General features: G+C 34.8%; 25 protein-coding genes, 4 long non-coding RNA genes and 1 other non-coding gene across 39 annotated transcripts in view; 12 read left to right on the top strand and 18 right to left on the bottom strand.

The window, feature by feature from the left end:
- The window catches only part of LOC140860428 (squamosa promoter-binding-like protein 7), a 12,463-nt gene extending 9,987 nt beyond the window's left edge, over nucleotides 1–2,476 (top strand). Inside the window, exons 17-29 of the mRNA XM_073263444.1 lie at nucleotides 1–35; nucleotides 137–212; nucleotides 311–375; nucleotides 520–612; nucleotides 705–785; nucleotides 877–961; nucleotides 1,084–1,130; nucleotides 1,244–1,306; nucleotides 1,390–1,449; nucleotides 1,533–1,586; nucleotides 1,804–1,863; nucleotides 2,023–2,137; nucleotides 2,231–2,476. The exon at nucleotides 1–35 is cut by the window's left edge and continues 31 nt beyond it. Coding sequence (XP_073119545.1) covers nucleotides 1–35; nucleotides 137–212; nucleotides 311–375; nucleotides 520–612; nucleotides 705–785; nucleotides 877–961; nucleotides 1,084–1,130; nucleotides 1,244–1,306; nucleotides 1,390–1,449; nucleotides 1,533–1,586; nucleotides 1,804–1,863; nucleotides 2,023–2,137; nucleotides 2,231–2,346 — 950 coding nt within the window. The 3' untranslated portion in view covers nucleotides 2,347–2,476. The remainder of the gene's footprint in view (nucleotides 36–136; nucleotides 213–310; nucleotides 376–519; nucleotides 613–704; nucleotides 786–876; nucleotides 962–1,083; nucleotides 1,131–1,243; nucleotides 1,307–1,389; nucleotides 1,450–1,532; nucleotides 1,587–1,803; nucleotides 1,864–2,022; nucleotides 2,138–2,230) is intronic.
- A 450-nt stretch (nucleotides 2,477–2,926) lies between these two features.
- LOC140864940 (probable prolyl 4-hydroxylase 4) lies at nucleotides 2,927–5,756 on the bottom strand. The gene is made up of 7 exons (XM_073269373.1): nucleotides 5,536–5,756; nucleotides 5,340–5,397; nucleotides 5,145–5,249; nucleotides 4,477–4,534; nucleotides 3,918–4,093; nucleotides 3,512–3,581; nucleotides 2,927–3,410 (listed from the first exon to the last, which is right to left on the bottom strand). The coding sequence occupies exons 1-7, from the start codon at nucleotides 5,655–5,657 to the stop codon at nucleotides 3,121–3,123; spliced, it is 879 nt and encodes a 292-aa protein (XP_073125474.1). The 5' UTR covers nucleotides 5,658–5,756; the 3' UTR covers nucleotides 2,927–3,120.
- Nucleotides 5,757–6,752: 996 nt separating this feature from the next.
- On the bottom strand, nucleotides 6,753–9,845 carry LOC140864938 (receptor-like cytosolic serine/threonine-protein kinase RBK2). The gene is made up of 9 exons (XM_073269370.1): nucleotides 9,665–9,845; nucleotides 9,037–9,146; nucleotides 8,530–8,922; nucleotides 8,177–8,428; nucleotides 7,933–8,090; nucleotides 7,721–7,800; nucleotides 7,497–7,632; nucleotides 7,243–7,392; nucleotides 6,753–7,141 (listed from the first exon to the last, which is right to left on the bottom strand). The coding sequence occupies exons 1-9, from the start codon at nucleotides 9,697–9,699 to the stop codon at nucleotides 7,022–7,024; spliced, it is 1,434 nt and encodes a 477-aa protein (XP_073125471.1). The 5' UTR covers nucleotides 9,700–9,845; the 3' UTR covers nucleotides 6,753–7,021.
- Nucleotides 9,846–9,960: 115 nt separating this feature from the next.
- LOC140864939 (uncharacterized protein At4g15545-like) lies at nucleotides 9,961–14,416 on the bottom strand. The gene is made up of 9 exons (XM_073269372.1): nucleotides 14,117–14,416; nucleotides 12,787–12,855; nucleotides 12,195–12,251; nucleotides 12,048–12,093; nucleotides 11,493–11,588; nucleotides 11,126–11,386; nucleotides 10,869–10,911; nucleotides 10,703–10,781; nucleotides 9,961–10,527 (listed from the first exon to the last, which is right to left on the bottom strand). Exons 1-9 carry the CDS (start codon nucleotides 14,384–14,386, stop codon nucleotides 10,435–10,437), a joined length of 1,014 nt encoding a protein of 337 aa, XP_073125473.1. The 5' UTR covers nucleotides 14,387–14,416; the 3' UTR covers nucleotides 9,961–10,434.
- Nucleotides 14,417–27,446: 13,030 nt separating this feature from the next.
- Nucleotides 27,447–28,545, top strand: LOC140866543 (uncharacterized). Its single transcript, XM_073271560.1, has one exon. The coding sequence runs from the start codon at nucleotides 27,573–27,575 to the stop codon at nucleotides 28,167–28,169; it is 597 nt and encodes a 198-aa protein (XP_073127661.1). The 5' UTR covers nucleotides 27,447–27,572; the 3' UTR covers nucleotides 28,170–28,545.
- A 4,175-nt stretch (nucleotides 28,546–32,720) lies between these two features.
- LOC140860123 (tRNA(His) guanylyltransferase 1-like) lies at nucleotides 32,721–43,011 on the bottom strand. Of its 3 annotated transcripts, none has more exons than XM_073262937.1 (14): nucleotides 42,672–43,011; nucleotides 42,466–42,586; nucleotides 42,349–42,393; nucleotides 40,997–41,166; nucleotides 40,830–40,915; nucleotides 40,076–40,186; nucleotides 39,583–39,839; nucleotides 34,687–34,818; nucleotides 34,557–34,601; nucleotides 34,205–34,374; nucleotides 33,971–34,056; nucleotides 33,575–33,688; nucleotides 33,285–33,407; nucleotides 32,721–32,978 (listed from the first exon to the last, which is right to left on the bottom strand). In XM_073262937.1, the coding sequence occupies exons 1-14, from the start codon at nucleotides 42,739–42,741 to the stop codon at nucleotides 32,736–32,738; spliced, it is 1,773 nt and encodes a 590-aa protein (XP_073119038.1). In that variant the 5' UTR covers nucleotides 42,742–43,011; the 3' UTR covers nucleotides 32,721–32,735. The 3 variants fall into 3 exon arrangements, with proteins under 3 accessions (XP_073119038.1, XP_073119037.1, XP_073119039.1); XM_073262936.1 differs by having other exon boundaries at nucleotides 42,466–42,597; XM_073262938.1 differs by lacking the exon at nucleotides 32,721–32,978 and having other exon boundaries at nucleotides 33,211–33,407; nucleotides 42,466–42,597.
- Nucleotides 43,012–46,267: 3,256 nt separating this feature from the next.
- LOC140863885 (uncharacterized) lies at nucleotides 46,268–145,950 on the top strand. 2 transcript variants are annotated; one of them, XR_012144047.1, is made up of 3 exons: nucleotides 46,268–46,503; nucleotides 47,254–47,393; nucleotides 145,749–145,950. It is a non-coding gene; the product is annotated as an uncharacterized lncRNA (long non-coding RNA). The 2 variants fall into 2 exon arrangements; XR_012144048.1 differs by lacking the exon at nucleotides 145,749–145,950 and adding an exon at nucleotides 55,412–55,734.
- Nucleotides 47,880–50,234, bottom strand: LOC140863886 (uncharacterized). The gene is made up of 3 exons (XR_012144049.1): nucleotides 49,910–50,234; nucleotides 49,384–49,820; nucleotides 47,880–48,664 (listed from the first exon to the last, which is right to left on the bottom strand). It is a non-coding gene; the product is annotated as an uncharacterized lncRNA (long non-coding RNA).
- On the top strand, nucleotides 122,960–123,070 carry LOC140870015 (small nucleolar RNA R71). The gene has a single exon (XR_012147000.1). It is a non-coding gene; the product is annotated as a small nucleolar RNA R71 (small nucleolar RNA).
- On the top strand, nucleotides 144,285–145,019 carry LOC140867611 (protein DMP2-like). The gene has a single exon (XM_073272674.1). The coding sequence runs from the start codon at nucleotides 144,324–144,326 to the stop codon at nucleotides 144,912–144,914; it is 591 nt and encodes a 196-aa protein (XP_073128775.1). The 5' UTR covers nucleotides 144,285–144,323; the 3' UTR covers nucleotides 144,915–145,019.
- A 2,995-nt stretch (nucleotides 145,951–148,945) lies between the features above and the next one.
- LOC140867177 (protein DMP2-like) lies at nucleotides 148,946–149,712 on the top strand. Its single transcript, XM_073272254.1, has one exon. It carries the CDS (start codon nucleotides 148,996–148,998, stop codon nucleotides 149,584–149,586), a length of 591 nt encoding a protein of 196 aa, XP_073128355.1. The 5' UTR covers nucleotides 148,946–148,995; the 3' UTR covers nucleotides 149,587–149,712.
- A 723-nt stretch (nucleotides 149,713–150,435) lies between these two features.
- On the top strand, nucleotides 150,436–151,938 carry LOC140864989 (uncharacterized). Of its 2 annotated transcripts, none has more exons than XM_073269462.1 (4): nucleotides 150,436–150,521; nucleotides 151,186–151,429; nucleotides 151,520–151,565; nucleotides 151,692–151,938. In XM_073269462.1, exons 2-4 carry the CDS (start codon nucleotides 151,274–151,276, stop codon nucleotides 151,736–151,738), a joined length of 249 nt encoding a protein of 82 aa, XP_073125563.1. In that variant the 5' UTR covers nucleotides 150,436–150,521; nucleotides 151,186–151,273; the 3' UTR covers nucleotides 151,739–151,938. The 2 variants fall into 2 exon arrangements, with proteins under 2 accessions (XP_073125563.1, XP_073125564.1); XM_073269463.1 differs by lacking the exon at nucleotides 150,436–150,521 and adding an exon at nucleotides 150,532–150,659.
- A 119-nt stretch (nucleotides 151,939–152,057) lies between these two features.
- On the bottom strand, nucleotides 152,058–153,040 carry LOC140864988 (peptide methionine sulfoxide reductase B5-like). The gene is made up of 3 exons (XM_073269460.1): nucleotides 152,852–153,040; nucleotides 152,428–152,584; nucleotides 152,058–152,342 (listed from the first exon to the last, which is right to left on the bottom strand). The coding sequence occupies exons 1-3, from the start codon at nucleotides 152,947–152,949 to the stop codon at nucleotides 152,193–152,195; spliced, it is 405 nt and encodes a 134-aa protein (XP_073125561.1). The 5' UTR covers nucleotides 152,950–153,040; the 3' UTR covers nucleotides 152,058–152,192.
- Nucleotides 153,041–154,934: 1,894 nt separating this feature from the next.
- Nucleotides 154,935–156,337, bottom strand: LOC140866372 (S-adenosylmethionine decarboxylase proenzyme 4). Its single transcript, XM_073271349.1, has one exon. It carries the CDS (start codon nucleotides 156,232–156,234, stop codon nucleotides 155,200–155,202), a length of 1,035 nt encoding a protein of 344 aa, XP_073127450.1. The 5' UTR covers nucleotides 156,235–156,337; the 3' UTR covers nucleotides 154,935–155,199.
- Nucleotides 156,338–172,497: 16,160 nt separating this feature from the next.
- On the bottom strand, nucleotides 172,498–173,115 carry LOC140860429 (uncharacterized). Its single transcript, XM_073263445.1, has one exon. The coding sequence runs from the start codon at nucleotides 173,113–173,115 to the stop codon at nucleotides 172,498–172,500; it is 618 nt and encodes a 205-aa protein (XP_073119546.1).
- A 7,656-nt stretch (nucleotides 173,116–180,771) lies between these two features.
- Nucleotides 180,772–182,501, top strand: LOC140860149 (probable galacturonosyltransferase-like 4). Of its 2 annotated transcripts, none has more exons than XM_073262983.1 (2): nucleotides 180,772–181,712; nucleotides 181,795–181,982. In XM_073262983.1, the coding sequence occupies exons 1-2, from the start codon at nucleotides 180,936–180,938 to the stop codon at nucleotides 181,837–181,839; spliced, it is 822 nt and encodes a 273-aa protein (XP_073119084.1). In that variant the 5' UTR covers nucleotides 180,772–180,935; the 3' UTR covers nucleotides 181,840–181,982. The 2 variants fall into 2 exon arrangements, with proteins under 2 accessions (XP_073119084.1, XP_073119083.1); XM_073262982.1 differs by adding an exon at nucleotides 182,197–182,501 and having other exon boundaries at nucleotides 180,773–182,104.
- An 889-nt stretch (nucleotides 182,502–183,390) lies between these two features.
- Nucleotides 183,391–188,610, bottom strand: LOC140860148 (AP-5 complex subunit mu). 2 transcript variants are annotated; one of them, XM_073262981.1, is made up of 9 exons: nucleotides 188,462–188,610; nucleotides 188,221–188,346; nucleotides 187,496–187,807; nucleotides 186,756–187,048; nucleotides 186,180–186,644; nucleotides 185,749–186,110; nucleotides 185,272–185,328; nucleotides 184,250–184,297; nucleotides 183,391–183,827 (listed from the first exon to the last, which is right to left on the bottom strand). In XM_073262981.1, exons 1-9 carry the CDS (start codon nucleotides 188,527–188,529, stop codon nucleotides 183,756–183,758), a joined length of 1,803 nt encoding a protein of 600 aa, XP_073119082.1. In that variant the 5' UTR covers nucleotides 188,530–188,610; the 3' UTR covers nucleotides 183,391–183,755. The 2 variants fall into 2 exon arrangements, with proteins under 2 accessions (XP_073119082.1, XP_073119081.1); XM_073262980.1 differs by having other exon boundaries at nucleotides 185,749–186,644.
- Nucleotides 188,611–193,216: 4,606 nt separating this feature from the next.
- On the top strand, nucleotides 193,217–195,477 carry LOC140864690 (uncharacterized). The gene is made up of 2 exons (XR_012144316.1): nucleotides 193,217–193,581; nucleotides 194,635–195,477. It is a non-coding gene; the product is annotated as an uncharacterized lncRNA (long non-coding RNA).
- Nucleotides 195,478–195,860: 383 nt separating this feature from the next.
- On the bottom strand, nucleotides 195,861–196,740 carry LOC140860431 (heavy metal-associated isoprenylated plant protein 19). Its single transcript, XM_073263446.1, has 3 exons — nucleotides 196,708–196,740; nucleotides 196,500–196,581; nucleotides 195,861–196,129 (listed from the first exon to the last, which is right to left on the bottom strand). Exons 1-3 carry the CDS (start codon nucleotides 196,738–196,740, stop codon nucleotides 195,861–195,863), a joined length of 384 nt encoding a protein of 127 aa, XP_073119547.1.
- A 3,207-nt stretch (nucleotides 196,741–199,947) lies between these two features.
- LOC140863525 (uncharacterized) lies at nucleotides 199,948–210,133 on the top strand. Of its 2 annotated transcripts, none has more exons than XM_073267008.1 (14): nucleotides 199,948–200,315; nucleotides 201,656–201,782; nucleotides 203,351–203,454; nucleotides 204,006–204,132; nucleotides 204,506–204,600; nucleotides 205,941–206,064; nucleotides 206,200–206,280; nucleotides 207,223–207,321; nucleotides 208,003–208,161; nucleotides 208,255–208,315; nucleotides 208,399–208,469; nucleotides 208,692–208,736; nucleotides 208,923–209,099; nucleotides 209,172–210,133. In XM_073267008.1, the coding sequence occupies exons 2-14, from the start codon at nucleotides 201,744–201,746 to the stop codon at nucleotides 209,739–209,741; spliced, it is 1,752 nt and encodes a 583-aa protein (XP_073123109.1). In that variant the 5' UTR covers nucleotides 199,948–200,315; nucleotides 201,656–201,743; the 3' UTR covers nucleotides 209,742–210,133. The 2 variants fall into 2 exon arrangements, with proteins under 2 accessions (XP_073123109.1, XP_073123108.1); XM_073267007.1 differs by having other exon boundaries at nucleotides 201,701–201,782.
- Nucleotides 210,134–210,408: 275 nt separating this feature from the next.
- On the bottom strand, nucleotides 210,409–213,445 carry LOC140863611 (uncharacterized). Its single transcript, XM_073267150.1, has 2 exons — nucleotides 211,159–213,445; nucleotides 210,409–211,071 (listed from the first exon to the last, which is right to left on the bottom strand). The coding sequence occupies exons 1-2, from the start codon at nucleotides 213,235–213,237 to the stop codon at nucleotides 210,649–210,651; spliced, it is 2,502 nt and encodes an 833-aa protein (XP_073123251.1). The 5' UTR covers nucleotides 213,238–213,445; the 3' UTR covers nucleotides 210,409–210,648.
- Nucleotides 213,446–240,011: 26,566 nt separating this feature from the next.
- LOC140860432 (uncharacterized) lies at nucleotides 240,012–241,178 on the bottom strand. The gene is made up of 2 exons (XM_073263447.1): nucleotides 241,048–241,178; nucleotides 240,012–240,630 (listed from the first exon to the last, which is right to left on the bottom strand). The coding sequence occupies exons 1-2, from the start codon at nucleotides 241,176–241,178 to the stop codon at nucleotides 240,012–240,014; spliced, it is 750 nt and encodes a 249-aa protein (XP_073119548.1).
- A 1,463-nt stretch (nucleotides 241,179–242,641) lies between these two features.
- On the bottom strand, nucleotides 242,642–245,152 carry LOC140862983 (endo-1,3;1,4-beta-D-glucanase-like). The gene is made up of 7 exons (XM_073266045.1): nucleotides 244,789–245,152; nucleotides 244,505–244,526; nucleotides 243,939–244,065; nucleotides 243,726–243,816; nucleotides 243,540–243,629; nucleotides 243,142–243,242; nucleotides 242,642–242,916 (listed from the first exon to the last, which is right to left on the bottom strand). The coding sequence occupies exons 1-7, from the start codon at nucleotides 244,934–244,936 to the stop codon at nucleotides 242,776–242,778; spliced, it is 720 nt and encodes a 239-aa protein (XP_073122146.1). The 5' UTR covers nucleotides 244,937–245,152; the 3' UTR covers nucleotides 242,642–242,775.
- A 293-nt stretch (nucleotides 245,153–245,445) lies between these two features.
- Nucleotides 245,446–247,756, bottom strand: LOC140862984 (endo-1,3;1,4-beta-D-glucanase-like). Its single transcript, XM_073266046.1, has 7 exons — nucleotides 247,384–247,756; nucleotides 247,164–247,185; nucleotides 246,671–246,797; nucleotides 246,454–246,544; nucleotides 246,266–246,355; nucleotides 245,865–245,965; nucleotides 245,446–245,679 (listed from the first exon to the last, which is right to left on the bottom strand). The coding sequence occupies exons 1-7, from the start codon at nucleotides 247,529–247,531 to the stop codon at nucleotides 245,539–245,541; spliced, it is 720 nt and encodes a 239-aa protein (XP_073122147.1). The 5' UTR covers nucleotides 247,532–247,756; the 3' UTR covers nucleotides 245,446–245,538.
- A 4,668-nt stretch (nucleotides 247,757–252,424) lies between these two features.
- LOC140860799 (mediator of RNA polymerase II transcription subunit 33A-like) lies at nucleotides 252,425–260,264 on the top strand. Its single transcript, XM_073263804.1, has 12 exons — nucleotides 252,425–253,028; nucleotides 254,004–254,114; nucleotides 254,807–255,154; nucleotides 255,519–255,838; nucleotides 255,933–256,024; nucleotides 256,348–256,696; nucleotides 256,904–257,114; nucleotides 257,321–257,435; nucleotides 257,511–257,672; nucleotides 258,013–258,673; nucleotides 258,780–258,986; nucleotides 259,116–260,264. The coding sequence occupies exons 1-12, from the start codon at nucleotides 252,748–252,750 to the stop codon at nucleotides 260,225–260,227; spliced, it is 3,969 nt and encodes a 1,322-aa protein (XP_073119905.1). The 5' UTR covers nucleotides 252,425–252,747; the 3' UTR covers nucleotides 260,228–260,264.
- Nucleotides 260,265–261,301: 1,037 nt separating this feature from the next.
- Nucleotides 261,302–262,271, bottom strand: LOC140860433 (NAC transcription factor 25-like). Its single transcript, XM_073263449.1, has 3 exons — nucleotides 262,043–262,271; nucleotides 261,776–261,924; nucleotides 261,302–261,499 (listed from the first exon to the last, which is right to left on the bottom strand). Exons 1-3 carry the CDS (start codon nucleotides 262,269–262,271, stop codon nucleotides 261,302–261,304), a joined length of 576 nt encoding a protein of 191 aa, XP_073119550.1.
- Nucleotides 262,272–262,950: 679 nt separating this feature from the next.
- Nucleotides 262,951–265,810, bottom strand: LOC140865174 (pentatricopeptide repeat-containing protein At5g19020, mitochondrial). Its single transcript, XM_073269724.1, has one exon. It carries the CDS (start codon nucleotides 265,789–265,791, stop codon nucleotides 263,728–263,730), a length of 2,064 nt encoding a protein of 687 aa, XP_073125825.1. The 5' UTR covers nucleotides 265,792–265,810; the 3' UTR covers nucleotides 262,951–263,727.
- A 1,106-nt stretch (nucleotides 265,811–266,916) lies between these two features.
- LOC140865667 (uncharacterized protein At5g19025) lies at nucleotides 266,917–270,078 on the bottom strand. The gene is made up of 2 exons (XM_073270380.1): nucleotides 269,254–270,078; nucleotides 266,917–267,418 (listed from the first exon to the last, which is right to left on the bottom strand). The coding sequence occupies exons 1-2, from the start codon at nucleotides 269,928–269,930 to the stop codon at nucleotides 267,382–267,384; spliced, it is 714 nt and encodes a 237-aa protein (XP_073126481.1). The 5' UTR covers nucleotides 269,931–270,078; the 3' UTR covers nucleotides 266,917–267,381.
- A 2,042-nt stretch (nucleotides 270,079–272,120) lies between these two features.
- Nucleotides 272,121–278,267, bottom strand: LOC140865379 (mitogen-activated protein kinase homolog MMK2-like). Of its 3 annotated transcripts, none has more exons than XR_012144583.1 (4): nucleotides 277,908–278,265; nucleotides 277,301–277,437; nucleotides 276,899–277,082; nucleotides 276,155–276,487 (listed from the first exon to the last, which is right to left on the bottom strand). XR_012144583.1 is itself a non-coding variant. In XM_073270002.1 (4 exons), exons 1-4 carry the CDS (start codon nucleotides 277,927–277,929, stop codon nucleotides 276,426–276,428), a joined length of 375 nt encoding a protein of 124 aa, XP_073126103.1. In that variant the 5' UTR covers nucleotides 277,930–278,267; the 3' UTR covers nucleotides 276,155–276,425. The 3 variants fall into 3 exon arrangements, 2 of the variants coding, with proteins under 2 accessions (XP_073126102.1, XP_073126103.1); XM_073270002.1 differs by having other exon boundaries at nucleotides 277,301–277,407; nucleotides 277,908–278,267; XM_073270001.1 differs by lacking the exons at nucleotides 276,155–276,487; nucleotides 276,899–277,082; nucleotides 277,301–277,437 and adding exons at nucleotides 272,121–272,885; nucleotides 272,978–273,735 and having other exon boundaries at nucleotides 277,908–278,267.
- Nucleotides 278,268–285,965: 7,698 nt separating this feature from the next.
- Nucleotides 285,966–288,358, top strand: part of LOC140866441 (uncharacterized) — a 3,943-nt gene continuing 1,550 nt past the window's right edge. The window contains exons 1-2 of the long non-coding RNA XR_012144891.1: nucleotides 285,966–286,058; nucleotides 286,170–286,347. This is a non-coding gene — a long non-coding RNA (uncharacterized lncRNA). The remainder of the gene's footprint in view (nucleotides 286,059–286,169; nucleotides 286,348–288,358) is intronic.

Raw genomic sequence — 288,358 nt, forward strand, 5'->3', positions numbered from 1 at the left:
AGAATCTCCGTGGAGGACTTGCTACTCTTAATCAGGTGAGGAAATACAAAAAGGAAATTTTTTATCATAAAATTAGTTTTTACAAATTATGTTTTGTTTCCTACGGACTGAAGTTCCTATTTTCTTGTCTTGGCAGCTGATGATTGTCTGTGGAGCATCAACTGCATTTCTGCTAGGAGCAGTAGTAACATGGAGAACCTTAGCTTTGACAGGTGAAATTTTTAATCATGTAATAAAATAAACAGTGGCAAATAGTTTGCATTTACTTCTCATGTGAAAAATTTTTTTGTATTATTTTTCTGATATACAGGACTGGTCCCATGTATTTTACAACTTGTGGGACTATGCTTTATCCCAGAATCTCCAAGATGGCTGGTAAGTATGCATGAATCAGACCTCTATCTAATCCAGAATGAATTGTAACCTTTTTTTATGGCAAAAGCTTCCTGCTATCTCCTCTGTTCTGTCCGCCTTTCGGTTAAAATAGTGAGATATGAATGAAAAAATCGAATCTTGCAGGCAAAAGTAGGTCATCAAAACGAATTTCAGCTGTCATTGCGAAGGCTGCGTGGCAAAGATGCTGATGTTTCTCAAGAAGCTGCAGAAATTCAAGTACATTTTAGTCAGCAATTATTTCATATGTGATATGATTTGAATCGTTTTTTTAGTTTTGACTAAATATTAAGGTTTTTTTTTTACTGCAGAAGAGCATTGACAACCTTCAAGATCTTCCTCAAGTTCAGATTATGGACTTGTTTCACGCCAAATACGTGCGCCCTGTCATAGTAAGAGAACCTTAAACAACATCTTGTTTTCTTGAACTTATAAATGCACGTACCTTAATTCTTACAGAGTTTTTCTTAACCATACATTTAGATTGGTGTGGGACTAATGATTTTCCAACAATTTGGAGGAATAAATGGAATAGGCTTCTATGCCAGTGAAACCTTTGTGGCAGCAGGTATGTTTTTTCTCCCACATTTTTTAGCATAATCATCTCCTCGAATGAACAAGAAGCCATCCAACTCGTGGGTCGTTCTTTATTTCTGAAGTTCAGCACTAATCTTGATGTTTGATACGCAGGATTTTCTTCAGGGAAAATCGGAACAATCTCGTACGCTATAATTCAGGTTTGCCACTTTTAGGAAAGCAGTTCCATTCTAATTTAGGGGAGCAAAGCAACAATGGTTAGAACTAGAGTTTAAATCATATTTACCTATTTCTGTTTAACATGATACATCAGGTTCCAATTACTCTGCTGGGTGCAATACTAATGGATAGATCAGGAAGAAGACCTCTTCTCATGGTGAATACTTTTTCCAGTGAAATTTTCCTTGTGTTTTGCTGCAAGTTATAAGTTACACAAAGTAAATTATCTTACATTTTCAGGTATCAGCTTCAGGAATGTTTATTGGATGCCTTCTAGCAGCAACCTCTTTCTACCTGAAGGTAAAGTTTCAGAATCAGGGTAATTTTCATTTGTTGCAGCAAAAAATTTTCATATTTCATCACTCTTTGTGATTCCTTATCAGGGTCAGTCTCTATTACTTGGATTGGTTCCACTTCTGGCAATATCTGGTGTACTGGTAAGCTTGAGGCTGTATTCGTCATAAACAAACAATTATCAGTCTCATATTACTTGGAGTCGGCTTACACTAACTTCTATAGTTCTGCTGCTCATGAAAATGCAAGGTCACCCGTCTTTGTAACGATGATACATAAAGAACTCACTCTAGATTTTGAGCAGCCAACATTTAACCATAAAAATTGGATTTTTACTGTTTCTTGAATGTATGTAACCAGGTTTATGTAGCGTCGTTTTCGATAGGCATGGGGGCGGTTCCTTGGGTCATAATGTCTGAGGTAAAATCAACACTCTCAATATCTAAACTCATGGATTTCTGTTCTAATATTCTTGGACCTGTGAGACTACAAAATGGTTTCAATGAGGGGCTCATAACATGTGTTGGACCCCCATCGTTCGAACATCGCTACCATTGTAACATTGTTACTCGTTTTTAGATATTCCCAATCCATGTGAAAGGCATCGGTGGAAGCTTGGTAACGCTGGTGAATTGGTTGGGTGCATGGGCAGTTTCCTACACATTCAACTTTCTCATGAGCTGGAGTCCACCAGGTAATCACAAAAATGGCGCATATTTCACAATGGATATAACAGCACGAGTCTAAAAAGGTTTTAAAGATTCAACAATGTTACATTTTACTTCAGGTACATTTTTAGTCTATGCCGGATTCTGCGCGCTTTCTATACTGTTTGTGGTAAAGATTGTGCCTGAAACAAAGGGAAGAACACTGGAAGAAATTCAAGCATCCATCAACTCGTAGAAATATTAATTTTTGTTCAAGATTAACAAGGCACTTTGGTATTCATTGTGTTGTTTCTCGATTCTATTAGTTTTTTTAAGATGAACGATGGCACTTGCCAAACTTTTTTTTGGTTTTGAGAAAAGTCTTTATGTTATGTTATCCACAGAAAACTGTAGATTCCCTAGCATACAGAATATGCCTAGTTCTGGGGCTTATCTCATCGGATTGTTTTGAGAAATGAAGTTTAAATTGGACTAAACCTTGCAACCTCACTCTTATCCCTCAAATTTTGTTTATGCTAAATCGGGAGTGTTGTTCTGGGGCTTATCTCATCGGATTGTTATGAGAAATGAAGTTTAAATTGGACTAAACCTTGCAACCTCACTCTTACATCTCAAACTTTGTTTATGCTAAACCGAGAGTAACACTCCCGATATAGTTTACACAAGATGTTCGTACGAATATCTTAACTGAAAACAAAAAAGAAATGATATGACTCATCTTTTTTTCTTTCATGTGAGATGTTCATGAACATCTTATATAAAACTACGATGAGAGGAACACCATCGCTACTCTTGATGTAACACAGACAAAGCCCTCAAACTAGAATAGTTTTCAGGTCATTGAATTCAAGCACAGAACAAAACTTTTTAGATAGCGCGAAGTCAGAATATCAAAATAGGCGTTTGTCTGGTAATTACCGGAAAACTATTAATTACGTGAGAATTCGGAAAATAACCAACATAAACAGGTGAACTGCCGATGAATGTGTTTTGAGTGGAAGGCATAACTTTAACACACTTTGCAACTCTTCCGGCAATATCCAGGAAGATCTGATGATCCGATCATATATTCTGGATTCTTGTTGCATTCCCCAAGAGTAGCCCATTTTTCGCAATTAGCATCTGAATCTGTGCAGTTCCCACCAACGATCTTGTCGAAAGCATCCACATGGATCCACTTTGTAGCAGACCATTTCTCACCCTCGTCTACGGGGCATCCCGCATGCAGGCTAGCAGGGTCTGGAATTGCATCTGGGTGAAGACTGAAAAAGAGAAGTGCATCTCCTTTGTGAGGTTTCACTGCAATATGCGATGAAACCACACGGAAACAAAAATGTCAGTTGCTGGTCACGCGAACCTTTTTATCACAGATAATTGTAAGTATCAGTTTATTGTCTCACCTGCAGGACCTTGCCTTCCACACTCAGACAAGCCATTATCAGTCGAAACAGACCGGATACGAGGTGGTTCCTGTGTTGTGTGAATGAATATTTAGCAACATGGGACAGAAAATTCAGCAGATGCAAAGAACAAAATGAAATTAGGTAGCGATTCATCAACTTTCAGGCACACCTCATGAAAATTTAAGGAATACACATTTCAATTTAAAAATAGACGCGACTCTCTGCAGAATGAACCACAAGAATACACAAAAACAAATTAGACGAAACATTTCTACAATTGAATAAATTCAAACCCACTAATTTTATGAAGTATATAACCTTTGGCAAATATATTAAATTAATGAACAAATCACCGCCTCTTAAGAATCGACAAAAATCTAATAGAAGCAAGTTTTGAACAAACCTCTGCTTTGGGAAAAACAGTTTCACCTCCTTTATCGACATCAGTAAGATACATTAGCACAGTAGCTATTCGGTGCCCACCACGAGCAATGTTGACCTTGTCGGTAAAATAGTCATAGTGAGGTTCATATTTCTGCCCAGGCTCATAGCGTAATACTTGTATATCTTCTCCATTCTCTATTAGCAAACACATAAAGCAGGAATTCAGTTCAGTGGATTCAAATACCACTATTCTCTATGCATGCAACAAACAAGACCGCAAGGCGCTCCAATACTGTGCTTTTTACAGAGGGTGTTTCAAAAATAGTATTTCATTGTTAGCGTAAATATTAAAGGGCACACTCAGAAGCCAGCACGATCTGGATTTTACTTCCCGCAATGCTGCAAGTTCAATCCGACCAAACAACTCAAAAATAAATGCCCTAAGAATCATATATAAATAGATATTCCATTATTCAAATATTATTGAAAAAAAACCGTGATCAAGAAATCGTGATAAAGACCAATTTTAAGAAAATGTTTTTTTCACATCTCAAAATTTTCTTCAACACGGAACACACCTTTTGGTAAGAATGTCCACATAGATATCTTCTCTTCTATGCCAGCAACTATAGGATCCTACACAAGTGACGAGGAGAAAAAGATTTAGGCGTATGACGTGCTAAGTTCTCAAAAGTTAAGCGCATGATTCCGTGGCTCATTTACAAGATTCAATGTGATTGTTCTTAGTGTGATGTTTGTCCCTCCGATAAAATTTATATAAGACACTGAACAAAGTCATACTTCAGTAAAAAACAAATAAGTCGCAACCAAATATCATTTAAAATAACAAACAAGAGCCACCAAGAAAGAAAACTCAAGCTATAACTTTTTCACCTTAGCACCATAGGGCTAGCCAAACCTACCATCAAATCTCGAAAAAATTGAGCAAGTTGTGGACACTGACACAAATAAATCGCAGTACTATTACCTGATGAATCATGCATGATTAACATTTTACAATTTTCGCCAACTAAATCAGCTCAAAAGTGTGATTAATTTTGGGAGGTGATAAATACGAGTTCAATTGGGATTGATTTACTTGGTTTGTAAAAGATGAAATTTTGACCAAAAAGTTGAAACCTTTGCGCAACAATACTAAAAAAAACACAACAAAAAGTTTATCACATCAAAGCAAAATCAGATGATAAAAATAAGGGGAAATAAAAAGAAAAAAAGAAAACCAAACCTTTTCCTTCCGGATAAACATTCCAGAGCTAGTCCTCACTTCGCTCAGCTTACTCTCACCAGACTCACTGTCCGCCACAGCTGACCTCTTCAACTCGTTTTTTGCCTAATTTCATCATGAAATCCCACAAATCACAAAACAAACAAATAACTAAAACCACAAAAGATCGCACTCTTTAATCAATTCCAAACTCACCAGTGAGATCAAATGGTTACATTCCTCATCCGTTAGAAAACCTTCATACACAAATGCTCTAAAACATAATTACAACCGTAGCGCAATCAATAAACAGTTAATCGATCGCCAATAGCTGTCAAAAGAATCTTACAACTTGTGAAAAACAATTTAAGGTTATGGATAAACAGAAAAACATTATTCCTGCATTCAGTACCTGGGCTTCCATGAGATAGATTTGACTTTAGATGGATTGATTATCGAATGCCCCAAGGATTCCCGCGCGATCGCGGCGATAGTGATAATGAAAATCAGCGTAATCTGAGAAAAATTAACCATTTTCCCCAGTATGGAAAATATTTGTTCGAATCTGAAATTTTTCTGGGATTGAGATTTTTAGGCCGATCATTAAACTACAGAGTGTTGACGAGAAATATATATACGGTTTGCGAGTAGTTAAAATGACGTCGTTTAATAAGAATTTACATTTTAGTGGGAACTTCCAGTTCCAAGTATTTGCACTTTACGCCCTAATAATACGCCAAACTCTCAATTTGCTGCCAGAAAATATGGAAGCTCATGTTTATATATGTTTTTAATTGATTTTGTTTGTCAAATTTAATTGTGACAATATGGACGGAAAATAGCATTTTACACCATCATAGAAGTTTTTTTTTGAAAAAAAACATAAATCATAATGCATAATAAAATTAAGAAATTTTTTTATATATGTTTGTTTTTTTTTTTTTTGCGATTTTGATGTTATGTGTTCTCAGACATTAGTTTTTTTTTCTAAGTCATTAGTTCTCAGACATTAGTTTTAGATTTAGTTCATCATCTTCGGTTTTTTTCTTTGGAAATTTAGACTTGTATTCGACGTGGCGCTGATGTGATACTGATGTAACGTTGATATGAACCTAATGCTCGCTGATGTGATATTAATGTGATGTTGATATGAATCTTATATTCACTGATGTGTCAGTATTATCGATGAAAAATGACTAAAACTGCAAAAAAAAATCGAATGATATATAACAAAAACTAAAATTTAAAAAAAGATCAAAATAACAAAACAATAAAATTACAAGACAAAAAATCGCAGTTTTCCCCAAAAACTATAAGCTTTTACCCTACCTAAGGATTTTACAAGTCAAGCATATTTAATGCCCATTGATTTCACAATAAGGTTTTTTCGGCTTTTTGGAATTTTATTTATGGGATGATGAGGAAAGGATTTTACCCTTTTTTTTTCTTTTTTGAGAAAGAGGGAAGGATTCTACCTAGTTTCCAACCAAATGAGTAAAATCAATCGTTCTCCTGAATTATGGAAAACATTTGTTGGGATCTGAACTCCATGCATCATTGTAAGAGGCTTCTCGGTCAATTATTATGTTCTATAATAAATAAAAAATGGTGTAATTTTGAAGCAAGAAGAGATGAAATGTTAGCTCTAAAAGTAGTAAAAATGGAACCAATGTTCGTTCCCATTACGCCTAATTCCTACACACTAATCCAACTCATTCACAGAGTCCACAAGTAATTACATACAATTCACCTCTACTCTACCTCTTCATTTGATGAACTACCCCATCATGAATACTATGTATTCTAGGAAAAATTCAGAAGAAATTTTGTAGGAACGAGTCTATGTACACCGTAGGTAAAATGGGTTCTCTTGCTCCCATGCTTCAAGATTTTTCAGATCAGTTGCATTCTTCTTCCGAAATTAGCTCCAAGGGGTACGTCCTCTTGAGTGCAGGCCGTTTTTGGAACTTCTTCTTGCCTTGAGTTATGCCTTCACCACATTTTAACATCTTCACAACCTGCATCACGTTCAAGTTCAAGTTCAAACCAAATTAGTTGATCTTATTCGTGTTTTTACCTAATAAGTCTCTCAAAGTGCTTGCAAAACAAAATGTCATGCCTGGTTCATCTGAGGCCTTTCTGATGAATTGTGATGGATACATAAGGAGGCCACCAAACTCATTCGACTGACTAGGTCGTAGTCATAGACGCCATCTAGTGTTGGATCCACTAGGTCCAATATACTTTTTCTGCCCAGCAAAGGTTTGGCCTGTAAAATTTCAAGCAGATTAGAGTGCATCTCTTGGTTGAAAGACAAGTACTTCTAGCATCCAGATTTTTATCATGTAATGGTGGTTGTGCAAGCAAACATACCCACATCACAAGGCTATTGTGCGATTCGTCTAGAGCTGGTTGACCACTAATGAGCTCTAACAACAGCACTCCATAAGCGTAAACATCAGTCTTTTCATCAACTATTCCATGCATGAAAAGCTCGGGAGGGAGATAGCTGATAAGGAAAAGGTTGAGATATTGTGATTATTATAAGATTACAAGGGTTTTAACCAATTTCTGACTCATGTAATTCAGTCACTTACCCAAACGTGCCTTCAAACTGTGAAACAGTAATGTGAGTCCAGTTATCAGGCAGCCACTTTGCAAGCCCAAAATCAGAAATCTATAGTAAACAATGAACATCCAAGTACTAAAGTGAATAAGCACCAAAAAATTTAATTGCTACTCTTTTACATCAAATTCGCATAGAGATAATGGATTGCTGCACAAGAATTTTGCATGTATTGTTCACTACCTGAGGTTCAAAATCTTCAGTGAGCAAAATATTTGCGGACTTGATATCTCTGTGGATAATTCTTCGTTGACACCCCTCGTGAAGATATGAAAGCCCAGATGCAATCCCCAGAGCAATATTGTATCTTACATTCCATGCCAGTACTTTGTCATTTTTGCCTGCACAGATCATGCAAAACGAAACTATATACGAGATTGTTGAACATCTAAAAACTCATTTTCTTGTCATGGGATGAGGGACAAACCGTTCAGCGAAGATGCTAAATTCCCATGTGGAGACAAAGGAAGAACAAGGTGCATCCCTCCTTCGACACCGTATCCAATAACATTTGCAATGTTTGGATGATTAACATGTACTAGAATACCGAGCTCGGATAAGTAGTCTGCTGTCATTTCCTCCTGAGTTCCCCGGATCAACCTTTTCACGGCAATTAGTTGCCCATCTTTCAGGTGTCCCCTGTAAACTTCAGAATAGCCTCCCTCCCCAATCAGGTTATCTATCCAAACAATTAATAAAACTCATAATCTTTACATTTTTTTGACATCAATATAATTTGCAGTTTATCCATTCACACCGAGGATCTTTCCAACCACATACCATTGCTAAAATTGTCGGTTGCTTCTTCGAGATCTGCAAGAGAGAAACTTTTCCAAGAAGTTTCGAAGCAATAGTACAAGTCGGCATCTATTTGGGTAGGCAATGCTGGCAAGCTTTGTGTGTTCCTTGTCCGTCTTCTTGAGAGTTTCTTGATCGAAGGAAGGTTAAGTATACTAGGATATTGGAAGGAATTCAAATTCATCGTTGGCCCTTTTTTAAGCTTCCGAATGAACCCTTTCCACGAATCTGATTTCCCATTTGTAATAGGCTCTAGATCTAACGTCCTTGTCACGGAATTACTAACCGTTTCTTGCTTTTCTGCCTCCCCATTCTCTTCTCTAAGCGGGCATTCTTCTACTAGTAATACTTCCTCCACACTTGAATCTTGCAAGTCTGAGTCACATTTCAAGAATATTGCAGTTTCAGTGGATTTAAATTACCATTTACCTTGTAAAAAAAGATTCAATAAAATCAATCAAAATTTACCAAAAGATTTGAGATCATTACCACTATCAGAGAATGAAATGGAGGAAGCAGGAACAAGCAATGCCTGTCCAATCACCAAAAGTTCTCCTTCAGAACTTTCAACAGCAATATTGCATGCATTCTCGCTTTCGCTGTCATTTGAGAACCTGTTAGATTACATATACTACTACTCCAAAGGGAACATTTTCTACCCCAAAATACCACCTTTGACCTTCCCACAATACCCACCTCATGCAAATTCAATTCAATCGTTGGACTAGGATACCATGCAGTATATTCTTGGAAAGAATCATACAAAACATCCGAAATCTTAGTTTTTTTTTTTTTTTTTTCAAAAAATACATTTTTTGTACCTCCTGTTTGTTAAGAGGTGAGCATGCATGGCCAAAACAGAGATGGACAATGAAGGCAGTCTTGAAATCATGCATGTGAAACAATCAAAACATTGACATTGCATACATATTTTATTGCATCCCACGCTATGACACAGTCTTGAAATGATGCATGTGAATTCACAATCAAAACAAACGAATCCCAAAAGGAATTAAAACATATGGTACGTACTTTTGGTACGAATATCCATAAATTTATCTTGATCCATTGACAGAATATAACCAAAAAGGAAACGAAATTCATGAAGTATAATTACCGTGGAAGGGTGAAGGTGTCATGGGTATGTTCCATGGTTCCTTGGAGACAGGGTGTCTCAGGAACCAATACTCAGCTCTGCAAAATTCTAGCTAATTCAGATTAATGAGAGATGATATAGAGAGACGATATATGAGAAATATTGGAGTAGTGGTGGGCATCCATTTTGTTCCACGTTTTATGGAAGATCTTCCTGCTGAAAATTCGGATTCTCCTATGTTAAATTCCTCCCAAAGACACGATGCTGACACGGGATGCATGCAAGAAACTACGGACATGCTGGTCACCAACACAATGCGCACACGGAATATACCAATATTTATCCTGAATATATATTTTGATAATAATTGAATTCTATGAAAATATAAAGATATTCCAGCGTTACCCATGTTTGATTGTTGTTGGAGATAATTGAATTAGTTGAACGTGTGATATATATAAGATGTGGATTATTGTGCTATATTTTATAATTGTAGAATCAATGTAACATTTCATCACCACTTATTCTCATCAAATTTCTTTTAAATTCCCCAACCTCAATATTTAAATGATTTTCCCAATTACAACCACTTCCAGAATTACAAACCCTCGTCTACTGGTGATACAGATGAGAAAATTAAATGGTGTAATTTGATGCACATTATTACAATTTTCTATTTACAACACCTATAATATTCTTTAAAAAAAACAGCTATAATATAACAACTGTAAACTAACAATACAATGATAATTACACGCGACAGAGGGAACCAATGCTAAAATCTCTCTCAATTAATGTCCACCACGCATGATCAACGCTTCAAAAGTAGCATACAAATCTTTGTTATCTGAGCCAAATATTTCATCTGCCTTCCGCAAAGTTTCCTAGAATGCGTTGATTAAAAATAATTGTCATGACATTCAACTAGGCAGGTACAAGATTTTTGTTGAACAGGAGATTTACAAACTCGAAATTTTTAAATAATAAAAAAAATATTTAGATGCACGGCTGTGTGCTTGCCGTAAGGAACGGGGATGTAAGCATTCTTATATAACATACCTCTTTCGTTTGCCTGTGGTAATTAAGTTCCTTCACATTTCCTAGAAATGCTGCAAACTGTTGTTGTGACAATCGGGTTCTGATGAAGCAACAAAAATTTCAGATGCCAGAAACTTGATTGAAATAAGTGGTCGTGTAACAGAGGTATGAGAAGAACCAAAAGTACCTGACTTGGCGGAAGAATTCTTTCCCATCAACACGGGTTTTTCCTGATATAAGAGCCAAGGCAGCAAGATCTTAAGTAGTGTTTCCCCATAAAAAAGCACTAGCAGTATATTACTCCACAAGACATCAGAAGCAAGATTAAACTTCACCAAGTAAGAACTTGCTAATACGTTGAGTAATCATAGCAATATTTTCCGTTCTTAAACAGTCAGCAACATTAACAAAAGGCTTCATACATATGAAGTCACAGTAACTAACCGGGTAGTGATCCCGAGTCCAAGCTTGACACTGAACTGAACTGGCTAGAAGACATAGAAGAAGACACCGAAGATTTATCATCAAAAAAGCTTCTTGCTGTTGAAAATGACGCTGAGTGTCCCCTTGGGGATGCTGGATTGGGTGTCCTAGATGGAGATACAGACACAGATACTCTTGGAGGAGAACCAGGAGGCGTCAACAGAGGTGTGATGCTAGTTTGGGATTCTAGCAATAGGCCTTGTGATACACGTGGTCTTGCAGCTGTCGTGATGATCGAATAATTATTAGAAACTATATTTGAAAGCAAGCATATGTACCATGAAAAGAAAAGGATGAAAAACGGATGGATTGGAATGAGAAAGCATACCTTCATTCTCAGTGTTCTTATCATTAGAGTTACCGGTATCAGATAACTGGCTTCCTGTAGAAGTTGTTCTGCTAGGTAGCGACAAAGAATCGTCATCTGAAACATTTCAAGAAACACGATAAAATGAATTATTTAAATAACACTCACATAAATAACGTTCTTGTGAGGAAATGGAGATTATCTTTATTAGTAAGAATCAAGAATAGCTTTAGTGGCCATTGCCTCAAGTACCTCTTATAATCTGTGTTACCAATTATTTCACACAAGGGTTGGGTTGGTCCTCATGCACTAGGCATTTATGGCTCAACGCACAGACACTCTAGCTTGTGCCTCCCCATGTAATTTTGTAAATTGTAACATATTATTATACAACTATTCAAATATTATTATCACGGATACTTGCAAGATATTTTATTACATATTTCAAGAAACCTTGATAACTTATTCCCCACTTTACTGTTGAAATGATTATTTACAGGGATCCAGACCCTAGAAAATATAGGTAAAAGAGTTGCTGAATTAACTGGCATTCACCTAGAAATCAAAATTCCAAACCTGGATTACTTGAAATGTATTTGTTATCAACCTTGAGAGCACTTGCCTACAAAACCAAGTACGAAAATGAGGAAATCCAATGCGTGAAAGGATGACTATACAGACTTGAGGAACTTAACACACAAATTTATGGAGATTTTCACTTACTGGCTTGTCTTCATCATCCTGAAGTGATTGCATGAGTGTCTTTCTGAAGGCTTCCAACTGCATCATATAAAACCATAAGAACAGCTAGCAGACAAACACAACGATAAAGATTGAAGACTCCCATGTCAAGTGTCCCAAAAAAACTTGAAGTTTCTAATCTACTAAAGTGGTTCCACAATAAAATCTAATCTAAACTACAAACTTCGGGCAAATTAGAGTCGTACAAGGAAAACATTAAATGTTGCTTGATGACTATTAATAAGAAGGAATTAGATACCACTCACTAACACCTCTTCGTTATCAATTTTACATATGTTTAACACCTGAAAGTTGCGTTTCTATTATTTCTAATGAGAACTAAAACCAGAAAGAGTAAGGACCAAAGCTTCTGAACTATATAAATTTTGTCCCTCAGTCGCCCCCAATTGAATTTCATTTGTCCTCCCCCGGTCTGTAAAACAACTACCAACCAAAAAAAAAGTAACGCAAAAGCAGAAAGAAATTACACCACAGTCCACAAACAATGGAACTCAGTGATTTTAACGAAGATCAAATTCATCCTAATCGATTACCAAAACGTCACCAATCATACCTTGGCAACATCACGATTCAGCTTAGTCACAATACTGCTAAGCTGCTTATTCTCCAGCTTCAAGCTCTCCTATCATTCACAAATACAAAACAATCAAAACTATGAAAACTTCATACAAGAAACAAAAGAGAAAGCTTTCCAACCATTTACCAAGGCTGGACATTTAATTACTTTCATATGCAACCATATTGAACATACTTGTCAGCAATGAGGTTAATTAGGACGAGGTGCCCACGTGGAAGGTTGTCTTATTGTCCTGATGAATTTTTTAAAAGACCTGAGTATTTTACTTTTACCATATTAAATAGGATGATTCTGCCCATATATGATAATTTTTTTTAAAAAAAAGAAAGAAAAGGAGTAAGCTGTTAGACCTTATTTCATAATTATGGTTCCGCTGCCATTATTCTACTAAATAAACTACATATATTTTCGATAATTTAGATTGGATGGTTTAAATAACAAGAATAGACAGGAGTAAGACTTCACAAAATCTGACTTCAAGTTTGATCCAAAGCAGAATTAAGTAAACAGGGGATTTGCCGTATTTGAATTTGTTATGGAATTGGCGAATTGCCATGTATGGATATGATTGAATGGTCTGCCGGTTTCCAGAAAAATAGCCTGCTACTGTTCTTTTGGAATTGAAGAACAGTCAAAAGATGTGGTAATGAATATCGCAGAAGAAAAATGTATGTCCTGTATGTTTCTTTTAAAAGTGAATTTCTATAAACATCAATGGCTCCCAACCTACAAAATAAATGGGGGGATCATTGCATTGAATTGATTGAAAGAGAATCAGTCATAACATTTAAAGTTTAAACACTGAATACATACACCAGGAAATAAAGGTCACTAATTTGGAACTATATTAATCAAAAAATCATAATCCGTAACAATTTGCCCCTGAAATGGCTGAAATTGTTTATTTATTTCCACTTCGAAATATCAAACAAGAGCAACTATGTTTCTGAATGCCTTCGTCCAGCTCCTAACCTCACTAATGCCTTCTCCGGTTATGTTAGCACAGGACGAATTCTGGTGCCTTCTTAGGCACCGGACAGGACAAAGCTATGTTCTTTTTCACCTAACAGTTTCAACATGCCGTGAATAACTAGATTTCCTGAAATAAGCACTATTCACTAAGCAGGTGCTTAGTGGAGTGGAGTGTTCATTCGGGCTTCTTCCTGCTTAAAAAAACGGCGATTTTACATCCTTACCAGTTACCACTAACTGAATTACACACACAAAGTTTTCGATAACTTCGAAATCATAAACCCCCAAAACAAACAAACGAACAAGAATTTGAAGTCGTGCTGTGTATTGATACCTTTTCCTGCTGAGAAACGGCGATCTGATCGGAAGCCTCGTTGAGCGAGGCGTCGAGCGACTGGAGCTGCGATTCCAGAGCAGAAATGACAGCATCCTTGTCTCTGAGGTGCAGGCGGAGGTCAGAAGTCTCCGATTCAAGTGCTTGTACACGCGTGGACAGCGCAATGGACGTGATCTTCCGCGCGATATCGAGCTGTTGGAATGGATCCGCCGGGAGAACCCGCAGAAATTCTTCTGGAAGATCGAACTTCGAACCGGATCCCGACATCACTTTTTACCTGTTTTCCGTTTTCATTTTTCGAAACCAACATTATTTGTTTTGTTTTTATTTTACTACTAATAATTATAATAATTAATTTGTGCATATTATTTTATTATATTACTGAATGTTCGGATAAGAAATGTCTTTTGGCCATCAAAATTGGCTAAAAGCTCTCTTGCTAAATCATTATTGTCATGATCATCCTTGCTAAGATCCGTCAACATTATGAGTATGCCAGCGTCTACGAGGTCCAACCTGATATTTTATAGGTTATAGTTAAATGTTTAAACGAATTGAGCCGGTTCGTGAGCTTTTCAAATCAACTCGATAAATATTTGATTTGTATTCGAAATTATCAAACTCAAGCCGAATTCAAACATGTTCGAAAAATTTTTCGAACCGAGCTCGAGCGAAAATTATTTTGTTCGATACGAATAGTTCGCGAACCTTCATATTTTATTAATAAATAAATATAATGATATAATAAATATATATGTATATATATATTTCGAACCTTGTGAAACATTTCGAGCCTTTGAACGAAATTTTAAACCTTAATATTCGAGCAATAGTTCGAATATTTCACGAATATTTTGAGTAGAACTCGAACTTCATTTCGAACCGAGCTCGAGCCTTAATTATTTACTATTATTCGGCTCGATTCGATTCGTTTGCACCTGATCTACTTATACTCTATACATTATTTCAAATATTGGTGGCGAACACACTAGTGTGACAATTAACATAATATATATATAAGTTGACATCAATGTTTTAAAAAACGCGAAACGTGATGAAACGTTGACATCAAGTTTCAAGTTTTATAAGTTTAAACGTATTTAATACAAGTTAAAATGTGAAAAACGTTTTAAATTTTTATTCAAATTTTAATTATCTCTTACCAATACATAGACTAAATAACACATATATAATACATTTATAGTAACACACAATTTCTCAAATTTTTAAAAGCACAAAAATATCAAAATTGTAATTTTTAGCATTGTCTATAGCTAGACCACATAAAAAAATTTAAATATTTTGATTTTCTAGAGCGTACACAAGAATTTTAAAGAAAAATATTTTGAGAAATATATGATCAGATGTATTTCTTTAATTTTGAAAAAAATGATTTTATTTCGAGATTTTTAATTGAACCCTCTTTTCAAGGCAACCCACAATATAATAATGTCTTCAAGTCATGTGATTTTTTTTTTTTTGAAAACTAAGTCATGTGAAATTTTTTAATGTTAGGTTTAGTTGTGGATTTAAAATGGTCAAAGAAATTAAGGTGGTCTTCGGTTGCTCAATTAATGGTTAAAGTTTGGAGCATATACACAAACTTTAATTTAAAAAATTATATTCTTTGTTGATAATGAAAGTTTTGGCAATTTGAGATCAATTAATTAAAAGTCTGGCCCGATTATTTAAATCCACCTGTCCAATTCATTTGGACTTGGACCTGGTGATAATCTAATTTAATTTGTTATACTAAAATAAAAATAAAGTGCATATTAAACGATGATAATTTATAAAAACAGCCCATGCTGTAGTTATATTATAGTATGTATATATAATATTTTTATGGTCGATTGTTTATTTGAAATGTTAATTTGGAGATAAGATAAATTTATTGATTTGTTTGGATGGTTTTTTTTTTTTTTTTTTAATCGGAGTTATTTTTTGTTTCATTATATGGGATCCCAAATACAAATCAACATAAAGCCATTTTCTAAGATGTTCCATCCAATTCAAATACTTGTGAAGAGTTATTGTATATTACACAATAACACATAAACTGTAATGACCCGCACCGTGATCACCTACTAATCAAAACTTAATCATGCATTTAATCAATAAAATAATTTTAATCAGAGTAACTGCGGAATTAAAGTAAGTCAAATACCATGAAAGCAAATCCTAGTGGTCAACCTTGCTATCCAGCTTTGGTCACCACCTAACCTCCCTATCTCCGGGAGAACTACCTGCAACTGTCTCATGGAATAGGACATCCAGCCAACAGAAAACAACCGGAAGTGAGCCTAACATGCTCAGTACGAGAGTATGAGTATACACTATTATATGCGCATGAATGCAAATGAACTGGGTACCAAGACACTCAGGTCAAGAAACAAGCTCATAGACCGGGTCCAGGGTATATAGCACGCTGCGCCGTCGCCTCAGGAGGTGGCTCATATACCCATTGGATAATGGTGACCTAATACTAGTACATGTGTACAACCATAAAGGTGACCTGATACAAGACTTACGTATCCAATCATCCACAAACTCGTAGGGTGAGCATCCTACTACAGGATACCTCTAAGATAAAAGCTCAATATACTCATGTATGTAATATACATTCGTGACATGCTGTATATAAAGACATATAAAATATGCAATCACATAATCCATGCAAACACATGATACATGCATACTCAATCTGATATCTCGAATAATACTTCCGTACCTTACTAAGGCAGATCCTAGAAGCTCTCATCTAAGTCAAAGCCTACCAAGCAGCACTACAACGTAAATAACAATGCATATCTAGCATGCCAAACATCACCTACTAGGCTCTAAAAGCCTTAATTAAACTATAGCATACTCCCTATCTACTATAGGGAACCAAATTAAGTCATACCTTCGTCCGTCGTCAGCCCGCTAATGTCGCATCCCCCAGAGCCTGGGCATAGCCTAGCTACGACCCCTGGACGCCTCGTCAGAGCTCCGCCGCCTGGCCCCCACTACGGACTCTGTCCACTATTATGGTAGACACTGTCTGACTATAGTAAAATATATATTTCATACTTTAACTCTAAAATAAGAGTACCCAAAAGGCCCTAAAATAGAGCCATATGGGTGAAGAAGAGGACTCTGAACGGCTGAAAATGAGCAAATCTCGCCCATATTTATAGACGAAGAACGGACGCAACGTTCTTGCACCATCCTGCCACGTGTCATGATCTCGTCGACATCTGTCCAGCCAGCAGAATGGACGCAACGTTCTCCAGATCGGAACCAACGTTCTGGTCCGGATCGTTGCGTCTGTTCGGGTTCAGACGCAACGTTCTGATCTGGTCCTTCCGAACTCGTTTGGCTATTTCTGGAATGTTTTGAGACCTCCGAGATCTTTCCTACCATTTTTGGACGTTCCAGATCTGATTATTCACTTATTTTCACCAAATAATGACTTATTAATCATGTTTTGACACTTTTATAATTATATGTCATTTTCTAACATGTTTAAAATAACTTAATCTTGTAAAATGAAACCGGGTTACTACATAAACTGTCACGAGACTCTCTCACGGATCAGTTTCGTGAGATATATTTTCGACCTAACTCGTAAAAAAACATTATCTTTTATATGACTAAATCAAAGTCATGATATCTTATTTTCGTGTCGATAATATATATAAAGATAATGGAATAATTATCGATCATATCCACACCCACTAACTTATCCAAAACAAAAAATCACAAAATCATTAGTGCATTCGGATTCTTGAGTAATGGAAGTTTTTCACTAAAAAAAGGAAAAGAAAAAAGAAAGAGACTCCGGACTGGCGACTGCCGAAAATGGGGGCATATTGTCTATTATTTAATTTTTTTTTATGGGTATATTATTTAATCTTATTGAATCATTCAAGCCCGACTGGCGACTGCCCCAATTAATTTATCATTTTACTCTTTCAATCATGCACATTACTTAACATCTTCTAATTATAACCAGTGCTATTTTGCATATATGCCATTTGAAATATCACAAAAACTATTATGAGAACATCACAGGAGTTAATTTTATAAATATATATTTTCTATTTGATCTCATCATTTTAAAATATATAAAAAAATTAATTTTAATCGAAGTTACATGTAAAATCAATTTATGCAGATACCTGCACGCTCTTGAAGTATTACTTTAGAAATACTATTTTAGAAAATTTAAAATTGTTTCATCAATAAAATATATGACAAGGGTATAATTAAAATTTCAAGGAATATTCCATAAAATCATTTAAAATTTAGTTAGTATATGCGTGTCAATTCTAATAAGATATTAGTGTCTTGCAAACTTTTTTGTATTAATTAATTTTCATGTAATTTCAATATGATACAATGAATTAAATATTCAAAATGTTAGATAAATATAAAATAATATTTTAATTTTTTTTAAAACAGATAATGTATTATAATTATATATAAATTGCAAATAGGTAATATTTTAAACTCCTTAATTTTATTAATTAATATATTACATATATAATAATTTTTTTTGCACGCATTTTGAAATAATTATGTTATGATTATTTTTGTTATTTTTAAATTTATGAATTTTAACATATTTTTTATTAAGAGTAATATAATCATTTAAAATTTAGAAATATCTATATCTATATATTATTTATAATAGTTCAACCTCTTAGACTAATCGATTTTGGTGTCAAATCACATCAAAAATTATTCTCATTTTACCCCTAAATTTAATACTCGTCTCTTTTATGTTAGCTCTTAAATGACTAAATTATCTTCGCTAACATAATACCAATAACATAATATCAACTCCAAACATACCATATGCACATGTTGAAGGTAATGAAGCAGTAAAAATCAACAACCTCCTCACATCAACCAAGAAAATTGTATCTCAAGCATTCAGAAAGACATAAGAAGTAAATGTACCATACTCTTCCCGGTACGCACAAAGATAAAATCCATATATCAAATCAATAGTCGATTACGAAGCTACGTTCGTCGACTTTGATTGAAAATAACGTGATATGAACAGTGAAACATCTACTACTAATAAATGCGGAATTTTTTTTTAAATAATAACAATACATATATGCCCATACATATATGTATCACATTTAAAATAAAATACTACTTCTTAGTAGTAACTTAAATAATAACAAATAAATAATATTTGAAAAGGGGTTTCATGCATGAAACAAAAATAGTAAGTATTCCATGTTTAAAACTCAACATACTAAAATAAATATATCTTAAAACATCCCATAAAAATTGCAACGGTCACGGGGCCACTGTTTCGTGAGCTCATACGTCCTCACCACCGATAGGAGCTACGAAAAAGTCATCTGTCTCACCTGCACCATATAAGCGTAGTGAGCCTAGAGGCTCAACATGTCTAATACTTTTTAACAATGTTAAAAATAATGCATCACATAATTACTAATACATATACATGTACATGAGCATGCATGGAAATATTTTCATCACATAATAAAACTGCTGAATCATAAACTGAATCATAACCATAATCATAAACATATTATTTCTTCATCATATATAACATAATTGAGCAATTCATTTGAAACCTGTAGATGGTCCTATCCATAAGTGTGACGCTCATGTGTCGACTGATCAGCCTCATAAACCAACGTACGATGGCGGTGATAAATCACCTCCTATGGTAGTAAACTACCGAATCATATGGTGGATAACCACCCCTATGGTAGTAAAACTACCGAATCATATGGTGGAAAACCACCCCTATGTCACACATACTTCAATTTCCACCAAAATATTTTATTGCTCATCATTTACATAATTATATACATAAGAAATTTCATGAATGCATGCACTGAAAAATATGTCCGTAATATATATTTAATTAATTTTTCATAATATAATATACTTATACTTAAAATAGACTTTATGCATAAAAAAATAATTAAATATATATTCCGGACTTAGTTAATTTTTCATGGGTTGGTCCAGACTGCTGGTCTCTCTACTAAGCCCCGTAACTGACTTAAAGCCCATTAACTAACTTAAAGCCCATAATTAAATAAATAATTTTAAAAAAATTAAAATTTTTACTAAAATAAAATATTTAAATATTATTGGGCTTAAATAAAAATGTTTAGGCCCATTATCTAATTAATTCATAAAAATTCATTGATTGGCCCATAAAATCATTGACTGGCCCAAAAATTCCTATAGGCCCCCGAGCCCATAAAAATCATTGGGCTAACTTTAAAATAATTTTGAAAGCCCAAATAAAATTATTTGGGAGCCCAAATAATTTTATTTCTAATTAATTGGCCCAAAAACCAATTAAAACATAAAATATTTAAAAATTAAAAATACTCGAGCCCGGCCCACCTAACCCGGACCCGGACCAACTTAACTTGACCCGACATTCTTTTAACCCGACCCGATACCCGGAACCAAGCCCGGCCCATTGAAAACTCAATGGGCCGAATGACACGAACATGACCTGCACCATAGTGCAGGTCACGGCCGTGAGCAGCAAGCCTTTATGGCCTGCTGCCGGCCAGCTCCGGCCTCCCACCGACCGGAGATCCGCCGCCCAGACGTAGCCCACGTCTGGGCGGTTCCAACGACACCAAACCCAGACCCAACCGCTCACCACACAGCCCAGCCGCACCTCACTTCCGGGAATCCCGAACTGCCGAATTCTGTTAAGCCATAAAAACAAAAGCTTCGGTCCTAGCCATCTCTAGTCCCAAACCAGGAGCCAACTTGACCCTATGGATCCTCACTCGCCCCCTTGAACCTCGAACCAGCAGCCATGACCGTCCCATGTCAAAAAACGTGAGTATAAATGCATCAAAAGACCATAGCGTGAGCCATGCGCAAGAAAGATGGTTTCTGTCACTAACGTATATTTACTTCATACAAATATGATATTCTAGATGAAAAACAAAATATATAGCTTATATGGTGGCCAAAAAAAAGTTTTAGACATGCCTTTTTATTTGATTGACGAAGGTTGATGCGTGTACGAGGCTCCGGAACGACGAACGAACCAAAAACTCCAAAAATCTTTGAAGGATCGGATATGGACTATGTTTTATGTTGGAAGCCGATGAAAAAAATTGAAGATTGGGGTGGGGGAGTCGGCTGATGGAGAACGTATGGTAGGGAGAAATTTTGGGTAGATTTAGGATAATAACTAATATAAAATAATTAGGTAGATAATATAACATAAATATAAGATTTTAAACTTTTAAAAAAATACCTACTAATCTGATATATAATATTAAATCCCGAAATATAAAATTAAAGGATTTTTAAAGATCAATAAAAGTCATTAAAATGACTTATTTTGGCCAAAAATCAATTCTTAATTAAATATATAAGTAAATACTAAAAATTTCTTGACAAAATACCTTAAAATATTATTTTAAGGCTCATAAACTCATAAAATATTTTTGGCTAAGAATTTTGATATCTCGTCCGTCCACGGTCCCGTCTACGCGATCAAAATAATAAATTCCTTAAAAATCTAGAATTTCGATAATTATGGGTTAAATCCTAAAATAAATTAAATCATGCATATAAATCACATAATATCACATAAATACATTTAACCCTTAATTAAAAATTAATTTCTCCTAATTATGCATGCGAATTTACGTTTTAAAATTTTCGGGTGTTACAAACAGTATGAATCACATCCCCTAAACTCCATCTTAATTCCTAACTCGAATTAACCAAATGTAAAATGATCAAGAATATACGTAGATATCATATTTAGAGAAGCCTAAAAGGAAGCTGGAATTAAGATATAATTTGTAATATAAACATATTCCATAAACTTAATTACATTTAGAAAGGCCTAAAACCAAGATGGTATTAAAATGTAATCTCTAATATATAATATTCCATAAACTGATTGATAAATCACTGTAGAACAACTACCTTCCAAAACAGAGACAAATTATATTCTCATGGGCTGGTAATATATACATATTCCTACTGCAATGCTGCCATATCCAGAAGCGAAATAGTAAAGAACGCATAAACGTGAACACACTGCCAACTGCTATATGAGTCCTAAATCCGCACTTAGCAACTGAAGTCGTGAAGTTCTTAACTTGTATAAGACAAATATATTTGTAGATGCTAAACTAAATGGAGCTTGATTATGCCTCCTTACCGCCAGGTCATGTGTATTAAAAATTAATTTTTCCTTTCACACATTTCATCTGAAACGCCCTAGAACTACTAAATGCGGAAAAACTTTTTTTTTTTTTTTTTTATACTATACTATATACATATAAGCCCATACATATATGTATAAACTTTAAAAATAATATTACAAATAATAACTCGCTTAATAAAATAATAAACATTTATTTGATAAAATCTTGAGTCATGCAATAGATAAAATAATGTCTATAATGAAAATTTATAACTTATGTCTACTAAAATCATGAAAAAACAATAAGTAATCATAACCACTGAAAACATAAAAATATCCTGAATAAATAACTCATGCATAAATAAAACTCTAGCGAGACGGTCACGGGGCCACTGCCATGCTCGCTCATACGTCCTCGCCACCGGTAGGAGCTACATCATACTCACCTGCACCATATAAGCGTAGTGAGCCTAGAGGCTCAACATGTCTAATCCTTTATAACAAGGTTAAAAATAATACATCACGTAAATACTAATACATATACATGTACATGAGCATGCATGGAAACATTTTTCATAACATAAATGCTTAATCATAAATCTTATACATAACATAACTTTCTTCATCATACATAACATAATTGAGCATGTCATAAACATAAAAACTGTGTATGGTCATATCCATGAATGTGACTAATAACTGTGCCGACTGATCAGTCTAAAGAACCATCGTACGTGGCGGTGGATAAATCCACCTCTATGCTGGTAGTAAACTACCTCTGTGCCAGTGGTAAAACCCACTTCTATGCCGGTAGTAGAACTACCTCTGTGTCAGTGGTAGAACCCACTTCTATGCTGTCACATCACTTCAATTTCCATAAAAATATTTTTCATGCTCAATTCTTAATCATAAACACATCATAAAATATTTCATGTATGCATGCACTTAAAATATGTCCGTAATATATATTTAATTAATTTTAATAATAAATATACTTTTACTTAAAATAGACTTCATGCATAAAAATAATTAAATATATATTCCGGACTTAGTTTATTTTCATGGGTTGGTCCAGACTGCTGGTCTCTCTACTAAACCCCTTAACTGACTTAAAGCCTGTTAACTAACTTAAAGCCCATAATTAAATAACTAATTTTAAAACTTATAATTTTTACTAAAATAAAATACTTAAATGTTATTGGGCTTAAATAAAAATATTTAGGCCCAATAACTAATTAATTCATAAAAATTCCTAGACTGACCCAATAAAATCACTGACTAGCCCAAAAATTCCGATGGGCCCACGGACCCATAAAATTATTGGGTTAACTTAAAAATAATTTAAAAAGCCCAAATAAAATTATTTGGAGGCCCAAATAATTTTCTAACTAATTAAATGGCCCAAACAACCAATTAAATCATTAAATATTTTTAAATTAAAATACTCGAGCCCGGCCCACCTAGCCCGGACCCGGACCTGCCTGACCCGACCCTAGACCCTACTGACCCGGCCCACTACCCTGACCCGACCCGGAACCACCCAGCACCCCCTACCCGACGCCCCCCCCCCCTCTCCTAGCCCTCGGCTGCGCGAGCAGCAGCCCTTTAGGGGCTGCTGCCGCCTCGCTCCGGCCGCCCCTGGCCGGAGCGCCGCCGGCAGGACCTTCCCAGGGTCCTGCCGGTTCGAGCCATGCCATGGTTAGGCTGGTTCATGGCCTAGCATGAACCAGCCGTGACCTCTTCCCTACAACCCTAGCCGTGCCCCTCCAAGACCAAAACCTTACACTAGCTTGGAACCAGCCGTGAGCCACCCTAACCCCTGACCTTGCTCGACCCTAACGAACCTCCGAACACCCCTTGGCCGAGACCTAGCCCCTGGACCGTGCCATGTTGGTCAAAACGTGAGCCATGACAAGAAATACCCAAACATGCATAAACCTCCATAAAATTGCATAAATTTCGAAATATTCAAATGAAATCAAAATAAAACATTATGCAAGATTAATAGCTTATATGGTGTTCAAACGAAGGAATAGACATGCCTTTGATAATTATTTGACAACGAACGATGCGTTTACGGGACTTCGGGACGACGAACGGACCAAAATAAACCAAGACAATGATGGATCGGCTATGGAGGTTGAGGTTTTCTGTCAAAACTATGGTGGAGGCTGATGAAACGTGAGGAAAATGATGAACAGGATGAGAGTGACGGCTTGGTAGTGGGTTGTGGGGTTGGGTAGGTTAGATAATAGGTTAAAAAATATATTATTAAATAATATAACATTATTCTATAAAGCTAATATTTAAAAACCCTTAATAAATAATAATAATTTGATGGGAAAATGCTAAATCCCGAAATTAAAACTTAAGGGATTTTTAAATATTAACAAAAGTCATTAAAATGACTTATTTTGGCTAAAATTCAACCCTTAAATAAATATATAATTAAATACTAAAATTTTCTTGACAAAATACCTTAAAAATATTATTTTAAGGCTCATAAAACTCATAAAATATTTTTGGCTAAATATTTTGGCATCTCGTCCGTCCACGGTCCCGTCTACGCGATCAAAACCAATTAATTTCCATAAATCACAAAAATCACAAATTTTGGGTTAAGTGCTAAAATAACTTAAATCATGCATATAAATCACATAATAACACATAAATTCATTTAACCCTTATTTTAAAATTAATTTCTCCTAATTATGCATGCGAATTTACGTATTAAAATTTCCGGATGTTACATCATCGAACATGTGGTGGTTGATTTCTTTGATAACGATAGAGAAGTCGTAGAAGCATAAGTGAATTTACCTCGCTTTTCTCTAAGGCTGCGTTTACTTAGTGGGATGAGATTACACGTGGATAAATCATATTAGGATTATTAAAATGATTTTGAAGTATTTAGAATAATGATGGATAAACAGTAACATGTTTACTTCGAGTTATTTATTTTGAAATTAAAATAATGATTGAAGGATAAATGACAGTTTTACCCTCCACTTATGATATACAATCTTATGCTTAATTTTGTATTCATATAATTTGGATTGAGTTATTTTTGAACTAAATTATTATTGATTCACACAGAGCATTTTCATTTATCAAAATTATTAGGTATAAAAATAGGTATTTTTTTCAAAAATAATAAAATTGATAAATCGATTTATAAAAAAGAGAGAGACAGAAAGAAATTGGGAGGGAAACAAAAGAATTGAAGGAGGGTAGATTAGAATTTATGTGTATTTTTTTTTACAAATATTGGTTAGGATGTGTTATCTCTTGTGTAATTAAGGATGTCTAATCTCATGAATTAGGGTTAAATGACGGGCCTTGAGATTTGAGAGATTTGATTTTTTTTAAAGTAATCAATGGATTAAGTTGAATTAATAAGTTTATCCTATTGTTATCAAGTTAAATAAACACACCATAACAGTCTTATCTCATTTTATCTTTATCTATTTTTTTTAATTTCATCATTTATCAATTCCTTTTAAATTATTTACAATTTTTTTTTACAATTTATCTCTAATTTATATATCAAATTATCAAGCACGTGAAAATCATGTGTCACAATCGCTAATATTACTATATTATTAAGTGTGTGTGGATTATCTCTCCCTATATATAAAGAATCTCCCCCTTAGACACCATCTTTTAAATTGCCAAAATTGCTCTTATGTAACATAAATATTACAATTTTATTTTTATTTGTTTTCATTTCAAATTTTCATATTTTACTCAACTAAATATTTTAGATAAGATAAATTGATAAAAAAATTAAATTTATTTTTATATTATTTTATAAATGTTAAAAATAAATTTAAATATTATTGAAAAAATAATATTTATATATAACATACAATATTAAATATATTATATGATTTTATACACACGCAACGCGTGTGCGATTATACTAGTAAAAATTGTTTTTGGTGTCATGATACGTTTGTAAAATTTACCCATTATACCCCATACACATCACTAACTAACAAACAACTTTCTTCAAATCTCATTTCCTCTTATGTTCTCATTGGTTTACCCTCTGATTTCCTTTCTTCACTTCTTTTTTTGTTCTCTATGAAACTTCAATTTTTTTGTCCAGCGCCTTAATCAAGTTAGAATTTTTACCAAATTATATATTTACGGGACACACATCGCGTGTGCCATAGTAGCTTGTATATATTAAGCGTGTGCAATGGTCACTAGTAGATATAGATTTTCAAGATATTTAAATAATTTAAAATATTTTTAAAGTAGATAATATTTCACTAAAACACCAAAAATAATTACTAGAAAAGTCTAGTGGATATATATACAATGAGATATTCGTACACATTTTATATTTTTATTTTTAAAATGTCATGAATCAAATCTTTCAAGATAATGCATATAAGAAATCCAATCATAACAAAATTCAAAATCCATAAAACGAAAACACGAATACTCCAAAATCAAAATAATATTCCAATTATATTTTAACAATGATTGGAATTAGAAATTAAGGCTATGTTTGGTACAGATGATGAGATAAATAATATATAGATAAGTAATGTATTCTAATAAAAAATAAATAAGAAATGATAGTGAATATAATATTTGATTTTATTGATAGATTATAGTTGATTTGATTTGATTTGATTGATTAAATTTTATATAAAAATGGTAAATTATCATTTTATCATTTTAACAATAAATAAAATATAAATAATATTATTTTTAGGGGTAATATAGTAATTTAAATTCAATGATTTGATTGATGTAAGATAAATAATTAATGATTTGATTGATGTAAAATTATAATTAATAGATGGATAAATAATATGATGAAAAGAACGTAGGATTAGACAGAATAATATGATTTCAATATTTGGATTTCTTATATGAATTATCTTGAAAGATTTGATTAATGACATTTTAAAAATAAAAATAAAAAATTGAGTTCGAATATCTCATTTATTAGGTAATTTTTTTCCTTTTTTTTTTTGAGAATTATTATGTTATTAGGTAATTATTAAATTAAAATTAAAATATAAATATATATTCTCTCGTATCCTTCACGCGTTGGGAGACATGGTCGGTGGGAAGCTTGTCTATAAATAGCCCAACTACGTTATTCATCTCATCTTATTCCACAGGAAAATTAAATTAGGGTTTCCTTTGCGCTTTCAAGAAGGGGAATCTTCTTTCGTTCGGCTTACGGATTAACCTTTATTGTTCTTCAATTTGTGTAATTTTGTTCATTTGATCTTAGTTTTCGTGAGCGAAATGGGAATGGAGGTTATGCAGCCGCAAGATCTATTGACTGTTACTCGGCTTCAACCCGGGCCGTTTCGTGGCCGGAAGAATCTTGTGGGGAACGGGAATCTTACCGTGATTCGGAAGGGGAACCCTGAGGTTCAGAGGAAGGCTTCTACAGAATCAGATCAGAAAAAGTTTCAGAAGGGGACGAAGGCGAAGAAACCGACATCAGCCGAGCCACGGCGGAAGAACGGCGTCAGTGAAAGCGGTCTCGTTATGGGTCAGGTGACTCTATTGAGAAGAGGCGAGGTGTTGGGATCGATTGCTTCTAAATCCAAGGTCGGAGAGTCGGTTTCCACTTCTCCGAATCGGAAACCGGTGGAGGATTTTGCAGTTTGTGAGCCAGATCTGATCGAACCGGTCTCGCCGTTGATGTTACCGAAGCAGATTAAAGTGCAGGGTTTGGCAGACGATTATTCCGGATCGACTTTTTCCTCATCGCCTTCTCCTAGATCTGTCCCCGTGCCGTCGTTTTTCGTGAAGCAACTAGTCCGTCGTGATATCAAATTGATTGATGATTCGGCTTCTAGGGATTTGAGGCGTTTGCTTCGCCTCGATGGATGATGAATCCGATTCGGAAAAGTTTCGGAATTCGCTTCATGGGCTCAGATTTCCTTGATACCATCACATCCGTAGATATCTTTTCCAATACGGATTGAGGGTTTACTAAATCTGGAAATATGTGCTAACAATGAAGCGATTTCATCACAAATGGTTAAAATTATTGTGGTGGTTACATTTTATTTTTCCTGTTGTTAGCTGTGCTGTGGGCTTTGCCCTTTTCTTGTTTGCTGTTAGAAATTTGGTATTGCAATTTGTTTTAGCTTTATAGATACTGCTGATGATATTCATACAAGAAATAGTGAGTTGTTGTATCATCTATGATGAATAAGAGATTCAGTATCTATTAGTATATTATAAAATGGTATTATTTAGAAAATTTTTGGCTCTTGTTTTCTCTATTTTGTTCTGGATAGCTTTTTTTTACGGGTTTGTTTTGGGTGTACTTGGATTTACAGTAACCATGAGCTAAGCTCCCTCCCATGGAGGAAGTGTGAGGCTTCTCGTAGAAACTGTGATTATGACATGCTTCTTGTTACATGTGCTCAAATGCCTGGGGCAACCCAAGAACTATAAAGGTTTGGAGATTAGGGGTTTAAAAAATGAAGAGAATCAGTCAACCGGACACAAAACGACCTGAAAATCGGGTCCAATCCGAAAACTAACCTGGAAACTAATCGGGCTAGAAAAGCTCGGAACCGAGTCACAAAAGTTTTTGTGTTCAAACGGTGTTATATTAAGCATCTCATAATGGTTTGTTTGATGCAGTCACTCATGATTTCTTGCTATATTAGAGCATCCACAACCCATTCAATTAATAACACCAATAACATCCTTTCACACCGTCAAAAGTCATGGGCCCCACTGTTAATACCACATCTTTTTTTCACCCACAATCCTATTAACATTAACACATCCTTATTGGTGAAAAAGAAGGGGACGAGTGTTCGAATCCCGTAAAAGGTGTATTTGGCCTTGTTTATCGCGTCTGCGAGCCTTTCTCTCCTCTCCCTGGATACTTACCTGGCCAGGCATAACACTGATTTACCTCCCTTCACGTCGGGACTTGGGGCGGCTCTGTGTGGGGCCCTTGGAGGTGGGGCTCATCCTTTTTTTAACACTCATTATTTATGGGTCCCACATTTCACTCATCATTATAAAATTATTTTATACTAAATAAATTCATTTTCTTTACATTTATAATATATTTATAATTATAATATTATATTTTAAGTTTTAATTTAATTAATTTTAAAAATAAAAAAATCATTTTAATATATTTATTCAACACACGAAATTATTAAATTCAAATGCAACAATAACTTTAAAAAAATCACAATACAAAGAAATTAAAAATAACAAATACAATATTAATTCACGGATTCATGTTGTTGCAATTCCCCCCATATATGCTCCACTAAGTCCGCGCGAAGTTGGTGATGAACTTGAGTGTCACGTAGTTCTGAATTTGTCCGAAGATAATCCTGAAAGCCTCGGTTGGATCCTAGGATAGGTTGTGCAAGTTCATCCCCTTCATCGTTGTACCAATCTATCACGTGACCTCCTTCGTCCTCAATAATCATGTTATGCAAAATAATGCATGCTAACATTATTTGTTTTAATTTTTTCCTATACCAATAGCGAGCTGAGCCTCTGACAATCGCCCATCGAGATTGGAGCACCCCAAATGCCCGCTCGACATCTTTTCTTGCAGATTCCTGTCTTTCCTTAAACAACTTTCTCTTGGAATCCTCCGGCAAGGAAAAGCCTTAACTAAAGTAGCCCACTCGGGATATATTCCATATGTTAAATAATAACCTTTCGTATATGTAGTGCCGTTCACCGTGAAATTAACCTCCGGCGCATTTCCTTGCAAGACGTTGTTGAAGATTGGAGATTCATATAACACGTTGATATCGTTGCGTGAATCGGCGACCCCAAAGAAGGCATGTCAAATCCACAAGTCATGAGACGTGACTGCCTCTAGCACAATTGTTGGTGACCCATGTCCCCTTGTAAATTGACCTTTCCAAGCAACCAGACAATTTTTCCATTTCCAATGCATACAATCAAGGCTACCCAACATGCCAGGGAAGCCGTGTCTGTCATCATGCATTTGAAGAAGACGTTGAACATCATCAGCATTTGGTCTTCTTAAGTACCTATCACCAAATGTTTCAACCAAGTATTCACAAAACTTGAAAAGACACCTGATGGCAGTGGATTCACCCATACGTAGGTACTCGTCAAGATGATCTGCAGGGACTCCGTAAGCTAGTTGACGAATCGTAGCGGTGCATTTTTGTAGTGGTGACAACCCTTTTCTTCGCACAGCATCTTCCCTTTGTTGAAAAAACGTCGAATGGTTCTCTAAGGCAGTCACTATGCGAAGGAATAACTCTCTTCGCATTTGAAACCGTCTTCGAAATATTCCGTCATGATACACCGGGTTGTGTATGGGGTACCAAAGCCTTGAAGAACTGGCGGCGTGAATGGTGGATGACTCGTGTTTTGCCAATATTCGGCTGGAAGCGGTTGTGGTGGACCTCTGGAGGTATAATTCGGATGGCTCATAAAATTTCCAAATCCTTGGAAATTTTGAACGTTTTGTGGAGGAAACTGCATATTTGGAAATGGATGTGGATATTGATGAGTTGGTGGAATTTGTGGATTTTGGGAAGATGCATTTTCTTGCGAGTTTTGTGTAGAATTTAACAAATATGTAAGATATGCCCTCGTATTTTCATCCATTTCAGATAGAAAATAATATTTCAGAAAATAGTAAAAAAGATATAGGAGAGAATGAAAGTAGAATTGAAGAGTGTTGGAAGTGGAATGAATTTTGGTGTTAGCATTGGAGGGTATTTATAGATGAAAATTCTAAGTAGCCGTTAGAATTTATTTATTTATTTATTTATTTTATATTAAAAATAAAATAAATTAAATAACAAAAAAAAAGTTTCCTTAAAAAAATGCACTAGTTTGACATAATCTGACAAATAATTGAATATATTATCGTTATTTATTATTATTTAAATTAAAAAATTTTAAAAAAAATTTTAAAAAATAAAGTAATGCAGGTGCAGACGCGGGGGGCCGCGTCTGCACCTGCACACTCTCTTTCTGGCGCGTGCAAGCACGCGCCAGAAACAAAGTGATGGGGCGTGCAAGCACGCCCCATTTTGTACAAAAAAAAAAAGGAAGATGGGCGTTCACAACTCTCTCTCTTGTGGGTGGGTGTTCCCATTGTGGGTGCTCATATGTTAAGCATCTCATAATGGTTTGTTTGATGCAGTCACTCATGATTTCTTGCTATATTATGGGACCCTTTGGGGTCAATCCTTTTTGAGAAACATTCACTGTGGTGGATCTTGCCTCAGCATCCATAGTTAATGTGTTATGAGCTATGACTTATTTGATATTTGTAAAGTCTGTTATGATGGTGGGACTAATAAAATATTTGAGGGGACGTGAAATAGTATTGAATAAATTTCTAATATGTTTAATTTGATTTATAAATTTGAGATAAGATGATAAATTATATATTTATTTTTTAATAAATAAACAAAAAAAAGTGAAGGATTATATTATAGTTTAATATTTATGAGATAAATAATTAATAATTTAATGAAACTAGAGATATTCAAGTCCTATAAACTCAACCAAAAAGATGAACTAAACTAAATTTTTTTGGGCCCATTTCTGACCAGGTTGTAAAAAGAAAAGCCAGATCTCATAGAAAATGGCCCCATGTAGTTAATGCTTGTTTGATATGTCTTCCTTTGTAGTTAACGATCCTTGAAGCCGAAAAGGATAGTAATTTAATGTAAGATCTAATGTCCACAATTGATTTGAGAATTTGAAAATGTAAGATCCATGAAAATGTGGACCCGGAATATTAAAATTTAAATTTAAATTAAAATTAAAAATTAAAAACTAAAATTAGATCATTGAATGCAGTGTTAAGATACTGGTCTCATCAACCAAAATATATTCGCAGTCGTATAAACATGTAAATGCCTGTGTATCTCTCCACGTGTGCGTGTATGCGTGTGTGTTTTCGGGTATTTGGAGGGGACAGATTGCATTGTGTATGGATTGGTTCCAGAGTGAAGGAGCAAAACTGAAGCCATGTAAATATTGAATGCAGTAGTGTTTAGTCCTAGGAAATCTGCAGATTTTGTGTATTGCCGCGTAAAATTAATGTGCTGTTGGAAAAATTGGGTTGTGTACATCGATCTCGCAATTTCGGGCCCTTCGTGGAAATGCTCGAGTTGAAACACATGGAAGGTGGACCATATGCGATTGTTTTCCGGTAGCTTTAGCTTGCAAGCTACTGGTCTAACCTTGGACATTACTGGGATGGACCGAACAAGTTCTTAGAAGCTCATAACATTCTTGGATGGGGGTTTTGTATATCCATAAATACATATTGTTTTACACTTTTGATATGATGAACATTCACTTAGAACACTTACGTGATCAATGCTGAGGTGACGTTCACCTATTGGATATGTACATGAAACCACCTCAGCAATGCACACGGTTGGTGTTTAACATATCAAAACTCTACAATTTTATTGTGTGTGTGTGTGCATTAGTATACATTTTTATGTCATGTAAGATTTTTAACATATTTTCTTGGAAAACATGCATGCAGGTTGGTCTTGCAACCCTAGACATTCCCTGTCGACATAGATGGTGGAAACAGCCGTGCTGCGAGTGCACAATGCTTGTGAATTCTTTGGGAAAACAGCTAGAGAATGGATTTCCAAAGGGAACACCATATTTCGATGCGCCGGTCAAGGAAAACTGCCATGTAGATGCTGTGTTAACAAGTGCAACCAAAGGCTACATGCTAATGATCCACTGTTAGAAAATGTGCTAGTCAAAAAGTATTAATAGAAATTGATTTTTCCCCTTTTTTTGTGATTGAAATATATGCATCCCTGTTAATTGTTTGATCATATCTTCGATTATTTTTTATCTGAATTTCGGTTTCAACGTGAATTCGATGAAGAGATCCATCCCAGTGGTGAGTATATAAGCAATTGAATCATCATTATTTCACTCAAATATTACAAATACAGGTACAATAAGTTAGTCATTAATCTGTACCGTGGCAGAATGTGCTTCCCAAAAGCTTGGCTCTATTATATTGCAATATTCGATGACAACTTTTACGCATAATTTATCAAGGCTACCCTCTTCTTCCTTGTCACTGAGGATTTTCTTCTCCTCCTGCAGGGGGAAAAAAGAAGTTTCAAATTCTCAACCTTATCTTCTTGATTGTTATTGATCAAGTAATCAATTTTCAGCTCCCTTAAACAAAAACGTTAGTTTCAAATGCTTTTGTAGCTTAAAAATTGAACACGTAAGGCATTCCTTGAAGGAGTCTGAAAGTGTACCTTATTCCGGTAAACTGATGAACCCAGGCGGAACATTGGCGGTAATTTGTTGTAATAATCGGTAGTACCGGATAGCTGAGCTAGCAGTTCATTTTTCTCTTGAACTTGAGTACCCTGCAGATTAGCAAATTCAGAATGATCATTTGGAACTCAAACAGACAAAACACTTGAACTTGGTCATAATTCAAATATTCGTCACTTGTATTAGTAACACATAAAGGCCAAAAATATATTTGAACAAGACAAATATTTAGTCAATTTTACAAAGAATGTCGTACTGAACGTTGGAAAAGATTTGCACACGCTGCTGGAGATGTAAGATGTATCTATCTTTGAAACTCAAAGGGAGACGGACCCTGTGTTGATCTAGAAAGAAGAAGAAAAAGTAGTAAGCACCTTCAAATAAGATTGAGCTGCGCTTTTTGTCTTCCCTGACTTCACAAGCATCCAGAAACACGTATTGTACTGGTTGTTGATGTGGCCTGCAAATTGTTATTACTTTAGTATTTTAGTTTGAAACATCTTCGGATATTTTTTATTTCTAGTTATATCACAGCTACTGAAGCAAAGCAGGTATCACAGGCGGATGTCCCTCCAACCAAGTAGAAAAACTAAATAAAACAAACTCACAATCAACTTGTCTCCATGCTAGATAATCTCTAAGGATCTGAGAGGAAGGGTAGCAAATTGCACGGCCATCAAAATATGGTGGGTACATCATCTCTTTATGAGGGAAGAAATCTTTCCATTTCATAGTGTACATTGATGAAAAATAAGATACTATGGCGGAAACTATTTCACTGCAACACAAAACAAAATAAAAGCAGCAGTGAAGGCACTATCGAGTCTTTAAGGTGATTCAGTCAACTGTTAATATGAACTTTATACAAACTCTTCTCAGGCAGAGGTAAGGAACCAAAAAGGTCATTAAGGTCCTAGCCAACTGTTAGCAGTGATAATTATATTTGTATACGAGTGAAACCTGGCACGTCTTCCATACAGTTGGGACTCTTTCTTCAGAACAAAGCTGTGGGTTATCAAGCACAAGTCAAGAACAAGTCAAAGTATTCATATATAAGCAAGGTAATATGCTACGGAAGTTGATCGAATACCTGTACTCATCACTAACCCCATAAGAGAAGACAATATCATTAAACTCTTCTAATACGCCGACCGCACAAGAATTCATGAGGTTCAGAGCTGCTTCATCATTTGGCTTCTCAAATTTATGAACTTTGGAAAACCTACAGTAAAACCATAAGAAAATTTAGAGTTTAAAACCATTCAGAAAAATTACACCATCATAACTTGATCAAGAACTCCCCCAGTGGCGCTGACTAAAATTATGATGTTTTGAAGGTGAAAGCAGCATCATAGTTATTCCATTTACTATAAAATGGCCACATTTCCTTAACCAGATTTCCAATATGAGCGAAGATACAAATGCGCTAAATTTTCTGAAGACTAGTTTTATCTGGCTATTTGTGAACTTTGTAGTAGATTTATTAAAAATATACCAAAGAACAATGTTTGTTTTGTAATATTAAAAAAAAAAGAACAGTAGAAAAATAATATAAAACCACTAATGATCAGTATCAAGAACCTAGCATTAATTTTTTATTTCAATAGCCTACAATACATTCAAAATCCTTAAGTAGAAAACTAGAGAGGGACGAGAGAGAAGGGGCATGCGGTTATTTTTTGATCAACAATTGCAACTAGCAGTGCAAGGGAGAGTAGGAGAGAATATTACAGAGCCTGTAACGCCCCGTTTTTATCTTAAATGAGTTTATTTGAGTTAATCAGAGATTACAGAGTTAACGAGCCGACTTGATTTTGATCAGGGTCCTTTTTGCAAATTTTGAAAATTTCAGGGACTAAAATGCAAATATTGAAATTGTTATATTATCTACTCTAGTTGACTAGTCCTTGGCACTCCATCATCCTCCCCAACTCGTTAACCTCCATTGGAGCCGCCCCCTTTGTATTTTCAAGCTTGGGATTTCGGTTTCCGGTCGATCCAGCCGTTGGAAATTATTTCTGAAGGCAGTTTAGCGATCACTGCAGTGAGAGCTCTGTTATATTGTAAGTTCTTCTACGATCGGATACATTCTAGTTTTTGGATGTTGTTAGAATCGATTTAGATTCTAGTATGTTGTTCTTGGCGGAGTTCTGATCGTTTATTATCTGTCGGTTTTGAATTTGAGCGACGTTCGGAATTGTTATGATTTTTGGAAGTATTATTCGAAAATCTAGCTTTTGAGATTTGTTGGGTTTGCCTTGTTATTGTGGTTTTAGCATTGAATTGAGGTTATATCAGTATTGAACTGCTGTCTGCGTTGTCGATTTGTTCAGTTTATAGCCGTTATGCCGTCGGTTTGAGTTTTGGGGATTTTGAACCGTTTTGAGTAGTTGGAACTTGGCTTATAAGTTGATCTTGGTTATTGATCATTCTTTTGTTTCCGTACAGATTCGTTTGGAGGTATCAAGCCCAGAGTTAGCAGCTGTTTGTTTGCTTCCGAGATTTGAACAAAGAACGGTATAGAGTATTTCCTTGAACCGCTGCCTTGTTGTTGTTAGATTGTATAGTTGTTGATACAGTATCTTTTGTAGCGTATCCAGAATTGAAAGCTACTGCATTGAAAGGTAAAAGCAGTCATCGTAGCGGGATAGCATACTCGTGACTGTGGTTCTCGAGTTTTCCCTTTTGAAATCACATACTTGCATTTACACTTGTTCTAGCATGAGGAACTTGTGTCTTGTTTGATTGTATTGACTTTTGTTAAATGACTTATGTGTTATATTTATGTTATGCATTCATCTTGAGCCAATCTTGTTTTCAGCGGGCAGAACCGCCCTTTTTGTTTAGACGTTTGGGAACGATGATTGAGTGGCCTAGGTTGTAGTATTTCGCCTAGTGCTAGCATACTCATTATGGTTGCTCAAAGTCTAGAGGAGTGGGATACGTGGCACCACCTCGATTGGGAGAGTCGGTGAGTCGTTACGTGATCTCACCCTCGGGATCCCAAAAGCACCGCAGCAATCCCTCGTTTATCAGTATTGATATCCTGGTTTAAAGACATGCATTTCATTACGTTGTTATTGAATTCGTTGTTGTATCAAAAACATGTTTATTGTTGCATTACTTGTTATGTTGCTTTTACTGAGAATGTTGTCCTCACCGGTTATCCGGCTGTTGCTTTGTTTTGTATGTGTACTTGGCAACAGGTGGGGCAGGAACAAGTCAGAAGAGACATGGTTAGCTTCGAGGGCAAGTAGTAGAAGTGAGACTCGGTGTAGAAGTCTTGTTAGCATGACAATCTATCTTATGTTTTGAAGCATGTTAAGAACTTGAACTTGGTAGTGGTCTTGCTTGTGGTTAGAACTCTTGTATTCTGTATTCGGCTTGTAATAGCTAGCATCGATGCGTGTTCTTCACTTTTAAGTATTTAAATGCTACGTTGTTGGATCATGTTAGAGTTCTTTGGTTATGTTATTGCACTTTTGGAGGCTTGTTTTGAGCCAATTCAGCAGGCCATGCGCGTCCGCGCCTAGGGTGGCGCGCCCGCGCGTCCCACACTTCGTTTCGGAAGTTTTGGGCAGAGATTCAGGCGCGCCCGCGCTTCGGGTGGCGCGCCCGCGCGAGGGCTTGGGCAGGACGCCATGCGCGCCCGCGCCTCAAGCCGCGCGCCCGCGCGTCCCCTTTTAAAAAAAAAAAAAAAAATGCTCTTGACTTTTAATTGCTTACTTATTGAATTACTCCTTTAATTGTCGTTTAGAACCGAGGTCTCACAGAGCCTATCTCTGGGATTTTTCCCTTGTTCATTACATCACATATTCACATCAATACAAATTCACATTATATTTTTTTTCTTTGTTATTAAATTATGTTAAGCTCAGGTGAATTCTATTACGGTAACTCGGCCGGTGGGGATATTAACTTTTGGAAGAGAAAGTGTATGACTGTATTAATAATTAGGGTTTTTCTCCAAAAATTTGTTGCCTTTGACCGCCTCGCCTGCTCATCTTCAACCGCCTAAGCAAAGGCGGTGCACTCGACGGCCGCCTCCCACCTTGACACCGCCTAGGCGGCTGCCATTTATTGCAATGGTTTTAATTAATCCCCACATGGTGCTTAACCCTGTTGAGTTTGTTGAAATATTGTCCCACATCGGTAGAATAGAGTTGAGAGCCCTTAATATAGACAAGGACAACCCTCACCTCTTGAGTTAGCTTTTGCGGTGAGTTAAGTCCAACTCATTTCTAACATGGTATCAGAACCCAGACCCTCGTGTTGGACCGCCCATAACTGGGCCAATTTCCAAGCTCCAGATGTTCATTTCTGGGCGTTTAGGTCACCCGTTAATATCTTCACACTCCAGATATTCATTCCTGGGCGTGTGGGGGTGTGTTGAAATATTGTCCCACATCGGTATGATAGAGTTCCTGGGAGCCCTTAATATAGACAAGGGCAACTCTCACCTCTTGAGTTAGCTTTTGAGGTGAGTTAGGTCCAAGTCATTTTTAACAGAGTTATTAATTTTGTTTACTCCAAGGTTCTAAAATTCGCCAGGCATTACCGCGCTAGTCGGGGGCCAGATTAGCGCCTAGCGTCTAGGCCCACTAGGCAGATTCCACGGTATAACATTATAAATCACATATTACAACAACTCCAACGTGATAACATCCGATTTAAATTGAGTTCAAAATTACATAACTAATAAAATTCAACAAATTTACTCTACTACTACATAAATTCTCTCGTGGAAGGGAAAATATAATTTTCGTCAGTTTTTTTAATTGGGCTTGTGATTTAAAAGCCTATAAAAAAATTTCCGACAAGCACTTTTTCGGTGCGCCGCCTAAGCCGATTTTTAGAACATTGGTTTACTCAAAATTCAACATGTTCTCTACATATTCACAAAACAGCATGCAAAATGAGCAAGATGATAAACCGTTTATATTGCAACGGTATGCTATAATCATCAGAAACAAGGATACTACAATCATCAAGATCAAATATCATCTCACACGAACAATAGTATGCTATAACAATCAGAAGCAAGGATATCATATCATCAAGATCACATATCATCTCACACAAACAAAACTAAATATCACACATAATTGTTGCCTTGTATTATATTCATATGTCATACATCCAATTTATGTTGTAACATTATGCTATCTCATCAAAATCACACATATAAAAAATGAGCATTATATATTTGATCTGTTAATAACAATGCATATATACATAAAAAATATCATGGACTAAACCACCTTCAAATCTCCATAAACACAAGTATTATTTACTTTTCACACCATACATTTATGCTACTGTTTATTTCTCTATTCTACCCAGTCAAAGCACTCTAACGGTGATTTAAATTCATTATCAGCAGGGAAGTGTATCTAACGGTGATTTAAATTCATTATCAGCAGGGAAGTGTATCTAACGGTGATTTAAATTCGTTATCAGCAGGGAAGTGTATTTATTTATTGTCTTTCTATTTATTTTCAAACTTAGTTTTACTCTTTTGCCCAAACAATTTTCCAACCCAACCATTTCTCAGCCAAGAACTAATGTACTGCTCCAACGTCCATTTCTCAGCCAAGAACTAATGTACTGCTCCAATGCTAGTTATAGAAATAACCGCACTTCTAGAATTCCATCCATGTATTCTAGTTTATCTTAGTTTATCAACTAATTATCAAAATTGATCTATTAACTAACAGTACATCATTAGGATCTGTTCATCCTACGATATAGATCGGTAACTATGAGCGTAAAGAAAATTTCCTCGTATCTACTACACTGATAACCGAGTAACTTAAGCACTTAATGGGAATGATCGGAGTCCTAGACTTGCATAAAAAAAAATTCTTAAGGAAGCTCATTAAAATATTGGCCAATCTACACTAAACAAATGCATACCATCTCTAGAGTTAACCACCCTTGATGCAACAATGAAAAAAGATTATAGAGTAAGCAAAAGCGGTCGTACCTATGAAAATGGCAACCATCAATACGAATAACAATCCAAGTGGACAGTAACAACCTGCTCTCATACTGAAAAGACTTGAGATACTCAGTTTTGGTTTTATTAACATCTTCAGAGAAGTAACCTAACTCCTTCAAAAGATACAACTGATCATTCCAGAACCGTCTCGATGCAATATTTTCCATATGAACTAGTGTGACCCTCCTTTTTGATCTTTTTATGGGACAACAATCATCTTTGTTTTTCACACTAACTTCAACCTAAGTAACAAGAGGATAAATACTTTAAACGAGTTTGATATTGCAATTAGCAACAATACCAAATACCAATTAGTGTTTTAGTGCATAAACAAACAAAAATATAAAATTGATTACTTAAACAGACATCAACAAATAAACAAGTTTGGATCAGAAGCTATGCTGATTATGTCCCAATTCTTAACTAGACCATCAAAAATCCACAAGCAATACTTCGCAGCACATAAACGAGGATATACCTCTGTCCTGAGAGCACATGTCCCTTGGCGAAATATCTGTGGAATGCTTTTCTTATAGTTGATATTAAAACATTGGTAAAGCAACTCATTTTTGTCTTGCTTCCGAGATCCCTATGAAAAACAATTAAGATAAACCATGAAGAATATCAATTAAAGCACCGTGATTCATTGAATTCAATGAAATAATAAGAAATACAAACCTGAAAGAAAATAGATTCTAGTTCATTTCCAATCCATAATAAATGTGAATAACAGAAAATTTTTTACATGAAGAAACACTATTTGCAACACGCAACCCCCCGGTGGATGAAAGAAAATAAAACACTGAAGTGATGAAAGCTTTATCACCAAGCCTAATGCTTTGGATAGATTTAGCCAGTTCAGCATTTATTTAATCTTCTGAAACAGTAGGTTCAGAAGCACAGTCCAAAAGACCAAAACTTTCCTCCCTAGTCAAAACATTTTATGTAGTTTCTTGTGTTTTCATGGTAACGTGCAATTTGACATGTCATTTATATTAAACCCAAATATTTATCTTAAATGCGAAAAACAATGTCATAATGAACTTAAATAATTGAAAAGGCCTTACAACATTCCTCATTTGCCCCTGATGAGCTCAAGAACCCCAAAGACTTTTATACAAGAACTAAGGAGCCCTCGCTGGTTTAAAAATTTTACCAGAAAATTACTTTTGTCACCTCAGGCACTGATTTAAAGAGGTGGATAAACAGCCTATTAGAACACCAAAATTCACCTCAAGCATTTCTCGTGCTTCTTTTTCAGGCTTTCCACCCTTAATCAGCTGCCAAAGACAAGTATCATACTGGTTACTTATGTGGCCTGCCAAACAAAAAAAAAGTTTCAAGTAATCAATGCAAAACCCATCTCCATACTAAAAAATAAAGACCATTTATAGCTTACATTCATTTTGTCTCCATGCAAGATATGCTTGAAGAACCTCCACAGATGCACATAAAATAACTCGTCCTCGAAATGAAGGAGAATATCTCAAATCCTTTTCAGGAAAGACTTCCTTCCACTTAGAGACATAAACAGATGTAAAGAACGACACAATGAGGGAAAGGATTTTGCTGCAACAAAGAAAGAAGTAGGCATACAAGATAAACCTTTTTTACCTTTTATGATAAGCAAAAGAATGGGAATCTGAAACAATGAGAAAGTGCGAGACGATACAAATATTAGACAAAAGGAATAGGAAGGGAAGCGAAATAAAGTTAAACTAAAGACATCAAAAGGACGACTTACGTGATTTTAGGATCAATGAATGGTTTAATTTCAATCATGGTTAATGGAGTAAAAAGGCTTAGGAAGCCTTGTAATCCAATAAACCATATTACCAAGAACCCATAAAATCAAAATTCTAGCTCATCCTAACAGATATGCTCAAGCCTGTACAGAATTAAAACCTATAACTGAAAACCGAGTTTATTCTTATCTCCTTTGGGACTTTTCCATAAATTAAATAGGATTCTAACATAACCAACCCTTTCACCGCCAGTCAGTGTTGTGAAAAAATTTAAATGGTCTCAAAGCAGAACTTCTACTAGCAAGTTTTTAAGTACATGATTTTATAATTCGAACTTATCCAATTCCAACCACCAAAAAATTTGCTGGGCATATGGTTGACAGAGGATCAAGTGATCAACCTAATTTATGATTTTCAGTTTCGGTAAGATGAATTACAACGCACACCATTGACACCGCTGCTAGTTCATCTTTGGCATCTGGTTTTGAAACAGCATCTAGTACGCACAATTTCCCATAGATAACATTAAATCTAGAATTAGCTCCCATAAAGGAATGCAAGCACATACTATTCGTGCTACTACACTCCTCATTTTGAAATTCTAAACCACGCTTATCTAAGCTTCTTTTTTAAAATGTTGATTACTTAAGTCTCTCACAGAACAAAATGCATATAAGTGCCCCTTTTACAATCAAATAAGCACTTGAAAAGGAAAAATGGACTTGCTATCGCTCAACTTAGTTTTTCTTATCCATTTTTCTTCCTTATAGGAAATGCTTACAAAGTTCAAAATTAAGATGCCAAAAACTCTAAACAAAACAATTAGCAACTTCGGCAACATTATATAATAATTAAATAACTGGAATTAAACCTCGTTTCACATTAAGCTTCAACACCTAGTTACCTACCACAAAGTTGACAACAAAATCCTTTTAACGGAGAAATCTATTTGTTATACAAATATAATCAAATCAAATGACTCAGCACAATAGAGAGAGGCATCAACCTGGCCCGTCGTTGATAAAACTTGGTTTCCTTCTTGAATACAAAACTGAAACAGAAGAGCAATGTATCACCCAACAATGTTAAAATTAAACACTGAACGAGCAAATCCATTCTTAACCTGAATTCATCACTGTAACCATAGGAGAATGTTATATCTGGGAAGTGTTCTAAAACATCCCTGGCGCACTCATTCATCAGCTCCAATGATTTCTTACAAGTTGGCTTCACAAACTCATGCACTTCAGAAAATCTACTCAAATATCAGGAACCCCACAATCTGTAAATATTTGTGAAACAAAATGTTAAGGGATGCTGATGATATACCTGCGAAAATTTCTGCCGTCAACACGAACAACAATAATATTAGGCGGCATGACTTCATCCTCCACCTCATACAACTTCACGTACTCGTACTTGCTATTTGCCATTTAAATAACTTATCGCAGGCTCGCTGCACTTTGCGTTATTAGGAACTATGGTGTGAGGCCCCGTGAGATAGGTCATCCGCGCCCTCCCTCCTGGTTTACAATTGAAAGCTGTGAGATGGACAATCCCATCTCCAAGAACGACACAAATTATCGAGGTCAAGGGCCAAAGAGATTGTACGTTCTGACTTGACTTGGTTGGGCCATCAATTTGGATCTTGGCTAGGGTAAAAGCTCGGGCCCTTACCTGCCGGTAAAACTAAAAACGAAATGGATATGAAAAAACTTTTGTGGGTATAAGTTTAGTTTCAGGGATTTTTAAAAATCCCCGAAATTTCGAAGTGAATATGAAGATGCTATCTCTATTTCGAATCGAGACATTATAAATTATTATTATTATTATTATTATGTTATAAATTATTATTATTATTATTATAATAAATTATAAATATTTTTTATTTATCAAATTTTATTAAATACTTTAATAATATATAAATTATACTAAATATTTAATTAAAAATAATAGTATTTATTAGTTTATATTATTTTTATATATTATATTTTGCATACGTTTAATAACATAAATAAACTATTAAGATTAATAATGTATATTTATTTTTTATCTGAAAAAAATTAGAAAAAAATATATTTTTACTAAAATATTGATATATAATATTATATTTAAAATATCAATTTTCAATTTTTCATTTACTTTAAAATAATCTTGATTGATATAAATATTCTTATTCAAAATATTGTTATTAATGTTAAATTTTAATTTTACAATAAAAAAATTTTACATCGAAATTTTTTCGTGTATTTTACAATAAAAATTAACTAACAAGATATATAAAAATAAAAATTAAAAAAATATATAAAGTTTCGATAACATGAGAAACTATCATTGGCAACCGTGAGCAACATTTGACGTGACAATCACTAATTGGATGTACAAGGTCGTAAGTTGTTGCTCACGTAATTGTTCGTAATGGTTGCTCTTGTGTTTGAAACTCTATATACTTATATATAATATTCGGATATGAGACGGGGATGAGGATTAAATCCCCGCAGATATTTGGACGGGGAATCCCCAATTGAAAAATGAGAAGTTTGGAGGAGATGAGATGAGTTTTGTATTCGAAGACGGAAATGTCTTTCATTGTCATCCCTACGAAACTACTTAAAATGTGTATCTTACAATTTTTCTCCTAATTTATATATATATTGGAATACTGGGCTATAATTTGGGGATACGTGAGGTGTGTTGCCCACCCTTGCTCCCACACCATCCCCTCTAACTTTTTTTTTTTAAAAAAATTGTGACTTGAAAACCACAACCGCTATATTTCGATGAGCTCTCATAACTAATTCAAAAAAGTGTTGGTAGGGAGAATATCTTTCGATGAGCTATCATAACTAATCCAAAAAAGTGTTGGTAGAAAAAATCGAACTCTTGATCTTTGATCAACAGTTCATCTATTCTACGAACTTAGACTCTCCCTTAATGACTCTCTAACTTTGGTTTTTGTTTTATCTAATGGTGGATTGCGTCAATAACAGGCTAAATATATCTAATTTAAAATTTTTAATTTAAAATCAAAACTTCTTTTTGCAATTTCGTCATGATTATGTATATATTTTTTAGAATTTTTATTCTTTCATGTCGTTATGTTTGAAAATTTGTTCCGGTTGTCTTGAGTTACTGGAAAACATATTAAAAGTATTGATCTTTCATTTTTGAACGAGCCAAAAGGCCCAAATACACGATTTAATAATATAATTAATTTTAGTCTGTAGGTGATGGTGGGAATGGGAATCTCTCTTTTTTTCCCAAGTTCGATATATATAATATCATAGTGCACAATCCATATAAAAGAAATTGTGGTCTCATCATTTAATTTGTGAGACAATATTGGCAATTTGCCACAAAATGCATGTGATCATTATTATTTGAGTCACTCCAAGGGCTAGCTAGCTAGGTCCCCTCTTCCCTTTATAATAATAATAATAATGGGGTGAGTTAATTGACATGGAATTATAAATGGATGTGACAACATTTTCAATAACCCTAGCTAGGTTGCCAACATTTTAACTAGTTTCGCACACAACATGCACGAAAATTAATTTCTTTTTTGTTAATCTTATTTCATATGTCATTATTTGATGAATTATATACTCTATAATTTTTTTTTGATAATCAACCATTCACGTAATTTATATGAGTCAGATTGGTCATTTTAATTTTATAGATGAAATTATATCTTAAATACCCACATATATAGTTTGGATCAAATAATATAATATTCTTTCTGGTTTCCACGACAACTTTTGTAAAATTTCATTCCAAAAATTGTTATATATTTTATACTAGTATTTCACTCATGCATGCACAAACTATATATCATGTATAATATAGTTAAATTAGATAATATAAAAATTTTGAATATGAAATTAAAATGTAAAAAATTTAATTCTTAAGTAATAAGAATAATGTTAAAAATACTTTTAAAAACTAAAAAAAAACTCTTTAAACAAAAATAAGTCGCGCAATGCACGTGATATATTTTATACAATTAATGATAAAAAAATATTAAGACTGAATATTTGAACGAACATAGATAGAACATAAAAATAAATTACAAAAAAATTATGTATACTTCAACATCAGTAAATATGATTCCATCGTGTGAGATATTGTTTGTTTTGATATGGAGGTATCTCTTATGCAATCATTTTTTAATAAATTAAATAAGGATAGAATAGAAATTTTATATAAAATTTATTTTTTGAATATTTTTTTATTAATTTTTGTGAAAAATTAAGATTATACAATCACGACAGAGAAAGTTTCTAGCACACGACTATATAAATATATATATATAAATATATATATATATATATATATATATATATATATATATATATATATATATTAAATTCACATTCTATTTTGAGACGATCAATACAGATACAAGTCATAATTTTTTTGGGACCAATGCTAAAAATTTAGTATCTAACTAGAAGAAAATTAAATTGACGATGAACTGCATGAATTAAATTCAATAGACATAAATTTAACGTTTGTTTACCATTATATCATAAGGTTCTGTGATCGGTGGTCGAATAGAGTACGGATAATACACGGATTAGGATTCTCTATAGCAGGGGATAGTAGGGGTGCTATGTATCATTTTCTCCACGACACACTTGTTATTATTATTATTTTATTTATTTGTTTGTTTTTTAAATCTTTTTAACTCAACATGCTCCTTTTTTTTTAAATAACAATATTGGCTTTATCATTTTCTAATTTATCCAATTTTAACAAAAATGTTATCCCTCCGAGTAATACACATACACACCAACTCTAATTTTTTTTTTTAAAAAAAGAAAACTATTTTATAAGCAATAGCCATGCATTAGAGGTAATTTACTCGGATGCATTAATGATCCCTCTCCAGCCAGCTGTCTCCTCTTCTCTGATTTTGACCTCTACGAATTCGTATTCAAAACTTGCTGAAATTATTTAGCCAATGTTTTCCCACATCTACTCATCTAGATGTTTGAATAAAGATCCAATCTTGGTATTTGTTTCAAACTTTTCAAGAAAAATATGAACAGGGTTCTTGAAATCAAAGAGCTAGCAACAGTCTTATTTTCTCTTCCAATCACCCCCACCCCCTATTGCCGCTTCACAATATTACGGTTCTGGGTTCAATCTGAATAAGAAGGTAAGCCCTAGTGTGCTTCTGATAATAATAATAATAATCATCGCTATATATTATTTTCTTCATATCCGGGCTACTTCACCTTCTTGTTAGATTCCTGTTGAGACCTCCAAACAGGGATCCTGATGAAATGGAGAATGTGACTGCCCTTCAGGGGAAGTTGCAGCAGCTTTTTCACTTGCATGATTCTGGTGTTGACCAGTCTTTTATTGATACCCTCCCCATATTCAACTACAAAGCCATTATAGGAGTGAAGGATCCCTTTGATTGTGCGGTCTGTTTGTGTGAATTTGAGGGTGAAGATAAGCACAGGCTACTGCCTAAATGCAGTCTTAAGTACTGAAACTATGAGACTGCTGAATGAAAAGTAATTTTTTTACCCAAATGTAATCATGATCGAAGAAAGGGTTATATATATATATAGTTGGTTTTTCTCATATATAGTTGTGGTCTATGAAAATCAATGTTCCGAGTTGTGTCGATAATCTGATGAGTTGGTCTTCTTCGGCAAACTTTAGATCTAGCACTTGATTGATTTGTTTTGTCTGCTAAAATTGCAGGGAACTGAAGTTTAATATATAACATATAAATTTCCTTTCTTTTGAACTACTCGTGTTAGCTAATGAACTTGTATAGAGTACTTGTTCCTAATTTTATCTGGCTACTACACTTTCTTCCAGCCCAACTTCTAGTCCTGAGGTAAATTTGTAACAATTAATTACATCTGATTCAGGCTTGCTTAATTTTCTCTAGTACTGCCAGGGCTTGCTTTTGACAAAAGATCTAGCTCTCGTACGTAAAGGAACTCAAGTAGCGGAGACCGTTATTCAGACTTTCGTCGTCAAATATCTCGGGGAGTCGCCGGAAATTTACAGCGGAGTCTAGCTAAAAAGGTATGTCCAGCAATTTCCTTTTTGTTTTTGTTTTTTTCTAAAGAACTTATCGCTAAACATTTATAGCAAAATATTACCAAACAAATTTAGTGTTTCTTAAAATATGTTTGGTAAATAATACATCAAATATCAATAGTTGGAAAATATTCTTTGGGCAAAAAAAAAAAAAAACTTTGACATGACCTTTCCATAAAAAGGTCATCCTGAAAACACAGAAAGCTCAAAGCAGGTTATGTAAAATATGCTCAACTAAAATTGTTTAAACAAAAACGACAATCACAAGCCTACGATCGCACTAGCCAAGACTAGAGTACTAGACAAATAAAATAAAAGCACATGTAGAGCTCACAGGCACATTCATAGCAGCGAATAATCCAAATAAATCTCCGTTCTCCCAAATATTAATGCAGATACTCGGGACATTTTCCCGGAAACTATAAATATACCTCTTAAATAATACATTTAAATATAACTGTGAAACAGAGACACGATCCAACCTCAATCACGAGCTCCACCGACAGACTCTCCGCCTAGTGCTGCTAAACCAATTGAGTGACCTACCAAGGTGCCCAAGAGCAGCCACAGCAGCCCCCAGAAATACTGAGGTTAGGATTCTAGTACGAAACAGTTAAAACATGCATAACGTATTTAAAATTGAAATATGAAATGCATGTAACTGGACTCAATATGAACAGGATAAACAGGAGCCAATAAACGGTGCGATAACAACTGAAACAATGCTGAATCAACCCACAGGGGTGTCTGCATCGTCATGCAGCCCCACCAGTTCGAAAATTCCCAATATTAAAAATCTGAAAATTCGAAATTATGCCAAATAAATTCTGAAAATAACCAATACCTTCAATTGATTCCAATATAGTACCTACAACCAATAATATATCAAATATCAATAGTTGGAAAATACTCTTTGGGCCAAAAAAAAAACTTTGACATGACCTTCCCATAAAAAGGTCATCATGAAAACACAGAAAGCTCAAAGCAGGTTATGCAAAATATTCTCAACTAGAATTGTTTAAACAAAAACGACAATCACAAGCCTACGACCGCACTAGTCAAGACTAAAGTACTAGACAAATAAAATAAAAGCACATGCAGAGCTCACATGCACATTCATAACAGCGAATAATCCAAATAAATATCCGTTCTCCCAAGTATTAATGCAGATACTCGGGACATTTCCCCGGAAACTATAAATATACCTCTTAAATAATACATTTAAATATAACTGGGAAACAGAGACACGATCCAACCTCAATCACGAGCTCCACCGACAGACTCTTCGCCTAGTGCTGCTAAACCACTTGGGTGAGCTACCAAGGTACACAAGAACAGCCACAGCAGCCCCCAGAAATACTGAGGTTAGGATTCTAGTACGAAACAGTTAAAACATAACGTATTTAAAATTGAAATATGAAATACATGTAACTGGACTCAATATGAACAGGATAAACATGATCCAGTAAACGGTGCGATAACAACTAAAACAATGCTGAATCAACTCACAGGGGTGTCTGCATCGTCATGCAGCCCCACCAGTTCGAAAATTCCCAATATTAAAAATCTGAAAATTCGAAATTATGCCAAATAAATTCTGAAAAATAACCAATACCTTCAATTGATTTCAATATAGTACCTACAACCAATAATACATCAAATATCAATAGTTGGAAAATACTATTTGGGCCAAAAAAAAACTTTGACATGACCTTCCCATAAAAAGGTCATCCTGAAAACACGGAAAGCTCAAAGCAGGTTATGTAAAATATTATCAACTAGAATTGTTTAAACAAAAACGACAATCACAAGCCTACGACCGCACTAGCCAAGACTAGAGTACTAGACAAATAAAATAAAAGCACATGCAGAGCTCACAGGCACATTCATAACAACGAATAATCCAAATAAATCTCCGTTCTACCAAATATTAATGCAGATACTTGGAACATTTCCCCGGAAACTATAAATATACCTCTTATATAATACATTTAAATATAACTGGGAAACAGAGACACGATCCACCTCAATCACGAGCTCCACCGACAGACTCTCCGCCTAGTGCTGCAAAACCACTTGGGTGACCTACCAAGGTGCCCAAGAGTAGCCACAGCAGCCCCCAGAAATACTGAGGTTAGGATTCTAGTATGAAACAGTTAAAACATGCATAACGTATTTAAAATTGAAATATGAAATACATGTAACTGGACTCAATATGAACAGGATAAGCAGGAGCCAATAAACGGTGCGATAACAACTGAAACAATGCTGAATCAACCCACAGGGGTGTCTGCATCGTCATGCAGCCCCACCAGTTCGAAAATTTCCAATATTAAAAATCTGGAAATTCGAAATTATGCCAAATAAATTCTGAAAAATAACCAATACCTTCAATTGATTCCAATATAGTACCTACAACCAATAATACATCAAATATCAATAGTTGGAATTCAATTAACTCGAAATCCTCAAAATTCGAAACCCTGACTTCGAAATTATACCTCAAGCTTCGAAAACAAGCTCCAAACGACCTAAACGACCTTGCTCCTAAGCTAAACAACAATCGGCGACGGCAAACGACGGCTGCCGGAAATGGGTTCGACTGGCTTCTCTGTTTTTGTTTAATTGTGTGTATTCGAGCCTCGAGATGCTGGCTTAAGCCCTTATTTTTTCACGGAAATTTTTTAATTTTGAAACGATAACTAAAAGGATGTTTGACTAAACTTATTAAAAAGAGCTTATAAGCTCTTAGAACTTAAAAGTTGTTTTAAGAGCTTATAAGTTGTTAGAACTTATTTTAAAAATAAGCTATTAAAGTGTTTGGATAAACTTATTTTAAACAACTTAAAGATGTTGATGTGTTTGGTATTATAAAATATTTTTATTGTCAAAATTACCAAAGAGAGTATAATTGTATGAAAATAATATTTCGAGTTATACATATACAAAAATAGTTTTAGAATAAACCTATATTAAAAAATAAATTTGTTTTAATATTTTATTTTTAAAAAAATTTATGTGATTTGTAATTTTTTTAAATAATATTTAATATTTAATGGGTGGAGGATAAGATGAAGATTTATTAAAATATTCAAGGATATTTTAGAGAGATGAAAAATTAAAATAATGTCTTTTTGAAAAAAGTACATCCCCTTAAATTTTTAAAAACAACTTATAAGTTGCCAAACATCATATTTTGACAGCTTATAAGCTGTTTTTAAAAAAAATTACCAAACATATTTTAAGAAACAATTTATAAGCTGTTTGAAATAGCTTTTAAGCTCTCAAAATATGTTTGGTAAATTTTTTTAAAAACAGCTTATAAGGTGTCAAAATAAGCTGTTTGGCAGCTTATAAGCTGTTTTTAAAAAAGTAAGGTGGAAATACTTTTTTTCAAAAAGACCTTATTTTAATATTTCATCTCTCTAAAATATCCTTGAATATTTTAATAAATCTTGATCTTATCATCCACCCATTAAATATTAAATATTATTTTAAAAAAAATATAAATCACATAAATTTTTCAAAAAATAAAATATTAAAACAAATTTATTTTTTAATATAGGTTTATTCCAAAACTATTTTCGTATATGTATAACTCGAAATATTATTTTCATACAATTATACTCTTTTTGGTAATTTTGACAATAAAAAGTTCTTATAATACCAAACACATCAACATCTTTAAGTTGTTTAAAATAAGTTTATCCAAACACTTTAATAGCTTATTTTTAAAATAAGTTTTAACAACTTTTAAGCTCTTAAAACAGCTTTTAAGTTCTAAGAGCTTATAAGCTCTTTTTAATAAGTTTAGCCAAACATCCTCTTAGTTATCGTTTCAAAATTTAAAATTTTTCGTGAAAAAATAAGGGCTTAAGCCAGCATCTCGAGGCTCGAATACACACAATTAAACAAAAAACAGAGCAGTCAGTCGAACCCATTTCCGGCAGCCGTCGTTTGCCGTCGCCGATCGTTGATTAGCATAGGAGCAAGCTCGTTTAGGTCGTTTGGAGCATTGTTTTCGAAGTTTGAGGCATAATTTCGAAGTCAGGGTTTCGAATTTTGAGGATTTCGAGTTAATTGAATTCCAACTATTGATATTTGATATATTATTGGTTGTAGGTACTATATTGGAATCAATTGAAGATATTGGTTATTTTTCAGAATTTATTTGGCATAATTTCGAATTTTCAGATTTTAATATTGGGAATTTTCGAACTGGTGGGGCTGCATAACGATGCAGACACCCCTGTGGTTTGTTTAAGCATTGTTTCAGTTGTTATCGCACCGTTTATTGGCTCCTGTTTATCCTGTTCATATTGAGTCCAGTTACATGCATTTCACATTTCAATTTTAAATACGTTATGCATGTTTTAACTGTTTCATACTAGAATCCTAACCTCAGTATTTCTGGGGGCTGCTGTGGTTGCTCTTGGGCATCTTGGCAGGTCACCCAAGTGGTTTAGCAGCACTAGGCGGAGAGTGTGTCGGTGGAGCTCGTGATTGATGTTGGATCGTGTCTCTGTTTTTCAGTTATATTTAAATGTATTATTTAAGAGGTATATTTATAATTTCCGGGGAAATGTCCCGAGTATCTGCATTAATATTTGGGAGAACGGAGATTTATTTGGATTATTCGCTGTTATGACTGTGTCTGTGAGCACTGCATGTGCTTTTATTTTATTTGTCTAGTACTCTAGTCTTAGATAATGCGGTCGTAGGCTTGTGATTGTCGTTTTTGTTTAAACAATTCTAGTTGAGCATATTTTACATAACTGCTTTGAGCTTTCTTTGTTTTCAGGATGACCTTTTTATGGGAAGGTCATGTCAAAGTTTTTTTTTTGGCCCAAAAAGTATTTTTCAACTATTGATATTTGATGTATTATTGGTTGTAGGTACTATATTGGAATCAATTGAAGGTATTGGTTATTTTTCAGAATTTATTTGGCATAATTTCGAATTTCCAAATTTTTAATATTGAGAATTTTCGAACTGTTGGGACTGCATGACGATGCAGACACCCCTGTGGGTTGCTTCAACATTGTTTCAGTTGTTATCGTACCGTTTATTGGCTCCTGTTTATCCTGTTCATATTGAGTCCAGTTACATGCATTTCATATTTCAATTTTAAATACGTTATGCATGTTTTAATTGTTTCGATCAAACGAGCAACTATCATTGGCAACTGTGAGCAACATTTGACTTGACAATCACTCATTTGATGTACAATGTATCACTCATTGGATGTACATGGTATCACGTCAGCTTGTTGTTCACGTAATTGCTCATGTTGGTTGCTCATGTGTTTGAAACTTTATATACTTATACATAATATTTGGATATGAGACGGGGATGATGATTAAATCCCCGCAGGTATGTGGATGGGGAATCCTCGATTTAAAAAATGGGGAGTTGGGAGGAGATGTGATGATTTTTGTATTCAAGGATGGGGATGCCTCCCATTGTCATCCCTACGAAACTACTTGAAATGTGTATTACAATTTTTCTTCTAAATTTATATATCTATTGGAATATTAGGCTATAATTTTGGGACACGTGAGGTGTGTTGCCCACCCTTGCTCCCACACGATCCCTTCTAACTTTGGTTTTTTTAATAAAAATTAAAAAAAATTGTGACCTTAAAACCACAACTGCTATCTTTCGGTGAGCTCTAATAACTAATCCAAAAAGATGTTGGTAGGAAAAATCGAACTCCTGATTTTTGGTTAACAGTTTACCTACTGTACGAACTTGGACTCCCCCCTTAATGGCTCACTAACTTTGGTTTTTGTTTCATCTAATGGTGGGTTGCATCAATCACATGCTAAATATATCTGAATACCCAAGGAACAAATTGATGATGGTAATGATTGCGCCCAGATCTGTGCGCAATCATTACCATCATAAAATCTTATGCGCAATAGTCACGAACCAAGTCTGCTTAGACGGTAGCACTATGTTATATATCGAAAGTGGAATGTTTTATCATGAAACCTTATGCGCAACAGTTGTATAAAATTTAATAATCTGACCAATGTTCTACAACAAAACCGTTATTTTCCATGCGTGCAATAGTGATATCACGAGCTAGAAACCGAACTCCAATGATCACTAGGATAATTCAAGATTTTTTATAAGCACAATATATAACATGAGCAGTGACATGTAATAAATTGGAGTTAAAGACAAAGTCTAGCATAAGATTAGGCATGCTTACTTAGTGTTGCAGCTGATTGAAGCCCATCCAAACTTTCATTCAAAACAATCATCGTTCGATCAATTCCCGCACCCTTAAGAACAATGTTGGTTTTGTCCACACCAATATTTATCATCTCAAAGTACTAACCGCTTTTGATAATTACACAAATGTGGTCTTTGCTATTGCTAGGATAAGCCTCTAAGGCTTCAAAAATTAATCAAAACTCTTTGTTTCCATCTTTATACACTACAAATTCTATTTTAGAGTTTTTCCCTTTCCTAAATACTAAGAGAAATACAACAATAACGAGCATTATGCACACCATGAATCCAACTACCCACCATGTAAGGTTTTCTCTCTGCCTTCTCCACTAGTTGCCTACTTGCTCTCGTCGGTTCAGAGTAGTAATTGATGAGTCTAGGCCAAATGGTTGTGGTTGACGACGACGACAAATTTATTTTGATTATTACAAACATAATAATAATTACTTCATAAAATATTTCTCCATCAAAATAAGATATTTTTTTAATCCAAATTTAATTTTAAAGTTATTAGTCCTTTTAGATTAATATATTGTTTTATTAAAAAGAGGGGGTAAGGATATTTTGGAGACAAAAATTAGTATGACATTACTACACCTACCTAAAGTAGTTAGTTAATAGCTATGTCCCAAATTTAATAATATATATATAGATATAGATAGAAGTGATATTTGAATCCGCAGGTCAATTCCTCTCAATGGCTCGAATAAACTCAAATAAATAATAAGAGTTGAAAGTTATTGGGATTGTTTAGTGTTAGTATAATTTTCTGATTTCATTTGATATTTTTAGAAATTTTTGTTGCCGATGTCGAATAATGGTCTCCGATGCAAAAATGGTGGGGATCAACGTGCCTCGGAGTTCATCAAAATCCTTTATATTAATTTTGAAATTCTTCAACAGTTTTAAGAGATGTATTCGTTCAAGGATTTAACTCTGAATGAATCCGTGGCACAATCCATTCAAGTGATGAATCAGGATCTAGTTCGTCTCGACCGCTTTAATGGCCATAACTTCATGCGTTGGCAGGAAAAAGGTTCTGTTCTTCTTGACAACAATCAAACTGTCATACATTCTAAGTAATGAAATTGTACCAATTCCAAACGATGCTCCAACTGATGATGCAAAACTCAAAGAAGAACTAAAAGCATAGAGACAAGCGAAAAGATGAAGATTTTTTGTGCCGAGGCCATATACTGAATGCATTATCTGACTCTATTTATAGCGCACACGAAACAATTGAAACAGCGAAGGAGTTGTGGTTGGCACTGGAAAACAAATACCGTATCGAAGAGGCAAGTAATCAAAAATTCCTAATAGGTAACTATTTAGATTTCAAGATGTCTGTAGATAAACTTGTTTTACAAAAAGTCCATAAATTACAGTTAATTGTTAGTAATCTTAAGAATACTGAAATCGAATTGCCTGAGCCTTTTCAAGTTGGAGCAATAATTACAAAATTTTCATATTCCTGGAATTGCTATAAGAAAAAACTGAAACATGATGAAAGTAAACATAGTTTGAAGTCTCTCATGTGTCATCTGCGTATTGAAGAAGACTCTCATAAGCAAGAGCATATTGATCAGGAGGCTGGAAAAACTAATATGGTTCAAAGGGAAAAATCTAAAAACCATATAAACTGGAAAAAGAGGAAGAATCCAAACTCCAATGGATTTCCTCCTAAGAAAAAACAGAAAGTCAATTGTTACTATTGTCAGAAACCTAGCGCATCAAGTATGATAACTTCAAAAAAAAAAAAACAGGTTAATATGGCTGCTGGAAATGATGATACAAATTTCACCGCTATAGTAGAGGAAGCCAACTCAGTCGGTTTTGAAAAGGGATGGTGGCTGGACACAGGGGCCACTTTTCATGTAAGTTATGATATGTCAATTTTCAAAACTTACAAAGAATGCACCGATGACAGAGACGTGAAAATGGGCACCAATGTTCGTGCCAAAGTTATTGGAATTGAAACAGTGGTTTTGAAATTCACATCACGAAAGCCACTAACATTGAATGAAGTGTATCATTTGCCCGAAATGACAAAGAATCTGATTTCTAGAGATCGTCTCAACAAAGAAGTACTTTAGCTAGTCATTGAGTTTGATAGCCTTGTAATATCCAAGAATAATGTGTTTGTAGGAAAGGACTGCTCTTGTAATGGCATGTTTAAGATGAATGTAATAAAAAATAATTCTGCTTACATTGTTGACTCCTTATCTTTGTGGCATGCTAGATTAGGAAATGTAAATTACAAATATGTTAAGAACATGCATAACTTAGGAATGATATCTTAATGAAAAATGGATAATATTAAAAAAATGTGATATTTGTATTCAAGGAAAAATCACTTGCAAACCACATAAATCTATTGCATTAAGAACAACTGAATTAATAGGACTTATACATTCTGATGTGTCTGATTTACATAGTAAAGTCTCTTGCGGTGAAAATAAATATTTTGTGACTTTTATATATGATTATTCGAAATATGCTTTGGTAGCGCTTATCGTGTACGCCCAAATTACCCGACTCAATCAGATAAACAATTAATGCAATAGTGTGAGTAGGGATCGTTTCCACAAACAAAGGTAAATTTAACGTGTTCTAAACAAATAAATGGGGGTTTTGAGGTTGAAATTAACTACCGAAACTTTTAAACAATTAAAATTTACTAACATGCAAAGTTAAATAAAAAACTGGAGAAAATCAATAGGAGACGAGACTTGGTATCGGTCGACTACACCCTTGATATTCATTCATTCAATCATCGATTCTCTAAAAATAATTATTCTTATTAAATATTCGTCATTGAAAATTCAATTTCTGTTTCACCGTAATTTTAGTTAATTAGAAAACAACATTCAAAATTAACCCTTACCAATGAATTAACCCGATAATAGCAATCTAGATTTAAATCCACGGTAGCATTCAAACTAGTAAAACTGGCGAATCTAGACAACACAAGCACCAGCAGTTGTATTTAGCCTAGTCAATAATTGATCCTACGAAATAATAAATTCAACAGCAGAAATTATCACACGTAGTTGCTTCGCAAATTAGTTTATTCAAACAATTACGGATTTGAACTCTAATTTAGCTATCACTCGCAATACAAAATCCTAGAATGACCAATCCTAAAATCTCGCATGCAAACATAAAATAAAACAGATCAAAGATTGATACTTAATAAAGATTAAACACCACGAATCAAATCTCATGAAAAGGCTAGGAACTAAAATAACAAAGTTACCAAAAATATTATTTTTTTCCTGAAAGACTACGCCCGCTCGATCGGCAACATCCTGCGGATAGAGCGGCGTGAAATTCACTAACTCGATCGGTAAACTTCTGCGGATCGAGCGACACTAAACTTCCAAAGTCACTATCTTCATGTAAAGGCTTCCGCTCGATCTGCAACATCCTGCGGATCGAGCGGCGTGAATTTTCCAGAAATGCCTTTCAAATCTCCATTCCTCCGAAGTTCCATCCTAGCCCGCAAAATAAGCGACCTAACCACAAAAACGAGAATCCAAACATGTAAACACGGAAAATGTAATACGAACAAAATGCTAAAATAAAACAAGTAAACTAATGCAAAACAACAACAAAATGCAATTAACAAATGCAATAAAAATATAACTGTCATGCTTATGTTTATTTACTTAAAATAAAATATGAAGTATTGAGCAAATTTCTAATCTATAAAGCGGAAGTTGAGATCAACTGAATAAGTAAAGTTCTACGTTGCCCCCCCCCCCCACCCCCCCCAAAATTTTGAAAAAAATTATTACTATGGGAATTTTTTTTATTTAATATATATAATCTTTGCAAACCCAACCCCCCCCCCCCAACCCAAAAAAAAAATTGATGTTTAAAGCTAGCCTAATGTCCAAACTTCTCTATGAATTTTGCACATGTTTCGAGTTCGAATCTTACCCCTTTTTAATTTTTTTAAAATATCTTTCTCGGAAATTTTGTTTTATGTTTTCAAACATAAAATATTGGTTGCTAAATCAAGTGGTGTTGCTGAAATAAAAAAATATGACTTTAATTGAGATGGAAAATTGCATGTTAATCAGTTCTGGATTATCTATTATTGGCGGGGTGAGACACTTTTAAGTCCTTGCTATATTCTCAACAGAATTCCTATAAAAAATATTAACAAAATTCCATATGAATATGGTTCAATCGCAAACCAAATCTCAGATGTCTGAAGGTATGGGGACGTCTTGCATATGTGAGAAAACCGAATCATGAGATTACTAAGTTAGAAAATAAAACTTATAAATGTGTCTTTATTGGATTCTCTAAAAATAGTACTACATATAGATTTATGAAACTAGAATCAAATTACATATATGAATCTGTAGATGCTGAATTTTTTGAAGACTTATACAAGTTTTTGTCTTTACCTTAAATAGAAAATAACTCTACTCATGACTTATCCAAGAGAGTTCATGAAGACTACTTGGATAATACTGTTGTTAGAAAAAGTAAGAGGCAAAGGAAAGAAAAATCATTTGGTTATGTTTTTTTTTTTGGAAATAAGCATTAATGATGAAATGAGATCCATTATGATAAATCAAACAAAACCTGATTTAATAGGACTTATACATTCTGATGTGTCTGATTTACATAGTAAAGTCTCTTGCGGTGAAAATAAATAGGACTTATATATATGATTATTCGAAATATGCTTTGGTAGCGCTTATCGTGTATGCCTAAATTACCCGACTCAATCAGATAAACAATTAATGCAGTAGTGTGTGTAGAGATCGTTCCCACGAGAAAAGGTAAATTTAACGTGTTCTAAACAAATAAATGGGGGTTTTGAGGTTGAAATTAACTACCGAAACTTTTAAACAATTAAAATTTACTAACATGCAAAGTTAAATAAAAAACTGGAGAAAATCAATAGGAGACGAGACTTGGTATCGGTCGACTACACCCTTGATATTCATTCATTCAATCATCGATTCTCTAAAAATAATTAATCTTATTAAATATTCGTCATTGAAAATTCAATTTCTGTTTCACCGTAATTTTAGTTAATTAGAAAACAACATTCAAAATTAACCCTTACCAATGAATTAACCCGATAATAGCAATCTAGATTTAAATCCACGGTAGCATTCAAACTAGTAAAACTGGCGAATCTAGACAACACAAGCACCAGCAGTTGTATTTAGCCTAGTCAATAATTGATCCTACGAAATAATAAATTCAACAGCAGAAATTATCACACGTAGTTGCTTCGCAAATTAGTTTATTCAAACAATTACGGATTTGAACTCTAATTTAGCTATCGCTCGCAATACAAAATCCTAAGATGACCAATCCTAAAATCTCGCATGCAAACATAAAATAAAATAGATCAAAGATTGATACTTAATAAAGATTAAACACCACGAATCAAATCTCATGAAAAGGCTAGGAACTAAAATAACAAAGTTACCAAAAATATTATTTTTTTCCTGAAAGACTACGCCCGCTCGATCGGCAACATCCTGCGGATCGAGCGGCGTGAAATTTACTAACTCGATCGGTAAACTTCTGCGGATCGAGCGACACAAAACTTCCAAATTCACTATCTTCATGTAAAGGCTCCCGCTCGATCTGCAACATCCTGCGGATCGAGCGGCGTGAATTTTCCAGAAATGCCTTTCAAATCTCCATTCCTCCGAAGTTCCATCCTAGCCCGCAAAATAAGCGACCTAACCACAAAAACGAGAATACAAACATGTAAACACGGAAAATGTAATACAAACAAAATGCTAAAATAAAACAAGTAAACTAATGCAAAACAACAACAAAATGCAATTAACAAATGCAATAAAAATGTAACTATCATGCTTATGTTTATTTACTTAAAATAAAATATGAAGTATTGAGCAAATTTCTAATCTATAAAGCGGAAGTTGAGATCAACTGAATCGTAAAATTAAAGTAAAGTTCTACGTTGCCCCCCCCCCAAATTTTGAAAAAATTTATTACTATGGGAATTTTTTTTATTTAATATATATAATCTTTGCAAAACCCAACCCAAAATAAAAATTGATGTTTAAAGCTATCCTAATGTCCAAACTTCTCTATGAATTTTGCACATGTTTCGAGTTCGAATCTTACCCCCTTTTTAATTTTTTTTAAAATATCTTTCTCGGAAATTTTGTTTTATGTTTTCAAACATAAAATATTGGTTGTTGAATCAAGTGGTGTTGCTGAAAGAAAAAAAATATGACTTTAATTGAGATGGAAAATTGCATGTTAATCAGTTCTGGATTATCTATTATTGGCGGGGTGAGACACTTTTAAGTCCTTGCTATATTCTCAACAGAATTCCTATCAAAATTATTAACAAAATTCCATATGAATATGGTTCAATCGCAAACCAAATCTCAGATGTCTGAAGGTATGGGGACGTCTTGCATATGTGAGAAAACCGAATCATGAGATTACTAAGTTAGAAAATAAAACTTATAAATGTGTCTTTATTGGATTCTCTAAAAATAGTACTACATATAGATTTATGAAACTAGAATCAAATTACATATATGAATCTGTAGATGCTGAATTTTTTGAACACTTATACAAGTTTTTGTCTTTACCTCAAATAGAAAATAACTCTACTCATGACTCATCCAAGAGAGTTCATGAAGACTACTTGGATAATACTGTTGTTAGAAAAAGTAAGAGGCAAAGGAAAGAAAAATCATTTGGTTATGTTTTTTATTTGGAAATAAGCAGTTAATGATGAAATGAGATCCATTATGATAAATCAAACAAAACCTGATTTAATAGGACTTATACATTCTGATGTGTCTGATTTACATAGTAAAGTCTCTTGCGGTGAAAATAAATAGGACTTATATATATGATTATTCGAAATATGCTTTGGTAGCGCTTATCGTGTATGCCCAAATTACCCGACTCAATCAGATAAACAATTAATGTAGTAGTATGTGTAGGGATCGTTCCCACGAGAAAAGGTAAATTTAACGTGTTCTAAACAAATAAATGGGGGTTTTGAGGTTGAAATTAACTACCGAAACTTTTAAACAATTAAAATTTACTAACATGCAAAATTAAATAAAAGACTGGAGAAAATCGATAGGAGACGAGACTTGGTATCGGTCGACTACACCCTTGATATTCATTCATTCAATCATCGATTCTCTAAAAATAATTATTCTTATTAAATATTCGTCATTGAAAATTCAATTTTTGTTTCACCGTAATTTTAGTTAATTAGAAAATAGCATTCAAAATTAACCCTTACCAATGAATTAACCCGATAACAGCAATCTAGATTTAAATTCACGATAGCATTCAAACTAGTAAAACTGGCGAATCTAGACAACACAAATACCAGCAGTTGTATTTAGCCTAGTCAATAATTGATCCTACGAAATAATAAATTCAACAGCAGAAATTATCACACGTAGTTGCTTCGCAAATTAGTTTATTCAAACAATTACGGATTTGAACTCTAATTTAGCTATCGCTCGCAATACAAAATCCTAAGATGACCAATCCTAAAATCTCGCATGCAAACATAAAATAAAACAGATCAAAGATTGATACTTAATAAAGATTAAACACCACGAATCAAATCTCATGAAAAGGCTAGGAACTAAAATAACAAAGTTACCAAAAATATTATTTTTTTCCTGAAAGACTACGCCCGCTCGATCGGCAACATCCTGGGGATCGAGCGGCGTGAAATTCACTAACTCGATCGGTAAACTTCTGCGGATCGAGCGACACAAAACTTCCAAAGTCACTATCTTCATGTAAAGGCTCCCGCTCGATCTGCAACATCCTGCGGATCGAGCGGCGTGAATTTTCCAGAAATGCCTTTCAAATCTCCATTCCTCCGAAGTTCCATCCTAGCCCGCAAAATAAGCGACCTAACCACAAAAACGAGAATCCAAACATGTAAACACGGAAAATGTAATACGAACAAAATGCTAAAATAAAACAAGTAAACTAATGCAAAACAACAACAAAATGCAATTAACAAATGCAATAAAAATGTAACTATCATGCTTATGTTTATTTACTTAAAATAAAATATGAAGTATTGAGCAAATTTCTAATCTATAAAGCGGAAGTTGAGATCAACTGAATCGTAAAATTAAAGTAAAGTTCGACGTTGCCCCCCGCCCCCCCCCCCCCCCCCCCCCCCAACCCAAATTTTGAAAAAATTTATTACTATGGGAATTTTTTTTATTTAATATATATAATCTTTGCAAAACCCAACCCAAAATAAAAATTGATGTTTAAAGCTATCCTAATGTCCAAACTTCTCTCTGAATTTTGCACATGTTTCGAGTTCGAATCTTACCCCCTTTTTAATTTTTTTTTTAAATATCTTTCTCGAAAATTTTGTTTTATGTTTTCAAACATAAAATATTGGTTGCTGAATCAAGTGGTGTTGCTGAAAGAAAAAAAATATGAATTTAATTGAGATGGAAAATTGCATGTTAATCAGTTCTGGATTATCTATTATTGGCGGGGTGAGACACTTTTAAGTCCTTGCTATATTCTCAACAGAATTCCTATAAAAAATATTAACAAAATTCCATATGAATATGGTTCAATCGCAAACCAAATCTTAGATGTCTGAAGGTATGGGGACGTCTTGCATATGTGAGAAAACTGAATCATGAGATTACTAAGTTAGAAAATAAAACTTATAAATGTGTCTTTATTGGATTCTCTAAAAATAGTACTACATATAGATTTATGAAACTAGAATCAAATTACATATATGAATCTGTAGATGCTGAATTTTTTGAACACTTATACAAGTTTTTGTCTTTACCTCAAATAGAAAATAACTCTACTCATGACTCATCCAAGAGAGTTCATGAAGACTACTTGGATAATACTGCTGTTAGAAAAAGTAAGAGGCAAAGGAAAGAAAAATCATTTGGTTATGTTTTTTTTTTGGAAATAAGCAGTTAATGATGAAATGAGATCCATTATGATAAATCAAACAAAAAAATTGGTTGATATAACTTATGGTTCCAAACCAATTGGATGCAAATGGATTTTCAAACTAAAACTTAATGTATACGGTTCTATAAATAAATTCAAAGCTAGATTAGTATCTAAATGTTTCAAACAACGTCAGGGTATATAGTACTTTGACACATATGCTCTAGTAGCAAGGATATCATCTATCCGTGTTTTATTATCTCTTGATTCAATTCACAATTTAGTTGTCCATCAAATGGACGTAAAAATGACTTTCTTAAATGGTGATTTAAAATAAGAGATATCTATGGAGCAATCGAACGATTATGTTATACCTGGGCAAGAAAAGAAAGTCTGTAAATTAGTAAAGTCCTTGTATGAGCTAAAACAAGCACCCAAGCAGTGTTATGAAAAGTTCAATGGAGTAATGTTACCTAATGGTTTCAAGGCTAATGAAGCATATAAGTGCATTTATTCAAAATATTACAATAAAATGTGCATCTTGGTTTGTTTATACGTCGATGATATATATGCTCATATTTGGTTCTAATATAAAATATGTAGATGAAACTAAACAATTTCTAAAATGTAATTTTGATATCAAGGATTTGGGAGAAGTTAAGGTGATTTTGGAAATCAAGTTAATTCGAAAATATGGAAAGGTATTATTGTCTCAATCTCACTATATCAAGGAAATCCTTAAAAGATATGGTCATTTGGAACATAATGCAGTTTCCACCCCAATCGATCCTAGTATTAAATTGATGAAAAATACTGGTCGATGTTATGATCAACTGCAATATGCCAGTGTGATTGGAAGTCTTATGTAGGGCTGGGATACCGAACCAAAATATCGATTTTTTGGGATACCGTACCGAATTGTTTTTGATATATAGACATTTTTTTGGTATATCAAATTTTTTTTTGGTATTTATACGGTATGAGTATGAATTTTTTCTATACAAAAATTTTGATATCGGTACCGGTATGAATTTTTTTCATACCAATATTTTTATATGGTATACCGAAAACCCACCCCTAGTCTTATGTATGCCATGCATTGCACAAGAGTAGATATAGCATATGCAGTTGGTTTATTATGTCGTTTAACTAGTAATCCAGGTAAAGAACATTGGAATATAATGAAATTTCAAGAGTTCTTAAATATCTGAAGAGAACTATTAACTATGGGTTGCATTATTAATGTTATCCAACTGCACTTGAAGGTTATAATGATGCAAGTGGGAATAACATTGAATCTAATTCAAAATCTATAGCTGGTTGGATTTTTACATCGAGAGGTGCGACCATCTCATGGTGTTCTAAGAAACAAACCTACATATCATATTCAACCATGTTGGCAGAATTTATTTCTTTAGCTGATGCAAGCAAAGAAGCTAACTGGTTGACTAATCTATTGATTGATGTTCCAATTTGGAAGAAGCCATATCCAGCTGTGATGATTTATTGTGCCAGCAAAGCTACTTTGTATAAGGTAGCTAACAAGACTTACAATGGCAAGCAACAACATCTCAGTCTTAAACATCAATCTATATATATGAGGGTTACTCAAGCAAGGAGTAATCACAGTTGCCTATGTAGATTCGTAAAATAATTTAGCAGATCCTTTGACGAAAGGACTCTTTAGAGATTTGATAACAAAAACATCAAATGGAATGGGGTTAAGGTCTATGTGATTATAGTTATCTTAACAAGAATTCAACTTATGTTTTGAAATACAAACTAAGTTCAAAGGGTACTAACAAGTTAAAGAATAACTTAGTAGAGGCATTAGAGTACTTATTTAAACCTCTTTCTCAAAATATCTAATGTGAAAATTATGCATGTAAGAGGCTGTAATTAGTTCCTTAATAAATTCAACTATGAGACTATGAGAGTAAGTGACTCGCAGAATCACTTTGAGAAAATTTGCCTATATGAGTGTGAATCATGTCGTTCTCTAGAGCACTCATGAAATCAGGATATTAACATGACCAATAATGCGTTGGAATTAAAATAAGACAAAGTTTGAACGAATAATAGTATGTGTCATAACTCTGGTTGGTTCTATAAAGGTCCTTGGTTCAAGACTCGTTCACCATAGTACATTAACTAAACCTTGTTTATACTAACTGAAAGTTCAAACTCAAAAGCTACTTTCATTTATGTACTATTTATTCTTGATGATGCATTATATTGAACTACGATGGCTTGATCTTAAAAGGGTACATAGGCAATCACTTTGGTGATGCAACCACTTCAATTCTATTATTTTTTATTTTATTTTATTATAAAAATTTTGAAATTGGTGGGGAATTGTAAGCATATTTTTCTGAATTCATTTAATATTTTTAGAAATTTTTGTTGCCCATGATGAATAATGGTCTCTGCTCGGGAGTGGACGACATGCTTCATGAACTGATGCATGTTCATTCACAAAAGATACAACTATTTGTGCATCATCACATTCAATGTTATGTCTTGAATCAGTTTTGTTTACTCCATTGTATCCTGGGAGAGATCGAAAAACATCTTTTAAAAGAAAACGTTATAAAACGTATCTTGGAGTTCACCAAAATCCTATATTAAATTCAAAATTCTTCAACATTAAGTGCATGGAAATTAATGAAAATTAATTGGACTACTTAGAACACATTCTTATGAGACCCGATGGTGTCTAAACTAGATATCTTGTGTAGGAAAATTTTATTGACACTGAGTTTCTTATTATCTTTGTTAACAGAGTCAATTCTTATATTATTTAGGATTTATTTTAAATAACCCGATGTTTTGCCATGATCAGTTATATACAAAATTACGAATCTGAAAATGTTGAATCATATGAATCTTAAAATTTCGATGAGTGATAGTGACAAAAACTAGAAAAAAAAATCAACCACGTATAAGTGTTGCATTATGAAGTTTTTCCTTATTTTGATTTGTTTTTTTTATTATATCATAAATAAAAAATCATAAAATTAAATATGATATATTATATCACACACACATCTATGTGTACTTCTATCGCTACTATATGTTACGCTAGAATAATACTTTCCCTATCTTTTTAAGAAGAGTTGGTGTGTATGTGCATTACATATAAGAACAGTTGGTACGTACTCTATTCGACCACTGATCACAAAACATATGTAATTGTAAACAAACATTTATATCTATTACGTTTAATTCATGCAGTTCATCATCAATTTTTATTTTTGTTGGAAACTGTGGTCCACATATTGAACATATATACTAGAAATAATCATCCAATTAAACACCTAGCAACATTTTCAATATATGCCAAACCCTAGCTAGCTAGATTTGTATATTTTGATCCTAATTATTAATTACTATTTTCAAATAAAATAATTGACTAGTACACTATATATTCACGGAAGGTTGGTTGACAAGGATCAGTTTCCCAAGATGCTTTTGCAATTAATACACCACCAATTGCGTATATATGCATGTGTTTCTATATTAATGCATTTTATTTTTTGCTTCTAATTATATACTAAATTTTTAGAATTGGTCTCCAAAAATTAACAGGTGATATTTCTATCGGCCGTCTCAAAATAGAATGTGAATTTAAGCTAGTTGGATACATTTTCTAGGTTATAGATACATTATCACATAAGTTGCAATATAATTTTCAGAGTTTGTGTTAAAATTTACGTTAACTACAAAATAGTAAGGAATGAAATAACTAGTAACTTGATAAGCCGATAACTAATAGTATATCTGATATCAAGGTATAAAGTTTGAAACATTTTCGGGTTAGAAATTCAATTGTTATAATTAAATCTCTTCTCAGAAAACAATAATTTGAAAATAAATATGATATAATTAACAATACACTTAAAATGGAGGTGAAAGAATTGAAATAGCTAAATTGATGACATTAAATGATCTGAAGCGAATATTCGATCTTATTAATTACTTAAAAATGAACCATTGATATTAACATATTTTGCATTTTTTACCGGGGAATTCCCAATGGAAAATTTTATAAAATTAACTATAGCAAGAAAAAGAAATGTACGAGAAAAAAATGAGAAATTGTACGTAGGTTATTTCAGCCTTTAATTCATATTCAACGAGTATGAATTAATGTAATAAGATTTTTGTAATATAATCAGTTCGATTAGTATATTATAATATATATCTATTACTATATATAAAAGGAAATGATCTAATAGAAATCGTTTTTGGTGGTTTTTTTTTTTTGCATTCCAACAGTACTTTTCTAACTTCTCACTACCCACTATCCATATTTTCTTATATAAAAAAACCTCATCCAAACATTTTAATTCACATATTCTTTTCTCTTTTTTTTTTCAACATTTGTTACATATATAACATCTACATTTTGATTGGATAATCATTAAATCTATTAATGGATTTTCAAATTATAAAAATAAAAAATATCTTATATGTTTTGTGTGTCTATCTTTACAGACAGAGGTGTATATATATTTATGCAACATTAATTGTTGTCAATGATATTGTGAGTTTAGTATTTCTCTACTCAACTACCCTTTATTTTAAATGTACGTTTCGAGTGTTTCTTACGAAACATCATTTATTTAGTAGCATTATTAGCTAATTGAACTAAATCAAATTCCCTTGGACTCGTATTGTTTTTTACATTTTTAATCGAAAATCAAATTATCTTTTTTTTTTTTTATGTAGTTGTTCGCTAACTTGTTTTGAGTCTTTTGACAATATAAATTTCGAAGATAAATAGAAAGTTTAAACCGTTCATTTCTATTGAAGACTGAAATTATTTGATCAAAAAAATATGACAATTATTTGGTTAAAAAAAAGAAAAGAGGAAGCTATGGTAGTGTTTGGATCAAGAGATTTGGACTTGTATGATTATTTTAAGCTAGTATTACGCCATACGTGTTACGAGATTGTCTAGTTCATTTTTTAACGAAAACAACAAATAAAAAATAAAATATGAAATTTGTAAAAAAAATACAAAAAAATATACGGTTTTCCTAAAAATATTCATAAAACGCCATAGAGATATCAATATATATTTTTTAAATTGAATATGTTTTTGTAAATAAAAAAAATCAAATAACACAAAGTGAGTGTGATTTTGCTAATAACAAAATATTTAATGGCTAATAAAAGAGAAAGTCGTATAAAATGACTAATTTGATTAATAATTTTGATTTTATTGAAAATTAACTTATGATATAATGATAATTTCAAATCAAGCTTTCAGTACCAAGATTCACCAATTAATTAGAAGTTAGTAAATTAGATCGTTTCTACATTATTTAAAATTATAGCTTCACCATTTTTGATTTGTTTGTATATTCTTGAACATTAATAACACTTACACACACGAGATAACTTAACCATCCACATCTACTTAAATTAAAAAGAAAAGTCCATATAAAAAATTTAAATATTCTCTCTCAAGATCTATGACAAATACAGGAGAAAAAAACAAACAATGTTTCTATCACCCACTCTTTAATATTTTTTTTAGAAAATTGTTTTTTTGATCCTGTATGTTTGTCACTTTGCGATTTTAGTCCTTTATATTTTCAAATTTCAGTTTTAGTCCGCTATCTTTAAACTTTTTTGGCAATTTTAGTCCTTTTTTCGACGTGGCGCTGATGTGGCACCAATTCAGTGCTGATGTGGAGCTGACGTGTACAGTGCCACGTAAGCATTTTCAAATAAAAAGGACCGAAATTACCAAAAATCAAAACATGCAGGACTAAAACTGAAATGTGAAAACATAGAGGACCAAAATCGCAAAGTAACAATCATACCGGACTAAATTTGCAATTTTTCCTATTTTTTTCCCCATGACACATAAAAGTTTCATTGAAGAGGAATCATATTGATTCAATCTCAATATAAATCAGACAATTTAAACTTATATTCAAATTTATAATGGCCTAGTGAAACATATTCCGCAAAAGAACTATATATAATTAATCTCAATATATATCATCAATCACTTAATTCATTAATCATACTATAGCATATCCACATAATTATACTACTCAAGCATGACTTTAAGCACAAAAAATTAGAATGGCGGTAAAAAATCTACTATTTCGATCTTTTAATTGTATCAATAAATATATAATCACACAAGTCCAAATTTCTTGATCCAAAACACTACCGTAGCTTCCTCTTTTTTTTTTTTTCTTTTTTTTTTTGTTTTGTTTTTTAACCAAATAATTGTCACATATTTTTTTAATCGAATAATTTTAATTTTCAATAAGAATTTAACGGTTTAAACTTTAAATTTATCTTCAAAATTTATATTGTCAAAACATGTTGTTAGCGAACAGCAACATAAAGAAAAAAAATAATTTGATTTTTGATTAAAAATGTAAAAACATTATGAGTCCTAGGGAATTTTATTTAGTTCAATTATCTAATAATGCTATTTTCCGCTAAATACATGACGTTTTCGTAAGAAACACTCGGTACGTACAATTATATTATAAAATTATTATTACACTTAATCCATAATCGATGAATATGAATTAAAGGCTGAAATAACCTAGAATTTCTCATTTTTCTCGTACATTTTTTTTTCTCTTGCTATAGTTAATTTTATAAAATTTCCCATTGGGAATTCCAGTGTAAAAAAATGCAAAAGATGTTAATATCAGTGGTCCATTTTAAGTAATTAATAAGAAGATTCACTTCAGGTCATTTAATGCCATCAATTTAGCTATTTCAATTTTTTCGCCTTCATTTTAAATGTATTGTTAATTATATCATATTTATTTTCAAATTACAGTTTTTAGGAAAGAGATTTATTACAATTGAATGCTTCAAATTTTAAACCTTGATATCATATTGACTATTAGTTATCAGCTTATCAAGTTACTAATTATTTCATTCCCTACTAGTTAGTAGTTAACATAACTTTTAACACAAGACAAAAATTCCTATGAGACGATCTCAAGGGTCATTTTTTATGATACAAGTCTCTTATATGAGTTATCCATTAAAAAATATTACATTTTATGGCAAAAATATTATTTATTATTATAAATATGGATAGGATTGACCCGTCTTACAAGACTATTACTCTTTACACAAACTCTAAAAATTATATTGCAACTTTATATGTGATAATGTATCTATAACAAAAAAAAATGTATCCAGCTAGCCTAAATTCACATTCTATTTTAGACGGCCGATAGAAATATCAGTTGTAAATATTTTGAGACCAATTCTAAAAATTTAATATATAATTAGAAGCAAAAATAAAATGCATTTATATAGAAACACATGTATATATACGCAGTTGGCGGTGTATTAATTGCGGAAGCATCTTGGGAAGCTGATCCTTGTCAACCTACCTTTTCGTGAATATCTACTAGTGCTTTGCAAATAGTAATTAATAATTAGTTCAAAAGATGAAAACCTAGCTAGCTAGCTAGGATTTAACACGTACTTAAATTGTTGCTAGGTTGAGTGATTAATTAGATGATTAATTCTAGTATATATGTTCAATATGTGGACCACATTTTTCCAAAAAATCAAAAAATAAAAAATTGATGATGAATTGCATGAATTAAATGCAATAGATATTAATGTTTGTTTACCATTACATAGGTTATGTGATCAGTGGCTGAATGGAGTACATATCAACTTTTTTATATTTAATACACATACACACCAACTCTTCTTGAAAAATAGGGAAATTAAAGTGTTATTTTAGCGTAACGCATACTAGCGATAGAAGCACACACAGTTACATGTGTGATATAATATATGATTTTTTATTTATGATATAATATATTATTTAGTAGTTAAAAATTAGTTATTAGGAAGATACAATATTCAAAAAGATAAGTGAAAAAATGTGGATTAAAGGGTAAAATTGGAAGATATTTTTGGTGTGTCAAATCTCTTGATATATTGACACACCAAAAAACAGTTATTCAAAAACCCTCGACCTTAATTTATATTATATTATAGTATAGATCAAGAGATTTCGACTTGTGTGATAATTTTAAACTAGTAATATGTCGCACGCGCGCGTTGCGAGCTTGTTCAGTTCATTTTTTTTTAACGAAATTAAGGAATAAAAATAAATTGTGAAATTTAAAAAATACAAAAAAAAATACGGTTTTCATAAAAAATATTCACAAAAACGTAATAGATATATCAATATATTTTATAAATTGAATATTTTTTTGTAAATAAAAAAATCAAATGGCACAAAGTGAGTGTTATTTTGCTAATAACAAAATATTTAATGGTTAATTTGCTTAATAATTTTGGTTTTATTAAAAATTAAGTTATGATATAATGATAACTTCAATATATAATAACACGAATGATATATTCAAACTCCGATCCCATCACACAAGTTATATTATACAACTTTTTTTCACTCCTAGATAATAATTAACAAGATATATAGAATAGAAATAATAATAGTTAACATCACAATAATCCCACCAAGAATCCAACTATATATCCACCATACGTGGTATTCTTTCTATATTCCACCAATTTTCTGCTCGTTGTGTTAGATATTTAATATAGAAAGAGTTTTTTGGAAGAGTTGGGAGAGGGAAAAAAATCCGAAAATAATTTATAATTAATCACCGTCTCATCTAATCTAGTTATATCACTAAGCTCATACGATGCATGTGATGATGGGATAGATGAAATCACAACCTCAATTCTGTTCACATCACAAAATGATGTATCACTGGAGTGTGGTGATTAGGGGTGGAAAAAAAATACCGAAATACCGAAAAATCGTACCGAAAAAATTATCGAAATTACCGAAAAAATCGGGATACCGAAAATTTCGGTACGGTATGATACCGTACTGAAATTTTCGGTATCGGTATCGGTATGGTAAAAAAAATTTTTCGATATACCGGTATACCGAAATACCGAAAAATAATTTTTTTTTAAAAAAATATATATAAAAATTTTCGGTATACCGACTTTTTTGCCGGTATACCGAATTTTTTTCGGTATACCGACAATTTTTCGGTATACCGAATTTTTTTTGAATTCGGCATCGGTACACTGTATAGATTTTCGCCATACCGAAATTTCGGTATACTGAAAATTCGATATATTCGGTATACGGTACGGTATCGGTATAGAAAAATTCCATACCGATTTTTTCGGTACGGTATACGGTATCCGATTTTCGATACGGTATACCGTACCGACCCACCCCTAGTGGTGATAGCATAATATATATATAGTATGATCACAACATCAATTTCTATCTCAAGATCATGCGATGACCGAGATGATGGTGTGGCTAGATTGATCGATCGATCGATCGATCTCTCTCAATGTTTTTCATACTTATATTTATAAATGAATTATCATATGAAGAATATATATCATAATACTTGATAATTTTAAGTGAAAAAACAAGTTTTTTTCCAAAGATCCGATCGAAAATAGAATATCATCAGTTTCAAATTTTCTCTCCTCTTTTCTCAACCTCCTAATTTCTCAAAAATTATATATTGTTTTTACATTTGAAAAATGATAATTATATTTCAGTAAATTTATTATCGAAGGTTTCTCAACAAATTCACCCTAAAAAGGTAATAGGCTATAAATGATTAAAGTACTATACAGTGAGTAAGTTAATTATTAATTCACAACAAATGTAAGATTAAGGTAGTGTTTGGGAGAGCTTCTTAAAAGCATTTCTCAGTTTTTCCGTTAACAAAAATTTGAAATTTTGTAAAATTTTGTTAATGTAAAGCTGAAAAGTGCTTTCTAGAAGCTCTCCCAAATACTATTTAAGTAGAAGGAAATTTAGACGATGGACGTACGTAGTACCTTAGTGCATGGTGATTTTGATCAAGTACTGCAGCCACTGTAAATTCCATCCGATGATCATTTGGCAATTGGAGGAAAACAGGATACAGACAGTATTTATCTGATTTCAAAGGAAAATTAAACAGTATATATAATTAGGAATTAATGGACAGAATTCTCAAGGGGCAATTTCTTCTTCATTCTCGATCGATCGATCTTGGGCCTCTGCAATTCAAGCATACTATATATCCGATCCCCGGCCATATTTAATATTTTATTTAATATCTGTTGCAATGCAACTACCATCACGGCATCAGCATTAATGGATTACATTAAACGTACACGTATGCTTTTGAGCTTTTAAAGAAACTTCTTCTGGCCAGGCCAGACACCCTGCTTACGTACACGTAATAAATAAATATATAATGGCACGCAATTAATGCATATATATGGAAGAAAACCAACAATTAATATTCAAACACTTGTTTTCAAATTCTTCCTTATTTATGATTTCCAGCTATATAGATTAATTAATTAAATGTTTATATTCAAATTCCAATATCATATAGGTTGATTTGACACTATGCCCATGAGTATTATCCCATGGGGTAGGTGTCAATATTTAATTTGGTACATATCACGTGTGAACCACATAATATGCACTAATTAAATCATGACAAATATCTCATGAAATAATACTCATGGAGTAGGGTCGAATTTTACCAATATCATGCATATCAATTTTCACTTTCCATTTACTTGCTCTAAATTACTCAAAACTCTGGCCACTCAATGCATGCCTTGTTCTTGTTTGAGTAATTCTATCTCTCCAAAGTCGTCTATGATATTTATTAATTTTCACCGTCCTCTGAAAAAAAATGGAAAAAATTCACCATGACACCAAAAGTTATTAGTTAATAGTATGCACACTTAATAAAGATAGTAAATATATTTTGTGTTTTACTTTGGAAAAAAACTTGTTTTTTCTAACTCTGAAAATTCGAAGGAGTGTAAACCTCGAATTTTGGTGATTATAGGTTTTGTTTCCTAAAAAGTTATTTTATTGAAAACCATGTACATCATTTGTAGGAGAAACTAATATCTTTAAAGAAAACATCAATTTCAGTGAACCTATATACGAATTTCATTACCCACTAGATTTTTCACATATATTGTTCAACAATATTGAACCTAAAGGGCCTCAGCTTTAAACATGGCTCAGATCCAAACTCATGGCCCAGCACAGCAGCAGATCTGATGTGTTGGGCTGCTCTGGCTCACATTTAGGTAGCGTTTGGAAGAGCTTTTTAAAATCGCTTCTCAGCTTTTTTGTTAACAAAAATTTAAAATTTTGTGAAATTTTATTAACAAAAAGCTCAAAAGTGTTTCTAGTAAACTCTCCAAAACACTACCTTAGATGGGCATACCTATGCTAGGTTTTTAACGGGCTGTACAATGATGGGTTGGCTCAGGTCACTTTAAAATTCAATATGGTACGAGATCATATAAGAAAGATTTTGTCATAAAATATGGAAACTTTTGTTCTTAAATCTTCTAATATGGTTAGTTAAAAAAAATCTTCTAATATGGTTCGTTAAAAAAAAACTTCTAATATGGAACTTCGTGTTTTTTTTTAAAAAAAATCGTTAGATTTTGCTCAAGATTCTCATTAATGTCTATAAATATAGATATTAAAAAGAAAGTATTGCACGTGTGATGCCATAACATCAATACAAATATTATTATATCAGCCATGTTTAATTGTCTTCACAAAATTTTCATACTATTTTCTATTAACAATTACGTTGAATATTTTTGCAGGCAATGGTGCCACATTAATTAATTCTGTCTGTGGACAAGTTGATGATGAGCACTTTTGCCAAAAAGTTTTGGAATCAGATCCTCGCACTCAATCTGCAGATCTTCACGATCTAGCAGCAATAATAGTAGATTTGGCTACATGGCATGTCTCGGGGACTAGATTTAAGATCCACGACTCACTCCTTCGACCACACACTCCCCCAGATTTCGCTAGTTTGCATACATGTAGAGTTCGTTACGACATTGCTTTCAATTCTCTACAACTCGCTCAACAAAATTTGAAGGAGGAAAACTACATGGATTTGAGTATACAAGGAACAACTTGCCACAATGCTGGTACTGATTGCCGCGATGCTTTCCAAAAATCGCCCTCCGTCCTCCTCACCGACGATAATACTTATTTGATGAATCTAGGCCAAATGGTTGTGGCTGTTTCTAATTTTATTGGTGATTCATAGAAAATATATATGATATTGTGAAGTAGCTAGCTAGTAATTGATTATTCTGTTGTTCTTCGGCGAATTTTATTATTAAAATTTAGTGTGATGAAAAAAATTCTTGTATATCATAAAACTTATCTATTTTCTTATTATTTACCGTAATATTCACAAACCAAATTTGAGAGGAAAAAAATGGTCGAGGGAATAAATAATTGAGAATAAACTAGTGTAATTAATTAGCTTGTTTTATAGCAAAATGGAATGCACAATGCTATTTATTGCTTTGGAATGTGTTATCACAGATAAAACAGAAGACAATAATCAAGCAATTATTATATAATAAAAAATACTTGAAACGTTGAAAACTTGAAATAAACATATAATTACTAGCTAAAATAATTGATTGTATAACATCTCAAACAAGTAAGCAAGCAGAGAAATCTAAGTCCAAAAGTGGGATGTGTTATCAACTTATTATCAGACAAAAAATAGAGGACAAATAATCGAGCAATTATATAATGAATATGGGCTTGTGACAGGATTAAAAAGCCATTAAGTAAAGTAATTACACGCACTGTCATTTAATTTCTATCACTTACAATGCAGATTACATCTCAAACAAATTAAACAACCAACTTCAAAATATATACTCCAATCAATTAAGTAGAGAAATCTAAGTCATAATCTATATCTGAAAGTTTCCACTTCCTTTTGTCTAAAAACACTCCGAGGGAGAACAACTTGGATGCAGCTTTAATATCACCAATTTCCTCAACATGAGTTGATGCATTATTTTTTATAGCTGCCCCGGGATCATAATTATCAGAAATCAAAATCTGAGCAGCATTTGGGAAAATATTATTAACTAAAACGTAGTCTATCGATTCATCCAGATATGACTGAATCACTACAATTTTATAATACTTCCCCAATAATTCACCTAAGTATTCAGCTGCTGCTGATGAGTTCTTCATGCGCTGCCCACCACCGACGACATAAAAAGAACCACGATCAAATGTGATGCCTGTGGTGATGGGATAGCAACCTCAATTTCGTGTATGTCAATATACGGAGTATCGGAAGTGTTAGGCGATGGCGAGCAAGGAACTATCTCAACATTTCCCGCATTCATATCTATAATAAATGAGTTGATCCGGATGTAATCAATAATTAGAATATAGAAAATTATTCTTTCAAACATTTATTTGACAACAGATTCTCATGGAAACTAAAGTTGCCACATTTTATCATTGCACAAACGTGATGATATTGATATCACAACCTTGATTTCCTATATATCAATCATGGTATAGAATATAATGACCATCAGGATCATGTGGTGATAGAGGTCATGATACCAAAGCATCGGGTATCATTAGGGATGGTACGGTACGGTATGTCGTACCGAACTACGATACCGTATACCGTATCATATCATACCGGTATGAAGAAATTCATACCGGTACCATATCGGTATGAAGAATTTTTATACCGGATACCGTACCGGAAATAAAAAAATTCGGTATACCGACAAATTTTGGTATACCGAGTTTTTTTTCGGTATACCGTGAAAATTTTTTTAAAAAAATCGGTATATTAGGTATATTCGGTATACCGAAATAAAAAATTTTATATACCGATACCGATACCAAAAATTTCAGATACCGTACCAAAATTTTCGGTATACCGATTTTTCGGTATATTCGATAAATTTTTTGGTACGATATGACGGTATTTTCGGCATTCGTTATTTTTTCCCAGTCCTAAGTATCATCTCAATATTTGTTGTATATATATCCATCTTATTAAAAATTGATAAGGGAATATCAATGATAAAAATTTCAATTATGCAATCAATTTAAAGTTAATGGACCAAAACCCAATGAAGATAAAATTATTGTACCAAAAAACTTATTTTTTCAAACATTAATAAACAACAATAATGATATTATTCTTAATAATTAATTATGGGACCGATAATTTATTTAAAAAACAATTATCGCTCTGAATAAAGTGAAAACCATCAACCAATACATGTATATATTTACTTTGAGAGACTTACACTGTGTTTGGATCACGGGAATTGGACGAGATTTGGTGGGATTTGGAATTGAAAATACCGTTTTAGTGTTTGGCAACTTGAGATTTCAAAACGAGATTGGTATTTGATGTGATTTCATAGGATTTCAATTATTTAAGTGAAATCTTGACAAAATTGATCGAATTTAACTGGATTTCACGAGATTTGAATTTATAAAATAATAAAATTAATTTTAATAATAAATTTATATACTTTACTTATAAATTTTAAGTTTTTTTTTAATTTTTTTTTATAAAATATCATTTATCCAAAATTTATACTATCAAATTCCAAAATATATTTTAACTTTTTGCCAAACACAAAATGAAATTTCAATTCAATGGATTTTAAAATTCAAATTCAATTCCAAATTCTATTTTTTAGACATCCAAACACACCGTTAGGGTAATTAACTTAGTGTAATTACATATTTCATGGGAAAATGACTTTTTTTTATCAATTAACTCGTTCATTTTTGGATTTTAGTCTATTAAATTTTTGTTTTGCTACACTGAATTTTAGTTTTAGACTATTTTAGTGAAATTGTTAGCGTGATAACTTGATATGTCAGTATTTTTCTATACCGCATCCATCATTTTTTGGACTCACGTCAGTAATTTGATCAAAATTGTCAAAAATAAAATTTAATTTAATAAAACAAAGGAAAAGAATGGACTGAGTTAATCGACAAAAATCATTTTTTCTAATTTAAATAAAACCAAAATAGCCATTTTCTCAAGTTACTAAAATATTTTTTTTATTTAATAAAAATGCAATAAGAACACGTTATTGGGAGAGCTTATAATAAGCTCTTGAAAACAATATATAAGTTGTTTAAGAGCTTATTAGCTATTTAAATTATATAAAAGATGGACCAAGGCTACTAAATGAACTAACTTTGATAACACCAAAATTTATTATTCTCTAATTACCCCTTTTTATCTACTTTCTAACTAAACTTCTCACTCACTCCATTTTTTACTTTTTTTAAAAAAATTACATATAAAAAAATATCTATTTTACACATACAAAGTATGTGCATTTTTCACGTAAATAAGGCCCGTATGTCTTGCAATATCGATCAAGTACATGATTCGTTTACCTTTGAAAGATTGAGCACATACATGTATATAGGTAGGACAGATTCTTCCTTGTTTATTTATTCCATTATATAAATTGTTTAAAACTATAAAAGTTTTCAAGTATAAAAATAGGATCCAACTCAAATCTACTCGTTTTTTTTCTTCGAGCATGGTCCAAAAACGATACAACATCAAAATGAGTCATTTTCGGGTAATGTTAGTTGTTTTTTCAAAAAAAATCATTTGTATATATTGAATGCATTAGAGTTAATACGTACGCGAAAAACCTAATTTTAATTAAGTTCTTAATTTGCATCATTTAGAGTCTAGACCGTTATATATCTATAGACTTTTTAAATTTCAAATTAAAACACCTTTTTTATCTCACATGAGATATTTCTCTAACTTTCTAATAATAATGAAGCTCTCTTCAAGCTTGTGTAACTAAGAAAACATTTATATTACAGGATCATATTCAAACATAAAAAAACAAACATATTAAAATAGGTGTGTGAAATATTTTGAATGTTACAAGTAATTTAATGGCCGAAAAATGTTGACAAAGTCACCGTCATCGTGGTTGGATTTGTCTATTCCTCTCCCTACTATGAAAAAAGCCAGGGTTTTGAGTGGATACATTAACATTTCTTATTGCATCTAATCTGTGGAAAAGGCATTAGAAACTTCTTCAATAAGTTGATAAACCGAGTTTGGACCAGATCATGTGTCGGTTTGTAATATGTTGGTTCATTTTCAATCCTAGTTGTACGTCAAAATACGTTTTCCATGATTAGTTCTGGCTCGTATTTAAATTTTGGTTACAATCTAATTTCTCTCTAGTTACTAGTCATTTCTGTGTCACCCAGCCCTTATTTGTTAATACTAAAAAAAATAGACGTATAATTGTTTAATAAGATACCGTTTGGTATCATGGATGAGATGTAAGATAGATGATTAAAAACATAATAAGATATGGATAAACAAGACATAGTTATGAATAATATATTGTTGTTTTGTATATTGTTGATTATGTAGGATTATTGTGTTTATTCTCTTAATTATCATTGTCAATTTCACACAATTTCACTTATATGACACTCATCCTCCACTAATACTATGAGGCACCGTTTGGTACATGAGATGAAAGTGAGATGATACACAAATTTTTACTCATCCAATGTTTTTATCATTTTTTTGTTAACCAATGATATCTCATGGCCCGGTATAACATTAGATGTAGGTTTGATGACAAATACCTCTTAACCCATGTTATTAATGGAGGATGAGTGTCATATAAGTAAAATTGTGTGAAATTGACAATGGTAATTAAGAGAACAAACACAATAATCCTACAAAATAAAAAATATACAAAACAACATATTATTTATATCTATGTCTTGCTTATCCACATTTCATCATGTTTTTATTTATCTATCGTACATCACATCCATGATATCAAACGGTATCTGGGTGTAGAGGTATTTGTCATCAAACCTACATCTAATCTTATACCGGGCCATGAGATAACATTGAGTTAACAAAAAAATGAGAGAAACATGAGATGAATAAAAATTTGTGTCTCATCCTGCTTTCATCTAATGTACCAAACGATACCTAAAGCTATTGATCCAGCACATGTCTGAGACATTCATAGGGAGCACATGCAAATCCTTGTTTATTTATTTCAACATTGTTTAATAGCTATAGATACCGTTTGGTATCATGGATGAGATGTACGATAGATGAATAAAAACATGATGAGATGTGGATAAGCAAGACATAGATATGAATAATATGTTGTTGTTGGAACCGGTTCAGAGGGTAGAGGGGGGGTGAATACACTCTGAAATTATTTTCTTTCTTTAAAGAATGATTAAGTGAGGTTTAGTTCACTTAATCTATTTTTTCAACTTCTAAAAGCAGTTTGAACAACTCAAGTAGTGCGGAAACAGTTCAAAGCTTTTAGTGATACACAAGCAAGTTAAATCGATGATGTTTATGCAAGATGTATAAAATGCATGCAACAATAAGTAAGCCACGGTTTATGGAAGTTCGAAGGCTTAATCCTTCTACGTCTCCCCTTCTTCCCCTTAGGAAGGAATTCACTAGAAGACTTTGGCTATTAGAACGTCTTGCAATACACCCACTCCAGACTTAGGACTTATCCAATGCCTAATCCGAAACTCCTAGATTTGTACAGATAAGATTCTCAGTTCTTATCAGACTGGTCAAAGCTTTTAGAGCAGCTTCAAGTCTCTTCAGAAGTGGACAAGGTCCAGTAGAGCTTCTCAAACTGCAGAGCGGTCGAGAGGCTTGAAAACCCTAGATTGATCCTTAACGATCAGATGAGTAGCTTGTAAGCGAGGGTTGATTTGAGCAGTAAGTGTATGATCGTATAAGTGTGCTCAGAGATTGCTTCAGTATATCAGATGAAGGACTCTGATAATATTCAAATGATCGAGAGTTGGTTGCTTGTTTGTTTGTTCATACGTACTTCCAATGTTGAGCAATCTTCACTTTATATAGGCTTAACAGCAACGTCTTTATTTGTAACGTTCTGAGGCTGCATTGAATGCGTATTTAATGCTCCATAAATGCTTCGTTGAATCTGCGTGATGATCGTACACTTCTTTAAATGCTGATAACTTCCAGGGTCCAAATATGGGATAAACGGTCGAATGATTTTTCTGTAGCCATTCTGCTTTTTTGCCATTTTGGTGCAAACTGCTGTCTTGATGCAAGAACCAAGAAATCTTCTGATACAACGGTTCTGCTTTTGACAAAGATATTGCAACGAATGTCTTGTCTCAAATATTTGATTTGGATTGTCTTGGTAAGCAGTCAGCATCCTACCGGTAGATAGAGTTTCACTCTACTGGTTTCTAAGTATCCAGTCGATAACCTTTGTAGCTGCAGCCGGTCGATAGATAATAGCGGTTGACAGACTTTCGGTAGATGAAAAAAGTGCTGGAAGGTTGCGGTAGCCTTTGCAGTTGCGGTAGACACCTGTAATACATAAAATTGGCAGCAATCTCCTATTCAATGAGTTATTGTTTGTTATCAACAAAATGTCGGATTCAACAATTTTCCCCTTTTTGGTGATGACAAAACTAAAGTGCTCCGATGCTATGAAAGAAAGTAGTAAGATGAACTTCATTGAGAGAATGAACTTCATTGATATGAATAAGCAATCTTATTACACCTACTGAAGTGAGTAAGACAAAAGAACAGTTGAGAGGTTCATCTTTTGAACCAACTAGCTCCTCCTGATGTAGTGACCCTTACCTGGATCACCTACTAAACAGAACTTAGGCATGCAATTAACTTAATTAAACAGATATCAGAATTAAACTGCGGAAACCATTAAAATAAAACAATCCCAAGGGAAGGAATCTGTAATTATCCAAATATTATACAACCAAATCGAATAGCTGAGACAACCCCAAAACAACAGAAATAAAACCTAGACGAAGCTCCAGCTGGCCAACCACCGTCTAGCCTCTCTTGGACCCACCTGCATCGTCCAATCGCAAACCTGCCCCATGGAATAGGGTGTCCAGAAACAGAGTACGAGACGTGAGCATAAAACGCCCAGTACGAGAGTATGAGTATACATGCATGCAAAGTGAACTCCCTATAAACTCGAGGTCAAGGATCAGATAACAGAAGACAGACCGGGCCCTGGTATGTAGCACGCTGTGCCGTCGCTTCAGGAGGTGGCTCCCATACCATAATACCAGTGGATACGCCGGACCCAAATCGATGGAAGTCCATCCACTAACAGGATAGGGTACAATCCTACTACAGACATCTCAAAGGAGATACAGCAAGATGCAAATGAATGAAGCATAATATCATGGCATATAAAATCACGCAGTCACGTAATACATGCATACTCAGTCAGGATATCTCGAACAGTACTTTCGTACCTCAAATCAGTGCAAGCTCTACCAACTCTAGGTCCACGCCTATAGTCTGCTCTACACTGCCAAATGATACTACTATCATTAAAGTGCTCTAAAAGCCTTAACTAAGCTATCGCATACTCCTTAATATTTTTAGGAAGCAAAAGCTATACCTCCGTCCGTCGTTAGCCCTTTGATGTCGATGCCTCCAGAACTTGGGCACAACTCCGCTACGACTATCGAACACCTCGACGACTCCCGGAATAAGCCTAGGAAGGCTAGAACAACTCGAATATGACTAGAGTAGAGAGGAAATTCCGAAATTGGCAAGGAGGAATGAAGCCTCGGCCTTCTATTTATAGACAACGATCGGAGCCTCCGATCCTCGATCGGAACGTCCGAACCTAGATCGGAACGTCCGATCCTGACATCGGAGCTTCCGAAGATCTTGATCTGCCACGTGTCAAAATAACATTTGCTGACTTCGGATAGAGGTGATCGGATCCTCCGATCCTGATCGAGCTTCCGATCCAACCACACGTCATGGATGACGTAATAATATCGGTGCCTCCGATCCTCATCGGAGCTTCCGAACCCGATCGGAGCTTCCGATCGTCCCTTCGGAGCTTCCGATCCGTCCGATACCCAATTTATTTAATTAGCATTTAATCCTTTAATACTCAATTAGGGTACGGGCTACTACATTCTCCCCCACTTAAGATATTTCGTCCTCGAAAATAGATCTTAAGTACTGAATGTAAACAAAATGCAGAAACATCCTTTATTCCACTGAATGATTTACAGAGTTTACAACTGAATACAACTCAAAACGAAATCAAAACAACTCGGGATGTTCTTTACGCATCCTGCTTTCAAGTTCCCAAATAGCTTCCTCAGCGCCTCTACGCTGCCACTGAATCAGAACCAAAGGAATGACTTTGTTTCGCAAAACCTTATCCTTATAATCCAGGATACAAGTAGGTTTCTCCACATAAGTCAAATTCTTATCCACTTGGACTTCAGACTGCTGCAAAATGTGAGACTCATCCGCCACATACCGTCGCAACATAGATACATGGAACACATCATGAAGCTTAGACAGGTATGGTGGCAAAGCCAGACGATAAGCCAAATCGCCAATGCTCTCTAAGATCTCAAACGGACCAATAAACCTGGGAGACAATTTGCCCTTAAGGCCAAATCTGAGAACCTTGCGGAAAGGTGACACTCTCAGAAACACTTTCTCCCCAACGTCAAATTGCAAAGGCCTACGCTTGGTATTAGCATAGCTGGCCTGACGATCCTGAGTGATCTTAATTCGTTTCTTGATCTGATCAACAATATCAGTCGCCTGCTGGATTAACTCTGGTCCCTCAGCCTGTCTCTCCCCCACTTCTTCCCAAAAGAGTGGAATGCGACAACGTCGTCCGTACAACGCCTCAAATGGTGCCATACCAATGCTAGTATGATAACTGTTGTTGTACGCGAACTCAATCAGTGGCAAATGATCCTGCCAGGCTGAACCAAAGTCCATAACGCATGCTCGAAGCATATCCTCCAAGGTACGGATAGTGCGCTCTGACTGACCATCGGTCTCCGGATGATAGGCAGTACTCAAACTGAGAGTAGTACCCATCGCACGCTGAACACTCCCCCAGAACCTAGAAGTAAACCTGGGGTCTCGATCGCTAACAATGCTCACAGGAATTCCGTGAAGTCGAACGATCTCTTGAATGTACATCCGTGCCATGCGATCCACAGAGTACTCTCGGCTATAGGCGATGAAATGCGCTGACTTGGTGAGTCGGTCCATCACAACCCAGATAGCATCACAATTCCTCGGAGACATCGGCAAATGGGTCACAAAATCCATCGTGATAAACTCCCATTTCCACTCAGGAATAGGTAAGTTGTGAAGCAATCCTCCAGGTCGTCGGTGTTCTGCCTTGACCTGCTGACACACCAAACATCTCGAAACATACTGATAAACACTGCGTTTCATCCCCTTCCACCAGAACCAAGTACGTAGATCCTTGTACATCTTGTTGCTCCCCGGATGAATACTCAACTTAGTGCGATGCGCTTGAGATAAAATCTCCTCTCGCAACTCTACATCCTGTGGAACCACAAGCCTACCAGACAAACATAGGAAGCCATCTGACTGATAGTGAAATCCAGACGAGCTACCCTCGTTAGCTAGACGAGCTAAACGTTGGGTCTTCGGATCAGACATCTGAGCATCCCGAATCCTCGAATACAAAGCTGGCTCAGATAGTATTGCAAATATCTGGATACTCGGCATACCTTTCTTATGCTTGAAGGTATATCCTGAAGTACAACAGTCACTGATTGTACTAGACATCGAACAAGTCTGAAGTGCGGATAGCCGCACCTTGCGACTCAAAGCATCAGTGGTGAGATTAGCAGCTCCCGGATGGTACTTAATCTCGCAATCATAGTCCTTAAGCAAGTCCATCCAACGTCTCTGCCTCATGTTCAACTCTGCCTGAGTGAATAAATACTTGAGACTCTTGTGGTCGGTAAAGATCTCGAATTTCTCGCCATACAGATAATGACGCCAGATCTTCAAAGCGAACACAATGGCTTCCAATTCCAAATCATGAACTGGATAGTTGTCCTCGTGAAGTTTTAGCTGTCTAGAAGCGTATGCAATAACATGCCCATTTTGAGTCAGGACACAACCTAACCCCTGAAGAGAAGCATCTGTGTATACCACATACCCTCCAGATCCTGATGGTAATGCTAACACCGGCGCAGAAGTCAACCGCCGTCGAAGCTCACGGAAATTCTCCTCACACTCGGAGGACCACTCGAAATCCACACCCTTGCGGGTAAGCTGTGTCAACGGTCGAGCTAGCTGAGAGAAGTTCAGAATGAAACGACGATAATAACCTGCTAGACCCAGAAAGCTACGAATCTCAGCAACTATCGTCGGACGCGACCAATTAAGAACAACCTCAATCTTGCTCGGATCAACAAAAATCCCCTCTCTGGATATAATATGGCCAAGAAAGACCACACGGTCCATCCAGAACTCACACTTGCTAAGCTTGGCGTACAATTTCTCATTCCGAAGAGTCTGCAGTACCAACCGCAAGTGAGAAACATGCTCTTCCGTGTTGCGCGAATACACTAGAATGTCGTCAATGAAGACCACGACAAACTTGTCCAAATACTCCCTGAAAACACGGTTCATCAGATCCATGAATATAGCCGGCCCATTGGTCAAACCAAATGGCATTACTAGAAACTCGTAATGCCCATAGCGAGTACGGAATGCAGTCTTGACTATGTCCTGATCTCGGACTCTCAACTGATGATACCCAGATCTCAAGTCAATCTTGGAGTAAACAGAAGTACCCTGCAGCTGATCAAACAAGTCATCAATGCGAGGCAACGGATACTTGTTCTTTACTGTAACACAATTCAGCTGTCTATAGTCAATGCACAGCCACATAGACCCATCTTTCTTCTTCACAAAAAGAACAGGAGCTCCCCAAGGAGATACACTAGGACGGATGTACCCCTTGTCCAATAGATCCTATAGCTGATCCTTCAACTCACGCATCTCTGACGGAGCCAGACGATACGGTGCTCGGGAAATAGGCGAAGTCCCCGGCATCAACTCTATGCCAAACTCGACTTCCCTAACAGGAGGAAAACCCGGAATCTCATCTGGAAAGACATCTGGAAACTCATCAACAACAGGAATACTCTCTATTCCAATGCTCTCAGCGGACAAATCAACTGCATAGATAAGGTAGCCTTCCCCGCCAGACTCTAGAGCTCGACAGGCTCTCAAAGCTGACACCAAAGGCATCGGGGGTCGCGCTCCCTCACCATAGAAAAACCAGCTATCACTCCCTTCCGGATGAAAGCGAACTAATCTCTGATAGCAGTCCACTGAAGCTCGATAGGCAGTCAGCATGTCTATTGTAACGACCCACTGTATCAAGACGGGTCTTTTCAGCGTGCTTATGTCCTCACTCACACGCACCCTGAGAAACTTTCCAGGGGGTCACCCATCCTATAATTGCCCCAAGTCAAGCACGCTTAACTTTAGAGTTCTTATGTGATGAGCTTCCGAAAAGAAAATGCACCTTCTTGATATGAGCAGTACATATGAAATCTTTTAAGTCCTCCTCAACTATGTAGTCCCATACCTACATAGTCTCAGAATCCCCTCTCATTCCGGCACGAGATCGGTTCATTCATGTCTCCCTCCGCCTAGAAGCCTACCAAGAGCCGCTCATTGTCCGTGCAACCTCTTGGCACCGGCGATCACTCCCTGCCTCTTCAGCCCCGGGCGTCACATCTATCCCCAAAATACAGTCGAAATCGTCCATCGCAAGGACCATGAGATTCGAATCAGAATGTTACCATCGAACTCTAAAGGGCAACCCATCACTAGACGCTTGGCCAAAGCAGACTGACCCGTCGGAGTAGAAACAAAGACTACTACGTCTAGTGAAATGCATGGTAATTTATGCCTCTTAACAAAACGTGCAGAAATGAAGGAATGAGATGCACCAGTGTCAATAAGTACAAGAGCAGGTATACCATAAAGCAGAAAAGTACCTGCGATGACCTTCTCATTCTCCTCCACTGCCTGGTCATGCCTCAGAGCAAACACCTGACCAGAAGCATGCGGTCTCAAATGAGAACTCTCAGCAGACTGTCCCTGCGACCTCTGCTGAACGGTGGCCTGAGAACCAGATCCTGAACCAGAACCTCCTCCCCCAGATAGTGGAAAATCCCTCCGGATATGACCGGTCTCTCCACAACGAAAACAAGCTCCAGAGGCTCTACGGCACTTGTCGGACGGATGGTTCTTCCCACAGTGATCACACTTGTCCTTCTTCCCGAAACGGACAACACCACCAGAACCAGAAGAAGTAGATCCAGACTTCTTGAAAGATTGGGCACGGGGACCCAAGGAACTCGCAGGCCTCGACTGAGAAAAAGACCTGTTCCGTCGAATGCTGTCCTCTGCCTGGTGACAACGGCTCACCAAACCCTCGTAGGTCATGTCGTCGCCAACCGCCACACGGTCATGGATCTCAGGGTTAAGGCCCTGAAGGAACAGATTATACTTCATTCCGGAGCTGTCAGCAATCTCCGGGCAATAAGACAGTAGATCGAAGAACTTCCGCTGATATTCCTCGATAGACATAGCTCCCTGTCGTAAGCTCAGTAACTCACCTGCCTTAGACTGTCGGAGAGCAGGAGGAAAATATAGCTTCTGGAAAGCTGTGCGGAACTCGGCCCAGGTGGCCACTCCCCTTGCCGCAATAAAGGGTGCAGAAGTAAACCTCCACCACCTACGGGCTCGCCCATCTAGAAGATAGCCCAGTGTCTCCATCTTCTGCTCCTCGGTGCAGTGGAACGAAAGAAAAGTAGTCTCCATACGGTCTAGCCAGTTCTCCGCATCCTCCGGAGACTCGCCTCCAACCAAGGGCTTAGGCCCTTGCTGCAAGAATCGGCGCACACTGAAATGGTTCTCGTTACGATGACGATGATGACGATGGCGGTCCCGACGATGCTCACGATCGTCATCTCCCCAGCTCCCGCCTCCACTACCGTGGCTACTCTGATCGTCATAGTTTGCCATCTACAAAAGCACCTTACGGTTACCTCAAGAAGAGACTAAAATCCCAAGAATTCTTTTGCATGCTCTGATACCATAAATGTAGTGACCCTTACCTGGATCACCTACTAAAAAGAACTTAGGCATGCAATTAACTTAATTAAACAGATATCAGAATTAAACTGCGGAAACCATTAAAATAAAACAATCCCAAGGGAAGGAATCTGTAATTATCCAAATATTATACAACCAAATCGAATAGCTGAGACAACCCCAAAACAACAGAAATAAAACCTAGACGAAGCTCCAGCTGGCCAACCACCGTCTAGCCTCTCTTGGACCCACCTGCATCGTCCAATCGCAAACCTGCCCCATGGAATAGGGTGTCCAGAAACAGAGTACGAGACGTGAGCATAAAACGCCCAGTACGAGAGTATGAGTATACATGCATGAAAAGTGAACTCCCTATAAACTCGAGGTCAAGGATCAGATAACAGAAGACAGACCGGGCCCTGGTATGTAGCACGCTGTGCCTTCGCTTCAGGAGGTGGCTCCCATACCATAATACCAGTGGATACGCCGGACCCAAATCGATGGAAGTCCATCCACTAACAGGATAGGGTACAATCCTACTACAGACATCTCAAAGGAGATACAGCAAGATGCAAATGAATGCAGCATAATATCATGGCATATAAAATCATGCAGTCACGTAATACATGCATACTCAGTCAGGATATCTCGAACAGTACTTTCGTACCTCAAATCAGTGCAAGCTCTACCAACTCTAGGTTCATGCCTATAGTCTGCTCTACACTGCCAAATGATACTACTATCATTAAAGTGCTCTAAAAGCCTTAACTAAGCTATCGCATACTCCTAAATATTTTTAGGAAGCAAAAGCTATACCTCCATCCGTCGTTAGCCCTTTGATGTCGATGCCTCCAGAACTTGGGCACAACTCCGCTACGACTATCGAACACCTCGACGACTCCCGAAATAAGCCTAGGAAGGCTAGAACAACTCGAATATGACTAGAGTAGAGAGGAAATTCCGAAATTGGCAAGGAGGAATGAAGCCTCGGCCTTCTATTTATAGACAACGATCGGAGCCTCCGATCCTCGATCGGAACGTCCGAACCTAGATCGAAACGTCCGATCCTGACATCGGAGCTTCCGAAGATCCTGATCTGCCACGTGTCAAAATAACATTTGCTGACTTCGGATAGAGGTGATCGGATCCTCCGATCCTGATCGGAGCTTCCGATCCAACCACACGTCATGGATGACGTAATAATATCGGTGCCTCCGATCCTCATCGGAGCTTCCGATCCCGATCGGAGCTTCCGATCGTCCCTTCGGAGCTTCCGATTCATCCGATACCCAATTTATTTAATTAGCATTTAATCCTTTAATACTCAATTAGGGTACGGGCTACTACACCTGACCTATCGCCTTCTCTCTTTCTACGCTCGGCTTCTTCTCGTCTTCTGGATTCTTCTTCTCTTCTTCTTTCCTCAGCTGCTCTTCGTTGCTCTTCTTCCCTCTTTTTGGAATCACCTTGGTTGATTCGTATGGCGATCTCGGTGAGTTGAGTGCCAAGGCAGGCTTGCATGGTGTCAATTTTTGCATCCAGTCGAGCAGTCAGAGTAGCTTGCATATTGTCCATTCGGGTGGTCATCTGTTGATTAAGTCGCTGTTCGGATTTGATGATTTGACCCACGGTAGAGATTGAGGCAATTTGAGTTTGATGATAGTTCTTGATGTCCCTGGAGCATTGAGCAAGCTCTTTGGACACGGTGTCAAAAGGCCTGATCATCGCCTGTCGAGAGTAATCAATCCCTGCGGAAGTGCCTGCGAGAGAATTCGAGAAAGTTTGAATGCTTTGCGAAAGCCTCTGAAGTCTGAGCACGATCGTATGATCAAGGGCCTCTGCTATGGCTTCAACAGAAGAATCATCAAGCTGAAGCATTGGTTGCTCTGGCTCATCCTTTGCAGCAGCTGGACTATCCTTGTGGTGAGGTGAGGCTGGTGAGCTAGCTGAGGGACCTTTGAGCAGTGGTATAGTAGGAGATGTGATGGTCTCTACTGCAGCCGAAATGGTAGGTGGAGTTGATGGGTCAGCAAAAGATGTCTCCATTGCTATGTCTTCAAGGATCGTGTCAATGGATGGAAATGGTTGAAGTGCTAGCTCAGAGGTAGTCACTGATTGTGCTGGAGGCACAAGTGATTCAGTAGTGCTTGGAAGCACGAACTCTTCAATAAGACCTTCAGGCTCTGTCACAGTGGTGACAGGAATTTCAGGTACCGAAGCCTCCATGAATTCTGGAATAATGACTGGAGAGGCATGAGCAGTCGCTGCTGGAGAGGGAGGGCCATCAATGGCTGCCGGTTGAGATGAAGAGACTACTGTTGGTGCTGCGGTGGAGATAATCACAGCTGGTTGTGATGAGGATGCTGCCACGACCGATCCTAAAGCGGATGGTTGAAGCAAATCAGCAGTAACCAGACCAGTGAGAATTCCTTCAGAGAGTGTGGCGGTAGACACGTCTTCTTCACCCTGATCCTGGGTAAGGAAAGTCTTCATCATCGCCTAAGTCTCCATGCCATAGGCTTTTTGGCAAGCTTCAGAGGTCATCGCTGGGAGGCTGTTGATTACTTGGTAGTTTTGAAGCAGGCGAGTGACTTGAAGGAGACTGTGCTGAAGTCCAGATAGGATTGCAAAGTCGTCACTTGCGGTAGGACTTTTGGACTTGAAATTTTTCTCTCGCTCAGAGATAAGCAGAGAAGTCAAGCTTTCTCTGAGCTTTAAATCAATGAGTTGCCTACTTTCCAAAGCTACCCCAATCTCTGCAGTGTCGGCGAGGAGAAGCATCCTTTGCTCAATGATGCTGAGTGCCTTCCACTTGGGAAATATCTGAGCAAGAGTCATGGAAGTGCGCGAGTGGTGCCATTTGTCAAAACGTTGTAGATGGCGCTTGACAGTTCTGAGAGTGTGAGATGTAATCAAGTTGAGCTCTACGGTGGCTGCTGGTAGGGCCTTGGGTGTGTAGATCATCGCTCCTTTTCCTTTGTCATTGGGATCAGATGGAGTGATCGTGGCACTAGGAATGGCACCTTCATTAATCACCACGCCCTTGGAGGGACGCGGAGCAGCAGCAGTAGGCTCCTCGACCGCTGGCATCATTTGCGGTTCAATAAAAGGGACAAGTCCAGAGATGGACTTCAACTTCTTGTGTTGCTTCTTCTTCTCTCCTGCTGGCGTAGATGGGACAATAACTTTGGATTTTGGTGGTGATGATTTGCTAAAAGCTTGAAGTAGAGGGATGTTGTCACATGATTCTTCTTCAGAATCAGAGTCGATTATGAGTTGACGCTTGGCAGACTTCTTGGTGCGAGCCTGCTTGGCCACGGCTGGTCCTGTTGGGATTGGTTGAGTATCAGCAGTACCACTTGCAGTTGGTGGCAGAGTGTCACCCTCAACCGCACTCTTGTTCAGAAATTTAAGAATAGTAGTTTTGTTGAGCCATTTGGAGGGGTGCAATGGCTCAGTCTTGGAAAAATCCACGCCAAGGAGACTTAGTAGATGACAAATTTGCAGAGCATATCCCTCGGATTGCCCTTTTCCTCTGATCATCTCGCAGAGAGTGTTGAACAAGATATCAGCCCAGTTGATGTTGATTTTTGAGGCGATGCACGCCATGTATTGAAATTTCTCCAAGGTAACCTTGTCATAAGACCCGGCCTTAGCAAGGAGATTCTTGGCCACGATGTTGGTCAGTAGCCTGAATGAGGCCTTGAGATGAGTCTTCTGAGCAGGCAGCTTGATCGGAGCTCCTGTGGCAGAGAATTCCTTCATCCAGTGGGAGCAGTTGCCGTCAGGGAGATCTGCGCATTTTGTCAAACCACTGGAGGGCAGATCGAACGTGTTGGCAAAGAATTTTTGATTGAATGAGTAGGGCTGCTTTCGGATTGAGCATTTGATGGTTCCAAGCTCTATCTTGGCTGTAGCAAAGAATTCCTTCAAGACAGGCAGATCGCAGATGGCGCTGCTTTCCAGAAATTTCTTTAGGCCTGAGGCTTCAAGCATGGTGAAAACCTCAGTGATTTCGGCATTGTTGGCGGTGAGAACGGACTCGAAGCTGATGGCAAGGCAGGTCTTCTGGATCGACATGATGAGTCTGTAAAAGGAAAGCTTTGACAGATAATAAGCAAAGATCTTGAAAGTGATAAGGAAGGAGAGTTATGCAATATGAGATCTTAACACGGTGAAGGGTTTGTGTGGGAGTTGAAAAGAGTATATATAAAATCCTATGGGTCATAGGATGATGTCATGTGTTTGAAAAAGAATTTTGAATTTTCAAAAAAAAATTGAAGCACCCAATCGCCGCGCCCAAAATGTACTTTAGGCTCAGAATTCAAGGCGGTTTTCATTCGGTGCTTATCCGAGAATGGCTAACGGCGGGTGTTATACATTCATTTAAGGCAATTTAATAGCTAAATCATTAAAGTCATGCTGAGAAACATTCCCCCTAGAATCATTCATGCTAACTTAAATCTACTAAGCCAAGAATATTGCGAAAATATGAAAACTTAGCGTCCGGTAGAGGCTTTGTGAATATGTCTGCTGCTTGTTGATCGGTGGATATGTATTCCAGCCTGATTTCCTTCTTTAAGACATGATCTCGGATAAAGTGATGCCTGACATCAATGTGCTTTGTCCTTGAATGCATTACTGGATTGTGAGTGATGGCTATGGCACTTGTATTGTCACAGTAGATTGGAGCTTCACTCGACCGGATTCCATAGTCATTGAGCTGCTGTTGAATCCAGAGTATCTGAGCACAACAGCTGCCAGCAGCAAGGTATTCTGCTTCTGCGGTCGAGGTAGCAATTGATGTCTGCTTCTTACTTGACCAAGAGATCAGTCTATCTCCAAGGAATTGACATGTGCCGCTTGTACTCTTGCGATCGATTCTACAACCTGCACAATCTGCATCTGAATAGCCAATAAGATTAAGATTTGAATCTTTGGGATACCAAAGACCCACATTGGCAGTGCCATTAATATATTTAATTATGCGTTTGGCGGCAGTGAAATGAGATTGCTTAGGTGCTGCTTGAAATCTAGCACACAAACAAACTGAGTACATTATATCCGGTCGACTGGCAGTCAAGTAAAGTAGCGAGCCAATAAGGCCTCTATACAGTGTTACCTCGACCGGAATTCCCCCTTCATCTTTATCAAGCTTAATTGATGCACTCATAGGAGTAGGTATGGTTGAGCACTGTTCCATTCCAAACTTCTTTACCAATTCCTTGGCATATTTGGATTGATTGATGAATATTCCAGTCTCGAGTTGCTTTACTTGCAACCCAAGGAAGAAGGTTAGCTCACCCATCATACTCATTTCAAACTGCTCCTGCATCATTTTAGAGAACTTTGAACATAATTTGGGGTTAATTGACCCAAATATAATGTCATCAACATAAATTTGAACTAATAAGACATGATCACCTTTTACAAATTTAAAAAGGGTCTTATCGACCGTTCCTATTTGAAAATCATGCTCAAGCAAAAATTTTAGCAACGTATCATACCAAGCACGAGGTGCTTGTTTTAATCCATAAAGAGCTTTGTCAAGTTTATAGATATATTGAGGATGAATAGGACTGATAAAACCTGGTGGTTGTTCAACGTACACCTCTTCTTGAAGTAATCCATTTAGAAATGCAGACTTGACATCCATTTGATATACTTTGAAATCCTTGAAAGCTGCATAGGCAAGAAAGATACGGATTGCTTCTAGTCTTGCAATTGGTGCAAAGGATTCCTCAAAGTCTATGCTTTCTTCTTGTCTGAATCCTTGAGCAACAAGTCGAGCTTTGTTACGCACAACAGTGCCATGTTCATCGAGCTTGTTACGAAACACCCATCTAGTTCCAATAACATTTTGATTTTCTGGTCGAGGAACTAGATGTCAAACGTTGTTGCGGGTGAATTGATTCAACTCTTCTTGCATAGCTTCAATCCAGCTGGCATCTAATAGAGCTTCATCGATCTTTTTGGGCTCCTCCTGAGATAAGAAAGCTGCATGCAAAAGTTCATTAATCATTTGACCACGTGTTTTCGGAGGAGCATAGGGGTCACCTATGACCAACCCAGGAGGATGATCTTTGTTCCATCTAAACTGATTTCCTAATGGGTTGTCATCAATTAGTTGGGGAGAATCCTCTTTTACTGGATCAACATTGGCAGGAAGATTGTTGTCACCCGGTGGAAAATTGTTGTCACCCTGTGGGTCCTCTACTGGTCCTATTTGACTATACTCAGTGGAAGAAACCGGATCATCCTTCTTTGGTGGATATGAATCACTGCCACTTTCTTCCTGTAGATTTGAGTTTTCCAGTCTATGGCTCAGATCATTTATGCTTCCTTGAGATTGTTCTGTACATAAGGTAGACTCATCAAAAACAACATGAATGGTTTCCTCGACCGTTAGTGATTTGTGACTATACACTCGATAAGCCCTACTAACGGCAGAGTAACCAATAAAAATTCCCTCGTATGCTTTGGCATCGAAGGCTGCCAACTGATTTTTACCATTGTTGTGGATAAAGCATTTGCACCCAAAGATTTTGAAGTATGAAATATCAGGTTTTGTGCCATTCCAGATCTCATATGGAGTTTTGTTAAATCGTTTATTAATCATAGATCTGTTTTGAGTATAGCAAGCTGTGTTAACTGCTTTTGCCCAAAGCCGTTGAGAAACATTAGAATCAGCAATCATAGTTCTAGCTGCTTCTTTTAAGGTACGGTTCCTTATCTCCGCAACCCCATTTTGTTGTGGAGATCTAGCAGCTGATAACTCATGCTTGATTCCCTGATCATCTAGATAAGTCACAAGAGTGGTGTTTAAAAATTCAGTCCCTCGATCACTCCTGATTCTATCTATCACAGTAGATTTTTCATTTTGCAAGCGTTTAAAAAGTTTAATCAGGTGAGATGCAGTTTGATCTTTTGAAGGAAGGAAGATGACCCAAGTAAATCGAGAAAAGTCATCTATCACTACAAGAGCATATCTCATTCCCCCTATGCTTCTCACTTGTATAGGACCAAAGAGATCCATGTGAAGTAAATCCAAGCATTTGGATGATGATATATACCCTTTATTTTTAAAGGATGCTCTCACCTGTTTTCCTAGTTGACAAGCGGGACAAACTTTGTCTTTTACAAAATCTCCTTTAGGCAGACCCGAAACCAATTCATGCTTCCTCAAGTTTGAAATGGACTTAAAATTTAGATGGTTCAACCGCTTATGCCACAGCCAATGTTTATCATGATGAGCAGTAAGACATGTAGGTGATGAAATATGTGAGCAAGACCAGTTTACCTTGTAGGTGTTTAGGTCTCTTACACCGGTCATTAGAGTTTCACCTTTGTCAGTTTTGATGATGCAAGAGTGCTTGTGAAACTCGACCGAATGACCATTGTCACACAGTTGGCTAATGCTTATCAAATTATAGCACAAGTTGTCAACAAGCAAAACATCTTTAATAATGATGTTACCATGGATAATCTTACCCTTACCCACGGTTTTACCTTTGGAGTTGTCTCCAAAGCTGATCTTTGGTCCTTTGCAATGCACAACTTCTGTTAGAAGATTTGGATTCCCTGTCATGTGCCGTGAGCAGCCGCTGTCTAAGTACCAGGTAGTGTCTTCGACCGAAGTGCTCTTCTCGACCGTTTGAACTTTGAGTACCTGTTAAGAAAGAAGAAGTTTTGGTACCCAAATCTAGTAGGGTCCAGGTCGGATTAGCCCTTTCGGGACCCACACCTGGAACACCTTTACAGGTTTGCCCGTGTGTATGTCCAGAAACCTGTGCGGTCGATAAGCAGTGTATGTGTGTGCTTGTGAAGTTGCTGTGTGCTGTTTGATATTTTTATCAGTTAGCCTATATCTCTTTTGAACTGGCCTGCAATTAAAGTACTGGTAAGGCTTCTCCTTTGACCATCTTCTCTTAGAGTAGTTGAACTCATTCCATGGCCTTTTGAAATTAGATTGGTTTCCCTTTCTTCTTTCATCAGGTTTTGGTTGAATCCAATTTTCTCTTCGATTGGAGGTCTGGGGGTACACATATCCCAGCCCTTTATGCTTGGAGCTTCGTTCATTGGATATTCTCTGATTTTTATCAACGCTACACTCATCATGTTCATATATCGTGCTGGACCTGACAAATCTTATTTTGTTAAGACTGTCTTTGTCCAGACTCGACTGAATACAAGGTTCCATAGACTGTTCATTCATTCCAAACCCTAGACCAGTTTTGTCATGTACCGGTCCTTGAATTTCTTGAATCTTGTCAATGGTTGCAGAAGATTTATTCCAAGCTTTAATGGTTTCAAGTAATTTTTTGTTTTCAGTCAAAGTAGCTTGGAATACTCTTCTTAAGTTGTCATTCTCGGTAGCCAGCAGATTTAGCTTGACCCTAAGACTATCAAGCTCCCTTCGCTGCATGCAGCTAGATTCGCTTGACTTATCTTTTAGGTCAGCTCTTTCTGCCTTTACTTCCTCGAATTCCTTTGATAAAGCTTTGTATTCATTTGTCATTTCGTGTAAAGCAGTAACTAGATCGCTGTGAGTGAATTCGGGTGAGCCAAAGTCAAATACCTCCTCAGTCTTTTTTTCGGTGTCAGCCATAATACATTCCACCTTTTCATCATTGCTGTCATCTGAGGAGCTTCCGGTATCGGGGTTATCAGTGTCGGACTCAGCCCACTTACTCTTGCTTTCGTCTGCTACTAGAACCTTCTAGTCTCTCCTCCTTCTGAATGTCCTTTTTTCATCCTTGCCCCTTCTCCTTTCGAAGAACTGCTTCTGATCATTGCTCTTAGGCTTGGTACATTCTGCAATGAAGTGGCCTGGTTTGCCACAGTTAAAACAAGCAGGACCATCGTCTGTATGGTCCGATTTATGATAGGTTTTAAACTTGGAATTGTTTTTACGCATAAATTTACCAAATTTCTTGACAAAGAGTGTCATGGCCTCGTTGCTGATTTGATCAGCTGACCTTTTTGGAGCTTCCTCGACTAGTGGATGCACCACCGTTGAGGTTAGGGCCTTAGTTGGTTGAGGAGTAGACGGTTCATCTTCTATTCTCATGTTGAGCTCGAACTCGTAAGCTTTGAGATCTGCAAACAGGTCATGCAGTTCTACCTTGCTTAAGTCTTTGGATTCCCTCATGGCTACTGTCTTGATCTCCCATTCTTTAGGCAAGGCTCTCATAACCTTCACAGCAATCTCACGGTTAGCGTAAATTTTACCTAAAGCAATGAGATCACAAATGATACTACTAAACCGTTCATCAAATTCAGCCATGGTTTCCCATGGCTTCATTTTGGCATTGTCATATTTTTGAATAGCCATAGTGAGCTTGTTTTCCTTGGTCTGGTCATTCCCTTCACACAGCTGAGTGATCTTCTCCCAGATCTCCTTTGCTGTGGAGCAGGACTTGATTTTGCTGAACATATTCTTGTCCAGTGTTTTGTAGAGGATGTCCCTGGCCACATTGTCGAGATTGGCCTTCTTTTTGTCCTCGGTGGTCCATTCAGCTCTAGATTTCTCAATCATTTGACCTGCACCATCAGCCAGAGCTGGATTGACCTTCATGATTTTGATGGGACCATCTGTTATGACATATAGCATATCATCGTCCTGAGCTGCAAGATGTGCCTGCATACGAATTTTCCAATCATCATAATCTTCTTTAGAAAACATAGGAATTTTGTGAAATGAAGCCATGATTTTAGAGCTTTTAAATCAACAGTTGAGAAAAAAACCCTCTCTGATGCCACTTGTTGGAACCGGTTCAGAGGGTAGAGGGGGGGTGAATACACTCTGAAATTATTTTCTTTCTTTAAAGAATGATTAAGTGAGGTTTAGTTCACTTAATCTATTTTCTCAACTTCTAAAAGCAGTTTGAACAACTCAAGTAGTGCGGAAACAGTTCAAAGCTTTTAGTGATACACAAGCAAGTTAAATCGATGATGTTTATGCAAGATGTATAAAATGCATGCAACAATAAGTAAGCCACGGTTTATGGAAGTTCGAAGGCTTAATCCTTCTACGTCTCCCCTTCTTCCCCTTAGGAAGGAATTCACTAGAAGACTTTGGCTATTACAACGTCTTGCAATGCACCCACTCCAGACTTAGGACTTATCCAATGCCTAATCCAAAACTCCTAGATTTGTACAGATAAGATTCTCAGTTCTTATCAGACTGGTCAAAGCTTTTAGAGCAGCTTCAAGTCTCTTCAGAAGTGGACAAGGTCCAGTAGAGCATCTCAAACTGCAGAGCGGTCGAGAGGCTTGAAAACCCTAGATTGATCCTTAACGATCAGATGAGTAGCTTGTAAGCGAGGGTTGATTTGAGCAGTAAGTGTATGATTGTATAAGTGTGCTCAGAGATTGCTTCAGTATATCAGATGAAGGACTCTGATAATATTCAAATGATCGAGAGTTGGTTGCTTGTTTGTTTGTTCATACGTACTTCCAATGTTGAGCAATCTTCACTTTATATAGGCTTAACAGCAACGTCTTTATTTGTAATGTTCTGAGGCTGCATTGAATGCGTATTTAATGCTCCATAAATGCTTCGTTGAATCTGCGTGATGATCGTACACTTCTTTAAATGCTGATAACTTCCAGGGTCCAAATATGGGATAAATGGTCGAATGATTTTTCTGTAGCCATTCTGCGTTTTTGCCATTTTGGTGCAAACTGCTGTCTTGATGCAAGAACCAAGAAATCTTCTGATACAACGGTTCTGCTTTTGACAAAAGATATTGCAACGAATGTCTTGTCTCAAATATTTGATTTGGATTGTCTTGGTAAGCAGTCAGCATCCTACCGGTAGATAGAGTTTCACTCTACTGGTTTCTAAGTAGCCAGTCGATAATCTTTGTAGTTGCAGCCGGTCGATAGATAATAGCGGTTGACAGAATTCCGGTAGATGAACAAAGTGCTGGAAGGTTGCGGTAGCCTTTGCAGTTGCGGTAGACACCTGTAATACATAAAATTGGCAGCAATCTCCTATTCAATGAGTTATTGTTTGTTATCACCAAAATGTCGGATTCAACAGTTGTTTTGTATGTTTTTTATTTTGTAGGATTATTGTGTTTATTCTGTTAATCATCATTGTCAATTTCACTCATCCTCCACTAATACCATGAGTTAAGAGGTATTTGTCATCAAACCTACATCTAATGTTATACCGGGCCATGAGATATCATTGGGTTAACAAAAAAATGAGAAAAACATGGGATGAGTAAAAATTTGTGTCTCATCCTACTATTATCTAATGTACCAAACGGTACCATAGAAGTTTTTGATCAAATATGAAATTGAGATCCAACCCCAATCTACCGTCTTTTTCTTCGAGAATGGTCTCAAAACGCGCGATACTACATTCATTTTTGGGCAATTAAATGTTAGTTGTTTTTTAAAACAATATTTTGAAGCGTTAGAATTCATGTGTATGCGAACGACCTAATATTGTTTAAGTTCTTAAATAATTTAATTCGCATAGTTTCGTTGTCTATAAACTTCGAAAATTCAAATCAAAACTCCTTTTACAATATCAAATGAGATATTTCTCTAACTTCCCAAGAATAATGAAACTCTATTCAAGCTTGTATAGCTAGTGATGCGAAGATGGATCCCGGGTGGTAGGTGAGCTGGTCCCGGGTGACGAAGCAATGAATTCCTTTGTCTCCTTGAAAGTGAAGTCTACACACCAAAAAACAAGAAAACTCATAAGTGAGGAGCCGGAAGGGTTTTCGGCGTCGTCACTTTGATGCTTAAATCAAACTAAGATGTATGGAGTGGGCTTAGGAGTTTGAAAAAGTGAATGTGTGCACGAGATATGTGTGAAAGAAGATAATGAGCGAACATACCTAAGGTCCGGGAGCCTAATATTTATACCCGTCATATTAGGTTACTTAATGATTACATAGTTTGCGCTTACCTGGTGGCCATTAAATTCAATGTGACAACATTAAATGTGACTAGATACCCCCCGTAATATCTGGGAAACTCATACCGTTGAAACGTGCTTACTAACAACTTTACCTGTAATATAAGTCAACGAACGTAAAATAGACTTAAAAAACATAAAAAGCCTTGGTCATGGTGTCCCACCAAACTTCCTTACCTTTCTAGTCCCTGAACCCTTTTCACTGAATGCTTAGTCCCTGAATTTTTACCCGGGCTCCAATGAATACTTGGGTCTTCGTGCTTTTACCCGGATTCCAGTGATCATCCGTATCTTTAAGATTACCCGGGTCCTTGGAATCAATCACCCGGGTTATCAGCCAGAGAGCACTTATAATATCAAATACGATCTTCTTGTTCTTCTTAATTAATGTACTTATTCGTCTGCTTGTTCGATAAACTATTTGGTGTAAATGGTGTGCATTAACCATATCTCGAGTATGAACATCTATCTTACTTTTTTGAAGCGTCTATGGACTATAGATATGGATCATAAACGAAGAATCGGCTATAAGAAAAATCATAAACGAAGAATCGGTTATAAGACAGGTAACTAACTCATAAGATAGGTAATTAGGTTTCTCCGTAAAGAACTATTTATTTTGACATGATTTCCAATAGGTGCAAATTGCTCAAAAATCCCCAATGCAAACATGTTTTGCTCTGCACTCCCTAGCCACTTTTTTGTACCATAATTTTTGTTAATTTGTACCACATCTTGTATGTTTTTGTACCACATTTTGTATTCTTTTGTACCACATTTTTTTACTAGGGACCCCAAAGCAAAACATGTTTGCATTTGGGGATTTTTGAGTAAATTGTCCTTCCAATAGTTATGTTGGAATATCAGTAATATACATATATATATATATATATATATATTTGTGTGTGTGTGTGGATATAAACCTATATGTTAAAATCTTTTGAGTAATATATTATACTCATCTTACATATGATGTTTAAAATTTTTACGTTGTAGTTTTGTTGTTATTCTTCTATATCAATAAATTCTTATTGTCTTTTTATTGCTTTCAAGTTTAACATTCTTACAATTATTATTAACTATCTTTTAACCAAAGAACCGGGTGAACACCTCAAGTATTGAGGTGCCCTTGCCTAGTATATATATATATGTATATATATATATATATATATGTATATATATATATATATATATACATATATATATATATATATATAATTTCTTTCAAAATAAGTCTTACAATAATTATTTTAGACTCTTGAAAATTCTGAAGTTAATTTTTGAATGAAAAACTTCTATCTAGTTGGTCCACGGTCGCGTCTACGTGATCACAAAATAATATTTCTCAAAGAAATTCATAAATTTCAAAATAATGGGTTAAATTTTATCATAAAATTTAAAATATGCAAATAAATCATATCTGTCACATAATATATAGCACATAAAAAAATCATTTAACCCCATTTTTATTTATTTTTAAATTATTAAATTTCTTAGTTATGCATGCGGGTTTACGTAACGAATTTTCGGTTGTTACAATTCTCTTCCTTGAAATTTGATTTAATTTAGTCGTCTAATACCACATGACTAAAATATTTTAAAAATAATTTTCAAACTTAAATCCCAAAAACATAACTTAATTTGCGAATCATTCATCTTAAATAGGGCTAATTGCATCCACACCCCCTGTGAAAAGTCTAAAAAACATAAAACCCCCTAAGAAATATTAATAGGCTAATGCATCCCTCAGTTTTTTAAAATGTAGCACATTTCACCCCTATGTTATACAAACTCGGGCATATTTATATCTTCTCATAGGGTTTTTTATGCTAATTTTTTTAAAACATAGGGTCTAGCATGCTATTAATTTTACACAGGGGGTTTTATGCCTTTTAGACTTTTCACATGGGGTGTGGATGCAATTAGCTCATCTTAAATATTAAAAATCCTAATTTGTCAAAATTAAATCAAAATATCATAACTTAATCTACAAATTTAAATGTCAAACTTAAAATCTACTATCATAACCTATACTTGTAAACCATAACTCCCAAATATATAATTCCTTATACACCTCAAAATCACGACTTAATAATTATATTTATAATCATGTACTCTAAATATCAATCCCAAAATTAGGGATGACAATTTTTCCCGCGGATTCGGGTACCCGCAGGGAAAACCCTAAACGGGGCAGGTTTGGGGGAGTATTTTTGGGTATGAATTCGGGTTCGGGGATTTTTAAAAATCCCCGAAATATATTGGGGCGGGTATGGGGATAACGAACCCGCCCCGATAATAATAATAATACTAATAATATTAATAATATTTTAATTATCAAATTTTAATAAATCTAAAATATTATTAAAAAATTAAAATTAAAAGTATTATTATTATTTCGTTTTTATATATATATATATATATATATATATATATATATTTATGCAATTAGCCCATCTTAAATATTAAAAATCCTAATTTGTCAAAATTAAATCAAAAAATCATAACTTAATCTATAAATTTAAATGTCAAACTTAAAATCTACTATCATAACCTATACTTGTAAACCATAACTCCCAAATATATAATTCCTTATACACCTCAAAATCACGACTTAATAATTATATTTATAATCATGTACTCTAAATATCAATCCCAAAGGCCAAAATCAATATAACTTAAACCAATAATTCACCCATAAAATCATGCTAACTTAAAATCAATAAGTTACTACCAAAAATTCAAATATCAAATTAAATCTCATATATCATAAATCATCAAACTTAGTTTATATATATATATATATATATATATATATATATATATATAACCTAATCCCAAATTTAGAAAGTCATCATGGTCATCCTGTCGTATAACATGTCTCAGAGCCATACTGTAATTTCCATCAAGTTTTCATGTAACTGCCATGCATAACTATGTATTTTAATTAATTTTCTTAACTTAAAATTTTCATAACTTAAATCATTGAAAACATAAATCACGTATCTCATACGTAAAAACATTTAAAACTCACAGACTAGTAGTGCGACTTCTGAGTTTCATGTAGCAAGCTAGTCACCCTTTAAGGAACATGACTCTGATATCAATTGAAACGACCCCAGATTACTACTGAATTTTTTAATATATATATATATATATATATATATATATATACATACCATATTTAAAATAATTTTACATATCTTAATATATACTATATAAATATATAAGTATGTTACATGCAATTAAATAACATAAAATTAATTACTAAATCATGAAAAAATATCATGCATAAAAATCCTACAACTAAATACTTAAGTAATATTTCTTCAACAAATATATGCAAACTTGAAAATAAATACGTAAATCTAAATTTCATGCATTCCCTCAAATTTCAAAATATTGAAACATGCGAAAATAACTGTTTTAACTCTCAAAACATCAATATCATAAATAATATATGGTCACGGGTACTAGCTGCTGCCATGGATGCTCATACGCCTCATCGTCAGTTGGACAACATCATAATCTTTAAACTCATTCTCACCTACATCATTTAAATAATCATATTAAAACTCCTAAATTTTGAAATATTAAATAGATTACTTTTGAAAGTATCTTAAAAGTCCATAAAATGACATTTTTTGTGAAAAATGGACTTTTAAAAACACACACACACACATATATAAATCTCGTAATTTTCATCAAAATAAGTCTTAAAATAATTAATTTATACTCTTAAAAATCATAAACATAAGGATGAAAAACTTCAATCTCGTTCGTCTACGGTCCCGTCTACACGATCAAAAATAACATTTCTCAAAGAAATTCATAAATTTCAAAATAACAAGTTAAATGTTATAATAAAATTTAAAACATGCAAATAAATCATATATGTCACATAATAGCACATAAAAAATCATTTAACTATTTTTTCTTTATTTTTAAACCATTAAATTTTCTATTTATGCATGCGGGTTTACGTAACGAATTTCCGGGCGTTACACTTCAAGTTTCCTCCTTTCCTCAAAGATTGGTTCTCATTCAAATACGAAGTCATCTATTCTTTGATGTCATTCTCTTGGAGCTCATTGGTGAGTGCATCTTCCAATGGTTCTTGCAGTGTATCTTGCACAAAATTGTAAACAAGTGGATCGACAACATCAATCTGAAAATATTCCTCATCAAGATGTGAGCACTTAGGTGTTTTAAAGACATAAGGCTATTTTATCATCCCCAACTGTGGGGACCCGGGTTGCTAATCTTATCTTAGGACAATTTATAATAAATAACAATGAATCAAGTACTCAAAGGAAATAAAGAACCAAGAGCTAAAAAATTTTTTTAAAAAAAAAAAACTACAGTGACTCGCTCGATCGGGTAAACTTGCCCGATCGAGCGAGCTAAAAATGGAAGCTCTCGGGTCTAAGGTATATTTGGCCTCGCTCGATCGGTGAACTTCAGCCGACCGAGCGGCCAAGAAAACTCAAATTCTCTGTTTGCAAATAACAGGGCTGGCTCGATCGGTAAACTTCACCCGATCGAGCGGGCTCTGAACTCTGAAAATTCTGCTGCTAACAAAGTGCTGTCAAAAATGAAATAATAAACCATCTAGTCTTGTACAAGCTACAAAATAATATACATGCTATCAAATAACATCTGATAAGCTTCTTTACACAAGATACAAAATCTAATAGGTATTCAACAACATTATACAATGTTCTTGTATCATTTCTAGCATGGTTTATCAACTCAAAGTAGAAGACAATCTGCTACAACCCGTGTCCACACATGCTAAGTGATAAGTGCAGTTTGTATGCATTAGTTTGTGATATTTTTATTTATATTTTTGTGTGCATTCATATTATTTTTATGTGTTTTTTATGTGTTTTAGTTCATGTGTATGTATTTCACTTTCCCGGTTAATTTTGTAGGAAATTGGATTTTTGAAGAGCGAATAACAGAGCAGCCTTGACATAAAAATCATATTTAATTTTTGAGAGATCCAAATCCGATCTTCACCGGTCAGATTAAAGTTCAAGATGTTTTGAAGCTGCAGTCCAAGTTTCAGGTCAATCCGACGGCTAGATCTTAAGATATGAATTTTTCAAAATCGTCGCTCGGAGCAGGAAAAAGTTGCGCTTTTGGTGGGAGTTTAGCGCCTCAAGGGGCGCTAACGCGCTAAGAAGGTGAGCAATCGCGCTGAGGAGGAAGCTATCGCGCATGTTCAGCAAGAATAGAGCGCGCGCGCGCGAGGGAATTATCTCGCGCGCGCGCAAGAGGAATTTCCAGAGAATTTTGAGAAGAACGCGCGCGGGCGAGCTTTTATCTCGCGCGCGCGAGAGAGGAAACCTGAGTCTCTGTATTTTAATGAAGCGCGCGCGCGAGGACTCCAAGGCGCACGCGCGCGTGTTGACGGGCCAGAAAATTCCGAAAATTATATTTCAACTAGGAAATTAATTTTTAAGGCTTTCCAAACACTATAAATAGGAGTTTTTATTATTTTACAAGGGTTCCACAATTTTTCTGAGTTGGAGACGGAGGCAGAGACGGCTACACGCTTGGGAGAAGAATTCTTTTCTCTTTTCTTTTATTTTTCTTTTATCAATTCATGATTAAAACTTGGTTTTGAATTATGAATTGTGAGTAGTTTTTCTTTTTCGATCAAGGCCAGGTGATTGGGCCAGACAATTTATGTATAAAACTCGTTTGTTTATTTGGGATTTTTAGACTTGATTTGAATTTTTTAATTATCGAATTTATATTTGTCTTACAAATTTCTTGGCCAGTTATTTTTTTGCTTGTTAATCGATTCCAAGTCGACAGAGGAGGTCTCGATTTTGATCACTTCGATAATCAACATAGTGTGAAACTGACTAGAAATAGAATTCGGTTTCATTATGCGGTTTAGGTTTTTACTGAATTTTCACAGCAATTTATGCATTCAAATTTGATTAGAATTACGAAAGATTAGTTCATCGATATTTGAATAGGTTGATTGTTCTAGAAATAGTCCTTCGAACAAATTAGGAAAATTCCCGTGAATTACGATTAAGTCTGATATCTTAGATTTACTGCTTGTTACATGAATTTTCTGGTACCTACGTGAGTCCTTGATCGAAATTTTCCAAATTTAAGTTAATCCAAAGTTTCCAGCTGCGTTTTAATTAATTTGATCTTTATTGCAATTTTATTAATTTTTATAAAATATGAAATCATCCTTTTTAATTAGTCTAGATTAAGTAGAAATAAATATATTTTGGTAATCATTTTTATACAGTCCCTGTGGGTTCGACACTTGCACCTTTGTCCACTATATTATTACTTGACCTGGTACGCTTGCCAGTTGAATTTATTCACACCGATTAACGCGGTCAAGTTTTTGGCGCCGTTGCCGGGGACTGTTTGATATCAAATTTTTTATTTCTCTTGAGATTAGACTATTTTTTTTTATTTGCTTTCTGATTTTTTTTTTTTATTTGTGTTGTCAGGTACTCATCTTCTAGTGCATGCGTCGATCTAGACTATTCAAAAATCTTCTACCACTCGATTTGGAGATAGAACGCACACTTAGCAGGATTCGGAGAGCTAGGAAATATCTTAATTTGGAGCTTGATTCTGAGTCTGAGGAAGAGATGGCTGACGAAGTTGACAACCGCACTGTTTGGGATCTTATTAGGCCTCCGGTTGAAGGTTATGGATCCAGCATCGTTCGCCCCGCTGTTGAGGCGAACAGCTTTGAGCTTAAACCCTCCACTATTCAGATGATCCAACTTCAAGCACGGTTTGGAGGCACTTCTACTGAAGATCCTTACGCTCATCTGGAGCGATTCCTGTCGATCTGCGACACCTTCAAAGTCAATGGGGTAACCTCTGATGCAGTGAGACTGCGGTTATTCCCCTTCTCATTACAGTGCGAAGCCTTGGAGTGGCTTGATGACCTGCCGACTGGTTCTATTACTACTTGGACGGGACTTGTCCAAGAATTCTTAAAGAAATATTTCCCTCCTACGAAGATGGCTAAGTTATTCTCTGATATTATATCTTTCAAGCAAAAGGAGGGAGAATCTCTACATGCGGTGTGGACTAGGTTCAAAAAGATGTTGAGGACATGTCCTCAACATAATCTTACTCAAAGCCAGCAGACCCAGACGTTCTACAACGGAGCCGATCAGTCGGTTCGATCTATGCTGGATGCTGCTGCCAATGGATGTCTATTCAGGAAAACGCCAGCTGATGCGTGGGAGATCATAGGCAATATGGCAGAGAGTAACATTGGATGGCCGGATGTAAAGAAGGAAAAGAAGGCTGGAATTCTGGAGGTCGATGCTTTGATGGCCCTGAACGCTAAGATCGACTCTCTAACACATCAAGTGGCACTCATGAAAACAGCGCCAGCACAAGGGAATCTGAAAGAAGATCGGCAGTTGTTTGAAGTTGATGCGGTAAATTTTATGGGAAATCAAGGACGGCAGCCGTACAACTCCTACAACAACACTTATAATCAGAACTGGCAGTCCAAGCAAGAGGAGAAGAAGCCGAGCTTCGAGGAAATAATGATGAAATATGTGGCGGGTACTGAGGCTCGTTTACAAAATCAAGAAGCTATGATGCAGAGGTTGGAAAATCAGATGAGTCAAATCGCAACCCAACTCTCTACTCGTCCTACTGGAGCGTTGCCTAGCAACACTGAACCAAATCCAAGAGGCGTGAATGCTATTATGGTCGTGACTCAAGCACAGTCTGAGGAGAAGCAGATGGACGAAGAAGAGACCAGGGAGAGGCCGAAAAGTTCAGAAGTTATGGAAGATGTGCGGGTTGAAAATTCCTCCAAGGCAAGTAAGAAAGGTAAGAGTTCAAAATTTGAAGTTAATGAAAATGTTGATTTATCTACTTTACCTTTCCCCCTTAGAGCTAAGCAAATATTATTTGAGTCTCAATTTAAAAAGTTTCTTGAAATTTTCAAGAAACTGCATATTAACATACCTTTTGCAGATGCTTTAGCTTAGATGCCGAGATATGCAAAGTTTATGAATGATTTGCTGAAAAATAAAAAGAAGCTGAATGATCTTACGCAAGTCACAATGAAGGAGGAGTGCTCGACGGTGTTGCAAAAGAAGCTTCCAACAAAATCTCAGGATCCAGGGAGTTTTTCTATACCCTGTCATATTGGAAGTTTGTCTTTTGAGAATGTGTTGTGTGATCTTGGGTCGAGCATTAATTTAATGCCTTATTCTATTGCTCGAAAATTAGGAGTTGAAAATATAGAACCTGCTACTATCTCTCTTAAATTTGCTGATGGTTCTATTAAATATCCGAGAGGGATCGTAGAGAATGTCCTAGTCAAGATAGAACACTTTATATACCCTGTATATTTTGTTATTCTTGACATGGATGAGGACTGTGAGGTTCCACTGATTTTAGGGCGTCCTTTTCTTGCTGCTAGTAGAGCCCTAGTTGATGTTGAAAAGGGAGAGTTGGTTCTGAGATTGAATGATGAGCAAGTTGTTTTTAAAATGTTTAAGTCGGCTACCGATAGCCTAACTGTCAAATCTTGCTCTCATGTTAATTTTATTGATGTAATTTATGCTGATGTTGGTAAATGTCTGCAGGTGCAGTTGTCTGCAGGAATTAATCCCTTGCACAAGTTCTTTAATGATGTAGCATGCAAGTTCAGGACTGATTCGAGTTTTTCACAGACGGTGGATAAACCACCTTGAATTTCGCCACTCAAAGGGGAGTATAGTCGGGCTATAGACTATAAATTTAGTGCTGGCTGGGAGGCAACCCAGTGTTTTTTTTATTATTATGTTTTTGGTTTTTATTTTTGTTTTTATTTGGTTATTGTTTCTTTCCCATGCCAGTTGGTCGTGCTCGCCGATAATCTAGACTGCTGATACCGTCCCAGAGGATTTTGTCAAGAAGGAAGAGGATGCATCGAAAACCAGGGGAGTGTTATTGTTGTTTTCATTGTGTTTTTGTTTGTCTTGCATTTTGTTTATTGTTCTAAGCATTGAGGGCAATGCTTTGGATAAGTATGGGGGGGTAGATTAGTTTTGTTTGTGTTGGTGTTTGCATTCATTTGGTATAGTCTATTGCATATAGTTTGTATTCATGCATTTCATTATGTTTTGTGTTTATGTTGTCTTGCATGAGTTGGATGAGTCATAATAGCCAATGATGATGAAGTTTATTTGAAAAAAATGAATTTTTGAAAAAAAAAATTTTGCTCTTGACTTGACATGAGAACTGTAGGTTGAACTGTGAATATTTATAAGCACTTTTGTTAGACCAGTGGAGTGTAGCGAAAGATTTGATGAAGTTTCTGTCTGTTTGACCATTGCACGGCAATAGGTGATTTGTGGATCTTGATTGTGTTCTATGAATTTTGATGAGGCTCTAGTTTACACTTATGATCTTGGGCGCACCTAGAAAAAAAAAGAGAGTTTTATACAATTCCATCCGGGCCTTGAAAGGATTAAAATCCTATAATAAAAATTAAATTTAAGGCTAAGTATGCGGATTAAATGGGATTGATGCTCCATCCGGGCTATAGACGAGGGGATTAGAAAGAAAAAATAGAATGATTTTTCATATCCTATCCAGTTGTAGCTAAGTCAGCGGGTAATTATTGGGGCTAAAGCAATACCGGATGCAAAATCCGGAGGTGTGTAATTTATTATCTCAAGGAAGGTGAGTTTAGTCTAGAGGTTGTTGGAAGGAATGAGCACTTGAAGAGTGAAACTTGCACTGAATTGTCATACGTTGCTAAGAAGATTTGAGACGGAATTCGATCTAAGTTGCATGAAACTGGAATGACATTTCACACACACACGTTCACGTTAAACCGAAGGTGTATTATGAAAAGTTGAGAGCATGTCTGTGTTTTTGGTTTTGTGATTGAACTTCTCGGAGGCTTTGCACATTTATGAATCATCCTTACTCATGTTTTTGTTTGCATTTTGTTTTTGCATGTCTTGCTCGAGGGCGAGCAAGAGTTAAGTATGGGGGTGTTGATAAGTGCAGTTTGTATGCATTAGTTTGTGATATTTTTATTTATATTTTTGTGTGCATTCATATTATTTTTATGTGTTTTTTATGTGTTTTAGTTCATGTGTATGTATTTCACTTCCCCGGTTAATTTTGTAGGAAATTGGATTTTTGAAGAGCGAATAACAGAGCAGCCTTGACATAAAAATCATATTTAATTTTTGAGAGATCCAAATCCGATCTCCACCGGTCAGATTAAAGTTCAAGATGTTTTGAAGCTGCAGTCCAAGTTTCAGGTCAATCCGACGCCTAGATCTTAAGATATGAATTTTTCAAAATCGTCGCTCGGAGCAGGAAAAAGTTGCGCTTTTGGTGGGAGTTTAGCGCCTCAAGGGGCGCTAACGCGCTAAGAAGGTGAGCAATCGCGCTGAGGAGGAAGCTATCGCGCATGTTCAGCAAGAATAGAGCGCGCGCGTGCGAGGGAATTATCTCGCGCGCGCGCAAGAGGAATTTCCAGAGAATTTTGAGAAGAACGCGCGCGAGCGAGCTTTTATCTCGCGCGCGCGAGAGAGGAAACCTGAGTCTCTGTATTTTAATGAAGTGCGCGCACGAGGACTCCAAGGCGCACGCGCGCGTGTTGACGGGCCAGAAAATTCCGAAAATTATATTTCAACTAGGAAATTAATTTTTAAGGCTTTCCAAACACTATAAATAGGAGTTTTTATTATTTTACAAGGGTTCCACAATTTTTTTGAGTTGGAGACGGAGGCAGAGACGGCTACATGCTTGGGAGAAGAATTCTTTTCTCTTTTCTTTTATTTTTCTTTTATCAATTCATGATTAAAACTTGGTTTTGAATTATGAATTGTGAGTAGTTTTTCTTTTTCGATCAAGGCCAGGTGATTGGGCCAGACAATTTATGTATAAAACTCGTTTGTTTATTTGGGATTTTTAGACTTGATTTGAATTTATTAATTATCGAATTTATATTTGTCTTACAAATTTCTTGGCCAGTTATTTGTTTGCTTGTTAATCGATTCCAAGTCGACAGAGGAGGTCTCGATTTTGATCACTTCGATAATCAACATAGTGTAAAACTGACTAGAAATAGAATTCGGTTTCATTATGCGGTTTAGGTTTTTACTGAATTTTCACAGCAATTTATGCATTCAAATTTGATTAGAATTACGAAAGATTAGTTCATCAATATTTGAATAGGTTGATTGTTCTAGAAATAGTCCTTCGAACAAATTAGGAAAATTCCCGTGAATTACGATTAAGTCTGATATCTTAGATTTACTGCTTGTTACATGAATTGTCTGGTACCTACGTGAGTCCTTGATCGAACTTTTCCAAATTTAAGTTAATCCAAAGTTTCCAGCTGCGTTTTAATTAATTTGATCTTTATTGCAATTTTATTAATTTTTATAAAATATGAAATCATCCTTTTTAATTAGTCTAGATTAAGTAGAAATAAATATATTTTGGTAATCATTTTTATACAGTCCCTGTGGGTTCGACACTTGCACCTTTGTCCACTATATTATTACTTGACCTGGTACGCTTGCCAGTTGAATTTATTCACACCGATTAACGCGGTCACTAAGACTCTATCTCGAGCTATCCCTGTCTTTTTTGACCAGCTTCTGCCCCACCTATTGTCATGCACACATACAAAACAAAGCAATAGCCGGATACTTCCGGTGAGAATAAAATCCCAGTATAAACAACATAAGCGCAAGATAATAAACGTGAATGCAATGCTTATGACAAAAGAGGCTATCAAGCTGATATCAATTGAATATAAGTTCTTGGGATCCCGAGGAAATAAAATCTTTAACGAACACCAACTCACCCAATCGAGGTGAAGTTAAATACTTTATTTTCTCTGACTTTGGTGCAACTATAGTGAGTCTTCTAGCTCTGAAAGTAAGTCTACATTCCGTGCCACTCAACTACAATCCGCCAAATGTCATATGCACTCTAGGTTTTTCAACCCTTTGTGCTTATCAGGTTAGAGTTCAAGATGAATGCAACATATTCTGTATGCATCAAATGCTATAAACATCTTGAACAACTAATCACATAAGCAAGTAAAGCAACACAATCATGCAATCACATAAGGTACATAAGCAAATCAGTATGTGATTGACAAGGAAATACTCGAAACAATAGCTATGTCGAGTGTTCTATCCCATCTGGATTAGCTGTCATTTATACCTTTCGTTGTCACGTCTGAAATTACTTCCAATCTGCAATGACATCAATGATAAATCATATCAAAAGGCTGCTCAACTTTCAACTCAATCTCAAGTGCAAATGCTAGCAAACCTTGCTTCAAATCCTTCTCGGTTTGAATCGGAGATCTAGAGCTCGGAAACTTCAATATAAAGCTGAGAAATGACATATCGAATAACTAAAAAGATCAGATGCAACTCAAACCTTGCTTCTTTCAATCAATACTATAAAAGTCTTGACATTTTTCGAACCGACGACATAACGGCTAAAAACCGGCAATCCAAACAATATCATAAGCAATCCAACAAGCAAGATAACTCATAATATCATCTCCATAACATCAAAATCAGTAACAATCAGACATGGTAGTGTTCGACTTTTACTTCTTAAAATCATAAGAAATCCAAACCACAGTCTTTTTTCGAACCGTATGCGAATACACAATCGGTACAGCTCATATATGCATATATCGTAAAATCATGAATTTCTATCTTCCACATAAAAATAAAGTCTAAGAAAAATGATGAAATTTGTACCAAAACGAAGGTCTCGGAACGGCGATCGCAGATATATATTTATCTGGAATTTCTGACAACCGGATCGCAAGATATTGAAGCTTTTAAGAGACAAAAATGGAGTCTTGGGGTTTCAGCCGTTCTTCCTTTTCTTTTCTGCTCATTCACGTGTGAATTGGCTGAATAAGGTATAAGTGTAGAAAAATATTAGCCAAATTGCAGTTTAGTCCCTGAACTTTTGGTTATTTGCAATTCAGTCCCCAAAAAAGCGATTTAATTCAATTTCAATCCTTATTCATTTAAGAATATTAGAATTTAATTCTAAATTCTAAATATTCCCAAATTAAATATTCTCGAATTAAAATTAAATAATCCCGGGCCTTACATTTCTCCCCCACTAAGACATGAGTTCGTCCTCGAAATCATAAGCAAGCTGTATATGTAATCTGTATACACATAAGAGAATGAAATAATATAAAGCATCATAAGAACTCACATCAATGAAACAACTCTGCAAATCTCTGTCTCATATCTGACTCAGTCTCCCAAGTCGCTTCTTCAGTGCCATGTCGACTCCACTGAACCTTGACTAGCTGAATAATCTTGTTTCTGAGCTGTTTATCTTTGCGATCAAGAATCTGAATAGGTTGCTCAAAATAACTGAGAGTCTCGTCAAGTTCAGCTTCATCAGGCTGAATAATATGGGAAGGATCATGTAGCGACCCTACCCGGATCCACTACCTAATCAGAGTTAAGAGCATAATTAAACATGCATTAAAATAAATCGCTGTGGAAGACTTAAATAAAAGCAGACCGACAAAATACAACCGGTTAAACATATTCGATTATACAACCCAATCGAATTAAATAAGCCTAAAGGCAAAACCTACAGCTAATCATGTTGTCTTCACTGGTCGCTGGTTACTCCAATGCTCCTGGTGCTCAATCCTGCACCTACACCTGCCCCGTTGAATGGGGTGTCCAAATACACAGAAAAGACTGGGCGTGAGCTCTAAGCTCAATACGAAAGCACGGGGTAAAACATACAAATATGATGCATGCAAATGATCGGGTATCCATATCTGGGATAAATGTATACAACTGCTCAGTAATGGCACCTAGGACATGAGTGGTACAACCCGGGGAGCAAACCCTGCGTACACTGCTCATTCCTACTCATTCCTACTGGACATGGACCGTGTCCTCCAGATGCTAACTACTCATGACCCATCAGTCACTGAGCACTAGACATCAACTGTCCAAACAGGGCTAAGCGGCCCTACATGACTCATCTCAAAAGATGGACATGCACAATATGATATGCACATGCTACATAATAATATGACACACAAATGCAACATATAAGCATGCAACCCGCTGGCTATCACAGTCAATACTTACGTACCTTTCTACAGGCAGTTCCTAGCAGTCCCACTTTAGGTTCCAAGCATATCCTCACCTCTACAATGAAAATACCCATGCATCATTAATTAAGCTCGAAAAGCCTTAATTAAGCTATTGCATACTCCTAAATAATTTAAGGAGACCATAGCTATACCTGCGTCCGTCGTCAGCCCGCTGATGACAATTGCCTCAAAACTAGGCCACAGCTCCGCCTCGACGCCTGGATTGCTATGCCACTTCCGGATTCCCAATAGGATGCCTAGAACTCCCTAGATCTGAGTTAGAAGGCTAAGGAATCAGAGAGAAGAAAGGAAAGGTGCACTTGAAAATGAAATCTCGGCCCCCTATTTATAGGCGAAGTTCGGATCCTCCAAACTCGACTTCGAGTCCTCCGAACTGGTTCGGATCCTCCGATCCCGACTTCGGACCCTCCGAACTCACATCAGTGTCGTCACCAATGACGTAATATTTCGAGACAGCTAGCTGGCACTGTTCGGATCGTCCGAACGTACTTTGGGCCGTCCGAACTCCTCGGGCCTCCGTTTCTCGGCTCCGATCATGTTCGGGTCCTCCGAACCTCTGTTCGGATCATCCGAACCTCCCAAACCCTAACCAGCATTTTCGAGTATTCTGAATCCAATTATGAAGTCCGTTAGTCCAACAGGAACTTCCTTAATTGTGTTTTACTTAATCCAACATGATTATACTCAAGATGAATGCAACATGTTCTGTATGCATCAAATGCTATAAACATCTTGAACAACTAATCACATAAGCAAGTAAATCAACACAATCATGCAATCATATAAGGTACATAAGCAAATCAGTATGTGATTGACAAGGGAATACTCGAAACAATAGCTATGTCGAGTGTTCTATCCCATCTGGATTAGCTGTCATTTATACCTTTTGTTGTCACGTCTGAAATTACTTACAATCTGCAATGACATCAATGATAAATCATATCAAAAGGCTGCTCAACTTTCAACTCAATCTCAAGTGCAAATGCTAGCAAACCTTGCTTCAAATCTTTCTCGGTTCGAACCGGAGATCTCGAGCTCGGCAACTTCAATATAAAGCTGAGAAATGACATATCGAATAACTAACAAGATCAGATGCAACTCAAACCTTGCTTCTTTCAATCAATTCTATCAAAGTCTTGACATTTTTTGAACCGACGACATAACGGCTAAAAACCAGCAATCCAAACAATATCACAAGCAAGATAACTCATAATATCATCTCCATAACATCAAAATCAGTAACAATCAGAAATGGTAGTGTTCAACTTTTACCTCTTAAAATCATAAGAAATCCAAACCACAGTCTTTTTCCGAACCGTCTGCGAATACACAATCGGTACAGCTCATATATGCATATATCGTAAAATCATGAATTTCTATATTCCACATAAAAATAAAGTCTGAGAAAAATGAATGAAACTTGTACCAAAACGAAGGTCTCGGAACGGTGATCGCAGATATATATTTATCTGGAATTTCTGACAACTGGATCGCAAGATATCGAAGCTTTTAAGAGACAAAAATGGAGTCTTGGGGTTTCAGCCGTTCTTCCTTTTCTTTTCTGCTCATTCACGTGTGAATTGGCTGAATAAGGTGTAAGTGTAGATAAATATTAGCCAAATTGCAGTTTAGTTCCTGAACTTTTGGTTATTTGCAATTCAGTCCCCTAAAAAGTGATTTAATTCAATTTCAATCCTTATTCATTTAAGAATATTAGAATTTAATTCTAAACTCTAAATATTCCCAAATTAAATATTCTCGGATTAAAATTAAATAATCCCGGGCCTTACACCAACGTTCAGAAGTAATTCTCTTTTTTGGACATCAATGAGTGCTTTTACTGTCTCTAGGAAAGATCTTCCTAAAATAAACTGCAGTCCAAATCTTACTCCATATCAAGTATCACAAAATCCACCGAAAATATGAATTTGTCTACTTTCACCAATACATCCTATATTATTCTCCTTGGATATTTGAAAACTTATCAACCAGTTGTAATGTCATACTTGTAGATTTTCGTAGTGATCGAACGTGCAGGTAAATTTGTTAGTCATCATTTAGCCTTATCTCTTAGAGAAAAAGGGAACAAATGCAAATGAATAGCATTTTCAGAAACTCCATGTTGTTTGAAAGTATCACAAATTTTCAGGAAATTTTCAACATGAGCAGTTGGATCATCAATTGTTGTCCCACCAAATTGGACTGAGTTCTTAATCATCTGAATGATGGCAAACTTTATCTCGAAATGGTCTGCTGCTATCGTTGGTCTGATGATGTTTGGTTTAGCATACTTGATAGATGACAGTGCACTATCCATCATAGATTTGTACGTCGGTGGTTCATTAGCATCATCATCATCTCTATCGATGAGTGGTGGTTCGTTCCCAGTCATAGCTTCTCTTTGCTGCCTTCTTCACCTACGAAAAGTTCTTTCGATTTCCGGATCAAATAGTATGAGATCTGAGTCAGATGAGTATAGCATGCACCGTATGAATGTTCCTGTGTTTGAAAGATTCAAAGATGAGAATAGTGATTAAAATTGGTATAGAGAAAAATATATAAGATAAGTTAAAGTTATTAATAGTCTCCTGCAACGGCGCAAAAAACTTGATCGAGAAATTATACCACGGAAAATAAATTCCAATATTTATCAATTAAGCTCGAAATAATTGCAAGTGCATGAATCAAGTTATATTAAAGTGTACGTGAGTACAAGTATTTTTCTTAGAGACTATATCAGAATATCATGATTTCCTATATAAATTTCTAACCAAAGTTAACTAATGACAAGAAATTAAATTACTCGAAGAAATAATGCTCAAATATATTTGTTAAAATGTATGATGATGAAAGTTGTTGGAATCTCGATTCATCTACCCCTTAATTAATTTGGCGATTGAAATTCAACTCCTACACATACTTTTGACATGTTCCCTAAACTATCGACACTCTCTCTCAAGTTATGCCCACCTAATTCAAGTTAATGAAATAACCAGGACACTCTGCTTATTTATCATTACTAATTGCACGACGCTCTTTTAAATCCCATAACTTTCAAACAACATGGAGTTTCATGAACTATTGCTACAACTTAAATTGTAATTCACCCAAGTGTAGGTTTTCTGCAAGTAATATACTCGTGAGCACGAGATCAATCCACAGAGAGGTGTTGTAAGTTTAATTTTAGAAATTATATATTATAGATAAAAAGATTATTATAAAGTTTAAGTACACAAATTATAAAATTGTCAAGGTTTCAAAGGTTCATTATTGGTTTATTTAAAATTGCTTAACAAAAATAAATAAAATAAAATAATATATAGTAGAACAAATAAATATTTAAACAAATATATCATATAATATAATTTCCACAAAATAAATATTAGATTAGCCAATATTTAATACATGGTACCCATAATATATATATATCTATAGATGTTATAAATATAAACATAAAATAACAATAAAATATTTAAACAATTATATCATATAATATAGTTCCCACTATATAAATATCAGATTAACTGATATTTAATATATGGTACCCATAACATATATATAAGTGCATAAATATAAATTGACATAAAAGTAAATGTTAGAACAAATCACAATACTTTATTTAGAACAACCGGCAGAGCCACGCTATCGTCTAAATAAAATATATGACTTTTTATGTTAGATGCGATAAAGTAAATGTTAGATGCGAGAAAGTAAATGTTAGTTGCGGAAAGGTAAATGTTAGTTGCGGAAAGTAAAAGTTAGTTCAAATCACAATATATTATTTAGAACAACCGACAGTGTCACGCTATCGTCTAAATAATATATATGATTTTATTGTAAATAGATACATATATTTATAGTATATAATTATTGTAGTATTTATTGTATCATATTTGAAAACAAATCAAGGTAATCACATTCAAGGTACCAAGCATTTGATGTAAATAGATAACAACAAATCATCCAAAATTATACCTACAAATAAAGATCAATTAGTAAAAATAAAAATAGAAAAGGAAAGAATATACAAAATATAAACAATCTTACTTGACCAACAATGAAACCTTTTCACCTTGACATAAAAATATTTAGCTTGTCATGAACATGAAACTCAAGAATAAGGATAAAAGAAATTTCATACTTAAACTTGGAGAAATATGCACACTCAAACTCTTATTCTTACATTCAAGAACACAACACTAATTTACAATATGACCTCTCTTGCCTCTCTTGCTTCTCTTGCTTAACACAAGGCCTCTATTTATAGGCCAAAGGAGAGGAAAATTCCAAACATGTAAAAATATACAATAATAAACTTGTCTTCAAAGTCCAATTTATGACCCTACTGTAAATCACGCATATCACGCCTTAAACCACTGATTTGGACTTTTCACAAAACACCAAACTTGTAGGCCTATTTCTGTAGATGTGTTTGGATATAAGATTCGTCTGATTTGGATAAATTATGAATTTGTTATGATTTTTTTTACCGCAGCTGGTCACGGTAAAAGTAAATCTGTCCACTTTTTGGTATTTGCATATTTTGATGAAGTTTTTGGTATTTCTTGTCTTCTACAAAGTTGAATATGCTTCATTAGTGAATCCACAGAATTTGAAAGCACTCCAATATGATTTTTTTAGCTTGAGTAATTTTATTTTTACCAAACCTGCGTAAACCGTAAAAAATAACATTTTTAGTAAAAACACTTAAATATAAGCACATAACACTAAAACAATATAAATTTATAATTTTAATGAAACTTAAATATTAAAACACAACTTATAACATATAAATAATTACATATTTTAAGTTTCATCACACCCCCAAACCGGCTAATTACTAGTTCCTTAGTAATAAAATTTCATAAAATCACAAGTTAGATTTTTGTTCCTTAATATATATATTCAAATTTGCAAACTTTGAAATTTTAAAACATACTTGTAAGAAGATCATATGTTTATTTATAAATCTTGATATCAAATAATATATTAATATATAATTTGATGGGTTATACATATATATTTCACACAATATCAAAATATTAAATATATATATAATTTTTTATATAAATATTTTCTAAAAACTTTGAGAATAATATAATTAAAATGATAATAGGAATAATTTTCATAACATGTATATCATCAAAAATATTAATGTAAAAGTCTCAACTCCATATTCTCCCGGTTTAAAGTATTTCATATATAGCTGTTTTTCACTCATGGAGTTGGAAGAAAATTATACACTCTTTGAAAATGGCTAGTAAAGCAGACAATCAAATAACCTAATATTGAAAATAAGATCGGATAATTTACAAAGAATAAACCCATTTTGTTTTTTTTCTTTTCTTTTTTTTTGCTTGGCTGCAAAATTGTTTTTACATAACTAAATACCTCCAATAAACTTTGAAAATGTAACATATTTTTTTTCAAAGTTTATTTATTTGTTTATTTTTTTGATGAGGTAAATCTATTACATTGATAATTATAGTAGAGATATTAATACTCTACATCTTTACAATAAAACTTCAAACAACTTTGCAGTCAATTTTCATAAGGACAATTTTTTTTTTCAAAATGGGTTTAATCTAATAATCAACAATTTCTTAATAATCAATAAAAGCTTATAAGTTGTTTTCTCAATTCTCACCTCTTACTCACAAAATGTATGTGAGTATATATTGCACTTTTACAAATTAATTCCTTCAATTATACATGATATTATTCATTCAATCAATATCATTTTAACCATATACTCATAAAAGGTTTAGAAAATATGTTATTTTAAAACACACAAATATATAATTTATAACTTTAACCCATCAATTATATATTTTTTCTATTAAATTGATAAAAAGAAGAATAAATAAACATCTATACCAAAAAACTTCATTTTCTTAGTAGTTTGTAATTTAAATATATACGGAATATTAAAATCTAATCTATTGTGATAATATGATAAATAAAAACTAATGCGCGTCAGGAGTTTTTTTTTTTTTTGCTCCTTACTCTGCCATTGAAAAGGAAAAACAAATATTATTATAGAAATTTTTTTTAATTTTTAAAATTTTATAATTTTTTTTATTTTTGAAGGATAAACCCTCTCCCAAACCTGAATATGACATTTTTTTAATTTTTTTTAAGAAAAATAAATAGTACATGATGAAAGAGATATCACCTGAAATTTATTGAAGATGAGGAACAAACACAAACCATTTCGTGACATGTTGAATCAATGATGACTTCAACATCTTCTTATGAGTTGAGGGCTGGCTTACCATCCAATTTTTTTATAAATTGGCAAATAGGATTTTTTTCAGTCAGATTCCCAAGACTATTATCATGACGCTACGCTTGGAATAGTTTCCATAAACGGAAAAGTTGACCTTGTACATCTTCACTAGAATGCGTCTCAAGAGTCAATGAGATGTCATCCAATGACTCTTTACTCAGCTCATTCTTAATGAAATCAATTTTATCTTCTCTAATTGTGGAAACACATCCCAAAGATCTGCATCGTTTGTTACAAGTCCATCTGGCACATTTATGACAAACATCTAACCTTTTTGCCCTCCTTTTCTTCGCATAGGTGCTTTTTCCTAGTCCGGACATATTTCGAACATGTAAGAATTTTGGAACTTCGCCACCTATTCGAACCTTGGCTTCAATTATAAGACAAATATTCTCCGGAATTCCTTTTAGCATAAGCATTCTCAATCTTTCACGTCTGCATTCATAAATTATTCTTCGAACCTTTTTAGAAACAGGAGAACAAATATATTTTCCATGTTCTTTGATAGCTTCTTCCATTTTGAAAATAAATTGAATTTTTTTTAAATTTTTGGATCAGTTATTGTGGGAAACCAATTTAACCGACTGTAAGAACCACGGAGTACCGTTATCTGCCACTTAACCGGGAAGTGAACTCAATTCGTCAAAAATAAAATGAAAATATAAGTAACAATTAAGTTGGATCATATAAAGGCATAAATTCTTCATTAAGAACTTCATTTTCTATAAACGGTTTAACTCTTTGCCCATTAAATTTAAATACATTATTATTTTTAGGATTTTCAACATCAACAGCATCATGAGGATAGAAAAATTTAACAATAAATGGTCCAGACCATCGCGATCTAAGTTTTCCTGGAAACAAAAGCAAGCGATAATTATAAAGTAAAAATTTTTGTCCGATTTCAAAAGATTTTCTCATAATATTTTTATCACGAAAGACTTTTGTTTTATCTTTATAAATCTTTGAATTTTTAGTTTTTTTCTTTGACAACAATTGATCTCTACATACCTCAGAATGAAAAACTTTAATGACACTACTTACCTCATTGTCGGGTATGCATCGTTGAAAAATTTGATAAGGATAATACTTAAACAAATAAGGATCATCCCAATAAATTTTTTTTACCTCTTTGAAGAATTTATTTTTATTTTGTGAACTCCAATGAGAAGACATTTTATTTGTCAAAAGAAAATTTACAATATTAGCAAACTAAGACATAGTAGTAGCATAAAATAGTTTATCATCTGGAAAATTTTTATTTATTGGCATTTTATTTTTAGATGATTTAGATAAATGATCGGCTACTACATTTTTTTTTCTTCTTCAAGTTGATTGTTTTCTTCAAATAATTTTGATTCAAAAATATTTTTCGAATCAAAATTTTCCACCAAACAAACTTCAGATTGTTTATTTAAGTTATCTTGTTGACATTCTTCCACGATAGTTTCTATTGCATTATCATCTTCATCTTCATTAATACTTGGTTGTTTACTCAAATTGAACACATTAAGTTCTAAAGTCATATTTCCAAAAGATAATTTTATTATTCCATTTCGACAATTAATTAAAGCATTTGAAGTTGCTAGAAATGGACGTCCTAATATTATTGGAATTTCATTATGAACTTCTATTGGTTGTGTATCCAAGACAATAAAATCCACAGGATATATGAATTTATCGACTTGAACTAAAACATCTTCTACGATATCTCTAGATATTTTGATTGACCTATCGGCTAGTAAAAGAGTGACAGATGTAGGTTTTAAATCTCACAACTTAAGCTTTTCATAAACTGAATAAGGAAGTAAATTCACACTTGCTCCCAAATCTAACAAAGCTTTTTTAATTTTATTTTTTCCAATAATACATGAAATTGTTGGACAACCAGGATCTTTATATTTCAAGGTAGAATTATTTTGAATAATATAACTTACTTGCTCCGTTAAGAATGCTTTCTTATTTACATGCAAGTGTCTTTTCACAGTACATAAATCTTTTAAAAATTTTGCATACGAAGACACTTGTTTAATAGCATCTAATAGTGGAATATTTATTTTTACTTGTTTAAAAACTTCATAAATATCTTAATCATTTTTTTGTTTTTTATTATTAACTAATGCATGAGGAAAATGAACATGTTACTTTATCATCAACTTTCTTATGTTTAGGACTCAAAGGATCATCTTTATCAAAAGTATCAAGATTTTCATCATTACTCTTTGAGTTTGACTGATCTTTGTTATCATCACTATATGGATCATTAACTATTTTACCACTTCTAAGAGTAATAACAGATTTTACTTGATCAAATTTCTCTTGATTTTGATTTTTAGGATTAGGTTTTGGTTGAGATGGAAATTTTCCTTTTTCATGAATATTAAGTTCAGATGAAAATTTTGCAAGAGTTTCTTTCAAATCATTCATAGATTGAATGTTTTGAATATTGATAGACTCTTGCTTTTGAATGTATGCATGAATTTCATCTTCAAAATGTTTTCTTGGAGGTGGGATATAAGGAGCATAACCTTGATGATTTTGGTTATTTTGAAAAGGTGGTTGTGAAGGTTGTGCATTATTATCGTTCCTCCAACTAAAATTAGGATGATTTCTCCAAAAAGGATGATATGTTTGTGAAAAAGGATCTAATGTTGGTTTTTTGAAATTGTTAACATAATTGGCTTGTTCATGGAGATATTCTTTAAATGAAGGCAAAGTAGGACAATTTTTTGTAAGATGATCATGTGTGTCACATATATGACAAACAATTTTTTGAACACTTTTTAATTGATCACTTTTTTCATTTCTAATGACTCGATTTTTCTTGCTAAAGATGCAAGTTTAACTTGAACATCTACATCATCTTTAAGATGATAAATATCACCCCCATTTGTTGAATTATTGGTTTTACATGGTGGTTCAATTGAGCCTATATTATCCCAATTTTGAGCATTTTCTGCTAATGACTCCAAATATTCCATAGCTTCATTTGGGTTTTTATCTTCAAAAGTTCCATTACACATGAATTCTATCATTTGCCTATCTTTATGTATTAAACCTTCATAAAAGTGAGAAACTATTCTCCATATTTCAAAACCATGATGTGGGCATGTATTAAGTAACTCTTTATATCTATCCCAACATTGATAAAATGTTTCCCCTTGTTTTTGAGAAAAAGTTGTAATTTGTCTTTTAAAAGAGTTTGTTCTATGGGAAGGAAAAAACTTTTTTAGAAATTGTTGTTGAATTTCTTCCCATGATCTTATTGAACTTGATCTCAAATTTTGCAACCATGTTTTAGCTTTATCTTTTAAGAAAAAAGGGAAAAGCTTTAATCGAACAGTATCCATGCTACAATTTTTATCATTATAAGTGTTGCAAAACTCCTAAAATTCTCTTAAATGCAAATATGGATTTTCATAATCTAAGCCATGAAAATTTGGTAAAAGTTGAATGACTTGTGGCTTAAAATTAAAATTAGATGCATCGGGAGGAAAAACTAAACAAGATGATGTACTAGTTCTTATTGGATTCATATGGTGCCTAAGTGTTCTTGGTTGTTCATGTTATTGATTATTATTATTATTATTATTATTATTATTATTATTATTATTATTATTATTATTATTATTATTATTATTATTATTATTATTATTATTATCAACTTGATTATTAAAATTATCCTCCATGTTTAAAATATTTTCAGATACTCGAACAAGTCTACCACTTTTTTTACGACTCCAAACAATCATACAATTAAAAACAACATACTATTTACATAATAACATAAATAACAAAATTAAACTTAATTTATATATCCCCGGCAACGGCGCCAAAAACTTGCTACAACTTAAATTGTAATTCACCCAAGTGTAGGTTGTCTGCAAGTAATATACTCGTGAGCACGAGATCGATCCAAAAAGAGGTGTTGTAAGTTTAATTTTAGAAATTATATATTATAGATAAAAAGATTATTATAAAGTTTAAGTACACAAATTATAAAATTGTCAAGGTTTCAAAGGTTCATTGTTGGTTTATTTAAAATTGCTTAACAAAAATAAATAAAATAAAAAATATATAGTAGAACAAATAAATATTTAAACAAATATATCATATAATATAGTTCCCACAATATAAATATCAGATTAACCAATATTTAATACATGGTACCCATAATATATATATATATATAGATGTAATAAATATAAACATAAAATAACAATGAAATATTTAAACAATTATATCATATAATATAGTTCCTACTATATAAATAACAGATTAACTGATATTTAATATATGACACCCATAATATATATATAAGTGCATAAATATAAATTGACATAAAAGTAAATGTTAGAACAAATCACAATACTTTATTTAGAACAACCGGCAGAGTCACGCTATCGTCTAAATAAAATATATGACATTTTTATGTTAGATGCGATAAAGTAAATGTTAGTTGCGGAAAGGTAAATGTTAGTTGCGGAAAGTAAAAGTTAGTTGCGGAAAGTAAAAGTTAGTTCAAATCACAATATATTATTTAGAACAACCGGCAGTGTCACGCTATCATCTAAATAATATATATGATTTTATTGTAAATAGATACATATATTTATAGTATATAATTATTGTAGTATTTATTGTATCATATTTGACAACAAATCAAGGTAACCACATTCAATGTACCAAGCATTTGATGTAAATAGATAACAACAAATCATCCAAAATTATACCTACAAATAAATATCAATTAGTAAAAATAAAAATAGAAAAGGAAAGAATATACAAAATATAAACAATCTTACTTGACCAACAATGAAACCATTTCACCTTGACATAAAAATATTTAGCTTGCCATGAACATGAAACTCAAGAATAAGGATAAAAGAAATTTCATACTTAAACTTGGAGAAATATGCACACTCAAACTCTTATTCTTACATTCAAGCACACAACACTAATTTACAATATGAGCTCTCTTGCCTCTCTTGCTTCTCTTGATTAACACAAGGCCTCTATTTATAGGCCAAAGAAGAGGAAAATTCCAAACATGTAAAAATATACAATAATAAACTTGTCTTCAAAGTCCAATTTATGACCCTACTGTAAATCACGCATATCACATCTTAAAACACTGATTTGGACTTTTCACAAAACACCAAACTTGTAGGCCTATTTCTGTAGATGTGTTTGGATATAAGATTCGTCTGATTTGGATAAATTATGAATTTTTTATGATTTTTTTACCGCAGCTGGTCACGGTAAAAGTAAATCTATCCACTTTTTGGTATTTGCATATTTTGAATATTTTGATGAAGTTTTTGGTATTTCTTGTCTTCTACAAAGTTGAATATGCTTCATTGGTGAATCCACAGAATTTGAAAGCACTCCAATATGATTTTTTTAGCTTGAGTAATTTTATTTTTATCAAACCTGCGTAAACCATAAAAAATAACATTTTTAGTAAAAACACTTAAATATAAGCACATAACACTAAAACAATATAAATTTATAATTTTAATGAAATTTAAATATTAAAACACAACTTATACATATAAATAATTACATATTTTAAGTTTCATCAACTATGCCACTCGTCCTAATTATGAATATATCTCTTGATGCAATTCATAAAATACAAAATTGTGATAAAGTTAGCTATGCTTCAACACATAAAAATAAATCAATGACAAATCAAATACTTGTAAAATAGAATAAAAAACTCGTCCAAAAATCAATCACATTCGTGTCTTGGCCCTCGGGGTAGGATTCCCTAAATTTCAACAAAATACGACTTAGCTACTCGAGTTCATCATAAAATAAATCTACAAGAGTTTTCTAAACATGAAAAATAAAAGTTGAAAAGAAAAGAAACTCAGAAAATGGTTGAGAATTTTTCAGTTCTTCAGTCGTCGCCTCCTATTTTGTTGGACGATTATTCAACCCTCAAAACGTCAGATTTTCATCTATATATATTGCCCAAAGAGTCCATTACTTTCGAAACACCAATTAAAATAAAATTTCCTTCAACGTGAGCATGCTCGGGCAATAAGAAATAGTCGCCCGAGCACACCCCTGCACTGCTTCCAACAATTTTTCTTTGTTTGTTGCGCTCGAGCACGTCTATGTACTGGCCCACGTAACAGTTTTCTTCATTTTGTTTCTTGAAATTCAACCAATAAAGCCCAAAGAGTGAACCAAATGCATAAACAAACACACAATGAACAAAAATACCCTTTTCCCATACAAAATTATGCAAAACAAATGCAAGAAAACCACAAAACAACACAAATAAACACGTAAAAACAACTCCCATAAATATTCTTAGTGGTCGGTTGACATCTTGAGCAATTGATATCTCCTGTAGAGCGGTTGATGTTTTTGATGATAAGTTACCAATTTTACAATAAATTGGCGGCAATTTTATAACAATGATGTATTATTTTGTTATCATCAAAGTAAGAATTCAACAAAGTTTTTGTTTTGATTATATATGATAAATTGTATCATTTATGGAACATTTTATATGTAATTGTGAAAAACTAAAAATTCAAAAACTTTATTATAAGTATATATTTATATATATCATTTATATACTATTTTAAATTTGTATCATTTTCTTGATTATGTATAATTAATTAATTAATTATTGTTTTCATTTTTAGTAACATAGATTTAGTCAATCTCTGCAACGAATACAAAAATTTATTGTGGGCACAAAATTACATATGGTAGGATTTTTGCATTTTATTTAGATTAAGTAAATAGTAAATAATATTATTGAATTTTTGCAAATTATTTAGCCCCAAGTATTTTAGGATTACTAGTGTAGTAACCCAGATTCCATTTTATGATAATAATATGTTAAACATGATTAAGGATTATTAATTAAACAAACCAGAGCACAAGTCAAGATCAAAAACACATGGTATGAGAATGAGCTAGGGTTGATGGATTTGACCATGGGCTCGGGTCGGTCATGAGTGGCTCGGGTCGGACATGGTTGGCATCAAGAGCTTGGTCGTGTGTGTGACTTTGACTAGGGCTCGGGCATTGAGCTAGAGCTCGGGCATGGAGCTTGGATTGAGCTCGGGTCTTCCTTTGGGGGCTCAGGTCGGTCATGATGGGAACCAAAGGAGGGTTCGGCCATGAGGGGTTCAGCCAAGGAAGGACATGGCTCGGGTCGGGACTTGGGTGCTCAAGAAAATGGAGGGTTTGGGCTTAAGATCTCGGCCAAGAGAATTTGTAGCTCGGGTCGGGTCTAGGAGTTCAATAAAGTGTTGTGCAAGGCCAAGGTAGTGTTCGGTCATGGGAAGAGCACATTGTGTTCAGGTCGGGAATGAACACTTGTCAACAAAAACAAGCCTAAACCCTCAAGGACAGGCAGGCAGGTGTGTGGACGCTTGCATGTGTGACTGCTGGCGCCTAAGCATGAGCTGTCAAAAATGATAGTGACTCAGCTCAAGCCTTTGATACGTGGCGTGCATACATGAGTTCGGACGTCTCGACATCGACTCGAGAATACCGAACACCCTAGTTTATTTTGTCTATAAATAGGGGCTGATGGTTCAGGTATTTTCACACACTTTCATCTCACTTCATATCTCTGCCCGGAAAAGAGTAGCTCGGGGAAGGAGTAGCTCGGGAGTTCGGGAAAGAGTAGCTCGGGAGCTCGGGAAGGAATAGTTCGGGGTCGGACCAAGAAACCAGGTCGGGTCAGGCTTAAGACCAGGTCGGGTCGGGAGTTGACCTAGGACAGCTAGGGGTTGTCTTTTTCCAGCTTAATTCAGACTTCGGTGTTAGGTACATACACATTGACTGAGATTGCCAGCGAGTATACATGTTTATATGTTGCATTTATTTGGCATTATTATGTGACATGATGTATGTTTTACCGCTTTCTATACTCATATATCATGTGCACATACACGTTGAGCCTATACCTTGTTATACCTGATTATAGAGCCGCTCAGCTCTATACTCGATAGTCTGTCACTGAGAGTACCGCGACGGCGGGGGCATTTATGTCTGTCTACTCTGGTGTACTAGACGAGTGTGGTTGCACCCAGAGGTTGATCTGTGCGGTAGCAGCACTCATGTGGCGCCGGTACTGAGCATGACTTTTCAGATGACCCTTCGTCTGTCATCATGTTGCATGCATTATATACATATGTTTACTCATGTCTATGTACTGGGCGTTAGCGCTCACGTCCTAGTTGTTATCTTGGACACCCTATTTCACGGGGCAGGTCGCAGGATGGACGGAGCTGGTGGTTCAAGGCAGAACTAGGGAGCTGGAGCCTTGATGAGATTTTATACAGCAAGATTTGTTTAGCTGTATAATGTTTACTTTTAAGATTTTCGATATGGTTGTATCACTACAGTATTAAGCCTAGACTTATTTTACTAAGCTGTTATGTAAATTATGGATATGTTTCCGCACGTTTTACTCTGTTAAGCATTTTGCTTTATTAAGTTATTGCATGCTATTAGTTGCCAGTTAGTAGGTGATTCCATGCAGGGTCACTACAACTAGAATAGGAATTGATATATTATATAATATTGATTATGCATATGTGTTAAAATGTGGATCATTGGATGAATGATTTGGGTATTACCATATGGTAGGATCTCATTAACCTTAAAGATACAATTTTTTTATTTAGGTAATATATTAACCAAAATATTATTATTGACACACGAAGACCATATCTCAAGTTGTCAAATAAAATAAAGATTTCATTCAATTCTCATGCCATTTTCTAAAAGTATGTCTACAAAGATACATTTTTTATTTAGATTATATATTATATTACTTTTTTTATTTAGATTATAATATAATATTATATATAATATCATATATAGCTCAATTTTTCAAATAAAATTTCTTTTATTGATCTTATGGCATGCATTTTCTATAAATATGTCGAAATAAGATTGAAATTACAATATGACGAGATACGTGATTACATGATTAATATTTTTTGGCAAGTATAAGATTAAGTAAATAGTAAATAATATTCTTAATTATAGTATTGAATTTTTTTTAATTGTTTAGCCCCAATTATTTTAGGAATACTAGAATATGAAAGGATGTATTACATAATATTTAGAAAACCTTATATTTTTAAAGATACAATTTTTATTTAAGAGAGTGTGTGTGTGTGTCTATATATATATATATATAGATATATATATATATATATATATATATATATATATATATATATATGAGTTTTGATATGGTGAGCACCTATCATGTGCACTTATGTGTGTACCTGCTGATGTGGCGTTCATCTATTGGATGTAAAGGATGCCACATCAGCGGTGCACACAAAAGTGCACATCATGGGTGCTCATAATATCAAATATATATATATATATATATATAACCAAAGTATTATATTGACACATTAAAACTGTATCAACTTGTCTAAATGAAATTAATGATGAACTACATTCTTCTATTATGGATGATTTTTTTCAACATCGAGTTAGTTTTTATGTGCAGTGCTACTTTAATCAACGATGTCTGTGTTCAAACCCGTGATCCAAATTTTTGCAATAGAGTTTTGGAGTCATTTTAATTGACCAAACCCAGCATCCAGTCAAAACTTATCAATAACCAACTGGGCACGATAGCGTTCCATATTAATTAAAAATATCTTTTCGATTTGTGAAAACAGTTAATCCTAAAATCTAACAATCGAGATAACTGCAACTGTTAAATTTAGTTTCGTTAATTTATTTAGATTAAACATGTCATGATAGCACAACACACCTAAACTATCGCTAATGAATAGCAATCATTCATGACAATTACGGATCACTGAACTCATGGTTAGCAATAGAAAATTGTAAATCAAATTAATTTGTCAGATTAATCGACCACAAAATTCATGAAAATAAACAATAAATCAATAAATACTAGAAACAGACAAGAACATCAATTTAAATCAAAACCTCACAGTGATAAATTTAAATAAAAAAAATAAAAACTTAGCCAAGCATAGTTGGCTTCATAATTCCTAAGAAAAAAAAAAGATTAAACCTAGAAATTATGAAGAATAAAAAAGAAGAAAATTTCCTTCTCTGGCCGTGCAGAGCATGCAGAACGCAGGAACAGAAATCTGGGATTCTCTAAATCCCAAAACTAACGTGTAAAAGCCCTAACAGAAAAGAAAAAATAAATCTAGGAAAAAGATAAGATTATCTACAAGATAATCTTGATAATTGTTTAAATAAAAAAACAAATCTCCAACAATATTTATCCAAAAAAAAATCTTCTTTTCAAAATTTTTCCATAAATTAAATATCATATTTATAATTACTCAAATATGGTATTTTCTTCTCAAATATTAAATCTTCAATTTCCACCGGACAGTAAAAGCGTAGTAACACAGCGCGCCCACGCCTTGCTTCACGACCTCTTCTAGTTTGCTCAATTTCTCAAAATTTCTCTTGAAAACTCCAAATGTGATGGAATTCAACCTTTTAGCCCAAATTTTGTCCAAGATCATCAAAATTCCTTCAACTAAAAAACACGACAAAATGCACCAATTAACAAATGCAAAAGATAAAAAACACGAGAGATATGATATTAAAAATATAATTATTATGAACTTATCAGAATCCGATTCCACATTTGACAATTCAGAAAATAATAATAATTAAATTAAGAACAATGGAATTTTTGGAACAATTTAAGCAATAGAGATTTGAAACAAAGTTTAAACATCTAGGGAGTAAACACAAAGTTAAGTTTAGCTTTAGGGAGTTATTTGTAAGTTGCCCTTATAACATCACTTTGCATGTCAAAATGTTTTAAAGATAATATATTATGATTAAAAATACGTAGTAATTTGTGATATGATCAATTTTAAAACGATAAAGAAAAAACTTGGCATCTGACTTTTTGTCGCTATGTTTTATATAAAAGTTTACATTAGAGTTCTTGTCGACAGTAATGAATGTTCATATTCCCTTTAAAAAAATGTGTTTGTGGATAAATGCGTCAATTTTGATGCGAACTTCTTGTTAAAAACAGCGAGAGTGTAAAATCTATAATTTTGAAACTGTTATATTTCATTTATCTTGATCTTGATTGTAATTTCACTTACCTATTATCACAAAAATCCTGTAGTAACCTGTTTAAAAAAAATAAAATCATGTAGCAACCAGATTACAATTTTAAATTGGTTAAGATGGTGTTTGATTAAGCTTATTAAAAATAAATTATAAGCTCTAGGATCTTATAAGTGAACTTATAAGCTGTCAGGTCTTATAAATAAGATGTTAAAGTATTTTGATAAACTTATTTTAAACAACTTAATTAAAGATGGTGGTGTGTTTGGTATTATAAGATATTTTTATTGTAAAAATCACAAAAAAAAGATATAATAGTGTGAAAATAATATAGTAATATATTATACAAAAAATAGTTTTAAATTTATCATAAATGTTAAAAATATATTTTAAAATAAAATATTTTAATTTTAAAAAATTGATAAATTATGTACAAAAAATGGCAAAGAACATGGTGGGAATTAAAAAATGATAAATTATGCACTGCAGGTCCCCATGTAGCAATTTTTTCTGATTTTTAATTAATTATATAATTAATAAATGTTTTTATAAAATCATTATTTATTTATAATGCAGGTCCCCACGTGAAAGTGTTAGCAGTACTTTTGCATTTTTATGCAGCGTCCGCTGTCTGTGATGGAGGATTGCAGTATTCATGTTCTACGTGTATCATGTTTATCTGGCATGTTTTATTTGCATATATTATGTCACGACTATTATGCTTCATACTTTTCATGTTGAGTATTGAAAGGAAATAAGGGTTGCACATAAACAGTTTGAGGTGTTGTCACAAGGTGTCGACAACACCTACTAAAACACCTTGAGTAATTTGCAGCGGAATATAAGTTAAGCGTGTATAAAATAAATAAGCAACCAAATAAATAGACTCAATTGAATTAAGCAAGAGTATAAATACTCTTGCAGCGCCTCATGGCAAAACTTCACTAGAAAACTTTTCAAAGAGTTTTACAAACCCTAAAACTAGTGACTATTGTAAAATTCAATTTCTCAACACAAGTGAGAAAATAAACAATAAAGTTTCTCCTAAAACCATTCTATATGAAATAGAATAACGAAAAACAGAATAAGGAGAAAAACTCTTGAAGCCAAAAACACGTGAGATGTAAACACCCTTCGATCAACAATCTTCGAGTGTTCTTAGCGGCTTCAAGCAACCACGACCAACCGTCAAGCTTCAGCAGTCCTTCGAACGTATTTCTTTGCTTTGGAAAACTCACGGTCTCTCAATGATCGATCACCTTTTTTTCTTGTGCGTGTATCTTCTCCATAAAATAGAGCAAGAGTCCTTCTTTAGAATGTTTCCTTGTAGGCATAGGACTCTAGATCTTGATCAAGACAAATCTACACAAAAAGAAATTAAATCATTAGATTTATGATAACATAATATTGATAACTTAAATTAAATCAAGTTAATCAAGAAATTAAATAACTTCATGTCCAAGAAAGGCAAAAGATAATCAATAAAATCTTTTTCAAAATAGGATGATTTTAAGGAATAAAATATTCCTTTCAATCTCCCCCTTTTTGCCTTTCTGGACAAAACACAACTAAACTCCCATTTAATCAAAAAACTCCCCCTTAATAGATTCTCCCCCTAATTATAAGCAGAGGTGTTGTCAAAAGATGTTGGTAACACCTAGCTATGACACATCAAATCAGAAAACATAAGTGCAAGGAGAAATAACCATACGAAACATCAAAGAGGAACAAAAACAAGTTTTGATTAGGAGCAGAGCAAACACAGAGCAATTAAAACTCATAACCTAAAATAGAAACAAAACAAAAAATATTAAAATTGATTGCTCTCGGAGTCATCCTCTTCACTTTCTTCTCTCCCTTTTTGTTCAGAAGGACCAGTTCCACTTAAAAGAGACTCATAGTGAGCCTTTAACCCTTCGTAGTAGGCAAGGTCAGCCTTTGCTTGAACAATCTTCTACTCAGCATGCACCAATTGAGCGTGTATGAATGCAGAATCAACCACTTGTGCAGCAGAAGGAGGTACAAAAACAGCAGCAACAGAAGAGGTGTTGGCAGCACCTGCCATGACACCTGCATAATCAGCAGTCTCAGACCAAGGAAGGTCGATCTTCCTGTTTCCTTTGAGCAATGCCGGTGCAATCTTCAGCAACTCCCCAGGCTCTATAAGAACTTCATCATCATCCTTTTTAATTTCTTGAGACAGCATCATAGAATAGATGAGTGGTGGATAAGGCAGCTTCAAAGTAGGTTGAGCACAGTCTGCAAATGCCATGACCGTGTCAAACACAAGTCTGCCATAGTTGAACGCAAATCCAGATCCAATAGCATACAAGACAGGAGCTTGATGCTTGGTAACCACACTGGAATTTCATGATGGAGTCCAGGTCTTCACAGCAGTTTTATGAAGAACAGAGTAAAAAGACGTAAGCTTTGCTGCCGATAGTTTCTTCGGGTGAGCAGGGTATGCAGTGGCATGACCCCCAGTGATGACAGAAATCATTTCCTCCATAGATGGTAGAGCAGCATCGTCAGAGGCAGGAGTCTGAAGGAATCCATTGATAATGGCAGGGCTGAATGAGAAGATCTGCCCTCGCACATACACTTTTCCATACTTCATGAATCTTGGATCCCTCACAGATTCAGTGAGATTGCAGTAGAATTCTCGCACAATCTCTCTGCAATAGGAACTAGCAGTAGTGACAGTAGACAGTAGGTTCCTTACCTCAAAAAATTTCACCATATTTTGAGCTCATAGCTCTCCACATCAATGTTGTGCTCTTCCAGAAACTCTCTATTGGCATAATTCTCCCAGAGATCAGAAATTTATTTAGAGTAAAAGGCGGATGAATAAGATGAATTAACCCGATACTCTTCTCCTAAGGTATTGTCCAGAGTGTCAGCAACACCTTCCTCATCTCCTTCAGAGTCATCAGAATCTGACTCTACTCCCAACTCATTCTCAGCATCTGAATCTTCACTCGAAGCAGAGCTGGAACTTTCAGAAGGGTGAGGGCGGTTGTCAGCATATTCCTGGAGTATTTCTTCATCCGGTTCATCCTCTGGTTCAGGAACAGGAGCAACAGGAGAGGATATAGTCTTTTTGCCTTGGGACTTCTTCATCTTAGCCATGAACTGGGCTATGGAAATCTCCTCATCATCAGATGGCACACGAGGAGCAGTAGAAGATGGTCCCTCAGAAACTGGAGTAGAAGTAGGAGCTTCTTTTTCAGCAGAAACAGATGGGGTCTCTGATTCAGTGGATTCACTGTCAGGGGATGATTTTTCTTCAGATTCAAATGGGACGGGGATGGTTGGAACAGAGGGTTCCATTGTACTTGCTTTTCCCCTTTTTCGATGTACAAGTTTGTAATCTTCATCATCACTGTCATCTCCTGAAGAAAATTCTGTATCTAGCATAGAAGGCCTTGATGGTTGACCCTTTCCACGAAAACGCTTTGAAGCAGTGTAATCTGGATTATATCCAGCTTGTCTCTTTGATTGTCGGGTCAAGGGTTTCGTGGGAAACACCCTATTCAGCATACTCATGTCTCGCATATTGTCCACGTCAATGGCATTACCAGGCTCTCCTGGAGCGATGGAGTCCAGAGGCACTGGTTCCTCAGCAATCGGAACAATAGCTTGTTCAACCACGGGGTGTGGTGATGTAGGTGTTGTGACACCTTCCGCAGCATCTTTATTGTAACCCATTCAGAACGGATATCTTGGGGATCAAAACCCTTTCCTGCCATGAAAATACGTGAGGATAGAGTATTTAGAAGAGAAGCAGGACACAATAACACAGAGAAGATGAGGGAATGCGGGATGAAAGTAAAGAGAAAAAGTGTTTCCAAAAAAAGATAGAATCCCAGATAAATAATCCCTCAAACCTTTCCTATTCTAACTCGGATTCTGAGTAGGCCCCAACGGTAACAATGAACCTAACGGTAACAAGGTGAGAAATGGTAACAAATCCTTTTTAAATTAGGCAATAAATCCCATCGATTTCCTCCGATAATCTTGGCACAAATATTTCACCAAATCTTTCCAATTTTAACTCCTCATCAGATTTTAACACCACTGAAACAAAATCCAATCACTTTTAAATTGAAAAATTCAGAGGATAGGGCACAAATCAAAATTTTTGTTCGATCAGAATTTTTAACCTTTTGGCATAATATATTCACACTAAAAGAAATATGCATGTCCTAAATATGACTAAAACAGAATGTGACATAAAATTAAAATGCAATTTGAGGCACAGCAAAATGTTGACAAATGAGGTGTTATCCACGATGTTGGCGACATCTCCCAGCAACACTTCAGGATTAAAAAATTTTTATATCCAATTCATTGTTTGTACAGAAGTGGTAGCCTGCACACTAAAGGAACGATCTTCAAATGGACCCCTCTAGGTAGCTTTTTCCATTTGCTTCTGATTATCAATCAAATTTGATGATTGACTTAATTCAAGCTTAACTTTTTCTTTTGATATTCTGAATTTTGTAAAGTCACTTTTCATTTGGGACAAGATCATGGAATACACGAACGTCCCTCCACTACTTTATGACTTAGTCAGAACTTTTCTTCAAATAATTCAATATTAATCTGTAAAAAGATTTGCACAGAATCCTGAGTGAAAACTAGTCAATGGTTACAAAGTATCCAACACATCACAAAACAAAATGAATGCATAAATGCAGAGATGCCTAAGATAAAAAAAAAATGCACATGCATGAAAAGGTGTTGTCACAGGGTGTTGGCAACACTCCTGACAACAGCTCGAGCTAGACTATAATGCACACATACTGAGAGACTTCCTTAGGTTGGAGAATCTCTCGAAATCCAAAGCTTTTGTGAATATATCAGCTAGTTGGTTATTAGTTCCAACAAACTCAATTAAGATCATGCTTTTCTCGACCAAATCTCGAATGAAGTGATGTCTAATGTCAATGTGTTTGGTTCGAGAGTGTTGTACTGGATTTTTGGATATATGAATGGTACTAGAATTATCACAGTACACAATAGGAACATCACTCTTAACACCATAGTAATTTAGCATTTGATTCATCCATAGGAGTTGAGAGCAACAGCTACCTACAGCAACATATTCAGACTCGGCAGTAGACAAAGAGACACAGTTTTGTTTCTTGCTGTACCATGACACTAGATTATTCCCTAAGTAGAAACATCCTCCCGAAGTACTCTTTCTCTCATCTAAATCCCCAGCCCAATCAGCATCACTAAACCCTACCAAATTCGAATTGGTTTCTTTAGTGTACCACAAACCCAAATTTAAAGTTCCTGCCACATATTTCAGTATGCGTTTCACTGCTTTCAAATGAGTAATTTTTGGGTTAGACTGGTATCTAGCACACAGACAAACACTATACATGATATCAGGTCTAGTAGCACTTAAATACAAAAGACTACCAATCATGCTTCTGTAAAGGGTGTTGTCAACACCTTCGGCAACATCCTCCCTAGACAGTTTTTCATTTGACCCCATAGGTGTGCGCATGTGTTTAGTGTTGTCATTCAAAAACTTCTTAACAAGATTTTTAGCATACTTGCTTTGGCACAAAAATATGCCATCATGCATTTGTTTCACTTGCAAGCCCAAAAAATATGTTAACTCATCAACCATACTCATTTCGAATGTAGAGGGCATACACTTCACAAAATCATCAACAAGTTTATCATTTGAAGCACAAAAGATAATATCATCCACATAGATTTGGCAAATTAAGATATTACCTTGAGACTTTTGCACAAATAAGGTCTTATCCACTTCACCTCTTTTGAATCCAATATTGAGCAAGTACTCAGTAAGTCTCCCATACCATGCACGTGGTGCTTGCTTCAATCCATACAATGCCTTTTCCAACTTATACACATAATCAAGATGATTTGGATCCTCAAAACCTTTAGGTTGTTTCACATAGACCTCTTCATTTAGGATCCCATTTAAAAAAGCACTTTTTACATCCATTTGAAAAAGTTTCATACCCATGTAACATGAAATAGCAAGCAAAAGTCGGACAGACTCAATGCGGGCTACAGGAGCAAAGGTTTCATCAAAATCCATCCCTTCAACCTGTGTATACCCTTGAGCTACCAACCTAGCTTTATTTCTTATGATGTTTCCCGACTCATCAGTTTTATTTTTGAAAATCCATTTGGTTCCTATGACATTACCATGAGCAGGACACGGTACTAAGTACCAAACATCATTTCTCACAAATTGTTCTAACTCTTCATGCATAGCATTGACCCAAAATTCATCTTTTAAAGCTTCTTCAACCTTTTTGGGTTCAATGTTTGACACGAAACAAGAGAATCTTACCTGAGAATATGTAGAACTCATGCACAGTAGACCTGCCATCTTTCGATAATCAACTTTTTCTTTCCTTCGAGTTTGCAAGTCTCCATACACATCTCCAATTACCTATGAGGTTGGGTGATTCTTCTGAATTCTGCTTGGAATATTCTTTCCAGCTTTGTTTACCTCACTGTTTTAATCAGTATTCTCATCAGTAGGTTTTTCAACTTTTGAATCTGGATTTTCTGTAGGAGGTGTTGTCGGAGGTGTTGGCAACACTCCTTTGACAACATCTATATTTCCAGAATTATCCAGCAGATCATTAACATCATCCTCAGCTGTTTTCTTCTTTAGATCTGCAAAGTCATCGAAAACAACATTAATTGATTCAAAAATAGTCCTTGTTCTCAAGTTATACATCCTATAGGCTTGGCTATTTGATGAATATCCTAAGAACATACACTTATCACTCTTTGCATCGAATTTAGCAAGATGATCTCTATCATTCAAAACGTGACAAACACATCCAAAAACAAGAAAATATTTAAGGTTTGGCCTCTTTCCTATGAGAAGTTCATAGGATGTCATAGTAGTACCATTCCTCAAATAGACTCTATTTGAAATATGACATGCAGTGTTCAAAGCTTCAGCCCAAAAACGTTTTGAAATATTCTTAGAACTAAGCATCACTCTTGCCATTTCTTGCAAAGTCCTATTTTTTCTCTCGGCAATCCCATTTTGTTGTGGAGTTTTAGGGGCAGAAAATTCATGAGAAATACCTTTCTTTTCACACAAGCTCGCAAAAGAAGAGTTTTCGAACTCCTTACCATGGTCAGTACGGATTCTGATTATCTTCAGATTATATAGGTTCGAAATCTTAGTGAGTAGCTTCTTGAATGCATCATATGTATCCGATTTTTCTCTCATAAAGTTTACCCAAGTGTATCGTGAAAAATCATCCACACAAACAAAAGAGTATTTCTTACCACCGAAACTTTCAACATACATTGGACCCATCAAGTCCATATGAATAAGCTCAAGGCAGCGTGTTGTCACAGATGTTGGCAACACCTCGTGTGACACCCTAGTCTGCTTCCCTTTCTGACATGCTTCACACACAAATGGAATACCAGATTTTAAGTTAGGCATACCTCTTACAGAATCTAACTTACTCAAGTTCTTTAATGTCTTGAAATTTGCATGACCCAATTTTTGATGCCAAAGATCAAACTCATTAACTTTGGTATGTCTACAAGCCATCTCTTCTCCGATTTGATAGCAGTTGTCGGATGACCTAGTTCCTGTCATGACACAGAGATTTGATTCATCAAAAACTTTGCATAATTTCTTATCAAATTGCACATGCAAATTATCATCACAAAGTTGGCTTATGCTTATTAGATTTGCGGTTAATACTTCAACATGAAGCACATTGCGAAGCTTGGGTAGACCAGCAACATTCAGAGTTCCCTTTCCAACAATGTTTCCCTTTGAACCTCCTCCATAGGTTACTTTTCCACTTTTCTGTTCGACATAATCAGTGAGAAACTTTTTTGAACCTGTCATGTGACGAGAGCTACCGCTATCAAAATACCATGCACCTGAAACATTAGTTCTTAAAGCAGTATAAATCATATGACACTGAATATCAGCTTTTGGTACCCAAATCTTTCTTACATAAGATCTGTTTCTAGGGATGTTGTGGGGAGGTGTTGGCAACACCGTAGGCAACACCTTCGATGCAGATCTGTACATGTAATCTTCCTGCAGTTTAAAATAGTATGGTTTGATATGACCAGGTCTATGACAATAGTGACAGATGTACTTACGTTTCCTTCTAGCCATTGAAGGAGCAACAGGTTGTGGCTTTGGTTTTGGAGGAATAGTTTGTGAGGCCTTTTTACTTGAGTTTTCTGAACTGTTACTTTCCTTGACAAACACAGGGCCTTTCGAACTTTCACCAATCTCAAAAATACTATTTTCAAATCTCAAACCAGCCGTACCATCTCTTCCCATCATGAGTAAAGAATCAAGATTGGAGGTGCTTGAATTAAACTTAGCCAATGTAGCTTTTGCCTTTCCGAGTTCTTCCTTTACTTGGCTTAATTCAAGGTCTTTCTTACTCAGCATGACTTCCAGCCTTGACACATCAGCCTTTAGATCAGAATTTTCCTTTGAAAGGATAGTATTCACTTTGTTCCTTTCAATCCAATCAGTATGTAATTCTTCAAACATCATCCGAGCTTCTTCTATAGACATTGTATCTTCACCTGTATCAGTATCACACATATTATCAGTAATGGAGGAATTCAAACAGACTGACCTTTGGGAGGTGTTGCGGCCAGGTGTGGCAGCACCTGCGGCAACACCTAAAGGATTGACTTGAAACTTCTTCTTGCTTTCCAGTAAGGCAGATAGGGCAGTATGACTTTCTTCATCTTCATGATCTTCTTCTTCAGACTCTTCATCACTCAAAGACGTGTTCATCCCTTTCCTAAGTGTGTTGGCACACTCATTTGCATAGTGTCCGAAACCTTGACACGCATGACATTGAACCTTGTCCAGCTTCTTTGAGACAAACTTCTTCTTTTCATCCACCATCATCCGAGGCTTAGAAATATCAGTAGGTTTCTTTGGTGATTGTTCTGGTCCAGTGATCCTCAAGGGCTTGTTGGAGAACATTGGAGTCTTGAATTTTTTATCCGTCTTTCTTGACTCTTTCATCCTCTTTAGATAATCATTGAATTTATTAGTCATGAGAGAGATAGAATCTTCTCCTAAATCAGATTGATGAACCTCTTGATGAAATTGAACGTATTCCTCATATGAAGGCTTTGAAGCTTGAAAAGCTATCGATTTTCCTTTATCCTTCTCTTGGTCTGAATTGTTCATCTCAAAGACTTGAAGAATGCTAATCAATTCAGTCATCTTCATCTTTGAAGTGTCCTTTACTTCTTCAAGTGTCCATATCTTCCCATTGAATCTTTTAGGCAAGGATCGAAGAACCTTGTTCACCATAGCTTCACTCGCAATAGGTCCTCCAAGAGCATGAGCCTCAGTAGCTATTTCCCTAAGTTTCTTATCATACTCAGCAATAGTCTCATTCTCATCCATCCTGATTCTTTCAAATTTAGCATTTAACAGCCTCAATCTTGTTCTTCTCACACTATCAGTCCCTTCGCAGTGTTCTTGAAGAGCATCTCATGCATCCTTAGCAATAGTGCAGTCAGATATGATCACATACATCCTCATATCCACAGTTGCAAGGATTGCATTGAGTGCCTTAGCATTGTAACTTGAGCTTTGTATTTCCTCGGCAGTCCAATTTTCTTCTCTCTTGATGATATAGTCTCCGTCGTCATCTTGCGTTGTTGGAGGAGTCCAACCAGTCAGAATACTTTGCCAAGCACGAACATCCATAGCTTTAATAGTATATCTCATTCTATGCTTCCAGAGTGCGTAATTAGATCCATCAAGAATTGGAGGTTTGAGAAACGAATTCGAAACAGATGATGAGTCCATCTTATTTCCCTGTAATAAAAATAAGCAACCAAGATCAGTTCTTAGTGTATCAAGAAGATGGCTCTGATGCCACTTGAAAGGAAATAAGGGTTGCACATAAACAGTTTGAGGTGTTGTCACAAGGTGTCGACAACACCTACTAAAACACCTTGAGTAATTTGCAGCGGAATATAAGTTAAGCGTGTATAAAATAAATAAGCAACCAAATAAATAGACTCAATTGAATTAAACAAGAGTATAAATACTCTTGCAGCGCCTCATGGCAAAACTTCACTAGAAAACTTTTCAAAGAGTTTTACAAACCCTAAAACTAGTGACTATTGTAAAATTCAATTTCTCAACACAAGTGAGAAAATAAACAATAAAGTTTCTCCTAAAACCATTCTATATGAAATAGAATAACGAAAAACAGAATAAGGAGAAAAACTCTTGAAGCCAAAAACACGTGAGATGTAAACACCCTTCGATCAACAATCTTCGAGTGTTCTTAGCGGCTTCAAGCAACCACGACCAACCGTCAAGCTTCAGCAGTCCTTCGAACGTATTTCTTTGCTTTGGAAAACTCAAGGTCTCTCAATGATCGATCACCTTTTTTTCTTGTGCGTGTATCTTCTCCATAAAATAGAGCAAGAGTCCTTCTTTAGAATGTTTTCTTGTAGGCATAGGACTCTAGATCTTGATCAAGACAAATCTACACAAAAAGGAATTAAATCATTAGATTTATGATAACATAATATTCTGATAACTTAAATTAAATCAAGTTAATCAAGGAATTAAATAACTTCATGTCCAAGAAAGGCAAAAGATAATCAATAAAATATTTTTCAAAATAGGATGATTTTAAGGAATAAAATATTCATTTCAAGTATGTATCCTTTAGATAGCTTGTATTGAGGACGCTCCCATTTCTCCCTTGAGTGATTGGATCCTCTTGTACAAGATCTTGTCACCTATATCCACTGTTTATTCTGGCATATGAGCCACCTCCTGCTATTGACAGCCCAGATTGCTACATATCATGTCGCCTCTTGACTGAGCAGAGCTTGATTGAGATAGTTTTTCGGTACCCCGATTCTCGTACACTTGAATCCACGCATTCATAGCATGTGTATACTCATATTTTTGTATTAAAAGCTTTTATGACTCACATTCTTTGTTTTGTCTTGGATATCCCATTCAACGAAGCAGGCCTTAGGGTGGACGGACCATCGGGAGTGGTCGTCGAGCCAGTGGCTGCATCTTACCGAGGATTGGTGATCTTATTCCAGTTCAGTTGGTTTATTTATACTACTTCGATTTGGTACGTTGTATAACATTAGGGTATCTTTTTTTAGAAAAATGTTATAAGTACATTTCGTATTGTACACCTTGACTTAGATCAACTTACAATTCCATTACAATTCTCCTCGTTAAATACAAAACTACCCATGATAAAAATAAATAAATATCTTGTTGGTCAAGAAAAATTTTGTAATTAATAAGAAATGTGTAAACCATGTAAGATGTACATCTAACATTAATATTACTCATTTTTATATTGTTCGATTGAGTTGTAATAATTTAAGTTTCCGTTGTTTTATATGTAATTTTCATTTATCTTAAGTTACGTTAATTGCATGTTATTAGAAATTGTTTACCAGATGATCCAAACGGATCACTACATATCCATATTATTAATTGTAATGAGTGATATTATTTATTTATTTAAAATCCAAATTTCAGATTTTCTTTTTTCTTTTTTTTAAAAGGTATTCAGCTTAGAATTACAATGGATAGTAGCTGCAAGATTTAATTGATTTGGGCTTATAATAATTATTATTATTTTTTTTTTTTTGTTGCCTTAATAACATCTCAAATATACAAGGTTGTGATCTCTTATACCGTTATACGGATATTGGTTGATGACATCGTTTATTTAAGATTAGAACACCACAAATACCCAACACGTAGACTTCAAGCAATCAAATGAGACCATCATCTCATGATCTCTATCATGTTTTTAACTAATTCATTCCATATTTTTTAAACATTTTGAATTTCAAAATTCCGATGTCATGCTTAATCTTTTACATTCATTTTATAAAGTCAAGAGTTTCAAATTCTCATCTTTCTCATGAGGTAAGACGTTATATATATATATATATATATATATATATATATATATATATATGAGTTTTGATATGGTGAGCACATGTCATGTGCACTTGTGTGTGCACCTGCTGATGTGGCGTTCATCTATTGGATGTAGAGGATGCCACGTCAGCGGTGCACACAAAAGTGCACATCATGGGTGCTCATAATATCAAATCTATATATATATATATATAATAACCTGCCTTATTTCCACTAAATTAAAAATTTTACCATTATAACACGCAACATTTCTTCTCTTCTTTAATATCATGCATGCATGTTCACACATATACAAATTTATATAATAAATGAATTTGTTTATATTTTTACCATTGGTACGTAGTATTTGTTATCTAAATTTATTGATTTATTAGTGATTTTCGTATCTCTCTTAATTTTTTTTCCTATTTTTTCTACAATTTTCTCCTATAAATTAAATCTAATCTAATCTATAAATATCACATCCCAATATATAACATAATATATCATTTTGACACAAAAATTATGAAATATTTTTTAAAAAATATAATTTATATATGAATTTCGTACCAAGAGCTAGGTGCTAGTATAAACGAATTTATTAAAGCGAACGGTCGATAATTGACTCGAAGTTGTTTTTTCCAATAATCCGGATCAATTATAATAATTATGATCATTAGCATATTAAATTCGCAACAGGGGAACGTTTTCCAAATATAGAATTTGTTTATAGCTTCTTAATCTTCTTTGTATAACATTCATGCATACGTCCATGCATATTCAAAATAAGTGAAGGAAAACTTTCATTAACTAACATGAAAAATTGGTCTTAAAAGTCGATTTTCTTTCTGGATGATGCTGCATGTACACGGAGGATTGCACGTTGAGTTACACGTTGAACTTAAAATTATATAAATATCTTTAATGTATTTTGAAAAAAAAATTCAAATCAAGTGGAGGGATACTTTTGTAATTTCATGTGTAATGTGTAACCCAATGTGTAAATCAATGTGTACATGTAGCATTTTCCTTTCTTTAATTAGTTATAAATAAACTCACAATTGTAACACGACAACATTTTCAAACAATTATCAAGATAATCTACTACGTACGTTGTTTAATAACAGTTGCACACATTTGTTTTGGATAAATATTCAACTTTCACGTGTTCTAATATTGAAAACTGATAAAAATAAAATTAAAAAAAGTAGATTATTTCCTCAAAATCTTAAAGAATGGAGTACAAGCAAAACCCAAAATTTCCTTGGCTCAATATTTCATTTACTTAGAAGCAACCCTCCCCCCCTTTCCCAACTCTATAAATTAATATACCCGAATCCGAACCCATACCCAAATAAAAACCAACAAAGAAAACATCAAACACTTCGAAAACAAACACAAAAACATACAACTGGAAAAATGTCGTCGAACTCGAGCAACTTATTACAGAAAAGTTCAACCAAAAGCATCACACAAGTAACCCTAACCGGTTTCGGCAACCTCATCAAGCTCCTCCCAACCGCCACCGTCTTCATGTTCCAATTCCTCAACCCTGTCCTAACAAACAATGGCCATTGCCACACCATCAACAAGTACTTATCAAGCATCCTGATCGCAGTCTGTGGCTTTTCTTGTTGTTTCGCCTCGTTTACCGATAGCTACACCGATAACCAAGGAGAGCTACACTATGGCATTGCAACAAGGACAGGGCTCTGGCCTTCTTCTTCTTCCTCCTCACTTGACTTGTCATCATACAAACTCCGGTTTGGAGACTTTGTTCACGCGTTTTTCTCGCTGATCGTGTTCGCGGTTGTGGCCCTTTTGGACCCTAACTCTGTTGAATGCTTCTATCCATCGTTTGAGTCTACGCAGAAGGTGTTGTTGATGGTGTTGCCACCGATTATCGGGGTGGTTTCGGGGTCTTTGTTTGTTGTGTTTCCTAACAAACGTCATGGAATTGGATACCCTTCAAGCCAGAGTTCGACTCCATCTGCAATAACTTCAGCTTAAAGGGCATTCATTGAGCAAGTGGAATTGTGTCTAATTTGTATAATATTGGTAAATTTATTATTTTATTTTATTTTTTTTGTTTTTGATCATGAAATGTGTTATATTGGTATTTGAATAAATGGTTGAGGGATTTGTCTTCTGATTCTTTCCCTTCATAGGACAAAGGAGAAATAAAACAATATTTAGAAAGCCAAAGTAAGGTTTTCGTTAAATTTATGATTATCATGTGCAATATTACATTTTCGACTAAGTTTTTACGTGAAGATGTCTCTAGACTCTAGCTATATACATATCTATATTTCTGAGCCAGATCAATTTGATTTATGTTGTAGTAAAAAATAATATTTTAACATTTTATTAGTCAGTTCGGGTCAAAGAGTTGTCTCGTAAAATTTACCCGTACTCATAGTTATTTTTATGTAAATTTATAGAATATATAATTTAGAGTATGATTGATATATGAGTATGATTAATATATTTGAATGAAATAAAGTATGAATTAAATCAATTGTAGAATGAAATAAGAATAATTATGGAATAATAATTCTATTTCATACCAAATTACCGATTGTTGGTATCGAAAAACTGAAAATATAATCGAGTGAAATTATTTGAATAATCAAATTATTGTAATTTAAAAAATTCAAAAATAATAGCTACTAATATTATAATAATGGTTAAATCATAAAATAATAAATATCGATGCTCTATTAATTACTATAAAACAATAAGTATCATGGTTCTCGTACACTTGAATCCATATACTCATAGCATGTGTATACTCATATTTTCGTATTGAGAGCTTTTATGACTCACATTCTTTGTTTTTTCTAGCTTGGACATGTCATTCCACGGAGCATACCTTAGGGTGGATGGACCATCGGGAGTGGTCGTCGAGCCAATGACTGCATCTTACCGAGGATTGGTGATCTTATTCCAGTTCAGTTGGTTTATTTGTACTACTTCGATTTGGTACGTTGTATAACATTAGGGTATCTTTTTTTAGAAAAATGTTATAAGTACATTTCGTATTGTACACCTTGACTTAGATCAACTTACAATTCCATTACAATTCTCCTCGTTAAATACAAAACTACCCATGATAAGAAATAAATATCTTTTTGATCAAGGAAAATTTTGTAATTAATAAGAAAAAAATGTAAAAAACTACCCATGATAAGAAATAAATATCTCTTTGGTCAAGAAAAATTTTGTAATTAATAAAAAAAAATGTAAACCATACCAGATGTACATCTAGCATTAATATTACTCATTTTTTATGTTGTTCGATCGAGTTGTAATAATTTAAGTTTATGTTGTTTTATACGTAATTTGCACTTATCTTAAGTTACATTAATTGCATTTTATTAGAAATTATTAACTAGGTGATCCAAACGGATCACTACATATCCATATTATTAATTGTAATGAGTTGATATTATTTATTTATTTGAAATCCAAATTTCAGATTTTTTTTAAAGGTATTCAGCTTAGAATTACAATGGATAGTAGCTCCAAGATTTATCTTCTTCTTCTTCTTCTTCTTCTTCTTATTATTATTATTATTATTATTATTATTATTATTATTATTATTATTATTATTATTATTATTATTATTATTATTATTATTATTATTATTATATTTATTATTATTATTTTTTTTTTTTGCCTTAATAACATCTCAAATATATAAGGTTGTGATCTCTTATACGGATCTTGGTTGATGACATCGTTTATTTGAGATTAGAACACCACAAATACCCAACACGTAGACTTCAAGCAATCCTATGAGACCATCATCTTATGATCTCTATCATGTTTTTAACTAATTCATTCATTCCATATTTTTCAAACATTTTGAATTTCAAAATTCCGATGTCATGCTTAATCTTTTTCATTCATTTTATAAAGTCAAGAGTTTCAAATTCTCATCTTTCTCATGAGGTAAGACGTTTTATATATACTAGTATTTCGCTGCACGCGTTGTGTGCTCGTACATTTCGTTTTTTGACGAAAAAAATAAATAATAAATTGTAAAATTAAAAAATAATAAAAATATAACATTTTTCTAAACAAATATTCACAAAAAATATATATCTTATAAAGTGAGTGTCATTTTTGTAAATATAATAATATCAAAGGGCACAAAGTGAACTTTTAATGGCTAAAAAATAGGAAACCGTATAAAATGACTATTTTGCCCAATAATTTTGGTTTTATTGAAAAATTATGTTAGGAAATAATGTTAATTTCAAATCAAGTTTCACCAATTAATTGAAAATTTGTTAATTAGAGGGTCTCTACTTTAATAATATAGTAAGTCTCAGTTTGGCTTGGATGATAGGATAAATAATATATAGATAAGTAATGTAATGTAATAAAAAATAAATGATAAATGATAATGAATATAGTAATTGATTTGATTGATAAATTATAGTTTATTTAATTTGATTGGTTGAATTTTATATAAAAATATATAATTACCATTTTACATTTTAATAATAAATAAAATATGAATAATATTATTTATAAGGGGTAATATAGTAATTTAAATTCGATGATTTGATTGATATAAGATAAATAATTAATGATTTGATTGATGTAAAATAAATAATTAATAAAAGGATAGATAATATGACGAGAAGAACGTAGGATTAGATAATATAAACTATACATTGATTAATAATAATCCTACCAAACGGAGCCTAAGATAATATAATAACCTGCCTTATTTCGACTAATTAAAATTTTTTACCATTATAACACGCAACATTTCTTCTCTTCTTTAATATCATGCATGCATGTTCACACATATTAAAAATTTATATAATAAATGAATTTGTTTATATTTTTACCCTTGGTACGTAGTATTTTATATCTAACTTTATTGATGTCAATTTTTTAGTTATTTTCGTATCTCTCTTAATTTTTTTTCCTTTTTTTCTCCAATTTTCTCCTATATTAAATTAAATCTAATCTAATGTAATCTAATCTATAAGACTATAAATATCACATCCCAATAAAATAATATATCTTTTTGACACAAAAATTATGAAATATTTTTTTAAAAAATATAATGTATATATGTATTGCGTATCAATAGGTGCTAGTATAAACGAATTTATTAATGCGAACGTCCGGTCGATAATTGACTCAAGTTGTTTTCCGATAAATATCCTGATCAATTATAATAATTATGATCATTAGCATATTAAATTCGCAACAGGGGAACGTTTTCCAAATATAGAATTTGTTTATAGCTTCTTCTTTGTATAACATTCAATGCATACGTCCATGCATATTCAAAATAAGTGAAGGAAAACTTTCATTAACTAACATGAAAAATTGGTCTTAAAAATCGATTTTCTTTAGTAAATAAACTCACAATTGTAACACGAAAACATTTTCAAACAATTATCAAGATAATCTAGTACTGCGTTGTTTAGGGAGTGTTTGCAATAGATTTTGCTTTTGTAAAAGTGATTAATTTATAGATTATAAAAAATTAAGAAAAATCAAAAGTTGATAGTGTTTGAAAACAAATGTGAAAATCTAAAAATCAAAGTTTGGTAGTGTTTGATAAATAAGTTATTAGAGTAATTTTAACAATGACCTTCTTATTAGAATCACTTTTGGAGAATCATAATCACCACATAACTAGCTGCTTTTGAATTTCAATTAAGTTAAGCATAAACTAACACATAATCTAGGTTTAAGAAACCCACAAAAATGATTTTTTAATCCAAAAACTAACAATCACTTTTTTTAATGACTGCAAACACTCCCTTAATAACAGCCACATACATAATTAGTTTTGGATAAATATGTAACTTACGTAAATAAAATAAAAAAGTAGATTATTTTCCTCAAAAATCTTAAAGCGTGGAGAACCCAACTTTCCGAAGAGTACAAGCAAAACCCAAATTTTCCTTGGATCAATATTTCATTTACTTAGAAGCAAATTAAACCCCCCCTCTATAAAACTCTATAAATATGCCGAACTCATACCGAAACAAAAACCAACAAGAGAAAACATTATCAAACACTTCGAAAACAAACACAAAAATATACAATTGGAAAAATGTCGTCGAAAGCTAGCAACTTATTACAGAAAAGTTCAACCAAAAGCATCACACAAGTAACCCTAACCGGTTTCGGCAACCTCATCAAGCTCCTCCCAACCGCCACCGTCTTCATGTTCCAATTCCTCAACCCTGTCCTAACAAACAATGGCCATTGCCACACCATCAACAAGTACTTATCAAGCATCCTGATCGCAGTCTGTGGCTTTTCTTGTTGTTTCGCCTCGTTTACCGATAGCTACACCGATAACCAAGGAGAGCTACACTATGGCATTGCAACAAGGACAGGGCTCTGGCCTTCTTCTTCTTCCTCCTCACTTGACTTGTCATCATACAAACTCCGGTTTGGAGACTTTGTTCACTCGTTTTTCTCGCTGATCGTGTTCGCGGTTGTGGCCCTTTTGGACCCTAACTCTGTTGAATGCTTCTATCCATCGTTTGAGTCTACGCAGAAGGTGTTGTTGATGGTGTTGCCACCGATTATCGGGGTGGTTTCGGGGTCTTTGTTTGTTGTGTTTCCTAACAAACGTCATGGAATTGGATACCCTTCAAGCCAGAGTTCGACTCCATCTGCAATAACTTCAGCTTAAAGGGCATTCATTGATCAAGTGGAATTGTGTCTAATTTGTGGTAAATTTATTTATTTATTTATTTTTGCTTTTGATCATGAAATGTATTGTATTGGTATTGAATAAATGGTTGAGGGATTTGTTTTCTGATTCTTTCCGTTCATAGGACAAAGGAGAAATAAAACAATATTTAGAAAGCCAAAGGGGGTTTTCGTTAAATTTATGATGTACATATGCAATATTAAATTTACGACTAAGTTTTTACGTGAAGATGGACGTCTCTACATATCTATATATATTTCTCAGCCAGATACTGAATTAAAAATAATATTTTAACATTTTTTCAATCAGTTCGGGTCAAAGAGTTGTCTCATAAAATTTACTCGTATACATAGTTGTTTTTATGTAAATTTATATGTGTAGCATATATAATTTAGAGTATGATTGATATATGAATACGATTGATATATTTGAATGAAATAAAATATGAATTAAATCAATTTTTGGATGAAATAAGAATAATGATGGAATAATAGTTCTATTGCATATCAAATTACCAATTGTTGATATCGCAAAGAATGAAAATGTAATGGAGTGAAATTATTTTTAATAATCAAATTATTTTAATTAAAAAAATTCAAAATAATAGCTACTAATATTATAATTATGGTTAAATCATAAAATAATAAATATCGATGCTCTATTAATTACTATAAAATAATAAAATTATTGTTATCCAGGGTAACCACTAAATAACTAATTATTATTATTATTATTATTATTATTATTATTATTATTATTATTATTATTATTATTATTATTATTTATTTATTTATTTATTTTGAGAGTATTATTATTATTATTATTATTAGATTTATGAGTTGGCGGTGATTGGGTTGCAGAGTTGGACGCTAGGATCTCCAGTCCAAGCTGAAGGATATTGAAATCTTCCTCAGGTTTTTCGATCCGCGTGTTTACTTGATCATCGTTTTCTTGAGAAAGCTATTGTGGGATTTTGAACGTGGGATTTCGAGTGAATCCGATTTTCTTGAAAAATGCATATTGGTCTCTTGATTAGTGCGTGTTTCGTGCAAGTAAGATGTTTGTGAAAAGTTCCGACTGAATTTGTAAAACAACAGACATCCATCTTTCCAAGTGGAAATACATTTCGTTTGTTTAAATGTTTCCGAATCAATCTATGCGTATTGACTGATGAACTCAGGAAATTCTTGGTTTTCTAGTTGATAAGACTGATGAATATATTTTTATTTCAATGAGTCGCACTTTTCCAAACCTGCGGATGGTTTATGGCTTACAGTCCAGTTCGTTGAATGAATTTTCCCTGTAGATTATTCATCTTTGGTGCCTGTTATGTTTTGCGTTTGTCTTTAGTACATTCATGTTAGAATTATGGAGACACTGATTGTTCTTGAAAACCTTTTAGGTGCTTCGGAACGAATTGATTCCCTGCAAGTGTTTGTAACTTATAAATAATGGAGTTCGGAGTGGATTTTCTATTGTATATTCAGACGAATCAGTCGAACTAAATTGTTGGCAGCATGATCTCCGATACGAATTCTTAATCGCTCACACTCTGAACTGGTTACATGAATTTTGCAGTTTGTGGTAGCTTATAACCAACATAATCCCATAAGCCCCGAAGCTTAGATAGAAGTGCTCATACTCTGCAAAGGCTCACACCACCGATATGGACCAACCTCCTAAACCCAGTCCCAGCCAGCAAAGCCAGCCACCTACCGTCCAGCCACAGTCACCGTCCGTACTTCACCAAAACGACGCGGATGAGGATGATGACAACGTCAAGCAGCTTCGTGAATGCTCTTCTCACTACTTGTCATTGCAGGTTTCTTGTTAATCTATCCACACATACAATTAACGCAGGCACCCGTAAATTTAATTTCCCAAACGCTATAATTACATTTCTGTGTTACAGGATTGTATGGTAAACACCAACAGGAATTGGAAGTCCTGCCAAAAGGGTATCAGTTTATTTATTTTTCCTTTACATTTAGCATATGCTTGATGTAGAGTGTTATTTTCCATTTCTCTTAGGATGAGGACGTGGCGTTTACCGTTGACCTTTTATTTATGATAATTTTGAACAGAAGTTCAAGCTCTGAAGGCATGCAACGAGAGAAGAAAAAATGGCTGATGATAAGTTGATAACGGGAAGCTGAATAAACAAACACTCCTCTATATTAGTTTTAAGAGCAAAATAAAAATTCTCATGAAAATATAGTAGAGAAGCAATAGCTTCTTTATCTATTGTTGACGTATTCTGTTTTATTTTTTTTCCTTTATATGACTAATTAAACTACTTGTTTTCCCATGTGCTTGCTTCTTTCCCATGCATCATGTTTATACAACCCAAATCCCCTCATTTTTTAAGCGTGCACGCATCACAAATTTGACACTTGAACAATGTTTTGCCTTGTTCACACAACATCGTAGCGTAATTGTTTAAACTTGAATACCAGTAAACGTGAAAATATTACCATTTGAACTCGGTCTTAAATCATAGAAGGAAATGCAAGATATTCAGAAGCAAAGCACGCACACACAACTATCAGTGATTGGGTAGGCAAGCAGCAGATGTAATAAGATTGTTATGGAGCCGGAGAAAACTTGATGGAAACACTGTTAACGCAGTGCCTCTCATCCGTAGGCACCTTCACTCCATCCCATTTGAACACATGCCCCAAGTGTCCGCCGCACGCCGCGCATGTTATCTCCGTCCTCCTGCCGTCAGGGTCCGGCTGAAACACCAAGATGGCAAAACCCGAATGAACTAGGATCGAAACGGAAATCGTGATAAATCGAATTCGAAAACAGAGCACTCACGGATCGGCTGATGGCTCCCGGAAAGCCCTCGTAGAATGCAGGCCAGCCACACCCGGAGTCGAACTTGGCTGTGGATTTGTAGAGTGGCGTTCCACAGCCCGCGCAGTCGTAAACACCTTCTCGGTTGAACTTGTCGTAATGCCCCGTGCCACGGGGTCTGTGCAAGTGCAACGTTACAAAATACTTATCCCTTATGTTAGAAACAAAACTTAATACATGATGTTGGGGATTTTATTTTTATTATTAGGGGCGATTGAATTAATGTTGCCTGAATGAATCAGCTTCAATATTAATCTTTTGCAGAAAGCAAGAGTTTCAGTAAACATCCCAAAGGTATGAATCACACGCATGGCAAAGGTCCAGATCTTTAAACTGAATAAATAAATAAATAAAAATTGGAAGAGAAAGTTTCAATTGTACTGACTCGGTGCCTTTCTGTCGGAGGATGTGAAACTGCTCGGGAGAGAGAATCGCCCGCCATTCCTCCTCCGATTTCTCAACTGTGGGAGATCTTTCCGCCATTAATGTACCCAGAAAATAATTTTACAATGGTTTCTTTCGTTTTTAGAACTTTGGAAGTGGAGACTCGGAAAGTGAATGTAGACGGGTTACCAGTTCAGGTTCGCCAATAATTAAGCTCCGTGTTTCAAAAAAAGGTAAATCAATTAAATAAATAATAATCCCATGTCCAATTTCATGATTTTATTATTGAATCCTGGCCATAAATTTTATTTTCCTCACCAAATTATATTTACTTGGGTATTTACTTATTGATTGATGTCCCTAAGTCTCGTCTCGAGCCTATTTCCAAAGAGACATGTTTTTGGGCTTTATTCAATCCCAAGCCCAATACAAATTTCTGGGCTACCCACTTTCTAAAATTATTAAGTCAGATCTAAATCGAGCCCATAATATATACATATTATGTGCACCTACATGAGCGAAAGCTGACACGAGAAGTACTGATTGAATGTACAAGATGTCATATCCACTGTTGCATCATTGTGATCTTCCATTATATCAAAACTATAATAATAATAATAATAATAATAATAATAATAATAATAATAATAATAATAATTTAAAAAGGTGTCAAGCTTTTCACTCCGTTTCCTTACTCTTTCATTTTTTTTTTTAATGTTTTTTTTAAAATTAAGGAGCCGGGCACCTTTAGCTCCTTGATTTTATTTTATATTTTAGATAATAAAATTCAAAAGCTCGTAGGACGTTGATTTTGATTGTATTAAAATGATTCTAGTAAACAGTAAACACTACGCATGTTTGATTTTCAGCTTTTCAATTTTACTATTCATTTTTTTTTATATTTCATAATCTATAAATTTAATCGCTAAATGGGTGACGAAACCCACTTTTGCAAGCAGAAGGGGACCACAATATTCTTGTAGGAGTCTTCATTCTGTCGTAGATTGTCCCTTAATATGGGATCGAAAAAGGGTTACTCTCTTCTACAAAAGGACGTTCATCCCCTATTCTAATATCATTCCATCATGTAGGTCACTTACATTTTATGAAAGTTGCTATATGTGTTAATGGTCATGATCTTAAGACTAATATTTAACTACATTATAAAAAAAAAAATTACTCCAAATATAGCGTAGAATTATCCAAAAAAAAAAAAAGCCCAATAACTTAAAATTTGTGGATATATCATATCATGTTGAATCGAACAAATAAACTAACAAAGAAACGTGCATGTTTAGTGGAAAATAAGCCAAGACGGCCCATGTTTATTTAATTTGGACATTTCAATATTGAATCACCTGTTACTATATTTTAAAAAGTTAGATTTTATATTCAAGGGGACATTGGAATTTGAATAATCCAATTTGTCTGGCATGTCAAATTACAATTCTGAGTAATTAAAAATCTTAGCTGTACATATGTAATTTTCTTGGTTGAGGTCATGATTGAAATTTGAATAATTCAATTATTGGGATTAATAAATACAAGTTTAAACAAACTTTTCCAATGCATGCATGCATACTAATATAAATATATCAATGGCTAGTACTAATAATAAAAATAAAAATAAAAATAAAAATAAAAATAAGCTGGTTCATGCATAGACAGCATGTGGGAGCCCATTTTAAATTTAATTAATCAGCAAAACTAACCTGCCCAAGATTTTTATGTTTTATACTGTTTTAGACACGCTTGCTGACTTTTCCACCCATTTAAATTGGATTAGTGCTAATTTTCTGATAATTAATTTCTAATAGATTGTATTAAATAGATTATTGGTAATATATTGCGTATTCTCCTAGAGAGTGTGTGTATATATAAAAGGTGTATTTTACAAAAAAAATATTGGATAAAATCATTTTGATAAAATGCGTGCGCTAGTCCCCACTAACGATGTTATAGTGCAACATCAAAAATTTGTAGGCGTGCCAAATTTAAGTGGGGTGCAATATTATTATCAACCAGCACAATCTCCAATAATATTTAATTTCCACGTCAGCATTCATACTTGAAAATTTTGATCCCCATTTCTTTTCTTTTTTTCTTTTTTTTTTTTTTTTACAAAAAAGTCAACCCCACATTTTAAAATTTGATCATGTTATCATCGGCATGCATGATCGATTAACATTGGTACTTCCTAACAAAGAACATGAAAAGAAAAAAGAATTCCACCTAAACCCTAAAAAAGTTCCCAAGTTGTCCCCATGTCCCCCCCACCCCTTTGATCTTTTCAACTTCTTTGCACCACCAACAAAACGAGCCGGACGCCGCCGGCGGGACGGCAATACCCTACATTTTTCGAGCCGAAAACGTTTGAAAAACAACGGTCCCCGCGGTCGGAAACTCGTTGGCGACGCGGCTCCGGAGCCTCATGCCAAGCGGCTCCATGGCCTTGGCCACCCCCCTCCAAAGCTCGTGCCCGCGGTTGGCGCAAGTCGTCGACACCGACAACTCCGCCGGCCGGAATACCTTCACCGCCTTCTTCAAAACCTCGAAAAACTCGCCCCGATCGTCGTAAACCGAGCCCACGCACTCGAAACTGGCGTAACTGAACCCGTCCTCCGGTGTCACGTGAACAGTTGAATACCGGTCCCCGTCGATCCCGTTCATCGAATATCCGCAAGGATCAAATGCATAATCGCAAATAAGGGCCTTCTTGTTAATGCCCCTAATCCCCGTCGCCTCCGTCATCTCTTTCCCCGCGGAGTCGCCGTTTTTCCCATCCCCGACCCGCCGGAAAAACTTCTTAGCCAGAACCCGGTCCAGCCCAGTCATGCAGATCTCCACAGTGCACAGATCATCTGTGTGCACCTCCTCCATGGCAAAGATGTTCCCTTCATCACAGCCAGTGAAAACATGCCACTTGTGGCAAGATTTGGAGTTCATCACAAAAGCCTTTCTGCATGAAATGTTGTTAGGCAAATTCTCCTCCAAGAACACAACTTCATCCTTAAAGCTGGTGTGGGGATAGGGCTGGGCGTCCGGGAAAATGAAGCTGCCGCGGGTGTATCTGCACCCGCACAAGGTGAGCCCCATGGCCGAAGCATGATCCACCAATGGACGCACGGATTTCAGCAGCTGCGTGGTCCCACAAGTTTTGATGATGATCTTTGTCGGGTACACGAAGAGGCTCGATTCCGATAACACGTAAGAGTCGAAGTAGTTGTTCCCCACAGCTGACACCACGGTGCACTGCACCACATGCAACACTTTCTCCAGTGACACGAAGTCCAGCAGCCGGAGACCTTTCCCCGCCGCCGGATCATCGCCGGAGAAACGTAACTCCAGCCTCTTCTCAAATCCCTCGAACCCGGAAATCGCCATTAACAAATCGAACCGAACCCAAGATTTTTGGAAGTTTCAAGATTGATAAATATGTAGCAGCAAAAAGATGAAATGGATATTGTAGCTTAGTACTTTGCGTACTGTGTTGTTTGTTGTGAGAGTGAAGCTGAGGTGCTATACAAGGTACAGGAGTATGTGAGTATATATAGGTGAAGAAGAAGAAAGAATGGGGGGGTGGGGTGGGGGGGGGGGGGCATGCGGGTTGGGGGCAACAAAAAAGAAGGATTTGCAGGCAAAATGAGTGCAAGATGATGGTTATTTTTGTGTGTTGTGAGATCTTTTTGAAGACAACAACATGAATCTTAATTCATGGCCATGCGCTTTTTCTTTTTTCTTTTTTTTCTTTTCAAAATTCAAGAAAAAAAAAACATAAAATGCATTAATATTATTTGGATAAAGATCCGATTTTTATTTTTTGTCACACATGCATTTCATTAGTTAATGTGACAAGATTAGACGGATTAATGCATATCGTTATGTATATATATTTCAAAGATTGAAATCATTTCATTTTTGCTTAATTAAAAAGGCGTACCACTATTGGCACCATCTTCTTAGTGTGCTTACATTTGATCTTTGCTTCATTAATTTATATCCCGTAAAGATTTCTATCAAGTTATGATTCAAAAATTGAATATTTCATAGTGATTCGTCCTTTTGTAATTGCGCATATTTTGCCTAATTCGCTCAAATACATTATAGATACACACTTGATCCTCATTTAGAATATATATTAATGGCCTATGCGCGCTATATATATTATCTTCTTTTGTATATATATATATATATATAATATTATAAAAGTGGATGAAATAAAATAAGAATGGTTGGTATTGATGAGTTGAGATTACGTGGTAGCTTAGAGAAGTATATAGACATAATTATAAAGTTAGATGCTTCAGTGCATGACAACAATTATTAGAGTTCCTAAGAGGAGGCAGGCTGATTTCCTTGTATGGGGTGTCATCGAGTGGGCTCACAAACCTACACCACATTCTATATTTTTTTCTAAATCAAGGAAGCCTTAAAATAATCATAAAATTTTTTTATTTCAATTTTCCCAATATTATTTAGGATTTATTTTTTAAAAAATGAATGTGAATTAGTTATAAGAGCTAGAGTACGTACTTTTCTCAGTTTCTGAGCACATTATAATAAATCTTAAATATTAAATTGTAACAAGATTTAAAATAAAAAAAATAAGAATTAAGTTATTTGATTTTTTTTTAATTATTACACATAGAAAGATGTGGGAAATTAGTGTTCAGAAAAAAAAAACACAGAGGTGAAAGCAATTGCGCAAAAGGGACAAGTAAGTAATTACAGAGGTGAGCAGGTGTGCATAAAGAATGTTAGTCGTGCCCAAAAATAATCAATTATATTGTTTCCCGAAAACATTGAACATCGAATTACAAAATTTAAATAATACATAACAAAGAATCAGGCGTGACAGCTAAAATAATTAGAATATATATCCTTGAATTTTAGGGAGGGTCCATCTTAAGAAATCGCAAGTAATATATTTAATTTTATTCTTCGTTGGAGCACTATTTCATTTTAATTTGTCAACCAGTCTATGTTCCATCACTTGCATATACACCTTTTATGACTGGTTATACATATATATATATATATATATATATATATATATATATATATATATATATATATATATATATTGAGTTTAAGCTAGGTATTATCTTAAAAAGTTGATCTAATTATATATGTTTTGCTACATCAATATATCAACATTAACACATAAACTGACGTGAGATCATATCACATGTCAATTTGTGAATGGATTTTCGATTCTACCAATAAAAATTATTATCTTTTATGTCTAAATTATTATTATTGCAAAATATCATTTTTTTTAGTTATATCATGAAGAAATATTGCGTATATGTTTATTTGAATGAAAGTATATATATGATCTATGTTAATTATTATGTTTTTTGTAAAAAAATATTATTTTTTACTTTATATTAGGTATGAATTGGATTGACATAATATAAATATGTGAGATCATTACACATGAAAATTCTGCAATATTAATATTTTTCCACGTGGTGAGATACATATATATAATTAAATACACAGTTAAAAGATTAACTACGATGCGATATATCGTACGTACGTAATGTTGCATATACATTGCATATGTCTAAATTTAATATCTGAAGAATATTTTATTGCAAAAAGGTATTTTAAGAAATAAAAGTACATCAAGAAATTAATATATTGTATTAAAAAAATTGTTAACAATATTATTTACCAAGTGATAATTTAGGAAACGGTTGCAAAAAAATTTTCGGGGATGCATGAAATTTGCAATTTTGTGTTTTTCCTTTCCTTTTTTTAAAAAATTTTATTTTAATCACCTATATTTCAAATTTAAATATTAATCATATATCTTTCGGTTTTTTATAATTTTAATCATCTTTCTGCTGAAGTACTAACGAGACACTAAATACGTCGGCAGATCATATTAGCGTACAATGAAAAAAGAAAAAGATTGTCAAATAGATAGATAAATCTAAAGGCTAAATTGAAATTTGAAATATGGATGGAAAGACTCTTAATTAAAACGACAAATATCATGATCAAAATTGAAATTTACACTTTTAATAAACAAACAAAATTCACATCTAAAGATATTAAAGTAGTGTTTGAAACAGCGTCTAGAAATCACTTCTCAGCGTTTCCTTCACAAAATTTTAAAATTTTATGAATTTTTTGCAAAAAAAAACTGAGAAGTTTTTCATAAAAATTTTCCTAATTAAACACTACTTGAGTTGATTGCATTAGGTGACTCTTGCTTAATTACTATCGCGCGACTCTTTCATTTCAGAAAAAAAGATAACATAAATAAATATTCATCATTTTTTTCTAATATGGCATCTCTTGCATGCTGTCGTTTTTTTTTTTTTAAAGAATTTATTATTATCCGTTGGTCAACAGAGATGATCAGTAAGCAAATTAATTTAGGCAATAATAAATCTCAAATCTTGTTTCTAATTCAAGAAAGATCATGAAAACTATGACACACTTTAATTGGATGTGCTATCTAATTAATTGATGCCTATACATACATATCATACATAACACCTTAACTTTTAAGTTACTTTAGTCCAACACCTAACAAGATTTGCCTCAATCATACGAGTGTATCTCTAGCAAGTATGTACATGTTACTAAAGGTTCAAAAAAGGTATGAAAAAAGAAAGAGAGTACATATCAAGAATGGGTCACGAGCTAGGAAGTTCAAAGGAGTATCGAATAATTTTTGAGCAAACCGATCTATCCATTACTTCAATTGTACCATAGAAACTTGTATGTGAGTATGTACACTAGAAATTTGAAATTGTATAAAGATTTTTGAAAGGATTATGAATTGATTTTTTAAGATTTTACCATTTCATAAAACAAAACCAAAAAGGTTTCAAAAAAAAAAATCAAGAACTCGGAAATTGTGGGGGAAAAATTTTAAATTGATATTAGGTAATGTTATGCGTCATGGACAATCTTATGGTGGCTGCCACACTCACACATGATGACTACATATTCCCTGATTTTGCTGCACGCGCACCACCAAACTTCTTCATACATACACAGAAACTCAAAACACACACACCCACATGTGTGTGTGCGTGTTTTCGGGCTTAGGAAAATGGTCAACTACTTCTGACTTCAATGATAAAGGCAAGTGTTTTTGTTTTGTTTTTTTTAGCCAAATCTTTACTTCAAAAGTATAACAAAATCTCAACTTTGACATTAAAAGGTGAAAAGAAAATGTTCCCCTAATATGAGAGGTTAAAGCTTATTCCAATCAAGCTTACCTTTTAGTATTAATTCTAATTTTAAGTCGACCCTTTTTTTTATTTACTCCATTCTTTCTTTTAGAAAAAAAAAAAAAAAAAACCACCGGATACACATAGTAGTGGTTAATAAATTAAAGTATCTGATTTTAGTATATATATAATGAGTTGGTAATAAAAGATTTCCTAGGTGTAACGTAACTCCGATCCGATCGGATCAGATCCAAGTCATCGAGAATGTATCCTACCTCCATGACAAGCTAGTCCCATAGGCCATAGAAACTCTAAAAAAAAATGAACAAATCTTGGCAAACATATAGTCCCCACCAAGAAACACAAAGGGGGGACAAATGCATGATTTGAGAGGGTTACAAGTGACTTTAGCCGCCATACATGCTCGCATGCGCACAAAATATATGCACAGTTGAAAAGGAGAGAATTAATTAAAATAAGCGAGCTAGCTAGGGGGCCAAGCCAATTCCATCTCTGCTTATATATGTGCATTTTCAGCACTAACATAAGTATATGTAAAAATGAGTGCCACTGTACCATGCGCACAAACAATTAGCATGAGTGATTGATTGCCCACCACTCTTATACTTAGCTTCGAGTTTAGCCACTATACTAATATTACTTAACAACGTACAACACTTTAATATTAGTAATCTATAGAATCACGGGGAAATTACATTTTAGGTCTTGTTTATGGTCACGTTGTTCGTCAATTTAAGATCTCGGTGCTCCATTAATTTACACGATTTTTTTGATCAATTTCAGTCGTTTCGATCCATCAGAATGTTGACATGATCACATCAAACACGTTTAGCAACGTCTGTCACCATGCATGTCGATATATTTTTTATTTCATATCAGCATGCATTCTGATGAAAAAGTATTAAAATCGAAATAAGTACAAATTAGTAGGCAAAGTTCGTAAATAATTGACTCGACATGTTAGGATATCTCACATTAAAATATTAATTAACTAATAAAGAGTGACTTATAATTATAAACTCATGAGGTCACATCACCCAATAGACAAACCATTTGTGAATAACACCTCATGGATTTATAACCTAATATATATTTATGATATCTCACATTGAAATATTAAACTAATAAAGAGTGATTTATAAACTCATAAGATCACATCACCCAATATGCAAGTTTTTTAGGATGAACGTATCATGATTTTATAACATAACGGCAAAAAGACAAAAAAACGAAAAATGTGTAAACTATAAGACAAAAAATGCGTGGGACTCCGAAATCATTTTTTTTTACGCTCTTAAAATCTGCTATTTACATGACTAATTGCCACTTTTTCTCCATGGTGGGTTCTTCCCTAACATCCCCTTCGCACCTTCTAAGTAAATGTAATATTCATAATAGTTGGTATATATAAGGGTAAAAATCTACCATATTCATTTTTTATTTATGAAAAAATATACATAGAGAAATATTAATTATTATTAAAATTCGATTAAAATATCCTTGTGATATATTAATTAATACCAAACTACAGTTGGATTATTTACATCATTCAATAGCTAATAGGCACGTATAGGATTTGGTGATCTTGTCCATTATATAGGCAGCAGTCAATTCAATTCAATCCACTTATGCTCCATATATACTTATTGCTGCACTACAAAAACAACCCCAATCCTTATAATTTAATGTATTTTGGAGAGACCCCATTCGCTAATCATTGCTCTTTTAGTTGCAAAGCTTGCATTCATATATCCGTCGAAGATTTTGTAGCAAACAAGACATGTTAAGAGGCTTTCGAGTGCTCATATATATATATATATATATATATATATATATATATTAATATAAAACAATTATTTAACTCAAAATTTAAGTTTACTACTTCACAATCTTCAACTCTTTCACGTTTCTCCGCACTACATATATATATGTGGATGCATAATTGAAATATCACAATTTCCCATTCAAAAACATGCATGGTATTGTCGCTATCCAATATATATCATGGCTATCAACATAACTCTATAACAAATTAAATCAATTTATTCAAAATTTCAAGCTAATGTTTTAGCATAAATATATAGATAAATTACATGACTAAAACATAAATTTGAAAACACGAGGATTAGACGACAAAGTAACAACAAAATTAAAAATATAGTTTTTCCTATAATTTAACACACACATATATATATATATATATATATATATTATATATATGTTAGGCGACTAATTTCTTGTGTTTGTGATATCTTCACTGCTAAAAACGCGCACCCACATGGTGTGTGTGTATGTGTTTTCTTTTATTTAATTTCTTGTAGCATGTAATATATATATATATATATATATATATATATATATATATATATATAGATATATGTGTGTGTCATGTGTGTGTGTGTGGAACAATACTCATCCTCGAGCCTTGGTGCCACAAAGCAAATCTCTCGAAGTGGATGAAAACCTTACACGCTGCAGCATCATTAATTCTCCCGTGCCTTTATTTTTTTTATTTATTTTTATTTATATTTATTTTTTTACCAGAATCTTGATTGATTGCGCCACGCAAACAATCATTCCTTCCCTGATCCCTCTCTGCTCCTCGGTTTTTTTTTTCTCTTCTTTTAATATTCAAATCATGCATTTTATATTCCCACAAAAGATACAGCTTTGCAGATTTATATATATTAATACACATTTTTTTTTCAATGATCGTTTCGTTTTAGTTAGACGACATATATATATATATATGCATATACTTACATACATGTTTGGTCTTTACAATCTTTTGTACTTGGTGTGGCAAAGTTTGTACTTCTAGATAGGTCATACTACTACCACAAGTGTATTTATATATGATGTAGAACGATGCAATATTTAATCGTGACAATTACGATCTATTAAGATATATGGACTTGAGCCTGATCGTTCATCCGATTATAAACATGCACGAACGATAGCATTCCAAGCATCAGATTAATATAAAATTCTCCTCCAAATCATGCACGGTTCGACATACAAGATACATATGCACGCATGAGTTCGTAGAGCTATTCGGAGCCAAGTCTAGCTAGCTAAGTTTCCTTCAAAGCAAAGAATTTACCAAACAAATTAATATACAACCATTAATTAATGACACACACATACATTGTGCTGACATAAACATGGTGTCATTATTGGATTATTAATATTAAGTTAAAAAATAATAAGAAGAGAAGTAGGAGGGATCCAAATTCCAAGAGATTTATGAGATTAAAGTAGTCTAAGGCATGGATATGTAAACATGGAGGCCATCATGTTCCCTCTGCTCCAAACTCTTTGCACTCTTTAAAAAGTCACCACCTTAGTTTAGTTTATTCCCAATTTTTTTATTTGCCCATTAACCCCAGCCATCGACATTTCTCGCATTATCATTTGTATCCAAAAGTGGTCCAATAAGAATCAATGTCGTGAAGTTTTAATTTATTCAAAAATTCACTGATCTTCTCTTGGGGCCTATTTTCCCATAATGTTGATCTTTATATTTAGGTAAGTGTTATTCACATTTTAAAATGTGTTAATAACACTCCATCTTAACTAATTAATGCAATATTAGACAAATATATCCTTATAATATCATTCTTTATATAATAGATTTTGATTTAACTTAAAAAAACTCAAATATAATAAGTTTGTTGTTAACTACTAAAATTTTAATAGTTAATGATTAAAATAGCAAGTATGAGCATTTGAATTACTTAAAATACAAATAAAAAAATTAATTATAAATCATGAGATTGAAAGAAATAAAAATTACAAATATAGAAAATTTTCTTAAATAATAAATATTTTATTTTGATATTAAAATTTAATATTATTTATATTTATCTCAAATTTTAGTATGATATACGAATATTAATAATTTTTTGTTAAAAAAAATATTGGACGTGAAAATTTTGATTTTAATCAAAAATTTATTAAAGTTTGGTATAAAATAAAAAATATATTAAATTTATATTTAAGTTTTAAAAATTAAGTTACAATAAAAATTTAAGGAGATATGACGAATAAAAAATTAAAATCATAAGAATGAAATATTATTGTTTATAAAAATCGAAAAAAATAGGATCAATATAAAAATAACAGTTAGTTTTTAATACTTGATTTATATATATATATAATATATATATATATATATATATATATATATATAAATATATATATATATATATATATATGAGTTCTTTTATGATGCCCAACATTATATGCCCACTTCATGCCCACCATGTGCAAGTCAACTCATCTATTGTACATGGTGGGCATGAAGTGGGCATATAGTGTTGGGCACCATAAAAGATATATATATATATATATATATATATTGAATGACATTAACAAATTAAGCTATATTTTTTTGAGTAACTAAATAACTTATTTTAGGAATTGAAATTATGAATGAATTTATTAAAAATAAAACCAAACAAAAAGTAAAATTGTCAACTTTTAGTGTAAAATAAAAATTGGAGTGTGTTAATAAGATGTGAAGTGTAAATAACAATCTCCTGCCCACAGGGGCATAGACGAGTTGGTAAGGCCTGAGGTGACGTGGGAAAAAATTCTCCAGCATTGCGGATTCGATCCTCGTGTGGAGCATATTTCTCATTGAAATATTTGGGGGTATGCTCTGGGGGTTGGACCATGTTGTTTCCTCCCTCAGGTCTCTGCCTACTCATGCACATCCCTCGATTTAACCCCCGCATGAGCCAATGGGCCTCTGACTCATGTGGGATGAGGTCCCCTTCGGGATCAACCCTTTTTTTTTTGTAAATAGCAATCTCCTTATATTTATGGTAAAATATATATTAGATTGAAATTTTGAATAAATTTATTTGTTATAGAGTTATGTTTTATGTATGTATATATATATATATATGATTATACGTGCATACGATTATCTTTGAAATTACAAATTCATCTTGAAAAACATGTAACCGATACGATTATCTTTGAAATTACAAATTCATCTTGAAAAACATGTAACCGAGTGTGTAATCATATATATATAATACATTTTCCTTGTTATATAATCATCATCAGTGTGAGAGTGTGACTGTCAAACGATCTTGATTTATTTAACGGTGTCTTACGATCAATAGTTTGAAACGATCCGATCTAGATGAAAAGTATTATTTTTTATATTTAATAAATTATTTTTCATTGCAAAATTATCATTTTTTATTAGTTATGTTATGAATAAATATTTTTTTAATATATGCAAATTTAATCAAAAATATTATTTTTATCTAAAATATATATTGTATAAAATATTTTGCTTTAAGTGAAAATATTACTTTTTATTATTTTAAAAGTATTATTTTTTATTATTCGATATCGTTACCGTACCATACCAAAAAAATTGATAAATTTGGTATTTTTTCGATACGATAGCCTCGATATACCGAAAATTTGGTATTTTTTCTCACCCCTAGTAATCTTCTTTATGGAAAAAAAAAAAAACAAAACAAAACCGAAATAGAAAGCTTTTTGTGTATAGGTTTTGGTATGGAGATTTTTTTAAATTCCCAAAGCATATCGGGGCAGATATGGCCAGAGAATATTGGGGATGTTATCTACATTACCTAACCCGCTTCGATTATAATGATGATGTTGATATATTTATATGTATATATATATATATATATATATATATATATATATATATATATATATATATATATATATATTCGGGTATGGAAAGAAAGATGATATTAACTCTGCGAGGATGAATATGAGGAATCCGCGATTAGAAAAAAACGGAAATTAAGACGGAGATGGAAACGCATTTTGTATTCAAGAACAAGGTTAGGACTTAAGAGAAGCATCTCTACCCCGTCCCGTCCCATTGTCAACGTGTGATCAAATGTATCGAGAAGAATGTTTAATTCGGGTAAACTTGAATGACCAATATAGAATTTTCGAAAGTTGCAGTGGGCCAACGTAGTAGTCATTTACGCATGTAGCTCTTTCAAACAATATATTAATAATGCACTAAACTCCACAAATTATATAAAACAGAAACAAAAATCATCATCCCCATTCTATAAATGGACACACTGGCTACAATATAATTAAGATATTTGATTAGGATTCCGATGGTTAATTAATTTTTTATATATAAAACATGATTAAGGTCTTTAGGCTTAAAATATATTAATATTGTGCATGAATGAATTACAAATGGGAGCAATGATTACATTTAAAATGCAATTAGTTTTGTAATCTTTCAATTATAAGCTTGATGACGCATTGTATACACTTGCTATACCAATTTAGTAAATGAAATCTATTATTTTAATTAATTACACTTTAATGAGTAAGGACCCAACACTATCATTGCTCTATTTGAAACTCTAAAGTATTAAAATTGTAATTAACATGAAAAATACATTAAGCAAGAATCTTTCATAAACTCTCACTTTTCTTCTTCCAGTTTGGGCTGTTTGTGAGGCCAGAAGATTGTGGACATGGCCCATAAAGAGGAAAACGGAAAAGGCCCATAAAAATTATGTTTAGGGCAATCTTTTTCAGCAAACAAATGCCTTTCTGTTGGTAACATAATTTTTTTAGACAAAGTCCAATATAACACATTCACAAAATAAATCAATGGCATATATTCCCTCTTGGAATTATATATTATATTATATTCTTCAATTGAGCAACTTTTAAATTTCCTATATCTATTATATCTATTATTATTATTATTAATTATTAATGATGTAGCCAAAAATCACTTATACTCGACACGTTGCTTCCGCAAAGTCCGGAGTATGAATAAGTCCTTGTACGTTTCCTTGGGAGATCTTCAGTGAGTTGTTCATACATCACAAAACAAAGTCAGAGGAGCCGTTAGGGTTCCCAGCGAAGGCGCTCCGACGCTCAAATCAGCGATTACTCAAGGAATAATAATCGAGAGTAGAGCGATATAGTGCTTAAGAAAGTGTGTACCTTAATAATGAGGTGACTTGAGCTATTTATAGATATTCGGAGAGTTTCACGGGCTTGAGGGTCTGCTTGAATTAAATATATATAATATTTAAATAAGCTTGGGCCTAAAAAATATTTAGAGTGGACCTTCATGATTGGGCTCAGGCCCAGTTGAATTTTTAGGTGTAACCTATCATAGGCCCCCCACTCTCGGGCATCGCGTGTGTGGAGAGGTCCGAGAGTAGAATTTTTACCGGAGTATTGCCAGAAATTTAGTTGCCGAGAACAAATATTGTTTGCCACTGCGAAAATTACGGGGATCGATCTGCCCGGTCAGGTCGCAAAAATTACGGGGATCGACTTCAGATATAGAGATATCGTGATGTAGTAACCGTAGTAGGACTGTGATGCCATGGAATTAACATCCTGGTAGAATAACAATCGTATTATTAAAGTCCTGCCAGAATATTAGCTGTAGAAACCCAGTATAACTCTATCAGCTACAGCTATTATAAATTCAACACCAAAGTATGTTTACCACAACGTGCTAACCCAAAAAAAAAAATTTATTTGTATTTGCAGAACTCGTTCCATCACGGTCCATTAAAAATAATCAAAGGGAAAATGCAATCAATATGGCAGGTAGCAATTACTATCACACGATTTAAGAATTGATATATTGAAGAATTATTTCTTCTCTCTCACGTTGTTTTATTCTCTTCCCCTCGCGTGACCGTCTATGTATCTATACTATATGTCGTATGTAAGTGTATATGGGGTGTATATGCGTTTTTATCCTTCCTCCCAGTCCATGGGTTGTCCTCGGCTCCCCCATCCATGGCCGAACCAGCAGCGGCGTTCGACGAGGAAGCGGCAAGGTACGGCGAAGAACGCGGGGTTCTGCACAATCCAGCCATGGAGTTGCATTCCGGCGACGCGAACGTGCCCAAATCTGGATGTGATTGTAGAAGGACCCAAATCGGCGAAGGCGTGGTAATGCCGAGGAGTCGAGTCCCAGCCATGGGATCTCATCCACTGATCGTGGATATGCCCAAATCTGGACTCGAAAGGAAGGGAACTTGCGAGGGCGCGGTGGCGGGTGATATTTCGGTGAAGAACTCCGTCGACGTTCCAGCCATGGATTAGCGTATAAGCTGTCCAAATCTGGACTCGACGGGGCTAGGGTGGCTGTTGGAGATGGTGGTGGGTGCGCAGAGGTCGGTCGATGAAGGCTGGTCGGAGAAAGTGGTCGGCGGTTGTGGATGAAGTTGACGATGATAACCCCGGGCAACAGGGACAGACGCATATATACAGATATATACACGATCATATTAATAAACATATATAATCAATTACCATGTATTTGATGCTACTATTTGCTTTATTATTTTTAATTAATTTATGTGTTATTACTTTTTGGTAAAATTTGTTTTTTATATGTTTATTATGTTTTAAAAAAAAAATCATTGCAGGGTGTCATTTGCGGGGTAAGGTACTGTCGGTATTGGTTGCGAACCGAGATACTTATCCCTCCTCGCCAGCGGAGTCCGGAAATAATAGTGAAATTGAGTGCTTATCCCCTATGAGTTGTTTGAATTATTGCGATAATAGGAATTCCCAAGAGTCTTCAGGAGGAGTGAGAGAGCGTATTTTGGACGAGTTTGATATTCTAACTCCATGCCAAAAATTTGACTTATCCGCTAAACATATTTTTTAAATTCCCAAAATTGGAGATACATGTCATGAACCGCCTCCGGGTTATTTTACCGTATATCTGGAGTACTTTAATTTTGGTTTTTCGCTTTCGCCTCCTGCCCTTTTGATAGAAATTGTAGATAGTCTTGGGGTGAGTTTAAGTCAATTAACACCAAGTGCGATTCTCCTCTTTACGTGTTTTCTATGTAGAGTGAGCGAAATTAGAATGTCCCCGACTATAGAATTATTTTATGCGCTCTTCTCGGTGCGTCGTTCCATGTCGGGTTCCTATATTTATTTTCTACTTCGAGGAGATTGTAAGTTTTTATCTCGTTGTCCATCTCCGAAAAGCGATTGGAGAAAAAAGTTTGTTTACGTCTGGGATTATGGTTGGGGGGTTCCCATAGTATGGAGTCCGGGCCATAGGAAAATTATTTTTAGCAAAACACATCGTGAGTTGCAACTCGAATGTCGCTCCTTAGGTCTTTTCAAGCAGTTGGTTGATCCACAAACTTTGCTTCCTGCCGGTATTTGCTTTTTCATTCTCTTGCATGCTATTGTATTTAATTTTTAATCTATTGTACCTTGCTCGGTGTAATTTATGAACTTCTTGTATTTATTTATGTATTATCCTCCTTGTTATTTTTTTATAGGGGGAAAAATAAGTTTGGCGGAAGTCCGGGCATGCATAGAGAAAAATGAGAGGGAAACGTCGAAACAACTAAGAAAAGACTCAACAAAGGAGCGAGCTATCGTTTGTTCTCAAGAGCTTCCTCGAAGGAGAAAATCTCCCGGGCCATCAAATCATGCTCATCGTTCTGGCCCACTATCCAAAAGATCCGATGTGCATGATAGAAAAACTGGTGGCAAAAGAAAAGATGTTGCACCTGCACCTGACATTGATGCACGCAGTAAAAATGTTGAAAATTCAAGAGACCCAAAGAAAAAACGTGACGACGAACGAGTAATTGATCTGGAAGCTCTCGAGGGTCGTCACTTATTTGTGGAAGGGGTGAACCATGAAAATAATGCTGGATCTTTTTGGGATTTGAAAGATTCAAAAATTGGTTGGATAACGGGAGCGGACCTGATTGGAGATCATGATAGGTTGCATCTACTACCACAACCTACCGAAGTGTTGACTCGGTCTTTTGCTTCGTCCTCCTTTCAGGTATATTATTACTTGCTTGTTATTTATTATGATTTTGTCATAATAAATAATTTTTTTTATCTATGGGTATTTACAGATTTTATCGCTTGCTCACACTTTTCAATTTTGAGAAGAGAGGTCTCGAAATTCCGAGAAAAAATTTGATGACGAGCTGACGTCCTTATGGGGTGAGTGCAAAAGACTTGGCGAGGAAAACACTAAGGCTCAAGATGATTTTCTCAAGTCGCAAAAGGAGCTTGAAGAAAAATCCAAAAAGTACGATGCAGTGTGCAAGGAGATGGAGGAACTTAGAGGGAAATATTCCCGTGAATCGGAGACCGGTGAGATTTTTCTCAGTTCGTCAATAGGCAAGAATCTCTTGCGAAGCACCTGAGAAAAAGCAATTGAAGGCTATCGAGAATCCACAGCTTTTAGAGATGAAGTGATTCAGCGGGCGATTGTTATTCATGATGAAGTTGTCGTGGATTGTCGGCAAGAAATACGGGATACTAAACTAGTTTCGGAGGAAATTATTATGATGATTCACCCTAAAATTCAGGAGCCTAGAACTGCAAGATTTGAGGATGACTCGGATCCTCCCTTAGGGAATTTATTGGGAGGACTGGGTGATGAGGAGATGATCGAAGCTTTGCGTTCGAATTTTTAGCTTATACAATCAATAATGACGGTGTGTGTCGAAGCTACATGGATTCTACTATTTGGAGCCGTGGAGCTGTGGAGCAGTTTAGCTTTATTATTTCTTGCCACTTTTGGGCAAAATTTTTTTTGTAACAAAGTCAAAGTCATAGACTTTGTCTGTTCTTTTTGATTAAGTAAGTAGTTGGTGGAGGAGCAAAGGAAAAACAATAATTCCTTTATATATATATATATATATATATATATATATATATTCAATTTTGTCGATTATCATATCTCTTTTGCATTTTGAATTTGCTATTGCATACTTGTTTGATGAATAAAATACTATCACTTTAATATTGGAGTACTTGGGAGGGGATCAGTCTCCCAAGATTTTGTCTCATGGGGAAGTCCTAAACCCACTTAGTACGTGGTGAGGTATCCCGGGACTTGTAATATTATTATTTCGTCTTGACCTCTTACAGCGTCATAATTTCAAATGTCCCATGGGGCTGGCCAAGCCTCTTATTGTTGGAAATTTTTTTTTTATGATTGCTAGGGTCTATGACGTTTACATCGTAAGTAAGCGTTATTATAGGAGAGGAGATATGATAATCTTTCGACAAAGTGATCTGCTTGTATAACAAAATAATCATATTAGTTGAAAACTACATAACAAAATTGTAGTATCAAAACATAAAGAAAATATGCTAGTAACAAAAAAGGTAGATTTAGCCTATTATTGGCGAGAGTTGCAGTTTATGCATAAAACTTCTTCAGGTTGGCCACGTTCCAAGGTCTGGGAAGTATTCTTCCATCTGAATGTTGGAGGCGATATGTTCCCATCTTCACAATCTCAATTACTTTGTACGGGCCTTCCCATTTTGGGTCTAATTTACCCACAGACTTCAAGATGTTGGATTTTCTCAAGACCAAGTCTCCTACTTGGAAAGATCTTGGGTTGACTCTGTCATTGTATGCTTTAGTCATACAAGCTCGATATCTCTCGGCTCGTGTCGAAGCTTCATCTCTCAGTTCATCCACCAAGTCCAATGAAATTCGGAGGGCTTGGTCATTCCCAGATGAAGAGTACTGTTTCACTCGCCATGATTGCTCTCCAATTTCGGCAGGAGCCACAACTTCTGCTCCGTAGGCCAAGTTGAAAGGAGATTCTCCAGTTGAAGAGCGTGAAGTGGTTCGATATGCCCATAGAACACTTGGCAACTCATCCACCCATTTTCCTTTGGCATTGCCTAGGCGTGTTTTGAGGTGCTGTAGAATGGTCCGGTTGGTGACCTCGGTTTGCCCATTTGCTTGAGGATTCCCTACAGAAGTGAAGAACTGCTTGATAAAGAGTCCTTTGCACCAGTCTTTTATCTTCGCTCCAGAGAATTGAGTTCCATTGTCTGAAACCAAGGTTTGAGGAATGCCAAATCTGCATACTATATTCTTCCATAAGAAATTGATTACATCTCTCTCGGATATTTTGGCCAATGGTTCAGCTTTGACCCATTTGGTGAAATAATCCACAGCAACTATCAAAAATTTTCTTTGTCCGGTAGCAGGAGGAAAAGGACCTACCAAATCCATTCCCCATTGAGCAAAAGGTAGAGGACTTTCCAGGGGCTATAAGATTGTAGCCGGCTGGTGATGGAAGTTAGCATGCTCTTGACATGCGTGACAATGTTTCGCTAACTCAATAGCGTCTTGCTTCATCGTTGGCCAAAATTACCCTTGGCGCAATGCTTTCCCCGCGAGAGCTCTGCCAGCTAAGTGATTTCCTTATATTCCTTCATGAATTTCACAGAGCACATAGTTTCCCTTAGCTGGCGTTAGACACTTTAGGTAAGGTGAAGAGATACCTCTTTTGTACAGTTCTTCGCCAATGATCGTGAACCGAGCAGCTCTCACTCTAAGTTTTCGAGCTTCGACTTGGTTAGCAGGTAGTTTCTCCTGCTTCAAATAGTCGATTATTTCATCTTTCTAACTAGGTTCTTCGCTGTCAGCACAAAAGATTATAACATCACTTCCATCAGTTTTTTCCTTGCCATAAGTTAGGAATGTAATTTCCCTATTATCAATGTTGGCCAAGGAGCTTGCTAACTTGGCAAGGCAGTCTGCTGACTCATTTTTCCCTCTAGGCATCTGCTTTATATCATAGTTGTCTAAACGCGAGAGAAGCTCATTCACTTCAGTGAGGTATTCAAGCATTTTATCTTCCTTCGCTTCATAATTTCCATTAACCTGACTGACGATAAGTTGGGATTCACTGTGTATCGTCAGTTTTTTTTCTCCGACCGACATGGCCAATTTAATTCCCATGATGAAAGCTTCATATTCTGCCTCATTATTCGTTGCAGGGAATAGAAATTTGACGGCATATTGAAATTTATCTCCCTGTGGGCTCTTCACAACTATACCTTCACTGCTTCCTGTAGAGGTTGATGATCCGTCTACATAAACCATCCATGTCTGGGTGGAGCTTTCTTCTTGAGTTACTGTCATCTCTACTAGAAAATCAGCCATAATTTGTGCTTTAATCGCTGGACGCGGGCGATATTCAATTCCATATTGGCTCAGTTCAACAGCCCACTTAACCATTCTTCCTGATGCTTCAGGACTCGAGATAATTTGTTTGAGAGGATGATTGGTGAGTACAATTATTGGATGAGATTGAAAGTAAGGACATAGTTTTCTCGCTGCAGTTACCAAAGCCAGTGCCAGTTTCTCGATCTTTGTATATCTTAATTCTGCTCCGTGTAAAGTTCGACTGATATAATAAACTGGTTTGTGCTCACGTCCTACTTCAGAGACCAATACTGCACTTACCGCCTCCGCAGATATTTCCAGATAAATCAACAGGGTGTCACCTTCGTTTGGTTTTAGCAACAATGGCTAAGAGGTCAGATGCACTTTCAACTCGTCAAATGCTTGCTGACACTCTTCTGTCCATTGAAAACTTTTCTCACTCCTCAACATTTTGAAAAATGGTAAACCCTTGTCTGCAGATCTTGAGATAAATCGGCTGAGGGCGGCCAAACATCCTGTCAACTCTTGGATGCCTTTTACACTCTTCGGAGGATTCATGTTTAAAATTGCTTTGATTTTTTCAGGGTTGGCCTCTATTCCTCGTTCTGACACCATATAATCGAGAAATTTGCCTCCTCGTACACCAAAAGTGCATTTATCCGGATTAAGTTTCATCCTGTATTTTCTGAGTATACTGAAGCATTCCTCAAGATGTTCCAAGTGATTAGATGCTTGAATACTTTTGACGAGCATGTCATCTATATAAACTTCCATGTTACGCCCGATCAAGTGTTCGAACATGGTATTTACCAGACGTTGATAGGTAGCTCCAGCATTTTTCAACCCAAACGGCAATACATCATAACAATAAATTCCTCGATCAGTGATGAAACTTGCTTTTTCCTGGTCTTCTGGCGCTAGGCCGATCTGATTGTATCCTTGATATGCATCAAGAAAAGTGAGCAGCTCGCATCCTGCTCATCACCCCAAGCAAACACGTCGAAATTGTGACCAAGAAAATTTTTCAACTTCTCTTCCAATTCAGGAGGTAATTCGGTCCCGATTTTCAGTGACTTCTTGGGATTACTCGGTACGATTTCTATATGCTTTAGATTTTCGGTTGCTGTTATTCTTTCTTTGCTCTCGGCTTCCTCATCCACCAAGTGTATTCCGTTTTCACGTAAAATTTTACCAGGTTTCGGTGCTCTTTCCTCACTAGAAACTTGTCTTTTACGATTTCCTGATGAACCCCGTAGTGTCACCGCATGACACTCTCTGGCTAGACGATGGTCACCAATGGCTTCTCCTACTCCTCCTGGAGTCGGAAACTTCAGCTTCATATGATATGTCGATCCGATGGCTTGGAATATATTGAGACTTGGTCGTCCCAATATCACATTGTATGTAGATGAAGCTTTTACTACAAGGAATTTCACCATCTTAGTAGACCTTTTGGGGTAAGAACCCAAGAAAAGAGGAAGCGTTACTTCTCCCAAAGCTTCAACTATTTCTCCAGAAAATCCAACTAGTGGAGTGTTGACTGGAGCTAACTGTGCATTACTAATACCCAACTTCACGAATGCATCATGAAAAATTATGTCGGCTGAACTTCCTGAATCCACTAGAATTTTCTTTACCCAAAAATTGGAGATTGTGGCTGAGATAATTAAAGCATCATTATGGGTGCCCCGAGGGTTCTCCAGATCTTTGTCACTGAATGATAATCCCTCTTGGATGGTTCCAATTTCATATATCAACAAGGATGTGGGGCTAGATAAATTGTTGGTTCCTTTGCCCGCAGAAGAGCTTTTCTTGCATTGTTCGAGTCGCCACAAGCAGGCCCCCCAGTGATTACGGCGATTACCCCTCCCGAGGGCAAATTTTCATCAGCTCGTTCATGTTGTTTCCCAGTTTCATCATGTCGCTTTTGATAGTCACGTTTTGGTTGTTCGTCCCGACGCCTGTCATTTCGCTTCTCACCGCGGGACTTGTCCACAAAATTCCCAAATACTCGCGTTTTATGAGTTTTTCAATTTCTGCTCGCAAACTGAAGCAATCTTCTGTAGTATGACCTTTATCTTTATGAAAATGGCAGTACTTGTCCGAACGCTGGCGCTTTGGGTTATTTTGCATTGGGCGACGGGGACGCAACAACCCTTGTTTTTCAGCCACTACCAGTATATCGGTCAGACGTGCATTGAGGGATGTATTTTGGAGGCGGGGGCTCTGTGCTGTTCGCTTCTCGTCTCTCTTTCTAATATCTGATTTATCTTATTTTCTCTTTCTTTTATTCAAGTAGTGTGGCTCTACAGATTCTTCAACCCGTATGTATTTCTCAGCTCTTTCCAATAATTCCTCTAAGTTTCTGGGCGGCCTTCCCGCTATTGATTCTTTGAACTTCCGATGGCGCAAGTTTTGTTGCATTATTCCAGATAACAAATCATGGTTCACGTGTAAGACTTCGTGCACCGCATGAGTAAATCGCCGAACATACTCCCTCAAACATTCTCCTTCTTTTTGAATGACTGTGAACAAATATGCTGCTGTTTTTGGGTATTTTTTGTTAATTGAGAATTGCTCGATGAAGCAGTCAGTAAGTTGCTCCAAATTGGCAATAGATCCAGAGGGTAACTTATTGAACCATGTGAGTGTTCTTCCTGATAATGTTGTTCGGAAAATTTTACAGTATGCAGCATCTGTGATATCATACAAATCCGCTTTCGCGTAGAATTTGTCAATATGGTCTTGGGGGTCACTCGTTCCATCGAACTCAGGTAAGCTGGGGATTTTGACTCCCTTTGGTAATGCTTCAGATAATATGTCATCAGTGATGGGGCTTCGACGTGACGGCAAAATTGCGGACATATTCTCTCCAGTTACATGTGTGCGGGATCCATCCTTCCGAGCTGGATTAGTGATCTTGTTTTCGCCAGAAATGTCATGAACTGTGTGAACACTTGCTTCACCGTCTTTCTGAGTAGTATTTTTCTTGGTCCCCCCTTGATCTTTATCATTCACTTTAGACTTATCTTTATTTGGGTCTCCGTTATTAGGGTCAATAGATGACGAGCCTTCAGTCTGAGCCTTTTTCTTGCTGCTTTTGCGCTTGCGGGTTTCTAGGTACTGAGCAACTGCATCTTTTGCTGCGAGTGCTGCTGTGTTTTCCATTAGCGCAGTCAAGTCTTCACGGGTGAGAGTAATACTCGGCGGTGCATTTCCATTGTTAATATTTCCTTGAGACATTTTTGAAGTAATATGTGTTCTCAATAACGTAAAGAACAAGTTCCCACAGACGGTGTCAAGCTGATGTAGCCAAAAATCACTTGTACTCGACACGTTGCTTCCGCAAAGTCCGGAGTATGAATAAGTCCTTGTACGTTCCCTTGGGAGATCTTCAGTGGGTTGTTCCTACGTCACAAAACAAAGACAGAGGAGCCGGGAGGGTTTCCGGCGAAGGCGCTCCGACGCTCAAGTCAGCGATTACTCAAGGAATAATAATCGAGAGTAGAGCGATATAGTGCTTAAGAAAGTGTGTACCTTAATAATGAGGTGACTTGAGCTATTTATAGATATTCGGATAGTTTCACGGGCTTGAGCCTCTTATGGGTCTTTGTAGAATTCAGGGTCTGCTTGAATTAAATATATATAATATTTAAATAAGTTTGGACCTAAAAAATATTTAGAGTGGACCTTCATGATTGGGCTCAGGCCCAATTGAATTTTTATGTGTAACCTATCAATTAATATTAATATTAATATTATTAATACTAATAATTAATAAAATGATGAATGGTAAAGTTTTTTCATTGTGTTTTGTCATAATTGCTCATATTTTGTTCATTGAAGTATTAAATACGATGGATATTTTTGAAAACTGCATCAAAATTATAAGGGCATTTTAGAAAGCATAGTATTAGTTCATCTCTCTCTCATTTTTATTGGATCTTCTTTATTGGGGTTTGTTTTATTGGTTCTTCTTATTTGGTTAATATTTTTAGTTGATTTTATTTTTTTTATCTTTTTCACGGGATTTTAGTTGCTTTTATCGAGTCTTATTGGGGTTTATTTTATTGTCTCTTCTTTATTTGGTTAATATTTTGGTTTCTTCCATTGAATGTCATTATTTTTATTGGGTCTTCGTTATTGGGTTGGGTTGATAATGAAAATCCTTCGATTCCTTCTTTATTTTGTCCTTATGTCATCGAAAATAATATTCTCTATTTATGGCGTAAATGTGAACTCCGTTTCCGCTGCCCTACGCCTTTAAAAGACTTCTAACCTATTGTAAGGGTTTCAAGAGGCAAAGAGGGAATTCTCGTAAGCTGATTGATCTTTGGCTGCTGTAAGTTCTATGATTATTTGCTTTTTAATTCTTTGATTATTGATTCATTTTCTCAACATTCATTCAAATTATTCTTTGAAAATCATTAATAATCATTAAAAATTTTAAAATTTTTTGTACAAAATCATTAATAATCATTAATATTTTTGAATAAATTTCAATTAGGGCATGAGGTTTCTGATTCACCACCCTTTCTTCACCAAATTTTGATTGGTCGCTGCATTTAGTACCTGACTGTGTGATTATGATGGTCTAACATTAAAAAAAATGAATTGAAATCATTATTAAATAATTAATATTATTAATAAATTCAGTGCACCAACGTTTCTCTTTGGAGTCATATATAAATCAATGTTACGTGACATGTTGATCAACTTACAACCAGTATCCTCTCATTCTTTATGGATACCAAAGAATTTCAATGGCTAACTTTGATGTTAGTCCGATCAGCTTGCTGAACAAAAACTAGAGGGACGTGACTATAAAAGTCCTCATTGTTCGACAAGGTGGCCAGGGATCCAAAAATTCCGATGCAAAAATAATTAGAAAGATGATATTCGTCGATGAACAGTTAATTCGTATTCTTTTTGCGATTTTTTAATTTGTTTTTCATCGTGATATCATCAAATTAAGAGTACTTTTGTTCTATCGATTAATACTACTTTCTTGACATTGTGTTTTAAGGAAACAAAATTACATGGGAGTATTTTCGCAAGTGCCATAAAAAAATTTCAAGATGTACCGAAGATGAACCAAAGCTATTTCATTTCAAATCCATCAATTGCGGAGGACAACCCAAACTATCCAAACGTCAATCAAGAATTTGAATTGGTTTTGCATAAAGATACAATTGTCACGAAAACATAAACATCATTGGAAAGTTATAATGTGGTGTCCAATTTTAAGGAATTAATTGTCTTGAAAAAAGATTTCAAGGAATTTTAACGATATCAATTTTTGGACCTCACATTGTAACTTTCCAAAGATTTCTAGGAATTAAATCTTTTTTCAAGACAGTAAATTCCTTGAAATTGGGCCTCATATTGTAACTTTCCAAGGATGTTTCTGTTTTCGTGACAATTGTATCTTTATGCAAAACCAATTCAAATTCTTGATTGACGTTTGGATAGTTTGGGTTGGTTTCCTCAATTGATGGATTTGAAATGAAATAGCTTTGGTTCATCTTCAGTACATCTTGAAATTTTTCTATGGCACTTGCGAAAATAATTCCATGTATTTTGGTTCCCTAAAAACACAATGTCAAGAAATTAGTATTAATCGATAGAACAAAAGTACTCTTAATTTGATGATATCACGATGGAAAACAAATTAAACAATCGCAAAAAGAATATGAATTACCTATTTATCGACGAATATCAGATTTCTAATTGTTTTTGCATCGAAATTTTTGGATCCCTGGCCACCTTGTCGAACAATGAGAACTTTTATAGTCACGTCCCTCTGGTTTTTGTTCAGCAAGCTGATCGGAGTAACATCAAAGTTAGCAATTGGAATTCCTTGGTATCGATAAAAAAATGAGAGAATATTGGTTGTAAGTTGATTAGCATGTCACATAACAGAGGTTTATATATGGCTCCAAAGAGAAACGTTGGTGCACTGAATTTATTAATAATATTAATTATTTAATAATAATTTCAATTAATTTTTTTAACGTTAGGCCATCATAATCACACAATCAGGTACTAAATGCACCGACCAATCAAATTTGGTAAAGAAAGGGTGGTGAATCAGAACTCTCATGCCCTAATTGAAATTTATTCAAAAATATTAATGATTTCGTTCAAAATATTAATGATTTTCAAAGAATAATTTGAGTGAACGTTGAGACAATGAATCAATAATCAAGGAATTAAAAACAAATAATCATAGAACTTACAAAGTGAAGCAGGTAATTCGATGGGTAGATAAAAAAAGCGGAAGAAGTGGATTTAGAAGAGAAGTGATACTGATTAATAATTTTAAGTGAATAATAAAAAAAATTACATTTGTGATTTGTTACTTTCATCTTAGACGCAAATCTTTATTTTTGACTCGATACTATGAGCATAACCATATGGGACAATCTTGCCTTAAATGAAGGAGAACACTTGCATGAAACAAAGTTGACCCACCCCATGGTTGCTTTCTCGAATGTCAAAACGAAATATCTTGTAGGTAAATTAGAACATAAACTATAAAAGGATTATAATTTGAACTCTAACTTTTATACAATACATCATGCATTATTATTTTCTTTCCAATAGAGGTCCAACTCACGGCTACAACAACGAGTGGAATGTTTCTGCATTCATTTTGCAATGAGACACAAATAATTAACTCATGGTATGCTTATAAATCCGTGTAAAAAATGTTTGTTAAAAAATTTTGAAATCAGAATTCACTCAATTAGTGTTTCGATTATGATGTCTGAGCTTTTGATTTCATTGGCAGGCTGCATGCTAATGTTAATGATCAAAGTTTAGAAGAGATGCGGAAGACAAAGAGAATTAAGAACTCCGAAGAAGTGACATTGGCACAGTTGCTGAATAAAAGAGATACTTTGAAAAAGGTCAGTACATCATATGATGTTTCAATGTATGTTTCATTGATTGCAAAAAATAATGTCATCGCCAATTTAAAAAATATGTAGAGTAAGTACTATCACTTCAAAGCAAGGGTACACCAAGTGAAAAATAGAGCGAGCTCATGGTATGAAGCATGTAGTAATTGCAGTAAGGGAATATCAAAGACAATTCTGGGAAAAATTGTATATAATGCGCGGATTTTAACATTCGTTGTAATTTCTAGGTAATAATTGTTGTGATTTGAACTTGTCGGTAATATTCATCCAATTTTAATTCTTCTTCATTCTCATAATATTAGCTTCATATAACAAATTGAACAAGGAAAAAAAAAATTATTTCAAATTATATAAATAATTAATCTCTCCACGTGTATCATCACACGTGCTTTTTTTATTAGTATATGTATATTTACCAATAAAAATTGATTGACTGATATTGAAAGAACAAGTACTCAAACTTGTCAAAAATATTTGCCCAAAATCAGTACAAAAATCCTAAAAAATTTTGTACGGAATCACTACTATTACACCGAAATAGGAATACTCATGTTTAAAGAAGGTACCAAATTTGCACATTTGAGGCTAAAAATATTTCACTTGCTAGATAAATTAGAGAGTGATCTTTTTCCCGTTTCTCTTTCTCTATGGACATATATAGATGGACGGTCCAAAAAAGTTTTCAACCCCTTTAATTATTAAATTAAATTAAACCCAATAATTAAATATACTTCCTATTTTTCCCATTCCACCAAATTTAACCAAAGTCTTCCACAGTCAAACAAGAATCCGATATTCCTTCTTTGCCTCCAAAAATTTCGAACACACCTCTCTCTCTCTCTCTCTCTCATATATTCACAAAACTCAACTACCAACTTCTAATGGTTACTAAAACATAGAAATATAAAGCCCCTAACCACATTACAAAACCAGAAAAAACAAACAAACAAAGTTGTAATTTCAGACAGGATGGCCAATTGGAGCTCCCATTCATCTCATTTCCTCCTCCTCGGCCTCCTGTCTCTCCTCCTCCTCCACCCGACCACCAACACCACCGCGGCCATCCGCCTCCACATTGTCCAAAAACCAACCCCTTCCTCCGCCACCACCGTTCCCGCCTTCCGGGAAGCACCGGCCTTTCGCAATGGCAACACATGCAGCAGCAGGCATAATAAAGATGGCATGATCAATATCATCCACATTGTCATGCCTCTCGATTCAAATTACATCAGAGGGACGATTGCAGCGGTGTTATCCATCTTGCAGCATTCCACCTGCCCGGAGAACGTCTCCTTCCACTTCCTATCCGCCCATCTCGAGCCGGAAATATACTCCTTGATCAAGTCCACCTTCCCTTACCTCACCTTCAAGATGTACCACTTCGATTCCAACAGGGTTCGTGGGAAGATCTCTAAATCCATAAGGCAAGCCCTGGACCAGCCCCTCAACTACGCGCGAATATACATGTCCGACATCCTCCCTATAGACGTGAAACGTGTGATATATTTAGACTCAGACATCATAGTGGTGGATGATATAGCAAAACTATGGGGTGTGGATTTAGGTGACAAGGTGTTGGCAGCACCAGAGTATTGCCATGCAAACTTCACAAACTATTTCACCGACGCATTCTGGTCGGACGTGAAGTTGTCTAGGACGTTTGAGGGACGACATCCGTGCTATTTCAACACCGGTGTGATGGTGGTGGATGTCGATCAATGGAGGAAAGGAGGATACACCCAGAAGGTAGAGGAGTGGATGGCAGTACAAAAGCAAAAAAGAATATATCATTTAGGATCATTGCCTCCTATTTTACTCATTTTTGCAGGTAATATTAAGCCAGTGGATCATAGGTGGAATCAGCACGGTTTAGGGGGAGACAATTTAGAAGGGAAATGTAGAGGACTTCACCCTGGCCCCATCAGCCTCCTACATTGGAGTGGTAAAGGTAAACCATGGTTGAGATTGGACTCTAGGAGGACATGCACCGTCGATTACCTGTGGGCGCCCTACGATCTCTACCGTTCCTCTCGCGTCGCGTTAGAAGACTGACTGATCATGCTCTGTCCACTTGATCGTCAAGGAACCACATGGACGGACGGACGATCCAGATTCTGATGATCATGTCGTCGAATTCGGTATATTTTTCATTCACATGCATGGTGTATATCAATGTCATGTAATACGGTTATAATAAGAAATTTAACACATACTTACGTAATATGCACAGAATCATGTGAGATGAGAACATAGAATTTGGAGCAGTTTTCAAAAGGATCTTTGTATGTACAAGATAGAGTACTGTGACACAAAGTCATGTAGATTTTTTCGGTAAAAGGAATGGATGAATTTATTAGAGAGTGTAAAATGGTCCAAGCAATTGGGAATGGAGGCGATTATATAGTTTTTCTCCATTTTTGCATTATAAAGTTCAGGATTAGCATAGCTTTTTATTTCTTCTTCTTCTTCTTCTTTTTTTAGGACACTAATTTCTTTTGTTCATTAGAATCTCTGTAATTGTGTGTATTGCTGTGAATTTTAGGAACGTCTTTGTTTAATGAAGTCGCCCCTTCAAATTATATTTTATCAAAAGAAAAACGTTTAACCACAAATTCAAACTTTAAACACGAAGCATGCAGATTCTTACGTCTCAAATTAAATATATCAGTAAAACTTCGAACTATTAATATTCCCCTGTTCATCTCTACATGTTAAAATTATAAAAATTTCAAAGATCGCTTATGCCAATTTCAGCTCACAACAAATTAAACAAGGAATAGAAGACAAAAAAGAAATAGCATGCATGAAGCCAATTAAACTGAGTCACTAATTGATTCACAATAATCGTTTAAGAAAGAAGAAAACTCACTTCATCTTGTTGACTTGCCTTCAGTAGCAGCACCACATTCCTCACCGGAGCAAATAATAAAGGTCGTGATCGATTAATTTCCAAATCTACTGATGCAAAATATATTTTTATTGTATTTTGAAATCCATTTTGTTCAATCTTGTTTCGGTCCAAAAAAAATGAACATTAGTAAAATTTTATTTTATAAACTAATATATTATATACGGATCTCAATGAAAAATCACTGCAAGAAAATTGCTAATAACAATGTTTGAATGAGGGGTTGCATCGTTTCTTGGATATTCCGTTGATGAATCTTACTCAGATTCATAATCAGATACTCCTATAAAAGATTGCATTTATCATACATACTAAATCAATTTGTCATCATGTAAAATCCAATATGGACCTATGGTAAACAACACTCGCGATGAAATTGATACCTTCGACCACAATGAAAAAAGAACTCAGCAGAAATCAATCGCGATGAGATAATAAGGTCATTACAACAAGAGAACAAAAAAGGGGCACTCCAGCAAGAACAAAGGTATTCATCGTCTAGTTAGAATCAAGGATGAAGATTAATGAATCAGTGTTGGACAAAATCATTTCATTGGAGTTCATGTTTTTCAATCATTTAATCTGAGTCTTGTTTTCTACATTCATACATGTTATATATCTTCGGTGTCTTGCGTGCAACGCGCATACAAATTTCTAGTGCATATTGAATGACACATTTGATCAACTGCTGTTGCAACTAATCCAATCATCAACACTTAAATCATCAGAAAGCATCGATGAGCAAGCATATTTGTTCACATCAAATAGTAACATGTTTCAAGCATTCCCATCACTGTCTATGCTTCAGGTGTCGCTGCGATGGGACATTTTCCCAATGTATTCCACAAATAGTAACATGTTTCAAGCATTCCCATCACTGTCTATGCTTCAGGTGTCGCTGCGATGGGACATTTTCCCAATGTATTCCACAAAACATAATCGCCAGAAACAACCTGATGCAACCATAAATGATAAGAAAAGGCTCAAAAGTCGAGTTATATGCAATAATGCAGCATTTTTCTGAGAGAGATAATAATGCTTTTCTGCAGCGGATGTTTATCCCAGGTATTATCTACAACTAATATTTGTCCACATGCTAACCCATTATCCAGCACACACATGAGCGAGAGGGCCCATCTCCTAATAACCTAATATTTTGTGAATGATCGGCAAACTTAGTGAGAAACAAGAAAGACCATCAAAAGATAATCAAACCTACATTCGTGTATTGCTATTAGCCAGCATAAAAAAAGCTCTATCAGAAAACAAAGCTAAGCATAACAATACATGCAGCATATGACAGTGCTACATCATGAAGCCACAAACTTTTCAAAAAGGCCAAATAGAAAAATCAGTCGGTAGAAGCCAGTTATACCTGAGTTGAACATTCCACAGGCGCCTTTACTGTAGGAAATATGCTTACCTGCACAGAGCATTTTAAAATGAACATCCAAATAATGAATCTGCCTCTAAAGGAAAAGATAAAATAGTAATTCGCACATATGATGTTACCAGACATGGAAAACCTCAGGGATTAACAGTAAAAGCAGAATAAAGATTGAACAATCCGCAGATGTTTAGTGGCGATGATGTATAAATAATATGATGACTCCCATGCAGAATGAGATAACTCTTAAAATAACTCCACCAAAGATTTGACAGAAATTACAGAAGAGTTGCTGCTATATCAGTTTTGAATGAGATGGATTCAACTTATCAAAGAAAAGGGCAACATCAGCATGGGAACAAAGAGGAGAAAGATGCCAGTATCAAGTTGGAAGAAGGTAAAACTAGAGTTGGCTACATCTCAACATTGTTTACTCGGAGGACAACCACCCTCCACAAAAACGTGGCATAGCTATCATGTGGCATCCAGAGGACCAGAGGTATCTATGTACTATAAAACTGTAGAATCTTCGAGCAAGAGACAACTTCTTCAAGTAAAGTACACTGAACAAAAGGCAGGGACAACATTTCACATGCATCAATAATCTTGAAGACAAATATGCCACCAGGCATTACAAAAGTTCTGAAGCTCATAATAAGTTGATGAAGCATATACAATAAACTGAACTTCATTTAGAGATCAAAGATGTATCCATAAGTTCTCATTTTGCTTTACTCTGTCCAATACTTACAAATTCAAAGAAAATATTATTACTCAAAATCAAGTGAAGCTAATGAAAAAAAAAAAGAAAAAGAAAGAAAGAAAGAAGAAACCAAATTTGAGTTTTGCTACAACAACAGCAAAAGTTGACCGGATGCGTGAAAATGAATGACGGTATAAACACAATGCTACAAAAAAAAGATTAAACACTTCCCAATATATTCAAATGCTCAAAGTGAAACAGAGATGTGCTACAATGCAACGTCTATGATGTGACGAGATAGACTTACAGATTTAGGATCAATAGACATTCCTGATAAAGATGGTCCAATAAACTTGAAAGACACCTGCACAAAAATGAATTAATGCTAATTTTGGAAAGAATGTGCCCAGAAACAAAATGTAGAAAGTGCAATGATTCAAAGAATTTTGCATCTCCATGGCATATTGATTGTTTAGTACAAAAACTACAGAACAGAGTCTGGAAGAGATTTCGGGGGCAATGTTTATCGTCAAGATGTCCGATCTACCACCTTTTCTCAAGGTCTACCTGATTCTCTTAGAAGAATTGTTCGAGAATATTCAATCATGACAGCAATAAATCAGATTTCAAGTGCTAGTCGTTAGACAACCTCCAACTACATAGATACTGCATGCAAATAAATTTGTAATGTAAAATAATTAATCTGGATTTTTATACATTAAAAAAACATTCTAAGATGGCTAGCCTCAAAATGGTACACACTACTAATAAATGAAGCACATACTTTCGCATAGTTGTAAGCCTGCCAGCAAAAAGGCTCCTCTAGATCAACTGCTTGAAGATCCTTGCTCATTTTTTCCATTATATAGTCCTCAACATTGGCACTGCTAATGCTGGATTCTGTCTCAAAATCACTGTCTTCATCAGCCATAGTTCCAACCGCTGATCCAGCTGAAGGTGGCCTTTGAGCTTGCCATGGAGCAAACCTAACTGTTCCAGGAAAAGTTGCCTCAATGCTCTTCCCAGAAACACCCCGACTGTTGGTTATTAGCTTCCATTCAACAAAGTGTTCAGTATAGGAAACTGTTCCGATGGAAGGCGTCCCATCAAATGAAACCACCTTTCTTTTTGGAAAAGGCATGCTTACTGTACAGAACTCTATCGTTAGAGGAGCTTTATAACCTTCCATGAGACTCAACTTAAACAAAAAGGCACCTTCATTTTCTGAGACCATTGAGAGCTGGTAAAACCCCTTTATTGGAGGTCCGAAAGAACATAATGCTTGATAGCGCACTAACGTAAAATTCCCTAATGGTGGTGAAAAGGTCACGGCCTGTTTATCACCACCATGCTCTGGAACTTGAGCACCATGGTGGAAGGATAATGACTCAATACGTGAAGTATCCAGCCCAGTCAAAGGGAAGGAAACATCAGGTAACCCTTCTAACTCAGCCCTACAGTTCACTTGACCAGAAATTATTATACTGTCAGGAATTTCATCACGATCATACATTGAAGCATGAACAGTCTCATGAATTGTAAACAGAATCCGCTGCTTTCCCCTATAAAGATAAGGCTTCCAGGCTGGTTGCTTGCGGTCTGCTGGAGGCAAATCTGACAAGGAAAATCCAGCAGCCTTGATTGCAGAAATATTCATGTAGTTGAGATCAAGTGGAGTACCTACGGCAGAAAAAGGAGGAAATGAAAAATATTAAGCAACCCCATACACCATTCAACATCTAAACACTGCACACGATTTAGAATCGAAATACCACGATAAAGATTACCAACCAAAGGGCATTGCACTACTGATAAAAGACCGAAGCAAATCCTTGTCCAAAGGCCTGAAACCAATCTTTGGAACATCAGACATTGAAGCTCCACTCATAGCAGTTCCAGAAACAGTGGATGCTGCAGTCGGTGCAGCTGGAGGTTTTGGTCTTGCTGATATACCTGAGATTCCAATACTACCGGTGAGGGAGTCCAGCAACCCTCCAACTGAAGGAGAGGCGACAGCAACTACTTCGGGCTCCATTGATTCACCGGTTATTATGTCTCCAAATGTATGTGCCACGATGAATGCCCTAATTCAGTAAATTAATAAGAAGTGGTTCCATTTTTTTATAGGAACAAGTCATTGGCCACTATATGGTAGAAGCTCGTCACCAAAGAACAATTGTTAAGCCCCTAAATCGCAAGTAACAACTAAATTACAAGTGGTATATACTTCTCATGCACCAGATACAAACATCCAATCCAAAAGAAGAAGATTACAAACATCTTTAAACTTGTAAGTTCAGATGTACGAGAAGAAAACACATCAGAAAGGGTGGGGAGCACCACATTTGCATACACAAGTTTATGGAATAAAAAGAAGAAGATTACAAATATCTTTAAACTTGTAAGTTCAGATTTACGAGAAGAAAACGCATCAGAAAGGGTGGGGAGTACAACATTTGCATACACAAGTTTATGGAATAAAAAGAATATGAAAAGATTCAGCGACACCTAAAGAGAAAAACTTACCATACCCTGTGATGGATGGAAGTTCAAGGAGGAGTGAAGAAATATTCTCTTGCTCTCCGACAGCACTCCCACAATCAGAACTATTGCTCATTTTTGAATATGTCTTCAAATGATGAGGCTCGATCAGAGGCAAAACAAGTATGGTATATGGACCCTTTAAGTGTAAGACCACAGGCCACAACAGATAATTTTCCGATTTCTCTTCATGATTGATATGCAAGCTAATTAAGTGGCGAGTAATTGGGTCATCAACCCATGAATCTGATCCTTTAGTAGACTGTCTTAAACGTAAACCGAATCCACGAGCAGACCCCTCCCTGAATTTATTTAGTCAATCAGTTATGAAATGCTAATATGGCCAAGTACTGACATGATTCATTCATCACAGGTATGATAGCAATAAAAAATTGAAAAATATAAACTCATGCTAAAAAAATAACTGCGGCCACATATTCTATGACCAATGCCACCAAAAGGATCACAAGAAATTCAACCAGATGTGATTTCAGTTCCAACTTCCAACTAACAAACTGCAAAATAAAGAACACATCACACAAATTTAAGTTGATCTGTAAGTCAAATTAATAAAATGACAATCCAAACAGATCTTATTACTAGTTAACATCCTTTATTATCAAAAAAATGCGAAATATTGAACAAACAAAAACAGGACTTTCTGTGTACACAAATCAAAGAAATAATCAATTCTGCTAAAACATTTCGGATTAACCTTTTTTTGCGATCAATGAAGGCAGCAGCTAACTCCGATTCACAAGGCAAGGGTTTATACTTAAAACTATCATCCCTTTCCTTCTGGCATGCCACGAACCACCTTTTCTCCACCACTGGGAACTTCCTGTTTTATATTTTCGAGAAATTGAAGCTTTCAGTTCATCAATCGATCTTTTACAGCACAAAATTCACAAAAATAAATATATAGAGAAAAAAGAGAGAGTGAGAAAAAACACTACCTGGAGAAAAGAACAGTGTCCTGGTTATTGAGAATCCACAAAGCTCGGATGCTGCAGCCACTCTGCATTTACGCTTTCCGGCTTGATTTTCAGATACTGACTATGGAAGTTTTGAGGGGAGAGAATATTGAACAGTGATCGATGGAAAACGATGAAATGGATGCACGTGTTACGAGTTTTTTTTTTTTTTGAATTAAAAAAAACAATAACAAATTAATAGCAATAAGAAATAAATAAATAATAAAAACAAATAAATAAATAAATAATGAATGATAAAAACAAATTACCGAATAACAATAAGAATAAGAATAAATAATCAAATAGATTTAAAATACAAATATTATAAAATGGTATTAATAGCAATTAAGAGAATTAAAAATCATATAGGCTCTTTTTCTATAGAGGTGTCAAAACGGGTTAGCGGGGCGGGTCGACCCACCTTTTAGGCGGATTGGAAAAACACCAACTCAACCCATCTATTTTAAGTGGCGGGGCGGGTCAATCCGGCGGGCTCACGGGTAAATTGACGGATTTTTGCAGGCCAACCCGCAACTCACCATTAGGCGAGGCGCTGCGGGCCGGCCCACCTTTTAGGCGGGTTGAGAAATTGCCAACCTAACCACCAATTTTGTATGGCCGGGCGAGCCAATCCGACGGTCCTAACCCATGTTTATACAAATATTTTGAAAACTTTTAATGTTATACAATTTTTAAAAATTAATTAAAATATGTATTTTAATAAGATTCTTTTAAAAAATTTACGAAATTATTTTTAAAAAAGTGTTCGCGAGTGCTGATTTTAAATAATAATCGAGATGCTATTTTTTGTTTTTAAAATAAAAATAAGGGACATACTGTTAACAAATCACAAAACAATATGTTATTTTTGTGTTTTTTTAAAATATTTCATAAGGATAAAAACTATTATGAAACGGTTTAAAAGGTCATTTTTTTAAGACGGTTCTTTTATATGAGTTATCCATTAAAAAGTATTATATTTTATATCAAAAATATTACTTATTATAATAAATATGGGTAGGATTGACCCGTCTCACGTATAAGACCGTCTCACAAAAGTGTTACTCTTTCATTTATTCAATAACAAATATATTAGATTTTTTTAATGGAAATATATTACATCTTAACTTTCAATATCTTGTTAATAAATCTATTACATTTCATTATATTCAATCACATTCCTACGTTTTTTTTTCTAAAATGACGTATTTCATTATATATTCAATTCCAATTAAGTTTTATTATTAAATTAAAAAAAACAAAAAAGACCGACCCGTCGGATCGAATGATTTAACACCCATAAACCGTCATCGGATTGCCTAATGGCAGGTCCGAACACGATTTTTGGGTCAAACCGTTGACCACGGATCGGTTTCGCTGGATTTGGGTTAGACCCAGCTTTTGGCCAATTATTAACTGTGTTTTAAAACGGATGGGCGGAAATTGGTGAGGTGTGAAAAGTCTATTAAAATTTTTGTAAACCCAAGATTTTTTTGAAAAAAAAATATTTTTATTTTTATCCAATCCGACCTCGATTTTCCAGAAACCCAGCACTTTGGAACCAAAATTCAAAACATATATGTAATGTTTATTAATATAGACAAAAACTCCTATAAGACGGTCTCAAGGATCATTTTTTTAGACGAGTCTTTTATATGAGTTATATATCTATTAAAAAATATTACATTTTATGCCAAAAGTATTACTTATTATTATAAATATGGGTATGGTTGACCCGTCTCACGGATGAAACTATCTCACAGGAGTGTTACTCATTAATATAAACAATAATTACGATAATAAAAATCTTTCCCAAAAAAAATATGGTCAACGAATGATGTTACATCTAAGACAATATTTGTACATCAATTTTTACATCACAAAATATCTATGTATTTTATGTTGGATGTATTTCGTGGTAAACACATCTTATTTTTTGGATTAAAAAAAGGTGAAAAAAACATGTGAAATCAGGAATCCCGCCCAATGACATTGGCTCGGACAAAAACATGTGACATCAAGAACCGCACCCAATGAACCGTCTTTTTATCTATACTATGTTATAAATTTTAAGAGCCCTTTAGAAACCGCATCTCTTTAGTCAAATATGAGGACATCATATTTTCTTGATCATTTTATCATTTGGCTTCACACGTTCCTATTTGTTTCCAACTAATATTTTATTCATTATTCTCCCAATCTCACTCCACTTTTCCACTTATTACTCCACTACCCACCCACGTCTTCTTCCACATTTTGTAAACAAAAAAACCACATCAATTAATTAACCCACTAGACACTAACTCCAATTATCCTCATGGATTTTCAATTTCATCATATTTTTCATTTGACTTCTAATTTTTCAAATGATTTTTTTCCCAATAACATATTAATCAGAAAAAATAAAAAAGTTATCGTATCAGAAAATATTTCGTTACACACGCAATGCATGTGCCAAATTTACCAGTTCACATAATCCATCATTTTGTTATTGAACATTTTAATTTGCACGCACACATACATATTGAGCAACCCTCAAATATGAAATATAAACATGGTTTACTCTTGTATCATGTGAGTACGTTGTGTTATTGTTGTTGTTGTTATTATTATTATTATTATTATTATTATTATTATTATTATTTCTTTTTTATTTTTTTTAAAGATTATTATTACTCCCTCCGTCTCAATTATATTGTCCATGTTTCTTTTTTTATTTGTCCCAAATATATAGTCATATACCATATTTAGTAATTTTTTTTACACTTCTTTACTAATATACCCATATCAACTACACTTTGAAAATTGTGCAATCATTTTTTAATACATTAAATAGGGATAAAATAGGAAATTTATATAAAATTTGCTTTTCCAACACATTTTTCTTAATCTGTGTGAAAATCCAAAGAAGACATTATATATGGGACGGAGGGAGTATTATTATTATTTCAGATTTGAGTTTGAGCTGTTTTTGTTTTCTTCACTGAACAAAGCTAACAACTCATAACACATTTATATATCTATATATAATAGAAGATCAATTTTTTGGGTCCCTTCGATCTTGGGCCTGAATATTGGGCTTCATTAGATTGTGATCAATTTCGATTCTAACTAGCAATACGAAATGTAAGAGAAATTCGAGCGAGATTTTGAGTGTGTGTGGATTAAAAAAATAGACAAACTATTTACAATCACCAAAAGACGTATCAAAATTCATATAAGATTAATTAACAATTTAATTATCTCAAGAATGCGAAGAACCAAAAAAAAAAAAATCTAAAATCAACTAAAAAATGTGTAAGCCAAATGATACTCCACATTCACGAGCCACAATTAACTCAAGAACCCGTAATTAACTAAAAAACGTAAAGAGTCAAAAGATATTCCCATATTCATAAGTCATAAAATTTAGATTTTAATTTTAATTCAAATGTAGTATTATTGACTTATTTCAAACATATTTTTTCCAGTAAATATATTTACAAAAAGTTCGAATAAAACCTTTTTTCTAAAAAAAAATTATAAAATGTTATGAGAATATTTTTTGAGAATAAAATATGTGAGACAATTATCATAAAAATCATTTTTATGACAAAAACTCCTATGAGATGGTTATTCATTAAAAAATATTACATTTTATGCCAAAATGATTACTTATTATTATAAATATGGGTAGGGTTGACCCATCTTACAGAAGTGTTACTCTAAATGTAATATACTTTTTATTGAGATAATAAAATATTTGATATAATGTTTATTAGTTCAATTGTGCAAGTTTTATTTTTTAATTAATTTTTTTATTTTTAAATATTAATTAAAAGAGTAACACTCCTGTGAGACGGTCTCATCTGTGAGACGGGTCAATTCTATCCATATTTATAATAATAAGTAATGTTTTTGGCATAAGACAAAAACTCATATAAGACGATGTCAATGGTCATTTTTTTAGACAGGTCTCTTATATGAGTTATCCATTAAAAAATATTACATTTTATGCAAACAGTATTAATTATTATTATAAATATGGGTAGGGTTGATCCGTATCATGGATAAGATCGTCTCACGGGAGTGTTACTCTTGGCATAAAATGTAATAATTTTTAATGAATAACCAATATAAAAGACCCGTCTAAAAAAATGACTTTTGAGACCATCTCATAAAAGTTTTTGTCTTATTAAAAAATAAATTTCTAAAAACATAGAAGCAGTGTTTTCGAAACCGGACCGGTCCGGCCCCAAAAACCGGTCCAATCGATCCAATCGGTCAAAACCGGTCAAGAACCGGTTGGAACGGCCAAGAACCGAAAAACCGGTTCAACCGGTTTTTCGAATTTTTTTATTTTTTTATATTGAAAATTTAATTTTTTTATTTTTAAACCTTAGATTTAATATTTTTATATATAAATACATTATTATTTGAAATTTCTACTTTATTTAAATTTTTTTAAAATAATTATTGGATTTTTAAAAAATAAATAATTTATAACTATAATTGATATTTTAAATATATTTACATATTTATTTATCTTTTAAACTATGTTAAATATATATTTTATATCTATTTATATAATTTTTGAGTTTTTAAAATTCCAAAATATATTATTTATTATATTAAATTATATAAACGGTTTTCCGATTCGACCGTGCGGTTAAAACGGTTGGACCGATTGAACCATTTTTATAAGTAAATCGTTCTATAACCAATCCGATTATGAAAACACATAGAAGGGTCGGCCGAACCTGCCCCTAAAACCGGCTGTTAACGGCACCGGGACCCGAAGCAGTCTCGAAGATCTCCTCTGTTGTTCCAGTTACACCCTTTTTGGCTCAGTATCGAAAGGACGAAGCTTTTTCTACAAGTTTTGCTAAAAATCTTATGTCGAATCCCTTATTCCATCGTGATTTACTAGACCAATCTAAAGATAATTTCTTTTGTGAATTTGTTTCGCGTTTTGATAGGTGATAGTTTTGTGTTTTGAATCAATCGATTATTGGTAGTGTAATGCGAGCTAGTTCTTGTGGAATTAGTTAACTCTTCCGCGTTTGTTAGGTGGCACTAACTCGTAGCGTGTGTATTTTTTTCAGCTCAGAGATATGCTAAAGGTGAAACCCTAATTCAGTCTTTCTGCTTGATGTTTATGTTCTGTTTTTTTTTTTTGGGTTGTGCATCATAGGTTTTATGACATAAATTTTCTTATGTTTTTGGCCAATTGTTTGAGATTTCATGGTGATCTAGAAATTGGATTTTTTCCCCCTATTTTCTGACTGGGAACTGGAAATTGGGAATTTCCGCTGTATTCTGCTTACTTAGTCCAAAAGCTGGTTCAAGTAGTTTATTTTGTAGCCTATATCCTGTCAGCACCTGTGAAAATTATTTTCAGGTAATTTAGATGGAGTTTATTTTTTTATTCATTTTCAGTGTTTCTTTTTTCTTTTTCTTTTTTTCATTTCTTCTCACACTGACCAATGTTGCCTGAGATGCTGGGAAGAAAGAAGCATTGTAGACTTTAACACTAACGTGTCATGTATTTGTAAAGTTTTGTCCGAGTATACAGTGGACTGTGGATCTAACATTAATTACCATGAGAAAGAAGAAAAATTTGTGATATCCTCAAGTAGTTTCATCAAACATTAACAAGTCCCGGGGAAACCTGTAGACTATATATGATCCGGATTGTGAGCTCTTAGAATGGTTTTTACGAACAAAACATGAAAAATGACTATTAAAAAGTTACTTTTGAATGCGAGTTTACTCGGTCTTATGTGCCACTTCGACATGTTTTTTCAGTTTCTATTGGTACTCTCCTTAAAACACATCACCAGTCTATGTAGATGTCTGGTATACAAATTCTATCTATTTTCTTGACCAAGATTTAATTTTGGTCCAATTTTATCATAATTTTATCATTTGTTGTATCAATTTCTGTTTTGTTTGGTACTTGTGTGCTTCATGAGCCGTTAATAGTGACTTTTTTGGGGTATGTTCTGCCTTCATCTCTGCCCACGACCTTATTTGTTTCATATATATTTGTGGAGCCATTTAATTTGAATAAAGATAAACATAATTGGAAATGCATGTTCTGTTTTCACAGTTATTCATGTAAAACACGGGTTTGATGCTTTTCGTATTATTCCATTTTTGGCCGATGTCAGCAGAATCTAACATAAACAGGGAAGAGTTGGGAAATTTCATGACTGTCAGTACAAGACCAGAAACTCTTGTTGCAAAGAGCAATGAACATCATGATGATGAAGGAGAATCTCAGATGGAACCACATGTGGGGGTTATAGTTCAATTCATCTGACGAAGCCCAAGAGTTTAACAACACGTATGCAACCTGAGTGGGGTTCAAAATTAGGATGGGCCAGCTGTACAGATCCATGGTCGATGGTTCTGTTATTTCTCGGAGAGATGTGTGTTCGAATTTGGGATTTCAGACAACAACAAGAATTGGTTGTTCAGCTTTCATTAGAGTGCAGAAGGTTGATTCTGGGAAGTGGGTTTTGGCCAATATGAAAAAGGAACATAATCGTGAATTTGAACCTCTGGAGAAATTTACCAGCCTATGATAGAAAGGAAAAATTTTCCTACTCCTAGATCATCAGCTGGTGGGGCCAGTCGAACTGGCATTAGGTCACATGACTCATGAGGATGATGGTCCATCTGGGGTAGGCATTCGTTGAAGGTGTTTCAAATAATGAATATAAGGGAACTTCCATCTCGTTATATCTTGCATCGGTGGAGTAAAAACTCCAAGTATGGCATACTGCAAGACATTGGATCACAAGAACTTGCTTTTGAAATCATGCAGGAGGGAAGGACTAAGGAGGAATCTCTGTTGCCATAATTAGGAAACATCTAAAGACTAGGTTAGAACATATCCTTCACCTATGATTTTATATCAGACAAACTTGCATTCTGAGCTATAATCCTTGTAACTCCTGTTGTATCTACTTTTTTACCTGGTTTGTGCAATGTAATTAAATAAATTTATGTTATTTTATTTTTCATCCTATCTAAACTCGTCTCAGTGCTCTGTCTTGGCTCTAACTGTGGTTACCTCTTTCATTTATGAATCAAACAGAGCTTAAAAGAAGAATCATACAACTTCAAAGCGTATTTCTTACCCGAGTTTTGCGTGTGCTGAACTAATTTATGCAGGGCCAACAAGGCGATGTGTGGGTATATATGATACTCTAGCTAAATATAAAACAATGTCTAGATTTTTTATAAGATGATGAGGCTTGAAAGGGGCAACACACTGCTGCCATCCGTCTTGCTCTACCTTCTTTAATGCTCGTATTTTCTAATATTTTCAAGAAAAGTAGCCTTGATTCGTACGTGCAATAATGAATTCTTCATTCATTAAAAAAAATGTAGTTCACATTATTGAACATGCGTTGGCATTCTCATCATTAAACATCATGTGAAGTTCACTGTCATCAAAAAAATCAACCATCCAAGAATCCATTACTTGTTCCCCCAAATCCCCTTTGTTCCTCTCATTGTTGTCATGATTATCTTCTTCATCCACAAGCTCCACACTCTTTCCCGTCTTTTTCTTCAACTTCTTCATTACTTTTTGAGGGTCAATTCTGCCTGTGATCTTCAATCTGTGATTCTTTGTGTCTGTCATAAACTTTTCAACTCCTGTTAATTTTTCAGAAAGAGAACGAAGACGGATATTAGCATATGCACATTCAACAAGTTGCATGTTCCTTCCTTCGTATTCTTGTTCAGAACATATTTATTATTTGATACATGATGCAAATTACAATGTTCACTTGATGATACTCCTTGAACACTTGCCATGATCCATCCACATGATTTTTACGCCCTCGACTCTCTAAAACATGTTATTTTTCGCTTGCCACGCAGAAATTAACGTAGAAAATGTCAATGGTCCTAATTTTGGCATATTCATTTCGCATTCTGTACGTAGAGAGATATTATTAGCATGGCAAATGCAGGTTGAAGAAGCACTATCACGATGTATTACAAACGGAGGGGAATAGATAACCTTTGATTTTGGAAATGGCTTTGGCGACACTTCTTTCGCATGCATTGCAATACATGGAAACCCTGAATTCTGCCACCACAACCTGCAGTAATTTGAATCAGACAAATTAATTACTTCTTTAAATAAATTAATTAACCAAGCATTTCAGTATTCTTCATGCATGCAAGCATATCATGATATCACTTTTATCCGTATATATGCATCTTACTTTGTCATCTTTGTGTTTCTTCTTACCAGCCATTAAAAATCAGAAGTATGAATGTGAAAAAAACGACCATAATTGACCAGAATCTAGTGTATGGTTCAAGGGTTATTTGGTAATCTTATATGACAGTTAATTCGGTTAGTTGTTGGCCAATCAAAAGTCCTAATTAATGAGATAAAACTGGTAGGAAGTGCCACAATCACCCTACATACATAACAAACAATCTTCACAAATTGTTGAGAAAAAAAATGTAGCAACAAAATTGAGAAGCAAGGACCAATGAAACATGCTTAGTAAATGCACGAGTTTTGTTTTTAGAATGGAGACAATGCTTGTAACCGAAAACGGATCATTGTGTATAAAAACTTGTAAAAGTACTATTTTTATTTTCGTACCATGCAAGTACGTACGTACAAGATAAATTATCCAAGTTGAATGCATAAAAACAAAAATACACAAGATTTAGGTTGTCGAAAAGATTCAGTTTGGTGGTCTCCTAGCAAGTTCCAATTATAAATATATCCAATAAAAATTAATTAACGTGGCCTAAGGGTGTTTGTTAAAAGATGGCGACATTGCTTTTAATTTGCTCCTCTCGAACTATAGGATCACACATTTTAGATGGGATTTGAGGGACATCGCTTTTTCTTTTTCTTTTTATTTTCTCCTTTGCACGAGTTGTGTTCCTCCACTTTTATATTACAAATTATAGTCTTACTACAACCATAAAAAAAAGGATATTTCATGCTCATTTTTAATCTTATCACCTCATTTAATTTCAGCTATCAATTTCAAGTATTCTTTACATAAATATTGTTTTTGTTATTATTATTATTATTTGTTTTTTTTTCCACCACTTCCAAAACCAGCGGACCATGTAGGTCTTATATATCTATCTATATTAAGGCTGAGGTGACTTATTTTCCCCCCATTTTGTTTCATCCCCCTTCTTTTTGGCTTCCCTCCAATTTTATATATACATATTAGTCTCTTGTTGCACGCATTGCATGATAAACAACTTATTTTTTTATAATAAAATTATATTTCAATTAAAATTGTCAAATAAAATTATTGAAGGCTATGTGACCTATTTTCCCCCCATTTTGTTTCATCCCCTTCTTTTTGGCTACCCTCCAACTTTATACCTACCATTGTCTTGTTGCACGCAATATTGCATGATAAACAACCCATTTTTTATAATAAAATTATATTTCAATTAAAATTATCAAATAAAATTATTGTACTAAGAGAAAAAGAAAAAAATAGTTAAATAGAAAAAAGGAAATCATAATGGATAGAGAAGGTGCTCGGATAACTGTCGTTTTACCACGTGTTATTATTTTTTTCCCCACATAATTGAGAAAAAAAATGAGATATCAAAGAGAAGCGATTGTGTGTATTTCTTTTTTCCAATTTATTTATATATTATATTATTATAAATATACCAAAAGATCAAACTACATATCTCTTGCATAATAGATAGTAATAGATATATATACTATATCACTTCATTTTACCATTTTACTTATTTATAAAAAAATTGATTGTAGAGTCTTTGAAAAAAAATAAAACACAATTGATTGTATAGGCCTGAGGCCCACAATAAGTGCACATAGATACTATTATTTAATAATGAATATCGTCTAAACATTTTTATGCAGATAATTGTAAATTTTTTTCTTCATGGGTTAATTATTACACCAAATGTTGATGATTTAAAGTTAAAATAATATTTTTTTTAAAAGATCACTCTTACTGTTTTTTTAAAAAAAATAACTTATAAACTGTAAAACAACTTATTTTTACAGTTTATAATTATTTTAAAAAAATTTTACAAAATTTTTTTGAGAGTGTTTGTTAGAGCTTTTACAAAGTGCTTCTTAGCTTCTAGCTGCATAGAAGTGTTTTTGAATGTTTGTGAATGTTAAATTCTGTTTTACCTTATACAAATTTTACCCAAAAGCATTGATACAAAAAAACTCAAATTTGAGATGACAGCTCAAGTTCGAGACGATCAATTATAATAACTCTTTTTTCAAAAAATAAAATACAAAACACAAACTTTTGGATGCATGAAAACAAATAAAAATCTACTATTTTCTAAGGTTAAGTGCTTAAAATTTTGTGTTTGTATAAAAGTCAAATCTTCGTCTTTAATAACTTGTCTATGGGAACACCAAGAGACGGACCCTCCAAGATATGGACATGGACAGGAGAGGCGATTGCGCCCTTTAAACTGAAGGATATTTAAAAATTATTATTATTATTATTATTCTTATTATTATTATTTAATTTTGTATGTTAGTTATTATTTAATTTTGTATGTTAGTTATTATTTAATTTTGTATGTTAGTCCTATAGGCTACAAATATAATATTGAATCCTGATACCCTATGCACGGTATAGAAAAAGGTCTAGTGAAGGATAAAATTTTTATATATGATATATTATTTTTTGTTTAAATAATAATTATAATTATAATTATAATTATAATTAAATATTTTGTTTAATAGAAGTTATAAAATAAAGAGATTCAGTGCATTGGTAGTTGGTACACCTTAATTAAAAATTTATCATTCTCGATAATAATTGGTTTGGATGTCCAATCTCCGAAGCATATATTAATTATTATATTTGATTTGATTTGAATATACGCGTGCATATTATTTTATATAAATTTAAGTGATTGGAAGTTTATTTGTCCCACATTTTAATGCTATATTTATTAATATGCCTCCTCCAAATAAAAGAGCAAGAAAAACTCTAAAAAAATAAGTTTGTGAAGTAGATGCGTGCATGACTTATAATTAAAAGTTTGATCTTCCTATCAACTATTTTTCGGAGAAATTATGAGTTTTGAATGTCTTATCAAGCATTACGGTTTTGCAGACTACTTGCATTAGTATGTGATAGTAAATTCTATCATCATAAAAAGTAAAAAAAAATATATATAAAAAAACAAGACAACCATCATAAAATATTCCCACTGTATAAATCTTAATTATTTTCCATGCTTAATGATCTAGTTGTGCAGCTCATATTCGAGATCATTTTTTTTTTATTATATAGACTATTTCAAGATATCACAATCAATATAATTTAAATTATATCAATAGAGATCATTAAGTTAATACATAATATAATACAAATTCAATGACTCAGGCCATTATATTATTTTTTTTAAAGAAAAGATTCTTCAATATATAACAATTTTCATAATATAAAGGTAAAATTTGTTTGCAAGAAATGAAATCCCAGATTCACGGTACATAGAGAACAACCACCGAAGTAAGAAATTATAAGGGCCGGTTTCCACTTTCCAATTTGATTCGTTTCTCTTTTTCCTAGAATACCAAAGATTCAAAAACCCGTTCCTAGTGCTGTTTCTTTTTCTTCACACTCTTTTTCTTTGAATCTAAACTACGAATCATATACCGCTACTTCTAATTATTTGTTTCCGTTTGTTCGGAGCAAATTACTGGCAGACTTTTTGAAAATTTTGGGGAAAAAGAGACCAGTTTCCATATAGAATAGAAGGGAAAAGGGGAGATCTTGATTGCTTGATTCTTTCCCATGGAACAGCTTATAAACTTCATTATAAGACCACCCAGGTGAGAAAAATCAAATCTTGACTACTTTCGTATATTGTTTTCAACTCTGTGTCTAGGTTTATTGATGCTGCAATTTATTTATCTGTTGGTGAAGAAATTTTTTTGGCTTTTTTTCAAAAAACATTCGAGGTTGGTTTTGAGAGTATGTTAAAGGTTGCTGGCTCTGGCTGAAATTAACGACTTTTTATTTGTATTTGGTATTTGATATTTGATTGGTCGTATTAATATTAATATGTTGGTTGATTGGTTTGATTTACTTTGTCTTGATATTGTTTGGATTTCGTGCTTTATTGTTCACATTTGATGAAGTTTGGCTAGGTTCAAATTCTATAATACTAAACGTTTTTCCGTGTCTCCTTCTTTAGTGTTTGGAATGCCGAGTCTTGACAATTCTTGTAAATGAATGACGCTTCCTTTTGCAAGTGTTAAGATTTGTGGGCAGTGGTGGAAAGTATCTTTTTTGTAGAGATACTTACGCTTGAAGAACAATGCACCTCTTTCTCTGCATTATTTAATTTAGAGTCTCAGACTAGAGTTTAATTAGTACTTGTGTTTGAGGGATCTTACTGCGAGCTATGACATAAATTAGTATGCTTATTTGGGGAAATGTTTATGAAGGTGAGAAAGTGTTCACAGGAGTTGTCATATTGTTCAAAATCTCCAATCACAGGATATGGTTTTCAGCATAGTGATGTAATTGACATGCCGATGCTTAATGGGTTGGAAGTCGTTCATCATTATTATCTAAATACCTCATTTGGCATACACAGGATCGCTTTTTTTTAAAAGAGTTTATCAACCATTGAACTAAAAATATAATAGATAGCTGGTGGATAAAAACTTTTTTGTAATAAGTTTCCTAATAAAACATGGGAGAACTTTGCTAAGTGAGAAGATCCTAGATATTGGGCTGTGCGCATCCACTATTACATTTAAAACAATATGCTTGAGGGTTATTAGCTAATGGAAAATAATTAGTTCCTTGCGATTTAAAAACAAGCCTCATGTTTCTATCATCATTATACACGCCTTGGTGGGATTCCCATTTCTGCTCTAGTTTGAGAGAAAAAATGCATGTCGTGTATGTAATTATGGTCTGTCTGGCATACTGGTTTTTTAAATTTGATGGAACAAGTTAATGAGAATTGAGTCATGAAGATGCACCTAGACAAAATAATTGTGTGTGATAGGCACAAGATCTCCTCTACATGCATTATGAAAATAGTCAACTTTGTTATGGCTAAGAAATTAAGATGACTTTGTTGTTTTTAAACAAAACATGATTAATTTAGGAGAAATTTTTTTACATGCTCTCTCAACCCATTTTTTGGATCTTGTAGCCATGAGAATAAATCCAGTTAATTAATCTACTCTTTTGACCACAGAGCTGAATACAATCCCAAAAATGATTTGTTAGATCAAGAATTTATGCTGAAAGGGAAGTGGTACCAAAGGAAAGATTTGGAGGTGAGAGGTTATTTATGTGCAGTACTTGGATTCACTTCTCTTAATCCGCCTTATTCCCTCACTAATTCTTGTTTTTTTTTTTTGCAATATTTGCAACTGTAATGGGTAGTTTTTAAAGTGGCTTATAAATAAATTCCTGTTGAATCAGAAGGGAGCACCTGATAAGTATACGCCTTGCAAGTTGCTATATTCATAATCCTTCTTGTACGTCGCGTCACCCCCGAAAATGGATTCCTGAAGCTCTTTATTGTCTTCAATTTGTTCTTAGTAGAAAATAGACATGATATGCTTTCTTATCATGTCAGTTCTGATGTAGGATTACTTACTGGGAGCATTAAATTTTGATTCCATGTCTTGTTTATCTACACCTTGTACCCCCATGTTATAGATCTTTATCATCACATCCCAGAATACTGTTGGCATAGAAGAGCGATTGTTGTATTGTGTTTCACGTTCTGTTTTTTAAATGTTACAATTGTTAATCAAAGGCTGCTGCTATTTGATTTTCAAATCCATTGGAAATCATGATTTACAATGATAGTTGATGTTCTATCCATCCCATATTGCTTGGACGCTTCTGTATACTTCAAATTGATGTGTTTGACCTCAACCTTTGGGTAAGAGTAACCCGTGGATCCTTCAGTTTAAACAGAAATTGTTGAAATTCTCATTATTCTGATATTGGTTCCAGTATAAATCTATAATTCAGACTGTTATTCTAATGTGTAATATCCTTGCTGCTGTTAAATGATGAGCCACTCAATCAAAAAAGCCCATGGACTCTATTGGGTATGCTCTGAATGGATAGAGATCGAATCCGTTTGTAAGTTAACTGTGCAAAATTTCTGTTCTTCATCTGGTCGGACACAAGAACAAGCCAGTCCGCTTTCATGTAAAGCCACATTCCATGTGAAGCCGTTGATTTTGATATTTCTGTAATTTATTGGACTCCATTATGAGTTAACTTGAACCACCATTGCTGCTTGGTCTTTCGTGTGGTGCTTTTGGTCTTTATACTATTAATAGGTAAGCCAACCAACCATAGCACAATTTTGCTTGCTATCATCGGACTCCTATCATTTTACTAATATATTGTCAGTCAAACCAAGCACATGGCACAGTGTTGTAAAAATTGATTGTCTACATTATCCTATCTTAGGCCATGGGCTTGAATTTATTCTGAATGCTAGAATCAAATTTTTTTTTTGAGTCGGTTCCATTTAATGTTGATATTTTCATTTTTGGTAGTTTGAAAAATTCACCCTTTCTTTGCCACGTACCATAAATTTGAGTTCCTGAGTTAACGTGCAATATTTTCCAGCTATCAGTTGAATAGGTATGTCTTTGGCGCCACTCTCAAAATACGTAGTTAAAAATCTCAGTGTCACATCATACATGCCAAAGAATGACAATATTTACAAAAAAAATTTGATAGTTCATAGTAGAAAAAAAGATCTCAGACGTGTAATGAGAAAATGTGTCTGTTAAATTGCAGGTGGAGCAATTCTTTCATTTTGTTTGAGCTGTGATTAATAAGTAATGTTTTCATTTTTTCTAAAATCTTGCAGGTGGTAAATAGCCGAGGAGATGTTCTTCAATGCAGCCATTACAAGCCTATAGTCAGTCCTGAAGGAAATGCACTGCCCTGTGTAATCTACTGCCATGGAAATAGGTCAGTATTTGTGTTTGTGGAAGAAACCTCTGTTTGAACCTGGAAGTTATTGTATCAGTATTCTTTCATGTGGTTGAGTTGCAATCCATGATATTTAAAATAGTGAGCATGCCTGAGAACTAGTTGGGCGTGTTTGGATCAAATTTCTGGTAATTGATTTCTTTATCTTGTTAGATTCTCCTGTTTTTTTTTCCTTAGTTGACTGTCTGGCTAGATCGGTTGCACTTCCATTAAGATTTGATGAACTACCTAAGCTGCACAACAACTGTGAATTTGACTAGCTTGTTTCCCCCATTACCTTTTCTTCTCTTGGCTTAGCACGTGCTACTGCCTATTTTGATTTAGCAGCCTTTTCCGGTTGTCATTAACCACATATTAATGTTTAATATCGGGCTTGAGAAATATGATTTATAAAATGTACCTGCGCTGTTTTGTCCCCGTAATTCCAGGGAAGTAAGGCCTCTACGCAGAATATATGTAGGACATAGGCATGTCAAGTTAAGATTCAATCTCATATTTTTCGTTTAATATGTGCCCTTTATCTTTTTCAGTGGTTGCCGCACAGATGCCAGTGAAGCTGCTATTATATTGTTACCATCAAATATTACTGTTTTTACTCTTGATTTCTCTGGTTCTGGACTCTCTGGAGGAGAACACGTCACTCTTGGGTGGAATGAAGTAAGAGATTACTACCTTGCGTCACCCCGTCATATGTTATCTGACCCCATTGATATGCTGATCTGTTTATCATCTGTCAATAAATCTTGGACACTAGGAATAACACGCAGGAGGAAACATTAAAAAATGCTTGATAACTTGGAACCTGGAAGTGCAAAAAGTTTCTAACTGTAATTTTTTTAGCAGCTTGCAAAGGCTTCAAGTTAAAATAAATATGTCATTAATTTCTCTGCTCATTTTTTGGTTTTATTTCCAGTCTGATATCAAATGCTATGCCATGTATGATGTATCCCAGCTATACGTTACTAGCTTTCAGTAGTCGCTAGATTCTAGTCCTGTATTTTAATGATCCATTGTGGTTGCCATTCTGCAGAAGGATGATCTCCAAGCTGTTGTTAAATATCTAAGGGGCGATGGGAATGTTTCCTTGATTGGTTTGTGGGGCCGCTCCATGGGTGCTGTTACTAGGTTAGTTTCTCTAATCTTGTCACTTGGTTAAAATCAAGGTTCTAGAAAGCACCGTAGCAAATTGTCGAGGTCAAGCGTTGATATTACAAACTTAAACATGCTTAGTTGGAGTTTAAGAGTAAAAAGATGTTTTAAAAATTAATATTAATATAATTTTATTTATCTCAGGCCAAACAATAGATAAAATTATGGATAATAAAAATAATATTTAAGGCTAAATGCATAAAATTTCAAGTTCTCAAAGATACAAAATTCTCAAAATTGTAATTATTAATAGTTTCCTATGATCATACCAGATACTTAAAAGCCCACCATTATCTAACTTTTTGTCGGATTAAATAACCTTTTCTTCATCAAAATCGTCTTTCATGTCATCCGATGGAAACTCATTTTCGTCAGACTCCCTTATTGCTTTAGCTTTAATATCTCTTAAAGGTTGTAAGGTATCAATATCTTCATCATTACAGTCTTGAACTATCCAATATTGGTTATTACTAGCATCAATTTGTAGTAAACTCTTTAATTTATCCTTCATCATTTTCTTGTTCATCAACCTTGCATTACTATTTTATTTCATCCTCTTCTGATTCATCAACCCTGAAATTATATTATTTTATTAAATAACATATATTGTAATGTTAATATTGAAACTAAAAAACACACTTTTATTGGATGCTAAATACTCTTCATGCAGTCAACTCATGGGTGTTGACCATTCGTTTTCTGTTTTTGGCCAAACCGTTTTGCTTTGCGCGCACTTCACACATTCCACTTAAGCACCAATTAAGTCAGCTTTTTAGAACAATGGTTCAAATTGCAGGTTCGCATGCTTTGATACTTTGTCAAATAATCACGCTTTATCCTTTCTTATTTGTTGTTTATATTTATTTGTATTTTTTAGTTAAATAGTTATCTTTGGTGGAGGGAACTTCTCTAGAAGCTGTCTCTGTCTAAAACCAGTACCTCTTATTCCATATGCTGCAAGCAACAAGCTTGTATGGCATATAAGACTAAATCATTATCTAATAAAGTTGGGCAGGGCTATTTCATGAATTCTTTATGTGTTAATACACTTGCAAGCTGGGGTGTCGATGTCTTATGTACGAAGGCATATAAATAATGCCTTCTCTAGATACTGCCTTAGAAGGAGCAAAAAAAAAGGAATAGCTTCTCTAGCTGTCTAGGTACTGAAGATGGTGGTTTATTTATTTATTTATTTATTTGAAGACATAAACATTGTGTGATTACCGCGGCATCACTCCGCTCCAAGTTTGCAGATGTTCTGCGTCGGTTATAGAACTGTTCAATACCCAATAGACATGACATTCTACTTCTTTCAGCTTGATGTATGGAGCTGAGGATCCTTCCATAGCAGGAATGGTTCTAGACAGCCCCTTCTCTGATTTAGTTGACTTGATGATGGAATTGGTTGATACTTACAAAGTTCGTCTTCCCAGATTCACTGTAAGCGACCAATTTATTAACCTAGTTTCGGGTCAACGTTGTATGAACATGAATTGACGTCTATGTTATCCATTTTTTTTTGCTTTGGGACCAATCCACTGTTTATTTAACAATTTTGCACTTTCTCATTTCCAGGTTAAGTTTGCAATCCAGTACATGCGTAGAGCTATTCAGAAAAAGGCAAAATTTGACATAATGGACCTCAATGCAATCAAGGTATCCTGAACTGTTATCTTTAATCATGAGTGCATCCTAAGCTATTTATGTTCCTCATATTTTTGTAATTGTACGTTGACCCAATCATATAGACTTTCTTCCAACTTCCTCATTCTGTTCTTGAGAGTTGAGATTGTAGTTTTACTTGGTTTTTATATGCATCACGCTGTAGGAAATCTTCCTAAATTTTCAACACTTAAATGAATATGATAAATTTTAAAAATAAAGTTGTTATTAAATAACAATGCTCATATTCACAAGTGGAAAAAATTGTTTGGTGGATAAGGTGTTACTTGTATATCTTTGTGTGCTGGATTTGGGTACTTATTTATTTACCGGTGAACATGGTTTAACAAATATGTTTCCACGGGTTAATTTTTTATGGATAGTAATATTCTACCTAGTGTGCATGTGTTTACATGTATGAACACACATTATTGTGTGATTCTTTTGTTTCTGCGGAGAGAATTTTCCTTCGTTTTCATGAAATTCTGATTTTGTATTAGTTATATGCATAAAAATGTTTAGCATGTCAATGTTATACACGGTTGAAGGAGTATATGTGTTACTTGACATGGATTACTTGCGCCACTTAACATCCATACACTAAGAATTAATTCGAGTTTTCTAATTCATGGTTGTTAGCCGACACCGGTATTGTGTATTTCTTAACTTGGGTTGCAAAGCATGACCAAGTCTATTTGGATTCAGACCGAGTGGCTCACATCAGAATGATCAAATAAAAGTTTAATTTTGGTAAAGGCGAAAGAGGCTATCCCATCTGCGATAATTCTGGTGATCCCATTTTAGGCATGAAGAAAAAAATATATTTTCTTTGAAGTTTATTTATCTGTTACTTGTTTCTAAGTGATTCTTTATCCATTTTTCTGGTCCTTTAGGTTACTACCACTTGCTTATGTATTTTTGACTCCATGTTTCTAGGTTGCAAAATCTTGCTTTGTTCCAGTTCTTTTTGGTCACGCCGGTGATGATGATTTCATACAACCTCATCATTCTGATCGGATATTTGATGCTTATATGGTAGTTTCTTCACGAGTGATATTTCATAATCATCTCTGTCCATGCTATTACACCTCCTTTTCGAGTATAGTTTTGATATTCTTGCTTGTTTTGATGCCATATTTTTTTGGGTCACAATTCATGATTGTTAGGTCTAGGCGTTTGTAAATACCCCCCAAACCTAAAATGCTATGCTATTTGCCTGTCACAAAATTAAATGAAATATACCTGCGATAGATGATTTTTGAATAGCCTGTGAAAGCAGATGCCATAAGTTTTTTCTTTTCTTTAAATGTATTTCATTTCAAATGGAATTTGGTTGTTCAACCTGACAAATCAGCGTATTCCCAAAACTAGCTATGAGATAAAGTTTTCAGGTATTCTTTCAAATGTGAAAAACCTCAAGTCTCACCATGGATGGCGACGGTGTATGCTCTTGTTCATTTAACTAAGATACACAGTGCCGTTAGAAATGTTACTGTTATATGATGCTTCACCACTTTCACTCCAGCTGATGACTAATGTGTTTCTTATCATGCCAGATCTGTCTTCCAATTCTGACTAAATTTTCCCACCTAGTCATTCAATATTTTGATGAGTTTTTTCCTTCTCTCATTATTTAATAAACGGTAATCGTGACTTGTGTTTGCTATTATCTCATGTTCTTTTTGTGTTCATGTCCTTGTATCTGTAAATTTGCAGGGGGACAAAAATATAATCAAATTTGAGGGTGATCACAATTCTCCCCGGCCTCAATTTTACTTTGATTCAATTTGTATTTTTTTCAACAATGTATTACAACCTCCAGAGGATGAAATAGGAAGTACATTTTATAACTTGACAAGAGACTACATCGGCCAGGTAAATTGTTTTATTTCTTCGACACTATTGATTTGGCGGACTTCTAATGGCTAAATCTTTGACTAAAGCACAACGTTCCTTTATTACCTCCAGAATAATTGGAGCACTTCTGGTCATGCGGAATATCCTGATGAATTAGTGGGTTCACCTTCTGGTATATGCTCATATTGTTTTGCTCAGTTTTGTGTGTTTCTCGATCATATTTTTTCTTTCTGAGTGCAAATTTATTTTATTCAGGTCCAACAACTAGTAGCACAGAGGATGCGATTAAACAACTTCGATCCAGGAGACCTATGAGTACAATAGTGGTATGATATCTCTCTCTCTTTAAAATAGTGAAAAATGTGGAAGGAAGATGGGTTACCTTGGCATCGTAAGGAGATTAATGATTTAAAATATGCTCATATATGGTTTTTCCTTTTGCTCATTCTCTACACCAAAGCTTTTGGGTAGAGAACCACTAGATTGTGTGGTTTTTCTTCTGCAATAATAAGTGACCAATGGCTGATTGCTGTTTTTGTTTTATTTAGGTTCCTGCTGATATTTCGTCCAAAACGAATCAAGTTGATATGCAGGTACGTCTATACATTGTATAATAAATATTAATTGAAGATTCTTGGTATAGTGTCAAATATTTGGATTGCTGTTGTGCTTTTGTGCGTACCAGAATGATACCTTTTTTTTTTTTTTTTGCCTCTGATTTTTGTGCAAAAGATGCAGTTCTGTGCAACTGACTCATCATGATCATTTGTACTCTCCAGGTGGAAAGTAGAGAGTCTGATTCTCACCCATCATCCTCTAGTATGATCAGCTTTGAACTCTCCAATGGCAGTCCTCATTGTTCTCATGTGCCTGCGTCAATAAACGATGATGAATATGTGGAGTATCCTCTCGATGCTTTGTCAGATTTCCCAAGCAACGTGGAAGAAGAAGAAAGGGTAAGATTCGCTCCCCACACGTTCTTTGCCTTGAAATGATATATTACTTGCTGATCATCGCCAAATTTTCAGATGTTCATGGAAGCTGTGCTTGAGTCGCTGAAGGACTTGGAGGTGCGACATCCTCAACCATCATCTAATGGTGGTAATAAACTCCCGGAACCAGAACTACAATCAGCACAAAAGAATGAACAAGGGGATTCTAACTGGAGCGATGCCATAACAACAGACTCAGGTACCATATCAACTGCTAAGGATCATGAGCCAGCATCCCAGATTCCACTTCCTAAATGTAGCAAATCAGCATTAGAATCTCCACCGAGTTGCACTCCAATTTCAGAAGCAAAAACGAAAGAAACTCCTCCAAGCGACACATCACCATGTAACGGCAATTTAGCTGGTGGTGACATTGGCAGTCATTCAAATGATCGGGCAAGTAATGATGCTGCACAACATTCAATGGGACAAGAAACCACTGGGATGACATCTCGTAGTGATAAAACAACAGGCGATCAGAGTACATTAGATGCTGACATGAATGATCAGACGAGGGTCGTTGTTAAAGTTGAGAAGAACCCGACAAGCAATATCATGGATGGCCTGTTACGTCGTTGGGATCTCAATTTCTTCAGAAACAGATGATTATTAGTTCGTGATTGACGAATGCATATATTGAAGGTGTACTGCTAAATTAATGTAGTGTTGTGAAGTAGTTGGTCTCTAGAGGAGCACACCAAGGAACACGATGAAATCGAAGGATCGTGGTTAAAATTGTTGTTGCTGCTGTTGTTGTAACTATGTACTAAATATTCTTTCCCGGGTTCTGTACAGGTGACACAGGTGATATTTTCTGTCATACGAATCTTTCTTCGTGATTTTAAGCCTTTTTAGACATGAACAGTTTATTGTATAACTCATTGATTTGATTTTTGTTAATGGGATGGATCGAGTGCTCATGATTCACATCATGCGCAGAAGTTGTACATTGTTGGAGTGTAAACTTCGTCTTTTAGATTAGTTATACAGTAACATGCTTTTACACTTCGAGTTAGCTATATAAACTCATTGTCCTTCCAACTTTAATTCTGTATTTGGAGAACTTTTTTTCCCTCATTTTTATCTGCATTGAATGTACTTCGTTTCTACAGAATTTCATTGCATCTTAACATTCATCACAGGTACTCGTATATTTTCCTTGCTTGCACTAATGTATTGAATGCAATGTGTAGTTGAGCTTGAAGTATGCTGAAGTATTGTAGCTGATTATGATGTGCAATAAAGAAATACTGCATAATGCAACTCCAAGATAATCAATAAATTTAAATTGAAAATTCACTTTGCACTTTTTTTTTTTTTTAAATTGTGCATCAATGGGAACATATCTACTGTTGTAAATAATAAATAGAATACCCATTGATTTGTACGCTTACACACTCAAGCAATTAAAGAATGTTATCCGATCCTTGTGCGATTATTACATATGTTCTGACTTCTCATCATGGGGTGCTTCTGCATGGAAAATATTTCATATACCATCTCTGTTCTTTTGCTATTCTTTCAGCATTTTGATTGCTGTTTCAACCAATGAGTGCATTGGTATTCGGTGGCGGCATAGGCCAACAGCTCCAGAGAAAATGTTGAAACTCTCCAGTTCTGATGTCGTCTCTAGTACAGATTCAAGCTCCCTCTCCATTCCCAGGCTCACGAAACTTCGAGTATTTGTGGCATCGTCTCTCATCATCCACATTGCAAGTTCTATTGCATACCTTCTTATGCTGGGAACTTTAATTGATGGATCCTGGTACTTCTTCAGAATCGAGAAAAGGCGACGAGCCAGGTCGGATTCTCCAACTCCCGCTTTCTTAAGCATGATTTTCGAGTCCTCAGATTTCATGAGGTTGAAAATAGAGACTGCCGCTCCAATCATTACTTCTTGCAATTTGTCATCCTCCTTCATTATGGCCTCAAGAACCTGCAGTAAGTAGGAGAACTAACTGATTTAGAATCAGTTCTGTATTTACTAAAAGAGTCTAGTGAAGAAAATACCACAGATACATACAATAGGTCCTGCAGCAGTTAAACTCTTCAGTTGCTGGTATGAATCCTCTCCGCTATAGGCACATAAATTTCGCGCGATTCTTGCAGCAGTTATGCGAAGCAATGGAACTTCCAGAGCTTTTATCAGATTCCCGTGTAGCCTCAACTTAAGAATCCGTCCGCACGTACCCTGACTCTCCAAAGCCAGCATAGCTAATGCTTCACCGGCAGCCGCGCGTACGTTACTCTGGTCTGCCGGTAATTCATCATTCAAGAAAATGTTGAACAGTTCCTTGAGCATCCCACCTGTACCTCCAATTATCTCTGTTGCATTATTGTCTATTGCAAGATTCGTTAGAATTTCGATTCCCAGCATTTGCAGCCCTGGTTGCTTTTCTCCATATCTTAGTATATCACGGATGTAGCTAATTGTGAATACTATCTCTGATATCTCTTTCCTTAGTTGCTTACCTGCAGCACCCGAGGTACTGGACAGCATCTTTAGAACCTGCAACGAACGCTTCACTGTCAAAATTTGAGACTCTGCCGCGGTCGGATTCTTCAGCAGCCGCTCATCCGCATGAGTGAACTCGATAACCTTCGGCAGCAGACATCTCGTGTTGCCGATCTTTCCACAGACATCGTGGTCACGAGCTAGTTTCTTCAAAATCTGAAGCCCCAAATGATTGAACGCCCAAGAACCATAGTTTTCATCGTCAACTATTATCCTTTTCTCGGAGATTTCATCGGCAGCTCTGGTGTGGCTTCTGCTGACATGTAGCAGGGATGAAATTGACTCCAGGGCACCTGGAATGTCAGCTATTCGCAGCGAGTTTTGCTTTATACCAGCCAGTTTTGATAACATTTCGGCTGCAGAATACCTGATCTCTTCTTCTTGAGGATCTTTCCAGTTCAACATTTCCACCATCCTCCCCATAACCGATAAATTGATCCCAATCTTCTGAAGTGTGTCCTCAGAAAAAGACTGAATCGTCGAAAATTTTCGCAAGATTCTTGCTCCAATCAGCTGCTCATCAGGGGAGCTGGATTCCAACAACTCCATAGCAAAAGAAGTCATGTCCATTTTCAGCCCATCAAATATGCTTCCATTCACACACCTCGAATACGCATCATAGAAGAATCTCCGAATCGAAATCAAACCCGATTCACCCAATTCACACTCCTTATTCACCTGATCCAATATCTTCTGAACACTAACTTTCCATTCCCAATAAGCTTTCTCCAAGAGAAAAAACGATGCTTCAGCCAAAGCCAACGAGTAGAATATGATGAGAGCCGATTTTCGGTTCCTTTTATCGGTATCACCTTTCTCCACTTCCCCATAGTTCCGGTGCACAAGCTTGATCATGGATAGAACCACACAAGCTGTGGCAGACGCCAGTTGAAGCCAATACAAAAGCTTGCTGACATTTCTTGAATTGAACAACCATTTTCCATAAGGAATCAGAGGAACCTCGGAACTTGTCCACGTTCTAGTAGGCATCCTTTTCACCTCCCAATCCCTTCCGCTCGCCTGACAATTAGTTGTCCCCGCTAGCTCCCTACTCTGCTGGCTCGTCTTTCTTGAAGGAACAACCGATTTGCAGGCTGCCTTAGCGACTTCGATTACGAAGTTCGAGCTCGATCTCAGAGCACGGAAACTATTCATCCCAGCATCGGTAATGGACCATGTAGCCTGATGCTGCCATTCAAGCTCGTGACTTCTGCTAAAAATCCTAGCCCCTTCAATCAACAAGATCACGGTAATGAACCAGAAGTCTGTTTTATCGAGAGTGATGGCAAAACCGCCGAGCAAAACAACTGTAGCCCATATGAAACTCAGAGTCCCGATCCCTGATGCTGCCTTCTCCAGAACAGCAAGGCGGAGGGCGAAAAGAGTGAGCTTTTTCTCAGGAGCTCGAACGGGCGGCCGGTTCACAGACACCGAATTCGCGATGCTGGACGTTGGTGTATCCCCGCTGCAAGTCTGTGGCTCAAATATCGTGGGACTGATGATTTCTGCATCGCAGAGCTTTCTTTCAAGCTCAGAGATAGGCAGATGGACGCTGTCGCCGAATTTAGGTGATGGCTTAGGATCCATCGAGCTAGCTGTCGAAACGTGTCGGGATTCGAATGGAATGAATATCTGAGTTGCAAGAATGCGGGATGATATGAAGTTTGTACAAGGTTCTTGTTTGAATGAAGCAGTGTTTAGGTAGGAGATATGATCATTTTATGGCTAACATGTCTGGTCTTTCTCTCAAAGTCTGCTTATTTCTTTATATAGTTTTAATGGTCGTTAGTTGCCCATTATCATCATACTCATATACGGTGCACTTACGAAAGAAAGATACATGTATAAATACACGTTACGTTTAAAATTACAAAATCGTCTAAAATAGAATAATGAAATATATATATACATATAGACAGAAGAATGTATATGGATAATACTGACGTGAAGTCCATGTTGGCAAGTGAAATTTATTTATTTTGGTGCTCCATTTCTTAATTGACAGTTGTGGTATTTTGTATTTAGTTCCATAAAGTTGAGCTTAGGGGCAAAGAAATTAGTTAGGTTGCGTAGGTTATGATTTTTTTTTTTCGTTGGGAAGTTTGAATCTTTTCCCTTTTTTATTTTATTTTATCTTTGTTTATTTGTCTTTGTTAGGCTATCTTGGTTGTCATTTGTACCTTGGTCAGTACTTTTTTTTTTTCCCACAGGCCCCTTGTATTGTATTTTTATTGTATGGTACATTTAAAATGTGCCAATAGTCCAATACAATAATGAATGGCTCAAAAGTGAAAAGGCCTGTTCACTTTACAAGAAGTTGAGGTTGGAATGGATTACCAAGACACGGTCATTTTTGCTGTTCCGTGCCCAAAAAGGGAAAAAAAAAAAAAAAAAAAAAAAAAATAAGAAGGAATTTGGACATTCCCCATTATTATTTCATTTTTTCCCCAAATTATAATTTCCATTATTTTTTAATATATTTTTTTTGAGAATTTTGTTTAGTTTTTTCTACAAATGATAAAAGGACAAATATGAAGTTATTAAGCCAATGCCAACAAGGTCCAATCATAACATTTATTGACAATAATCACCACATGGACCCGAATAATTACAGCTAATTAATACCACATTCGAAAGACAAAAGGTGACAATATTCAAATATATTTTATTTATTTATTTCAAATATTTGGGAGGTGAATGCATAGAATATTTTGCATTTCCCATTGTCTAAGTCAACCACGGTCGTCTAAACTCTAAAGACTCGAGCCAATAATGAAGGGGCACTTTTCTTTTGTAAACAAGTTGTGTATAGGAAAATTGAAGGGTAATATATGACCTTATCACTTTTTCTTTTTCTTTAAAAAAAAAATATTAGGATTTATATGAAATTTTCTATTATAATTAATGTCAACTAAAATATAACCACCACTCCATCGCCTACGTACTCTCGTCGATTATAATAATAACGATAATGACAATCTTGAATTAGATTAAAATAATAATCTTGGATTGGATTAGAGATATATAAGTCGTCGACTAGATCTCTTCGAATTGACTTGAATATCGAGTGATTTTTGGAATTAAGGTCTCATTTTTTGGAAATGAATATATTTCTAATTTGTGTAAAATGGACAAGTTAGCTGTTCTTGGCTTGCAAGGATTGAAAAAAAATACCACCAAGTCTTCTTGTTTGAAGTTAAAGTTTGCTTTGTTATTAGTTGGAATTCTTTGATGTCTTCGAACATAAGGGTTACGTCCCCGTTTAAATGTTCTATTCCCAATTTCATGGGATTTTGTTCCTTCAAAAATAAAAGTTTGTGATAAAAAAAAAATTACCATATACTTTAATACGACGATGTGTCGCCAATAACTCAATATTTAACAATATGCGTTATAGTCAAAACATGTTAGGATGCTGAAAAATAGTTGACCGAGACTCAATATAGAGATTTGGACTTCGAAACCAAGTTTAATTTTTCTATATTGAATACTCAATTATATTGGTCCATGAATTAATTGTTAATATTTAAACATAAATAATCAAGTGATTATGATTTCAACGAGTAAAGCGAAACTATTTATTTATAGCAAAGTAAACTGAAGAAAAGTTAATGGCAATTGGTTATTGCTATTAGGCTGCCATTTGTATTATCTAATTCAGCAAGTACGGATCTTTATCGCTCGTCTTCTTAGTTTTTATTGGAGATTTTAGACTTGGTCTAATTTGGAGGTGTAACTTGGCAAGGATTTATATGATCTCCACCTACATATAAATATTTCTCTAATGATTTATATTTGATAAATTTAATATAAATTTTCTTGCATTAAAACAATCGATTTTTATTCTTTAAAATATCATTTCATTAAAATGCATCCAATATTTTGTCTCTGAAATTTGAATTTTAAATTGTTTCTTCAAAGCCAAATAAAATTAACGTAAACCGGCAACCGCGTGCGATATGCAAGGCACGCTCTCTGTTACGTTTACGGCTTCCTTCTTTTCTTAGGCGGAAATTCTTTATATAAAAATTAACATGTTAGAAAGAAAGATTTATATCCATATTATATTATATATTTGCAATAAATATTTTAGCATAAAATTATTGTTACGTTTACGGTTTCCTTCGGAAATTCTTCATATAAAAATCTAAATGTTAGAAAGAATGATTTGTATCCATTATCCATATTATATTATATATTTGCAATAAATATTTTAGCATAATTTTATGCATTAGTTATATAAAAAAAAGTATTGTGACTTTAAGCAATAGCTTTTTATTACAAAATTTGATTAAATATTTAAAAATATATAATATATCTTATAAATGACACTTTTCCTTAATACTAGTATCGAATTGCACGCAATATAATGCTTTTTTGCATATATACGTTGCGTACTTGTACAATTCGTTTTTGCGTACACGCTGCATGTTTGTGCAATTTGTTTTTTTAATTAAATTATTGTAAAATATGTAAAAAAATATTAAATAATTGGTTTGAAAAAATTAAAAACAAAGAGGCCACAAGCTCACATCCAACACATCAATTTGGTGTGGCCTCAAACTTAATAGAATAGAATAGATATGATGATAGGAGCATAAATGCAAACTTGATGCATGAAATTACGATCTTATTTTGATTGAAAAAATATCTAAAAAAATTGAAGTAGAATAGCTTATAATATATCGATTAATACATTATCAAGATAATAAAAATAAAATATAGGTATGCATGTATATTACATTTGTAACATCCAATTCGTATTCAAATAACAAATTAAACGTCATGGTCACAAGTCACAACGTGCACGGTGCGGTGCATCCACGTTTTGGTTCGAGTATTATTTATTTATTTATATTTATATCCTAAAAATATATATATAAATAACCCAAGCTCATTTCAGCTCATGATACAGTGTTCACTGTTCACGTTCCTGTACCATATAATATTTTAAAAATATTTACCAATGATTCTTTTATTTCATCAAAGATTTATCTATTGATTTATAAAATATTGTTCATGACTATTTCAACCAATTCAAGAACATTTAAAATACATAAAAATAACAGCAAATTTGTGATAAATCCCTACTAGTAAACATAAATTCCTCCTCAGTCTCCAAGTCAGCAATTATTTGTTCTAAATCCCTGACATAAGGCTGCTATTTGTTACAACTCCCTATTTGGGTCAGTTTACAAAAATGCCCCTAAAATTTATTTAAACACCCAACACTATCCCTCACTTTATTTTTCAAATAAACAAAAAACAAGAAAACAGGGACGATCGGTAGTTTCCCTCCATCACCCAACCGATTCTTCCCGCAAGAAAGCAGTGATCTTTTGTGATAAGTTTTTGAGATCAGAAAATGGCACCGTTGACTAGAAGAAGCAAACACTCAAAAGATAAGTCAGTTGAAGGAGCTTCTAGAGTCCGGAAGAAAAAGAAATCTAGCACGGTGAAGAAGTCGAAAAAATCAAAAATAGGTAAACCATGTTTTAAATTTGTTAAATTGGCCGCTATATATGATTACTCTCTCGAGTAACTGAGAAAAAATTTTTCGTTTAGAGGAATAATTTGGTCCTCATTGTAAAAATCTTTAATATTTATGTGTTTTCATTATTTTTAGGGTTTCGTGGCTCAATTGTCTTAGTACCGTTCTTGTTTGCATATATTTGTCGAAACATTCGCATCATTATTCCTAAATTTTGTATTTAATTTTGACAGTTCCTCAGTTTAAATTATTTATCCCCAATTTTTAGGGTTTTGTTCTTGAAATTGTTTTTGAAGTATATCTTCGTAAATGAATTCTATATTGTTATGTTGTTGTGATGTTTGTGATTTATTGAATATATATTCAATAATGTTATATTGTTGAAGACAATTGATAAATTTATGTATAAAAGTATCCAATTGTTCCCAAATTTGAAGTTTTTGTTATTTTCCATGCAATATTCCATTATGTTATTTTTATAATGTAAAATTTTTGTAATGATTTTTAAATATTAGAAATGGCTGATGAAGAGGAAATATGTGATGATTTTGAGTCGATCAAAAGTGGCAAGGTTATATTTACTCGATGTTCTCCCGCTTATTGTAAAAAAATAATGGAGGAGTAGAAGGTGGTCATAGGGAATGAACAAATGAGCAGAATAAAAGAAACTCTATTCGGTAAATGGATAGACATGCCTGTTCTACCTGTGAGTAGTGGCAGGGTTGACTATCTGTTTAAAAGATTTGATAGTCCTTCATGCTCGTTCGTTGTTGGTGGCGATATTTCCATTCCTTTCACATCAAGAGACTTCTCAATCGTGCTTGGTTTGCATCAGAGAGGTCAACAAGTTGATCTGGACCTCAAGCTTGAATCAAGCTTTCTGTCTCGGCATTTCGGAGGGAAAATAAGCAACACTCATATGATCGTTATAAAAAAGAAGCTTGTTTTCCTTGCGAGTAGTAATGTCGAAGCTGACATTGATGACTTTGTTCGAATGTTCATTTTGTTCATATTTAATTCTGTAATATTCTCGACTGGTAATTACATTACTCCTGCTTTTATCTTTCCCTATATTGATGAACTGAGCACTTTTTTTGAGTTTGGATGGGGAGATGCTGCATTTAGGTTTTTATACCGAGAATTGGACAATCAAGCGAGTAAATTGTATTTGGATGGTTGCACGGCTGGTTTGATGGTTAGTATATAATTATCTGAGTTATTGTGCTATTAATTTGTTGAATTTGTTTACTTATATTGAAACATCTAATAATAATAAATGCGGAATTTTTTTTTTATTAAAATACTAATTAAAATAGATGTACATACATGCCCATACATATATGCACAAAAATAAACAGATTTAAAAATAGCTCAAATAAAATGCAACATTTAATAAATTAAATGTCTGAGTCATGCATTAAATAAAAATATTGTTCTAAACAATTAAATAAAAGTTTGCATGCACTGAAAATATTTCAATAAAAATATGTACTAGTACCAACCACTGAAAATGAATAAAAAGAACGACATGTTTAATATTTCATAAAAACATAATCATAAAAACTCAGACGACGGCCGCGGGGGATCACTGCATGCCCACTCATATGTCCTCGCCTCCGGTGGGTACTATGTCCTCTACATACTCACCTGCACAATATCAGTGTAGTGAGCCTAGAGGCCCAATATGCTAACATAACAAGGATTTAAAATAATTTAAATCACTTTAATACTAATACATACCATATACATGAATGAGCATGCTTAAAATAATATCATTGACATCACATAACTTAAATTAACTTAAATATCATAATCATACATAATACATAAACATTGTTGAGCAAAGTATTTTCTAACATCGCATGGTTGTATCCATAGTGTAACCTTAAATCATACATCAAATACTGATCAGCGTGGGAACCAACGTACGTGGCGGTGACGAATCACCTCTTAAATTGGCAGTAAACTGCCCTTCAATAGTTCACATATGGGGACGAATCCCCCTTAAATTGTCACACTACTTCAACTTCCAACATAAAATTATTTTCTTTTGCTCAACCTTAAACATTAAATCATGCATAAAATTATTTCATAAATGCATGCACTTAAATAAAATGTGTGTCCTTCATATATATTTAATTTAATTTCATACTAACATATAAATATAAAAAAATAACTTCAATGCATAAAAATAATTAAATATATATTCAGGACACATGCAAATTTATCCTGGATTATACTGACTGCTGGCCCTAACACTCAAGCCCATTTACTTAAATCTGGTCCATTAACACTGAGACTGGCCCATTAACATACTTAAGCCCAATAAAAATCATTCTAAGCCCAATTAAATAATTAAAGCCCATTAAAACATTCCTGGCCCAATTAACGACCTATTTTGGCCCAATGGGCCCAAAAGCCCAAAGACTGGCCCAATAACTTCCATGGGCCCCCAAGGCCCATAAAAATTAGTGGACTCACTTAATTAATTTAAATTAAGCCCAATAATAATTAAATTTAACCCAAATAATTAAATGGAACCCAAATCGCTTTATTTTCAATTAATTGGCCCAAAAAACCAATTAAATCATAAAATACTTTAAAATTAAAAAGACTCGAGTCCGGCCCACCTAACCCGGACCCGGACCAACTTAACCCGACCCACTACCATACTGACCCGACCCAGGCCATAGACCCAACCCGGAACCAACCCTAACCCTAAACCCGTTGCCCCATTTTCCCGTCTCGGCTGCGGCCGTAAGCAGCAACCACTCCTTGGCTGCTGCCGGCCAGCTTCGGCCGCCCCTAGCCGGAGCGCCGCCGCCCAGACGTAGCCCACGTCTGGGCGGACCTAACCTGCACCAGCCCCCAGCCCCATGCAGCCTGGACCCCCATCACCGAACCTCCTTCTCCAAAACCTTAAACCTGCGCACCCCTGGAACCCGATCGACCTAGCTTGTTTCCTGGGCTCTTTTGGCTCGAACCACTCGAGCCACTCGAGTCCAGACCACCCTCTCTCAACCTAGGGACCCCCGACCAGCAGCTGGGCGCACCATGGATGAAAAAACGTGAGTATAGATGGAAGAAATACATGAATATGGTGCAAACAACAAAGCCAAACCATTTTCTGAAAAGTAAAGAAAAGTTTCGATGCATACACTTCACTTACATAATACATACTGATATGGTGTTTAAAAAGAAAGGAAAATCATGCACAAATAATTCACATAATAATTTAACCCATAATCTAAAATTTTAAATAAATAAATTTTCTAATTATGCATGCGAATTCACGTATTTAAAATACCGGGTGTTACAATTCTCCCCCCCTTAAATTGGATTTCGTCCTCGAAATTAAAGTACTTACCCGAACAACTCTGGGTAGCGAGTCCTCATATCTGCCTCGGTCTCCCAAGTAGCTTCCTCCTCCGAGTGATTCAGTCACTGGACTCTGACCATCGGTATGACACGTGTCCTAAGCCTCCGCTCCTCCCTAGCCAAGATCCGTATAGGCCTCTCCTCAAATGCTAACTCCGGTGTCAACTGAAGAGGCTTAAAATCCAACACATGTGACGGGTTCGAGATGTATCTCCGAAGCATGGATACATGGAATACATTGTGCACTGCCGCTAGCCCTGGTGGTAGAGCTAAACGGTAGGCCAACGTGCCAACTCTCTCCAAGATCTCGAATGGCCCTATATACCTCGGGTTAAGCTTGCCTCTCCGGCCAAATCGCACTACTCCCTTCATAGGTGACACCTTCAGGAATACGTGATCACCTACAGCGAACTCCAAATCTCGTCGTCGAGTATCTGCATAACTCTTCTGACGACTCTGAGCAGTCCTCATGCGATCCCGAATCTGTGTCACAATATCAGCTGTCTGCTGCACAATCTCCGGTCCAAGTAAAATCCTCTCACCAACCTCATCCCAATGCACAGGAGATCTGCATCTCCTCCCATACAATGCTGCATAAGGAGCCATACCTATAGACGACTGAAAACTGTTGTTATAGGTAAACTCCACTAATGGCAGTCTAGTCTCCCACGAGCCCTGAAAATCGATGACACAAGCTCTCAGAAGATCCTCGAGAACCTGGATCACTCTCTCAGACTGACCATCTGTCTGGGGATGGAATGTTGTGCTGAACAAAAGTCTAGTCCCCAAAGCTGTGTGCAGACTCTTCCAAAACGCGGATGTGAATCTCGGATCTCTGTCTGACACAATCGACACTGGTATGCCATGCAGTCTAACAATCTCCTTGATGTAAAGCTCTGCATACTATGTCAATGAGTAAGTAGTCCTCACCGGCAAGAAATGAGCTGACTTGGTGAGTCTATCCACAATCACCCAAATCGCTGTGCAACCTCTGGCACTCCTCGGTAAGCCAACCACAAAGTCCATCGTAATATTCTCCCATTTCCATTCCGGAATAGGAAGAGGTCTAAGAAGTCCTGCTGGACGCTGATGCTCTGCCTTGACTTGCTGACAAGTCAAGCACTCTGACACAACTCTCCCGATGTCTCTCTTCATCCCGGGCCACCAATACAATAGCTGCAAATCTCTGTACATCTTCGTACTTCCGGGGTGAATGGAATACGGAGATGTGTGAGCCTCTGCTAAAATCTCAGATCTCAACTGATCGACGTTCGGTACCCACATCCTACCACGGTACTGAACAATGCCATCCACAACTGTATAAAGACGACCACCCTTGGCCTCATCTCTCTGCCTCCAACGCTGTAACTCCTCATCAGTAGTCTGTCCAACTCTGATCCGATCTCACAGAATCAGCTGCACCGTCAACACTGACAAGCTCGGTGCATGACCACTCGAGTAAAACTCCAAATCAAACCTCTGAATCTCGCTCTGCAGTGGTAGCTGCACTGACAAACACGATACCACTGACGACTTCCGACTCAAAGCATCGGCCACTACATTAGCTTTACCTGGATGGTAGCTAATGTCACAGTCATAATCCTTCACTAACTCCAACCATCTCCGTTGCCTCATGTTCAACTCCTTCTGAGTGAAGAAGTACTTGAGGCTCTTGTGATCCGTGAAAATCTTGCACTTCTCGCCATACAGATAGTGCCTCCAGATTTTCAAAGCAAAGACCACTGCTGCTAACTCCAAATCATGTGTCGGGTAGTTCTGCTCGTGAATCTTCAACTGCCTCGACGCATAAGCAATAACCTTACCACACTTCATAAGTACTGTGCCTAAACCTAGCTTAGACGCGTCGGTGTACACCACTAACTCCTCGTGCGGTACTGTCATCGCTAAAACCGGTGCGATAGTGAGTGCTTCCTTCAGCTGATCAAAGCTCCTCTGATAGTCTGGACTCCAAATAAACTTCGTATTCTTCTTGGTTAAGGAAGTCAAGGGTACTGCAATAGAGGAAAAACCCTTGATGAACTTCCTATAATATCCTGCCAAACCCAAGAAACTGCGAATCTCCGAAGCATTCCTCGGAATACCCCATTTTTGCACTGCCTCAACCTTCGACTGATCCACTGCAATCCCATCTCTCGAAATAACGTGGCCAAGAAATGCCACCTGCTCGAGCCAAAACTCGCACTTGCTGAACTTGGCATACAAACGATGCTCCCTCAAAGTCTGCAAGGCTGTCTGCAGATGCTGTCTATGCTCCTCAATGCTCCTAGAGTAGATCAAGATATCATCAATGAAGACTATTATGAACTGATCAAGATACGGCTGAAAAACTCGGTTCATGAGATCCATGAAAACCGCTGGAGCATTGGTCATCCCAAATGGCATCACCAAGAACTCGTAATGCCCATAACGTGTCCGAAAAGCAGTCTTGGACACATCTGCCTCTCTAACTCGCAGCTGATGGTAACCAGATCGCAGGTCGATCTTGGAGAACACCGAAGCTCCCTGCAACTGATCAAATAAGTCCTCTATCCTCGGCAGTGGGTACTTATTCTTCACTGTGACCCTATTGAGCTCTCGATAATCGATGCACAGTCTCATACTGCCATCCTTCTTCTTCACAAATAACACTGGAGCTCCCCATGGAGAAAAGTTAGGACGAACAAAGCCTTTCTCTAATAATTCCTGTATCTGCTCCTTCAACTCTTTCATCTCGGTAGGAGCGAGTCTGTATGGTGCCTTAGATATAGGCACGGTGTCTGGCACTAAGTCAATGCTGAACTCCACATCTCTCACTGGTGGAATTCCTGCAACATCCTCCGGAAAGACATCTGGAAAGTCACAAACCACCTCTATCTCTGATAATGATCTGCTAGATGGTTCTGAGGCCGTGACAATACTCGCTAGAAACCCCTGGCAACCCCGTCTCAACAACTTCCTCTCCTGAATAAGAGATATCACCTGAGGAAAATCACTGCTCTGAGATGCATGGAAAGTAAACGGGTCGCCTCCTGACGGTTTCACTGACACTGACCTCCGACGAAAATCAATCGAAGCTCCATTGACTATCAACCAGTCCATACCCAATATCAAATCAAAGCCGCTTAACGGCAAAACCACTACATCTGCGCGAATGGAGTGTCCCTGTAGCTCTAACTCCAGCTCTCGGATGACACTAGAGGTAGTAATAATCTGTCCTGACGGCATAGTGACATCATAACCACTGTTGGCAATCTCCGGTGTGATTCCTATCCGTCTGATGAACTCTAGGGAGATAAACGAATGCGTAGCCCCTGAATCTAGCAACGCAAACGTGGAGTTACCTCTAACTAGAATTCTTCCTGCACGCAGAAAATTCCCAATAATTTCATGCCACTACTAAACTTTCCCCCAACGAGACACTAATAACCCTTAATTCTAATCACAAGTAAAACATGCTTCTTATTCTAACATACAGATAGATAACCCAAATAACCACAATTTCGCAAGAAAACTAGATTCTTAACCAAAGGAAAAATTGTAAAATACTAGGGATAAGATATACCGGTGATCAAGGAGGTGTCTGGGTCTGCCTCCTCTGCCTGCATGACGAACACTCTACCAGCCGTGTTCTTCTTCCTCGGGCAGTTAGCTATCTGGTGCCCTGGCTCTCTGTAGTGGTAAAAAACTCCTGCTCCCAACAAAAAAGGTCCCGAATGCATCTTCTGACACTTCGGGCAAGTAGGAAAACCTATAGCATTAGGGGCCCCGCCCCTCTGCTGCTGTGGCCTCTGCTGCTGCGGCCTCTGCTGCGGATTCGGGCCCTTAGCCGGCCCAGTAAACTGTTTCTTCGCAGGAGGCTGCGAAGGTGGTCGCTGATACCCCGACTGAATCTGTCTCTTCCCCTGCTGCTCTCGCTGCATCTCTCTCCTACCCTCCTCTGACCTCAGTGCTCTACTAACTGCCGCCTCATATGTAGCGACGTCCATCATACATACGTCGTGCTTGATATCCGCTCTCAGTCCCTCCACAAACTGCCTCATCTTCTCCGGTGGACTGTCTGCAATCAGAGGCACGAAATGACAGCCCCTCTCGAACTGGCTCACGTACTCAACCACTGACCTGTCCCCCTGCCGGAGACTCATAAACTCCCGGATCATGCGACTCCTCACATCCTCCGTGAAATACTTGGCGTAGAAGACACACCTGAACTCCGCCCAAGACAGTGTAGGGAGGTGTACTCCCCTGACAGCACCCTCCCACCAAAGAGCTACGTCTCCCCTCAACATATACGTCGCACAGTTCACCCTGTCCGCATCTGTGATTCCCATATATGCAAAGATGGACTCCAAAGAATGAATCCACCCCTCAGCCACCAATGGATCGGTGGTACCAAGGAACTCCTTTGGCCCCTTCTTCTGGAACCGCTCAGCTACGTCCTCCTCATGGGACATTCTGGGACGTGAAGCCTGCTGCTCTAACAGAGAAGTAACTCCTGCCATCAAAGTAGCATTGGCCTGCTCCAATGCTGCAAGTGGGTTCTGCGGAGGTGGAGGTGGAGGTGTAGATTCCCCACGTCTGTTCATCGGTCTGGGAGGCATTCTGCACCACCACATATTTTTTACGTAAATCGAAATGCATAACTAAGTGTTTTAACATTAATGCTAACTTAAATTCTTAAAAGTAAATCATGCTATAAACACTTAAAACTTACAGACCGGTAGCGTGGATTTCTGAGCTCGCATAGCAGTGATGACCCCACCAAGAACGCGTCTCTGATACCAATTGAAACATCTAATACTAATAAATGCGAAATTTTTTTTATTTATTAAAATACTAATTAAAATAGATGTACATACATGCCCATACATATATGCACAAAAATAAACAGATTTAAAAATAGCTCAAATAAAATGCAACATTTAATAAATTAAATGTCTGAGTCATGCATTAAATAAAAATGTTGTTCTAAACAATTAAATAAAAGTTTGCATGCACTGAAAATATTTCAATAAAAATATGTACTAGTACCAACCACTGAAAATGAATAAAAAGAACGACATGTTTAATATTCCATAAAAACATAATCATAAAAACTCAGACGACGGCCGCGGGGGATCACTGCATGCCCACTCATATGTCCTCGCCTCTGGTGGGTTGACCGGCTAAATCGGTTTGATAAAAATCTACTGGCAAGCGCACCAGGTCAAGTAATAGTAAAGTGGACTGAGAGTCCAAGTATCGATCCCACAGGGACTGCAGTCAATTCTCAAGAATTAATTATTTTACTTAATCTAGACAAAATAATAGAAGGATTTTGAATTAAATAAAATAAGAATATAAAATAAAAACTGATTAAGAAATAAGAATAAAAATAACTGAAGATAAAAATAATTAAGACAAAGACAACCAAGACACACGTAGGTACCGAACAAATCACGTAACATGTAGTCGATTCAGGACTCAGATTTAATTTTAATTCATGGGAATTCTCCTAGTTTGTTCAAAGGTCTATTTCTAGAACAATCAAACCTATTCAAATATTGATGAACTAATCTTTCGTAATTCTAATCAAATTTGAATGCATTAAATATTTGTGAAAATTCAGTTTACACCTAAACCGCACACTGAAACCGAATTCTATTTCTAGTCGGTTTTACAATATGTTAATTATCAGAGTGATCAAAATCAAAACCTCCTCTGTCGATTTGGAATTGATTAACATGCAAGCAAACAGTTGATCAGACTATTCACAAGATAAATATAAATCTGACAATCAATAAAATAAAATCAACTCTAAAAAATCCCAAACAAACATCCAAGTTTTTTACATAAATTTGTTCAGCCCAATCACGCCGTCTTGGTTGAAAATAAACTACTCAATAATTAAAAACAATAATTCAAAAATAAAAATAAAAAGAAGAAAAGAAAGAATAAATCTTCTTTCCCAAGCCTTGTAGCCGCCTCCTCTGTGTTCTCTGCGCTCTGGAGCTTCCGAAACCCTCAAAAATATGTTATATCTTCTATATATATGGTCCGGAACGCCTATCAGTTAATTTCCTCCCAAAACAAGGACTTTCGGAACACATATGACCCCCGAACACGCGCGCGTGCGCGGCATTAGGCCTCGCGCGCGCGCAGCACATAAAAACAGAGGCCTGTACGTCGGAATCGCGCGCGCGCGAGCTTGATTCTCGCGCGCGCGCAGTACAAAAAATCTGCGCCGAGCGATAATTTTCAAAAATTCATATCTCGAGATCTAGCCGTCGGATTGAGCTGAAATTTGGACAGCAGCTTCAAAACATCTTTAACTTTAATCTGAACGGTAAAGATTGGATTTCAATGTCTCTAAAATTAAATATGATTTTTCGATCAAGGCTGCTCCGTAATTCACTCTTCAAAATTCCATTTTCCTACAAAATTAACCCAAGGAGTGAAATACACACACATGCACTAAAACACATAAAAATAATATGAATGCACACAAAATAAACATAAAAATAACATGAAATAATGCATACAAAATGCACTTATCATGGGTACTATGTCCTCTACGTACTCACCTGCACAATACCAGTGTAGTGAGCCTAGAGGCGCAACATGCTAATATAACAAGGATTTAAAATAATTTAAATCACTTTAATACTAATACATACCATATACATGAATGAGCATGCTTAAAATAATATCATTGACATCACATAACTTAAATTAACTTAAATATCATAATCATACATAATACATAAACATTGTTAAGCAAAGTATTTTCTAACATCGCATGGTTGTATCCATAGTGTAACCTTAAATCATACATCAAATACTGATCAGCGTGGGAACCAACGTACGTGGCGGTGACGAATCACCTCTTAAATTGGCAGTAAACTGCCCTTCAATAGTTCACATATGGGGACGAATCCCCCTTAAATTGTCACACTACTTCAACTTTCAACATAAAATTATTTTCTTTTGCTCAACCTTAAACATTAAATCATGCATAAAATTATTTCATAAATGCATGCACTTAAATAAAATGTGTGTCCTTCATATATATTTAATTTAATTTCATACTAACATATAAATATAAAAAAATAACTTCAATGCATAAAAATAATTAAATATATATTCAGGACACATGCAAATTTATCCTGGATTGTACTGACTGCTGGCCCTAATACTCAAGCCCATTTACTTAAATCTGGCCTGAGACTGGCCCATTAACATACTTAAGCCCAATAAAAATCATTCTAAGCCCAATTAAATAATTAAAGCCCATTAAAACATTCATGGCCCAATTAACGACCTATTCTGGCCCAATGGGCCCAAAAGCCCAAATAATGGCCCAATAACTTCCATGGACCCCCAAGGCCCATAAAAATTAGTGAACTCACTTAATTAATTTAAATTAAGCCCAATAATAATTAAATTTAACCCAAATAATTAAATGGAACCCAAATCGCTTTATTTCCAATTAATTGGCCCAAAAACCAATTAAATCATAAAATACTTTAAAATTAAAAAGACTCGAGTCCGGCCCACCTAACCCAGACCCGGACCAACTTAACTCGACCCACTACCCTACTGACCCGACCCGGAACCAACCCTAACCCTAAACCCATCGCCCCCTTTTCCCGTCTCGGCTGCGGCCGTGAGCAGCAGCCACTCCTTGGCTGCTGCCGGCCAGCTCCGGCCGCCCCTGGCCGGAGCGCCGCCGCCCAGACGTAGCCCACGTCTGGGCGGACCTAACCTGCGCCAGCCCCCAGCCCCATGCAGCCTGGACCCCCATCACCGAACCTCCTTCTCCAAAACCCTAAACCTGCGCACCCCTGGAACCCGATCGGCCTAGCTTGTTTCCTGGGCTCTTTTGGCTCGAACCACTCAAGCCACTCGAGTCCAGACCACCCTCTCTCGACCTAGGGACCCCCGACCAGCAGCTGGGCGCACCATGGATGAAAAAATGTGAGTATAGATGGAAGAAATACATGAATATGGTGCAAACACAAAGCCAAACCATTTTCTGAAAAGTAAAGAAAATTTTCGATGCATACACTTCACTTACATAATACATACTGATATGGTGTTTAAAAAGAAAGGAAAATCATGCACAAATAATTCACATAATAATTTAACCCATAATCTAAAATTTTAAATAAATAAATTTCCTAATTATGCATGCGAATTCACGTATTTAAAATACTGGGTGTTACATATATGATTTTTTGCTTAGGCTTGGTTCTATGAAAGAGTGTCGTCATTAGCCTTCCCTCGTGGTGTTCATATCTGCCCCCGCCTGTTTCGTTTCGAAAAAAGCAAGATCAAGTTGGATGCTGTGAAAGCTGAAGTGGCTTTGATGCCATATCGTCAACCAAGGTATCTTCTTTTTTACTAATCATATTTCGAATGCTGGAGGTTTGCATGATATATATTTGTTTTTGGATCAGGTTTTGTCGATTCATCCCTTTCCTGAAGAGGAAATGTTGTTGGAGAACAAGGTAATTTGAGTAGCATCCTTCATTTCACGTTTTAAAAATAAGAAATATTCTTCATTAACTTCTTTGTTGTTGTAGTTGTTGCTGCCGGTTTCAAAGGAACAAGGAGGCAGCAGAGATAATTGTGAACTAGAAAAAATTGTGAATAAACAAATTGCTGAGATTAAAATGTTGAAAAGAACTTGTGCGCAGCTGAAACGTGAGAGAGTTGGCGCTAAGAGGAAGCTGTTTGATTTGAAAGAAAATCTGGATTTGGAGAAAGAATTTGCTCAAAATCGCAAAGGCAAGGACATTGTAGTTGATAATGATCTGAGTGTTGATGACGCTGCTGATGGAATGAATGAAACCGATGAGCAAGAGGAGTTGAGTGCGAGTCATGACCTATGGGGTAATTTAAATGATTTTGTTGATGTGCCTGTCAACAATTGTGTTGATTTATCTGAAAATTTGAATGTAGAAGGTGAGGTTGTTCAGAAATTGGTTGAGACAAAAATTTCAGATATTGGTGAATTGAAGAAGAATGAAGATGTATGTGCTGACGGATTGGGTAAGGGAAAGGGTGTGGCTGGTATCGAGTTTGAGATGAAAGAAAGTATAGGTGTTGATGACTTGGGGGATGGAAAATGTGTTGTTGGTGCTGAGCTTGGGAGGGATAAAAATGAAGAAAGTGGTGACATGAAAATGAAAAAAAGCAAAGCTAATGAAGAGAATTCTCTTAACGGATCATGTGACGGTAGTAGTGAAGATCTGAATGAGATTGATAAGTTGTTGGATAATATTGTAACAAAAGTGGTTAAAGAGAATAATGTTTCTGCGGGTGATATTTCAACCAACGTGGTTGAAAGTCGTATTGATGAGGATACTTCTGACAAAAGTGGTGGGGTGGACGAGACTGACGATAATTCTGAGAAGGTTGAGGAAATCATTAATTTTCAATCTTCTATTGTCGATAATGTCAGAACGAGGGGTGATCGGGTAAACAAAAAAAAACCGTCAATGTTTGTGACTCCACCCAGTACCACGCCAAAGAGGAAGGGAAGAAAAAAGGTTTAACTTTGATAGAAACCTTCCTTTAACCTTGATTATTTGATATTGAAGTTCTATATCTATTTTAATTCGTGGAAATCTTTATTGTTTTTTACCATCTTTGTGTATTCTGACGTAGGCAAATAAAGTAATTGATGTTGAGGAGCTACCTGATAATGACTTGAGTAAGGCTTGGACTGGTGAATATCAAGGTAGAACAGATTTCTGTGAACATGAAGAAGCCACTGACGAAGAGAAAAAATTGTTGAAAGAATATCTTTTGAGTGATGACATAGCGTATGAATTTCTATCTGAAAGATCGTGTATTAATTTTAATCTTTTTTTGGGATCTTTTTTTAATACAAAATAATTCATATTTTCTTGTAGTGTTGATGTTTGGCTAGACGGAATTGTCCATTTACCAGGGTCCGTTTTCTGTGTTCAAAATAATGATTACGACTCCTTTTTTTCGCGACTATCTTCTGCCTCAAAGTTATTTTTGCAGAAAATGAATGGTGATTTGTTTAAGAGATGCAAATACCTCATTTTTCCAATCAATAGCTGTAACACCCGGAAATTTTAATACGTAAATTCGCATGCATAATTAAGGAAATTGATTATTTAAAAATTTATATTTGGGTTAAATGACATTTATGTGTTATTATGTGAATTATATGCATGATTTAAATTTATTTTATCATTTAACCCGCAGTTATTGTATTTTTAGAATTTTAAGAATTTTATTGAGTTGATCGCGTAGACGGGACCGTGGACGGACGAGATACCAATATTTTTTAGCCAAAAATATTTTATGAGTTTTATGAGGCTTAAAATATTATTTTAATGTATTTTGTCAAGAAAATTTTAGTATTTATTTATATATTTATTTAAGAGTTGATTTTTAGCCAAAATAAGTCATTTTAATGACTTTTATTAATTTTTAAAAATACTATAAATTAGTATTTCGGGATTTTAATTTATTATCAGATTGGTAAGTATTTTAGGAGTTTAAAATGTTATATTTTATGATTATATTATCTACCTAATAAATTTATACCAATTATTGACCTATATCTACCCAAAATAAAACACTCCCTACCCTACGTTGTCTCCCTTAGCCGCCTTCAACCCTCTCCTACCCTCATCATCAGATTTTCAGAATTTTTTCAACCTCCATAGCCGATTCTTCAAGGATTTTTGGTGGTTTTTCATTCGTTCGTCGTCCCGGAGCCCCGAATACGCAATAGTCCTCGTATTTAATTTAAAAGGCATGTCTAAAACTTTTATTTGGCCACCATATAAGCTATTAATCATGCATGACGTGTTTTATATCAGACTTTTCATGGAAATTTAGAGTTTATGCATGTATGCTTTGTATTGATGCATGTTCTTGCTTGTTTGGGTCATGATTCACGTTTTTGCCAAGCATGGTATGGTCCAGGGCTGAGGGCTCGAGTCAGAGGGGTCCCAGGGTGCCTTAGGGTCGAGTTTGTTCAGAGTTTTAAGGTGTCATAGGCTGGAAACAAAGCTATTCACTTCTGATGCACACAGACGCGCAGGTTAGGGCTTTGGGAAAAGAGGGGTCGTTCTCCTTCCTCAGGCCATGGATTTGTGCGTGGTTTGTTGGGTTTAAAAGATTTAGATGTTGGATAAAATTGAGAAGTGGTTTCACGGTCTTTGGTTGTCGGAGGAAGCCGCACGAACAAAAGTTTGGCGACTGCTCAGTCTGCGCGCGAGGAGGAGGAAGGCGTCTGGTGCAGAGCTTCGTTCTCACTCCTCGGGCCATGGTTTGGTCTGATTCTTGTTGTGTTAGAACCCCCTGGATGTGGGCTATCCATGGGCGGTGGTGCTCCGGCCAGGGGCGGCCGGAGCAGGGCGGCAGCAGCCATGGAATGGCTACTGCTCGCCCAGCCGAGAAGAGAAGGAGAGGGGTGATCGGGTTTGGGGTTTGGGGGGGTTTCTGGGTCGGGTTATGGGTCAGGGTTGAGTGCTGGGTCGGGTAAGGTAGTCATGGGTCGGGTTAAGTCGGTCCGGGTCCGGGTTAGGTGGGCCGGGCTTGAGTATTTTAATTTTTAAATGTTTAATGTTTTAATTGGTTTTTGGGCTAATTAATTAGAAATAAAATTATTTGAACCTCCAAATAATTTTATTTGGGACTTAAATAATTTATTTAAGTTAGCACAATAATTTTTTATGGGCTTGGGAGCCCATGAGAATTTTTGGGCCAGTCAGTGGATTTTGGGCCAGTCTAGAGTTTTATTGGGCTTAAGTTAAGTAATTGGGCTTAAATATTTTATTTAGATCAAGTTAAGTTTAATTAAGTTATTTGAGCTAAAATATGATTATTGGATTTTATCTAAGTTTAATGGGCTTAGAGTGAGTGATCAGCAGTCTGGACCAACCCATGAAAATTAACTAAGTCCGGAATATATATTTAATTCTTTTTTTTATGCATGAAGTTTATTTTAAGTATAAGTATATTTATTATTAAAATTAATTATATATATATTACGGACATATTTTAAGTGCATGCATACATGAAATATTTTATGATGTGTTTATGATTAAGAATTGAACATGAAAAATATTTTTATGGAAATTGAAGTGGTGTGACAGCACAGAGGTGGTTTACCACCGGCACAGAGGTAGTTTTACTACCGACATAGAAGTGGTTTTACCACTGGCACAGAGGTAGTTTACTACCAGCATAGAGGTGGATTTATCCACCGCCATGTACGATGGTTCTTAGACTGATCAGTCGGCACAGTTATTAGTCACATTCATGGATATGACCATACTCAGTTTTTATGATTATGACATGCTCAATTATGTTATGTATGATTAGTTATGATGTATGTACGACTGATGATGAATAATTTTTATGATGCATTTATTTTAAGATCATGCATGCATGTCCACGTAAGTTATATGTATTAGTATGATTATGTGATGCATTATTTTAAACCTCGTTATCAAGGATTAGACATGTTGAGCCTCTAGGCTCACTATGCTTATATGGTGCAGGTGAGTATGATGATGTCTATGTAGCTCCTACCGGTGGCGATGACGTATGAGCTCACGGAGCAGTGGACCCCGTGACCGTCGCAGTTATTTAGATTATTGCATTGAGTTTTGAAACATGATTTATTTTACTATTGTTTTCGCGTATGAGATTTTTCAGCAGTATTGTTTATAATTTTAAATTGATGCATGAAACATTTTTAAAGATTTATTTATTTAATATTTTTTTTAGGTTACTCAAGAAAAGTATGTTATTTTTATATACATATATGTATGGGCGTATATGTATAGTATTATTTTTAGTATATTAAAATAAAATAAAATAAAAAGTTTTTTTTCCGCATTTATTAGTAGTAGATGTTTCAATAGCAGAGCGCATTGGTTTCTGCTAGTGTTTCACGCAAAGGAAGGGGTGTTCAAAATGTGGAATTCACTTCCCAATTCGTTCAGCCTAGGGGCATGTAGAACGTTGGTGAGTTTTCGTTGTGTCATGTTATGTGAATTGTATAAATGTGTTTTGATAATATTTATCTTTGAAGGCACGTTTTTTGGTTGGTTGGGTTCGTCATCATTCAAATTTCATCATACACGACTCCGCTGTGTTGAGGGAACGTATGCGTCATCAAGGTGAAACACTTGACTGTGGTGTTTATGCATGCATGTGGGTAGAGTGTCTAGCTCGTGACTCAGATGAAATGTGGACATATCAAAATACTGTGAAGATGGACACCTATCGTGCAAGACTGGCTGCAAGTATTTTATGTCACGAAAGGGGAATGCTGAAAAACAACTTTGATTAACATGTATAGTCTTTGTATGCTTTTATGGTTTATGGAGATACAGTATGTAAGTATGTTTAAAAATTGTGCCCCACTTTGTCTATGGTGTAGGAGGAATACATTGATAATTCACCATTTGTGGATGTCCACTAACAACCAATGTATACTATTGTGGTATATTTTCCGAATTCCATACTTGAGAGTTGCTTGATGTGATTTATTCTAGTCTAAGACACCAATTTGTGGACTTTCACTTGGTATAATTTCACTCTTCTATAATAACACGAGACTCTGAGATCGAGCACAACTAGTAAACAATAATGGGATAATTGTCACTTAATAGAGAACAATTCGTTCTGATTGTAGGACATACATTGTGTGACATGAGGATCTCACTCTCCTATTGGAAGTGTCTTTGGATCAAAATGTCAGTTATGTAGAACAATTACATATAAATTGGGAATAATCCTCCCGAAATATGGCACAATATGATTTGTCCTTGTGAACATGCTCCAATAATTACATATAAATTGATTGTGGTGTTTTTGCATGCATGTAGGTAGAGTGTCTAGCCCGTGACTCGGCTGAGATGTGGGAATATCAGAATACAGTGAAGATGGACACATATCGTGCTCGACTGGCTGCAAGTATTTTATCACACTCCCCTAGTGTAAGTATCTTAGAATCAAAATGTCAGTTATGTAGAACAATCCAATATGAATTTGGAACCATCACCCAAGTGTTCCACTCCAATATGGTACAATACGGTGCATGACACAAGTGGAGAGGAGTGTTCAATCCTTAGAGATTGGTGGAACCATCACCCAAGTGTTCCAATTGTAGGACAAACACTTGTTTAATATGATTTTTTCTCGTCTTTAAGGACAATCATTTACTCTAATTCCACTCATTTTTAAAAATAATTCAGTGAGAGATCGAGCACAACTAGTACGCATGGATGAGATAAATATTATTTAATCGAGAACAATTCGTTCTGATTGTAGGACATACATTGTGAGCCATGAGGATTACACTTTCCTACTGAAAGTGTCTTTGGATCAAAATGTCATGTATTAGGAACAATCTTTGAATTATGAAGAATAATCTTTTTCATATGAGGAACAATAAGGCATGTCCATGTTAACATGCACCAAAATCATATAATACACTGCATGACACAAGTGGAGAGGTGTGTTCAATCCTTAGAGATTGGTGGAACCATCACCCAAGTGTTTGTCTAGTAATGTATTGTGCTCTACATTGTCTAAGGTGTAGGAGAGAGACATTGATCATGACCCAATAAGAGCACCATTTGTGGATGTCCATTGCCACCCAATGTATATAATATGGCTATATTGTCCGAAATCCAAACTCATTACTTGTTTAATATGATGTTTTCTCGTCTTTAAGGACTATCATTTACTCTAATTCCACTCATCTTTAAAAACAAGTCAGTGAGAGATCGAGCACAACTAGTACGCATGGATGGGATAAATATTATTTAATCGAAAACAATTCGTTCTGATTGTAGGACATACATTGTGGGCCATGAGGATTACACTTTCCTAGTGAAAGTGTCTTTGGATCAAAATGTCAGTTATGTAGAACAATTACATATAAATTGAGAATAATCCTCCCGAAATACGGCACAATATGATTTGTCCTTGTGAACATGCTCCAAGATTGTACAATACGCTGCATGACACAAGTGAAGAGGATATTTCAATCTATAGAGATTGGTGGAACCATCACCCAAGTGTTTGTCTTGTAATGGCTTGTGCCCCACTTTGTCTATGGTGTAGGAGGAATACATTGATAATTCACCATTTGTGGATGTCCACTAACAACCAATGTATACTATTGTGGTATATTTTTCGAATTCCAAACTTGAGAGTTGTTTGATGTGATTGTTTCTCGTCTAATACACCAATTTGTGGACTTCCACTTGGTATAATTCCACTCATCTATAATAACACGAGACTCTGAGATCGAGCACAACTAGTAAACAATAATGGGATAATCGTCACTTAATAGAGAATAATTCGTTCTGATTGTAGGACAACCATTGTGTGACATGAGGATCTCACTCTCCTATTGGAAGTGTTTTTGGATCAAAATGTCATTTATGTAGAACAATTACATATAAATTGAGAATAATCCTTCCGAAATACGGCACAATATGATTTGTTCTTGTGAACATGCTCCAAGATGGTATAATACGCTGCATGACATAAGTGAAGAGGATATTTCAATCTATAGAGATTGATGGAACCATCACCCAAGTGGTTGTCTTGTAATGGCTTGTGCCCCACTTTGTCTATGGTGTAGGAGAAATACATTGATAATTCACCATTTGTGGATGTCCACTAACAATCATTGTATACTATTGTGGTATATTTTTTGAATTCCAAACTTGAGAGTTGTTTGATGTGATTGTTTCTCGTCTAATACACCAATTTGTGGACTTCCACTTGGTATAATTTCACCCAAAAATATTATTTTGAGTTTTTTTGCCTCAAAATTTTTAGTATTTAATTTTATATAATTTTAGGAGTCCATTTTTATTCAAATTTAGCCATTTTAATGACTTTTAATTATTTTTAAAATTCCCTTAATTTGTAATTTCGGGATTTTTATATTTTTAAATTGTGTTATCAGATTTTAACTTTTATTTGAAAGATTAAGTTGTATATTTTTATATTTAAAACCTTTTTTCTATATTTAATTAACCTATATTTTAATTAAAACAAAAACCAAACCTAATCTACCCAAACCCCACAACCGATTCCCTTCACTCAGCCGCCTCACCCCACCATCTTCATCATCTTCTTCGGCCAGACATCTCCAAGGAGGTTTCATAGCCGAGTTCCTTCGAAACTTTGAGTGTTCGTCGTCCCGTCGTCCCGGAAACGTTCTACGTACGTTGCTCAATCGATTTCTTCGGTGCAAGGCATGATTTTCTTCCATTTTTCGTACCTATCAGATATTATGTTGTGTGGATTGTGTATGCATCGAAAAATTTCAAGTTTTTCAGAAAATGGTTCGGTTGTTTCGGTTTTATGCGCAAGGTTCCTTGTTTTCCTTTTTCATGTTCACGTTTTCAGGTCCACCATGGCTGGTATGGCTGATGGTCAGAGTCCTAGGTAGTGTGAGGAGGGTCTGGACCGAATGGCTCGAGTGGCTCGAGCCAAACGGCCCCAGGAAGTCGGCTGGTGCGGATCGGCCTCCCTTGGTGCACAGTCTAGGGTTTCGGGAAATGGGCTTCGGGTTCGGTGGTCCAGGCTGCATGGGTTAGGTTTAGGGGCCAGGTTCGAACCGCCCAGACGTGGGCTACGTCTGGGCGGCGGGGCTCCGGCCAGGGGCGGCCGGAGCAGGGCGGCAGCAGCCCTAGAAGGGCTGCTGCTCGCGGCCGAGGGGAGTTGAGGGTAGGGCAGTTCGGGTTTTAGGGTTTGAAGGGTCCGGGTCGGGTGGTTAGGTCCGGGTCGGGTCAGTCAAGTCTCGGGTCAAGTTAGTTGGGTCCGAGTCCGGGTTAAGTTAGTTGGGCTCGGGTATTTTTATTTTTAAGTTTTAAGTTTAATTAAAGGTTTAATGAGCCTAATTAAATCTTAAAATATTATTGGGCTCCATTTAATTATTTTGGGTTGATTTTAATTATTTGGGATTTAAATTAATTTAATTAAGTAAGTCCAATAATTTTTATGGGCTTTAGGGCCCGTGAAAGTTATTGGGCCAGTCTTTGGGCTTTTGGGCCCATTGGGCCAGAATTGGTTGTTAATGGGCTTTAATTATTTAATTGGGCTTAGAATAATTTTATTGGGATTAAACATGATAATGGGCCAGATTTAAGTAATTGGGCTTGAGAGTAGGGCCAGCAGTCCAGTACAATCCATGAGAAATTTGCATGTGTCCTGATTATATATTTAATTATTTTTATGCATTGAAGTTATTTTAATATTTATATGTTAGTAAGAAATTAAATTAAATATATATGAAGGACACACATTTTTAATTAAGTACATGCATTCATGAAATAATTTTATGCATAATTAAATGTTTAAGGTTGAGCAATAATAAAATATTTTATGTTGGAAGTTGAAGTAGTGTGACAATTTAAGGGGGATTCGTCCCCATATGTGAACTATTGAAGGGCAGTTTACTGCCAATTTAAGAGGTGATTCGTCACCGCCACGTACGTTGGTTTCCACGCTGATCAGTATTTAATGTATGATTTAAGGTTACACTACGGATACAACCATGCGATGTTAGAAAATTATTTGCTCAATAATATTTATGTAGTATGTTATTTAAGTTAATTTAAGTTATGATATGTTATGATATTTCTAAGCATGTTCATTCATGTATATGTTATGTATTAATATTTAATTGTTTTAAATTATTTTAAACCCTTGTTATGTTAGCATGTTGGGCCTCTAGGCTCACTACACTGGTATGGTGCAGGTGAGTTCGTAGAGGAGGATGTAGCTCCTACCGGCGGCGAGGACATATGAGCGGACATGCAGTGACCCCGTGACCGTGTTAGATGTCTGAGTCACATTGCATGTTTTTGATTATGTCAGCATGTTACACATTTTATATTATTTTTCAGTGGTTGTGAGTTTTGAATATTTTATTGAATATTGTCAGTGCATGCAAATTTTTAATCATTTTATTTATGCAGTACTTTTAATTAAATGTTTGACTCAGATATTTATTTTATTTAAAGAATGAAATTTTTTATTTAAGTTATTTATTTATTTATTTTAAATCTTTTTATTCTGTGCATGTATGTATGGGCATATATGTGCATATTTTATTTAGTAAGTATATATAAAAAAAAAAAAAAATTCCGCATATTTATTTATTAATTATAGAGTTAGGGTCGTTTCATGATGAGCTCCCGAAAAGAAGATGCACCTTCTTGATATGAGCAGTACATATGAAATCTTTTAAGCCCTCCTCAACTATGTAGTCCCATACCTACACAGTCTCAGAATCCCCTCTCATTCCGGCACGGGATTGGTTCATTCATGTCTCCCTCCGCCTAGAAGCCTACTAGGAGCCACTCATTTTCCGTGCAACCTCTTGGTACCGGCGATCACTCCCTGCCTCCTCAGCCCCGGGCGTCACAACAACGACCACATGTTGAGACACGTGTATTAACTTGCGATGGTATTCTCTTCGTCCTTCTGCGACCGGGCTGACTACGCACAGAAGGAGCTTGATTGTATCGGATTCAGCAACACATGACTCACTGATGTCAAAGGTTGGGATAGGATTAATATGTCCTTTGTACGCAGTGCGATACGATTCGATCTTGAAATACTTGTCACAAAAATCATACACAGACAGAGATTTTGTCTCAATGGCAGAAATGGCGTGCTTGCACGGAATCTTATTGATCTGCCAAACTCTGCATGAACAAGTCATATCCACTAAATCCACGGCAAATGACTTTTCACCATCAACAACCTCAAACTTCCAATCACACGACCGCTAAACTCTTAATGTTCGGGATTCCATATATGCGCTTACAACAGACTTTTCTTTTCTTGGACTTAATTCCTTGGTCATGAACAGAGTTGATTCACGTCGTCGGTGCATCATTTTCATTATCTGCACACGTATGTGATCAACCATAGCAACAATAGGCAGATGACGAGCTGGCCTAACCCAACTATTCCAACACTCGGCTATATTGTTATTTATAACACCCCATCTATTGCCAACAAACAATGCATTGGCTCAAATCTGTGGATCAGAATTTACAATAAACCCTCTGGCAAGTGACATTGACTCTAATATATTGTTTATATGTTGCTCGTACTCTTGAAAAGACGGAGCATACGCAACTTTCTTGAATACCGAAGACCAATGTGTTTTGTTATGTCTGGGATAACTTCTCAACACCTAAAAAGATTAATAAAAATTTAGATCCAGCTTAAAATTATCAGATAATATGAGAAATTTAAATTAAAATTGCTCAAGGATTCGTAATTTGGAATTTACCTGCTTAACGAAATTATCCACTAAATGTCTCAAACAATAAGCATGGTGACTCCCAACAAATACTTGATTCACTGCCTTGATGATACTGGGATGTCTGTCCGAGAAAAATGTGAACTCGTCGAATGGAATGCATTGATAGTAAAGGAGCACACGACTCAAATGATAACAAAACCAATCCTAGTTCGCATCATTCTCCGCATCTACTATGGCATAAGCAATTGTGAAAAGATCATCGTTCGCATCTTTCGACACAGCAACTAAGATGCATCCTTTATACTTATTCTTTATATGAGTACCATCCAAAAATATCAATGGCCTACAACCACTAACAAAACCGACGACACATGCATGAAAACAAATGAACAACCGTCTGAATTTTTTAGTCAAAGGTTCAATCTCACACTCTACAACACTACCAGGATTAGTATTTTTAACAGCATCACAATACCATCTTAATCTATCATAGCATCCTTCATCTGTGCCATGAATATCATGCATCGCCAACTCTTTACCCTTCCACACTTTGCGGTATTCTAACTCTACCCCGAAATCTCTTTGCAAGTCCATCTGCATTGTACACGGATGATAAGAGGGCTCCCCTCTTAATTTTTCTTTCACAACATTCGCTATCCAATAGGCATCGGCTCTAGGATGCCCTCTGCTACGTAGATTATTCTCACCACAATTATGTTGCAGTTTACATTTTCTGATGGCAAATAGATTGTCTCTTTTATGTTTCGAAGCATAAATTCTCCAACCGCAGCTCTTTTCACTACAAATCACAATTACATTCTCGCTGTCATTTTTTACATACATAAATGAACGTCTTGTGGCAACAGAAAAGTTTTTCAAATAATTCCTAAATTCACCAGCACCTTTGAATGTTTGTCCTACACCATGAATACAATTAATCTAGGCATCTATAGTATTGGCGCAAGGGGGCTGTTCAACCTCGTTGTCACTCTTCGACTGCGTGTCTTCCTCATAAACCCTTACAGTTTAATTTACATTTAATAAGATAAAAAAGAACAATAACCACAAAAACAAATTGATAATGACTAAAAATAAATCTTGATTTCAAGCAACTAATTGATAATTTATACAAAGCAATATACAATATTTTACCTTTAATTTTTTATATTAAATATGTTACTAAACATATCGAAATAGGAGAATGAAAATATACGTTTAATAATAAGTAAATGAATTTTACCTCCCATCATTCAAGTTGTTGAACTGTTCATTTCTTTTCTCTGCCCTCAATTCAATCGTCGTAAGCTTTACACACATATGAAGATGAATCATATTAAGGACATCATCATCATCATTCAAAGACACAAGCATCTTATGCAGTGGAGCTACGTATTGAAGCATAGTGGATTCCAGAGATATTTCTGCACATTTTTTGCTCAGACTAGAAAAAAACATCCGTCAAGCTACAACCACTGAAAATTGATATGACAAACAGCTGCTTCTTGAATTTACAGCAACCCAAAAATGAAAGATTGCAAGGACCACTTCCAGATTCCATCCTCAAATTACAAAAGGGGCATGCTCTTCAATACAGTAAATCGAAGCAATAATATATTTTTTCATCATATATTACACACAAACAGTACAAAATAACAAATTCAGAATACTAGATTTTAATTCAAATAATTTAAATCACAATATAAATGTAATAGTACTGAACTAAAACCCCAAAATTAAGAATTAAAACATTATAATCGAGAATAATACGAAATATATGCTTATATATCACAAATGCTCATGAAATGAACTGCATTCCCAGCAACAAACGTAAAAATTGATATTGGTAAGCTAGTCTGTAAAACTTCATTCTCAAACTACAAAAGGGGAATGCTCTTCAATACAATAAATCGAAGTAATAATATATTTTTTCATCATATATTACACATAAACAGTACAAAATTTCAAATTCAGAATACTAGATTTTAAGTCTACTAAATTAAATCACAGTATAAATGTAATAGTATAGAACTAAAACCCCAAAATTAAGAATTAAAACATTATAATCGAGAACAATACGAAATATAAGCTAATCTATCACAAAAACTCGTGAAATGAACTGCATTCCCAGCAACAAACGTGAAAATTGATATTAGTAAGCTAATCTGTAAAACAAACGTGATGCCCGGAAATTCAACACCACCTCTATAATCATAAAAAATCTCAAACAATTCCATCAATTCAACATTTTAAATTTGTAAGTCATACATCAAGCCGTGACAATAATTTATTCACTCCAAATTTATAAGATTTCAAATCTAAAAACTAACCTGCAAATATGTGAAAATTTCCGTTTCAGCACAAAGATGGGAAATTCCCTCAACCCACGTCAATGTAGATCTTCAACATTACCCGAGTAAACACAGATCTGCGACTTTGGTTGATGGATTAAACGTTTAAGATTGAGAGAAGAAAAGATTCGGGAGAGGAGAATCAAGAAGAAGAAACAGAGGGAAATAACGATTACAGTGGAACAATCCTGTTTTTTTTTTCATAAATCATTTTAGGGGCATTTTTGTAAACTTACCCAAATAGGGAGTTCAAACAAAGAGCAGGCTTTTATCAGGGATTGAGAACAAATAATGTCTGAAACGGGGACTGAGGATGAATTCGAGTTTACTATGAGGGATTTATCACAAATTCTCCCTAAAAATAATATTATAAATTTAAAATAGCTTTTTTTTTAAAAAAAAAAAAAAAACATAAATAATAACGATTAAATAGTGCCGTCGAGTTCGAGTTCGACTCAAGACATGCATTTGAATGATGCAGCAATATGGGCAGCTGAAGATTCCACTGATTCAAGCAAATTATTCATGAAACTGGTTCCAGGTATCCAGATAGTTCATTACAACATAGAAAAGTACACCCAACTTATATAAGTCATAAGATGCTTCGTCGAAATTTCGATTCACTTGAGATGTTTGGTGAACCAATCCAACATGTCGGAGTGAGCCTCTTCTGCACTCTTCACTGAATGCTCATCTTCTTCCTTGTACCTCACAGACCACCCATGCGCGACTCCCGGAAATATCTTCACGAAGCTGTTGATCTGCAAACAGAGATTACCATCATATACACACACAGCTACATAAACCATTCCGCACAGGTTTTTTTCTGATGGAATTAACAAGACATGGTGTACATAAAGGTAAGAAAATCATTAGGATGGATGAAACAGCACAGCAGCAGATGGAAAACAATTTTGAATTTAAATCAAGAAACTATCTGCGAGTGCGTGTAAAATTGAAATGTGTGATTCGATTGAGTCGATCACCTCAGGCTTAGCATTCAAAGCAGTTTCGAATTGTTTCACAAGCTCTGGTGGAGATAGATGGTCAGTCTCAGCTCCAAGAATCGAAAGCGGAACCTTCACTCCTGAGAATTGTTATAACATTACAACAGTTATGTAAAGACAGGAATGCGCGCTTGTGTTTCAGTAAAGTTTCACCGCGGCAGCCAGTGAAAACTACAGGCCATGCCCCCTCGTACTGTTTATCCACAAACGGATTACACAGAAGAGAGATACAAAGTGCCCACAACTTCTTATAATAATAAAATTTTCATGACTAATTTACGTAATGATGTATCTTTCGCCTTCTAGCTTGTGGCTGTTATTAACTCTTTGATTCGCTCAGGCATTTTACGTAGAAATTTGGCTCGAAAATTTAGTACCTTGAATATCTTCTACAGTTACAAGAGAAGGATGTAGCAGCACCCCTGCTTGTATATAAGCGTGCTTGGCAAGTTCCACGACCACCTTGGCTGAAACACAATAAGAACCACTCAGTTTAATTTTACAGATTCCAATGTTGAAATAAGACCAATGTTAATTCAGACAGTGAATAAGAACCGATTCACCTCCCCAACAGAAGCCTGCTGCAGCAATCTTAGTTATGCCATTGCTTTTAAGAGCTTCAATAACTGGCTTTGCATCCTCAAAGCCTTGATCCTATCAAGCCAGAGCAAAATATTTATATATGAAAACCATGATACTGCCAGATAATCAACATTTGAGTAAATTTTCAGAGGCAAAGCCGACTGATTATGCAATGGGAATAAACGATAACTCACAGTCCCGTGATCTTTAATCCAAACAGAGATAGGTCTCTCAGCATTTTCAGGAACATAAATATCTCCCCCAAAGAAATCTGGGACGACGGTATAAAATCCAGCCGCAGCAACTTTGTCCGCAAGTTTTCTTTCAAGGCAGAAAATCAATATATCATGTACGAGTGTACCGTATAGAGTTCGAGATTCTAAAAATTTACGTCACAGCATAGCTAAACGAAAGTCTATCTGCGCAAGCACATATTTCACTTAAGGTAATCAGCAGTTGTTGGAGATTCCATTGAATTCCATCATATACGCAACTGCAGGGTACTTACCACAATCCACATTTTTTTCCATCAAACGTCACTGAATTTATATCAAAATCATTTCGCTCAACCTTTTACTGGATAATGTATTTAATTTCTACGCTTATATTGCATTGCAACCCCTCGATACTCACCAATACCTCAAATTACCTTCTAATTTCCTGTATAAAAAATGGTATTTTACCACCTAAATAAAACTAAAGACACAGAAGAACATCACATCCAATAATGAGACAATCGGGTCTCAGAGAAAAGCAGCACCTCAAGTTTGGAGCCTCATAACCTGCATAAATCGACCAGCAAAATTTCAAAAGAGGGAGCAAACTTAAATAACAAAACCAAAGAAAGAAAAAAAAACACGACCTAATTAAATCAATAGTTTAAAGGATTCATTAATTGATTTCACATATATATAAATTCCAAATCAAGATCTAATTTCGGAACACAGCACAAGTGAGTCAGTGTGCGGAGACACAATCCAGGTAGAAAAACTGAAACTTTACAGTAGCCCAGGATCAAAAAAAGTTCGACGAAAGTGGATGTACCAAAAACATCGGAAATCAAGACGACGGAAAACTTGGAATCGGCAGGGCCAGTGATGTAGCAGCTGAGGCCTCCCAGTTCTTTCACTTGGCCAACTCCACTGCTGGAGCTTAGAGCTGGTGGGTTCTCACAGCACTGTTTCCCTGCCATTTTTTTTTTCCCCCCCTTTTAGAAGTCAAGTGCAAATAAACCTTCAATATCGAACGCTCTTGTGGCGGCTTTGATTTTAAAAGTCCAGAGCAAATAAATAAATAAATCTGATCGTGATGGATTTTGATTTGTAAGGAATTTCAAGCCGACAAAAACGAAAAAAAATATAATCGTCTCTCCGGTGAAGCGGGGAGGGTGAGTCACCGAGAAAACATATTATTGCATTGAAATTCAATCGGTAAATTAAATCTGATCGTGATGGATTTTGACCATATATTCTATGCATGGTCAAAATCTATCTGGTTTGAAACTCAACATTTTGAGTTAGTGAACTTTTTAAAATATAATAAAATTAATCAACCACTGTTAATTTTATGTTTAAATAAATATAATGGTAAGAATTAAATTGTGATATTTATTAATTGGGATATTTATTAATTTTAGGAGCATATATGCGTATGTTCGAATTTCAACCGTGGTGGGAAGTGAATAAGTTCGAAGGATATCTGTGCAGCTGAAAATTACACACAAACATATTACTCATAAAACTGGTCCAGAGTATGCATAGTTTGTTACAAAAAAGAATAGAAGAGTACTCCAACTTATTTAAGATATTTGGTAAACCAATCCAGCATATCGGAGTGAGCCTCTGCCGCGCTCTTCACCGAATGCTCATCTTCTTCCTTGTATCTTACAGACCATCCATGCGCGACACCGGGGAATATCTTCACGAAGCAGTTGATCTGAAAACAAAGATTACCATTATTTCATGGTTTTCGATTATAATCGGAATTGGTTTGGGTGTTGAGTGGTACACAAACCATCCATCCAACTCAGGTTTGTAAAGGCTCTTCTCTGATGGAATTGGCGAAGACAAGTTTAGAAATTTAAATCAAGAAACTATTTACAAGCGGGTGTAGTTGATTACCTCAGGTTTAGCATTCAAAGCGGTTTCGAATTGTTTCACAAGCTCTGGCGGAGACATCTGGTCGATCTCAGCTCCAAGAATCGAAAGCGGAACCTTAACTCCTGCGGATTATTTTCAAAAAATTATTCAAAGAAAAGGATAAGCAAGTATTTGTGATTCAAAGAAAAGGATAAGCAAGTACTTGTGTTTCAGCTTGGCTTCACCGCTGATAGCCAATAAAAACTATGGATCCACGTTCGATTATATTCAAGAGAGAGAAGAAGTCCCAATATATATAAACTTAAAATATCGAAAGTTTCAGGATAATTTACTAAGAAATGTAACTTTTGCCCCCCTCCCATGCCTGTTATTAGGTCTTTGATTAGCTCGCGCACTATACACCGTAACTTGAATTTTAGTACCTTGCATATCGTCCACGGTTACAAAAGAAGGATGTAGCAGCACACCAGCTTCTATATACTCGCACTTTGCAAGTTCCACAACCACCTTGGCTGAAACCAAAATAAGAGACATTCATTAGATTTTACAAATTCCAATGCTGAAATAAGAGCAATGTTAGTTTATTGACAGTGGAAAGGAACCAATTCACCTCCCCAACAGAAGCCTGCCGCAGCAATCTTCGATGTGCCATTGCTTTTAAGAGCTTCAATAACTGGCTTTGCATCCTCAAATCCTTGATCCTATCAAGCCAATACTAAATAATAAGAGATAAAATCCCCGATACTGCCGGATAATCAATATTGAAGTAAATTTTCAGAGGCCAGCTCAGCTGACTGATTATGATATGGCAATAAATGATAACTCACAGGCCCGTGATCTTTAATCCAAACAGAGATAGGTCTCTCAGCATTTTCAGGAACATAAGGATCTCCCCTGAAGAAATCTGGGACGACCGTATAAAATCCAGCTGCAGCAACCTTGTCCGCAAGTTTCCTTCAAGGCAGAAAATAGCTATATGATTTCCATACAAAGTTCAACATTTTAAATTTAAATCATAACAAGCTAAATGAATGTCTATCTGTGCAAGCAGTACTTTCAATCTAAACATAAGAATATAGTAGCATACAGTTGGTTGAATTTTCTTGAATTCATTAATATATGCAATGACAGTTTATGTTATCCTTAATTTTCCGTCAAATATCACTAAACAATCTTTTTTGCTACTTAAAACTGAATTATAAGCATAATAAAGGGTAAATCCACAAGGGGTTCTTTGTTCCCAAAAAAAAAAATCTCATTACACACAGAACAAAATCACATTCAATAACGAGATAAATGGGTAACAGAGAGAAGCAGCACCTGAAGTTAGGAGCCTCATATCCTGCATAAATCGACCAGAAAAAAAAATCAAAAGAGGGAACAAACTAAATTACAAAGCTATCATTGAAAAAGAAACAAAAACGAAATCTGAATACACAGATCGCCCACTTGTAAAATATTAAATACCCATACAATCCAAGAAGAAAAATTGAAACTTTGCAGCAGCCCACGATCAAAATTTTCAAGAAATTGCACATACCATTAACATCAGAGATTAATACCACTGAAAACTTGGAATCAGCAGGCCCAGTGATGTAGCAGTTGAGGCCTCCGAATTCTTTCACATGACCCACTCCGCTGCTGGAATCTAGGGTTGGTGGGTTCTCACAGCACTGCTTCCCTGCCATTTTTTTTTAAAAAAGAAAATTTTCCCTTCTATTCTCTTCGAGAGCAAATAAATATTTGGCTTTATACAATCGATTTTGCGATTTGGGTTGTGCAAAAAGTTTTCAAAAATCCAAAATCCGAATGGATTTTGAAATAATTACTCAGGATATTCTCCGTCGGTTGAGATAACAGTCAAGATATATATATGGTTCACGTTCATGGTTTATTCAATGATTACTCCAGCTGCAATTATAGCCCTCAGAATTCAGAACTCATATCACATGAGCTGCAATTAATAATTAATAATTGCATCAACATCTATAAAAATAAAAATAAAAAAAAAAATAAAAATAAAAAACACCATATGTAAATTTATATTCATTTTTTTTTTTGTGAGAAGAAATTTATATTCATTTAGGTCATGTGTTTTTTTTAAAAATCAAACATAAAATCCTTACGATAAGTAAATGTACCTGAGTTTTTTTATAATATAATACTAGCAAGTCATTATTGTGTGCACGAATTTTTAACATAAGTAATTATTTTAAATATATTTAATTTATTGAAATTTTTATTACATTTAAGTTATTAATTATGATTAACAAATTATTTAGTTAATTTTAAAATTTAGTAAAAATTCCTTATAAGTTTTTTTTTTTTGAATTCAAGAGTATACTTCCATTAAAATGGAAAGAAATCGATTTAATATTTAGATAATATAGATGCATGAAATGTATTTAACTTTTAAAAAAGGATGTATAAGTCTATGAATATTTATTTGGGTGGTTGTGGGCTTGGGAATTGGGAATTGGGATGACCAAAAGGTTGAGCGGATTTAACTTGTAGGATGGTATGGGCTAAATTGAGAAAATGTACCCCGCATATGGCCCAAATATGGGCTTGATACTATTAATCTTCACCCAATGACATACTTGTCATTACGTATTTTACTACGTAGTAGTATATGCCTATATAATAGATGAGTCTATATATTAATAATAATTTAGAATATCAAAATATCTAATTTCTTAATTATCTTTCTTATTTGTCGTCCCACTAAAAATCTCTAGCTCATTTCATATTTTGCTTTAAAAAAAACTACACACAAAAAAAACATTTGTTCTACACACGCAATGTGTGCGTATTTTTCACTAGTTCTAGCGACAGAAGCACACGTAATTGCGTTATGAAATAATGTATTATTTAGTAATTAAAAATTAATTATTGGTAAGATAATATAAATTTAATATGCTAATATAATCAAATTGATATTTAAGATACATACGTGCGAAACTAATCATAAAAACAAACATGATACATATTGGTTGAAGAAAATATGGAAGGGGTTAGTGGAAAAAAGAAGTTGAGAAAAGGATGGACAAAAATGGTAGAATTGGTAGATGATTTTTGGTGTGTCATAAGACACTCAACCTTTTATATAATACTAGTGTATTGATGTATACATTGTGTGCTTGTATACTATTTTTGTAATTAATTTGATTTATATTCAAATAAAAGTAATATTTGTAAAAATTATTAGGAACTAATCTGTAATTTGAAATTAAAAAAACAAAGAAAAAAAAAGTGTAATATATCACATAAGGGCCATTTTGGCAAAAAAAAAAAAAAAAGGGTGTCTAAAGAGGAGATTTTTTATATATTGGGAGAAATTATATAATAGTATAGATAAAGAATCTGCCTATGACAACATAGGACACCATCTTTTTTTGTCCAAATTGTCCTTACATGGTATATATATATTACACTTTTTTTTCTTTTTTTTTAATTTCGACATTTAATATTGCAATTTAGTCTCTCGATAATTTTTACAACTATGATATTACTCATATTTGAATATAAACCAAATTAATTAAAAAAATATTATACAACAAGTTGATTTGATCATGGGGGCACTGTATGTGGATGTAAGATCGAATTTTTCCCGTCGTATCATAATGCTAGCTAGAAGATCTAAATTTGTGGAAGCCGTTCGTGTTAAATTTGCCCCCATTTTTAGGGAAATGCTATGCTACACCGGGTGATCTTCACCTGGTGCAGCATCTGCATTTTACTGGGCATGAAGCCCACAAAAATGTGTGGACCTCATGCCCAATAAAGTGGGCCCGGATGCCTAATCAAAAGCAGTGTTGCACCGGGTGATCTTCACGCGATATAGTATAGCCCGGGCCCTCATTTTTGCGGGTGCAATGTCTCTATCTTCATGATTTCATTTGTTTGCTGCTAATACCACTTTTTGCGCTGTTTGTTATTCGTTGTTAAATTAATCATGAATTTCGTATATGCTAGACAAAAACGTGAGGTGTAATCTCCTAATCTGATGGTTGCATGCTTCGTTAGGAAAGTTCTGGATACACATTTTAGGATCTTAGGTTGTACTCGAACCTACGTTGAATTTAAATGATAAATTACAAAAATAATCTTGAATCCAATTTTTTTTTTAAGTTTTGTAATTCTATATTATCATTGAAAAGTAAAATTCAGAAAATCTCTAACAATGTCCCAAAAAATTATTTAAATTTGAAAATTATCACCATTTTACAGATAAATCAAACATTTGTTGAATTTTTCTATTGAACTCATGATGACGAATCATAACACTTGGCTTGATATTAGATATTACTACAAACGAGCTTCTTCTTAACAAAATCGCTATTTTTACAAATGTGTACAATACATTAATTATTATACTTTTTTAAAAAATCTTTATCTAGTTGAAAATTATGTGGCATCAATGAGCAAATGAATCTTACCAACTCGGACAACCTAAATGGTTCACCTAATATGTGAACAAAGATAAGCGTGAAGCCCAACGAATTTCTCGTGAAGCATTTCTTTAAAAAGGTCCAGAGAAAGGACGATAGTTATTCTCACATTAATCGTACATGATCCAAATACAAAGAACATTAAATTATAGTAATAGTAATATATAATTAAATACATATTTAATCAAGACATGATCTTGAATTTAATAAAAAGAGTTCATGGATCATGATAACTATTTCTTTTATATTTTATTAACGATTATATGAATCCAAGTCTTGATAAGTATTTCTTTATAACGTTTATTAATATAATATTTCCATATATTATTGATGTATTTGGCAACGCACATATATTTCATTGAAAAATTAATGATAGTAAGCTTGGACATTGTTTTTTATAACTTAACTGATGATCAAACCGGTTTACCTAAAAAACGGTCCAACCAATCGGACCGTTTTAATCGAAAAGTCGAACCGAAAAATCGTTTGTATAATATAATATAATAAATAATATATTTTAAATTTTAAAAACTAAAAAATATATATATTTGTCATAGTTTGAAAGCTAAATAAATATGTAAATATATTCAAAATATCAATTATAGTTATAAATTATTTAAATAATTAATTATTTAATTTTAAAAAACCAAAATTTATTAAAATAATTTTTTAATGAAATAAAAATTTCAAATAATCATGTATATATATAAAAAAATCTTAAACTTAAAGTTTTAAAAATAAAAAAAATTAAATTTTGGAAAAAAAAAATAAAAAAATTGAAAAACCGGTCCAATCAGTGGAACAGGTTTTCCGGTTATTCATCGGTCCAACCGGTTTTTCGGTTCTTGGTGGAGACACGGACCGGACTGACGACCGGTTCCCGATCGAACCGGCCGGTCCGATCTGGTTCTAAAAACACTGAGCTTGGAATTATGGTTACTTTGGGAAAAAAAAGAGAAAGATATTGTTTTGATAATAGGTCTATTATGTGATGAGCCTATTCGATTTATATTTGTAATAAAAAAAATTATTTACAAATAAATAATATTTTTTCGTGAGTCACGTTAGATCGAAAATCAGTATTTTAAAATTGACTCATAAAAACGATCTTACATAATTTTTGTGTTAAATTTATATTTATGTGCGTGTGTTTGTTTATAAAATTATGTTTTAGAAAAGGCTAATTACCAATCACAATTACCAAAAAAGCATTACTAAATTACTATGGCTCACCAGTCACCTACTCACCTACCATGAGTTCCACTTCTCTAAAAAGAAAACTATAAAAAGCTGGCCACACCCACTCACACCATACCCTAATAACCACACAATAATAGTTAGCTTCACTGGAAAAAAAGTTGTAACAATAAGAGAAACTTTTTATTTAAAGAAAAAATATATATAAAAAAATAAAATAATTAGAGAAAAACTTTGTAATGATGCATACCTAAAGCACTATCATGCAAGGACCAACTTTTGATAGGGATTTCAAAATGTCATCATCTCCACCTAACACTACCCACTCTCTCTATATATCAAATTTCAAGTATATTTCTTGAAAAAACTCAAGAATGATGCTAATCACAATTGGGTCGATAATTAGAAGCTAATTGGGGTCTTAATTAGTCACTAATCTATTTTCTGTTAATGGAACAAACCGCAAATTATATGATTGAAAGGATACTATTATCCTTGATTTTGAAGGTGGGGCATAGTGTTGGTGCCTCACATCACACGTCATCCAAATTTATAATAAAAATCATATTTCATTTTGGATTATCTGCCAACATATAATTTAAAGCTTCTAATTTACTCATACATATACAAGAGTGTTACACGTTAAGTAATACATTGCAATTGAAACTACATCATATTATCCTTCATGCATTTTTGAAAGATTATTTTCAAATAAAATACAAGGATAATCATGTAATTTTAAGTGCAATGTGTAACTCAACGTATAACATTCTGTATATATATAGCATTAATCGTAATTTTTATTTGCTTTGTCACATTGACGTAAAATTTTAAAAAAATTATTACAATTTAGTATCGAAAAAAGTATCAAACTGACACTCTGCTTCGTCCAATATTTAGAACATTGGAGCTCTTTTCAAAAAACCATTTAAGCTCAAGAATTAATTCCTAACACAGCGATAAACAAGAAACTAGAAGACAAGAAGATCTGCCTAATCTAAATACAACAGTAAACAAGGCAACCACCATAAACCAACTGAACAAACGCAAATTGCTCAGTTTTTGTTATCTTTTTCCTTCGAAGTTTTCCTCTAAGGTTTCGGTTTTGCTTTCGCATTTGGGTCCAATCACATTGCATCAATCTTCAAGTTTCCCGGTTGTTTACCACAAAATATGCGTGTGCATATATGCACGCAATTTCTTATGGATCAAAACTCAACTCAACGTGAAGGGATGAAAAAGCTTGTGATTTAGCGATGGAAATGACGACCCGGTGGAACTGCAGCATATCGGACTCTGTTTTGGAGCTAACAAAGGTGGCGCAAGAAAATGGCGGGGACCCATTGTTATGGGCCGCGCAGGTTTCCTCAAATCTGACCTCTGTTGGAATCACTTTACCTTCTATTGAACTTGCTGACCTTCTAGTGTCCCACATTTTTTGGGAGAACAACGTGTCGACTGCATGGAAGATATTGGAAAAAGCTTTGGCGCTGAAGATTGTGCCTCCCTTATTTGTTCTTGGTCTCCTCTCAACAAGGTCCTCTTTTATATATTTCTTTCTCCGGGCACTTTCTTTTTAATCTTTTTTTTTTTTGTGTACTCTATTCCATGTGTTTGTTTGCAAAGTTTCAATCTTTACTGAAGGAGGTGTATCACATATATTCATTCACATTGAATTGTTTTATATGTTCTGATGTCTACTGATATCAGTGTTGTAAGTCTGTTCCGTTATTACATTTTGCCGCTTTTGGATGATTGATCTGTGATGGAGATTTCTGCAGCAACGCTTTCCTTACGATAAACTTTCTCGTTTACTGATGTATCACGGGTTTCTACTAAGTGGTGGATCCCACGTGCAAATTGTTGATGACCATTTGAAGAAAATTTCCGAAGGCCAAGTTGCCAACACTACTATTGATGATGTGTTCAGGATCCCTGGTTGTTTTCGTAAATCTCGGCATTCATTGTGCATTTTGTTTTAGGAATCAGCTTTACTCCCTAATGCCATATCTTGAGTTTCCTTGAACAATCTTGTAACATCTAAGCCCGTTATGTTGATTATCTTGCCTTTATAGCAGTATAGAAATATTTCCAGGGGTGCCACAAATTTTCTTGTATTGAATATGCTTTTCATTGACACAGAAGAATCATTTTGTCATTATTCTACGAGAATTCACTGTTGATTTATTTTCTTGTTTTGTTTTGCATATGCACACTTATATAGGAAAAAAAAATTGCTTGCAGTGTTCATAATACGAATAGTGAATGTAGATTTTCTCAGCCTAAGTTCCAATAATAATGTGTTTTTTTCAAAAGGAATAATAATGTGTTTTTTTCATACTATATTGGTCACTATACTTACTGGATAGCGAGGTAGCTTTCTAATTTATCACCTGCATGTTTGAGCTGGATCCTCAAATGAATTCGCTATGTGAAGGCTCTTTACTTTCCATGAGTTTGTACCCTGAATGTGAAAGCTCATTACTTTCGTTGTATCTTAATCGGTGAACAGGGCAGTTTCTTGTCGGCGGTCCTGTCCAGCAGCATTCAGGCTTTATCTGGAACTCCTTAAGTTACATGCTTTCTCACTGAAGGAAAACACAGATTTGCCGAACCATCAGAAGTGAGTACATGATGTTTGATAGCACTGTCTTGTTTTTCGTTTCCTATGTACTTAGATTTCAACCAATCACATGAATCAGTAATTCTTAGGTTTAAGAAGAGATGACATGATTTCTATTGTAATTTTCATCCACGATATCTATTTATCCTTAAATCTCTGTGCTTGCCAGACGAGTACCTTTCTGGCTTAGATGACATTTGTAGGCAAATGTACAACTGATTTGTGTATGTACCTCTTCTATATAACAAACTGGAACATGTTTTATTTTGAATCCTCATATTCACTTGTCTTGTTCATTTTTTGTTGTTTTACAATTCCTCTTGAATAGTGAGTAAGCTTGCTAAAGTATGACAATTATGAAGCAAAAGAGTCAACTTACAGCTACTTAGTAAGGAAATAAGTTTGCAAACAGTCCCCATCAGAATTGCTCTCCCACATACCAATATTACTGCCTTTGACCACAAAGCATTATAATGAAGATTTTCCTTGTAATATTTGTCTGTTTGAAAACATCGAGTCACGCGTTATGCTTTTCTTTTCATGGCACAAAAGTTTGACTTAAGTTGAAACTATAAAATTGCTACCATGTTGTTTGGTCATTCATTTTGTTTCCATGTAATTTCTACTTGTTCCATATATTTGAGATGTGATCCGAGTTTCTGAGGTATTTGCTGCCCAATTCTAATATGCAGGACCATGAATTCGTTAGACGAAATACTTCATTTTTCCAAGATATTTGGCATGCAAACAAATGAATCTGGAAGTCTCTTGGTTCTATATGTTTTTTCCCTTGTCTGGCAGTTGGTTGACACTGCACTCGATGATGAAGGATTACTGGAACTAACACCAGAGAACAACTCTAGATGGCCAGTTAAACCTCAAGATATGGATTTAGATGTCGATAATATGCATGATGAGATAAGGAAAGAACATAGACAGAGATTACAAGCTATTAATTCCATCATGGTCATTGAGCTGATTGGACAGTTCCTGCAAAACAAGGCAACTTCCAGGATACTTTACTTGGCACGCCAAAACATGTCAGGACTTTAGTGCTTATAAAACTTCATTTCCAAATTTGTGTGCTTGGAGTGGTTCATTTTTTGTAGTGTGCCTGAGTTGAAGTAACTTGATTTGAGTTTATAACTTTGCCCCTATCACATCAACTGTATATTCAAGTAGTTTAACTCAGCATCAAAGTGTCTCATTTGGAGTTTGATACATCAATTGAAAATAAATTATATAAAATCACTACAACCAATTGTAGGGACTATACTGATAGACCTTGACATTGAGCGTCTTTTTCTTTTTCCTTTTTAATGTACACGACTGTCATTTTATTGTGTCCATACTCTAGTTATTAGATTTATTTGGGAAAATGTTTGAATAATCTGTCTCTGTCAGGTTCAAACATTGGGAAAGCTTTACCCAGCGAGTGCAGCTGCTTGTAGCAAATTCATCAGCTTTGAGAAATTTGAAATCCAGTACAGTGGAGGTTCTTCTGCTGTTAATATCAGATACTAACAAAACTATGTCTCAACATTTTCAAGTACGTTCATTTCTTCAGTCTCACTCCATGGTGCAATCCAGGCCTCTGGCTGCTTTTGCTGGTCTCTCTCTTGGTATTAGTCGGTCTGGACTTTGGCTACCTCTGGATCTATTCTTTGAAGATGCAATGGATGGTTCAGGAGTTAATGCAACAAGTGCCATAGAAATCATTACTGGTAAAGTCATTGTCCATTGATCTTAATTTTTTCAGTTCCAAGTACATTAAAAGATTTCTGTAGAGTTTTTGTAATTTGGTATTCACTTTTTCAGGTTTAGTTAAGTCCCTTCAAGCAATTAATGCCACCACGTGGCATGAAATATTTCTTGGACTTTGGATGGTCGCCCTACGCCTTGTACAGAGGGTAAGGAATAAATCACTTGGACTTTGACAGTTTAGCTTACATTTTTGGGGAATGTTTTCAAGTAAACCTTTTAGATGATGTTTTGAAGTCAGTGACATTTGTAACATATGTTAGATAAGGTACTTGCTTATGATTGGACACTTTTTTAGCTTGTTCTCTTTGCAATCCAAAGAAATTACATGGAATACACCATCATGCTGACTAGGGGATGTCTTGATACAGTGTGTGTAATCTGCTGGTAGTGAACTTTAGATGTTCTCATGTGATTCTTGAACATTTTTGTTGTTGGCTTGTTGCTGATTGAGTTGGAGTTTAACTTTTAGGAGAGGGATCCCATTGAAGGACCTGTACCCCGACTGAACACTCGCTTGTGCATGTTATTGTCTGTGACAACACTTGTGGTTGCTGATCTTGTCGAGGAAGAGGAAAGTGTGGCAAAAAATGAATCAAATAGTGCTCTGGGCAGGAAACAACAAGTTTCTGGGAAGCGTACGGATTTGGTATTAGGTCTACAGAACCTACATGATTATCAGAGCTTGTTGGCCCCGCCCGAGTCGGTCATTCCTGCTGCCAATCAGGCTGCTGCTAAAGCAATGATGTTTGTATCAGGCACCAATGCTGGAACTGCATATCATGAATGCATCACCTCATCGGACATGCCGATTAACTGTTGTGAGTTTTTTTTAATCTTTTTAGAATCAAGGCCTTCGATGTGGCTTATGTCCTTTGAGGATGTGCATTGTTCAGAATGGTTATCAAAATTGAGTAATTATTACTTATTTAGCAGTTGGCAACCAACTAATTAGCTTACCACTGAGCAGTTGGTTTCTCTAAATTTTTTATGTTGTGGTACTGATTTGTCCAAGTTCTATCCTGCAGCTGGTAGCTTATATCATTTAATTGTTGAGGCTTGCATAGCCAGAAATCTTTTGGACACTTCGGCTTATTTCTGGCCGGGCTATGTAGATGTGCACATCAACCAACTACCACATACTATTCCCACTCAGATGACTGGTTGGTCGGCATTTATGAAAGGGGCTGCTCTCACCCCAGTGATGATCAATGCTTTAGTCTCATCTCCTGCTTCAAGGTATTTGTATCAAAGTATAATAATTCAAAATGTTATTCACTTCTGCTGAAAAGTTGTGTTTTCGATGCAATATCTAACGAACATAAGTTTGAAGGCAAACCCTGTCTCTGACAGCCTTATTTAGGATCAATATGCTAAATATTACTCAGTAACTTATTTATCCAAGAGAAAAGCGACTGAATACTAGCTCATGGATATGGTGGAAGCTTTGCAGAAATTAATAAAGTCTTCGAGATTGCGGTTAAAGGATCCACCGATGAAAGGATAGCTGCTGCTAGCATTCTTTGTGGGGCATCCTTGAGTCATGGATGGAATGTTCAGGTATTTAGGCTTTTGTTATTCATATTTTTATCTTAACTTCCAAACATGCTAACAGCTGATACCCATTACGTGCAGGAACACACTGTTTACTTTATTACCAAACTGCTTTCTCCACCAGTCCCTGTCAACCATTGTGGGAATGAAAGCTATTTGATAGACCATGCTCCCATGCTCAATGTTCTCCTTGTGGGAATAGCCCCGGTTGACTGTGTCCAGATTTTTTCTCTCCATGGATTGGTGTGTTTACTCACACATAGTTAAAAGTTTCTCCCATAAGCATGATAAAATTGTTTCATTGCTATGCTTAGTTTTTGAAAATAAATGTCAAATTGTCAATGATTTCTTCTGGTGGAAATATTATGACCCATGCATGTTACTTATATAAAATCAGGAACAAATGTTCAAATATGTACCAGTGATGTGATGTATGTGCAAGCATAAATATTCTTATTTGAAGCCTTCCTTTTTAGCAGGAACTTCAGATTATCATTTCTCAATACTATTAATATTATTGTATATGATAATGAGCTAGAATTAGAATCGATGAAACCTTAGCTAAAATATTTACTTCTGTCAGGTGCCAGAGCTTGCTGGTTCATTGATGACGATATGTGAGGTTTTTGGCTCATGCGTGCCTGATATCTCCTGGACCATGATCACAGGAGAAGAAATATCTGTTCATGCTGTATTTTCAAATGCATTTGCTCTTCTTCTAAAGTTATGGAGATTTAATCACCCTCCTATCGAGTATGGTGTTGGAGATGTGCCTCCGGTAGGATCCCAACTCACCCCTGAATACCTTTTATTGGTGCGGAATTCTTACCTAGTATCATCAGGAAACTCACTCAAGGATCCAAATCGAAGGAGACTTGCACAAGTTGCCAGTTCTACATCCTCCAAACCCATATTTGTCGACTCATTTCCCAAACTTAAAGTGTGGTATAGGCAACATCTGGCCTGTATAGCTTCTCCTCTCACCGGTCTAGTCAATGGCACACCAGTGCACTGTACTGTTGATACACTACTAAACATGGTGTATAAAAAAATCAGTGCAAGAAACCAGTCTGTGAATACTGCGACATCTGGAAGTAGTAGTTCCTGTGGGACTGGGAGTGAAGATGTTTATCTGAGGCCTAAAATACCGGCTTGGGATATCCTTGAAGCTGTCCCTTTTGTGGCAGATGCCGCTCTAACTGCATGTGCTCATGGAATATTGTCTCCCCGTGAATTATGCACGGGTCTGTCTCCCATCCCCATAAACTTCCGTGTTCTTACTCTTATCTAATAATTTTTTAGTGACATCTTGCTTATATTTCACCTCACCTGATGCTGGTTGCACGGCAGGGCTGAAAGATTTGGCAGATTATCTTCCTGCCACTTTGGCCACTATTGTAAGTTACTTCTCTGCTGAAGTGACCCGAGGTGTTTGGAAGTCAGTTTTCATGAATGGAACAGATTGGCCGAGTCCAGCAGCAAATTTCTCCAATGTTGAGGAACAGATAAAGAAAATACTAGCTGCCACTGGTGTTGATATCCCCAGTCTTGCTGCAGGTTTGCTTTTATTATGATCGGCCTCTCTTAAAATACCAAAATTTTGTGTATACTACGAATTTCGAAACATATGGTCTGAGTTTTGTTTTGTTATTTCTCATCCTACAATAACTCGCTACACTTATAAAGGAGGAAGTTCACCGGCTGCACTTCCATTGCCTTTAGCAGCATTTGTGAGCCTAACCATAACCTATAAGCTTGATAAAGCCTCACAGCGTTTCCTGAATCTTGCTGGTCCGGCTTTGGAGCACCTTGCTGCTGGCTGTCCTTGGCCATGCATGCCAATAGTTGCTTCTTTATGGACCCAAAAAGCTAAGCGTTGGAGTGATTTCCTAGTATTTTCTGCCTCACGTACTGTTTTCCTTCATAGCAATGATGCCGTCGTTCAGCTACTTAGAAGCTGCTTCAGTGCCACGCTTGGTTTGAACAGTAGCTGCATTTCAAATAATGGTGGCATCGGATCACTACTGGGTCATGGATTTGGATCTCATTTTAGTGGTGGAATATCTCCAGTTGCTCCAGGGATTCTATATTTACGAGTTTACCGTTCAATTAGAGACATCATGTTTTTAAGAGACAACATAGTTTCACTGCTGATGCGAACTGTGGAAGACATAGCCAATGGCATCTCGAGTGAGAGTTCTGAGAGGCTGAAAAAGCCAAATGGATTGAAATATGGGCATGCCTCACTTGCTGCATCCATAACCAGGGTTAAACTCGCAGCTTCGCTGGGTGCTTCCATAATGTTCTTAACCGGTGGGCTGGGGCTCGTGCAGTCATTATTTAAAGAAACTCTCCCTTCTTGGTTTATGTCTATTCATCGGACCAAGCAAGAGTGCAATGGAAGTGGAATGCTTCCAATGCTGAGGGGGTATGCATTGGCATACTTGGCAGTACTTTGTGGAGCATTTACTTGGGGTGTCGCCTCATCATCTTCGGCTTCAAAGAGGCGACCTAACATTATTAGAAATCACATGGAATTCCTGGCCAGTGCTCTAGATGGAAAGATTTCACTTGGCTGTGATCCGGCTACTTGGCATGCTTATGTGTCTGGTTTCATGAGCTTGATGGTGAGATGCACACCAACCTGGATACTCGAGGTGAACGTCGAGTTGTTGAAGAGACTTAGCAAGGGATTGAGACGATGGAGCGAGGAGGAACTTGCTCTTGCTTTGTTAGGTGTTGGTGGGGCGAGTACCATGGGCTCTGCTGCTGAACTGATGATAGAAACTGAAATATAGCTTTGTATGATAAAATCTGAGATTTTGTCGGCTATGTATGCAGCAATATATTGTCCTTGTTTTCTAGGATATATGTTTTTTAAAAATGATAATTTCATTATTCAAAGTTCAAGTAATCTTTGTCATAAAACCAGGGGCGTAGTTAGAAAAAATTTTCACCATAAAATGTATCACATTTCTCATTGACAATATATTGTCATATTAGAGTACGCATTGCCAGATCTAGTTGAACATAACTAGGCAAGATCTAGTTGAACATAACTACTAACATTAATATCAATATACTGGTTGGACGAACTGGACGATAGAGTCGGATGCTCTAGCTGCTCATGTGAAAGCTGTTTACAAGGAGGAACCATTCTCGATGGAGGAACCTGTTGCCAGGCACATTAGATTACTTAATTTGTTCTCACAATCACAGAAGATGGGTGCAACACAGTCCAAGAACATCAAACAGAGTGGCAGACTTTCTAGCTTGATTCTGTTTATTATCTGGGATATAGCAGCCTACATGATTTGTAGTTGTTTAAATGGTAAAAAGATCGACACATGACTAGGATTTTGTTTGGACATGAACTTTAAAACTTTTTAAGTGTGCAAATCATTAAAAAAAAAAATTTGCCGCGACCACCGAACTATCGATCAGAATCCTCGAGGAATTTTGTCATTGCATGTATGGTACTTAGATCCATGTATGCAACATAATGGGATAGTTAACATGTGAAAAGTCTGACAATATTTTATTTTAGAAGCATTAATTAGTGATTCGATATAAATATACTAATTAAAAATGTAGTTATATATGGATGATCTTATAATTAATTCCTGATCGAAATAATTGTTTGTTTATATGAAGGTATATCATATGAGCGAAGACTTGGAAATTTAATATAGAATTGTGAATATATATAGTTTGATAATTTACAAGTAAAAAAAAAAATTAACATGAAATCGTTTAATTGAGACATGCACGAAACTATTAATAAATTGGAAAACTAATGTACATCTTTGTATCTAATGCATGCTAGGGATCATTCCTACATCCTTTTGTATCAAATTCATTGAATACAATAGTTACGATATATCGAGCTGGTACTCCATAATAGCATCATTCCATATCGTGAGCGGCTGCTGTGTTATCGGAAAATGTTGGTAATCTGTAATATTATCATTCAGCAGTAATTGCACTTGACTTTCATTATCATCTTCATGTCCGGAACAACGCAGCGCCGGTTTCCTGTCATAGATGTGGCACAGAACGCAGTCGTCTAGCTGCAAAAGTCGCGAACAAACAATATGTTGGTAATTGGTATCATGTACACCAAACAAAAAAACAAAAAAAACATGTAACGTGAAACACTATATATAACAAAATTAGATTCAATATTATTGAATATTTGAGAATTGGTACTTACGTGCATGTTTTCGTTAGCCGGCCGTGTGGGAGGACGGTTGAGCGTGTATTCGTGCATGATCCAATTAGTATTGTGTCCTTTACGGGCATTCCCATGATAAAAAAACTAAAGTCTTCTTGAATCCAACACAAACTTTTTTGTGATATATCTTTTTATCAGCCACCGTCGCCTTCCAATATCCGTCGCCCGCCGCTCGGTTCGGTCGACTCCCGTTTAAATACTTGCGCTCTCTCCCGGTAAAGAAATACCATTCATAATCTCTACCCAAAGTCGGATACATCGCTGTAAGGTAACGTAAACAATATCAAACCATACATGCATATGAGATATATACCATACATTAATATCGCAATACGTGCGTAAATTATAACATATACAAAATTAAACAAAGAGTACGTACGTATCGGTAACTCCCACGGATTAAATTTGTAAACGTTGACGTCGAATATACAGACGTTGGCGCCGACGGGCTGGTTCTCCGTCCTCTTCTTCAGGTAATGGGCAACGGGCTGTTCGTCCGTCGGTTTGAAACGAAACCCCGGCGGATACAATATAGGTCGAACGGGATTCGAAGCTTGTTCCGGATTACACCGGTTGGTGGGCACGATACACCAGTGGTTGGCCTCCATGAGAACTTGGATTTTGAATATTGTATGAGGATGTTGAATACTTGATACCGATCTTGGTTTCTGTTTTATTTTTATGATAATTGGGTTTGTGAAGTTTATATATATAGTTAATAAACAAAGTTGGCGGGGATTTCCGGTTGGGGAAGGTCTCTTGCGTATCAGTTTTCTAGTAGAGTTACTAATTAGAAATCTAACCAAATCGGATAAATATTTCAAATTTCAAATTTCAAAATGTTGATGTATGATATTTTTATTCCCGTGCGCTTCAATAAATCAATTATAGTCATGTAACTATGTATTTTTTGTTTTTGTTTTTGTTTTTATATCAATTTTAGTCTTTTGCATGAAAAATAAATCTAATTAAATGGATAATATTGTTGTTAAAATTTATAGCTACATTGTAAAACACATTGTTAAAATATCTTTGTAACTAATATGATCCATAATTATAAATAGATTGTGCGTACTCACGTATATTAATTACGCGCACTCACGTGCATCGCACGTGCCTGTTACTAGTAATTTAAAAGGTTATAATTATATTATTATCCATCAACGATAGCTTTTGATAATAACATTTTAATTAAATTTTACGGTTTGTATTAGATTTTATATCATAAGATCGATTCTCATTTCGTGCAACAATGATCAAAACGAGATATATGGGTGGTTGAAGAAATTCCACACAGGCTAACCTGCTGAATGCTAGAAAACTAGTAAAAATGAAGACAAAACTAACTAATATACCAAACACTAAAACGCATTGGTAAACATGTAATTTAATGTTCAAGAAAATCCTATCATTATCAATAGCCGGGTCCAATCCATCGAACATCTTCACATTCCTAACACACCAAATATGATAGATGGTAGCAGAGAAAGCCAGCTTCGTAGCCTTTAAGACTAATTCTCGAATTCCCTCGAAAATTTTTCTTGTACCATTTGAGGGCACAACATAAGGTCGTGACAGAAACAGATAACTGAACTGACACTCGAAGAATAGGTGATCCAGGCGATCCAAGCCTGAGAAACTATGGCTAGATCTCTTGTCCATGAGAAAAGTTGGAGGCTCTCGTGTAGATAGTAGTCCTCGGGCGCCCAACAAAAGTATGCTTTGGTAACAGATAGGATCTCCAAACAACCGAGGCATTGGGAACCGGCTGTCTATTCGGTCGAAAAAACTGAAATGTTCTGCTGGCTCCCAAAGTTCTCTGACCAGACCAAGAATCCAGACGAGCAGCAGCGAGTAAGGGAGTGTCAGCAGCGGCAAGGAGCTCATCCCTGCTCTGGAGAATACGTTTGATGAACAAAGAGTCCGTATGCTTCGCTGTCCAAGGCCACAAGTCCACCCAAGAGAGAGAGATATGGTGAACCCACAGCTGATATGCTCTGCTGGCTCTCAAAGTACTATGGCATATTAATAGAATCGGTCTTTACGAAAGCATAAGCCAGTATGTCATACAACACCACTATAACCTGGGGATCTCGACAATTTTCCATCTTGCACTGCTCTCCGCACTAATAAAGCATCGTGCCACCTGCCTACGTTCGCATAAATGTTGGACAGTAGAACTCGACTAGGACCATGTGATGGCTCTACCTTTGCCACATTCTCTGCAGCTCTTTCACCTATATCTGTGTTACCATGTGTTTTACAAGCTGCCAATAATGTACCCCATATTACGGCATCTGCCTTCATGGGCATGCTTTTTATGAGTTCTTCTGCCTCTTTTAGCCTTCCAGCTCTGCCTAAAAGATCTATCATACATCCGTAATGCTTGATGTTTGGTTGTATACCATATATGCCATTCATGCTCTTAAAATGCTTTTCTCCATCTTCCACTAGCCCAGCATGGCAACATGCACTCAAGACTCCAATAAATGTGATAGCATTAAGTCGTATATTACGCTTCTGCAAATCTGAGAAAATTCTTAAAGATGCTGCAGCATGCCCGTGCACAGCCAAGCCACATATAATTGCGTTCCAAGGTGAGACAGTGGTGGTTCTCTCTTGAATTTGATGAAACACTTCTAAAGCAGCAATGATACTCCCACATTTCGCGTACATATCAATGATTGCTGCACTCAAATTATCATTAACTGATATCGAGTTGCTAAAGATGTACTCATGAGCCCATCTTCCTTCCTTTAATGTGCCTAAAGTAGAAATGGCAGAAAAGACACTGACCATCGTGATTTCGTTTGGCTTAAATCCCTTCCCTAACATTTCATGAAAAAGTTTGACAGCCAAAGCAGGCTGCCCATTTTGTGAATAACCAGAAATCATTGAGCTCCATGAAAAGACATCTCTTTCAGGCATCTCATTAAATAAACAATTAGCCTCATCAACCATTTCATTTCCTATTAGTCCTGAAATAAGGGCATTCCAACATGCTACATGATTCTTATTTCCCAGTTCAAACTGCAAGCGAGCCAATTTTACTTCTCGACAAGCTGCATAAAATCGAATTAATGTTGCCTGCATGAAATCATAACAACCAAACCCCATTTTCTCACCTAAACCATGAAACTGTTGACCTTCAACAAAGTTCGTTTCTTGCCCACAAGCAGATATGATATCCACGATCATAACTTGATTAGGACTCAAGCCAGTTTGCCTCATTTCACAATAGAGCACCAAAGCCTCCCTCAGTCGCCCCACTTGCAAATATCCATCAATGATTGTACCCCAAGACACCACATCTTTTCCAATAATTCCATCAAACAACTCTTTAGCCATATCAACCAGCCCTGCCTTTGTGTATCCGTTTAACATAACATTCCAAGAAACCACATTCTTTTCTTTCATCGTATCAAAAATCATCCTTGCATCAGCAAGACGCGAGCTCGTGCAGTACAAGTGAACCAAGTTCGTCGATATGAGAACAACAAACACATCGAGACCAAGTTTCAACACGAAACCGTGCAAAAATCTCCCTCTTTGTCGGAGCCCATCAACACGTGCGTAAGCCGCAATGACACTAGCCATAGTCACTTCGTTAGGGACCAATCCTAACAGCCTCATTTCGTTAAAAAATTCAACTGCATCTTCATAAAACTCATTTTGAGCCAACCCCATGATCACAGTCGTGTAAGACACACAGTTTCTAGCAGGCATTCTCACAAACAGCTCACGCGCATCATTCAAATGTCCATATTTCACGTACCCACCGATCATTATGTTACATGATACCAAATCCAACTTCAGTGACGTGTCGAAGATCGATTTGGCACACGAAATCAGCCCGCATTTCGAGTACATGCTCATCAAACTATTTTGTATGAATAAGTTGGAGTTCCGCCCAGATTTCATTATAAGGCAATGGAGCTGCTGGCCATGAGAGATTAACGAAGGGGATGCTGAGATAGTTTTTAGTGCAGAAACCAACGAAAATTCGAAGGACTCGTGTTTCATGTTGCTGTTTCTCAAAAGGGTCTGGAGGATTGGAGCGGAAATCGTGCAGAGGCATCTCGAATTGATGCGCAGGGATAAGATTTTTGGTCTGAATGCAAAGTTCATTAGATGGTTTCATCAGAGAATGAAGCCCGTAATATTTTCTGGTCAATATAGTTTCTGCGAAAGGTTGGTTGCGACCCGGGGACCGTGTCATGCTTTAGAGCTGTCGAAATGGGTTAGATCATCGTCTATGACTCCATGCTATAAAATAAGTGGATAGGTTGATAATTTCTTGACAGATAGCCCATTCTAACACTAATAATAGTTGTAAAATATCCAACATAAAATTAATGGTAATTATTTCATATTTGTATGAACTCTTTTTGGTTCAACAAGAAAACAAATCATGCATTGAGGAATTAAATGTCTGTATATATTTGAATAGTAAAATGTATATATTGGAATGCCTAAAATTGTGATGAAATTTTGGTTTTCACACAAGTAAGGATTAATTAAGATTTATAAATATAGCTAAATATTTCAAACACGTTAAAAGTATTTTTAGAATTGTACACCTTTAAGCTGATTATTGAAACATGTGATAAATGTATGTTAGGTCTTATCAAATGACGTGATAAAAATTTCATGGTCTCATCAAATAACGGTAAGTGAGATCCTACCTAAACAAATACTGCCTTAACATACATTTAATAGTTGACATTTATCAATAAATGTGGGATCAATTATTTTTTAGTGAACCCCGCATGTATTGATAAATGATCACCCTTAGATCTATCATAAAAGTAGTGAAAAATGATCCTCAAATAACATCCAAAATGCGTTGCTTAAAATCATGTTTGCAAAAACTTATTTTAAGTGTTTCCAAGCTTCTAGTCAGTCACATGTTTGGAAATTCTATGCAAAAGCTAAAATGTATTTAAAATAAACTCTTGCAAACACTATCTAAGTAATATAACATAGTTACTCTAAAATGACCAAAAGTCTAATATCATATTCAGGTTCAAATGACGTGTGAAATGCGAATAGAAATGTTCAAATAGAATGTAGAAAGAATAAGATACAATGATCAAGTGAAATGTCGTTGGCACTGAATATTATATCACATGCTATGTATTAAGCATGCAGTTCATATACATTAACCAAATACTTGTTATTATTTGTTTCATATAAAAACAACTCACTATCACAACCAAAGAAACGTGGAAAATTTAATAACACATTTCATGAAAAATCGATGGTGCGCAGAATCAATGTTAGCAAAGCTGTGGGGTGAAATATTCTCCTAAAAGGTACAAGGTATGTACCCAAATCACACTAAAACACATTTCATACTGAAAATCTTGGTAATATTTGTGCCATAACATGTGGACTGTGTGTCTGTGTTCCCAATCCTTAAGCATGAAGATCAGCATGTACCAGCAAGATATCAATAAGCATTAGCTATGTATGCTACTGAAGGGAAAAAAAAAATAAAATTGGGATTTCTGTTGAACTAATTTCTTTTATTTATTCCCACTTAGTTCGGTATAGAGAAGATATGAGTTCCCCACAAAGATGTGGATAAATGCAAGAGTCATGGTGCTGCAATATTGAAAGAAAATTGTTCCCAACAATGCAGTCTTTCTGAATGAATACGAAACAAGTGACTACAGAAGGAACTGTTGATGAGACCCAAGGGAATGCCCACCACAGTCAGCGACGATCTCCGCCACCAGTAAGAACCAGACTTCTGAAATACGACATTAGATAACAGGGGTTAAAAATAACACAGCAGGGGAAAACGAAATTTGAAATAATTGAGAAGGTAGGAAAATCAAATATGAGTGGCAAACAACAAACTATGCACATTTATGGAGAAAACAAATGATAGAACAGAGCCGCATATAAGCACATAAAAAATAACTGAGGAGAATATGCTAGCATGAATCTACAGTTAAAACATTAAAGAAAGCAACAGATAACGAGTAAACGAGTGCCTTTAGCTTCCACCCACCAAATGAAATTGAGGAAGATTCCTTTGAGATACTTCGAATATATTCAGGTTCAAGCAAAGGCATTAGGTGGGCAACTATGCATAAACCTAGTAGAAGAAGGAAATGCAAATCGAATGGAACGAATTTATCTGACAAATATAAAGTTTCTTTCATTTAACATTAGATACCCGTCCTACATAAGTAGAATAAGAAGAGTGTCACGTCCTGAGTCCAGGATATGATGTAATACTGTTCCCAAATTCACAATGAACAAAAATACAAAACTTTGTATCATAGCAATGAAATAACCATAAATTTATAAATGACAACACAATGAAAGCATATCAAACATCAGAAACAGAAAATAGACCAACAGATGTAAACCTCATAATGACAGAATATTTCAATTTCCAGAGACTTAAATCCACACTCCAACATAAGCTTGCAACTATACCCATTATCATTTAAAGACACTATCAAACTCCAACACGTAGTCTAAGGAGCAATCCAACATAAAAATCTCACACAAAACAACATACAGAACAAGAAACTAAAAAGAAAATAATCAGGCTTCTCTAAAACAAGAAATTAAGCAGAGAATCCTCAGGCTTCTCTGAAATAAGAATGAATTAGATAATGCCTTTGACATCAAATTACTAAAATGTAACATTAACATAATCTTCATCCACCAATCATGTTGATACATTATTTTTAACAGATAGACTAGTTTAATATACTATATATTAGAAATCTCATTTCCCCCAAAAGTCAAATTCAACCTTGTGGCAAACTAAATCACTGAAGAATGCTCCATAAATTAATCGCCACCTACTTCCATGCAGCAGATGTTACACAATAGGAATGGACTCCATTAATCAAAATAACAATCCTATTGTAGCATGAAAAAACAAAATCAAAATGAGCGAGTTGATCAAGATATGCACCAGTGCAGAACAGCCTAGGCCTCTAGATAGCTGTTGCAGGTTGTTTTCTCCACTTAACAAAACTTCGGTAGCAGTCTAAAGTTTAACACACTCAAATTATATTACATAATGCAAAAATGCAACTGCTGTGTCATTCTCATATTTTCCTCTCCAAAAACAACGGCCTTCAAGCATCTTGTACCAATTCCCTATCTCTAACTCCCAACAGGAGACAATCTGCTGAGAGGAACAAAAATTCCCTATCCTTATCATAGTTACAACAGAACAGACATCACTTTAGCATGAATAACTGTACCATTGCTAAACCTGTGAAGTCAAAGGGCATGACACAAAGGACAAAGATCATCTACATATCTGGGTATTTTTTTATCACATTGACTTTACTACACAAATTTACTAGACTCCATGTAATTCACAAGGCTTATCAGCCAAGACACTGACAAATAAACGAAATTCTATCAATAACCAACATCCTTGTACCAAAACCAATCATATCCTAACATGTTGATAAAAACATTCGATGGAAATACACGATTTCTCATTTGAGTTGCATTATCGTATCACAATCAAACAATGCCACGGTCAAGTGAAAATTAATTCATTCCCATTCCAATAAAAAGAATCAGCACAAGAAAGACTCCACTCACTTCTTGTGTCGCCGCCCACGCTTAGGACCCCATCCCTCGAGTTTAGCAACCGGGCACCCACATTTTGCTCGAAAAAACAGCACAGCTCGCCCGTTAGGCGGGGCCATCTTCCTCAATTCAGCACGCAAACACTCGTAATCAGGGTTGTCCTCGGTGCCCCCTTTCCAGGGCAATTCATTAACATCTTTAACTGCTTTATTCCCGCTTCCCATCCGCAACAAGTCCTCGCCTTGCAGCTGCAAATCAAACTCCATCGCCTTTTTCAACCCTTTACAGCCAATCTTACCACACTTTCTTGATCTGTGCCCGCAACAGATCTCAAAGAAAACAACAAAAACTACAAAAGACAGCAGAAACAACGCGAAAAAGACTAATTGGGATTGCGGGTTGGAGGTTAGATGGTAACGGAAGTGTGAAATTATAGTGGGCAAGGGAGGGAGGATAAGTGACAGTGATTGGAAAATATAAGAAAAATAGGATATGATTAGAAAAGCGCCGGAGAAAATCACGAGAATGAAGATGAGGATGTCGAGGGTGGCGGAGGGGGAGTGTCTGCAGAGGGAAGGGCAGTTGGGTGAATTGAGGTGGTGTGGTTGCGGCTGAGGATTGGGGGAGCTGGGTTTCTTGAGGGAGGAGGAAGGAGGCATAATGGCGGAGTTGAGGAGGTGATGGCGCATGTTAGTGAAAAACAGGTCCAGTGGCGGCGGAAATGGGCACGCAGGCGGGGGGCTCTTCCCTTTTTCAGGTGAAGCGAGGGGAGGTGCGCATGTTAGCAGCCCATTGGGGGTGCGCAGGTTAAAAGTGGCTGCACTCGGCCGTATATCTTATACATCCATTCGTCTTTATTACATGGCTCGTGCCATTTAAATACACGATATTTTGTTTGATTTAATTTTTACAGTGTCCCTTCGATTCAAATATTCAATTCTGTTACGTTTTCAAATTTCATATTTTAATTAATAGTAATAATAGTATGGTAGAGGTATTCATCATTCATTATTTTTGTTTCGGGTGTCGATTAAATTACATTGGGTGTGAGGGAAGTTTAATTAATGTGATATATATAATTTGATTTTGATTCATATAATTTATATAATATTATTTTATAGTTAAATATGGATTCTTTTATTGAAAGGATTTTAGATTATCACATCACTCCTAATAAAAATTATGAAAAATTATTCACTTGAAAATCATACAAAAAATCATGATTAAATAATTATTTTGGTTGTAAAATCACACGTCACATGTAAAAACACAATTCTAAAAGGGAGCGTGTCTAGGAACCTATCACTAAGTGATTGTCCACCACCCTCATTTTTAGACAATCGATGCTTCTGGGTGTTGTGTCTTTAATCAGCAACCTAATCGCCGCTTTGGCGGCTCAAAATCCGCTAGGTGGCCACTTGGATTAATATAATATATTTTTTTAATTTTAAAATTTTAAAGAAGATTATTTGACAGATTTTCAAACCAATTTTTATCATATTCAGATAGACAAAAACTCCTATGAGATGGTCTCAATGGTCATTTTTTTTAGACGAATCTCTTATATGGGCTATCCATTAAAAAGTATTATATTTTATGCCAAAAATATTACTTATTATTATAAATATGGATAGGATTGACCCGTCTCACAGGAGTGTTACTCGTGAAGATAAAGAATATGCAATGAATTTTGAGTTTAGATTCGATGAAGAAATATTAAAATAATCAAGAAGAATTATATATTTATATTCAAAAAAATCGTGTAGGGTAAATTAGATATTTATTAGTCTAAAATCCATATAGGTGAATAAGATATCTATGCTAAAAAAAAAAAGGATCTAGACGGCAGCCTAAAATTTCAAGTGTTAAACAATGAGTGATCGTCTATCTATCGCCTATCGATTTTTAGTAAAACACCGGTTTACTTAAACACGCATGAACATCTTACGGACGGAACATATAATTTTATTTTATAAACAATGTAATTACCAAACACCTCACGATCACCAGTGGTATGATATGAAGCTCCCGAATCCATAACCCAAGAATCAACCGGGCTTTCCATGGATAGTACTAAGGCATCATGTACATCCTCAGTAACAGCATTTGCATTATTCTTGGGTGATCCGCAGTCCTTTTTCATGTGGCCAGTTTCACCACAGCTCCAGCACTTCAATTTCTTTTCAAAGGTATTTTTGTCTTTTCCATTCCTTGACTTGGATCTGCCACGCCATCGGTTAGAATTCTTTTCAGCACTTCTGCCCCTACTTTTGTTTTCGAGATTTAGGGCAGATCTCGATGATGTTGCTTCTCCCGAATCCCTCCTGCGAACTTCTTCACCAAGGATTCGATCTCTGACATCGTTGAATTGTAATTTTCCCTTTCCAGCAGAATTTCTAACCGCTGCCCGCATCGGCTCCCAAACATTTGGTAAAGACGCCAAAAGAATAAGTGCACGAATTTCATCATCAAACTTGATATCAACCGATGTTAGCTGGGAACACAATCGTGTTGAATTCATTGATGTGTGTCGCCACCGAAGCACCTACCTACATCTTCAAGTTGAATAATTTTTTCATGAGGAACACTTTATTATTTGCAGATGGCTTCTCGTACATGTCCGACAAAATGGACATCATCTCCTCTGTGGTTTTTGTCTCAGCCACGTTGTGGGCCACGTTCTTTGTTAGGATCAATCGTATTACCCCTAACACTTGTCGGTCAAGAAGCTCCCACTCATCATCCTCCATCTTTTTTGGCTTCACCTCAGATAGAGGTTGATGTAGCTTCTTGCTATACAGATAATCTTTAATCTGTAACCGCCAAAACGTGAAATCTGTATCGTCGAACTTATTGATTCCAGGTCCCGATCCGTCATTTCCGACCATCGCTTCTACTGCCTTAATAAAATTTCAAAAAATCTTTTCTGATGTGGAAGATCAGACAAAGCTGCAACCACAGAGTATACTCAGATTTTTAAGAAATTTTTCACCAAAGCTCCCGAACACCGTAACAGCTCTGATACCAGTTGTTATGGATTATGCCGAAGTGATCATGACGATAATAATAATTGCGGAATAAAACAATCAATAAGAACACCAAGATTTACGTGGTTCACCCAATATAGGCTACGTCCACGGAGCTGCTGTAATATTTATAACCGAAGAAATATTACAAGTGTATACAAAACACTATATGTCACCACACCCAAACCCCGAGTATTACCGAGAAATAATTCTCTAACTCACAAGAGATCTCCGAAAAAAACACTCTTTTTTTTTTCTCTCTTTATTTTCTTTTCTCTTTGTTAATACAAAAGAAGAGAAGAATGAGATACATTAATCTGCCGAATGAGGAGCCTATTTATAGGCAAATTTGGCTAATGAAATGAGGAAGAAAAATAGCCACGTTGAGCTCTTGCAATTTCCACAAAAGCAGCCTAGTCAAAGAAAGTTTGCTGCATATATTCTTTGACTTCATCTAACAGTTTAAACGTTGAAGAAAATGTTGTTACTTGAAACATTATATTTCTCCACTCTCACACTTGTCAATCTTCTTAAGCTCACTAGACTCAATACTTCAAGCTTCTTAAATTTTCTGCCCTTGAAAAGTAATTCTTCGCCTTCATATGCAAACATAACCATCTGTAGGAATACCAGATTGGGCAAATCTTCAAGATGTTGTAATGGATCCTCTCTTAGTCTATTCCACATTAATATTAATACAGTTTGAATACCTCATTCGGGATTGTTTCGATTGGAGCCTCTCTGAGATTCAATACCTTCAGGAGTTTGCACTGGCCCAAAAACTTTTGTAAATCGAGTTCTGATTTTGAATCAGGAGCAAACTCCAACCAAAACAAAGACCGAAGATACTTCACGTCAGGGAATTCTTCTCTCTCTTTGAATCTACCATGAATTGCCATGCGTCGGATCTTATCAGGATACACCATTTCTCCTTTAAAAACATTTTGTTCTCTTGATTTTGAAATGATGTATTCTCTTAGAATGTCGTGGATACAAAGCAAACCTGGACTTCCATCATCATATGTATCTGCAACCTGGATTAGACTTCTGTTGAGAAGCTCATTCAGATAGGTCTCTGCCACATCTTCCGTTGTCATTCCTTCTTTTCCCTCCACAAAACCTTCTGCTACCCATAGTTGAATTACTTCCCACTTTGCGAACAAATAATCTTCTGGAAAGATGCTAAAGTACAAGAAACAAGCTTTGAGATAATAGGGCAAGTCATAATAACTTAGAGACCATAATCTATTTATTCTTTTGGGATAGTCTCCCTGTAATTCAACACCAATCGTAAGCTCAAATATTTTCCCCAATCCACCCATGCCCACCACTGAAACGACCATAAGCCCATCACCAGTCGGCTTGAGCCACCCAAAAAGTTGTTTCTTTGGTTCTTCAATGCCCACAACCTCTTCTTCTTCCAATAGAAGAGCATCACCTCGAGTGTCATACGTTTTGCTGCTTGATCCTTGTTGATCATTGAAATCATAAATGTCTTTGAATCTCTGTTGAGTCTTGGCAACATTTTCCATTCTCAACTTTATTTTTTGGAACTCAGACGCAGTTTGGTGGCGGACCATAAACTTTTTCACCAGGGCACACATCTTGTTGATGTATCGTTTGCATCCATGTGCATCACGCCGTAGGCGGACAAGTTCGAGCAAGTATTTTTCAAGAACATCTTCAGTGTCGTAAGCGATCTCGCACACTTTGTTGACCCATTCTTTGAGTTGAGGATGATCAGTTTCTTATTTTTCATCTGTCCCAATTCATCTCGAACATACACGGCATTGTCTCCGATCCCTCCAACCAATTCTTGCTCCCCTTGGAGGAACAGAGTAAGCTGGTTGACGAGAAAGGATGCTGCACTCTCTGCCATCTTTTATTCTCCTACGCTGAAGTGTCCAATTGAAATTCAGAACCCTGATGAAAATCAAACTAATGAAAAACTAAACAACAACAATTTATACACAGACAAATTGATATCAGTTACGAGGACCAAAAGCCTATATAAAACTATAAGCCAGCTTACAAGACCAATTTAATTATAAGTTTCCATATTAAACTACAACTAATCTGAAGGCAATCAATTGTTTTGGGTTTATGAGATGATAGGTATCTGGCTATATGGATGGGATGTACAAGACATGAATAGAAATGCGATAAAAACATGATAAAATAATATGTTGTTTTGTATAATTTTGTAAGGTTATTGTTATTATAATTATATTATCTTTTAATTGCCCTTTTCAATTTCTACTCATCCTATATGAATAAAAACACGATGAAATATGGATAACCAAACGATATCTTATAGTATCATCTCATAAACCCAAAATAATTGATTTATATTTAAGTTTAAAAATAAATTTTCCATATTTCATGAGAAAAAAGAGTTATAATGCTCGTAATCATATATTTTTTAACCTTTCTCATTTTTTTTTTATTCAAAAACCTAATTCAAAAATAAATCAATCAGAGTAAAATATTAATTATTTTTTTTATTTTTGGGTTGTGGAGAAAACCATTTTGTCAAACAGATAAACAAGAAATATTCCAAAAGTTGATATAATTAAAAAAAATTATAATTAAAGTTTACAGTTTTTTACTTTTGATTTTGTTTGGTTTTTAAAAAAAATTATGAACACATATTTATTCTATTAACATACCGAAATTTATAAAATCAGGTGACATTCCAGGTAGTATGATTATCTTTCAAATTGAAAATCATCGAATTTTATTGTCTAATCATCAATCTTCGAGAAAATTAAAAATTGGATATGCCAATAAAAATATGACCAATATAGCCAAAATTTAAAAGTTAAAGGATTAATACAGAACTTTAACTAGTTAAAAGAATAAAAGAGAAAAAAAAAAATAAAATTAGAGAACGTATACAGAACTTTGACTAGTTAAAGGTCTAAAAGAAAAAACAGGTAAAGTTATAGCACCGAAATGGTTTTTTTCCCTTTTTTTATTTATTGAAACATATTGGACTAAAAATGTCACACGTGAATACAAATATGACTAAAATTGACATTTTTTTCCTTTTTATAAAATAGTTGTCCAATCACATATTTATTCTTAAAACAACTTTTAAAATATAGTAAATTTTTTCGTAAAAAAAAGTTTTATAAAAATATTTTATAAATATTTGTTCAATAATATTCAGATTCATACAATCAAGAGTACTAGTAGATGACTTACCTGATGTGGTCGTGTCCATGTTGTGTGCATATAGATAGTACTTGGCTTAGATTATCTGTGTCAAAAAAATGAAACTAACGTACAAGTGATATAAGTAAGTTTCTAATCTTCAAGTGTAAGCGAACATATATACTATGAGCGAAAAATTGTAATATTGGTCGTATATGTCTTTTTGCTGGTTTATGTCTATATTAACAATGTTGATCTTAGAAGTTTGGCTAAACTTATAAGCTCTATACAAGCTTACGTGCATCTGCAATCAAATTCATTTCCTCTTGTCCTCTTTATGCTAATTACTATGTCTCTTCTGTTTATGGCAGGTAATGTACTCATTTCTTGATCCGCTCATCAATCTGGGGCTTCCTCGCACGCGAGATTTTCAAGGGGTGACCTCCAATAGCTTTGATGGAAATGGCAACTACAGCCTGGGCTTTCGTGAACAGAGTGTGTTCCCAGAGATAAGTTATGATGTGCTTGGTAAGCCAAGGGGGATGGATGTTTGTATCTCAACCACGGCTGAGACGGATAAAGAAGCATACAGGTTACTGGCTTTAATGGGTATGCCATTTAGAGAAGGTAGCGGGCCATCTACTGAGGTACGAAAGAAGAAGCTCAAGTTTCATCATTTCGACACGAAAACAAAAACAAAACAGAGAACCAAGAAGTGAACTGAGCTCATGTACCCTTCATTCCATGGCTTTCTCAAGCATTATTGTATGATGAAAGCTGCTCATATACTGGCTAATCTCGTGTACTTTGGTAATTAGTTGATTCTTGAATTTTTTTTCTTTCTTTCACAATGTTAAGATTTCTTGATTTGAGCATCTGAAAACTGGGAACTTTCAGTAGATGTGAAACATAAAACAGTATATGTATTAAGTGAGCACGATCAACGAGAAGAAATCTTGAGTTTATCTCGCAAAAATAATGAAAATTACAAGTGACACCAATTTATGGCAACAGATGCTTCTGGACAGGAGACACATGTAATACAGCTCTTTGTACAACGTTCACTGCAAAGATAACAAGGAAACCATAATTCTTGCATCTTAATAACACACTAATCGTCATACAACAGTAACAAACAACAGTAACAAACGTATCCCACCACTAAAATTATTTCTCATTTCCATTGGGGGTCCAAATTAGATTTCTACATGTCTAAAGTAATTCAGAGACGGGCTACACTGCATAGATTTCTATATGTAAGTTTCATGATTGAGGCATACATCATCCACCTTTCAGATGACTCAAAGTCGTGCCTTGATAGAGATGAAGGATTTACATAGTTCAAGTATTAGGATCCAAAATCATGGTTCAATTCCACAAATTAAAACAATTTGCACAGGGTTTAGCTAAAGGTGGCAAATGTAACTTTAGATCACTATTTACCAAAAAAAACCTTCTTTGAAAGGCTTATATACCTATAATACGTCTGCTTGGGTCGAAAACTAGCATTTTTTCTAATAAATCCAGAGCCCCTGGAGAAGTGTTACGAAATCTAGCAGAAAATTGTTGCGCCGGGTATTGCGGGAGCTGTCTCACGTATCTTCTGGCATTGTCACTCCTAAGAAATCCAAGACTAGCATCATCGGGAGAGCCAATGAGCTATTGCGATTCCGAAAAACATAAAGAGCAAAAGCAAGAAGAAACTACATCAGTTTGTTAATACATTACAAAAAACAGATGAACAAGAACAAGAAGAAACCAATTCAGTTTGTTTTTATAGATTAAAGTTGTCAAGAAAACCGGAATGCTTATGAAATTCGAATAAGTCAAAAAAATTTGATATGTACATCAGGTATCATTTTTCCATTAGAAAATACCTCTGTGATAAGTTTCAGCTGATGTACAAGCTGTTTCTTTGGTTCTTCAATGCCCACAACCTCATCTTCTTCCAATAGAAGAGCGTCATACGTTTTGCTGCTTGATCCTTGAAATCATAAATCCCTTTCAATGTCATCTGAGTCTTGGCAACGTTTTCCATTCTCAACTTTATTTTTTGGAACTCAGACGCAACACCATAACAAAGTAGTGTTTCAAAACATACAACCGAGATCAAAATCATGCACATACGCGATGCCAAATTTAGAGTAAAACAACATCATAAAAAAAATTTATAAGCACCCAATTTATGTTCTTATTAAATTTAAAAACAGTTTATCTCAATAATGTTCTACCACGTTTGATTTACCCATACTTCCATCACTACTTAGTTTGTGTATATCCACCGTGTTTTGAAGATTCATACATTTTCCTTCAAAAAACACAAACAAGAACTCATCCTCCTAGCATAAACCAAAACAAAACTGATCACATATGGTCTGAAAATCACTTAACCTCCTATTTCGTTAAATACAGAGATTACCGAAAACAAATAAATGAAAAAATCAATAGGGACGAGAAAAGAGGGTTCAATCATAAAAATGGGACCTGAATTTTGGCTCTTCTCCATCGGTATCTCGCTGTGGCCGGTGGTGGACCACCTGTGATGGTGGCGTTGATGAATCAAAGGGATGAAGACATAGAAGAATTTCTTACGGTATCGGGCACAATATCATCGGAATTTGCAAGAGAAATTCGCTAGTGATAGATCCCGCCACCCAGTTCCTCCTCTTTCCCCGCTGCCCAAACATCACGAGAGAAGGAAATATGAAGAACTAATTGAAAGAGGGAAGGAAGAGGAATGAACGAATAAAATCATTTTAGAAATTGAAGAAATAATTATTTCGATGTGGCGGAGGAAAGAGGAATGAGCAAATAAAATAATTTTAGAAATTGAAGATTAAAAGATGAAAATGAGGAAAGAGGAATGAGCAAATAAAATAATTTTAGAAATTGAAAATTAAAAGATGAAAATGTGGCTAAAAAAGTTTGGTGGTTTGAATGAGTTGTAAACACTATCTACAAATCCGAGTTAGAAACCGATATACTGTGCTGCTCTGTCAAACCGGCAATAAAGAGTTATTAACTCTTGTGAACGATGGGACCGCCACCGCCAGCTATCAGCGGTCAAGTCCGGGCTCAAGGTTTTCCCTTGGAAGATAGTGTGCACAACTTCACTCAACTCCACAAACTTATTGCCCCAGCTATGGTTACAGGCTCTCGCGACTGAGCCCGGCAAACCAAAGATTGTGGAATTGATTTTATAAATAGAAAATTATTTTTTGAATTTTCTATGTGGGACAAGTATTTTTATGAATATAATTATAAATATTATGTGTTTATTAAATTCTAATTATTTTAACTTTACAAAAATCTCTAATAATTATTTAATAATATTTATTACCACAATAAAAATATCTATAATAACGATATGCTAATGCTAATATTAATATGATATATAGTTGTTGTAAATAAATTTCTTTAACAAAAACAAAGCATTTATGATTTATCACCAATTTAATATATTTCTAAAAATATTTTTAAAAAAAACTTTAAAATCTACACTTTATTAATATGTGAAACAAAATCAATGTTTTACATTGTGTATTGTCAAAATTTTCATTTGTTTATACAAACTTGATATTTTTTTGATGATGCTTTTGTAAATTCGATGAATATAATGATGTCAAAATTGACAAATTATGTGTATGTTTAATAAAGATGGAGTTTTCCATAAATTGAAATACCGAACTCGTTCGTTTTTGTTGGCTTGTATAAATATATATCTATCATAAAATATCCAGTTGCCTAAAAATTTAAAATTATATTAATAGATTCGTGTTAAGTACAAAAAATATCATGATCTTCTTTTACGATACATTTGAATCATATAAAGTTATATTAAATAGTAATATGATAAACTAAATTAAATATTAAAAAATTTAGATTAAGATTTAAAAAAAAAAAAAGAAAAATTACCAATAAATAGCTAAAAGCAAATTCAAGTTGTTCCTGATAAGTCCCTGTGTAAGATATTGTGTGTTCCCACTTCTTGACAAAACTCTGACATTTGTTTCAGCTCTCTATTTGAGCCTAAAATACAAAAATGTCTTCACTTGCTTTTGAAACTCAACAATACTCTTTAATTTTTAAAAATAAAATAAAATTCTTATTAGACAGCGTACAACATGAGTTTTTTCCCCACATTCTTGTTGAAAGTCTTTCAAAATTTATCCCTCAACCATAAACAACAATGACCCTACACTTATTTCAATCAGATCCATCTTTTTCATACGAGAAATAATAAAAAAATATTTTTTAAAAAAAAAAACTTTAAAATCTACACTTTATTAATTTTTGAACCAAAATCAAAGTTTTACATTGTGTATTGTCAAAATTTTCATTTGTTTATACAAATTTGAAATTTTTTTGATGATGCTTTTGTAAATTCGATGAATATGATGATGTCAAAATTGACAAATTATGTGTATGTTTAATAAAGATGGAATTTCCCATAAAATTATAATACCAAAACTCGTTTGTTTTTGTTGGCTTGTATAAATCTATATCTATCATAAAATATTCAGTTGCATAAAAGTTTAAAATTATATTAATACATTGGTGTTAAGTAAATAAAACATCATGATCTTCTTTTATGATACATTTGAATCATAGAAAGTTATATTAAAGAGTGATATGATAAATTAAATTAAATATTAAAAAATTTAGATTAAGATTTAAAAAAAAAAAAGGAAAATTTCCTATAAATCCCCAAAAGCAAATTCAAGTTGTTCCTGATAAGTCCCTGTGTAAGATATTGTGTGTTCCCACTGCTTGACAAAACTCTGACATTTTTTTTAGCTCTATAATTGAGCCCAAAATACGAAATGCCCTCAATTGTTTTTGAAACCCAGCAGTATCCTTTATTTTTTAAAAATAAAATAAAATTCTTACAAGACAACGTACAATATGAGTTTTTTCCCCTCATTCTTGTTGAAAGTCTCCCAAAATTTATCCTTCAACCATAAACAAGGACCCTACAGTTATTTCAATCATATCCATCTTTTTCATATGATAAATAATTAAAAAAATACTTTTCATAGAAAATTTTACAAAAATCGTCACGTAAATTGGCCTGTTTTGGCTTTTGGTAATGTGATAAAGTAGCCAAAATTTGTTCTTAGTTCGATAAGTATGTCTTTATAAAACAAACAAAATAAACTTTTAATCGTTTTCGTCAGAGTGCTGACGTGGTACGTGAAAACTGCTAGCTTGACATAGGATATATGACATCTCTCACATTACATCAATAATGATCCGGTGAAAATGAAGAAAAGAATCATATACAATTTATTGGACTAAAACCAAACTAACTACTAATAAAGTTAAGAAACCAAAACAAATCAACTTACATGAATATTTTTGATAGTTTCTCTAGCATTTAATATTCGATTCATGTTAAGTGGCCACTTTAAGATGGATATATGGTGATTGTTCTAATAATTTAATAGTTTTTTGTCCAAGATTTATCCTTCCCTGAAATCATATTTTAGACTCAAATCAATTAACTATTTTAAGGTGGATCCAGTTTTTCGTTCACAAGACTTAATGAACCTAAGATATCATTTAAGATAAATCGGATGTATTTGATATTTCTACTTATAGAAACATATAATGCTACTCATAATTGTAATTAAATCTTTTTATAAAATGATAATGAGATGTGTAAATTAAGTCGAAATTGTCGGTATAATTTCTTCGGGTGTTGTCTCGAATTCAAAATTTTTCCTTTTGTGATCCCGAGAATAGCATGAGGTCACAAATAAGAATGGCAACGGAGCGGGTTCGGGGCGACTTTTGCCATATGCGGGACCCATCCTTCCGGGTATAAATTGGACCCGGACCCAGACCCGCCCCGCCTTTTTTGGGACCCCCTCCGCATTAAAACCCGGTTGGACCCGTCAACACGCTTAGATTTAAATTTAAATTTATTAATTGAATTATTAAATTTTAAATATACATGCATGCATATATATTAAATGAAATATATATAATATATGTAAGTGCATATTTAATTATATATTTTATATAAATATATACACTATATATTTAATATATTATATTACATACGTAGATAATATATATATATATATATATATATATATATGTACATAATATATTATTTATATTCTATTTCTATTTTTTTTTTAGTGATATTCTATTTCTATTTATATATATGTATATGTATATATATATATATGCGTATATATATTTATATATATAGATATATGTTGGTTCACTTAAATGTGCAGTTGACGTTCATGCTATCTATCTAGTCTAGAAAAAAAATGTAAATATGGTGCTGGTCAATCACAGTAACAAATAATGAAATTTATTCAAGTTTGGTATGTTTATGTAGCCTGATAATGGTCTGCATATAAAATATATGTTATTTAATGTAATACTAGCAACTTATTACTTATGTGTGCGTAATTGAATCTTTTTTTAAAAAAAAATGGAGTTATTGGTTATGATTAATAAATCATTTAGTTTATTTTTAAATTTTATCAAATTAAGTTAATTATTACAAAACTTTTATTAAATGAAATACGAGGTCTTTTTATCCATCTATTAAATGATAAAGATAACTACTCTTGTTTGTTGTACTTTACTAACATAGGTACATAACTATACTTTATTTTCTTATTTCACGACGATTAAACTTATGAGATTACAAAAATATTTCATATTAGTTCAATTAAAAAATATTATAAAAACCTGTATTAGTGATATATAATTTATCTATAATTGTCCTATTTTAAATATATATTTTTATATCTTTGTGTATATTTTGCCATTTAAATCGATGATATAACTCATAATATAAAATTAATTTAATTTTTTATTAAATATAATGTCTAAATATTTTACATAAACGTTACTCAACATTAACAAATTTGATGTATATGTATGTATCATGTGCTAAATGACATTAGTATTTATATCTATACTATATATAAAGTAAGAGCATCTTGGTGGTCTCTTGATATGTTTTTTTTTTAATTTGTTATTTAAAAAAAAACCCACAAAATTATCAAATTTCAAAAAAATAAAATCAAATACTTGAAAATATAAATTTATATTATATACACACATAACATAATATTTATATATAACAATACATACGCTATATGTGTGCAGTGCGGCTAGTATAGATTATATAATATGCACACATAGTGTGCAATATGAATAACTTATGAATATCGACAGTGTTAATGATAATAGTCTTACAACGGTTTTATGTGGAAATTGTGTGGAATTAATAGTATGATAAATTTTTGTTATCTTATACTAACCACTTCGGCGTTATAATATGAAATTAAAATTCTTTTCAATATTACACTTGCGTAAGAGTATTTGTTATATAACTCTCACGGTGTACGCATATTGTTCCCTTTTATATAAATTCAAATAATTAAATTATGAAAGCATGTAAAAACCAAATTCCTAGCGTAACATAAAAGTTAATAGTGAATACCAATTAAATTACGAATAGTCTGTTTTATTTGATGAGATCTATTTTTAACAATTTACTTATATTTGAGAATGTAGGGGTGTAAACGAATCGAATCGTTTCACAAGGATTTCGAGTCGATTCTATAAATATTTGTTTCGCATTCGAATTTATCGAATTCGAACCGAACCTAAATTTTTTTTCGAGCCGAGTTCGAACCAAAATTATTTTGTTTGATAGTTAGCGGCCCGTAATATTTTATTAATATAAAATAATGATATAAATATATCTAGAATTTCGAATCTTTTTCGGACATTTTGAACGAAGTTTTTAACCTCAATATCCGAGCAATAGTTCGAAAAGTTTACGAATATGTTCGAATATTTCGAGCCGACTTCATTCGAATCGAGCTCGAGGCAAAATATTCAAAATTTTCAAACTTCGAATCGAACTCGAATTTAAATATAATTAATTGGAATACACCCTGCTTGAGATACTTCATTTAATGGGTTGCATAGATTATAAAGATTTGGTCTTACACCCAACAGCAGTCCTAAACTAATGGGCCAGATGTATCCAAATTTGTTAGCCCAGGACCAACAATACGAAGGATCCAACACAATGAGAAGTCACAAAGCCCATGTAAATCGGGCCATTGGAGTTTGGATTGATGAGTGAAAACCTTCACGTTGGACTTGTGGCCCACCAAAGAGACCTATTTATCCGGCCGCATTATTTTTTTCTTTATTAAATAAAACATAAACATCCTCACATGTCGACACAAAAAATTTTTCCAATTTAATTCTCAATACTTCAACTCACATTTGAGAGAGGGAAGTGTCCAGTCCAATAAGAAGATTCATGTATTTCATTTAAATTTAATTTATGCATAAAAATAAAAAAAAATTGTGTTGTATGTGTGCTGCATTCGCTAGTATATATATAGTAATAGAAAATCAATTAAATTTATCATCTACTACATAGTTTTTTTTTTTGTTTTTTTTTTTGCCCGTAAAAAAATAAAATAAAAATTGGCAATGTGGAGTTTGCTGAATGTCTATGGATCCGCCAGCAATATGCAGAATATATACAAAGACGGCCAAACATAAGGACGAAGATTTATATAAATTACAGATTCTGCTGACCCCCAATTTCCATATAAAATGTTATAAATGGAAGACAAGTAGACAAAATGGGATATCGTTGTACATGCTATATCTAACATTTAATTAGATCGTCTATATATTCTACAACATTTTACAATCATATATCATGCATGCCTTAAATCTCAAAATTTTATTTTATTTTTTTATTTGTGGGATTTGTTCTTTAGTGCCGACCCTCATTACGTACTAGAGATCTAAAGTTGAGGTTGACTATATGTATGTTACAGGGGATGCATGCATGGGGAGGGTCAGGTTGAACCAGGACCAATTCAGTATCTATCACCCCGATAAATTTGAACCAACCAGTTTTTAAGACCATGAACTTGAGCTTAAATCAGTCTCAATAACTAGCTAAAATCTAAATGGAGGAGGATTAACTCAATCTTAATAGCTAACTAAAAAGAAGATGATTGTCAAAGTCTATATAGGACTTAATCTTGTCGACGTGGGACAACTAACACATCGTGCATGAAGCGACTGGAGCGTGAAGTTTTTATGATATTAACGGGCTCATTAACAGGGGCGGATCCAGGATATAAGGTTTGAGGGATATTAAGTGACGACAATGTGTGGTGTTGTTGGAGCTACCAATTTTCAGCGATTACTATTATTTTCGCTCTTTTGACTTGTGATATATGCGTTATTTTTCTAAAATTTTTTGTTTGAGTTTGAAATATATATAAAGAAAAATAATTGATAAATTTTTGTTCGATATCCACACAGATCTGCCATTATTGACGAAATTAAATTTGAACTTAATAAAAATCCTAATTTTTTGAGTCATTTTATTTTTAAAATGTAAATTAAAGTTGAGAAGTATATTTTTTAAAGTAATTTTTTAGACTTTTTTCAGTACTAAAAAGTGAGTTAAAATAAAATTTAATTAAAAAAAACTTTTAGTTTATAAGAAATATCAACGACTAACGTCATTACATAAAAGAAAAAATACTTCAATTTAAATAAAGCTTAATAATAGACATTATTGCTCAATCATTAAAACTAACCCAATTAAAAAAATTGAAGATGTGTAAATAAATCCTTGAGCCCAAAAAAATAAAATAAAAAAATTGAAATTTGCATAAGAGGATTGGAATCGTGGTCTTCTAAGCTTTGGAGATAAGTCCATGCCATCTAGGCTAAATGCCTAACGTAAGGTTGGATAGATAACTAAAATATATATACACATTTAATAAAAATTGATATATAATACTAATTGTTTTTAAAATTTTCGGGGGCGCCGTGGCCCCCCTCGGGTCCTATGTAGATCCCCGCCCCTGCTCATTAAGGCAGTGCAACATATAACAGTCGATTTGGACTTTGATATCATGTTAAGATTAAGGATTTAGGCTCAACTCAAACGAAACGGTTGATCTGGACTCTAATAACATTTTAATATTAGAATTAACGGTTGGCTCGTAGGGCAGTCCACACATAACTATTAGCCTAGTGTCTGATACCACGTTAAGATTATATATTTGTCTTAACTCAACCCAAAAACTAGATCATGGGGGAAGACTGTCTAGTCTATAAATACAACTCTCAGTTACTTAATCTAAATAGGATAACTAACACACCTCTTCATCCTCACACGAGACATTAGTGGATGACCCATGCATTATGACATCCAATATATAATGATGAATCTGACTCTGATACCATATTAAAATTATGAATTTGTGCAAATTAAACTCAACCTTAAAAAGATAGTTCAATGAGAAAATTATCCAAATCCACATACACAATTAACTCTCAGGCACTGCTTGGATAAGTGGATTTGGGCTGATTTGGATTTCAAATTCACAGCCCAAATCCACTACATACACTTGGCTAACCCATAAATTTGATATCTCAAATCTGTTTATTTGGCCGATTGATTTAAGCCTTATAAATTAAGGATTTTGAATCCTTTCTTGTATCGGCTCATTTGAAATTTCTCCTTGCTCTCTTCTCTCGTTTCTCCATCAGACGTTGCTATCTTTCTCTCTTATCTCGTTTCTTCGGATCGCTCTCACCTCAGCGGTTGATGATGTTTTTTATCTTTCCTGAACAAATATTCAATATTTGTGGATTATACGATTTAGGGTTTTTTTTAGGTTGGGGATTTGTGATCGTTTATGTGTTTGTCAGCAGGTGAGAAGACGCTTTCGATATAATAACACCGGACAAGTGGAAAGAAGGGGCACGGGACACCACCGAAGGTTCTGGCCACCGGTGGTTTGCAGATAAGGAGAGGGAATTAGGCGAAGCTCAGTCTCATATCAAGGCGTTGATGTTTTCCGAGCGTCTTCGTGAAAAATCTGTGGAAGAGGTACTTTTATTTGGAAGTTTTATTTTTATTTTTGTTCGCGAAAAGGAATCCATTTTTCTCTACGATACAATAGACTATAAGTGCATTGCACTTCGTTGTTTTTCTTTATTTCCTAATCACGTTTCTTGAGCTTTTTATGTTTTCTTATGGAAGAGTATAAGTGGTCTGTATCTGTTTGAAACTTTGGTGTATTTGGATTTTTAAGTTTGATATTAGAGCTCATATCGAGTTATACACAGCGGGGTAAGTTTAATTCAACATGGTTGACATTTGTGTTTTGAAGATATTTGGTATTTGTCAACCATTTGAACGAGTTTATGCCTTAGTGAATGCCAATTCTTGTTGGGTTACTTGTCTTGTTTTGGAATCAGCAGTGTCCTGTTGGTATGTCTCAGACTCTGAAATGGCCGATATTTCGCCAGTGATGCCGTTTAATTTCATTCAGTCTATGTTTTTGTCTGACAATAGTTGCAAAAGAATATTTTATTTCGAGCATCTGTTAGGATATATACTAGAAATTGTGGAATTGGATACTATAAACTGTGATCATAACACCGAAAAATCTGTCATTCTCTATGATCGGCGTGAAAATAAAAGTTGTATAAATAAATTCTGTAAGTTTGCAATGTAAATAATTTGATTTACTGGAAGGATGCTTAAAAATTATTTGAATTTTGTCTCCTTAAATTTGCAGTACTATTTGAAGTTCACATTTGGTTTTAACAAAAACCAATTATCAAAAATCTTAATGATGGTGAGAGTAGGGTCGATTTTTTCTCAGGTACTTAGTGATACTCTTCCAATTTTTTGTTTCTTTGATTCTGATAATGAAAATAATTCAGCTTATTTCTATCTCTATCTTTTTCGTCGCATGCTTCAATATTCTAGTTCTGCCTATACTCTACCCATTAGTAGGAGAAAAAGTGATCCTATCTGCAGCCTTGCTCGCATCTGTAGCATATGTAAGTTAATGTGGTACTCACAATGCTAAAAATTGTGGGTTTAAATTCAGCAGATAATGCTTATTATTATTTTGTGCCTGAAAGAAAATAGTCTAATGGGGAGCTTTATTCGTGCGGGGTCTACTATATGTCTTGGCATGGGCACCATGGGTGCGTCCTATTTTCTTTGTTTCAAGTTTATATTAGTTATAACTTATAAAATTTATATTTCACAGTTATTTGTTGTGGTTGCTTCTATATTGCATACGATACTTGAAATTTTATTTCTAACTCTGGTATTTGGTAAAAAAATTAATGTTAAGGATAGGGATGACAATTTTCCCCGCGGGTTCGGATATCTGCGGGGAAAACCCGAAACGGGACGGGTTTGGCGGAGTATTTTCGGGTACGGGTTCGGGTTCGGGGATTTTTAAAAATGTCCAAAACATATTGGGGTGGGTATGGTATGGAGATGCTATCTCCATCCCCGAACCCGCCCCGATAATAATAATAATAATATACAAATATTTTAATTATCAAATTTTATTAAATCTAAAATATTATTAAAAAATTAAAATTAAAAGTATTCTTATTATTTTGTTTATATATATATTTATACATTATATATAATACATACGTTTATGATAACGTAGATTTTTATAACATAAAAATATTATTTGAATCTCATTCATGTTACGTACACATATAAAATATTTATATTAGTCTAAATATATATATATATATATATCACTTATTTTGATAAATTTAGAAACAATATATAATCTTAATACATTTTTGATACATAGTATTTTCTTTAAAATAATAATTTTGATTTATAGAAATATTTTGTTTTTAAAATATTTTTATTAATTTTAAAAGTTAATATTATAATAAAAAATTCGACCCAAAATATTTTAGGTATTTTATTATAAAATTGAATAATAATTTTTATATTCTTATATAATAAAATTTATTTATAATATATATATATAGAGTTCTTTTATGGTGCCCAACTCATATGCCCAACTCCATGCCCACCATGTACAATATGTGAGTTGACCAACACAATT

The sequence above is a fragment of the Henckelia pumila genome, chromosome 4 (assembly GCF_033568475.1).
Source record: "Henckelia pumila isolate YLH828 chromosome 4, ASM3356847v2, whole genome shotgun sequence".
NCBI lineage: Eukaryota > Viridiplantae > Streptophyta > Magnoliopsida > Lamiales > Gesneriaceae > Henckelia > Henckelia pumila.

Excerpts from the sequence above, each read along its gene's own strand:
- LOC140862984 (XM_073266046.1), bottom strand. The coding sequence starts at position 247,531 with ATGGCAGGGAAGCAGTGCTGTGAGAACCCACCAACCCTAGATTCCAGC. Across the intron at positions 247,186-247,383 it reads ATTAATCTCTGATGTTAATG|GATATGAGGCTCCTAACTTC; the intron begins GTATGTGCAATT and ends CGATTTATGCAG. Across the intron at positions 246,798-247,163 it reads TATGAGGCTCCTAACTTCAG|GAAACTTGCGGACAAGGTTG; the intron begins GTGCTGCTTCTC and ends TCTGCCTTGAAG.
- LOC140862983 (XM_073266045.1), bottom strand. The coding sequence starts at position 244,936 with ATGGCAGGGAAACAGTGCTGTGAGAACCCACCAGCTCTAAGCTCCAGC. Across the intron at positions 244,066-244,504 it reads TATGAGGCTCCAAACTTGAG|AAAACTTGCGGACAAAGTTG; the intron begins GTGCTGCTTTTC and ends CTGCCTTGAAAG. Across the intron at positions 243,243-243,539 it reads AACTGTAGAAGATATTCAAG|GAGTGAAGGTTCCGCTTTCG; the intron begins GTACTAAATTTT and ends AACAATTCTCAG.
- LOC140860148 (XM_073262980.1), bottom strand. The coding sequence starts at position 188,529 with ATGCAGAGTGGCTGCAGCATCCGAGCTTTGTGGATTCTCAATAACCAG. Across the intron at positions 187,049-187,495 it reads GAACTTCCATCCATCACAGG|GGCATTCATCGTGGCACATA; the intron begins GTATGGTAAGTT and ends TTACTGAATTAG. Across the intron at positions 185,329-185,748 it reads AGGCTTACAACTATGCGAAA|GTGTCTTTCAAGTTTATTGG; the intron begins GTATGTGCTTCA and ends ATTTTTGTGCAG.
- LOC140864988 (XM_073269460.1), bottom strand. The coding sequence starts at position 152,949 with ATGGCGGAAAGATCTCCCACAGTTGAGAAATCGGAGGAGGAATGGCGG. Across the intron at positions 152,585-152,851 it reads CTCCGACAGAAAGGCACCGA|ACCCCGTGGCACGGGGCATT; the intron begins GTCAGTACAATT and ends GCACTTGCACAG. Across the intron at positions 152,343-152,427 it reads CGGGAGCCATCAGCCGATCC|CCGGACCCTGACGGCAGGAG; the intron begins GTGAGTGCTCTG and ends TTGGTGTTTCAG.
- LOC140863611 (XM_073267150.1), bottom strand. The coding sequence starts at position 213,237 with ATGGATCCTAAGCCATCACCTAAATTCGGCGACAGCGTCCATCTGCCT. Across the intron at positions 211,072-211,158 it reads TAACTGCTGCAGGACCTATT|GTTCTTGAGGCCATAATGAA; the intron begins GTATGTATCTGT and ends TACTTACTGCAG.
- LOC140860431 (XM_073263446.1), bottom strand. The coding sequence starts at position 196,740 with ATGGCTGGTAAGAAGAAACACAAAGATGACAAA. Across the intron at positions 196,582-196,707 it reads AGAAACACAAAGATGACAAA|GTTGTGGTGGCAGAATTCAG; the intron begins GTAAGATGCATA and ends AAATTACTGCAG. Across the intron at positions 196,130-196,499 it reads AGCCATTTCCAAAATCAAAG|GAGTTGAAAAGTTTATGACA; the intron begins GTTATCTATTCC and ends AAAAATTAACAG.
- LOC140867611 (XM_073272674.1), top strand. The coding sequence starts at position 144,324 with ATGTCGTCGAACTCGAGCAACTTATTACAGAAAAGTTCAACCAAAAGC.
- LOC140865174 (XM_073269724.1), bottom strand. The coding sequence starts at position 265,791 with ATGAACTTTGCATTCAGACCAAAAATCTTATCCCTGCGCATCAATTCG.
- LOC140860123 (XM_073262936.1), bottom strand. The coding sequence starts at position 42,775 with ATGGCAAATAGCAAGTACGAGTACGTGAAGTTGTATGAGGTGGAGGAT. Across the intron at positions 41,167-42,348 it reads TTTTATCAACGACGGGCCAG|CAAAATCCTTTCCCTCATTG; the intron begins GTTGATGCCTCT and ends TCTTTGTTGCAG. Across the intron at positions 32,979-33,284 it reads GGGAAGCACATTCTGCCACG|TTTTCCTTGACCGGCGCATC; the intron begins GTACAGATTAAT and ends TCTACATGGCAG.
- LOC140863525 (XM_073267007.1), top strand. The coding sequence starts at position 200,278 with ATGGAACAGCTTATAAACTTCATTATAAGACCACCCAG. Across the intron at positions 206,065-206,199 it reads TTCGTCTTCCCAGATTCACT|GTTAAGTTTGCAATCCAGTA; the intron begins GTAAGCGACCAA and ends TCTCATTTCCAG. Across the intron at positions 208,316-208,398 it reads ATTAGTGGGTTCACCTTCTG|GTCCAACAACTAGTAGCACA; the intron begins GTATATGCTCAT and ends TATTTTATTCAG.
- LOC140864940 (XM_073269373.1), bottom strand. The coding sequence starts at position 5,657 with ATGGTTAATTTTTCTCAGATTACGCTGATTTTCATTATCACTATCGCC. Across the intron at positions 5,250-5,339 it reads GTAACCATTTGATCTCACTG|GCAAAAAACGAGTTGAAGAG; the intron begins GTGAGTTTGGAA and ends TGATGAAATTAG. Across the intron at positions 4,535-5,144 it reads TGTTTATCCGGAAGGAAAAG|GATCCTATAGTTGCTGGCAT; the intron begins GTTTGGTTTTCT and ends TCACTTGTGTAG.
- LOC140866543 (XM_073271560.1), top strand. The coding sequence starts at position 27,573 with ATGGGAATGGAGGTTATGCAGCCGCAAGATCTATTGACTGTTACTCGG.
- LOC140860149 (XM_073262982.1), top strand. The coding sequence starts at position 180,936 with ATGGCCAATTGGAGCTCCCATTCATCTCATTTCCTCCTCCTCGGCCTC.
- LOC140860432 (XM_073263447.1), bottom strand. The coding sequence starts at position 241,178 with ATGCTTGTGTCTTTGAATGATGATGATGATGTCCTTAATATGATTCAT. Across the intron at positions 240,631-241,047 it reads AACAACTTGAATGATGGGAG|CGAGAATGTAATTGTGATTT; the intron begins GTAAAATTCATT and ends AAAAAATGACAG.
- LOC140864939 (XM_073269372.1), bottom strand. The coding sequence starts at position 14,386 with ATGTCGGGATCCGGTTCGAAGTTCGATCTTCCAGAAGAATTTCTGCGG. Across the intron at positions 12,856-14,116 it reads CCGTTTCTCAGCAGGAAAAG|GAGAGCTTGAAGCTGGAGAA; the intron begins GTATCAATACAC and ends TGTGAATGATAG. Across the intron at positions 10,782-10,868 it reads GAATTCTTCCGCCAAGTCAG|AACCCGATTGTCACAACAAC; the intron begins GTACTTTTGGTT and ends TTGCTTCATCAG.
- LOC140860799 (XM_073263804.1), top strand. The coding sequence starts at position 252,748 with ATGGAAATGACGACCCGGTGGAACTGCAGCATATCGGACTCTGTTTTG. Across the intron at positions 254,115-254,806 it reads GATTTGCCGAACCATCAGAA|GACCATGAATTCGTTAGACG; the intron begins GTGAGTACATGA and ends TCTAATATGCAG. Across the intron at positions 257,436-257,510 it reads GTCATGGATGGAATGTTCAG|GAACACACTGTTTACTTTAT; the intron begins GTATTTAGGCTT and ends CATTACGTGCAG.
- LOC140865667 (XM_073270380.1), bottom strand. The coding sequence starts at position 269,930 with ATGCGCCATCACCTCCTCAACTCCGCCATTATGCCTCCTTCCTCCTCC. Across the intron at positions 267,419-269,253 it reads CGTGGGCGGCGACACAAGAA|AAGTCTGGTTCTTACTGGTG; the intron begins GTGAGTGGAGTC and ends GTCGTATTTCAG.
- LOC140860429 (XM_073263445.1), bottom strand. The coding sequence starts at position 173,115 with ATGGTTAAGTGGGCTGTTGAACTGAGCCAATATGGAATTGAATATCGC.
- LOC140867177 (XM_073272254.1), top strand. The coding sequence starts at position 148,996 with ATGTCGTCGAAAGCTAGCAACTTATTACAGAAAAGTTCAACCAAAAGC.
- LOC140864989 (XM_073269462.1), top strand. The coding sequence starts at position 151,274 with ATGGACCAACCTCCTAAACCCAGTCCCAGCCAGCAAAGCCAGCCACCT. Across the intron at positions 151,430-151,519 it reads CTCACTACTTGTCATTGCAG|GATTGTATGGTAAACACCAA; the intron begins GTTTCTTGTTAA and ends TCTGTGTTACAG. Across the intron at positions 151,566-151,691 it reads TTGGAAGTCCTGCCAAAAGG|AAGTTCAAGCTCTGAAGGCA; the intron begins GTATCAGTTTAT and ends AATTTTGAACAG.
- LOC140860433 (XM_073263449.1), bottom strand. The coding sequence starts at position 262,271 with ATGGAGGCCAACCACTGGTGTATCGTGCCCACCAACCGGTGTAATCCG. Across the intron at positions 261,925-262,042 it reads TCCGTGGGAGTTACCGATAC|CGATGTATCCGACTTTGGGT; the intron begins GTACGTACTCTT and ends GTTACCTTACAG. Across the intron at positions 261,500-261,775 it reads AAAAGATATATCACAAAAAA|CTAGACGACTGCGTTCTGTG; the intron begins GTTTGTGTTGGA and ends CGACTTTTGCAG.
- LOC140864938 (XM_073269370.1), bottom strand. The coding sequence starts at position 9,699 with ATGGAACATACCCATGACACCTTCACCCTTCCACG. Across the intron at positions 8,429-8,529 it reads AACCGACAATTTTAGCAATG|ATAACCTGATTGGGGAGGGA; the intron begins GTATGTGGTTGG and ends TTGTTTGGATAG. Across the intron at positions 7,633-7,720 it reads CAGTTTGAAGGCACGTTTGG|CTATCTCCCTCCCGAGCTTT; the intron begins GTAAGTGACTGA and ends TTTCCTTATCAG.
- LOC140865379 (XM_073270001.1), bottom strand. The coding sequence starts at position 277,929 with ATGGAGAAGAGCCAAAATTCAG. Across the intron at positions 273,736-277,907 it reads GGAGAAGAGCCAAAATTCAG|GATCAAGCAGCAAAACGTAT; the intron begins GTCCCATTTTTA and ends ATGATCAACAAG. Across the intron at positions 272,886-272,977 it reads TCGAAACAATCCCGAATGAG|ATGGTTATGTTTGCATATGA; the intron begins GTATTCAAACTG and ends GTATTCCTACAG.
- LOC140866372 (XM_073271349.1), bottom strand. The coding sequence starts at position 156,234 with ATGGCGATTTCCGGGTTCGAGGGATTTGAGAAGAGGCTGGAGTTACGT.